Here is a 279,119-nt window from a genome sequence, read left to right as displayed (position 1 = left end):
AGTACAGCACAATAAAGGCGTTGGCACATTGCATTTACGTAAAAATGCTTTGTTCGGAGTTTCACCCACTGTACTACGAGGTACTGTAATTGATGTAACAAAAAATCTATCTGGTGCTAACTAACCTAAAGTATTAGTTTAAAGGATTAATAACAGATGCGTAACTAACATCAAATAAAACAGAATTAGTAGAATAACAAGTTCAATAATCATCTTAAACTATTATAATTAAGTATTATTTCGCAATGTTTTCAGATAGTAGTGACTAGATTTGAATTTTCCATCCCCAACATTTTTTTTTAAAGATGTATTTTAAGAAGTATTGTCCTTGTAGTACCGGGACCGTAGTAGGGCTACGGTATCCCCTGCATATCGTAAGAGGCGACTTAAAAGAACTTCCGGGGTTACGGGCGGTTAGAGTGGGTGCTCGAACCGTCTTGCAAGCGACCCCGGGAAGGATAGCAGTTTGTGTGGTTGCGACCACACAAACTGCACATCACACAACCACACAAACTGCACATCACACAACCACACAAACTGCACATCATTGTAATCATCACATGATGTGGGAGGAGCGTAATTGCTCCCCCCAAGTCAGAGCCTGATAGGTGCATCGCATCTGGAGGACTCCGGCTGTGTTTCGTCGGAAATCCCGGACTTCTCCACCAGTGTGGTAAAGATCCTACATAACCCGGCGTCGCTCCTACGGCGTCGGGTACGTTTTAAAGGTGTGTGAATAAATAAAAATAGGTAAGTAGGTTGTGTACCTTTTTTTCGAGGGGGAAACCTTCGAAGGGTACCCGACAACGTGGGAGCGACGCCGGGTTATGTGTGATTTTTACCGCATTAAAATCCCCCGTGGCCGTCCTCAGCGCTTGTTGGAGAACTCCAGGATCTCCGACGGAACACAACCGGAGTCCTCCAAACGCGATGCCCCGATCGGGCTCTGCCCTGGTGGAGCGTTCGCTCCTCCTACAACGTCTGGTGATTACGACGGTATGTGACCACACATACCGCCGTCCTTCCCGGGGTAGCTTACTGGACGGTTCGAGCTCCCACTCTTGCCGCCCGCAACCCCGGAAGCTCCCTTTTAGTCGCCTCTTACGACAGGCAGCGGATACCGTGGCTCTATTCTAGTCCTGGAGTTTCAAGGACAAAGTAGGTAGTGTACCTAAGAAAGCTTGAAAATGTGGGCGACCATTTTCGCCCATTTCCGTCTTTTAACTTAATACTTGTTCCAACGTAATATTTGTAACAGTTATTTATAACTAGAGTCTAGTTTAGTAGATTTTATTGCTATTACACTACTGTCCGGTGGCAAGACGAAGTTACGTCAGCAGGACTGGCGGTTACCGCAACAGACGTAATCAGTGCAACTGATAGGAACGCAGAGGGTTGCCAAATCTTGCGGTTTTCTTCGTAACTTCGATATTGCTCTTTGGTCGTCTATTTTTATATTAGAGTAGAAAACGAAGAAATTTAATATCTTTGCTAGAAATGACTATAATTGATCGTAACTGTTTTTATGGCACAGCTAGATCTTTATCCAAACAAACATATTTATGTCTGTTTTTAAATGGGATGGGTACCACGCCACTACTCTAAAGGTACGGTTTTTAGTAAGAAACCCATCTAGACTAATATTATAAAGAGGAAAACTTTGTTTGTTTGTTTGATTGTAATGAATAGGCTCAAAAACTACAGGACCGATTTTAAAAATTCTTTCACCATTCGAAAGCTACATTATCCACGAGTAACATAGGCTATATTTTATATATAATATATTTGATAGATAGATTTAGAGGCGGTATAAAGTTTGCCGGGTCAACTAGTATAAGATATTTTTAAATCGCCCATATGTCTTTCGATAAGGTTTAACGTCTGCTGTTTTAATGTGTCGTGGAAATCTACGACCCTGTATCGTGGGTTTGCGTTTTCGCCCTATTACTCAAAGCAAGGAAGCGCTATGCAAATTATCGACTATCGGTAATCCATCTTATAACTTTCAAATACTAATATTATTTACCAAAGAGAGTATTCTTCGATATACACACACACACCCTTTCTTGCCCAGCTTAGTAGAGTTTGAAGATTTCATATAAATATTTTGTTTTATGCGTAGAATTGACAACTTAACATGGAATCTAGGTATCCATTACTTTAATAGATGTGATAAGTGGTGTCCGAGTTTGAAGCAGGATTACATGGTGGCGGTGGCAACTGTTACGTCAAATCAGGAAATACTAAGCGTGACGTAATCAGGACACCAGACGGTAAGTAGAGTGAAACATTCTGATGTCAACTAGATTGAATAAGACTTATAATTAGATATACTTACGAGTAAATTGAATGAATGAAGGTGATAGAACTGGAAGGCCGGGAGCATTACTGATTCATTGGTTTAGTTATTTCTGTTTAATAGAAGCAAGCAAATAGCAGGGTAGGTTTTTAGTCTGAAAGATGTGGTACGGGAAAGGCACATAAATGTTACAACTTAGCACCCAGGGATTGCGACGCATCTGTGGCCGATCTGAGGTAATGCTCCAATTTCATCTGGGATGATGCCAAATGTCCATGAGAGGCATTGGCCATGCGTACCATCAAGTGGACTGCATGCGTTTGCTGGTACATTACGAAAAACAAAAAAGGACAAACAAGTATTGTATAGAAATACACAACAATTTGTAATCTATCTTTTGTTATTTACTTTCCATAACCTTAGTGTACTAACAATCATGCACTGAATGTATTTAAAATTTTAAAGTAGTGTACATAACCGACAGCAAGACTATGCAAGGTGGATGATAAAATCAAACCTTGTCCGTATGTACTTGTCGTGCACTGTGTGGACTACACTACAATATGGTATTGTTAGAAGCTGTGATAACTTACTGGATAGATTCGACGTGTTACGCTGAAGGTTCGAGATTCGAATCCTATGGTCAACGCACTTTATTCTTTTGAAGTTTTAGAAATTAATGATCGCTTGTCTTAATAGCGAAGGAAAACATCGTGAAGAAATGTGGTGTGAAGACTAACATTCAGCACTTAGCCAGCGTAATAGAATGCCTTATCTCATACTTTTTTTTTTTTTATAATATAAGAGTAGCAGACGAGCATGCAGTCCACCTGATGATAAGTGGCTACTGCCGCCCATGGACATCTGTAATAAACCCCAGATAGGATTAGATATACCTACCTGAGGTCGGCCACAGATGCGCCGCTACCCCTGAGGACTAAGCTGGAACGCCTCGGAAAAGTATGTCTCCCTTACCACACCCTTCAAACCGGAACACAGCAGCGCCTAACACTGCTGTTATTAGGTAGAAATAGGTGTGGCGGTGGTGCCGCCGGAGACGAACCTAAAAGGGTTCTACCACCTTCAAAAGGAGGTGACTCACTTAGAGGAGACCCATGGATAGCATTGGGACAGAAATGAGTTGACGAATGACAGAGGTTCAGAACATTATTGAGTATTATTTATTTATATATTTATTGTAAAAGTAACACAAAGTTATATTACAACAGGGCAGACTTAATGCCTAATGGCATACTCTACCAGTCAACCATTGGTGAATGGAGAAAATTTGCGGCAGGTGTTAAATAAATAAATAATATACATATTTTGTACATACATACATACATAAATATGTTTTAAATATAATAAATAAATAAACATATAAGTGAGGTAAGTAAGTGTAAGTTATGTGTCACTCTTTTTACAATTTTACGAGCGAAATAGCTGAAGAAGGTTGCTATCTCGTATCCGCTCTCAATAACGGACCAAAAACGTAAAACACCGGTAGATGCCGACATAATGGAGTTGCAAAATGCGACACGTTGCACAAATAGACGGAAACATTGCTAATTATACACTCTACTCGTTCATTAAACCACCTTTATGGCTGACATGAGCTATTCACAATTATACTTAATTCAAGCAATTGAAGCGGTATTCGTAGGTAGGTGATTTTCCAACGTTTAAAATAGTCGTTAAGTGTGAAGATCATAATGTGGCGTTTATACTTACTTAATAAACAGCCTACCAAATTTAAAATATGCTTATAGAAGGGTCGGGATTTTGCGGAGATTAGATCGTTCAGTTAAGCATTTTTTGAGCTTTATAATATAGACCATGTGAAGACTCATCAGTTTAGGCTGTGTACTAATTTATGTCATAAGTATATACCTACTTCATTTACGGAGAAAATATTTTTAGCACATTTTTAGCGATACCATTTGAAGGGGTTCTACGTTTGCATCTCCCATATTATAAAAAATAAAGGAATTGGTTCCTGTTTTAAGACTTGTAATACGTAGAACATAATTACTAGAACAAAATTACGAATAACATAATTATGATGTTAATACGATTTTCATTATAACGTGCAAGCATGTAAAATGTTAACAATTTTTCCATGAACGTTAATTAGTTTTAATTATAATGAAAGGCTTCATTATTTTATCTGGTGCGCGAAATCTTAAGGTAAGCAGTATTAAACAGATGTAGTCCATCGAATGGCGTGACCAGCGAAGGAAAAAACCACTGGTAAGGTGTAACTCGCCGAAATTTAAATTTAATGTTTTCAAAATTCAGCGCACATGTTATCATTTGAAAAATATATAGGTTAAGTATAAGTATACTCTCAATAAAATTTTAAAAATACATATTTGTAATAACTTACAAATATTTTAAAGTCAAGTAAATAAAATTTTATTGACTTTAATCTATATTAAGTAAAATGTATTAATTCAATAGAATTGATATGCAGATACTGATATGGTAGATACATATATTAGTAAAGATTACTCACTCCTAACAAGAAAATGTAACCAGTTTTGACAAATGAAATTGTTGCGTAAAAAAGTTTTGCCACGTCTCCGTGCTAAAATGTCCTTAAAATATTTGAAATAATCATTTATTTATTATCTAAATTACGCAGTATTAGTTATTTATTCGTAATTTTTCTCTAAAAATGTTTTTATTTGTCAAGAATTCAAAAAAAGAACTTACTAATAAGCCGTTTGTGGCTTCATTCAATTTCAAGGCGGCGAAGTATCTTTACTAATCTATGGGTAGATACGATTTAATTAGAGAACTAATTTGTCTTAATATCTCTAAAATTGCACTCGTGACATTGTTATTTTAATTTGTTTGAACGTCATGACACAAATAGCGCGTAATTTAGCAAAATGTTATTAAAATAATGTATAAATTAGCAAACTTATTATAATCTAATAAACTTTAGTATATATTTAGGTATCTGTATTGCAGCAAGGTTTTATTTCGAAAATACCACAAGGTTTAGATACTACAATAAAAAGTTTAAGGAATGCTAGTCTAATAGTACGATGTAGAAATGGTTGGTCTAAATTAATTGCATTATGTCGTAACAATAAATGTATTTATCAAATTGCTCTCTTACTCTACTGATAATGTCGGCTTTTTCAATGTCAAATCAAAACTACTTAGCTAGTTGCATTCATAACCCTGCTTCAAGTTTTTTGAGTTTAGTAAAAGCAAAATCTTTCAAAGTAAGTTTTCCTAGAACTAAAAATCCTTTAAAAAATCAACATGAACTTGAAAATGACCCTACCCTTTATTTTTTGCCAGGGCTATCCAAAGGACGGGTATATAAATTTATATCTTGTTGACATACTTCCAACTATAGGGCTACCTTATAGAAAGCTATCACCATCGCCTATGGACAGTTGCCAGAGGGGTCGCCGGCTTTAAAAAAGGCCTCATTTCAATTTCAATGTCTGAATGCTCCTATAAGAAATGTATTAAGAATTATAAAGTAACTATCAGACATTTATATGTAACCGTGTCGATATTTATCTACTGATTGTATTGCAATTGTAACTACACTATACTATCTTAACGGTCGTAGACTCTTAATTGTAATTTTTGATTGCTAAACTTATTGATAAATTGATAGATAACTTTGGAACGGAATCTGTCGTGTTCAGCTACTGTGAACAAATGAAGGCTAGGCACAGATACAACGAGGTTCTATCGCATTTAAGAATAGTTAAAAAATAGGTAATTCACCTAGCATTAAAAATGAAGAAATTGCAGATTTATTTTTCATTTTTTTAGTTTTTAAAAAATAATAACAAGTTGTTGTGCACTTAATACCCTTAACTTATTTTTAATTCCATTAGCTTAGTACCAACAGTACTAAGCTAAGTAACCTTAACGTTCACAGTTAAGGATTTTATGGAAACTAAATCACATTCTGTCATTTTAATATAGAACCTCGCTTTTGCAATAGTAAGCAAATATTGCAGTGAAACCAATGCAAATACTTACTTTTGTTTAATATTCAATTATTCATCAACCAGAATAACTAAAAGTTTTAGCAGTGGTCAATATTTTTTCTCGCAACGACCCTTGACATGGATAGCGTTTGCCGAGATGGAGACAATGACCGTACGAGTTTGTTTTGTTAAAGGTATGTTTTCACGAAGCCTGTTATACATAAGTATGTATTGTGATACTAGGTGACCCGGCAAACGGTGTGTCGCTATATACCTAAATAAAAAAATGTTAAGGGTGAACAGCCCTTATCACTGAGGGGTATGAAAAACAGATAGTATGCGATTCTCAGCCCTACTGAATATGCATATAAAATTTGGTGAAAATCGGTAAAGCCGTTTCGGAGGAGTACGGTAACTAGCATTGTGACACGAGAATTTTATATATAAGATAAAATGTCGAGTTGTACTTAGTATACATTTCTTTCTTTTTGATCAATTCTTTTTGATTTCATTTCCTAAATTCTTAATATATCTTTTAAAATATTTCAAAGAGCTTTTACAAAGCAGAAAATTTATTATACGATACCAGAGATACTGAAGTTGTAATAATTTTGTTTAATAACTTTATCATTTATTTTAATTAGTTTGGACCTCCACTCTAACTTAGATATCGGATAAGTCTATTAGCAATTGTCTAAAGTTGTAGCCTTCGATACAGTATCAAGTGTTAGTTTTTTGTCTTTGCAGTAATTTTCACACCAGGTTGCAACTCGGGCAAGGTTGAAATAATATTTAGGAATATCAGTTTACTGCCAGTCGTAACTATTATCGCGTAATTTTTAGCTTCTTAAGGGGAAGATTTATTGTGAACTTTTATTTTTTACTAGATAAAATACCTATATACTTAGTAGTTTATTACGCTTGATAAATAAAAAAGAAAAAAAAACATTCCCATCTTTCTTTCACTCATTTTATCTATGGCTACGATTTCGTTAATATTAGCTTAAGAGTATGTAAACCTAGATAAACGAAAAATAAAGCCACATTTATTACTGTAATTTTATAGAAAACATAATGAATGTATCCTTTTGTTCTCAGTTTTTTCTCCTAACGTTAATTTATACCAATTAAAATTTGCATACATACATTTGAATGAATATTTATTATGCGAAACAATAGCTTAGTAATTTAAATAAAAAATGTAGCTATATCTTTTTTATTTTTCATAAATATTTTACATACGAACGAAGACAAAATGAATGATAGGTACAAATTTTGGGGATTTCCACCAATCCCTAAGTAATTTATCATAATTATTAATATTGGAAAAAGTGTGCGTGCCTTAAGTTAAATTTTGTTGAATAAGTCATAATATTGACGCTCGTTCGATTGCTGGCAATGAGATCCAACACAAGCAGTACGTGAAGGCTTCATTCAGTCATCCATGCGTAAAGTGTGACCCTGCTGCGTAACGAAAGTGCGTTTAATATTAGTAAGGGAGTGTCTTGTTGGTAATATGTATCCATGTGTAAGGTCAGTTTGTTAACTATATTTATCTAGCGTACAATCTTGTTCCGGTCCAAAAGCGTCAGTACACACACGCAGGGATGTCGTAGGATGCGAATGAGAGGTTAAACTTAGGGCCTGTGCTTACTGCCGGTACGACATGGCACGGGACTTTTTATGCGATGTAGTTGTCAATTGATTTTAATAGAAGAAAGTCATACCCAAACTTTAATAAGTAGACTTATTTTAAGTAGATGCAGAAAGTTTCAATTCATAAATTAGTGATTCACTTTTATGTAGTACCTATTAGCAGACTCGGCAAACTTTGTACCGCCTCAAAATCTATTTATCAAATATATTTCATATATAATATAGCCTATGTTCCTGGTGGCAATGTAGCTTTCGGATGGTGAAAGAATTTTTAAAATGGGTCCAGTAGTTTTTGAGCCTATTCATTACAACCAAACAAAGTTTTCCTCTTTATAATATTAGTGTAGAAAAATTACAAAAAAGCAAACTTATTATGCTCGGTTTAGTTATGTTAAACTTATTATGTTTAGTTTATGTCGAAGCTAACAATATTTCAAATAATGTAATGCATAGATCGGCGATGGGCGATGATTTATGATGCGAGGCAATTATTTCCAAGCGACTGAGCGCGAACTAGGCCACCACAGATCCTCAATTTAACGCTAACATCACAGATTATTTATATAGGCATGCCGCATGCAGCACTTACCATACAAATTTCAAAACTTGAAATACTTAGAGCATTTAATTGAAGTACCTACTTCCATTACTTTAACGAAATGGTATCTCATAGTAAATAGACAGGCAACTATTAATTTAGGTCAATTCGTTTTATTACTTTACTCAGTAGGTATATACAAATATATTGTATAATACCGATTTGGAAAAAGAAAGTTTTATTATTACGTATATCATATTTTATCAGTTAAAATAATGCTTCATTTTTTAGTACCATACTCTTGCTCTAAATCAATCAAACAACAACCAGTAGGTACTCTACTTTAGTAAGGTTAGAGATTTAACATTTCAGAATACTTGAAAGATTCGTATTTTCTGCCAAGATACGTATGATGTCTACGAGGTGTTCCAATTTAATTCTTAACACGTTCAACGCCACGCTAAATTTCTAGATATTTCGCGTACGCCGTGGCGGACACCAGGTGTCCGACACATGACTCGGTCCTACAGGCCGTGGCGGACACCAGGTGCCCGCCAGCACTATCTAAATTTAAATGTCTCCAACGGGCCAACAGTAACTAAACCGAACAAAAAATGTATAGAGAATGACCCGCGTGGCCCTGTAGACTACAGTGTATAACTTAGCCAAAAGAAATAATAAAGCTGTGTAAAATAATGATGACCCGACATCGACACTTAAATTTTCTTAAAATGTAAATAAGATACAAATCATTAAGTGAATTTTAATCGTATTTTACTACTTCTATGGAAATAAAAGTATACAAAAGCCTTCGACTGCGTCAACTGGGGAAAACTTTGGGATGTACTGCGGAACTAGGGATACCTTTACACCTGGTCGCCAATCTTGAAGTCCTGTATCGCAAAACCCACGGGGTTGCAAAAATCGATGCAAAAGGCTGGAAATGGAAATGTCTGGGAAGGAGGAATTACCGTAGGTGGAATGAAGATCACTAACCTACGATACGCAGATGATACTACCCTCCTAGCCGCCTCAGAAAGCCGAAATGATACTTTTGCTGGATCGGATGGAACACATAAGTGGTGAACTGGGCTTGAAGATAAACAAAGAAAAGACTAAACTGATTGTGTTCGACCGAACAATTAAACTGGAGCTCACTGGAGCGTTAAACCTTGAAAAAGTAGACCATTTTAATTACCTGGGCTCCAGCATCTCTAACACCGGCTCGTGTGATTTAGAAATCCGTCGTAGAATTGGAATGGCCAAGGGCGCCATGGGTCAACTAAAAGGAGTATGGAAAGATAGGAACATCAGGAACCATATCAAGCAGAAGCTTGTCTGAACGCTCATATTCTCCATATTCCTTAATGGAGCCGAAACATGGACGCTCAGAGCAATCGACCGAGAATGTGTGGACGCGTTCGAGATGTGGTGCTGGAGGAGGATGTTACGTATTCATTGGACAGCTATGAGAACTAATGTGTCAATACTCAAGGAACTCAAAATCTCAACTAGACTTTCGACCATCTGCCTACAGAGAGTCCTTGAGTATTTCGGCCATATTGCCCGGAAGAGTAGCGACAATCTCGAGAAGATAGTCATCACCGGCAAAGTCCATGGAAAAAGACCGCGCGGACGTAGTCTGATGCGCTAGTCGGATCAAATCCGCACCACTCTTAATAGCAAGATGCATGAAGCCATCCACGTTTGCTGAGAACCGGCACCGTTGGCGCAATATAGTCCGAGTTAAGGTGATCCACGGGTCACGGCCCTCAGCATTGAGGACATCGAAGCAAGGAGGAGGATGGAAATAAAAAACATGCAAACGTGTATTAAGCGTGTTGAAGCAATGACTGTTGGCGCGCAAATGCGGGGCGGGAACCGCGGGAAGCGCCGGCGACGCTCGCGGCTGGCGCGGGGAGTGAGTGACAGCGTGACCCGCGCGGCTCGGCGCGCTAGAATTACGATAAGTGTTCCGCGTAGGCCGTGGCGGTCACTGGTGTCGGCCAGTGTTTTTTTTATTAATACACTGTATTTTTTTACTGGAATCTCAACCAATATAATATTTTTGTCCTTATTTATCAAAAAATCTAATAAAACACAAACATCAATTTGTGCCATTTTATTATTTTTAAAGCGGCCTGGAGGGCTAATTCGTTGTCGGACAACTGGTGTTCGCCATGGCGTTCAACGTGTTAAGGGTAGCTATGAGAATGTCATCATCATCATCATCATCATCAACCCATTACTGTCCCACTGCTGGGCACGGGTCTCCTCTCAGAATGAGAAGGATTAGGCCATAGCCCACCGCGCTGGCCAAGTGCGTATTGGTAGACTTCACATACCTTTATGATTTGTTTTTTATAAATCTCTCAGGTATGCAGGTTTCCTCATGATGTTTTCCTTCACCGTTTAAGCAAGTGATAATTAATTTCTAATACGCACAAAAATTTGAAAGTCAGAGGTGCGTGCCTGGGATTTGAACCTCGGACCCCTCGATCGAGAGGTCGCGTTTCTTAACCACTAGGCTATCACTGCTACTAACTATGAGAACGTGCGGTGGTTTAAATGGGGTTGTAGTGACCAATTAATCGATTCATCACGAAGGCATGTTATTTTTTATATATTTGTTTTACAGGTGGCGGCGGTCAAATACTTCGTGACACTCTTGGCGTGCCCAGCGCTTCAGAAATTGATGACACAGACACAAGTATCGTGCTTTTAGCCATGGAGGAAGACATTCGTATTTTCTTTTGTTTCAGAATGTTTAGGTCCAATATCGGATATAAACAGCTTGAGAACTCAGTGTTGTTTAATATCAATCGAATAGGTTAGCCGTTTGTTACTTCTATGGCATTAAAGATGAAAAGGAGAATTACAAATTACTTTACTTACCTTCATCTTACCGAAGCGTTAAGTGTTAAACGCATGGAATTAAATAAACTTTATTAGGAAAGCTACGTTGTTATCATTTGTAGTAATCAGTTTAGAAGCAATGACCTTGTCTTTACTAGCTCATAGCGTAATTGGATATTTCATCACACTTCCGAATCTGTAAGACCTCGGACAAGGACAAGTTGAAATTTATTACACAAACCTGTTCAGTCATAGCGCTCCAGTTACTGCCTACGTGACAATACAACAATAGTGTGGATTGTGGGTAACCTTACCTTTGGTACTTCTATTTGGAACTCAAGCAGGGTCGCTACACAGGGAAAAAATTCTAAGTTTATGCTACACTTTGCTTATGGACAACTTTAGCAACAGATATTAAGATTATATAGGACATACAGGTACAGGACATAAGATTATATAGGACATACGAAAGTTTCAAACTATCGTGTACCACGATAGTTTGAAACTTTCGAAGATGCATGAAGTCTAATAGAAGACGCTTGCAATGTATACATTAATTTAGAATTCTTTAGAATAATCTGTTTTACTATTTTTAAAAGTAGATAATAAGTATGCTGTTAGCGTCTAAGCTGGCTTGACCAGCGGCCAAGGTTGCTAAATTCAATCGAGAGCATTTCGTAGCTTTATGACAATGAGTCAGCTAAAAAGCAAAGGTCGTACATACAACGAAAAGACACTACGTTCAAAAAGTTCCTCAGGTTTTTTTTTAACTTGAATGATTAGAATAAGAAAAATCAATTTGCCAGGAGAGTTACGAGTTACGACTCTAACTACGGCGCTGATTGCAGTATCAATCTGTCGTTACCATCCAAAATCCAAAATCCATCACATTCTGAGAGGAGACCCGAGCCCAGCAATGTGATAGCGATGGGTTGATGGTGGTTTATACACGCTGAAATTACGAGTTGTTTTGAAATAACACTTAGGCACTTCAGATTTTATTTATTTGTATAAAACCTTGTAAGCCAACCGGCGTGTAGTTCGGTGTTAAATACACGGGTTAAGTGGTAATTATACAACAGTGAGATCCTAAACTATTCACTTGTCCGTAAAAGATAAAAGGTCTGCAAACAAGACCTTTTTCTGTCTAATCACAGCAGTGTTCTGGTTTGAAGAACGTTGTAAGGGCGAGGAAACTTATCCGCAGAGCCGGATTAACCTTAAGGCAGAGTAGGCAACTGCCTAGGGGCCCAGGATCGACAGGGGCCCACTGCAGACTCCGTACTAACACGCAGCCAACCCGCGTTGAGCACGCATAGAGCCTGCGTATGTCTGAACCCGCCCTTAGGACGTCATCCATGCCTATATCGGGAATTGTATTCAGGAATGTGGGTAGAAGGCAAAAAAAAAAAACATTATTTAGTCAGTCAGAATAGGTAAGGAAAAGGGGCCCGAAAATTGTATTGCCTACAGGCCCATACAGGGTTAATCCAGCTCTGCTTATCCGAGGCGATCTAACTTAGTCCCAGGCATGACAATGGTTCTGTTTCCGAGCTATGGTGTGAATCTAATGTTATCTAGGGTTGATTGCGGATGTCCATGAGCGATAAAAGCCACTTACCACCACGCGGCATGCATGCTATTTTCCTACTTCTACACTAACAAAAAGTTACATTGAAATATTTGTATATCTTAATTGGAATTACAGGAAGGAAATAGAATGAAGGTCTGAATTTATAATTAATTTTTAGTAATATGTAAAAAAATAATACTAAAATAAGAACAGCACAACCCTACCTCAGTAAACTCGAGATGCGTGAGGTCAACTTTTAACCGCATGTTTTTATTTGCAAAAGCTATTTTGTCATGCCAAGGCGACTTACCTACTAATTGTTAAAAAGCAGTTATTTAACTGCTGTCGCTGTTGCACACTGCGTACATATTTAGATTAACATCATTTTATAATAAACTTGCTAATTTTGTAATATCACAACATTGCTTTTATTTTTTAAATGTTAATGATAATGTTGTACAATTTGTAACACTAATTAGGCATAAATTAAAGTTATTTCGTATTGGAGAAGCACGGAGTACAGTTTCGCTAATTATAAATAAGTACTTTGCGAGCAATGGGCCGGCAAAGGGTTTAGTAAAGGTAAAATTATATTAATGAGTTAATGCAAACATAGAATTCAAAGGATATTACTAATGACTTAACCGAAGAAGAAATGACTTAAGGCGAAGAAGATATAATAAAATGTAGAATAGTAATACCTACTTGAATAACTAATAAATAACTTACAACTTTATTAGTATCTATTACAAAAAATTGCGAATTACCTACAGTCAAGATACGAATTTAACGTATTTACATAAAAAAGTGAACACAGAGAGATAGATCCATAATTATTATACATCCAAGATAATTCGATGTAATGATAAATGTTACCAAATTCAGTTATATAAATTTTCGGAAACTACTGTTCTCAACTACAAATTGCTATCGCCATCTAGTGGTGTATTGTTAAACTATAATGAAAATTCTATTAGTTATAGATCCATAACATAGATGGCGTTATTTCCGGTATTTTACTGATTTTTGAATGAAATGAAATTTTAATTAAATAATATAGTAAATAGTCATCATAATAAAACAAAATTATGTATTCTTAATTTTATAATATCCACAAAAAGCTACAGATTTCGAATCATAGAAATGACAGCTACATTTTTTAAGTAAAAACGGTATTTACACCAATTCATTTGCAGTTGATTACAGATGTCTATGAGTCACAGACCACTTCTCCTTCTTCAGTTCCATAAAAAATGTGGGTATTAACATATTTCAGTTATATATAGGGTGAATTTTTCAAATAGGCCTTCAGAGCCAAATCCAAAACTATAAGGAATAGCGCAAAATGCTGATAGGAGTTACGAGGCCGATTTTGATAACAACTAAAACTGCATCATTAGTTTTTCAAAATATCTTTTTCCCTAGCCGGGAATAGAACGAGTTTTTTTGAAAAAAAAAAAACACCCTATCCACTATCAGATAGTGTCACTTATAAGGATCAAATTCTGGAAAATGATAAATGACAAAATAAAAGAGAAGCCTCATTTTTAAGAAAATCTTAAACTTTTGTCTTGAAGGTCCATTTGAAAAATTCACCCTCTATATTTGAATTATCACTGTCAGGTCCCATTCTATTAAATCCATTAAATTCACTTGTGGGTGGGAATGTCATCTCATTACATTTAGTTCATTATCACAATAGAAATTAACTAATTATAACTATTTGTCATTCCTGTTCTTCACTTTCACTGGTACTCCCGTCACTCTCACTCTGTGACTCCGACTCCTCGCTGGATGACTCCGAGTCGTCACCTCTAGCTGCCTTCTTGGCCATGATCTCTTTGAACTGCCGCACTGTTATCTTCCGAGGCATGATCTCTCGTAAGAAGTCCAGGGTGTCATCCTCTTGGACTACGTCCGCAACATGCTTATATTCGAGGAAGTTTCCTTTGATGTTCTTGTATGCTCGTTTTGCGAGGTCTATCACAAATAATTCCTGAAAATAAATAGTTGTAGCATGAGAAAACATTATTCACAAAATTGTATGGGTATTGAAAGTTAAACAGGCTATGAAAACTATTATTTTTTTATATTTAACCTAACGATAAGGCAGACGGGCTACCTGATGGAAAGCAGTCATTGTCGCCTATGGACATTTGCAACACCAGAGGAGTCGCCAATGCATCGCCGGCTTTGAAGGAGAGTTCTTTTTACACCCTTGAAGAGCCCCATGTCATATCATTCAAGAAAGTCTGCTAAGGACTATTATATAGCTCAGCAATCTTGCCAATAATATGGTCTTATTGTAAAACTGGAATATTACAGATCAGTGGAGTCCACCAGACATCTAAAGTGTGTATATAAAACTGTAATATTGACAACTCAAAGAGGTCATATACTGGTCTAACACTTAGTGGGCCTTGGGTTAGATCCCGGGTTAGACAAATGTCTAAATGATGAATTTAGCTTTCCTATCTGGGTCTGGATATTTGTGTATTGGTCTTTGTATGTGTCCTTGGCGCTCATGACACAGAAAAAATGCAAGTGTGAAAAGTTTTATTTATTTATAATAATATTACGAAGATATATTGGATCTTAGAAAGTATTGCACTATGTGATGTACACGGTAACTCAATGACCATACAACTGTAATTGCTACAAAAGTCCGTTGCGAATCCCTTTAACAATGCACCAATAAATTCGGAATTTAAAAAAATACAAATAAAACTTCACCAATCATAGTATAAGAATTATTTCGCTATAGTTTCCCACGTGTAGTGTAGTGTACAACGGATCATCATCATCTAGGAACAACATAGAAGCAGTTAATAAGAAAGGGAAATTAAGGTACTCACAGTTACTTTGGTAACCAAATATAAGGGTTCCGGGCCCACTGCGTCGACTTCTGGGGAACTTTTCATAATAGTTTTAACCCTTGATAAAGGCAAATGCAGATCTTTTTCAGATTTTTGTGTAGTCATTTTATATTATCTTGATAAAGCTTCTTATTTAAAAAAATAACTAGTTCGCTTCGATTTTCGCTCGTTTTTTAAACTTTGACAATTGATAGAATTTGACATTAGTGATGTGCATTATCAATTACGAAAAAGATCGGTACGTACTCCTAACTAACTCGGTAGCTATCGAGTATGTGCATCCGTTTAAATAATTCGCCAAGTACGAGTCGAACCCGTACATGGAGGCTTCCGTACTACCATTAATTTTATTCATTTTCAATTCCATTTCCATTTTTAATTTCAATTCAATTTTTATTCATTTTATTATTTTCAACAATATTTAGTTATATGACACAAAAATAGATGGCGTTGGGGTGATGATGAATTATACGTAAATAACGTATAATAAAATTAAAATAACTATATTAAAATATGTTTTACGGTTCTTATTTGTATTATAATACCAGTAATAGTAGTAAACGGATTGTAAAAATTTCAACTGTCTTCCTAGTACGGTTTAACAGTTAGATCGAAAAATGCCGAAAAATACTAGTTTGTTATATGGAGACCCCCTTTAATATTCAACTTTATTTTATTTTTAGTTTCTACCCTTTGGATACGGAACCCTAAAAATTAATATTATTCCTATTTTATACTATAACTAGTTTTTGCCCGCGGCTTCGCTCGCGTTTAAAAGAAAATAATATGACATACGTAAAACTGAAAATTCGTACCTTCATTGGAACGAAAGTGGCGCCATCTGGCGAAAATTGGTCGTACCAACTCTGAAACCTTCGTGGGCTCATGGACAACAATTTTGCTAAAGATCATCACTTGATCAAATGCTTTATTTACGATTCAATCCTTACTAATATCGATTAAAATAATTGACTTTTTGGTCGAAAAGATGGATTCACCGATTAATCGATCTTAGATCACCATCCCTAGTTCCCATGGGATTTCCGATCCGAAATCCTATGTCCTTTCTAGGATCTCAGACTATCTTTGTACAAAGTTTTATTAAAACCGGATCAGTGATTCAAGCGTGAAGAAGAGACAAACAGACAGATAGGCAGACAGAGTTACTTTTGTGATTTATAATATTAGTAAGGATTAGTAAGGAATAAGGATAGTGCACAAAATTTTTTTTGGCAATACCTATTGATGTATAACTAAGAATTTACTATAATGAATGAATAAAAACATGGTCTATAGATTGTCTGCTCCAAAACGTCACATGATGCTAAAACAGATGTTTTAACGTTCTTGAGCTGAGCATAATAAAAATCCTAAATATGATGCAAAGATTTTAACGATCGTTACTTTATCAATCATTGGTAGATTTTTGTACATTGCTGAAAGTGAAATTCTAAAATCATCTTGCATCCTTATTAATGAATATGAATCTATTATGAATAATCTTCGAAATAGATGGACGTATGAACAAAACATGGAATTATTTAGATGCAAATCCGACCTTTTGCGTTTCTATATCGATTGTGAAAAGCGTTTGAAATACATAATATGATATTCGATTTTAAAGCTTTATGATGATTATTGACATAATCGATTAATATCATGTTAAAATGGAACATCACTAACTGATAAGGATATGTCAGTTTTGTTTTTTTGATTTCGACTTTCGAGCCTTGGTTTTCGACTTTTCGAGGAGGTTTTGAAGTAAACTCCTTTCGGCGTTATAAAGTTAAGTTTAACACTTTAACAGATATTTTATAATATTTTTATACGACAAAAGCTCTTTATTTTGATATTAATTATAATCGTTATAAAATCCGTTATTTGCAGTAAAGCTGTGTATTACATAGGTACAAAATATTTTGGTTGTTTAGTTGTATATGGGTAAATCTTGAATACAGGGAATTTTCAGAAATCGAAGTACCTACCTACAGTGTATAACTCAAAAAGATATCGTTTGTATTGAAGGTCTTCGGCATAAATTCTGCAATAGCTACTCAATATTATAGAATACCGGATGAATACGTTATATAGGACCCTAATAATTTAGTCACTAGTCAGAATTGTAATAAAACTGTAGTTAATTACTCTGCAAAATACTTATACCTAGAGTTAACAACGTCATTGCATAATGTAAGTATGTTTGCGACATGAAATCCGATTCGGTTTGTAACACGAGACTGACTTGTCGTCAGCAAAGCAACCTTTGCAAATTGCAGTTGCATTTGTTCATGCTTTGTGAATTTATTCACGGAAAGTATCATTTGCCATATTGATTATCTATCCATGTACTATATTGTTTAAGTAACTGTAATGATTGTCTGAATGTATAATAACTTGGAAAGAAAAGTAATAGTAAGTAGTATAGAAATGATCTTAACAGTTAAAAGGAGTGAAATAAATATACAGTTTTGGTCTTAATTCTAGCTGTCTTTATTTTCCATTTCCTTATAGAAAATACTTTTACGAAAAACAGTACAGTGAGCCGCCCGCGTGGCGCCCACTGGGGGCGCGCTGACTAGTGTCGCCCGGCGACCCAACAACATCCAATACTTACGTGAAAACGATAAATAATACAAAAAAATACTGATAGCGCGAGATCGAATACATCTTACAGGGACTTCTCGATTTTGATGAGTTCAGCGATGCCGTCGTACATCTCCTTGACGGCGTCGTACTCGGTGAGACCCATGCGCCTCTTGTTGGAGACGTCGTACACGCCGCCCTCGGCCTCGGTGTGCTCGCCGCGGGTGCCGCGCACCTGCAGATGGTACTTGGAAGCGACCTCCTCCAGCCTCGCCTTGTCCGCCGCCAGCTTGGGCAGCTTGATGTGCACGGAGGCGCGCACGGTGGTGCCCAGGTTGGTGGGGCAGAATGTCAGGAAACCGAGGCGGTCGTTGTGCGAGAACGGGATCCTCTTCTCGACGTCGTTGACGCCGGTCACGAGCCTCTTGTAGACGGCCTTCAGGTCACCGCCCATCTGCATCGAAATGATGCGGAGGTGGTCCTCCTCGTTGCACCACACCAGGAAGGTCTTGTTCTCGTTGTGGTAGATACCACGGCCGGTGGGCCAGAAGCGGCAGGCGTTGGCGGCCTGGAGGAAGCGGTCACCCTCCTTGAAGAGGAAGTGGTCGTCGATGAGCTGCTGCTGGGTCTGCTTGGACATGCCGGTCAAGGGGTAGAAGGTGCCCTTAAGTTCGCCCTCGAGGCCTGAAAGGGTGGAGGAGACTTTCTCTTCCATTTCCTTGTACTGGGCCTCGGTCAGGCAGGGGTTGAAGGGGTAGCCCTCCAGGGAGCGACCGCAGCGCACGCGAGTAGACACGATGAACTCGTTGGCGGGGTCCAGGTTTCCGAGAGTCTCGACATCGCCCCAGTTCTTTGCCGGATGCTTATCGGTCTTCTTGAAGCCATTGTGGTAGTCCTCGATGATGGGGTCGAAGATATCGGCGAAGACCGTGTACGCCTCGGCGTCCGGGGCGTAGATTCCAACACCCGAGTCTAAGTTCTCAATACCTGTAAAGAAACAATATCGATTTATAATTATTGATAGTGATTAAACAATGTATTTTTATAAGTTATTAAGTTTATTAAGTTTATTCAGTGTTAGTTGGATTGGGAACTAGAATATATTAGAGCTGATGAGCTTTGAGCTGAATGATGATGAAAAATCCCTACTAAGGATTCCCAGTCGATAAAATTATCGATATTTATGACGAAGACTAAAAACATCGATAAAATAAAATTATAACACGGATTATTATTGATAATACTAAATTATCACAAAATTTCATACCTATTTTCATGTTATTATATCGGTATTGGCTAAATATCGATAAGAACATCGATATTTTACCTTGAATTGGATCCCTATTCCCTAGTCCTATTACAGTTTTTTTGTGAGTGTGCGTAGCTAGGGTCCACGACCGCGCTGTATGAGGATGAAAGTTTTATTATTTATTCTATGTGTATTACGTGTTCTTTTAGCGGAAATTCGGCTGTTAGTAGTCATTCCGGTGCGTAACATTATAAATGAATCACTAAGAGGACGGTGAGTTGATCGTAAGCAACGCATCATTAACCTTCGTGTTTTTAGAATGGGTTATCCCGAAAACATAGGTACGTGACTTACAAAATTCTTTTGAAAATTAAAAAATATTTTTGATATTATGAACATTACTTGAGTTATTATTTTTACTAAGTCCTCATAGTTAAGATTAACTTGTGTGGCTTTAGAATGGGTTAACTCGAAAACATACGTTACTTTAAAAATTCCCTTTAAAATTAAAAGATATTTTTGATATTATGAACATTATTTGAGTTATTTTTACTAAGTCCTCAAGGTTAAGAGCAGAACAAAATACGATATCGCCTTTAGGATAGTAATAAAATATTCCGAAAATTATGATCTAAAACATGTGATCTTCAAGTCAATATCAATTTTAGAAATATTAAATAACTATTGTAGTATTGAGGCCATAATAATCGTTGCAATGAAAATGTTCTGGAAATGTTTTAATCTACCTTTATCGGGCATTATCTATCAATTACCTACAGCTGATATCAATCACTAAGGTGCAGTCTAAAAATTAACAAGACCCATTTATTTTATTTTTAAAACCGTGTAGGTAATTGAAGGATTATGTAAGCAAAATGTTGGTAATATTATATTTTTTAGTTAATATACTTATTTACTGCGTTTATACAGTTACTGAGTTTAGTGAGCTCATTAAATAGAATAAAAATAAAATAAAGAAATCGATACTTTCATTGAAGTAAAGTAGGATGTAATGCTTATATTTTTATAGCTCATATTTGATCTAAACTTCGAGTGGTTACACAATTAGAGACATTAAAAAACCGCGTTGCGTCTAACATAAACGTAAAGAACTCACCAGACTGGATGCAATCCAAGAGGGTTGATCCGAAGGAAGTCTTCTTGTTCTTGAGAGCATCGAACACTTCCCTGGTGAGGTACTTCTTCAGCAGCGACTTGGAGTCTGAGCCCTGGAGCTTGCTGAAACCAGCCTCCAATTTCTCAAGGGTTGCGGCGTCCACCATTGCTGCGGCTTTTCTGAAAAAGCATACATTCAACATTAACCCACTATACTCATAATACAACTTACGACTAAACAAAAATAAAACATCCTAACGCCTTCAACGCCGCACAAGTCGCTCTCGTACACATTTTCGTTAATAGAAATTAAATTTGAAACGAAATTAAAACGTTTCCCTACGAAAACGAAATGACGTTTGTGTGACGTTTTAAAAATAAATCCCGAACGCCGTGCCGCTTGCCGCTTCGCGCCACTTGATCGCATATTTTTTTAAATTAAAACATTAGGGACGTACCCACTACTTCCGGTATCGAGCGGATATGTAGCAAATCTAGCAAAAAAGAAAACAAAACATTAAAAAACAAAGCCGAACCACCTCAAATTTCGAAATCTATAATGCTGCGTCGTTAAATACGATAAATTAACGCACGTAAACGTCTTAGCGAGAAACAAAATATTATTCAAACAAGGTTTATGACTAAGATAGGTCATTTTAGCGTACATTTATTGGGAAAATTACGAACCGTCTGATGAGGTAATAGGCGAGAACAGCGCCGCCGCAAACCACAATGGGAACGGTGATTTTCAGTTTATAATTCATGATGATGGTTAACTATCGCACTAAGGGTAATAGCGTGAGGGTCTAGCGGCTGAGGGCGAGTGATGTGTCGGAACGGCGGAGCTGGAATTGTCGGAACACACCCAGGAATACACACGGTTTTTGTGGAATTACGTAATTTAGGTAGAGGTCGCCTTGGCCGCGCGCAAGTCGACGGATGTGTCAGCTCACTGCGCACCGTGCTGGGCCGCGGCGCGCAGCCGTGCCTCGGCGCCTCCCACTCGCTGCCCGAACACGATCGAGTTATCGCGTTTCTTATTACCTATTGTATTCACTTATGATTGCAGTTACTTGACCGCTTCGGTTGTCAAAGCCTCATCAAATTACCGTATCAGCTTATCTTACCCCGAAGCGCGTCAATGGCACATTCACCGGCTCGATGTATTACACATCAGTAGGATACATCGATTCAATCACAATGTAGGATTTATAGGCGCACTTTTAATCACAAATTGCTGTAACATTCAATTAAGACTGAAATGCTGATTTTCATTACCGCACATATATATCGATTCGACTACCTACATAACGCCTATAAGAGTCTAATCGAATTCTCATTGGAAAATAACTATAATGAAAATATTTTAAGGCATTAAGTTGCATTTAACGATCCTGCCGATTCAAAGTCCAATATCTTAACACGTAATGATTTCATACATTTACGTCATGACGTTAACGACCTCAAAATGAACAATCGTAAATCCATTTCACATCTCGTTAGTACCGTTTAAGATTTTAAAAACGATTTTATGAGGCAATTATTTTAGACACTATTTCATTTGAGGAATAAAAGTGAGAGAAAAATATTTCATGACGGCTTTTACATTTTTTAAATCACTTATTGCAATTGAGTTGACACTTATATGAATTTAGTTTCAAGAAATTTCGATCGATTTGATAATAATGACATTACTAGGCATTTTTGTGAAAATTCTGCACACATGGTATGCTAGTAAAGTAAGTACATCATGGCAAATGTAATGCATGTAACTGCAAATTATCATGAGAGACAATGAACATTAACACGTTTTAACTCGATGTTCGATTCAGAAAAAGCAGGCTAAAGAACGTATTTGAATACAAGTGGCCGGGAGACAAACGCCGGCCGGAGATACGCACCCGTCGCTCTCATCCACCGGTTTGTTTTCCTTGTTCTCTTTCGTTGCACACCCACCCATTTTCACAATACTTATAACGATAACTAGCCGCTAAACATGCACTAAATCACGATAAACTACAGCAAATAAATAAAATGAACGGAGGATATTAAATGCAATGATGGAATGGTATTTTGTCCAAATGAATGTGTCCGTGCCGGGTATGCGAGCCGGCGAAGGCGAGGGGTGGCCGATCGATGCGCGGCACGCGGCACGCACCACGCACGCGGCGCACGCTTCCCGCCCTTCCCGTGTCGCTTCAAAACTTTCCGAAGGGAACCTACCCCCTACCGGTTACCTTTACGCGCGACATTTGAATGCAGCGCCGACTTCGCCCGCGGAGATCAATTTTCGAGAACGGCACTTCATTTTATCTCAACAGCGTTAACCACATCTCGAAACGGTTTAAACGATCACTCGGATTACTGATATCGAAACTTTTGATGCGATGCGGCATTACGGTGGTGTTGCGGGACGGTTCGAGCGATCGAATTAAAATTGTAAGTCCACCGCTTACCTTGCACTAGAACAACCGTTAGAGTCGACTGCGAGGTGTAGAATGGTGGGAGCGGGAGCGCGCGGAGCGTATAGTCCGCTACGCCCCGCGCCCGCACCGCAGCCCTACCGCTGCCAACCTTGGCCTTGCCGTGATTCTCGGCCGGCCGCTGCAGAGCTGACGGGTTCCGAACGATCGTCACTACCGTTTACTGTACACATATCGATGGTTCTCATTATTATTTACGATAGAACCTTCATTTGTTGTCACGCCTTTGGTTTGGCAGCCGAATAGTTACAGCATTTATAACTCATAATTTAATTTCTAATAATTAATCTTTTGTATGCAAATAATAAATAGGGTACATACAATATGAGAAATGAATAAGCGTTAATGCCAGGACCATTTGAACATTAGTAGGTATAATGCTACGGGCGTGCCAACAATATTCAGTGAGCTTTTCGTGAGCTTTCGCAAAAGGTTACACAGAATGACATTGTTGCATCTTCGATAGTATTTACAACCTTAATATAGATAATGTAATGTGCTTCGTTGATCTATTTGGCTGATAGTAAACGTCCCGTAAAATTTTCAATAAGATTTATTGGAGCATCGTATATTAATTTTTCAGCCCACTCGGCACTGAGCTTTCCGTCAAAATGAATTTAAGTATGCCTTCTATGTCGTACAGAAGACAATATAACGCATATTTCTTTAAACTCTATAACATTTTTTAAATATTGAAAACAAAACAACACATTATAGAATAGAATTATAGAAGATAGCTTAAAAGCTTTCCTGTTTATTGAAACACGTTAAACAGGTAGGTAATAAAAAATTAATCGATATTTTACTGCACAGATAAAATATAATCGAATAATACGCAGATAATTGCGTCACGCACGCACTATCCCAGCATTATCATTGTGAAGCGATGAATTTAAATTTAGAATGATGTCGGTTTGCGGCTGGATGGGGTCCAACACGGCCGGTTGAGGCCCAATGTACGTCCACCAATGTCAAGTTTATTATTTCTCGCTTTCGTTACGTAATTATCACAGTATTTTCCGAACATATAGTACGTACTTAACCGATGTAGAGGTAGTAAATATACGAGTGTGAAAATCGATCCAGAAGATGGGCAGCAGTCAAAGTCAGCTTTGAAATTTTTCTAACACTAATCTAAGTATATCTCCTTAGAGAAGAAGAAGTCTTAACGTCCTCCTGTTGGGGTTTAACCTGATGTGTAAACCCCCTTTAAAACTTTAAGGGGCGATTTCGTGTATCGAAGCAAAAATTTTTTTTGAGATCAAAGAACAAAAATGTCACAAATCATGGAAGTCGTCGTCCTTTCAATTACGCAACGGTCTGTTGCCCTCGTATCCTTGACCCACAGACTATATAGTGCGGCTTACCCTCGTCAAGGAAGCCATAAAAATTACCCTCCCAGTTTATGCTCTATTGCCGTTAATAATCCGTATCATGTGGAAGACACGTTTATAAATTATTTAAATTAAACGTACATAACTGCTGGATTTTTATGAACGAATCTTCGAATCGTATGAATTAAAATAATTTCAATCAATCAGGTTGTACACGTATAAAGACGTCTCCCTGAAATGCCCTGAATGCTATTGATAGTGCATATATTTCCGTAGAGTCTATTGACACTATGGAAAAATACGATTATTTCACCAATAGACGAAATTATTCATATATTCATAAGGATACGTGCATAATTCATGAATAATGAAGTTTTGTGTAAATTGGCTGTAGTATAAGATATCAAGAAAAAAATTCTTACGGACTGGATGCTTTAAGAAACAAAATTATATTGTGTTATGGTTTACGCGTACAAAGTCGGGGACAAAAGCTAGTAATTTCGAAATTACTATACAACTACACTTATCTTTATTTTTCATTTTAATCCTCATGCGTTTTATAAAAGCTTTCAACTGCAAAATGATTTGCTCTTTTTCTGGACACATTCTATAATGATATCATAACAGATGTACATTATGTTTTTGTTTATTTGCCATAAAATGTATCTTTTGGCTTTTTTCAGTTTTTTTCTCACCTTGCTAATTTCATTCATTCGTAACTCAACAGCTAGCGGACATTAAAATTGACTAGAAAAAAGTAGCCGTGGGAAATTTCTAGAAGACCTTGGCAGTGACAGAGAGCGCGACCTTGTGCGTTCTCGCATCCAAAAATAAAATCATATTAGCATCCCGCAAGCAATTGAGTTCCATTGTCCTCTTTGTATTTGAATTTTATGAAACTGAAGTAGTAGTCGAGCAACCGACCTGATGGTGAGTAATCACTGCCGCCTTAGTCTTCTGTAATCAACACCAAATAGGATTCGAGTAAAGCCACGACCATAGACCACGACGTTGTTACCAAGGGCATAGCTATAAATTTGGTACTTAATTGTTATGTTACAACATGTTAACTACTTAATTGGGGTTTAAAAGTAGTGGCCTTATTAAAGTCGGCGAAAAAATGGCGGACTAGTCTGAAATTTTCTTTCGCGTGCTGTTGTTATCATTGAGTACTAAGTTAGAATTCCTTGTAACTCCATAACTATATAATTCAAATCAGAATACAGCAATGCTTGACACTCTTATTATCGAAAAGAAATAGGTGTGACAGTGGTGCCACTGGTGTCGAACCACGTAATGTTGTCTAATCGCAAATTACTTATAGTGACAGGTGTGATTGATATTAAAATAGCGCTTGTTAGGATTGTAATAAAAAAACATATAATAAGACTATTATAAAGATAATAAAAGCTGATTTTATCTGTGCTGCAGCGTTTTTATCAAAAGCTTCTCGTTAAGCTTTTGTAGTTAATAAGTTACTACTTGGTTTGGTTTTTTAATCCAATCAGCTACTATAAGGCATTAGTGATGCAAAAGTTAATCCATTTAAATAACATATTTGTATTACTATGATTCATTCCTACTTAATCCTCATGGATGATATTGGACCTGTATTCAGCTTCTGCTGATTATAAAGGGCTGGATACTTTAACAACAATGAAAGAAAAATAAAACAACAATAAAGTAGGTTTATGTAACGTTCTAAATTTGAACTTCCTTATTGTTCGTCTCAAAAACTTCCCTCGTTAAACGTAGCGTGTACAAGATTATGTAAATTATACAGCCTATAGGCACGCACATCAATTTCCTTTTGTCAAAATATTGAATAATGGCTCGCGTGTGGCCTCGTCCTATTTTTGTCGCGGCCAATGTCAGTGTCAAATTTAAAGGTCAAAGAGTTTTTCCTACACATTTTTTTCTCGCAAAATAAACGCCTCGTTATTAAAAAAAATTGGCATTGTTACAGATTTGCTGTTACTAAGTCAACGAGTCTGTATTGTATTCTCACTTTCATTTGATTCAGGTACGAGAAATTTCGATGCTGAAAAACAGATAATAGTTTTGTCGACAGATAAGAAAGGCAACTTTCTCTTGATTTCCACATAGAAGCTCTCCTCTCCTATTTTATGTATTCGCAGTGACGGATTTGCGCATTTGCCACCAATAAACTATTCAAATTCTGCCTGCCCTACCAATATCTACAATTTGATACCGCAATTCAAGATGGTCCAGAATAAATACGATTGTGGGTACTACTAATAAATTACTACTTGTTGTCACACTCGATAAAGCGTAGTCAAAAAGGTAGATGTGCTGCCCCTAAAATCTACCGCCCAGCCTCCATGCCCTATTGGTAAATCTTCTATCGCTAACGCCGGATTGTGTTACCAAACCTTACTACGTTCGTTAGACCAGGAAAAAACATGATAACGCAAAACGTTGTGGTGGTTTCTTTAAAAAGATTAGATACCGCTACTTCTAAAGGTGCTTCTTCACCAGAAACATTTGCCTGTAATGTAACTGTTCAAATTCGAGCATTAGCGAGTGAGAACCAAGTATTACAGAGTGCATTTGCGCAACCGATAAACATAATAAACTGTACCTAAATGCAGAAATGAATAAGAGCATCAATGATGCAATCAGTTGATTCTATACTATAACCGATTGTAACATTACAGGCAATGATTGTCAATCAGTAAGGCAATATTGTAACGTAAGTAATCCTCAAAATCGATTGATGGATTGTCATATTACAGGCGATTTTTTTTTATAATATAACAGTAGCAGGCGAGCATGCAGTCCACCTTATGGTAAGTGGCTACTGCCGCCCATGGACATCTGTAATCAACCCCAGATAGGATTAGATATTCGTACCTGAGGTCGGCCACAGATGCGCCGCTACCCCTGAGGACTAAGCTGGAACGCCTCGGAAAAGTCTGTCTCCCTTACCACACCTTTCAAACCGGAACACAGCAGCGCCTAATAATGCTGTTATTAGGTAGAAATAGGTGTGGCGGTGGTGCCGCCGGAGTCGAACCACAAAGGGTTCTACCATTTTCATATTGTTCAGAATTGTTCCGCCGGAGTCGAACCACAAAGAGTTCTACCACCTTCATATTGTTCAGTAAAGGAATACCTTAAATAGCCGCCATCTTGAAACGTCGAAATACAGTTAATAGATAAAACTACTCACCTGAAATCTTCAAACCTCACTAACAATATCAATAAGTGAAAAAGGCAAGTGCTAAGAAATATTGAAAGCAAATATCTTGGAATTATTCTAAATAACATAATCGTGGAAATTTTGTGAAGTTATTCTGTTAAGAAATGTTCGATAAACTATCTTCACGATAACGACACCGATTTTTTATCGGTTTATCTTCAACGATTTGAGACATTTGAAATTATTGCCTAATTTTGCTGAATGAAATTTCTTAAATACATCCTTTGATGATTATTTAATCTTAAGCATAGCTTTTATTAATATATTGTAAATACGAGCACCTGCTAGATTATTATTTTAATATCTTTTTTTTTAATGAAAAATATTAAAATTAATAATATCGAATGGTTATTACACTTACGATAAGTATATATTTCTTATCAAAAAGCTGTTTCAGATTAGGTTGTAAATTTTAATCGAAGTTGCTAGGTAGGTAAAAATAAACGACTTATAAAGTTATTTTTTACTTTGACGGTTAAGCAAGCGTTTCACCTCGTGGTTCGACTCCGGAGGTACTACCGCTACATCTAGGTCCTTCTACCTTACAACGGCGGAGTTAAGTACTGCTGTGTTTAGGCCTGAAGGGTATGGTGAGGGAGACAAACATATCCGAGGTGATTCGTCGAATCAGCAGGAGTAGGAACGCCTCTTGCCAAGCTTTGGTAGGAATCTAGTCTTATTTGGGGCTAATTTCAGATGTCCATGACCAGGTGTAGCTTTTTACCATCAGGTGGACTCCATGCTTGTTTACTACTTCTACAAATTGATTAGTAAGATTACTTACTCACTCCTAACAAGAAAATGTAACCAGTTTTGACAATTGAAAATGTCACTGTCATCTACATTAAAAAAAGCCCTTTACTTAAAATAAACATCAACTCAACAGCTATAACATCATAGATTTAAGATGAATATTCAAACTCAATAAGATATATTGTATTCATAGGTGAGTCACATATCGTAACCTACACGTATGTTAATACTACACTTGAAGTCGTAATCTTGGATTCAGCTTATCTGTGACAAGTCCAAAAATGGATTAAATTATCGTATCAGCTATAAGTAATATTCATTTCGGAACTGTAGTTTATAATGTTATCCACATTACAGTTTCGAGGAATCATGATGAGGAAACATTTCGATGAATCAGAACGGTAATGATGAATCCATCTTTTTTTCTGAGTTTCCGCATGATGGTGTAATATGATTTGTTTGTCCCATTCATCTATTCCGAGTTTCCGAATGAGGCGTTTAGGTACCTATGTTTTAAAATTATGTTTGTCTTTTTAGATGTGTGGAATTAAATTATATAATAAACTTAAATGATTAGTACCAAAAGTGACGATAGTTATCTAAAGGAGGTACAATCATTTGTCGTTTGATTCCGGCGGCGCCACCGCCATACCTAATCGTGCCTACTGTCTAATAACTGCAGTGTTAAGCGCTACTGTGTAGGCAAGGGAGACATATTCCGAAGGGTTCCACTTTTTTTTCTTTTCGAGGGGGACCCTCCTCCTCCCACAACATCTGGTGATTACGACGGTATGCGACCACACATACCGCCGTCCTTCCCGGGGTAGCATACTGGACGGTTAGAGCTCCCACTCTTGCCGCCCGCAACCCCGGAAGCCCCCTTTTAGTCGCCTCTTACGATAGGCAGGGGATACCGTAGCCCTATTCTAGTCCCGAAACTACAGGGGCAGAGGGGTTCCACCTTAGTTCTCATTGAATGATAATTACTTTCTATTTTTATATGAAAAGGTAAATAAAACTCGGAAGTATAGTGTGTAGTTGCGGTTATTCCGAGACCTCAAATCGCGGTCGACATGACGCCAGTTGCATATTACTTTTGTGAAGGTAATAGTGCCAATGATTATTGTGGTCACAGGATACTCTATAACCTCAGACCAAACATATTAAATGTATAGCTACGAGCAGACATTTTCAAAACGTTCATATACGAAAATTTTCATCACGCTCGACACTGGTATCATCTCTGAGTAATTGGCGTTTCATATATTTCAGAACAACTTATTATCATTGGTTATAACGTGGGAATGATTTCTCGTTTGACCAGTCCAGTGCCTAGTATATAATTAATTGTCTTTAACTCAGGCCAAATAATTAACATAGTGTCATAGAAAGTGTGTTTAAAAGCAAAAACTGTAACTAAAATTAAAATAATGTAAAAGATGATCTTTTGAGCTCTTCTTTATGAAATGATTTCATGAAATAGGTAAGTAGAGCTGTTTATACATAATAATAATAATAAACGTTTATTGCCATAATAACACAGTTTACACAAATAATAAATGTACATTTTACAGTAATATTAATATGACAAAAGGAATTCGGCTCAGCATTGCTGTCTCAGAATCAGGGATTCGAGTAGCGCTGTTTTTCAGCCGCTCCTATAATCCCTGTGGTGTTAGGTGGGATAAGAGGATAGTCAGCCGTGGGGCATCTCCTGGGTTTTAAAATCTAAGCGTGTATATGTGTGTGTGTGTGTGTGTGTGTGTGTGTGTGTGTGTGTGTGAGTGTGTATGTACGTATTTGGAGGTTAATTAATGTGCTTAATTAGCATTAAAGAAGTCCTTTATTGGTAGATATTGCATGCAGGCAGGTTTAAAATTTTCACCAGCAAGTTGTCTTTTTACCAAAGCAGATTTATATTTGTGTTTGAAGCATTCCGTTCTCATTTTTCTCCTCAAAGGGGGAGGTAAGTCATTCCAAATTTTTGCTGCTGCAAATTTGAAACAACGCCTGTATCTGGCCGATTTATGAGCTGGAATTTTTAGGAGACCTTGAGAATTTGAGCGAAGGCTCCGGTGGGTAAAGTCGACGACCCAGTGCAGTTTCTCAAATAGGTATTCAGGCTTCTTATTCCAAATCACTCGATGCACTGTACAAGCATAGTGTAGGCTCCTCCTCGCACTCATGTTAAGTATGCCTTTGCTATATGTTATGTGGTATGTTAAGTATGGTGTTATAAATTTTCGCCTAGGAACATCAAAACAGAAGCGAATACAGGCATTTTGTACTCTTTGTATAGCATTTTCTAACTTAACATTTAACCTAGGTCCAAAGATGGAGCTGCAATAATTAAATTGAGAGAGCACTAATGACTCACAAAGTTGTAGGCGTAAATCTGGTTTGATATATACATATCTCGTATACATCTATATCAAGTAACCTGATATACGTAGCAGGACAATAACGCTAATTACACAATTGCCGGTGCTTTATTAGCTGGGAGATCCAATAGATGTAATCGTGTAAGCATCTATTTGTCTATGAACGATTTCCTGGGAAGCGATTATTTGCACGGGCACATACGGGCGGACACTAGGATTTACAATGATTGAAGACTATTACGTATTAGGTATACTTAGGATAAAATTGATTTAATTGAATATATGCTAGATTCTAGCTAATGTCGATTGAAGACGCTCTGATTGTTGATTGATAATGAAACTATGCAATACTTGAACGAAAAACACAACAGAGCGCGTGTGTGTACGCAAGTAAGAAGTCATTTCTATGGCGCATTTAACAAAACATGAGACGATTTATCAATAATAAACCTACACGTGTAAAATTAGGGAAAAATTTACACAACCATAATATACAAAATGATTGGTACAAAATGATACGTAATGTAACGTTTCGTAAAACTTGCAATATTTACTAGCCAACTTTGTAGTGTCGGTAAATTCTATCTGATTATTTCCCAAAAGAAGTAGGTACCTATAAGAAGGTTCAAGGTTGTAGTTAAATTAAAAAAGAAATATGATAGAAACAACGATAGTCAAAATGAAACTTAATGTGCAATATAAGAAAATTCTATTCGAAATAAAAGTTACACTCGTTTATCTCGTATTGAAATCGAAGTGTATATCATAGTGCAGTGCATGACGTCTAAACTTCCTGCTAATTGTTTTGTCGTAGAAGAAAGATTACATTGGCAATTGCACACGGAATTCCAAACAATAACGCGATTGCAGCCAACTGCAGTCATTTCAAGAAATAACATATTAAACCAGTTTGAATTTCGTTTGTTAGTATTTAGTATTAGTTGGCCAAAACATCTCAAGGACTGATAAATAGAAAGAAGAATTATTTTAGTGACGCTCAAACAATAGTTTCCTATTGTAATTACCTAAGTAAGTAGTTTATTTTGACATAAAACTCCAACGTTATGAAAATGAATCAGGACAATTGGGATTACCTTAGGGCTCCTGAATAGATTTAGCATCGGCGATTTATGTTTTGTCAGTAGCATCGATGCTGCATCACACTTTTACGACTTGCTTTCTGTTGGGGTATCAAGAACGCGCTATTTTTCTTGAATACGAAAATTTGTGTCGTTGGAATTGATTACTTTATGGCGCAAGCGGACTACCTGCTTTGAAAATCGGGGATTTGCTTTGTGACTTTTTTTTATAGTTTAACCTATCGATTAGGCAGACGTGCTACCTGATGGAAAGTAGTCAACGCCGCCTATGGACATTTGCAACACCAGAGGATTCTTTGGCAACATCGCCGGTTTTGTATGAGAGCTCTTTTTGCACCTTTTTTGAAGAATCTCATGTCATAGCGCTCCGGGGATACCTCAGGAGGAAGCTCATTCCACATCTTACACGTCCGCGGCAAGAACGTCCGTGCAAACCGAACCGTGAACTATGGCATCGATGGTGCATTACGTTTTGGCGACTTGCTTCTTTCTGTTGCGGCATGGGAAAAGCGCATTTTATCGACCGCTCATACGCATCGCATTTTTTACTGAAAACGTAATTGCAACCGGGTCTTTCCAGAAACAGGTAAATCGTCGAGCTAAAAGTAGTATGCTGCAGAGCATTATAATATAAACCATATAAAGTCTACGGCTGGACTGTAGTAGATGATAACTTCACAGGAAGACGCTGACGTCTATCTCCTGCGTTTAATTTCTTAGTCGCCTCCTACGACATTCATAATGCTAAAAGGGAGCTGAGTTATTTTATATTATGTACTGCACTTTGCACATTGCACTTTAATATGCAATTACTACCTCGTAAAATCAGAAACGATCGTGTACAATGTTCTTGGAAATCTCCAAAATTTTTCGAGTTTACTTAATGGATCAATGTTTGGTCTTAAGTATATCAGAGATTTTACCATTGACTTGTATAAAAACACAATACTTCCTACCTACCGAAGTCAGCCAAAATGTCTAAAGTAAAAAATACGGCTCAAGATATACAAGACTCGTAAATATTATAGGAAGAAATAAGACAAATGAACTCCCGTACGTTTAAAATCTATAATGAATACTAACAGGATGTATCCCGACGGTAGCGATGCACCTGGCCGGCTAACGTGGCATTCAAACCAAATACCGATTTATTCAGATGATTACCGGTTAAATGACAATAAAAACGGTCTACAGTACACTGGGCATCTGTGCGGGAGGGGCACAATTTGTTTGAATATTAGAAACATCCGGCAATTTTGCCGCGCCTGCCCGTCCACTGAATACATCACAATTCGTATTATCTCCATGGTCCAGGGAACCTAGTCTTGGTCTAAGCATGTTATTGTGAAACATGTTATGGCTGTGTTAAGCGCTTGAATTAGTATGGGCTTGGTATTACTTAGTTGGAATATCTGTTAATTTCGTAATTATATGTCAGAAATGGTAACAATTTGCAATGGTATTATTTGTCTAATTAGATTAGTTCTACGACTAGCTACTGTTGTTACTAGAAAACTTAGTACATATATCTGAGAAGCAGAAACGACAGTTGCTAATGATAAAATTAAAAATATGTCTATGTGGGTAATTATTATGTTCACAGTTAAAAGCATAAGGGGTCGTTCAAGTATTACGTAACGCAATTTGGGGGGGAGGGGGGGTCTTGTGAAACGTTACGATGCGTTACAGGGGCGGGAGGGGGTCTTCCGTAATACACGTTACGTAACATTTTTTAATAAAAAAATAGGGAATTAAACCTCCTAAATTGGCAACCCTTTTCATTTACGTTTTACGGGAAATCCCTTGAATGAGCTGGTTCAGCCGAACTAAGTCCTGAGTATTCTGAGTTAGACTAAGTATAGTACAGTATAGCAGTATGTTATGCTTTGACTATACTTAAACTAACTTAGAATACTCAGGAGACCTAGTTCGGCTGAACACGCTCTTTGTATAGTCTGGTTGTCATTTTTAATTTGTTCTCGCAAGTTGGCAAATCTTTTCGTTCATATTTCACGGGGAATCCTTAGATTGTATTGTACGTCATTTAATGTTGTTTTCATTGTCAGTATTCGTTCGTAGTGTTTATAGACAAGTAGAGATGGGTTGTACTAGGTAAATTTGGGACTAGGTATGCCTGTTCCTAGTATTTAAAAATACGTGATTCAGAAACCTGTTCCACCTAGTCCCATAAAGTCTCATTAGTTAGTACAATTTGGTGTGGACTAGGTACTTATTCTTGGACTAAGAAGCTAGTTCGTTCATGCTTTGCATCAATACGTAAGGGCGGTAAGGTTTGCACGCGCACTCACTAGTAATAATGAATTGTAATCTTTCCTTCATACTTTATACAGGCTTAGGACTATCGACGTTAGATTTATCGAAATAGTAGTTTGATTTATCATTAAAGGTTTCGTGAGCCGGCGCGGCGTCCACCTAAATGACATTCGTATAGGTTTGGAATAGATGCACGACTGAACAATTCCGAATTTTCACACATTTGACATTTCATACTTAATTCGCATCGAGTATCTGTTTGATCCGACAGCGACTAGGTGTAGTTAAAAAGGACAAGTATATTTTTGCCTGCCCATGAGTTGATGTTTTATTAGTTTTTACTCTTATTCGCATTAAAAATCTCTTGTTCTATTTCTTAGTATTATAATGTAAATATGTAAGTAAAAGTATCCCAAGGATAAAAACTACAACATAACTTTTTAGCCAGTTTAGGGTAAAAATTGACACTTGAATGTTACGTAACGTTAGGGGGGGGGGGGGGGTATAGAAAAACGTTACGGTGCGTTACAAGGGGGGGAGGGGGGGTCAAAAATCTTCAAAAATTGCGTTACGTAATACTTGAACGGCCCCTAATAGAAATTAAATTAAGTATCACTTGCTTTGTTGTTTTAATAGTGATAAAGACATCGTGAGCAAACCTGCCTGTGTGAGTGCCTTAGGCTTCTGTAAAAGCTTTTAAAGCTGTGTAGAGTCTATCAATTAACCTATCCTAGAGACCTAAGTAGAGTAAATGAAAAATGAAAATGAATGAATAACATCAAACTACTTCTTGTCTGAGATTATTGAATTTCAATCATGTGGTTCTAAGATTCTTACAAATCGAGGTTTGTGAAAGTAGAAAGAAATTGACAAATCTTTTTGAATGTCTTGCTAGTCGCCGTCACGATACACGACTGGTATCGAATAAAAAGACTTAAATATCAAAAAGTGCTTTCCCCGAAAATACTTTCATTTTTAAATATACTTATGTAGTTATTATCTTACATTAAAGGAACTATGGTTTGGATTATAGTAAGCTTTTAGTACCTATTTTTGAAGTTAGATTTTTTGGGGCATTTTGGCTGTCTAAATACCATGAGGGTGCTTTTCTACCAGATTTGTGTGAGGTAATTATCTTAGCTATCAGAGCTCAGCTAAGCAATGAAAATCAAGCAATCCTTGGTAAAGTTAACATTTTGTTAACCAGTACTTACACTAGAAAGAAGAAATTTACGTTCACATTGCAAACAGATACGTATATATTCTACAGTAGGTATACAGTGAGTTATGTGTACGATCAATCGATTTATCCTGCCGAGCTTCGCGTAGGCAGCCTAATACTGCCAATTTATCTTATTCATTACCCAGATTAAGACTGGGTATTTTCTTACAAGTATCCCGAGTGAGATTAAATTTGTATTTGCCTACTTACTACTACGTATCTATTTACATAGTTTAGGTAATCAGTAAATATGTAAATAATATAATATCAGATAACATATATCGTATGTCAATTTGTCTACCTACGAGTTATATCGGTTGTAACGAATATACCTGATATTTTTAAGGTCCTTTTCTACCACGCGGGTTTATGGATTATGCCCGCGTGTGTGTTACATCCTCTTTCAAATCATCCACTGCGGTCTCTCCATATTCCTCATGCGTGGCTTACATTGAAAGGGTAGCATGCATATGGACCAGAATAACACGCGGGCGCGAACCACATGTTACTTAGATGCAGATTTTGTGTTCCCAAGCGGGTAAATCTGCATCTCACCTGCATCAGTCAGACATGGATTAGAGAATTCCTATTGTATCTACAAATAAATTCCTGTACCTAAATATATTTTTTCATCTCGAGTGATTACAATTATATACGCCACCATAACGCGCTACCCGCATAATCATAGGGAACAATAATTAACTCGATTTAATAGAGGTGAAGCATGTAACCCTGCGGCTTGGTAGAATGACATTTATCTACGAATACAATGTTGAGCATGGTTGGATGGGTGACCTCTAGTGACTAAACAGTATGTACGATTCCATGATTCGAAGGGCACGAGAAGCCCACATCCCAGTTGTTATCATTATACAGCAGACGCTGAATCATGTCGGTATCCTTATAAGCGGTTTAAAAACGCCTAATACGATTTAGCCATTGACCCGGTACTTTCTTTACCAATCCAATTTGGAGCAGTGTGGTCCAGAATATTCCAGACCTCTCTATTTATGGAATTCTCTATTCTGATATATGAGATTCTCTATTCATGGAAAGAAACCTATGCCCAGAAGTGGGACTGCAAAATTGGTTCAGCAGTTCAAAGGTTAGCTGTAAACGATATCTAGAAATATTATTGAATTAACTAATTATTTTATGTTATAAATTAAGTAAGTAATCTGCATGTATAAACTACCTGTCTTTAATACTACTTTACTTGTATTATAGATGAACATGTGCTGATAATATTAGTACGGTAACATTTGTAAACTATCTGATCTCTGCTGATTTCGATAGAGTATTTACGTATGGATTAGTTATGACGCACAAGATACGATATAACATGAGATATGATCGACACATGCAGGTGGACTGCGGCAATAGATTTTTATGTAACTTTTAAATTTGAAGTTTTTTTTATAATATAGGAGTAGTCGACGAGCATGTAGTCCACCTGATGGTAAGTAGGTACTGTCGCCCATGGACATCTGTAATCAACCCCAGATAGGATTAGATTATCCTACTTGAGGTCAGCCCCAGATGCACCACTACCCCTGAGGACTAAGCTAGAATGCCTCGAAAAAGCATGTCTAACTTACCACACTCTTCAAACCAGAACACAACAGTGCTTAACACTACTTTTAATAGGCATAAATAGGTGTGGCGGTGGTGCCGCCGGAGTCGAACCACAAAGGGTTTTAAAACCTTGAATATTATGAATTCTATGTGTATATTTTATGTATTTTCGTGTACTACAAATTTTTACCACTATGAAATTGAAGTAAAATGCATGCCATGCCATGCAGCAAGCACGCATCATGGCAGTAAGTGTTGACTGCTGGTGGAAGCCTGTAATTAAATAAGATTAGTCCTCCTTGAGGTAGACCATAGATGCGTGGCTCCCCCTGACGATTTTGTTGGTACACCTCATGTTTGTCTTTTAATCAGAACATATCAGCGTTCCATTCATGCTCCAATTGATCTGCTGTTACTCAGTGCTGGTTGACATAAACTTTGAAGTCAAATATACCTCTACTTGGAGACCTCTTATTGGAAGCTTTACTGTTTTTACTTAATACATCCTGGGTAAGAACGACACCAAAACTTCTTTCATATAAAAATAAAACAATGAGTAGGTATGAATAATATAAAAAATTGTACCACGAACCAACACACAGTGTTATATCACCTAAAAAAGTAAAGGTTTCGTAAAGTGAAAGTTAAAGTTAATGTAAAAGTGAGTTTCTAAAGAACATTTAAAAGCTAGTCCTATGTAGTTGATCGTCCAACCATGGTAACGTTGCTTAACCCCTCGCTGCGTCAGAGTTCATGATGAAGTTCATTCGCCGTGCTGCGTCGTTTTGGGCCTTTTCTATACATCTTGCACTGTCTTTTGTCTAGCGCAGGGTTTCTCAAAGTGTGCGTATTCCTTGGGTTACTCCAGTTACTCGTAGAGAAAATCTAACAAATCTTAAGTAATGGCTGTAAGATTGCACGCATGTATTGCGCGTGACCAAAACAAAGCACAAACTTATAATACTGTATATAAGCTGTATATAAGTATCAGAAAACAAACTCTCGGTGGGTTTGTTTTCTGATACCACATTTTGTAGGGAGTCGTAGTGTTGTAAATGATAGTTGATTTATAAAAAATATTTATAAAAATGATAATTGATAACTGCTTTAATGTACAACTTAAAATATTTAAACACTGTTAATTACTTCCAATGGCTTCTTTGGAGGAGGCCTACATCCGCGGAGGGGTTCTTGTAGACTAGATTATTTTAAATTATAGAACAATTAGAAAGTAGCCTAATTTGTTACATGGTTAAAATTAAAAACTAAATATTAAATGCATTAAAAATAGTAGATTAGACTATTTTAACTCATAGAGCAATTTGAAAGTGGTTTAAACTCTTGAGAAAAAAAGCATTGTTAAAATTAAATATTAAAAGCACAAAAAGTAGTGATAAGATAACAATTTAAGCATTTAACTAGCATTAAGACAAAACTCTGTTACTTTTTACAAGAAATAAAAGGCTTTTTTATTTTATTTATATTTATTTTATAATTACTTCCAAAACGTAATGACTAAAATGCTATAGAAATGATAATTATAAATCCTAATGCTCGTATTAATGCTAGTGAAAATGCTAATGATATGCATTCAGCCAATCGAATGTGACTGTTGGGCTGTTATGAGTCGTTCTCCTTTGCGAAACCTCCGTGGTTAGCAACACGCGGTGCGCTGGCTGCTGACTTAGGAGATCGCTCCACAGATCTAGAACGCGGTTATGCGCGCCGGCCCAAACTGCCGAGTCAGATGTTCGGTGGTGTATGTTCGTCAACCCATTACTGACTCACTTCTAGGTACGGGTCTCCTTTTAGAGTGAGGGATTTAGGCTATAATCCACCGCGTAGACCAAGTGCGAATTGGTAGACTGCACACACTCTTGAGTTTTTTTTTAACTCTCAGGGGTTTAAATTTCCTCACGATGTTTTCCTTTAGCGTTTAAGCAAGTGATAATTAATTTCTAATGTACTTTAGAAACACATACTTTAGAAAAAATGGAGGTGCGTGCTTGGGATTTGAACCTCGAAACCCCGGTTTGACAAGCCTTAAGAAACTCTTCCATTAAGCTACGAGTATCACTTCTATCAATATTTCACCAAACACAATATATACTCTTATAGTGAGTCTGTGGTGTGCACTGTTATTTTACAAATCCAATAAGGCTACAGTTTGGGAAGCTGTCCTATCGCATCGTTTGAACCGCGCTAAGCATCTAATCCTGTCGCCAGGCATCCAGAAACATGTGCGAAGCCCGCCATATCCTTATTGCTCTGTCGTGGCCAGTTTTAGACAGTATACCGTAATAGGCCCGTGTGACTCACGCTCCGGTTGTCGACCCGACGGCGTTGCCAACTCGGAAATAGATTTGCATAGATGCATTATATTAATATGCGAAGATGGCAGAATTATAGTGTAAGTAGTCGCGTACATATGTAGGTATATAGATTACTTTTTTTTCGTTTCATGATATTTTTATATTATTTTATATCACGGCGTGCGTAAATTGACGTTTTACGCACGCTTCGCGTGCGCAAAACCCCCATTTCCGACCCCGTAATATAAAATTTTATACAACACGCGGACGAAAAATGTTTTTCTGACTCGTGTGATTGCAGTCCTCGCCTGCGGCTCGGCCTGCAAACTCACACTTGTCAGAAAAAAATTTTTCGTCCTCGTATCGTAATGTACTATTATATCACGGCGTGCGTAAATTGACGTTTTACGCACGCTTCGCGTGCGCAAAACCCCAATTTCCGACCCCGTAATATAAAATTTTATACAACACGCGGACGAAAAATGTTTTTCTGACTCGTGTGATTGCAGTCCTCGCCTGCGGCTCGGCCTGCAAACTCACACTTGTCAGAAAAAAATTTTTCGTCCTCGTATTGTAATGTACTATTTGACGCTCCGTATGATGGAGCCATCACAATACCGGTTTAACCCGCAGGTTCAATTCCCGGTTAGACAGACAGACACACAGTTAGATAACTGTGTTTATTCTATTGTAGTCGAAATTGAAGTGTTTGTGGTGTTAGTTTTTGTCGGCCCATTACTGTCGTATTGCTAGCCACGGGTCTTCTCTAAGAGTGCAAGAGATTAAGGCCATAAACAACGCACAGATCCCTGAGAACTTTTTTTAAACAAATTTAAGGTAGATCCATACTTACAAGTTAATGGAGCAACGTTGTTCAGTCCAGTAAATGGCCATCTTCGCATATTTTAAAACAAAAAAGGCCACAGGGACATGCCATGTCTTGAATTATTAATATCAATTTTCATATCAAGGTTTCTATTATAAAGAACAATATCAATAAAAGTGTACATGTATATATGTGGCGGCAACGAAAATAAACCCTAGGCAAATTTTACATAAAATCAATGACTAAAACCTTTACCATCATTTTGATTTTTTTTTTATTTATTTTTCTTTTGATTATATGGTATCTCCTAACTATATATCTTTTGGTGCATTCCGTTTCTTTTTTGAAAATGTTTATACGAAACCCATTAAGACGTTCCTTTTAAAGAGAAATGCAGTGGTCCTCCCTACATCAGAATAAAAGTTCCAAAAATAGCAGTTTGTAAATAGCAAAGTTTGCGTCGTGCCATCGGAGAGATGTAGTCGTAGTTTCTGTGAACTTTCACTGGCCTATGGCCATTTTAATTTCTATAATAGAACTATGATTCATATTAAACAACTTGGAATTAAGGCCAAGTCTGCTCTTGATCAACCGATTGATTGATTCTGGCTAGAATCTGTCGGTACGAATGCCATAACAATTTCTACAGTACCTATCTTAAAATCTATTGTGCTGTAAGCTCATTTGCTAATTTTAACATAAAAAACTTGCCTTTAAGTGCTTGCCAGAAAAATATTTTACCACCAAACATTCAAAATGTCTGCCAACGAATAAAGAAACTAACGAATAAAGGCTCGTCAAATTCTAATCTTTCCTGAAATATTTGGCAAAATTTTTGGAAAGTAAAAAAACTTGGTGACGGTTTTAATTGTAACCAATAAAAATATTTTTTAACTAGCAACGCCCGCGTCTCCGTTTAGTTATTATTTCCCCCTTTAACGTCTCGGTTGGCGTGGTTTTCTTTTTTAAATTGCCTTATTTACGTGTGGTTGCCTGCATGGGTTCCTCCCAACTGCAGGGGCAGCGGAGAAGATATGCCGGATTCCTACCGGTTAGAACCCCACGGTATTCCTCTGGGGGCCCCTTGGCGAGACCGCGGGTACGCTAATAGTACTCTTCCGTGGTCCCGACGACATTATTACAGCTTACAGCTACACTCCATCGAAGCCAAATGTGATACACATTAATCGGAGCAGATAAGATACATCCTACAAAAAAAACACGCAAATTAGACCAGTAGTTTTCGCAAACATAGCGACAGACAAACAGAGGTATCTTCGCGTTGTTGTCATTTGTTTTGGCGTGTTTTAGTAGACGTTTCATTTTTTCAATGAACACATGGCGTACAATCTTCCAGCCAGTTACATAACACATAAAAACAGGAGCAAAGTACGTAACAGTTACACAATGTGGATATTTCGGGAGGGAAGCCGCTCGTAAATCATCATAATGTTTATTGCTAACGCCGCGCCTCTGTGCGTCAGAGCTGATGGACAGGCTCCCAATACACTTTACCAGTTAGTTCATATTATGCGTTATTGTTAGGTTAGGTTATTCTCATATCATGTTTTTTTTATAATATAGGAGTAGTAGACGAGGATGCAATTCACCTGATGGTAAGTGGCTACTGCCGCCCATGGACATCTGCAATCAACCCCAGATAGGATTAGATATTCCTACCTTATTAGGTAGAAATAGGTGTGGCGGTGGTGCCGCCGGAGTCGAACCGCAAAGGGTTCTACCACCTTGAGCTACAAGCTAAGTATATGCTAAGTACTATATTGGTGTTAATGAAGCTGTTAATTTAGATTGAAGAGCAAAATAGCATGCGATCCATCTGATGGTAAGTTGTACAGTCCATGGACATCTGTAACCAACTTCATATTGAAAAGGAGTCCATTAAAGCTAATCTTAGACGCATTGCGGTCCTGAGGACTAAGATAGTCGCCTTCTAATAATGGTTTCTACATTTATAAATTTACACCAGCAACTTCAGTCAAACACCTAAATTCATAAGAAGACATATAGACAGATATCTGTCTGGGAATCGAACCCGGAACTCTCTGCATGGCAGATCAATGTGATTAATTATAACCCACGCGGGTTTTTAATAAGAAACATTTATGAGTAGCAAAGGTTGTGTAAATTTAGTTACTAATATTTAGTCGTAAAATAAATCATCGCCTTCAAAATAAACATACTAAGTACAACACTTCAAAAGTTTATTAAATAAAATTGATTTATTAGCAAAAGCTACGGTTCCCGATTTTTAAAATCACTCAATCGTTCAGTTCCTTAGTTGCTAGACATGCTAATTTTCTGACGCCATTTGCCGTAGATCTTAGAGATTCTATTTCGATTGATGCAAATTTGATTGATGCTAGTGTGATTGGTGCTAATTGGATTGATTTACGACATTTACGGTCACGCGTGGCAAACTTTACGTGTCTTCTTTGAAGTCTTCACCTCAATTTACAGAGGTTCTTACTTCAATTTACTTCGATGACACATTCCTTGCAATCTTGATTTTAGTCCCTTATTTCTTCTGTCGCACCACGCTATACTCCGAAGGTGTTTCAGACTAAAGAAAAAAAAAAAACAATTGTTAGTTCGATAAAATTTGAGTTTATTTAATTGGGTTGAAATTTTATCGTAGAGCAAGAATTTTACCAGTACATCTAAGGGAAGAGATTATGATGCCATCTACGTCGATATGAAACCTACCGTATATACCCTGTGCTATAAAAATGTAATAATTTTAGTGGTAGAATTTTTCATAAAACTGAAGTGCACAATACTATACATTCTCCGTACACTTCACACACCCTTGAATTTTTTTTAACGAACTCTCCAGGCGTGTGAACCTCCTTACGATGTTTTCTTTCACCGTTATAACAAGTGATATCTGATATGTACTAGTATCTTTGAAAATTCAAATGCTGTTTAATAACACTGTTATAAAGATTTACTGTTGGTGCCACCGCAGTGCAGTACAAAGGTTCCTACCATCTTTAATGTGTATGTGTGTAATTTATTTCAATTTATTGATGGCCTCATTAACCTCCTGAATTTGGTGGCGGCGGGGCTCCCTCAGCCGGTGGTCCGTCAGGGCGTTGGTCTGTGGCAGCTGCAGGTAACCAGCCCCTGTGTAACATGTAAAAATTATAGAAATTAATAAAATTACTTTGCTTATAATTTAACCTGTCTTTTTAATGTTCTGTGTACTTTATCTTATTACTATAATAATCCTAAGTTGACTTTTTATGATTCTGTTTTACTTAAACTGTATTGTTAAAGAGCGCTTTTCGTAATTGATCGAATTTATAAACAATATGTGAGATTGTAATGTCATAACAAATTATTTAAAATAAAGTAAAAATGAGAACGGTGCCCATGAAAACAGAACTTTTCAATGTTTTTCTTTGCTCCATCGTAAAAATATTTATTACAAACATAAGGTGAAGTATTAGCGATGTTATAGTTCTACCGAGTTTAATGATAACTGTCGAATTTTAAGACTTTAAACTACTTATATGAGATTTTCACCTCAACTTGAACAGGCTACAAACCTCCTTGAGGCCCACTGCTGCATACGCGTTTCTCACAAGAAGGGGCGATGTGGAGCATATTGCAGCACGCTGCTCCAGTTAGTATAAGTCGAAGGTCGTCATAATCGCACGATAACAATATATAAAAGATTAAAACCCGTTTTCGCATTTATGTTTTATTCTGTCTATCTGTGTAACAAACTTAGGTTGCCCTTTAGGAGCCGTGGTCTGTAGCTTATATAATAATTATGACTTAATAAATTATTCGTTTACATAATTCGATTTTACATTTTACGATCTTAAGATTGTACTTATGTCTGAGATGAAAGTTATACCAAACAAACACTAACAAATATATCACACACATACTAAACCAAGCAACGTAAGACCTATCTTGATAAATCGATTTTTCACACTGAGAATTTTGTGATCGATGACCGCTGTCAGCATTATCTGACCATTGAATAGTCAATTTTGATTTTTATCACTAAGAGAAAGTTATTGATTATTTTTATAGGCTTTTTTGCAGTATGATGTTAATAAAATGATTTGATTTGAATAGCCACCAATCCATATTCAAAGACTTATAATTAAAGGTAAGTTTAGGTTAGGTTAGGTTAGTAAAACTATCAATAAAAGCAACAGCGTTCACGATTTTGTGTATGACAAAACGTACCCTTTTTAAACTAGCAATAATAGCGGCAGTGTTTACGATATTTGCTAAAACGTACCCTTTTTAGTTGCTGTTCAGATGGTGCAGGAGCAGGCAACCAGCCCCTATTTATGAGACAAAAAATAAAAAATGTCAAAAATAATTGCATTTTCCATTTTAAGATAGGAACAAAACATAATGAATCAATATACAAATCAAAATAAATATATCTTCATACATTTTTCGGAAGAAATAAGAACATCGCCCGAATACTTATTAGTAATAAGTACCAATTAGTTATGTTTTACAATTAAATCGAATATTAGTTAAGAGAGTAAGGCTACACGATTTGCCATTGTTAGTTCAGAAAGGTATACCTACTGTTAACGTCATACTCATGTTTCGCCAATTATTACGAAATAGTTTTATCATAATTTCATTTCAGTGTGAAGTTTGTCGAGTTTTCTATCAATACTAGTAATAAAAGAAACTAAAAACTTGGAAGTAACTACTGAAGAATTTTATTAATACACCAGGCTGGCTATGAAAAAATAAATTGTGGAGTTAGACTCAAGGTGTTTTTGCTCATAGTCATCTCTCAGCTCCATTATTAGAAACTCGAAGATTATAGTAAAGTATTGTTATTTCAAACATACAAAGTAGGTTAAAATTGACTCCTGTATTTGATAACATTGTTTCTTAGTTCGTTACAAGCGAAGCTAACAATTATGAAGCGTGTAAAAATTCATGAATCCTTCAGTGTACTAACTTTATAATAGGTTTTAAAAAAAATGCTGTTACCATATGAACCTGAATCTGAATCTGAAGGTGTCCCTAAGCAAATTATCGCCTTCGAGACCTTCACACCTACATGTGATCATACACGTGCAAATATGTACCAACTGATCACTCATCGAGAAATGTTCCGTTCGCGATGACGGCATATGGAATCGATAAAACAAACAATGCAATTGTAAATGCAGTCCTATAGTAGGCAAATAAAGTTAGGCTAATGATTGATAGTTTCAGGATTCTTCTTCGATAGACTGTGATTCTAAATAAGTTATTAGTAGGTACTTGTGTTTGGGAAAATAAATTAGATAATATTTTAAGTGTAAGATAATGATGCGCGCGTGGATGCAATTCTTAATTTAACCCATTATTTTTTTCATTAGTCATCATTATTAGTCGCAGAAAGAGCGGCAGTCCACCAGATAGTAAATGGTCACTGCCACAACTACAACAAAGTACTAAATAAGATATGAGATCTATTATGAGGTAACCCACGATTCGTGATTACAGCTGAAGACTAACTTGGAATGTTTCGTGTAAACGTCTCTAGTAGAACAGCAGAACTCATCATCACATTTTAAACAAGAACTCATCAGCGCTTGACCCTGCCATTAAAGGACAGAATTGGGTATTCCAGATTTATTTAATGTATGAGAACGAAGCAGTTCAAATGATGTTTTAGAATTTCGAATCTTTGTAACTTTTTATTACGATGAAAAAGTTTTGCCATCTATATAAGAATGCTACCTTAGCTCAGGTTATTTGGAACGCCTGCTTTCAGCAATATTAAATGTTTCACAGCAGAAGGAATACTAGCGTGATATACGCCTTGGCATGAGATAGCTCGTAATAAAGCTGGATTCTCCGCCATTTCATCCAGAAGAAATGTTCTACCTATTAAATGTATTCTAGGAGTATTATTTATATTTAAATGCTTATGTTATGAATTTCATTTGCCAATGCACATGTTTCAGACGTAAAAGAGGGTTATAAAATTGTTACGCACTCGCTGAAAACATAAAATTTACTATTAAAACGTTAACATTATTTAATATCAAATACAATAAACCAACAGTTATATAAAAAGATAAAACAACCACAGTATATAATTTACAAATACTAAAAATATACGAATAAAAAAACGTAAAAATGCATGAATTGTTCCAAATTTAAATAACTATTCATCCAATTCTTCTACTGCTTCTGGACTCTTAGCAGATTCTGTTTCAGATACGGACTCCGGAATATCTTCTTCTGAACTTACAATTTCTTCTACCTCCGGAGCTTTCTCTTCTACGATATCTTCTACAATATCCATGAGATGTATTATTTTGTCTTCGACATGTGGAGCTTCTAAAGTCTCTGGTGAATTAGCAATAGAAGATTTGTTAGAAGTAACAACTCGATTCGTCTCTGTTTCTTCGTCCTTCTCTTCTTTGGTGTAATTCTCTCTGAAAAAAATATCGTATTTATTACATGTATCCATATTATTTTTTCTAGATTATTAGTTATGCAATAAGAAAAATAGTCAAAAATAATTAAATAAAAATAAAATCAAAAAATACAAACCGTGTTAAAAAAAACTCACTAAAAATAAAATGATTTTGTTTTCAATTTTAATGTTAAGTAAGTAATTGGCAACGCAGCACAAAACAAAACAAAATTAAAATTTAAAGTCTTAAAAAAGAAGAATATTTATTAAAAAAAGCAAAATACCGATTTGAGCACACATATTAGATATGTGACAAATTGAACACATTTGTAGAATACTCCCTAATAATATTTATATCAATATTTATAGGACAATCTTTAACAATTAAACTATGCATCAACATCCAGACATCATCATGCGCCGTTAAAAATATCAAACGTTGATGAAAAACGATGAAATGAAAGCAGATGAACTTCTAAGCACGTAAATATTTTTATAAAAATATCTTGTTTACGGTGGAAAAATGTAGACGTAAATTCGCATGATGCCAAGTGGTTCCGACGTTGGCTGGCTGGTAAATAGTGTTGCCGAAAAATCAATAGATACGATCGATAGTTTTCATCCATAAAAAGTTATATAATCGATAGATGAACGATTGTATTAATAACGTTGATAGCTCAAGCAGTGCAAATAGTATTGGTAAGCGACAATGCTATAGGTTGTGTCGATAGTATCGATCGTTTGATCGATCGATGGATATTGTTGCGTTTTCTTTAACAGTCGATAGTCTATCGATAACCTATCGATAATGCAATATCGAGCGGCCACACCACTGATAAATTGAAGGCGTGGAGAAAACCGCGTCGCCCTAGCAACGACCATCAGCTGATTTGTAACATACGATTTTTGGAAAACATCCAGCGTAGGAATTTTAATAGCTTCGTTTTGGGTTGTTTCTTGTTATGTGTTCGTGTTTAGATGCAGTTACCTTTAAATTTACTACCTGTGTCTTTGAAGCTTATATTGATGGTGAAAACAATAGTTATATTATAATTTATTTATAGAATCTAATAGTTGTTTTAAATTATTCAAAATTAATCAATCCAGGGTGATACCGTCTCGGGAAGAATTTTTTTTGTATCAAAATCTTAACAACGTCCGCTCTATGTATATTTAATGTCATTCGTACTGTATTCGTACAGAATAAAGTAAGCGCAGTAAGTAAGTATGTGAAGTCTGCCAAATACGCATTTGGTCAGCGCGGTGGACTATGACTAAATCCTTCTCAGTCTGACAGGAGACCCGGGCCCAGCAGTGAGATAGTAATGGGTTGACGACGACGTACTCTACGTATGTACATATTGAACGAGACGTTATTAACTTGTTAAAAATATTTGCATCGTTACACACGAAACGCTTAAATCATACAATAGCAATAAACGGTTGTTCAATGGAATGATTTATGCGGTTCGGTACTCGAGAATGGGCGTCATCTCCGTTTCCTGTGCTGAGACCGGTTAGATCCAGAAGATTAACCTAACTGCACCTAGGTTACCTAGTACCTAGGTTTATTTATTACATAGAATGTTAATGTATTTCGTAGTCTGAATTCAGCGGAGTTCTGTCGTCATTTCCGGTTGAACGTTGTTGCATGTTGGTCACAAGAAGTGTAAATGACGAGGTAAATGAATAACGTGAGTACTTTTTTGGCAATTTTTCGATTATTTGATGTGATTTCGTGAGATTTGTCTCGACCTCCTCTTTTTACTTAATCGAGCGTGATTTTTTTCATAGAGGATCTTGTGCTTAAACCATACATGTCGATTTTACCATTTATGTTTTCTAGAAATGTTTGCCTGCCACAGATCAGAATTTATCAATTTTTGCCTACTACAAATTTTAAAGGAGATGTTTCAAAATGTATGGGCTCCCGGCCACCTTTTGTACACTATACTATAAACTAAGAAAACATGCAAATAACAATTCGTAGGGGTTCATTTTCTTCAAATCATGTTCGTTTAATTGTTTAAAAACAATAATTTACACTTCAACTTGCAACACAACAGAAAAAACATCATGGCGTTAGTGATTACCGTAATAATGTCATCTGTCATTCTATTTTAACTTACTATATACATTATATACTTTTTAATATATTTTTAACGCAAATGGGCGTAGATATATAAATATTGTATTGTATGTATTGAGAAACAATGCCTATATTTGATAAACATTAATTATTTACTTTCACAAAACAAACATACCAAAATATGTATGTACTTCTATACCATTTTATTTTAGTTAATACATTTAAGTGTGTAAATAAAATAACTTTAAGTACACATTTAGATAATATTTTATTTATTCTTCTCTTAGATACATTATTTATTCATTTTCAATATCTTCCCTTATCAATATTTTCACCCAATCATGTAGCAGGTTCTGTAATATCCTGTGACGAACTCAGCCCAAACATCAAACAAGTCATAATGTCAGCGCAGCTACCTACGAGTACGGTTAGTTGCCCAGCGATGCAGTTGCAATAATAACTGATTATTTTGTCATCCCAAGAATGTCCTTGTCTTGCTATTGTAATTATCTAAAAAAAGAGAAATGTAAAAATATTAGCTACTCGAGTTTAAAATTATTAACAATTATTTCACGATTAATACAACTAACTGATGTATATTTTACCTGATGATATTGAATCCTTGTCAACACAATCCATAGCGATCACACGAAAATTACAAGAGTCCATAAAACATAAGCTGGGTAAACAAGTAAGGTAGAATCAGTCCAAAATCGTAAGCAGCACAGAGCAGAAACATATTCAGGATTGAAATGGAATCTTCTCATCAGTACATATTTATTCAGGTACACATAGATTCCCTGACCGACTTCGACAGTTTTGAAAACTTGACATTGACAGTATTCCGCCATATTTAATATTTCAATGAGGAATGCTTGTTTTAAATATTTTTAAACAGGAATACTTTAGGTTATCAAAATATATATGTATTTTTCTTCAATTATACAAATTATTCGTGTTTTTTAGATATAGTGTACATGAGATGGCCGAAAATGAAACATCTCCTTTCGATCTTTAGTATGCAAAAATTGGGTAGTTTCGATTATTAATAATGAACTGTAATGAATATAATTGAATCTAAGTATTACACTTTTTAGCAAAGAAAAGAGAAGTAAGTTCAATAAAGTTAAATATGCAAAGACTACTTCCACTGAACACTGTAATCTTTAAGACAAGTATTTTTAAAGAATTCGTTTATTTTGGGTTCTAGATTTAGGAGCACCTATTACGGGTACTCTAAAGTTCTGAAAAACCAAGTTATGTAACAACTCAAAGTGGTACATGCAACAAAAAAGTCACAGAAATATTTGTATTCAGATTTATTGCTACTATTTGGGTACTAGGGAATCAAGCGTATCTAGTTAGCCCATCTCCGCTTCCTGTGACGTGGGCAGGCACATGGATAGACCAGTTTGATCCAGATAGCATTTCCCGTCTGTCTAGATTGGCGGTTTCTTGTGCCTCTAGCGCTGGGCGGTGGGATGCAAATTCTTCTAACTAAACATGGATTGTAACATGTCTGTTTGTTTTTTTTTAATAATAATAATAATATAGGAATAGCAGAGGAGCATACAGTCCACCTGATGGTAAGTCGCTTTTGCTGCCCATGGACATCTGTAATCAACCCCAGATAGAATTCCTACTTGAGCTCAGTCATAGATGCGCCACTACCCTTGAGGACTAAGCTGGACCGCTTCGGAAAAGTATGTCTCCCTTACCACACCCTTCAAACCAGAACACAGCAGCGTTTAAAACTGCTGTTATGGGGCAGAAATAGGTGTGACGGTGGTGCCGCCGGAGTCGAACCACAAAGGGTTCTACTTCCACCACCTTTGTTTGTTCATTTGTGACTTTATTTCTACTTAGATGTTTTGGAGTGTATACTTATAATGGCTTAGTTTGTGTTATGGTTTCAGAGTCTAAGTACTTTAGCTTGTTAAATATACAATTTTATATTTATTAATCTGCCGTTCGCTAACATTGTTTAAAACTCAGTAGATGTGTAGTTCCCGTAGGAACTATTAAAATGTTACTGCTAGGTTTTAATTAAAACGCTTGCTTGTACTGTAAAGCGATTACACTTAGAACAGTTTTTGTAGATAGTGTCGAAGTGGTTCCAATGTTGGCAATGGCAGTATCTCTGTCCATTGAAGGCGAGAAAAAGTTCAGCCTGGTGTTAGGCTGCTGATTTGAAACGTACGAGTTTTAGAATTCATTCAAAAAATAACTTTTTAATTTTGTTTAGGGTTGTACCATTCAACGTAACGATATTTGTTGGAGAAACCTTATCAAATACATTGAAAAGGTCAGACTGACGGGGAAACGAAGGTTTTAATTGTATACACTATCAACAAAAGACAGAGAACAAAACGCGTTAAGTAAGGTTAGTATAGTACATGCTAACGTACATAATAGACCGTCTCCTCACTAGATGGTCCATTAAACAGCTTAGGGCTAAACAAAGATGCATTAAACGCATATCCTGCTGTTCTGGTGTTCTCTAGGGCCGCACGTTGGATTGTCGTATAGAATTGAATTATTTAATTGTATAGAATTGAATTTTTGATTGATTGATTGAATTGATTGAATAATGGATGCAGACATTGTAAGAACTACGAGTGCTTACTTTTTCAGAAGATGCACTTTGTCCAGTAGTATTTCTAATTCTCAGAAGTCTTAAATACATTTGATAAATTCCTATCCTATCCTACCTTTTCCTGCCCACACCCATGCATTCCACTTGATGGTGAATGACCACAGCCGTCCATGGATATCGATTGACAAACATTTACAAAATACATAGTTCAATAAAAAGCGATTATTTATGATAGAGTGCAAAAAAGCATACGCATTTCTAGTTAATATGAAACATAATGATTAATGACAAACTCTTCTATTTTGTTTGTTTGGTTGTAACGTTGCCAGCGTTTCTCAACCCTGGACCGCGTCCGCCGGCGTCGCCGGACGCGGTCCCAGATTGGAATCGATTTCACACACGGCCTACGCACCGGGACCGGGGGCGACATGCTCCTATTTATGCCTTAGAGAGTGGTAAGCGATGCTGTGTTCTGGTTTGAAGAGTGGTTAGGGAGAGACGCTTATAAAAGGCGTTCAAACTTAGCCCTCAGTTAATATTAGTAACGTATCTGTGGTCGACTTCAGGTAGAAGTCGACTCCTATTTGGGGCTGATTGCAGATGTTCATGGGTTGCAATATTTTTGCATCCATCTTCTCAAGTCAAGAGTTTAAATGTTTTATGTTTTAAATTTGTAGCATCTGTGACCGATCTCAGGTAAAAACACAATCCCATGTGGGATTGATTAAAGATGTTCTGGCCTGGAAATATTTTCGCATGAAGTCATGAAGAGCTCCAGAATTTTGACTTGAACACCAAAGGATGTTTAAAAATGCCTTTATTACTCGTAACAGTCGTAACAATTTGTAAGAACAGTAGGTACTCGTATAATATCTATATCTAGATGCTAGCCGACAGACAAATAGTAGATAATGATAATAGCTGCTGGCAACCCATCTATGAATCTTAAATGATTCGCAGTAGTCTACATTGACGACCTTGAAAGGGCATCGAAAGTAATACACATACACACTTAATACAATGTGCCAAAACAATGCGCTAAATATATCGTCTTTAAATATTTAGTAGGTAAATAAAATAATTATTTCTATTGAACATTATGTCAGTACGAACACAAATATTGTATTCCTACTTAATAGTACGAGTACGTCTTAAGTAAACTTTTTCAAACAGGAGAGCTCTCGGAAAAAGTTATAAGTTTAACAAAATGTTATCGTAATGTCATAGTACAATCGACTGCGGTAATGTTTTTCTGTCTAATTCATTTTAAGCTTCGATTTCATAAACGCAATATTTTCGTCATGAATGCGATAAGTACTTCCTACCTATATATGTGTGGCGGTTCGTTTAGACCGTCACTCTACTGTTAATTTTACTGTACTACTTTACAGATATTTATAAATGTTTATTGTACAACTAATTATTTAAGTTAGAATATTATTGTGTCATTAATTATATTATCTAGTTAATTTATAATATTCATGTGTATTTCTGTATCTATGGTAAGTCTCCATTTCTTTGCCACTGTCTATGGCAACACAGAGGCGTCCATGTTTTTTTACACACTTCGCACAACAGCCCGTTCGAGTAAACGTTAAGATTTAAAAAGCGACTTTTATTCGCGTAACCCGAAGATTAACACGCCCGCAATTTATACACCAAATATGTGTGATATACTTTACTTTAGCGGTCACGGTTACGGCGGGGCAGGGGGTGCTAAGAATCTCCGTACAGGACGCCCCACGACCAGGTGGACTGATGACCTGAAGCGGACGCCGGGTAATCGCTGGATCCAGACTGCTCAATACCGGTCGGAGAGGCGCAGATTAGGGAAGGCCTATGTCCAGCAGTGGACTATTAAAGGTTGATGGATGGATGATACTTAACTTTTGTCTAAAATATTCAAAGTGTGATTTTTCAGTCGACTTTTAAGTGTTAAAAATAGTGACAGCTAAAGAAATAGATTTTATTTTATCGGAATGTAAAATAATGTTTACAAAGCTCGTTCATTTGATTCGGAAATGAACCGTATTTTCTTAGTTACCTTTGATTCAAATCGTTTTGTATATAATTTAATTCTATTAAGACTGGTCAGGAATGCAATGTGCGCTAATAATAATATATCTACGTCTATCTTGTTTATATTTGAATGTTGCGATCTCTAGTTATATCGTTGAGTTTGTTATTTGATCGTGAAATTACAAAGAGATTTTTGTGTTAGAATAGAATTAACTACTTTTCCAGTGTTACGTTTATTACATACTGTATTTTTTTCCGAAGGGCCGTAAGGGCCAGCGAAGCTTAGTTTTTTTAGAACTTCTAAATCTGATGCATAATAGTATTTTGAACTTACCTCATTTAGCGCTAAGTGTATCGAATTATCATTAGAAATATGAACGGTACGAATACGGAACGGGCTGCTTGGTTATAAAGTTTGAGCTTCGCTGGATGACCTAACGTCATTGATATAAATTAATTAAATGCATTTTAAAATTTCATTAAAAATTAAATTTTAGACTTATTAAATTTTAGATCTTGAAATTGGTCTTATTTTTGCACAAATTGTTTTAAAAAAATACTTAAGATACTTAAAGCTACAAAAAATGTAGTTTTACTCGCACTACATTTTTGGCGCCCTGCAAACGATTTCAAATCTATGGTATTCGCATTCGATAGGCGTCTTTCATTATAATATTCTCTTAAAAACCAAACAAATGTTTTCAAAAACGAAATAAGAACCAGACAGTGCATGAAATAATAAAGTTTTGAACCTGGCACTGAAAATGTCTCCACGTCGGCGAGCGATGGCTAAGTGCCAACTGTTTGCGCGGTTTAGATGTTCAGACGGCACCTAGTGTCTTCTTATAAACATAGAACATGTTGTACTTTGTATTTTTAGGGTTCCGTACCCAAACGGTAAAAAACGGAACCCTATTATAAAGACTTCGCTATCGGTCCGTCTGTCCGTCTGTCACAGGACTCTATCTCTGAAATCGTAATAGCTAGACACTTGAAATTTTTACAGAAGATGCATAACGGTGGCCGCTATAACAACAAATACTAAAAAAGTATACAAAAAGGGTTCCCCATACAACAATCAATATTTTTTCAACTAACTTTTGAACTATAGACAGTTCAATTATTTACAATGTGTGTACTTCACTGGCTGCTATAATAATAAATACTAGAAATTGAAAAAAAAGACCATTTTGGCTATACGGAACCGTCCGGGTGCAGGCTTGACTTGCACTTGGCCAATTATTTTTTTATTGAACTATGGTGCTTCAGCGTCTATTAAAGGAACCGATGAATAAAATATTTCTATTAGCACATTGTATGTACAATTGGCTCCGTTTTCCAATTAATCTTATTCGCTAATGTAATATTTATTAGTATGTACATTGTACATATACTAAAATGTAATGTGCGATATATTATCTATTACTGATAGATTAAATTATTGGGGTGTTATATTATTAAAAGGTTTTATTATTAATATAATTATCCCAGTTGTAAAAGCTCTTACGTGAGACTGAAGGATCTCTTATGGTGCGGCTATCGTGATATCCAGGTACCTATTACCGACTTGTGGAAACACTGTTTGCGTTTATGTGATCTGATTTCAATACGAAGCTAAGGGATAATGACTTGGAATGTAAGTGGTAATCACTTGAGTGATTTAATTAGGGGGCCCTTTTCCCTGAGATACAATTCAACCAATGTAATGTGGAATAGAGAGGAGGTCTTGAACCTGGCACTGAAACTGATACACACAACAAACAAATACCCTGATTAATGTAATTACACAAGATATACTAGTTTTGAAAAATGTCAATGTGAGTTTAGGGAACTTTTGCCAGGGATGAGGGAACTGTTACGTGGGCAAAAATTGTTAAAACCAACTCTCATTCAATAGGCACTCCTTAATATATGCAGGCATAATTGCATGCATAATTGTGCTATCCGAAATATTTGTAAACAACTTTACAAAAACGACAAAGCATTTAGTGATGACGAACTTTTGAGAAACCCTTGCAACCTCGCCATCGCCCTCTAATGAGCCAAGTTACCCACTAAACATGATGACGTGTGAACCGAAGCACCCACGCGGGACACCCAGTTGCGTATAGAACTGATGCACCATGTCACTGGCGTGTCCGCGGGGTTGTCGTCCGCGACAGATGCGCGCGCGCACAAATACCACACCCCCGCGGCTAGTACTCGTATGCAGAGAACTATCGGATAAACCCGAAACTTCGTCGTATTTGTTGATATAGCGGCCACTGTTATAATAGGGTACTGTTTACGCTTTGGGTACGGAATCCTAAAACGGCAAAGGATTTTGTGACAACTATTATTTTAGAAACTCAATAATTCATCATTCTTTATTTGCATAGAATAAGGTTAACAAAGGTCTTGTCGCTACAAATTTTCTCTCATTCTGCCGGGTCGGCGTGCAAATTTTGTACAATTAGAAACAATTAAACATTATGATGACACCCAGTTGCCCACAAGATTGGTGCACGGTGTCACTGACGTCTGCGCGGGGTGTCGCCCGGACAGATGCGCGCGCGCACCCAAACACCACACCCCCGCGGCCCTCTACAACACTATTATATCAACTAGTGCTCCCCCGCATGTAAAGTGAATCTAAACTGCTACTATAATTAGTATATTTTATCTTTGATTAATTTCTTTAATATATTAAATATTATTATAATTATTAGTGGATACTTTTTTGCATAAATTAAGATTAGAATTTTCTGATAACGATCATAGATAAGCGACTGAGTTACAATGCGGTGCTTTGTCCGATATCTGAGATAATCAACCAATCAAAAATGTCGTTACATGGCCATTCATCCCACACTTCTTAAGTTATTACATGGAAAATAAAAGATTAGCGCAGGAAGTGTATTCAGTTGTCGTATTACAGTGATCATCATCGGTATGTAGTAAACGGGGGTCATGCCCTTATGGCACGTCTTCGTCGTGTTTTCTGGTACTTCATTAGTAAAAAAAATAGATCCTATGTGATTAAATCAAGTATACACAAATATACATTTGTTTTACGAAAACAAGCTATCGCTAATGCAACGTAACGTCCCGATATTCATTTCCACATCAACAAAGCTATTAAAAGTTACTTTAGAGCTTCGTTGAAAAGCTCTTACAATGTGCTTTTACAGCCATAGAGCTTAATTTAACCGAACAGTGCAGCGACGAGAGCGTAAATAGTTTTACTGGGGGCTACGAGATAGATTTAGATCTATGTTGGGAGCGGACTCCGATCTGAGTTCGGTGAGTGGCCATTTATGGAGATACTAGTGGTGCCCGCGGCTTCGCCCGCATTTTAAAGATATAATATGACATACATAAAACAGAAAATTCGTACCTTCATTGGAATGACAGTGGTGCTATCTGTCGGTCTTACCAACTCCCAAACCTTCGTGGGCTCTTGGACAACAACTTTGCAAGAGATCATCACTTGATCAAATGCATAGTTTCCGATTTTATAAAATGTATATAGACAAATATTCATTTTTATATAAATAGATAGATGATCGACTAACATGGATAAGTAAAGTAACTGTAGGTAAATTATGAAAAAATCGAATTTCGATCTTGTGGGTTGAAAGATCGATTCACTGAATCGATCCATTACTGGAGATCGATTAAAATAATCGATTTTTTTTATTCAAAATAGAATCAAAAAATCATCATCATGATTCAGATCGCCATCCCATCCGTAGTTCCCGTGGTATTTTCGGGATAAAAACTATCCTATGTCCTTTCTCGGGTCTCAGACTATCTTTCTACAAAATTCTATTCAAATCGGTTCAGTGGTTTAGCCATGAAGAAGAGACAGACAGACAGAGTTACTTCCACATTTATAATATTAGTAAAGATTAGTAAGGAAGTAAGGATTTGCTGACGGATTTGCTGACATAATTTGTTTGATCCTGATAACCTTTTTTTTTCGCTATCCTCGAAAAAGATCGAAGATAGAATCGATTCTTAGGGCCTCGATATTTTTGTGAATCGATTTATTGCACTTCGATTCAAAAATCGACCTTTTTCGGAAAGAATCGCCACTCCTAATATAATCCCAATGAATCTATATAAACAAATATAATGTTGCAACCGTCTCCGATTGCAAGAATTGATATTTTTAAACTCATGGTTATTTAGAGTATGCCAAAAGACCCACAAACGTAGGTAGGATCCATTACTGGAGCCCGATTAAAAAAATCGACTTTTTTGGTCAAAAAGATCGATTCTCTGATCTAAGATCGCTATCTGGGATAAAAACTATCCTATATCCATTCTAGGGTCTCAGACTATCTTTGTACAAAATTTCATTAAAATCGGTTCAGTGGTTTAGGCGTGAAGAAGAGACATACAGACAGACAGAGTTACTTTCGCATTTATAATATTAGTAAGGATATCGATTAAAATAATCGACTTTTTGGTCCAAAAGATCGATTCTCCGATTAATCGATCTTAGATCGCCATCCCTAGTTCCCGTGGGATTTCCGGGATAAAAACTATCCTATGTCCGTTCTCGGGTCTCAGACTATCTTTGTACAAAATTTCATTAAAATCGGTTCAGTGGTTTAGGCGTGAAGAAAAGACAACCAGACAGACAGACAGACAGAGTTACTTTCGGATTTATAATATTAGTAAGGATCGGAGGACTGAGTCTTAGAATAGTTAATTGCAGACGTTGCAGCAGAGTTGCAAGTCTATTGAAGACAAATATGTATGTCATTATGCGGGTATTCAGAGTATTGTATCAGCATTACCATAGATGAGTACAAAACATTTTTAGAACTTTTCTTTTTAGATTTTCTGCCAACATGTGAACTGAGAAGAAAATAATTTTCGGAAATTACGGTCAATATTAGGTACAATGTTATGTTAGTCTGGAGACGCCTAATCTTTCTATTACGTACCGGTCATAACTTGGGTTTAAGCTGGATCGAGCCAGACTCAATGTTCTGACCTTTATCAAAATATTTTAATTTAACCCAGGAGTATAATTTTGAATTTCATGTCATTTTTTCTGTTATCACAATACTGATCGTTGTGACCAATAATTAAAGCAATTCAGACGCTAAGAATTATTCTTAATTTGAGGATCACTTCGTAACCGAAATCTACAGAAGAAGAAAGATTGATATAGCATAAGAGTATCGCATACAGATACACACATACACAAACACACAGCACGTACGAACGCACGCACGCACGCACACAAACATATACACACAAATCCTCCACCATGGTAACAGAATAGCAATTGTGGCCTTGCCATCACACCACACGCACACATTATATCGTTATTGTCAAACCAAACACAATGTCCAATTCAACACCGGTGGACTTTGCATCGAGCGCCGCTGACGCACGCCGCACATTAATCAAGCGACAGAGCCCCTGGCGGTGCCGCGTCACGCCGTCTGCCCGTTCCCACGGGTGGCCTTCGATGCCCCCCTTCAATAATGAAATACACAATTGCCGTTTGTGGTACAGTATGTTTGTCATGGTAACGAAGGTGGAAAACTGGCATACTGTTGCCTTGAAAGTATATGGCCATCCCCTGAAAATTAGGAGGGTTTAGGCCAGAATCCGATACACCAACAACACCTATGGCTTAATACGGCTTTACACATCTTTGAAAACCTTATGGAAAATTCTTAGGCAGGCATACTGAGACAGGTTTGATAGTTTTTAAAAAGAAAATGTTCCGGGCATGTCAAGTCTCTTACATTGATTTTGGCCAGCATGGAGTTTTCGCAGCGGTTTAGCTAAAGTCTATTAAATTGATATAAGCCACCGTGGTGGACTGTGGTTTCAACTCCTAATTTGAAAGGAGACCCGTGCCCAACCATGTGACAATAATGGATTGACGACGCACTACTACATAATAAATTAATATTTTTATTACAGTTCATCTTCCTCGGAAAATCATAAAATTTACAACAACTATTTATACCCCATTGTGTTCATCAAGCGTGAAATTTGTTGTCATTGGATTTCAAGTTCTAAGACCTAGATTAATTTATGTATGTATTTTTATCTTCAAATATATTTTGCTTAGTTAGCCCAACAATGAATGTGAGATTCAGTAATCTAACCATTCATAATTATAAAAAAAGATACTCGGTTAATTAATAGACTGCATCTTTTGATCAGTATCAGATAAGCTTATAGTTGTGGTCTTTGTTTATAATCTATTTGAGTAGGTAAGTGAAGTGGGCGCGTCAGCAGTAACCAATCGTTACGGTAGAAATCAAGGACTTAATTGAAATGCTTTTCATACTTCAAACAAGAACTCCATCGCCTGACACCTGCTGATTCAACGAAGATTGGTGTTGAATCAGCAGGTGTGAAGACTTGAAACAAACCAAAGCTTTTAACACGCACCACTTTCATGATTTAGGGATTTTATCACATAACTCATATTCTACCGAACGACAGTTTAAATCAGTTAAACTATACAGACAAGAATAACAAGATCAAATGATAAACAACTGCTAAAGCAAGCGTGCCAAGCTGAACACGTTGCTAAATTGAGCAAGATCATTAATTTGGGCAATTATCCATTGGGGCAAAGCGAATTTATCAATTTAGCACAATAATGACAATCTACAGGCTATATGTTAAATCTTTTGGAGTTAAAAAGATATTTTGCTAAATCAAATTGAAGAACATTTTAAAACTTTAACTTTAACTTTATGATTATAAGTTATAAGTAAACTAACTATTAAGACGGTTTCTTAACGGAACAATTACGGAATAAGTTACGATGCCACTCTTCGCTGCTGAGAAAAAATCTTCAAAATAATTTGGCTTCATCAACGTTCAAAGTTCGAGCATTAAAATTGCAGCTTAGGTAGAAAAAGTAAGCGCGACGAAATTCATCCTCCTCATAAATATTCAGAATCTAAAAATTGCTTGCAGTGAGAAACCTTTCCCTATCATGTTTCGTTTTGCATATCAAAGAAGAGTCAACATCACCTCACATCATACATACTTCCCAATGAAATGATAGTATAGTCACTATACCTGAGCTTCTCAACATTTCGACAAGGCTTTAGCCTTGCTTTAGCAGAAAGTCATTTTGAAATGGCCAATAACAACAAAAGCGAAAAACTGTAGAAAAACGTCACCAGGATTCTTGCACATTTTCGAGTTTTTCAAAGTTTGAGATGGGGTACAAAGTATATCGACCCGCACACGATTCGTGGTAGATAAGGGCTAAAATTTTCTTTTGGATCGGATACTCCTGTGCCGCCGGACCTACCTACAGTCGTTGTCTCATATCACAACTCAAAAATCATCATACGTTTGTCTACCCGGCGAGGATTCCAATCTGTAACCTGTTCTACTTTTCAAACCGGACACATGGGTTGACAATGATTAAATCTTCCGGAATCAAGATCAAGGTTACAAACAATTGTACCATTCAACAACATTTATGTACATGAAACAAATTGGCCGTAATATTCCGCAGTATAGTACATGGTCACAATTTGGTGAGTCATACAGTTAACTCCACCGTCATGTGACGCACTGGGTCACAATGGTCACGTCACGTGTATCTGTATAACTAGTGTTACATAACTGGTTGTCATAGACTTAGCTGAGCACTTAATCATGTCTTTTTATAATATAGGAGGAGCAGACGAGTATGCAGTCTACCTGATGGTAAGTGGTTATTGCCGTCCATACACATATGCAATCAACTCCTAGATACGATTCTAAGATTCCTACCGAAGATCGGCCACAGATGCGCCGCTATTCCCGAGAACTAAGCTGGAATAGCTCGGAAAAGTATGTGACCCTTACCATACCCTTCAAACGAGAACACAGCAGCGCTTAACACTGCTGTTATGAGGCAGAAATAAGTAAATACTTGATTCTGTTTAGAGATCAAGTATTGACAAACATTTGCGATGTATAACTTTGTATAATTGCGACAAATAGCGCTACGAGCACATTGCTACGAAACAAGGTAAGTCTACGGGATTTTCAATATTGTAAAAGTTTTATTTAAATGCAGTTATTGCACTAGGTTTATGTTAATTGTTTTATTTGGTCCACATTAATTTTATTATCCGTTAAACTTCCTTAATTCCGTTAATATTTAATGACTTCCTTATTAATTTGATCATAAATATCTATACTATGTATCAAATTTTACATTACTTTATTTATATATTTCAATAACCATAGAAAGAGCATTTCATAGCACAGAGGTAAGTAAATAAGTGACTCCTGATTTTATATTTATCCGTTCATTCATGGCGAGGTGTTTATGTAGGTATTTTAGCGTTTTTGAAGATTTCATTGAACTAAAAAGTTAATTTATTTTAGTGTTTGCGTGATTAGGCAAGCAATGGACAAGAAAAGCATTATAGGTACGTAGGAATATATCATAATCCAAATAGACACTTGACGCATATAACATGCCTATAACAATTTCCTTATTTATAATGTTGGGTTTTCGGAATTTCGATTGTTTATTCCGTTTAAATCTGCGGCTTCTAATAAAATCGACTAATAGGTAGTTAGAGGCAAAATCATCAATGAATTGACTCACACATACTTTACAACTTCCTCTGTGGGACGAACAGAAAATTTTACGAAACGGCCCACTCGTAAATTTCGGTACGATAAACATTCCAACGAGTTGTAGTCTACACTTTCCAATAATAACATATATCCACTATTGACAAGATAAAGTCTAATCAACATTCATATATTTAGATCTTGTAGCTAGAGCTATATTAATTGATCACCCATTGACATCTGACACGGAGGCTGGCGAGCGCCAATTAAAAATTTGATTAATTTTCCGTTTAGGTTGGTCAATAAAGTGATTAAGAAGAACGTGAGCATATTGTAATATGTACTTTAATTTAAACCCTTTTGTCTATTACCAATTTTGTGTCGCACTACTGAGCACAGTCTCTACTCTCCTGGATTGGACACATACTGTGAAAGTTTGCATACCACGTTTCAAAATCGAGGAAGGTAAAAGTTAGTTGGTAAATCGGATGCGCTGTTTTCAAATCACCCATACGGCCTCTGACAAAGTTAACTAAGCTAACGTAACGAATGCTCTTCAATGGTATGAACCGAAACCGTTGGCTTTAGTCACCAATGATGACTTATGCCTACTTACTCAAAGCCGAATTCGGAGGTTTTTTTTTACTGTTGGGCCTCATTCTTGTGGAGGACCCGGGGCAGTAGTCACGCGTAGTTTGCTCTGCCCCAAATTCAGCCCTGTATCTACCTCCCGACCACGCCCGACATTAGTCAACGTTGTAGATCATTAAGGATCTACCCAAGCCGCGGGGCCATGAGCGTTCGGTAACAATTATTACCGTAGTTAAACATCTGACTCACGCGCATTCTTACTGTAGCCGTAGCTTCCGGTGGCAGTCTGACGGCAAACGGCCTACATTAACATTACATTAAGGATAAGACGAGCTTACTGGTGACTTTCTGATAAGGACTGAGTAAGTAAGCTCCCAATCACCTAATAAATGTTTGTTTTAATTCAGAGTACATTGTACAGTCAGAAAATTAAATTTAGATTTTAAGAAAAGTGCAATTTAGTCAGCATCAAAAGCATCCTATTATTGAAGCTAATCAGGTAAGTAAGGAAGCAAGAAAGAACTGAGAAGAAGCAAGGAAGAGGTGTTTTGACATGCTAATCTTCGAAAGTTCTTTTTCAATTAAATTCTTTGCATGTTTTGTTCAAACCTTGAAAAATACTTTTGGGCCATTACTATTTATTATGTATGGTGTGTATTAGATCACCTTCATATACTTCTGATAGATTTATATTGTCGTCAACATCTATTTTTTGCGCTAGGACGGTACCTGCCCATGCCAATGAGTTTACTAATAAATATAGCAATACCGGAAAGATCTTAAATGACGTTGTGATTGTAATAATCATAATAGTACAATACGTTATTTTATTTCCTTTCAATACCATTACTTTCTATGTACGCTGTATTAAACTTCCATTCATAGATGATAACAAAATAATAAATACTGCCAAGTCTATAGCGCGTGACTTCTGATTCACCGATGATATCGAATTCCAGAGATCAATTACCATTGACTCTTACCAAATAAAGAGACCGGTTGTTTTTTTACCTATCTCTTTGGTACATAATAGTCGCTTTATATTACTGATCAATGAAAGTGTAACGACCTTATTTTATTTGTAGCGTCAATTCTTCGTCGCGAGAAAGGCGTCGATTGAAAATTGTTATATTACTTAGTATACTTATTTGCAAATTTTACGCTAGGTGGCCAGGAAATATAAAAGCGAGTAAAAGTTACAATGAAACAATGATAATTTGATTGAATCGTGCATAAACCAAAGGAAAATGCAGGCATTTTGAATTAATCGTTGTTGAACCAAGTCATATTTCGTACTGTATGTTTAATAAGTTTTAAACATTTAAAGGAGTTTTTATATTTACTACATACCAGAAAATATAACGAACTCTATGACACATGTGTTAGAAACAAAATCATATTATATTCAGACAAACACGGTTACAAATACAAATTCGATTTCATAACATAAAACAATCACAGACGATTAATGAAGATCATTTAGAAGTTAATGCGGACTTACAAACAAACAAGCTAATAATTAAACAAGCAATCCAGGAAACAAACGAACAAACAAGAATTGCCAGTTCATGTAAGCGAATTCGAGAGTAAAACCTATAGTATACGATAAAAAAAACACGTTGATTCGTCTAGCACTGCACTGGGCGCTGGTCCAAATAGTCAAAATAATTAACAAAGATTACTTTCTGCTTCACGCTTTGTCTCATTAACAGATGCATATGTTATCTTGTAGCGTGTTTATTGGACATTAGCTCTTTTGTAATTAATTTACATATCAGCGGAGTTTAATAGATTAAATCTTATAATTAGGTTACTTTCAATTAGTAAATCTAATCAATTTTAAGCAAATTGATTTTTAATCTAATTAGTCGTACTAGTCTTTATGATATTAATTCCATGTTATTAGTCAGTTATTTGAAAACCAATTTCTCCTTGTTAGTATGAAATTTGACGTTACTTTTATTGAAAAAAGAATTTGGTAAAAAGGGAACAAATTGATGTTCCCTTGTCAATTTTTTTTTCTTGACTTGGTCGATAATTCATTGTATTACAAGTTTGAATATTAACATAGACTATTAACTATCAACATCATCACGGTTTGGTTGCCAATTGCCATATTATACGAGTAAGATACTCCGGGACTAGTATATGAGGGAATGTCAAACCAAAAATGAAGCAGATACACTAATAAGAGCATCAATATCTCTATGACTTTTGATAGAACATCAATTCTATCCACGGTATACAGAGAAAAACATTACGGTTATACAGAGAAGACATCAGCATCACTACGTGTTTAAAGTATTGGTAAATTCGACGTTACGTTTCATCGTCGACGTAAAACAAAGAAACGTCGAATGCTCGAGAGATCTTAACCTTAGATCCGCGACCTTACACTACATAATAATCTAATTGTCGTCCGATTTGGCAAATTGATTATCTCCGTCTAATTATAGAGTCGCCACAAAGTTGCTTCGGATGTCATAAGCGCTCAAATTGTGTGATCGAGGTCAGTTATAAATCTGTTGGAGTGCCCGGAATGCGATCCGAGCTTCACCACTGTAAACATTAATGTTTCCACGATCCAATCCGGCACGCAATTTCATGACCAATTCACTACTGAATCCGGCACAATATTTGATGGTCAAATTATTAACGGATCTTGTTTTTCTTTGATATAGACGAATCATATTTTAAAGGTGGTAGAACTATTCGTAATTTCATTGTATGAACACCACCATTTAGGATGCTCTTCAGCCATAAAAGAGAGAAACACAACAACAGAACATGTATGCCTGACCTTGAGAGTTGATTATAGATGTCTATCGACGCCAGTAAGCATTTTCGGTGTTTTTCACAGGTCTGCCCAATTAGGAAAGGGATACAGGCATTCTTTCACACAAGGGATTCTTTCACAATCTACCTTTATTAAAAAACTGAGCAACTTGTAATTGAAATTATTTGAAGAAACTTGAATATGTCCTTAATATAAAAAAAAACATTTTGATAAGAGATGCCTCCTGTTTATAAAAGGGACGGAGCTAAAAAATATATCAAAACAATAAGAGTACCTCGGAAAAGTATGTCTCCCTTACCACACCCTTCAAACCAAACGCAGCAGCGCCTAACACTGCTGTTATGAGGCAGAAAGAGGCGTGGCGGTGGTGCCGCCGGAGTCGAACCACAAAGGGTTCTACCACCTTCTAAGTTACGTATACGATCCGATATCAATGATACAGATATTTGTTAAAATATATCAAAACGTAATAAAAGTAGAATGGAAATGCGCAAAGCTATAAAACGGAGAGGCAAGGCTTGGCAGAGAGAGATGTTGTCGTTCGATCTCCGTGTCTAGATGCCGCCGGCTATTGTTAGTTGGAGAGGTGAAACTGAAACTAGAGAATCGGTTTCACGTATTCAGTTTGATGTATACGATCCGATGTCAATGTTACAGATATTTGTTAAGAAACAATGTTAATAAGAGCCACTGATTTTAATTAGGGCAACTGGTCGCAGTTTTATTCGGATCAGCTGAAGTATGGTTAGAGTAATCTTGATATTACTATTTAATAATGTCACCAAAGAAGTAATATCGTTGTCGTCTTCAAGTCCATACTGTTCCACAAGTCTCCTCCCAGAATGAAAGAAGTTTTGGGCAAAGTTAGACGAGCGGTTCAAGTGCGGGTTAAAGGCAAGGTAGATTTCACAAATGTTAAGTTTTTTAAGTACTCTCGCGTGAAGACTTTCTTATGATTTCTAAGAAAGTGATACTAATTAAATTGTCCGATATAATAATACATGAAATAATTAAATTAAGAGTTCTGTAAAAACATGTCTTCAGCTGCCCTTTTCGCTCTGAGAGGAAACCCGTGCCCAGCGTACCGGCAGTATGACAAGAAGAGGTCTATGTTGATAGGTACTATCATCCATCCTTGTGTATCTAACACTAATAAAAGTGCTAATGTCGGGTTTTCCATGGAAACAGTTAACCGCTCTTTTTTCACTATCAAACCAAACGTAACTGATTTGCGTTTTCATAAAAACATGGAGACTATAACCGTGTGATGCAGCGGAGCAAGAAATTACACAATAATGAGTTACGGGCCATTGTCGCGGCGCAAATCCCCCGTGAAGGCGATTAGCTGGATTACACTGAATTATTCAGTGTTACTGAAAATTATGCTGCGTTACTCATCTGAATAAATCTCATCAGAATTCTGTCAGCTTATTACTATACATAACTGACTAACTGACAACATTAACTTGACATTGCACACTATTTTTATAGTAGAATGTAAGAACATATAAAATATTTGTCACCATTTACCATTACTACATTCTGGCAGTAAATAATTTTCATTTCATTTCATTTCATTAAGTTAGTAGAAATTTATGCCAGTAAATAGATACGTACGGTTTGAGATGGTAGCTGCGTTATTAGTTAATAATTGAAACGTAGTTATTGTTACAAGCTCAAAACAGATAACAGTGGCATTGGAACTATTTGGAGAGACCTAGGAGACTCCGCAGTGGATGTCGAAGAGTTATAAAAGATAAAGAAGTCGTCGTAACACTTTAGCCTATTGCATGCTTTCATTTAGATTATTCTGTTACGGATTTTTTTAAAGTTTACAATGTTAAGTACATTCACTTGAAGGCAAGGTAATTTAGACCAAAATCATGATCAAGTGCGGACTCATAAGCATTTATATTTCCTTGTGCTTTTTTTTATAATATAGGAGTAGCAGACGAGCATGCAGTCCACCTGATGGTAAGTGGCTACTGCCGCCCATGGACATCTGTAATGAACCACAGATAGAATTAGATATTCCTATCTGAGGTCAGCCACAGATGCGCTGCTACCCTTGAGAACTAAACTGGAACGCCTCGGAAAAGTATGTCTCCCTTACCACACCCTTTAAACCAGAACACAGCAGCGCTTAACACTGCTGTTATTAGACAGAGATAGGTGTGGCGGTGGTGCCGCCGGAGTCGAACCACAAATGGTACTATACCACCTTCGCTTTAAAAGCAAGCGATAATAAAATTGATTCCTTAAACTCAATTTGTAAAATGCGACGTCTCGTAGGTTAATTTGATACATCGAAGCAGTAACTAACTGACGCTTTGAAATGCAATAACCGTAATAGAATTATCACGACGAACTAACGAGAAATTACGTCGCCCGTTCGTATGCGGAAGGTCGTTGGGAGCTATCGAGCGCTTGGGGGTCCCAGTTACGTAACACGTTATACGTAAACATAACCAAACAGCCTTTTTCATACTAGCGACGTATGAAAATTTGAGTATATTTACTAACAACAATTAACAAATAACATTTATACAATATACGTGGGTACACATAGAATTTTAAGAGCGCTTAAACTTAAAACTTTATTGGGAGTGACAGACTTAATTTTGATCTCAAAAATATGTAGACTCATCAATCTCATCATAATCATATTTCAATTGAAAGTACAGGCTCATTTCATTGCTGTTATAAGGCATCTATCATTAATCTATTGCTGTCCCAATGTTGCAGATTTTTAACACGAGAATGCCTGGACAAGATAATGTTGAGAATGCCTGGAATTCGAACCTCTGTAAGCTAGAGTCGTCAGAAAATCAGACTATCGCTCATATACCAAGCTGAGGCATTCATACATATATTATAGCGTGCACCCACTACCAACTACTTTTATATACTGTACTATACTGTGATATAGATACTCTCAAAATTTGAACGCAATAAGCCAATAAACATCTATTCTAAGTAAGCTTTGCATTATGAAACAGTTTGAAATAAAAAAGTAGTAAAAAAATGAGGTAAGCATGGCATTATGAAAAAGTTCGACATAAAAAGTAGTTAGAAAAATGCCAACATGAAACATTTGAAAAACTAGGTAATACAGCGTAGGCGGAGGGGGTGTGAGGTCCCCCCGCAACCCTGGGGAGCTGTCCCTGGGGGGTGGGCTTACGTAATAACGAACACAGCTGTGACCTACATCGCGACTAAGGCCTTTCATTTACAAGAGCTGGAGATTGTGAACAAATGTCAATAAATAATAAAACTTTTGATTAAAATGTTGAAGGTTTTCTACTTCTGCTCATAACAATGGTGTATAATGCTGTGTTCGAGTAAGTGATAATTCATTTTTAATACGTACCTAATTCCTATACCTAGCCTACAAGGTAGGTTTACCCGAATTAAACTAAAGACTATTAACTTCGTATGCTTAAATCTAAGTCTTCACGTGCCAAAATTCGTACATACGCACATTCTCACAAAACATTAGGTACTTTATTTGTAGGGGTATATACATTCTACAGGTAAAGTGCTATACACATGCGTATGAGAACACGACAGCGGCTGTGAAGAGATCTTAAGCCTGAGAGCTTCAAGACTTGACTTACGGAGGTCGAGGTCACCGTGTGAGATGTGACCTTCTATCACACTTCTAACTACAGTATTGTAAACATATAAGGTTGTACACGAGTTTATATTGTAGACAATGTCATGCTTTAGAACATAATATATTACTTGCTTTCATTATATAAATTCATGATAGCCAAGTATGAGTGAGAAATGCTTACATCGTTATCCAAATAAATATATTGAGTGCCGTCTTCAAAAATATGTACTAAACCAACATTTATTTGAATTATTTTTTATTTTGTAGTGACATGGATTGTAGTGACGTCGGTTTTTTTTTCTTATTTTTTTTTAATTTTGTGAATTCACCTGGAGAGTATCTAAACTATCTAACATAAATATTTGATGGATATACATTATATCCATGGCCGACCGCTAGTGGGCTGAAAGCTTCTTTTAACGACTTATCAGTACAAAAAATGCACTAAGTAGTTGCTGTTCAACTACAACGAATCAATTGTAAAACAGACAATCATAACGGTTGATAGGAACCGACCTTACAGCTCCCTAAGTAGTACCTTATCGATCAGTAAGGCTAATAGCTATCTACCTGAATATTTAATGAGCGAGGGTCGTGCCAGTATTGCTTCGTGTTCCAAGAATCGGTGGAATCCGACGTAACACGCGACTTCCGCTCACAAAACGTAGTAGAATCGTAAAGGTATTCTCAATCTACAAATTGCGTGCCAAAGGTATTCACGAATACTTTAGATAGGTAGGTACGTGGTTGTATAATAGGTACGCCAAAAACTTTGGTTGTTGGATTAAATATGTTCTTATCAAGTGAGAGTCTCTGTTGTGGAACACAGGTAGACTTATACCTACATAGGTCTAAGGTCAAAGGTTCGGATCCCCTTCCCTCTTTGCCTAAGCAAGAAAACAAATTCTTCAATGAGGAGGTTATTTTTTTGCCGACCTATTCCGGACCTCTTTTTAGCATAAAAAAACAGAAAATTTAATAGGAGGACCTTTTATTTCGAAGGTTTTGGACTCTCCCCTCCCCCTCTCCTTACCAAAGCTACGCCTATGAGCACTACATGGATAACTGCAACCAACTCCATATAGAATCCTCCTTACTAGTGTTCGCCAAATAACATTTATAAACGTCCTGTAAATCCGAAAATCATTGTCTACGTAGCGCAGTAGTAACTAAGTAACCTAGAGAATTTTGCAAATCAAATTTCACAGAAATATTTCCATCACGCTATTGGTAACGTAGTTACATAACTCGTGTAATTTATAAACATACTTATTTTATTTGATACTGTTTAGAAGATCTTGTCTTTAGTTTTTATCTTTGACTTTTAGAAATAATATTATTATTTTTTTCTTGTTTTATATTATTAGTTAATAAAATGAACACCGCGAAAGACTTGACGTTTGATTTCAATATTTAAAAAAAATCCTAACAACTTCATAAAATAGTTGAGTACAAAACTTGGTAATGTAGGAACACTAGCTAACACAATGTTAGACCCAGTTCTTTTATGGTAACTAATTAACATTCAAGTTATAATTATAAGTACTCACATGTAATAGTTATATGCGATGGCAAGGTACCACAGTGTGAAGATGATTATTCCTTCTGCCATAGTTGTAGTGTTTTGTAGTAGGTACCTAGAAAATATAACAAGTGTATTATGGGTTCCAGTTTCCAAGAGTGTTTGTACAAGTCAATAGTGCGTTCTTTTTAGTTACAATTATACGTCATTTATACACTTAAAGCGTATAAAATGGTTCCAAATACATCTTTATCGAAAATACATCCAAATATTATTATACAAAAGTGTTATAGTGATTTTACGCTTATTCGTTTCTGCTATTATAAATCTCGAAAGCGCCTTAAATGCGAGAAATAAATAATTCGATAAAATATTAGAAACAAAATGTTATACATGACGGTACTCTCTTAGAAGAGTCCTTAGGGACTAAGTTGGAAAACTTCGTGTACATTATGGTTTAATTCCAAGAGAGTAGTACCTGCCCTATAAATTGACACACAGTAGATCTTTTGTTTTAATTGTAAGGGCGAAATAGTTCAAATAGTTGTGGCGTCATCTCAGTATCCCTTAACATTTATTGGCCACTTTTATTATTATCAACCCATTATCACCATTACACTTTACGACTATACTGAGAACATGATTGTACTTCCAAATTTAATAAAACCCTAAAAGTATTCAGACGTTTTTCTTTACTTTTTCCGAAACCAACAAATACCTCTTCTAAGGTTTCTCGGCAATTTCACGTGAACTTGACACGCGAGACGTTTCAAGGGCGAGAGCTAACGAAGCCTTTGAGTTAAGTAGAGCACGAAAATTGGACGCCTGAATAGCGTGCACGAGGCGACGTGAGGCTTTTCATTTTGAATGACCTACACTGCCTACCCTCAAGTTACGTAACATGCGTGTAGCTACACAGTAGCGAGGTAATACACGCGAAGATATTGTTTTTAGAATGTTTAAGCCCAAGAATGTAATTTTATATTTTTACTTAGGTAATTTATATTCTTTAGTTACGTAACAGGTGTAGAACTAAGCTAAGCAATTGCACGCAAATAATTAAATCCTAGAAATTAAAACCTAAGTCTAAGGATGTATATTTCTTTATAACTAATAGTGTAATAATACCCAAATAATAATAGGCAACCATGTATTACGATAGATTATTCGCCTATCAATTTCGTATAAGCAGCGAATTCAAATTCCACCTGTTTGGCCTCCTCTTAACATATTTATACCCCCAGGGATATTTGTAATCCCTTATGATAATATAGGAGTGGTCCTAGCTGAGGTTATCCACAAAATATGTGTTGTGGTTTGAAGAATTAGTAGGAACGTGTCTTATTAAGGGCTAATCTCTGCTTAACCCAAACATATTTACGTAAATGTATTATTTTTTATTAAACTCTTTGTCCTGACCACACTTTTCAAAATGGAATGTACAGAAGAAAATTAACATAACAAGATAATTAAGTGATGTAACATACCCTTGCCCTTATATCAAGTTATTTTAACGAAGAAACAGGTTAATTTGAATGCCATTTTTGTAATTTAATCAAATACAAATATTATTTATTTACACTTCATAATTTTGTCTGATTAACGTGCCAGGCTATATAGAAAACTTGGCATATGTTGTGGCATCTTTTTATGTCAATGTAATCATAAAGAAATTAACTGTCCAAGCTAATATTCAAAGAAGTTTGTATATATTGACTTTAAGGTACCTCATAGACATATATTATTTTACTGACTATAGTCATACCATTATGTATACTTATTATGAAGGTTGCGAAATTCCTAACGTTTTGACTTAGGAGACATCAGTGCCCTATCTATTTTTGCCTCATTTCAATAGTGTTAAGCGCTGCTATGTTCTGTTTTCAAAGTTTTGGTATTGGATGTGGTAAGAAGAACACTTAAACAAGGTGTTCTTAGTTAAATGCATCTATGACATCAGGTAGGATTTAAACTTGTCTGGGGTTGATTACAGATGTCCATGGATGGTAGTCACCACTCACCATCATGTTAATTATAGGTGTTTCTGAGCTACTTCTTTTTTTCGCTCAGAGGTTTCACAATGTAATAAATATATGACAAATTTAATATTTTCTTTCTAAGTAATCGTTAAATACAATTAACTATATTTACCTTTTAAATATACGCAGTTGAAATGGATGTGACGGCTGAAGATTAATCTAGATAGCCATGATTTATAGTTAATGTTAATAGATAATAAAAAAGCTAATAGAAAACCAGAAATGTGCGAAATCACGATACCTTATTAATACTTATTAATTCATAATATTATTGGAAGCTTTGTTAATAATATTTTAAAGGTATTTGAAGACGAAAGAGTTGTGTTTAAGTTCTTTGTAGAATTGTTGGTATGTGTCTGTGGTAAAATTCTAGTTCAAGATAAGTCTTGTGGATTTTCCACACTAGGGTTTGGGATTCGATTCTCAGCTTACCTCCTAATATATGAAAGTTTACTAAACATTTAAATTTAATTCAAATCGGCGTAGACTAGTGTCTAAAACCTAAACTCTTCTATAACCTACACCCAATAGTGGTGTTTTAATGGGTTTATGAAGGAAATATACTTGTCACAGTTAATTAGCGTTTAGGCGTACATTCGTGCAAACCAAGAATAAACAGACATTTATGCAATTAATTCGTGTAAATAAGTATTTAGGTGCTAAGTATTATAGCATAAGTAGGTACATTTTTACTTGATCTATTTTTAGAACTACATATTATAAATAAAGTATACAATTACTTTTAAGAATATTTATTATTTAAACAAGATTCATAAAATTCTATAAAAATAACAACTTATCGTTAGCATACAGAAAACATTTATGTTTAATTACTTTACTAATTTGCAATTTTTTTGCGACGTTCATCTACAATTTAATGCAGTTAATTCTGAAAAAAAAATAGTGAATGTGATTACCACCATTAAATATTTTTTATAAATATATCCTATAATATATTTATTTTAGTCACATCTGACTGCCTCGACCCTCATAAAAATATTAATAAAGTATCTGCCACCAATTTAATTTCAAGTCCATAATAATTTGACAACGATTTTATGTTACTTAATGGATAAAGTATCTCTTGGTTAGTTTGTAATATTAGGCACTTATGAATATTAGTACTATACGCTTAGGATAGGTTAGGTTAACTTATTACGTACAAGTTATGCGTAGACATCCCTTAGATATACATTGAATGGAAAACGTATTTGTACACTGCGACGAACCGTTACATTATATTGGTTTATTGTATTGTTTCCTTCCAACAATCCAGCAGCCATTTAACCCTAACAATCATTAAACTTTAACATTGATAAAGACAAATTAGAACGTATACGCTTGTATTTTAACACGTTTTTTTATAATATAGGGGTAGCAGACGAGCATGCAGTCCACCTGATGGTAAATGGCTACTGCCGCCCATGGACATCTGTAATTAACCCCAAATAGGATTAGATATTCCTACCTGAGGTCGGTCACAGATGCGCCGCTACCCCTGAGGACTAAGCTGGAACGCCTCGGAAAAGCATGTCTTCCTTACCACACCTTTCTAACCAGAACACAGCAGCTTAACACTGCTGTTATGAGGCAGAAATAGGTGTGGCGGTGGTGCTGCCGGCGTCGAACCACAAAGGGTTCTACCACCTTCAAAACGTAAGAAAACAATATTTTTAGTTGTATGTAGTCCTTATAGGTCAATTATGCGCTTTACACTATGTTGTCAAGGTTTATGATGGAAAATTTCAAGTTTCCTCTTAACACATATTACGACATGTCTAAATAAATTGTCTCTATCCATGCGTATAAACGAAATACAATTTAGGAAAACCGTTAGATAAATTTAGACCAAATTTTGTGTATTGGTAATTGATTGAATTTGTTTGGCACAAGCAGCAAAAATATACAAAGTAATTATACTCGATATGTTTACATATACATTAATTACACATAATATACAAATATTCGATTCTGAGACATTAATAAATGATGATATTAGCAGGCAGCGGCGACGAATCCCTTCTGCAACTTGTCGATGTATTCCTGTCTTGCGGGCATGTTGTCAGCTGGTCGGTTGTACGGCAACCACACCGGCTCACCCACAAAGAAACGCTTCGCGCGAATGTAGTTCTGCAACCAGTATTTGTAATATATAGTAAAATAGTATGTGCAGTTTATCTGATGGTGAGTCCCTGTAAATGATCCCGAAGGACCCATGAGGACTAAATCTGAACTAAACTTCGATTGACTTACACGAAGCATTTCAACATAGTCCAATCAAAGAGCCCTTATCACACCCTTGAAACCAAAAAAGGAAAAACAGTAAAGTCCACCAAAAAATATAAGCCCTGCAAAGTGTGGTAGAACATATAATGTTTCCCATACAAAAACCAGGACTCCTGTGCGAAAATTGGAAAATCCTTTCACCGTGCAGGAAGTACCGTGCCGTAATAAAAATCATGTAGGTACATTATATTGTAATTAGGATGTAGCGGCATGGGATTTTTGCAGTTTATCGATATACGCCCGTCGTACAGGCATGTGGTCAGCGGGCCGGTCGTACGAGTGCCACACCGGCTCGCCCGGGAAGAAACACTTCCCACGGATGAAGTTCTGGAATCGATTTCAAAATGACACACACATTTATTGGTAGTGATTTTTGATCACCATATATATGGGTATTATAAGGCTAATGCACGTTCTATGTATTATGATAATAAGTCATATAATTGGTATTTGTGAAAACTTTCTGTCGCGTATGAATCTGTTTTAATTTAAGGTATAAATCGTATTATTTCAGAACAAATATTGGTCAAATCTTTGTGCTGTGTGTAAAACAGTGGTACGTTAAGGTTCATGCCGTTTATAGGAAATACAAACATTGGTCATACCTTGGTGTCAAGTGTGAATCTATTGTACCTTAAGATTCTAACCATATTATTTCAAAACAAACATTGATCAAACCTTGGTGTCGAGAGTGAATCTATGGTAGATGCCGGCGGGGATTATGATCATGTCGCCCGCGCTCACTGCGATGCGGATCCAATTGTCTTCAGCATCACGCACGTCGAAGTAGCCAGATCCATCCAGGATGTACCTAAAGAGGACAAGATAAAGGTATAGGTGAATACCAAGGTAAAAAGTACACCGCTTTGCAACACTATCACCACAGGATTTGGTGTATACAGATGTTCGTGATTCAATTACATGGACGCCAAATAACTAATTATATGTTTCGTAAGATAGAGATGAAAAGTTTGAGAAATCCGAACATCATTTTAGTTAAACTTGGTGCAGGAAATGATCATGTAGTTCTAATAATGACAAGTGGTAATTGCATCAATTATAAAAAAACGTGAAAAAAGATATAAGTTCCTCTTGAGCCACAGGTGCATTGTTGCCCATAAGGAATTGAGGTTACGACGTCTGGGTATGGTCTGGTATTGAATTTTGAACACTGTTTGTACCACCAATTTTGGGTCCCATTATGCCGCAAAGTTTGACAGAAGGTATAACTCTCGATGATACAATTGCGTGTAACTACATGACCGTTTACAACTATTGTTACGTAAAAAGATGGTCTTGAAATATACCGAATTTCCTCGTCGGTGTGGAGATGCTCAGTGAAGAAGGACTTGATCTTTTCCTCGTAGTTCTCCAGGTGGTCCTTGGAGCAACACATCTCATCCTCGAAGGTGTAGCCTCGTTCCTTCTTGATCTTGTCCAGTACCCCATCCGTGGTGTGGGTGCTGACATTTATCTGAAGTGTTTAATAGAAATAGTGTAGTGATTTGAAGGTGGTAGAACCCATTGTGGTCAGACTCCGGGGGCATTACCACCACATCTATTTCCGCCTATTAACAGTAGTGTTAAGCATTGCCGTGTTCTGGTTTGAAAGGTGTGTTATACGCTAAGTTATATAATAAGGACATACCTTTCCGAGGTTTGCCAGCTTACTCCTAGAGGCGCATCTGTGGCCGATCTCAGGTAGGACTATCTAATCCTATCGGAGGTCGATTAAAGATGTCCACGGGCAGCAGAAGCCACTTACTATCAGATGGACTGCATGCTCGTCTGCTACTCCGATATTATAAAAAAGTGAAGTGATTATTATTATTATTAGTACAGTTTTAGTGCAGTATTTTGATTTATTATAAACATGGGTGGTTTTGGGTTGGAACCCCAAGGAGGTTTGGGTATTTGTGTCAGGGTTGTTGCTGATGCAGGTTTTTACTAGATCAGCTGATGCTGATGCTGATGCTGATTTTTTCAGATTAATATCAGCTGATGCTGATGCTGATGCTGATATTTAAAAATACTAAATAATTAATATATTTTATACTGAGGTATTTGTACGTCCCTTACGAGAATAGTCTTTTTTAACCAACTTCACAAAATGAGGCGGTTTCTCAATGCTACCGTATATACATTTTTATGTTTTTTCGCGGATAACTTCGTCGTTTATGAACCGAACTGGATGATTTCTATTTTGTTGAAAAAAAAGATATTTCCAAAGTAGTTCCATTATAAGAAAATAAGGGTCTGATGACCAGAGAAATCGAGGGGAATTTTCAAAAATCGTAAGGGTGACTAGTGCATTTGTAAGATTTTTAGTATGTCATCACTAAAAAAGGTGGAAAGAAAATTAATTAAAAAATACAATCGACTTCCATGTCACTACAAAGCAAAAATCAACTGAAACAAATTTTGGCTCTCATATTGAACACGCTGTTTACGCCTTTATCCAACGAAATATATTTAGCACAGACTTCAGAACCATGTACCAAACCAACATCCACTTCAGCTACCCTACACTCTGCAGTGACACAGAAATCGGCATTTATTTGTTATTTTTTTTTTACAAAAACTACACTGTGCCGTATCTTTGTTCAATAACGAAATATTTGGTCATATTGCACTTTTCACTGGATGTGGCATTATGAATTGAATACATAATTCTGTTATTGATTGATTGAACTATGATCGAAAGTTATTGATGTCTGACCAAATTACGTTGTCAATACAATAGAATTATTGCTTGATGACAACTTGTGTTTATAAACTTCTGTGATTGGCTAAAACTCCACGTGATTTAAGCTCGGTCTCACCTTCAACGAACACGTTACAATTTCAATATCAGCATTAAATATCAGCATCTTTTGTTGCGGATGCGGATGCTGATGCTGATATTTAAAAGAAAGCTGATAATCAGCGGATGCTGATGCTGATGCTGATATTCGCAACAACCCTAATTTGTGTATTCGATTTTGTGTGTGTTCATGACACTAATATGTAAAAAAATCTAATGTGGGGCTGAGTATAGAAAGCTTTATTGAATCTTTACTCTGTCCACTTGCAATAAATTGTAAATTGTTGTAATAGCGAATTACTTTTGTTGAGGTCTATGGTGTAGGTATATTAGGACTAGATTGCACTTACTCAGTTTATTTCGTTCTTTACTTAATGGCGGAATTCTTAATTTATATAACAGTTTAAAATTTAAAATAATAATCATAATATTATAAATGTGAATGGGAGTTAATTTGTTTGTTTGGTACACTTCTACATTTTCACTATAAAAGCGATTGTCATTAAATTTTGTGCACATATTGTCAGGGGTCCAGAAAAGGACGGGTACCTTTTGTACCGAAATAAAGTACTGTTCCCGAAACATAGATAAAAACGATTATTGTTATCGACTTCTGACGCAAGTGGCGCCGCAAGCAATAGCTAGTATGTGATAAAGCAACAATGAATTCTAAAATAACTCAAAAACTATAATCTCTACTTAGATATGCAAATTTATCAGAAGTAACTTTAAGATATAATTTCATTATAGTAATGTTGAATCCTTGTGATTACATTAATGGATGTATACGCATCATAACTTTTTAATTATCCTATAATCTAATTATTTACTTAAAGTATATATATATTTAGTTTGCTAAGTGTTAACTTAATAATGACCGAATGCTAAAATTGTTAATCATTTTTTATTTATTTAATCAAAATGTAATCAATTTGCATAATTTCTTAAATTATATTTGTCGTACAATTGTCTTGATTTTTTTTAATTTACTGAGAAGTTAGGTAGTTTTTACTTTTTGTTTTGATATATATTTTTATATATTGATTTTGTACGTTTTTTTAACATACTTTTATTAGCTTGGGTTGTATTTTTTTTAACATTTTTGTAACATTTTTTTTAAAAAGATGTGTGTTATGGAGTTTCTTTCGCCGCTTCTTCTCCATAACGAAACACCTTGTGAAGTGGTGGTAGTTGCTTTGACTTTCAAAAAGTGATCTGTAAAGAACCTATTTTGAAAAAAAATTTTTGATTTGATTTGATTTGATTTGAAGTCACGATCCTCAGCATTGAGGGACTGACTATAGAGAGAGAGAGAATGCTAATTGATCTATCACTTTATTTAAATTGTACATTCTTATCTTATACAAACTATATGATGTATTTATTCATAATTTCTTAGCATTTTTATTTAATATATTAGAATACAAAGTACTTCATTTCAAGCAATCCTAAAATTACAAGGGTATTGGAGGCAGGATTGTATAGAAATCTATAATCTGACACAGCTTTGCAAAAAGTTAGTTAGTTTACTCGTATATGATTTTAAAAATAATAAATTGATTTGAAATAAGAGTCTTATCTTAATATAGTACCATGAAATTGACAAGCCTTATTTTATGAAATAATTAAGTAAAGTATACTGTATTATGTAGTCAGAGACAGTTTTAATTTTCTCTATTATTCAAGTAAATATTAAAGGACATCTGTAATCTGTGTAATTCTCCTGCAGATACGATTAAAGAACTTGAGGTTTGCAGATGAACTGACAAAAGACAAACCTGAGAATTTAGGGGTAAAAACAGAACACCAAACTAAGCATTTGCTGTCTGTACATCTTTTGAAAGTTAGAAAGCAAGATTTTGTGGCGTTTTCAGTTTATTAAAAAACCATTTTAAATGTATAGCTTTCTTTTTCCAAGTTTCGTAGTTGGCCGATTATTACTTTATATATTTTACAAGCCTAAATATTATATACCATGTTTATCTATAGACCATAGTATAGACACTCTTTCATACTTTATAAAAGCCTTGTTATCTTAAGAGGGTCAAAAGTAATTGATAAGCAAATAAAACTGCGTAAATCTTACATTGAAGTACTCAACGCCGGTTTTCTTGTACAGTTGTTCCACAGTTATATACTCCGGTGGGTTGCGGTGGTGCTCCAGCCGCTGGTCAGAGGCAGTATCTTCGTCCATGTACCACGCTTGGACCATTTTAGTGATTTATTTACAAAATAAATTCGGTAAACGCTACTTACTGTAGACACAGCGTAACGAATAGAAGTGGTTACTAAATTCAGTAAGCCGGACTTCTTATATAGTATGTTACCTATAAGCCTCACAATATATTATATAAAATAATTAATTAATTTTACTCTTTATCGAAAAAAAATAAACCAAGATGTTTTATTACCATCAAACCGACAGGAAATGTCACTTTTGACACAGTTCACTGACATTGATAACACACGTCTTTTAATTTTAAGAAATTATGTTTGAAGGTTAAATGGATTACCCATGTAATGATAATGAAAGATAATTCAAACAGATATGTGTGAGCCAGGAAAATTAATTTTATTTTATTAAAATATTTATTTTACATAACAAGATAGTCGATGACAGGATTTCCTAAAATGAGATTTTACTCCAGGGATACGCCGATCAGTGAGGAGATATATGGCAAAACGGATAATATATTTAATAGCGAATGCTTAGTTAACTCCTGCATGCATAGAAGAGAAAAGCAAGTTGTTTTTTCTGTTCCATGCCTGCATGCGATTCGTCACAAAGTAAAAATGCTCTTATGATAGAATTAATTAGCAACAAGAAACAAGCGAAACTATATTCATTTGTTATCATTTCTTTTTTTTAATAAAATCCCATTTTATATTTTTTTCTAGATACTTCTCATAGGGGTTCGTCTTTGATTAATTTATTGAGCTTACCTATTAAAATTTTTATAAGTCGATGATCTGGCATCCCTGCGGCATGCATTTTTTATTATGGTTATTAATTCTTTGTATCATTAGGATGGATAATCATGTAATTATTTAATCTAAAGTTTTGTTGTTTAAATAAGAATATGTTAAGTAGTAAGGTTAAATAACTATTTAATTTATTCAATAATGATTCAATGTTAATTAATATGACAAGTAAATGACTATATTTCCGGCTTGAAAATCATGACCTAAAAGACATAATATAAAAGAGCTACCTTATTAAGTAATAACACTGCCTTGGCAGTCGGGTAAAAAGGTTCTTTGTTAAAAATAGCTTCGTTATATTATAAGGTCCTTCAATCAATATTATAACGTTATTGATGATTCCTGTATGAAATATTAATTATTTATTAAAAAAATAATTATTTATTTGAAATTATTTCTAATTAACTTTTACATTACTGGCATAGGTTACTAAAGATTAACTCACTCCTAACAAGAAAATGTACCCAGTTTTGAGAATTGAAATAGTTGCGTAAAAAAGTTTTGCCACGTCTTCGTGCTAAAATGTCCCTAAAATATTTGAAATGATTATTTATTTATTACGTAAATTACGCAGTATTAGTTATTTATTCGTAAATTTTCTCTAAAAATGTTTTTATTTGTCAAGAATCCAAAAAAAAGAACTTACTAAAAAAAGCCGTTTGTGGCTCCATTCAATTTCAAGGCGGCGAAGTATCTTTACTAATCTATGATTACTGGTCTAAAACTATGATAGTGGTTTACCTGTGTTCAGTAGCATTTTGTCTAAGGATTAGGATTCAGGTAGAACAGAAATAAAAAAAAATATTGCAAGTAAAAATAGATTTAATATGTTATAGTCTAATTTAACCATTAATTCATTACAATACTTTGTCACAAACCAAATTACTTTTTATAAGTAACTACATTAATAGGGGTTTATTATTTTGACTACACAAAATATATTTTCTAGCACCTGAGAGCCAAGTTTTCGGAACATTTTCAATCCAATTTGTAATTACAATCAATGTTGACTTACATATTACATTTTTGCTTTATTTTATCGGAAATAGATTAAAGGACAGAAAGGTAAGTAAAAAATCAATACATAAAATTTATTTAAAATTTCAAATTACATGATTAACATTGTAATCTATGATTGTAATGATTAAGTTCTAAATAGATGGTATGAGGTATCGAATTGTTTTCGTGTATTTTAAAACCTGTTTACACTCAGATTGGACTTATAGTACGCAAGTTAAATAGTAACTATATTTATATTAAGACCTAGACCTGATATGAGTGTTATAAAGCTATGTACATCAAACCAACACAGGATTTGTGAATTATGCCTCAAGCTTTTTTCATATGCTTAAAATGTCCAGAGAGTTCAGTATGAGCTTGCAATATGAACAAAGTTTTTGCACATCAAAATAAAGTTTTTTACCAAACCCCTTTAATTTTAATAACTTAATTTTGCATCTTTAAATTTATGGAATTAAAATATGTAATTTAAATATATAACATAATATTATAGTAATTTTAAGTTACCATTTTGTTAAGTTAATGATATTTCGAGTTGAAAACCCATACTGACGCCACAATACGAGTAACTGCTTAGCTTAGCACGATATTTTAAGAGGACATGTTACAACAACTTCCCATTTAACTATTGGAAGAATTATTCTTCAAAAATAATTTCTACCAAGAGATCCGGAAAGATTTGTTCTTCCAAGAAGCAATATGAAATTGTTACCCACATTATTAATGTGCTTAGGCTGTTTGATTTATAACAATATCGGTCGCAGCCAGCCATATTTAATAATATACATTATGCTGAAACACCTTATCAGTTCCTACTGAAAAATATTTATTTACATTAAAATGAAACAATCCTACAATTTTATTATAGTGAACACTGAACACGAGATTTTTCTTAACAAATACTATTGGAATAGTTTTTAAACACTGGCAACATACATATTAACATTAGGAAAATGTGTACTAGATTGCTAAAACGTGTTTCAATTTGTATCATCAGACATAGATAGATAAAAATACATGGATAATGTGTCATCATACCACGAGAAGTATTTATAGAACATGTAGTAATGTGAATAAATGTTATTATGCCTTCAAATTATCCGCTGGAGTCGCGCGGTTGTAGCGCTGTAACCGCACCGCGGCCAAACGTAGTATAGTAAAGTATAGTATTTCTTCTCTAGAGTCTATCTAGACACTGAATACAATACTACGACTCTCGAATCACGACAGTCACGCGACTGTAGCGCTGTAGCCGCGCGACCGCAAAGCTGCAACCGCGCGACAATCAGTAGTTAATTTAAAAGCGCTCATAGACCGATTATGTGTATATGATAGTATTGAGAAGAAGTGACATAAATTAATAATCAGTTTCTATTTTTAACACACATATTAAATAAATTGATATGGTCAACGCTTGAGCTAAATTTTTTAGTAAACAATAATCCAGGCTATGCAGCGCAGACACTCAAAATAAGAATACAAATTCATTTTTGTTTTCTTTTAAGATTGTGTTGTGGATAAAATAGACCATATACCAACATCTTCAAATAAGCTTTAAGCAATCCATAGACATAATCATAATGTCACAATTTAAACATTACTTAAGTCTTTTGGAAAATAATAAACCAAAACGTTGATTAAGATGGACGGAAATTGAAATCACAACAAAAATAGTGGAAACTGGAAACGATAACAACACTAGAACATTTTATTCAAAAGTTTCTACCCAAAATTTCGTCTGTACTTTTACATATTTTTAATTAGAAGGCAAGACATAATTTATTAGAACCAACTCATTATAAACAAGAAAATAAATTTTAATTAATTATAAATGTAGTTCGATAAGGCTGTAAATTGATATAATCACTGCCTAATACAATTCATAAAGAGTATAAGTATAATTCGTATTTATTTTTTTGTCTTACCGCCATTACGTTTTTTGTATCCATATGGAGAAGAATAAAAATAGAACAACAAACAGATAAATAATGAACAAGACATCAATTTCTGAATTATACTCCAAAGTTTTTAGTGTTTAATCCTTGTGTTAACATTTGGCGGGAAAATACATACCATAGAGTATTATTTTATGTTTATTAAAATTGTAATATCTGACTTTTTAAATTTTATCCTCGGCGAACTACAAGAATTAAGAAAAAAAAAACATATAAAACTATAATCCTATAATTATTCCATTTGTTGTAATTTTCAATGAATTCCAGAATTTTAAAGCTATTATAACAACATTAAACTAAATCTCTTGCTATTTAAAATTACATGAAACATACTGAGATCAATATCTTATGTCTAGATTCTAGACTGACTCCAGATTGATTCTAGATTCTAGAATATTAAGGACGTTAAAGCGGTGTAGGGTTGCGATCATCTTATTTACCGATGTCGGATAAGAGTTAAAAGATCTCAAGACATATGGGAACATTGATCTTAGTTAATTACTATTTATCATATAAGTATTCGGTTCCCTGGACACAAAAACGTTGGTTTCACATAAATATTTATGTGAGACCAATTTTTTGACTCCAGACGATCTTCTAATTAAAAGAAATCCGGATAAAATAACTTGATGGCAGCCCTAACACAGCGTGACAGATATAAATATTGAATCACTGAATATTAAAAACAGCAGTCATTTTGAACTATTAAAAAAACGAATTTTCGAAAGCCTTCAGACCTTTAGTTGGAATCGATACAAAACCTTGGTGACAAATGGAATTTAGAGGACTTTAAGGATATCTTGACAATCCTATTGTATTTATTATTCATTAGATTAACTACATTCGACGTGTGCTCCGAAAATCCGCTTCCTTGTGAATGAATTCATAGGCTGTTCCACTTGAAAACTAAAAATGTACCCGACATAAAGTGTTAATTAAGGGGTTCCACTTGATTCTCTATACAAGTGTTGTATACAGACAATACAACGAAACGATCTGGTACACTTTACTATAAAGGTGGGTACTCAGAGAGCTATATTTTAATTAGGGAAGATTTAAATATCTTGTAAATGTACAACAAAAAATAACGCATGATTACGATTAAACCATAAGTTATGTATGCCATTTAATCTAGTTTACTAGATAGATTAATTATTAACTTTAAAATCAATGGTACTATCAATAAGCCAAACACATAAAATAATAAAAATGTTATCACAACAATATTAAGTACCTATGTACAATAAATCTAAATTTAATATTTTCGTATAACTCTATTATAAATTAATAATACAATCTAAATTAAATTACTGACATTAATTAAAATATTAATTATAGTAAAATTTAATGGTTCATACATTTATTTCATTGGGATCATTAAAATATTTTATTATTCATAATCACTATAAGAAAATCAAAACTAAAAGTTATTAACAACAAAAATGTTTACAAATTACTTGTAATCACACACACATATAAATATTTTAGTCATAAATAACAAATAATTCTCGAACTGGTCAAATAACAATTATAATAATGTAAAAAATTATATAAATAAAAAAATGTATTAGAACTGTAGTCTGTTGTACATATTACAAAGAAAATCTTTTTCTATGTACGTGTCTTCACTTCCATTTCATTTCATTCATTTCCAAAAAATAACTGGTATTATATTGTTACTAGTTCATCAGACGTGGCAAACGAGCATGCAGACCCCGTGATGGTAAGTGGCAACTGTAGCCCATGGATATCTGTATTAGAGACCATCATGAAGTGGGCCACAGGCCCACGGGCCTTATTGCCTCGTGTAAGTGTGGCTTATCTCCTTTACTCTTCACTACACCCTTCAAACCAAAACACAGCAGCGGTACATTTTTACGTAGTTACTATTTATTAATCTGTGATATAAGACAAAAGGGTGTGGCGGTGGTGAGTCCGGAGTAGAATTATGATCGGTTACTTCTACCGTAACATTATCATATTCATGAATCTCATCATATGACAAGAGTTTGTAGCAACACATAAGTAGGCAAAATAAATTATAAAGATTTAATGATAATACAATCTTTATACATTTACTATGATTATGCTTGGCACACGAAATGAGCTGTGATATGAGTAGTACGAAATAATTTTGATGCAGTAGAACTTAGTTGTACTTAAATGGTTCACCATTATATATTATTGACCGCATACATCCACATTTGCATATTATTGGCAAATAATTCGACTATATTGTTGGGCATATCATACAGAATGTGCTCGACAATATGTTGGTTATCAATAATATTACTTATGTGGACACCACATTTGTAATAGTTCGAAAATATTGTTTGACATATTGTACATAATGTTCCCTGCAATATATTGGTTGTCAACAATATTACATATGGAGACGATATTTGCATGTAATTGACAAATAGTTTGAATATATAGTTAGGCACATTATACATAATGTGCCCCACAATATATTACTGTCACTAACATTACGTACGTAGGCATTCGATTAATGTGCGTATGAAGGCTGTTTCAATATTATTGTTGGGTCGGTCTTGTTATATTACAAACATTGCTATCCGTACAATATAAATTGGGGTCTGACAATATTTTGATTGACCTAAAAGAATATGCTATTTAATTTCACACACAACAGTATCACAATAATTACTGAACCCAAGTTTCATGTATGTTTTTAAATTTTACAGAAAGTCAACAATAATAAAGATATTTTTTACTGTGTATGTGTGTGGCCTTCTGCGGTTGTAGGTGCCCATGCCCAGCAGTGGACATAAAAACGATTTTCGCCAAATTCTAAATGACATTATATTAAGATAGATTTACTAAAGAAAGTCTGACATAATAAGGAGTACTTAAAAAAATGCCTCTGTACTACTCTAGAGGTGGTTATAAGTCGATCTGTCATTCGCTACTGTGAAACATTAATACTAGCAAGACACAAAAATACTGAATGAATTTTTGAGTCCAATTTTGATTTTATATTACAAGTCTTATTTTATTTAAAGTCTTATTTAAGTCCTCTACACACATAGTCAAATTCAAAATATTAAACGCACAGCGCTATTCTTAATTTAATCTAATTTAATTAAGTAATTTTCTTTAATTAAGTTCCTTTGGCCAAATTGTCACCATAACATCTTAGAACATCAATAACAATCATGACAGATAGATGGCGCTGGACTCTTCCCTGAAACACTGTACCTATTTTGATTTCATTTGTTTTGGCTATTTTTTACACTTCTAAACAACTTGTGGTATTGATAGTTACAGATTTCCAAAATTACGGTAAAGAAACGTACACAATTGTCATTTTAATTAATTTTATGCAACACTTAGATATTTGTCAAGCACAGACGTACAGGCACGAATATGGGTAAGTAATATACTCGGACGTATTCGGTCTGTTCTCTGAGTGCTGTAATTTTACAACGTAAATCAAAGGATTATACGTCTGTATTCGTGCACAGCGTTGAAATAGTCGTCATTGTTCGGCGAGTTATTTGGCGAAATATTCGCAAGTATCTAAACGTTGCATTTTGACAATATGCCCATCTAGCATTACAATTTTTCTTAACAACACCACACCACATAAAAGTTTTTTACACAATGGAATAATAAAGCACTGCTCTTCATAATCACAAGGGCTCCATCTATGACCAATAATGGTAAATAGTGGTGTCTTCTGTCAATGTATTGTTCATAGTTTAGTGTGTTTCACTGTGTCCGTCCAGTAGTTCTGGATAGTCATGGCTTCTAGCGAGTTCAGGAAGGAGTCGTTGTCCAAGCTGTACATCTCCTCTGAATTGTCCTGAAAAGTAATATTATTATGTATTAAACAAATGTGGTAGTAACAATGTATTAAATAAGTAGTTTTATATTGAAGGAATAAAACTATTTCTTCGCTCTAATTACAACTTTTATTATTCCCGCGCAAAATACAACTCAAACGTCAAGACGCGTTTTTTTTTTCTTTTTTATGTTGACTCGTACAATCGTACCAGCCAGGACTATATAAATGAGAGCTTATTATTATATAAATAATACATCATTAAAATTAAACAAAATAATTAATTAATACTATAATAAGATAAGGTAAGAAGATTACAATAATATAAATGAAGTTGTAACCGGGCATATCGTAAATCTGACGGTACCTAAGTTTTTTTTTTTATATTTGAACCTGACGATAAAGCAGACGTGCTACCTGATGGAAAGTAGTTAACGTCATAGGCGACATTTGCAACACCAGAGGAGTCGCCAATGCATCGCCGACTTTGAAGGAGAGCTCTTTTTGCACCTTTTTTGAAGTTGGTGTAGAACCTAAGTGGCAATCGTTGCCTATGGACACGTATAATAAACTCCAGATAGTATTAGTTCTATTTAAGGTTGGTCACTAATGCGTTGCTTCCCCTCACAAAGGGTTTCGGGTTTGATTCCCGGTCAGGCACATATGACGCATGATGTTTTTAGCAGCATCTTTATACAATATACATACACCTAGCATTTTAAATTAAAAGCAAGCGTTTATAAGTGTAATTAATACTATATTTAACGAGAGTTTTAAAGTTGTTATGAGGAATTTTATGATTATGATGACTTTAAGACTATTGTAAAATAGTCCGGGTCAGTCTAATAATGAGAACTTGTTATTACTTTCTTAATTTAATCTGATATTTATATGAAGTTATGTATTTTGTTTCCACCATTGCAAGGTAAGGGAATATCAATAATAACTTTCTTTCTGAAGTAAATGGACAATTAAATACCTTGTTAATTACATAAGAGTATAAAATACACACAAATGCGTCTTCACATACTATAACCTGGATGAATATGTGAAACCCGAGTACGAATAGCAACCGCAGAGAGGATAGCCTTACCCGCGTAATACGAACTATTGTCTAGCGCAGGGATCGGTAACTCGTGACTTGTTCTCGAAAAAATATATACTTACACTAGCTGACCCGGCAAAAGTTGTGTTGCCATATAAATAAAAAATGTTAAGCGTAAACAACCCGTATCACTTAGGGGTATGAAAAATAGATAGTAGCCGATTCAACCTACTGACCTACAAGACATACTGAATACGCATATAAAATTTGATGAAAATCGGTAAAGCCGTTTCGGAGGAGTACGGTAACTAACATTGTGACACGAGAATTTTATATATGAGACATAGACATTATACATGCTCATCTTACAGAGGCGTACCTTGAGTTTATTTTTCGGGCGCGGCAAAACGTCATTAATTAAAGTATGCAAGTCGATATCAGCATTAACTGATGATAAGAGTGAGAACTCACGGAGCGTTTTTCTTCAGCTTCCCCGAGTCTAATTGAAATAGCTCCATCAATAGTTTTATCTTAAATCCTATGAGACCACTTTTGTGTGGTTTAGTATCTGTCGTGATAACGGAGACGCCTGCAAACTCCGCGGAATACCTACGTTAGTATGTCAAATGGAAAGACATCGATGCCCCCTGGTCATCGGAAACAGCAGACAACCACACACGCCACAGAAATAAATGATAATTTTACGAGTTGTGGTGCCATGTCCGTGGCGGAGGCGTAAGAAAGATGTGTCATGGCAGTGGTACCACCGTGTTTGAAAGATACCTATATCATTGGCCTGTCGATAGTGGCTCCAATTTATATTCACAAATTTATTCGTGTGAACTTCTGTAACTATAACAATCTTTGTTGACACAATTGGCTATATTTACTTTTCTCACTCCCTATTTCTCATTGTCATTTCTTTCAATCATGATTTATAGTATAGTCACAATATAAAGACAAATATTTTATACCTATACCCCCAGGTTGTAATCAAGCTGTGCCTTTTGCCACATTTTGTAATTTAATATTTTGTTCAACAGTTCCCTACCCCTGTCCTAATCCCTCAAGGGATAAACCTCCGCCGCAAGGGATAATAATTTGAATCCCGAACAAACCTTGGTCTTCTAAAATATTTACTGTGTAAATATTTTTAGCATTTTAAACAATAATGGAGGCTTACTTTTATTACTTTTTATTTAAAATTTTGTTATTATTTCTGAATGTGTATGAGGATTACACACCGAGTACACGGATCTTTCGTCTGCGGCCTAGCAGTCACTAATAAGAACTGAAACTACAAAAATGCGAGCATATAACTAAATCCCATTAGGCATTTGGTATGTCATTAGTAGGCATTAAGTTCGCGCACAATATTAGGCCTACTGTTAGCGACGTCTTCAACCCGTTAGAATTAGTTATGTATAATAAGAGTTTTAATTGAAAATAAAAGATAATCTATATTAGGTATTAGGGATATTTATAAGAATGTAATTTGATAGAATAGGTTGTTTTATTAGTTAGAATAGTTTTAGAAATAATTAAAATATAAATAGAAACGAAAAGAGTTACACGTGTCAGTTACACGTGCCAGTTACACGTGTCACCATTATAACCTTGTAACCTTGTGAACCCCGAATTATCCTTGGACACGTCGCGACAGGTCCGAAAGACAGAAAGAGACGCGTGAAGCGAGATAGGTATATGCTCGCACGCCATTGGCCTACAGAGGCATATTACTAGTGAGACCTGTCGCGCGTTCCGTACATTAATTCGGGGTATAAATATAGGTCCGATTTGCGGACTATGTACAGTCGAATTCTGAGCTTCTATGGAAATATACGCATTTGAAAGATAAGAACATTGGAAGGTTTTCTTCGGTCGACCGGCACCTCTCCCGATACGTCACATTGTTTGGTCCTTCTACGTCGGATAGGGAAGAGAAGAAAAAACCGAAGATGCCTACCGTTCGTTCAAGGTCACCGTCACGCTCCAAGCAGGAAGAACGAAGCTCAGAAGAATCAAGAACGGACTGGTCGATTTTCACACCTACGGACACCGTGACTGCGTCAACGTCCACATCTCGTCACACGATCGCCACCGCCTCAACCGCCGCATCCGCCTCGACGCATGGAAGAAGAACGCGCGCCGCGACGGCCGCGACCGCAGCCGCCGCCGACGCCACCGCGACCGAGGCACCGAGCGCGACGACTACGACTACGACCGCGACCGCGACTACAACGACGAGTAGAACTATGCGCACCGCACCGACCGCGACTGCGCCCGCACGCAGCGTGTCCACGAATCCCGCGACTACGATGCCCGCACCCGCGAGCATCCCGCACCACGAACCACACACGCATCTGAAGAACATTGGAAGGCCTAGCGTCCCTCCGTTCGCGTCTTCAGACACCGTGGTCCCTCGGACGACCAGATCCTCAAGGTCACGCAAGGCAGAACTCAGAGCACAAGTGGAACTACAGAAAAAGCAGCTAGTGGCCGCGGAGACCGCCGCAGCCCTCGCACGCACCGAACTGGAACTTGCACAATGCGACTCCGAAGATGAAGTAGACAACGAATTCGAAGCTGAACGTCACTCGCACATCGAACAATGGGTCCAACACACCGCGTCTTACGTGGAAGCCCCGAATGAAAAGGAAGTACCTTCACACAAGAGCGAACTTAAAGAACTCGCCGACGCCATTATCGTCGCCGCGCGCACAACGCAACCAACGCCTGCGGCTCATAAGGTATGGGACTTACCCGACTTCAACGGATCTAACGAAGAATGGCTGCCTTTCAAGAGGTCATATATGGACAGCGCGGAGCAGTTTAACGACGTACAGAACATGGCTCGCCTAAGAAGAACAATAAAGGGAGCCGCCAGAGAAGCAATACGAAGCCTGCTTTTCGCATCGTCGGAACCTCAAGAAATCCTCGCCGCGTTAGAACGTCGTTTCGGGAGACCAGAGCAACTAGTTCTCGCAGAAGTTGAAAGGATGAAGGACTTACCCCGTATTAGCGACGCACCCAGGGACATCTGCGCATTCGCGAGTCAAGTCAGCAACGCCGTTACAACGATAGAAGCTTTGAAGAAAGTCCAGTATTTATATTCACCGGAGATCACAAGAGTCGTCATTGAGAAGCTGTCACCCATACTTCGGTATCGATGGTTCGACTTCAACGCCAGCATGGGCCACGATGAACCAGAACTGGTGAAACTTAAGAAGTTCCTCAATTCTGAAGCTGATTTGTGTGGATCGTTTGCACCGCCCGAACTGATTAAGAAGAGGTTCGGGCAAAGAAGATTCCCTGTCCACACAACGCAAGATGACGAAGAAGAAACGCACATTGTAGCAACGTCATCGGAACCATATAAGAAGAACTGCTTCCATTGCAATGGAGAACACTGGCTCACCGAATGCAAGAATTTTAAGGAAGCAACAACCGATGAGAAATGGGAAATAGCGAAACAGAAGCGTTTATGTTTCAAGTGTCTGCGACTGAGACACGTACGTACAAATTGTAAAGCACAGCCGTGCAGAAAATGTAAGAGACCGCACCACACGTTGTTGCACTCGGAGCTGACTCGCACAACAGCACCGTCTACGCAACAACAGGAGCTCGCACCGTCCCCCTGTAATCAAGCAAAGGAAATAGAAGATGTTCGTCCCGTCTACGCCGCAGCGGATGGGGCAAGAATTTATTTGAAGATGATGCCTGTCGATATCTACGGACCCAAAGGATCAGCCCGCGTACTAGCACTACTAGACGAGGGCTCAACGGTTTCCCTGCTGGACGCCTCCATCGCCTCACGTATTGGGGCCACGGGGGAAGAAAAAGAATTAATATTGGAAACCGTCGGTGGGAAAATAATCACCAAAGAAAAGTCACAGAAAATGGATCTGAAGATAAGAGGCATACACAGGAGGGACAAACGAGCCTTGAGAGGCGTGCGCACCGTTGAAGAACTGAAGTTGTCACCTCAATATGTACATGGGAAATCTATTGAACGATGCGACCATCTGAAGAATTTAAAGAATGAATTGGTATATGAAAAAGGAAGGCCCGCACTGCTCATCGGTCAGGACAACTGGGACCTCATAGTCTCAAGGAAGATCGTGAAAGGGAAACGAAGCGAACCTGTAGCTTCTCTCACAAGCCTGGGTTGGGTACTTCACGGGGGCCACACCGGGATAGCTTCAGTTCACTTCATCAACTATTGTCGAATAAATAATAAAGAAGAATCACTTGAAGAATTAATTAAGAAGCACTTCGAATTAGACTCAATTGGAATAAGAGAACGACGTCCTAGCAACGATGCAGATGAACGAGCGTTGAAGATACTTAAAGAATCTACAAGGCAGTTACCAGATGGAAGATACGAGTCCGGGCTTCTGTGGAAATCTGAAGACGAGAGGTTGCCCAATAACTACACTCAAGCTCGCAACAGGCTGCTGGGTGTTGAAAGAAAACTGGACAGAGACGCAACCCTCAATGAAGAATATAGCAAGCAACTAGGTAACCTCTTGACGAGCGCGTACGTCGAAGAAGCACCGGAGAACATCACAATGGGCCGGACTTTCTATCTTCCTCATTTCGCCGTGAAACATCCATTGAAAGGGAAGATTCGAATAGTATTCGACGCCGCCGCTAAGCATGAAGGGAAGAGCCTGAACGACGCGCTGCTACCAGGTCCAGACCTACTCCAATCTCTCTTTGGGGTATTAATACGATTCCGAGAGGGGCCCGTAGCAGTCGTCGCTGACGTGAAAGAAATGTTCCTGCAAATCCAGATAAGAGAGGAAGACCGCGACAGCCTACGCTTTCTTTGGCGAGGTGAAGACCGAGGATCGAAGCCCAAAGAATATAGAATGAAGTCTGTAATCTTCGGCGCCGCGTCTTCTCCAGCAACGGCTATCTACGTGAAGAACATCAACGCGGAGCAACATGCAAAGGAACATCCGAGGGCAGCCCGAGCAATCATCCGCAACCATTATATGGATGATTACCTACAGAGCTTTTCTACAACGGAAGAGGCGGCATCCGTTGCTGACGAAGTAAATCAAGTGCACAAGAAGGATGGATTCATATTGAAGCAATGGGCCAGCAATAAAGAAGAAGCCTTAGCCAAGATAGACGCGAACGAGAATATTAAAGAAAAAAGACTTGGCCAAGAAGAAGAGAAAACATTAGGTATGAGGTGGCTCGTACAAGAAGACGCATTAGCCTTCAACGTCGGTCTCAGAAACACACCATTGGAGGTCAAGAATGGCAACAAGAAGCCCACGAAGAGAGAAGTCACCAGCGCAGTAATGTCTACCTTCGACCCGCTTGGACTCGCTACCCCAGTCCTGATAATGGGGAAAAGAATCATACAAGACCTCTGGAGAACCGGAGTCCAGTGGGACGAAGAAGTCAATGAGGAACAGCATCGCGCCTGGGAAGAATACGCTGGGAACGTCAAGTCCTTGAGCTGCTTGAAGATACCTCGATGTCTAGCACCAACAACGAGATCGGGCGAAGTACACACCTTCGTCGACGCCAGTGAAACCGCATACGCCGCCGCCGTGTATTGGAGGTCAACAGCTGACAACGGGGAGGTCAACATCAGGCTGATGGCTGGGAAGGCGCGAGTGGCCCCAGTGAAAGCCACATCGATTCCCCGCCTCGAACTACAAGCTGCTCTGTTGGGTGCAAGACTGGCTGCGTCCGTATGCGAAGAAACCGATCTCACTGTTACCAGTAGAGTATTCTGGTCGGACTCCACGACCGTTCTACAATGGCTGAAGGCGGACCCACGACGATTCAAGGTGTTCATTGCACATAGACTCGCCGCCATAGAAGAACTCTCCAAGCCAAACGAATGGAGGTGGGTATCCACCAAGGACAACCCAGCTGATGATGCGACTAGGAACACCCCACGAGACTTCAACGAAGAGGCAAGATGGTTCAGAGGTCCCGCGTTCCTTTACGGTCCGAAATCTGACTGGCCCGTAAAGAAGATACTGAAACAAGAAGATGACTCTGAAATAAAGAAGACATTCCCTGGGCCTGACGGGAGAATCCGCATCGTCGACGTGCGAACAAGGGGCGGAACGCTGCGCCGACCGGTGTCCTGACTCATCGTGGTGAACCAGACGCCGCCACCTGAGGATGGAGTGTCCGGACCGCCGAACACTGGGGGGAGATTGTTAGCGACGTCTTCAACCCGTTAGAATTAGTTATGTATAATAAGAGTTTTAATTGAAAATAAAAGATAATCTATATTAGGTATTAGGGATATTTATAAGAATGTAATTTGATAGAATAGGTTGTTTTATTAGTTAGAATAGTTTTAGAAATAATTAAAATATAAATAGAAACGAAAAGAGTTACACGTGTCAGTTACACGTGCCAGTTACACGTGTCACCATTATAACCTTGTAACCTTGTGAACCCCGAATTATCCTTGGACACGTCGCGACAGGTCCGAAAGACAGAAAGAGACGCGTGAAGCGAGATAGGTATATGCTCGCACGCCATTGGCCTACAGAGGCATATTACTAGTGAGACCTGTCGCGCGTTCCGTACCTTAATTCGGGGTATAAATATAGGTCCGATTTGCGGACTATGTACAGTCGAATTCTGAGCTTCTATGGAAATATACGCATTTGAAAGATAAGAACATTGGAAGGTTTTCTTCGGTCGACCGGCACCTCTCCCGATACGTCACACCTACAATATATAATAAATGCCGATTTAGAACAATATTCTAAACTAATCATTTACATATCTACCTGGCCGAGAATCGAATCCGGAACCTTCTAATATTTGCATATTTAGGTATATCGAGCATACAAAATACTCACCCGTATTGTACTATCATCGAGATACCCGCTCGAGTCTGGGTTTGAGCACTTATCGTTTAGAGTCTGTGGCTTGTTGAGGTACCTCCGCCTGTACAGGACGAAGGCGGTGCTACCAGCGAGCGCCGTCAGCACCAGCGCCGCGAAGGAGATGCCAGCTATCGCGCCAGTGTCCATCCCGCCTTCCCCAGGGTCTATCACACGTCTCGAAGACTCCACGTTAGGTGGTATCCGGGTCTGTAGGAACGTTGTCTCGAGCGACAGTGGCTTCTCAGTTCGACTCTCCGACATTCCGCCGATAGCCGCATCGTCCTTAATAATGTCTTTGATGAACGTCAAGTTGCGTTTCCGCGACGCGAACGTTGCGTTTTGCGATTCCGTCGTATTCGCGTACGTCACGTCTGTGATGTTTGGTTGTGTGGCGTTACCGAGTGGAATGGAGACGTTGCCGTCTGTGACGTTGATAGCCGTCCACTGCTGGACGTTGTCTGTTGTATTACTTGTATTTTGGACTGGATCTGTGTCATTTTGGTATTTTTCGGTGGAGGCCTCTCCGAGGGTCGTCCTCGTGGTGGACAAGCCTATAGTTGTCTTATATATAACCGGGTACATGGCGCGTGACTCCCGGTGAGGTTCGATCGCATCGGTTGTCATGTGTTCCCCGGCAGAGGGCGCAGCTTTGGCCCTTTCGCTGCTTTCTGGAATGTAAGATAAAGTAAATATTAGAATTATCTTTAAATGCAATCGGCATATATAAAGAAAGGAGCAGAATCGCATTTTAAGGCGTTTGCTTCGTTCATATAAATTTCTACTCTGTTTGAAAATTAATGTAGAATTTCTTTAAGATACCATTTGGGCAATATCCCGCAAAAACAGTAAACGTTATGCAAACTGCAAACACCTATTTACAATAAAAAAAAAAAATAACAATTTCAACCGCAGCCAAATAAATTCGAACAATTTTATAAAGTTAATATTTTTAAAATATTTTAAACATTTAAAACTTCGTACGGAATGATTCACGTTATGATTTAAATTTGTTTTTCGTACGATACCGATTCAGAGCGCGTTGACTTATTGCGCAATGAAATAAAGCCTCTGGCTACATGAAGCCTACAGAGAATAATTGAAATTAAAATTCATGAAGCCGCGGAGGGCTGCTTAAGCGCTGATAGGTCAAGGGTAGGAAATACTTTAGTAGTCTGGAGTTAGGATACCATTTTTAAAAACTAATGTTTTAATTAAAAATTGTTTGCTTCAATTAAAAATTAAACGTTTAAAAATTAATATTATGTGAAATATAATTTAAGCATTCGTTCGAGAAATATAACATGCCCAGGATGGAGGGGGCTGTTAGAAGACGCTTTCTACACACAACCTCACACTAGGATTCCTTGTGTCATGGATGCCATGAACACACACATAGATGAATACGCAAACACCCAAACTCAGAACAGGAATTTAAATTGATCATTTACATATCTGTTTGGCCGGAAATCGATCCCGGGACCCATTGCGTGTCAGATCCATATGGTGCCCCGAGACTCGAGTAATTATTATTGTACCAGAGATTTGGTGGGTCAATCCTTTTGGTAAGTTTGATATATAATTTTCCATAGGTCCGTAAAAGCATGCGAAAGCAACTAATCCGTACTTGGAAAGTGTGGTCGCCTTTGACCTAAACCTTTGACATTATGAGAAGAAACCCGAACGAAACCGTAGGGCTGTAATGGATGGATGATGATTTGGGTAAGACAAGAAGTTTATGAAAATATAAGTATTGCTTATAACCGATAAGATTATTTGAAGCCTGTATGATCTTGGGAAAGAATTCATAATTTCAAACCTCATCTTCACCATACTAAATCTAACAAATAACAAAACCCCATTCAAATTGACCCAGCCGTTTAAGAGCAACGCTGTCACAGTCTTCAAACTAATACTGCTTTTTGATGGCGATGGATAACAAAAAATATATATCAAAACAAAATACCCGACTGGTTAATTATGTAGCTTTAGACACTCACAATGTAGACGCATCCAACGACACCGCATATATTAATATCCGTCAAGCCATTTGGTCTGCATGGCGTAACAAAGTGTAACATACGAAAAACATTCGGGTAAAAAATGGACAACATCCATTCTCATTTCCACACGTACATAGAATTACAATCACTTCGTGTCGGATCAATACGGAATTCAATTTACCTTTGAGTACACTGGCTATCGGTACCTAAACAAACGATCGCGGTTAATAATAGACAACGCAACGTGTGGATTTGAGGCAAATATTTCAGTGATGCGCAACTCTACCCTTTGGGTGAGGTGAAACGATACCGCGAAATACCGAAAATACCGAACACGATCCGGATACCAACGGATTGTGTGGTTAGTTAAGGTAACAGTATTTGTAGATGTAGTAACATCGCTCGGAGGACCGATAACCGATGGGGAAGAAAGGTCCTCGAGTGGCGACCACGCGTAGGCAAAAGGAGTTCAGGCCGCCCCCCGACCAGGTGGACCGACGACCTGAAGAAGACGGCGGGAAACCGCTGGATTCAAAGGGCACGGGACTGGTTGGAGTGGCGCCAATTAGGGGAGGCCTATGTCCAGCAGTGGACCTCAAAAGGCTGATGGATTGATAAGGTAACAGTCGCATTTAATGTGCATTTACAATACCTATATTGGAAATATTTCAGATGCCGATTTAACTCAATAAATCTGTTTCACAAACACGCTCGATCAGTCATTTGCATTCTGTCAGTATCACACGAATATATTTGAATTATGTATGTTAAAATGACATTTTTGAGACACTTTTTCGTTAAAGTTTTTTTTTTTAAGTTATTTACCCTCTTGGGTATATCCAATATAATTGTATACAAACGATGGAAATATCGACGCAGCTGTACCAAATTCCAACGGACTCTGTGATTAATTAAGGTAACAGTTACGTATGTGCTGGTTACATATAGGTATATATAATATGTATAGGATCTTTAATAATGTTAAATTTTGGAGAACCCCTGTGGTTCGACTCCAAAGGCACAATCACATCTATTTCTGCCTAATAACAGCAGTGTTAAGCGCAGCTGTGTTCTGCTTTGAAGAGCGCGGTAAGGGAGACATACTTAGCCGAGACGTTCCAACTTATTTTTTAATTGGCAACGCATTTGTGACCTCGGGTAAGAATCTCATCTTATCTGGGGTTCATTACAGTTGCCCATGACTGACAGTAACCACCTACAGGTGGACTGCATGATCATTTGCTACTTCTATATTAGACGACAATATTATAGTCAATTGCGAAGTGAGTCAGTCGCGAGTTGTATATGTAATTATCTGGTAGAAACATTAAGGGCTATTCACAAGCTCGTCAGCAAATCCAATTATAATTACATTGTTGTGGCAAATGTGGCTAATCTCGTTTGCTGATAATCCGCAGACAGACTGTGACTTGTTAGCTATAAAGTATGTTTATTGGCTGTAGATAAGGCTATAATGGGATTAACTTTATAACCCCTCAACCGAAATGCTATGGACTTTATTGGTATCTGTTTTTGATATAATCGGATTACAATAACATAATAAATAATATATTATTAAGTGGTAATAAACAATATTTAGATTCGAATTCATTTCATATGAATAAATAATAAATCCTTGCCGTATACTATAGAAGCCATGATAGAAGCCAAGATAAAGTCTTGAAAGTTACAAGATTTCTGTAAGTGTTGATAATTGGGTCTCTCACCCTATTTTTATATTATGTATCTATATTAATAATAATTACTAAATTTACAGATCCGTTAGGACAAAACTTCGTTACATGGGCACAAACAGAGACATGAACATAAAGCTAGACCTAGAACATAATCAAAATTCATAATTTATGGATATTGAGACAATTTCTAAATCGGTTTCCTCTAGGTGGCAGATTGGTATTAGGACCGCTACGCCACGCGGTTAAGTTTTTTTTGAGTGTGTAACAAATATCTTAAAATCATCTTTTTTTAATCTATTATCTCAAAAAGTTTAAGTTTACGTCAAGAAACATAACTACCAATTTCAGTCACATCTAACCATTTCTTATCCGGGGGTTATCGTAAAAATACATCAACGACTCGGTAGAGAGTCCCTTAGGACGTATACGAGGCGATCGAACAGTCCAATTGTCAACTTCCAAGTAAAACACTATAAACCAGTCACAATGGATTATCGCTTTCGTTGTGTGTTTAGGGTCCGAAGTACTTCCTTCCTTTACTGCTTTGAAACGATTGTGTGTGCAAATAGATTCAATAAGGGTTGTATTCCTAAATGCCGTTTTCAATCGACTATTAATAAAAAGGATACTTTTAATCGACTATTAATAAAAAAATCCAGGGATAAAAACAATTTCGCTCAAAGAAACAACAATCGACAAAATAAAAAAAATGTAGAGTAATTTAATTATAGCTGCGTGCGTCATGTATAACACCCGTTATATACTATATACTTTGACTATATCTGTCAAAAAAATATTTTTATTAATAGCGAATGAAGTAAAATTTCCCTTCCTTTAAGTCCGTCTGTAATACACAATTATTAAATTATAGTCTTAAATTATTAAATTATATTGCTATAATATTTTGGAACAACGGCTTCGTGTAATCGGGGAATTCTTTTTCAATTTCTACACTTTATTTCTTGATTTTGTTCTTCACTTACAATTACTACGCCATTGCAATCGTGCAAGAGCCATTAAATGGAAATCCACAAACAACTTCAACAACGGAAGCGCCTCAGATAAAAGTAACTTTTCTTTTAACGATCTCGTAGCACTTGTTTTCTTGATTCTCTATTGGATTGCTTTTAGCTGTAGATGACTAACCGAATAGACTGCTAAATTACAAAAAAACAAATATTGTGAACGACATAATAGTGCGCCTTTAGAATTTATTACGTAAATGTTCTTTTTGCAGAACGAATGAAAGGAGTTTTTATGTTTCGACAAATATGATTGTGTCAGAACTAGGAAATCGTATGGGCCAATACCTCAACAAATACCAAAACAGTCATATTTGTCGAAACGTAAAAACTCCTGGTAAGGGTACTGATAGTAAGTCGCTAATCTCATGGACATCTTTAATAAACCCAGATAAGATTATAGTCCTACATGAGGTCGGCCACAGACGCGTTCGCCAAATTGGTGCAGACGAAGCTTAATAGAACATATATTTTATTGTATTAAAAAATGTTTATATTTTATTGGGAGTCTATTTTTTACTCATTCTATGTCTTCTATCCTAGAGGCCGCGAGCAAAGAACAAGATAAACCAATTTAACGTGGTTTATACTTCTCGTAATGTTTTCCAATACTTATTAAGCTACTAGGTCGTTACTTGAACTTAAAGAGGTTTTATTGGATAAAAATGTAGGTCAAGAACAAGATTTTACTACAGCTATTTTTGTAAAGGAATCTTCTGCCAGGGCAGGCAGGTGTCTGCGAAGCGGCCGTGTACTTGTACAAAATGTCGAGAAAACTTCGATAGCGTGATTCAGGATCAAGTGGCGTCCTCTCTTATCGTGATCTGCAGTCCTATAATAGTCTTATAATAGTTATTATTCTTATATTATTATATAATAGTTTGTATAGTTTATTTCAATTTATAAATAAACTGAATTAAACTTTAGATTTTGACGCCTTGACCTTGTAACTTTCTCGGTCTGGTTCGTTGGGTATATGGCCTAATGACAGACGTACGGAAATATAACTCTTAAAATTACTGTATTTGGATGAATTTTATTGCAAAAGAAATACATGTAGCTAAAATTAAACGTTCACATGAATAAGAAAAATATAAACGCAAAACATAAACCATGTTAATTGTTATTATAATAATATCAAGCTGGAAATATTTTTAGCATGTTATACTAATTTGTAAGCAAAAACTTAATAACACAATCACAATATTAATGTTTGCCTCGGAAATTAGACTTATAACATTATTTAGGTCGCACGACTACGACCTTTTGTGACGACACGAACTACGTACAAGTTGGTCGTGTCGTGTCTCATGGCTTAAATTCGTGATATTATTTGAAATGTCTTAAATGACAATTTTGCAGAAATAAGTAATAATATGCACAATCTAATTTTGAAACTAAGGATATTATTAATAATTGATGTGGTTTTGCTAAATCGATCATGACAAATAAAAATTGTAATCGTGATTAATGTTAGTAACAGCTTAAAATAAGTCAAGAGTTCTCCCTGGAAAAATACCAACGCGACAACTCGTAATAAAGCTTTTCAAAATTTTTAAACATATTTGATTCCAGATCCTTTAATGTGTATTTATCACCGATAGTATGACACTTCCAAATTTTATTTATTTTTAACCGACTTCGAAAAGGTTGGGGGTCTATGTTTGGCTGCTATATTATATTTTTTAATTACTTGAAGAAATAGCAGTTGATTATACCACCAAATTCCCCCTTTGTATATTAAAACGTGGTTGAAATTGCCGGCACGGCAGTATATTTATTATTTAGTCAATCAATGTAAATTTAAACTCAATATGATATTTATAATCCAAATTTATTATTTACTCTATTACCATTACAACTCTGTGTATAGCAAGCGTCATGCATAACCTGGGTGTGAACCCACGACCCTTGCGCTATGTAGGCCGTAGATCACCGGCAAACCAGTTACCGTAAAGGTTGCCCCGGGCACCCGGCAACAATACGTAATTTATCACCCGACCTGTATTGTTCCCGTGATATTCGATCAGGGGATTGACCGCTTCGAACTTCGAACCGTGACCAGATCTATCTATTTATTACGAGTACCTATATAAGGTTGACGTATCCAAGATATTCATTTGGGGAGGGGGCGCTTGATTCAACCGAAGGGTGGGGTTTCAAGGATTTTCATAGCGAAGAAAAGGTCTTCCTACTCCATAATACTTTGGATCACGTATATCATTGTCCATTTTTCTTAGATCCTCCTATTTCTTAAACTTTGCGTGCCCTAAAAGATTTCGGATAGACTTAAGTATGATTTTTGACAGGGGCTTGAGGCCCTTAGGTGATCTGTGTCGATCATTAATAGATCATTAGAATTGTCACAATTCAACACACATTCATTACATTTGACCTAATTCAAGGTAGAATTGTAAGCATTAAATTCAAGCAAATAAACTACATCAAAAAACTTGCAACTATATCAAAACCCAAAAGTAAAATAATTCGCCAAGTACGAGTCGAACTCGCACATGGAGGCTTCCGTACTACCAAATGTTCATTATTTTAATTAATTTTATGATTTTCAACAATACTTAGTCATATGAAACAACAATAGATGGCGTTGGGGTGATGATGAATGATACGTAAATTTTCAACCATACTTAGTTAAATAACACACAAATAGATGGCGTTGGGGTAACAATGGGACGACGATTATACGTAATCAAAGTATAATAAAATTAAAATAAGTATATTAAAATATGTTCTCTGGTTATTATTTGTATTTATTATAATACCAGTTATAGTAGTAAACGTATTATAAAAATTTCAACCGTCTTCCCAGTACAGTTTAACAGTTAGATCGAAAAATGCCGAAAAAATCCGGTTTGTTGTATGGAGACCCCCTTTAATATTCAACTTTATTTTATTTTTAGTATTTGTTGTTATAGCTGCCACCGTTATGCCTCCTCTGTCAAAATTTCATGTGTCTATCTATTACGGTTTAAGCGGTAGAGCCCTGTGACAGACGGACAGACGGACGGACGGACAGACAGCGAAGTCTTAGTAATAGGGTTCCGTTTTTACCCTTTGGGTACGGAACCCTAAAAAGAATAACTTTTGACACGCTCGTTAAACCCGATGCAAATTAAATTGCAAAGTCCAGAAATTGAAAGCGAGCGCTCATGACAAAAGCCTCTGAAGCCTTTTCAGCGAACGGAAACGAATATAAGACCCCGTTCTGGATTATAGAAATTGGAACGTGGTCGACTTCAGCTCTACTGAAGCGCCCTTGTTCTACCGACGGCGCAGAGCTAACAGATTTGTGTTCGATTCGTGTCACTAATCCTCGGTGGGAATGTTTACCACACTCGATACTAGACAAAAACCTCCTTCGTCGTTTGTTGAGTACAACAAACGACCCTTCTGAAGGAGGTTTTTGTTACAACTGTGAGTACACAGCGCTCATCTGCGTGAATATTATGTAAAAGCTTTTAGCAAATTTAACTTGTTTAGGAAATTGTTGTTTGTGAGGGTCAAATCTTGTAGCTGAATTTTGAACCAGTTAAGCCCAATCAACTGATAGGATTGTTCGGATGACAATGCATGGTCAGTTTAGCGATTTTATTCTAAATCTAATATGATGGCCGTTTTAAGATAGCGGAAAACATTTTCTTAATCAATCACATCATATGGGTATCAAACAAAAGGGGTTTGACGTAAAAGCTTGTTTTGGAAAACTTCTTTATAATATACATTAGAATATCAAAATCAAAATGCAACTTCTACAAAATAATGAAACTCTAAATATTGGTTCGGTTGTTCAACAATAATAAATTCCAAACATCGCTCAATCGCGTTGTGTTGAACACGCGCATTAAGCCCGACTTCCCGCTACGGTCACCGCTTTCGTACATCGAGTGAACGCCATTTTGGAATTAACTCGTTAGTCGGGACTTTGTGACGACATTCCTTTGAGCGTGAAGCCACATTTTTCTGGGCTCAGCAGGAATCAGCTCGCTGACTCGGTTCATTCATGTATTACGGTAACGAGAGTTATGATATTGTAATGCGATACGGTCAATTCTTTAAATGGTTATGGTCTTTCTAGAATGTATTCATTCTGAATCGAATGAGGTATTGTAAGTTTCGTCGCAGTATGTAGCGCCACGTGATATATTAATTAAAAAAAATGCCATTTATGAACGTACGTGACTTCCTTTTAATCCGAAAATCCATTACTTTCGACACAACTGTTTTTTTTGTAAAATATATGTAGAACAGTATAAAAGTAAATACCTGAGGGTAACTAGTGACAGTCGCATAAGATCGTATGTTAGTTCCAAATAATATCAAACCCTACTTGTGGCCGGCCACAGAATCGTTGTCACATCTTAGGACTCATTTGATGTGCCTCATGTAGCCTTCCCAGACCCTTAAGTCAGAACTTGACATTGGCCCACAAGCGGAACCCCATCAGATTCTACCACATTTATACTTACTAAACCATTATTTTTTTGATTTAGTTATAAGTAGGTATATATTAATATGTATGTTAGTCTGTAAGGTATATATGATATGGACCTCTGTATTCAATTATACTTTTGTATCTTTTAACCGACTTCAAAAAGGAGGTGGTTATCAATTTTTTTTTATGTATGTACACGAATTACTCCGCCGTTAGTGGACCGATTTTAATAATTCTTTTTTGTTTATATTGTCTGAAATAAAGGTTTATTATTATTAAACTCAACCATCACTGCACCATACACGGCAAAAGTTGACCAGAGGCACATATAACGTTGAAAAGGCGCTAAATAGTTTAACAAAGTGACTCATTGACGTACAGCTCTGCACCCACATGCGTACATCGCAGTAAGTCAAGGTTAATGCTCTTAGCGCTAAACTTGCACGTAAATGGATTACTGCCGTATTTTTAAACAGGATTATATTGTGCGTTGTTACGTAACTTAAGTTTACTATATAGATAGGTTGATATGCGTGGCGAGGCCGCCACCAGTCTAATGGAAGGTTCTGGGTTCGAGCTCGTCCCTGCCAGATCTAAATATTTAATTTATTTGTCTGTGAAATGTAGAAAATGTCGCAACAATACTGATTGGTACAAAGGCTGTAGAGTCCTACGTAGTTCGATTTCAGTATCATTAATGGTACACTCTTGGTAAAGTGAGATTTCTGATCAGACTAGTTTCATATCTGATATAGGATACATAAGGATAGAGTATATAATAAAGATGTTGGAATAACTTCAATAACGCGATTCAGAATCAAGTGGTGACATCATTAGTTTTAGAAAATCGCCACATTATTTTCTGTCATGTACATAGAGTATTATTATATACATGTTATAGAGAGGAAACTCTACGTATTTTTTGTCTCCCCTAAAGCGCCCCTAGTGGCCTGCCCCAGAACTACTCATGGGTTTTACATACATATCTATAGATACCTATAATATATTCATTATTCATCATATGTATTAAAATTAGGTAAATTATAAGTTGTATCTCCAAAACACGAACTATTAATGATTGTGTTCCAAAGATTCACATTTGCATTATACTTTTTTTCTTCTCAATTTTGATACAAGAACAAAACTACATTTACATACTTTATAAAATTTCAGAAAGATACAAAAAATTGAGACGATGTGAATCTTCGAATCACGCTCCTTTACAATTGATGTTAAAGATACAACTTACGTGGGAGGCATCAAATATGTACAGTTGTCGCAATGGTGTCTCTCTAAAGTGCAAAAACAACTATTTAAATTAGAAACGACTAACGAAGTTGCGGACATTTGACAACAGACACATCATTTTGACGGTTAACTGTCACTCCGTCGCCATTTTAATTTGAAACTTCCGGGGCGAGTCGTTACGTGGCGCTAGTATCTACACAAAAAGTCATTTTGTATGGAAGTGTGCCCCCCCTGGTCATGTAGTTGAGTGGCGCTGCTATGTTCTGGTTTGTACGCACGAATTCCGTGATTTCTTTTGAATTTCTGAGATTTTTTTATTTGAGTTTAAGGAATGGTATTCTTTATTTGTCAACTAAAGCCTGAGTCCACTGACTGAGTCCACAGCAAATTGAATTTGTCAGCTGTTTCATCGCCTGTCTAAGTTAACGTAACTTTCGGACGGTTATAAAACTTCCGTATGTATACAGACTAGATGTAGTTTGAAGGGTGCGAAGTTTGTACGGACTATTATATGAACCGTACTTTGTGGTTAAGCTGAAACTCATATTTCAGGTAGAATGTTTTCTTCGTCTCATTACTCGTGTGTTATGATTTGCCCGCATATCAGTCTCACGTGATAAACATGCTTCACTTTACATAACGTCTATTTGTAGTAATATTACAACAACTTCATAGAATCAATAACCGTGGACATAAATACGATGATATAAATACCTATAACATATTGTATAACTATGTATCACGGAACGAACATAACGTGGGAGGCTGTATGGACGTATATGGATTTAACTAATAAATAAGAGGACACTAACATGTCGAATTCAACCAACGCATTGTATTGGCGACAGCATTTATCGAGTTTGAATTGAAGTATTAACAAATTTATCTATAGACGATTACACGAATAAACTTGTAGCGCCTGAGTGTTCGGGCGCTTTTCCTGTCGTGCGTACTAATACGCGCACGCGCACCATTTGCATCCTATCGTTTCTACGCACGCCATAGATTAGTAAAGATACTTCGCCGCTTTGAAATTGAATGAAGCCACAAACGGTTTATTTTAGTAAGTTCTTTTTTTGAATTCTTGACAAATAAAAACATTTTTAGAGAAAATTTACGAATAAATAACTAATACTGCGTAATTTACGTAATAAATAAATAATTATTTCAAATATTTTAGGAACATTTTAGCACGGAGACGTGGCAAAACTTTTTTACGCAACTATTTCAATTCTCAAAACTGGGTACATTTTCTTGTTAAGAGTGAGTAATCTTTACTTATCTATGACGTGTGCTTGCGTGTGAGACACGCTTGCAGGTGTAAACACGCGCGACATGTTAAAGCCCTGTCACATTTTCTTATTTCCATATCTTCGCTTCTATTCTTCTCATGAAAGGCAATGATTGGAAGATTCATACATCTATAGACTTTAAATACCTTTATGGTTTTGATAATAATTTATTAATTCATATATATTTTTAAAATAAAATCTAACGTTGTTTTAATTAGGCTACTCTATCGCTTTAGGTTAAGAAAATTTGTAATGATACATGTAACGATAAATAAATAAATAAAACAAACGGACATATTAATACATTACTATGACTACATATAAAGCTCTATACCCACACGGAGGTCAAACCTGCAGTGGTCGCGACTGGCCGACACAATTCACACGGCCAAAGGTCTTTCAAATGGTTTTTGCGCGGTGCCAAGCCCCGTTCTACAAATAATCTAGATTAAGTTGAATTAATTCAAACCGTCCAATTTGAAATAATTCCATTTGCGAAATGATATTATTTTATACAATTAAAAATGAAGATCCGATTATTATAGGTCTACCGATAAATCGCAATAAGATTACCGTATCAATAAGCTTAAAGAAGAGAAAAAAGAGGATGTTATATCGAAATTTGAATGTAATGACAGTCAGTTCAGTCCTTTGTCATTGAAAGTGAAAACACAACCTATCTTACCTTCCTTATTTCTACCCTTCAAAGATTATAACTCCGCAATGAATATAAATAAATAAATAAAATAGGCTTGAATATAAAACTTGTAAAGACTGTAAGAAAGGGCTGAGACATTTTTCATAAAACATGAAAAGATTTTAATTTTAGATATGAGAGGCACGACTTGGAAAATATGAGTGGGTTCGTACCCGTAGCCTGTGGTGCCTTAGTATTCCGCCTGGACAGGAGTGGGGATGTGATCTACTACTCGGATGTATTAAAATGTGATAGTATTTGAAGGTGGTAGAACCCTTTGTGGTTCAACTCCGGCGACAGCACCGCCACACCTATTTCTGTCTAATAACAGCAATGTTAAGCGCTGCTGTGTTCTGTTTTGAAACGTAGGGATACTGCATGCTCTTCTGCTACTCCTACATTGTAAAAAAAATCAAAACTTTGCAGATAATTTCTAGTGTCGCCACAGAGCACTGGTTATGAAACAGTTTTTAATAATATAAGTAATGGTGTGTCCGAACCGTGTCTACATGAAATATACTATCAACTAACTACGGATTTTTTGTAAAAAAATGTACAAAAAGTAAAGAGAGAACACGAACATTTTTTGTACATTGCATACTTCACGAGATCGTGACAAAATTACATTAAAGTAAATAATACCGTAATTTATGATATTATAAAATATCTAAAAAGTTTCGTGTTACCGAGTTTTTTGACGAATTTGTAGCAACCGAACTTGCTGTTCATATAACGGTAAGTGAACAATAACCTTTGCAACAAATTTTAAATAGGACTGGAGTTTTAACTGAGGTTGGCCACGGATGCATTGCTGTCCCCTAGAACTGGAATTCCTCGTCTCTATCTTGCTATGAGCTTCAAAGTGAAATACAGCAGCACTTAAGACTGCTGTTATATAGCAGAAAGAGGTGTGCCGATGGTATCGTCGTAAAACCCTGAGAGGTTGTACATTTCATTTTTATATTTTCCTGTTGATAGATCTTATAGTGAATTGTATTACTCCGTTTACAATAAGGTTTTATCTAAGAGTTCCAAGGCTTTTAATTAAAACTGTAGGATACAAACACAGAAGTTTTGATATGTGTAACACCTGTAAAGGTAGCAGTTAAGTGGACTTTATATATCTTTATTTGACCAAATGTACTAAATCCTTTACGCAATAAAATAAATAAAGAACGTGTAGAGTACTGTAGAGTCGTTAGAGTGAGTCATTGGGGCGATATTCCCATGTTAAGCGTATGGGCGTCAAATTTTCTTGGAACGATCGAATTTCAATCATCGGGCCAACCTATTTATTAAATATACATATACATCAATAAAATAACCAATAAACTCTTCACTTTTCAAAATTATTTCACGAATGTTAGCGGAGGCTATGTCGAAACTGATAACGTGAAAGAATCCTACTACTACTATCCACTTGTTTTTTATAATTTTCAATGACAGTCACGTATTTCCGTTACTTTCAGCCAAACGGCATGATAACTAAAGGTTACATGAGCTACTTTTAGTAAAACATTTCAATTATTTAGTCGAGTTACAAAATCACGTTTTTGGCGGTTTTCTTGAAAAATCACATTTTTGGCACACTAAGTTCTTTTAAAAGAAAGGTTCACTTGTAACATGGTGATAACACTGGTCTGCAAAAAAAAATTTTTTTGCCCTCCTTCTTATTATTGTGATGGTTTATTATATATTTGATACTGCTAAAAAGGAATATAGTTTTTAAAATTATGTATCACGTACAGTTTTTTTGTAATGGAATTTATAAAGAAAACTCCTTTTTTATTTGTAATTGAAATCGTAACTTTAATAATTGTGAGAATATTACATATAATTGGTATCAAATATTTAAAACCAATCTATCTTATTCTAATACGCAGTATAATGTAGTATTTTACTTCGTAGTTTTCATATTTTCCATCAGTGTTTCACGGCGAATTAACCAGCAAAAGTCAGTAAGCATTGCTTCTGACCATTTCCCATTATAACGTCTCTCTATGTATAATATGTCTTTTAAGCAATATTTTTTTTATTCCTATTTTTTCTCGTAAAGCCCTTTATCTCCGTCATACAAAAATAACAATCATCATTATCTTGATTCTGGGGTTCACTCCAAACCACAGGTGTTTTAAGTGGCATGGACTTCCTTCACACGAACCTCGTAGCGTTCTTGAACAAGTGTTGCAGCATATATTCGGAAGCCAATTTTTTTTCCTTTCGTCAACTAGAAACCCAAAATAACCTTTGTACGCAGTTTTGATTAGGCCTGATATTTTATTTTGTTGTGATTTTACAACAAATTCACCACTTACGTCGCAAAATACGTTTGGTGAATTTTTGCAAGTTCTTGGCATTTTGTACCTACAACAAAATTAAATTAATTTCAAAATGTGAATATATATAAGCTCTATGTTTTAGAATACTTATTAATTTTCACTACACATATCAATATAATTTGTTACTTACCAAAATACGTTGAATAAAACGAAAACAATCACTTATTTTTTTTTTAACCAACTGAGCGCCACGGAGTTGCTGTCCAAACTGCGCAAGCGCGTGTAATTGTTCAAAAACAATACGAGACAATATCATTCTATCTCTCTCTAACACAGTAAACCAGTTTTGCGTGGACAAATGCGATATAAGCTGATTGAAGCAGAGTTATAAGCAGTGTTAGTACAAAAAATATGAGAGAAAAACAGGAATTATAAGAAGTAATAAAAAATCCTTTAAAAAAAAAACTATACGTGCCAGCAAAAAATGGAAATCAGATTTGGATTCAGCACATTTAACTCTTCATAGAAATCTATTTTTTATCTAAAGGAGGATTTTGTTGCAGACCAGTGTAATTAGGGCACTTTTCAAGACACGCATGTTTACGCCTGCACGCACTTCGCACGCGTACGCCCACCACTTGCATTTTATCGTTTATACGCACACAGGTCACAAGATACCAAGGGGGTTTTTCCTGTCGCGCGTATTTTGGCCCGCACGCGCATATCACACGGTGCGAGCGTAAATGCGCGCGACGTGAAAAGTGCCCTGAAGCGAGTTAATTTACGTGTGCGGGAGGCACGCGCGACAGGAAAGGCTCCCTTAAAAATTATAACTAATATTTTCTGGTCCAGTTAATTACGTTTTAATTAATTAAGATGAGGCAAAGAAATTGTTGTAATTATAAATTGCCTATAATATGTATCGTGGTAACATAGATTAAAAATTCAAAAATAATGTTTAAGCACTTGAATACCTTTTTGCCTAATATCAAAACCTTTCTTAACAACAGTCACGTTTCTGACAGTGCCACGACCTCCGAACTGAATGTCAGGCGATATAAAGGTGGGATTTAGGAAGGAAAATTATACGAGCCGGGGTGATAAATCAAGTCGAGATGTTCTATTCAATATTTGTGACAACTTTTAGCAGTTGTGTACTTTTATCGAAGTGGTTTTTCTTGGGTAGATTTGATATAAGACATTTGAGAGATCCTATGGAGTTCTGTGTATATTTACACGCGCTATGTGCGAAGTTTCTGTATCTGTGTGTGTGTGTGTGCGCGTGTGTTTGTGTCTCTCTCAGGTAGTATAACGAAAAATGTTATAAACGAATAATCAATGTCTTCGTCAGCTTGTACGGGTTAAACACTTTTTATTTCATTTCTGTGCGTGTGTCTATAAATACAGACATATCTTTTTTCTCCCTCCCTACCTCTCCCTTGATCACTCTTTCTCTATCTCTCTGTGCGCATGCATGCATGTGTTGTGTGGAGTTGAATGTATGCGTATGTGTTTGTGTGTGCCTATGCGCGCGCGTGTGTGTGTCATTCAAAGTGAATCACATCATTTCACGACCGAGAATAGATTTCACAAGTTCGCGATGCCCTCACGTGTGACTCACGACTAGTGATGTAATGTCACTTCGATCTCATTCTAACACAGTTTCTTATGATACAACCGTGACTCGCGAGTAATTTCTAGTATGTAATAGTATTAATATGGTCCTTGAGTTCAGACTTAATATGGTAGTTGTAAAGCATGACACGCTTAAGATAAGCAAAGAACACCTGACTACTTTAAAATCTATTCCTGGGCGGTTGAATCGATAGACAGGTTTTACACTAGGTATCGCGTGAGACATGCGTTTTGGTGGAGTAATGTGGATGCTGTATACATATTAGGCGACTAACTTAGTCTTAAGGAGTAAAACTCATTAATCAGATCAGTTTTAGATGGAATCTCTCACCACTACTGATTCTGCCATTACTTCTTACCGTTCACCTTTAGGTTGAATACATAGTCCCTTGCTACTCCAATCTTAACAAAAATAACTTAACTACCTCCAACATAACATACCATTTCGATTTTATGAAGACAAGCCAAAAAAGTCACTCGAACCTATCGAAAATCTATTTACGTCAATAGCTATTGAAGGGCCTCCCGAACAATTAAGGGCCACTGAAAGCTTATGGAGTGGGCCAATTGAAGGGGGAGTGGAAAAACGCGAGCGTGGCATTTCTATTGTAAACCGAGGGACCTTTCGAAGGGCACTTCAACATGTCTCCTGCATGGTTAGAGCGGTGATAGCGCAGTGGCACTTAGTTCGAAGCTATGATTATACAAAGGTATTTCGTAAACTCATTATTGGCTCACTGCTTGGAAACGGGTCTTCTTTTCAGAGTGAAAAGGGTTCAAGTCAGTCTTACGCGCTGGCCAACTATGTGGATTTCTAGAATTTTTACAACTTTTAGATAACTTTTGTTAGTAATCCCATGCATTAGATTAGATGAGTTTTAATTTCAGGCGCGATGTTTTCTTCCGTCGCTAAAGCGAATGATAATTAATTTTGAAAACATACTTCACGTACAAAAATCAGAGGACTAGAAAGAGGATACGAACTTCCGACTCCTAAATAGAGGTCGAATTAAAACAGTAGGCTATGACAGACTTCCAATAAAGCCTACGAACTACAACCGTTAAAGTTCTGAACTGTTCATTTTCTCATCCAAGTGTTTTATAGACTTAAAATATTTGCGCTGCACTGCGGTTCTCAAAGTTAAAAATCAAAGTGTCTGGAATCTGAAGCATTGAAGTATTTTATGGGGCTGATTTACGGATTTTTTATTGAAAATGTACCTATAAACTTATATAATTTTATCGTATATATAAAAAAATATCTGTATTCAAAGAAAGTTTGGAAAATCCAAAAGTGCACGACTCCTAATGCTCATTTAATTATGAAATATAAAAAAAAAAAAAAAAACTTAAGTCGTTCAAAATTAATTGCCGAAAAAACAGCTGTAGTAGGAAGAAGGTACTGCACAAGCGCCCCTGGTGGAATAAATGTACATAATATCTATAGATATACAGTCTTGTAGTTTTCGTTTTTTATTAATTGCAATTAAACGACACTGAATTAATTAATCATTCGCATTCTGTGACCTACAATCGTCGATTAGAATTTTTTAAATTTTTTTTTAACTCAAATGATGGATTTTTTTAAAAGTTACAGTGTTTTCAGGTTTCACACATGACGGACAGGAAATTTTTTTGACCTATTTTGGTGTTTTTTTCCAATTCTATTACAGTAAATCAATTTTTAAAAAGTATGGAATTAATCTCCATTAAATTATCTCGACAATAGTATGCAAAATATCTTGATTCCGTGAACTATCAAGGCTATAATAATAAAAATAGCCGCCAAAATGAAGCGAAAAAATTTTTTCGATCGTAAAGCACTCTCTGATGCTTCACATCATGAGTCGTGCAATACATAGGTAGTTATCATCAAACGTATTGTTCCACCGTTGGGCAGGAATTTCCATAGTCCACCACGCTGTGGCGGATTGGTAGTCTTCACACTATTTTTAGGGTTTCGTACTCACTAGCTAAATACGGAACGCAATAACTAAGCGTCCACTGTCTGTCCGACTTTCCCAGGGCTCTATCATTTGAACCTCGTAGGTACTTGGCTAATTCTTCTTATGTATACAATTCTCGAGTCACAATTTTAGTTACCGTACTCCTCCGAAACGGCTTTACCGATTTTCACCAAATTTTATATGCATATTCAGTAGGTCTGAGAATCGGCTACTATCTATTTTTCATACCCCTAAGCGATAAGGGTTGTTCACCCTTTTTTAATTTTTTAACAATTTTATTGTTTTTCTATAATGTGGCAAAATACATACAACCCTAAATTTTTACCCTTTTATCACCAACCCCTATTTTTTAATAGCCATTTCAGTAATTTCACCATTTTTCATACCGCTCAATGTTAGATTTTTAAATATTTTTACATGGCAGCACAACGTTTGCCGGGTCAGCTAGTTATTTTACAGAACTTCCAACCATATAGCTTTACATACATACCCGTCTACTATACCATATACTACATAGATCATCGGGTGCATTTCTTACTAAGTTACTCTCAAAAGTTCATACACCTTTTAAAACATCTTTCCATGAATAACTTGAACCCAGTACAAAGTTGAGAAGTCGTCACAGCGCTAACGATCCTAATGGACTCCGGGGACATTCTGGAGGTGATAACGAGGGTGCCGAGAGAATTCTCGTTTCGTTGGTTACTCCGTAAATAGATAAAAGCGTTATGTCCATATTTGTGTTTCTTACGAAATTTGTAGAAAAGTTATTTTTTGGGCCTTTTGATCTGGTTTTTGTATGGTACAAATGAGGTGGTATATCTTTAGTACCTAATAAGCATTCTGGATGATTTTGACTTTTTAGAGGTTTGTTTGTACCATAAATAAATGAAATCACGATTTTTTTACGGTCACGGTCACGAAATATTATGTATACAGATTCTGTGTATAAATGCCTGTTATATATGTCCCTCGTATGGACACTAAGACAAACAGAAATTTTCGAAATTTACGCATTTTGCTATTCGACCGCAGAACCCTACAATCAACATTTATTTCACTCAAGCGTAGAAACCAGAAAATATTTTGTAACAACAAATACTACAATTCCATTACAACTACATTTGATTAAATCGCCGTCTTCGTACTAACTTAAAACACATCTTCCTTTGCCATGCTAATTTAATACTGTAATTCCTTTAATTAGAACTCGATACCAAAACTAGAACAAAGCGATACGTTTCAGTGCAAATAACTAATTAAAGTTTAAAATCAGCGATGTATAGAAAGTTGTAATGGCGTCCGCTGGTTTTAAATTAGAAAGTGTTTTTAAACTAATTTAGATCTGAATCTGTTGTATGCCTCATGGTTAGATAATTAGAATATTAAATTACCATAACGTTAATGTGGTGGCGATGTTGGTTTTCTGTCAATTATAATACCAGCGAAATCGGCAGTGGCTTGTATGTAAATAGTACCTACACAAGCTAGGCAGAATATTAAGTAAGTAGGAGTTAAGAAATAGTTCTTTATATTTCTAAATATATATAACTCAAAGGTGACTGACTGACATAGTGATCTATCAACGCACAGCCCAAACCACTGGACAGATCGGGCTGAAATTTGGCATGCAGGTAGATGTTATGACGTAGGCATCCGCTTAGAAAGGATTTTGATCAATTCTACCCCTAAGGGGATAAAATAGGGGATGAAAATATTACTCCATAACGCGAGCTTAGCCGCAGGCAAAAGCTCGTATTTAATATTTCTTTATATACTTTTTTCTTTACATAGACTGAATGAGCCTAAATCTAAATTCATCAGGCTCTTTATTCAATATGTTTTTCTATTCAATTTAACGCTTTTAATTGGTAAGGTTTCGTTGTAGTTTATTTTACCATAGCCGTGTTAAATTTTTGTTATTAAAATTGACTGATTATAATAAATTAAGAGGCGGACAACGTGTGACCATAGAACTGAATTAATGAGACATTATAAGTTATAAAATAACAATTAAAAGTTTAATTGCGTAATAAACATAGCATTAATAATTTATGTTATGTAGGTATATACTGTAATATGAAAAACGAATAATCCAAACTTCAATCATTATTAACATTCTTAAGTAGCAAGAGAAAATGGGTTTTAGATTAGCAGATACTTACCAATGACAATAAGCAGCATCGTCACCCAAAACCAGTGCATCCACCAGTGCAGCGTCATGACGGCAGCTTGGCGGGGCCCTCCGGAGGAACGACTCTGGAAAGACAGGCAAACGAATCAATAAATATACATACATAAGTAAATAGGCAATAGCCTAGTGATTAAAACTCGGCCTCTCAAACTGGGTTCACGGCCCTGGAAACACATATCTTATTTTTCAAAGTATTAAAAATCAATTATCACTTCCTATGGAAATGGTAAAGGAAAACATCGTGACGAAATCGGTGCGAGGTGAGCTACCGCCTAAACCTTTCTCTGAGAGGAGACAACCCAGCAGTACAATAGTTATGGGTTGACGACGGTATTCTAGCTGCTGTGAAATTTTGTATGTGATATAAAAACATGCAATTTGCTTTGAAAATGACTAGCTTCATTTACATTTTCGAAGCGTGCGTGATTTAGTTTTCAAATGTATTCCCCTTATGAATGGATTGTTAAGGGCCCCTTGAACTTAAACAAACATAATAAAAGCACCTAGACTAAGAACACAACTTAATTTTCTTTCTGACTGGGAATGGCATCTGAAACCCTGTGCACCGAACACTGATATGATCCTGCCACGTGGATTCTAATTATACTAAGTGCCACGCGCATTAGCTTGTGTATATTTGCTAAAGTAATTATTGCTATTATCATAACACAAGTGGTTATCATATCAATTAGATCTATGTACAACGGGTAACAAGGCTGGCCTTGAATAGATTAGACGCTTTGATCAAGTGCGAATAATAGCTGCTTTATGAAAATTGGTCTAACAAGTATGTTATTACGATATTGTTGCCAGATCTATTATCATTATCATTACTAACTTAGGGGAGGCGTTAATCATAATTGAAGCGGAATAGTAAACTAGTACTTTTATGTCACAAATAACAATACATTAAAATATAATGATAAGAAAAACTTTTTGATTTGTGTCGTAAAAATTGTCTGACTAACGTTACAATTAATAATTCGTCGTAGACCCATACAAAATATATTTTATTTAATAAAACCATCACAAGCACATAAATAGCAACTTTTCTATGTTAGGTTGAAGCAGCAAACTATGATAGTTTGCTTTACACATACATACATTGCTAACATAGTTCTTAAGGTGCCTACTAACATATTCATATGGATTTTAATTGTCTGAAATAAAATAAATTATTATTATTATTATTATTATTTACACCTAGTGATAAATGGTCGCTGCCGCCCATTGAAAATTTTAACCAATTGTAAATAATACAGGTGTTCTACCTGAAACCGATAGATGCGTTGCCACCTCATATGTAAACCGGTGGACTTCAACACCCTTCCACCGAAAAGCAAAACTGCTTCACGATAGAAATAGGTGTGGCAGTAGAGCCTCCGGAGTCGAACCACAAACAGTTCTACCATAATTAAATACTCAAACATTTAGTTTCCATTGCAACAACTTCCATTCATCCCATTCCTCAGCACTCATTACTCTCATTCACTCTGCATAAATACTTCAACTTTATTACCGTCCATATTATTCCAACAACCGAATGACAATGATAATAATCGCAATTGAAACGAAAATAAAACAATACAAAAACGGAAACGGGAGGCAGAAAACAAAAGCCACAGATAATTGAGCGGCAGAACCACTTCATTACGCAACCCACTGGTGCTGTGAATGAATAACTAGCGTTTTAATTTATACACCAGATGTCGCTTTGTATATAATTGGAATTCTTAAAATATTTTTCTAGCTATAGAAAAATAGCCAGATTTTTTTTTAATATAGGAATAACGGTCAGCATACAGTCCACCTAACTGCCGCCAATGGACATGTGTAATACCCCAGATAGGATTAGATATGAGGTCGGCCATAGATGCGCCGCTACTCCTGAGGACTAAGCTGGAATGCCTTGGAAAAGTATATCTCCGTTACCACGCCTTTCAAACCAGAACAAAGCAGAGCTTAACACTGCTGTTACGAGGCAGGAATAGGTGTGGCGGTGGTGTCGCCGGAGTCGAACCACGAAGGCTTCTACCGCCTTTTACCACCATCTTGTCATAGTTCTGGGGGACAGCAGTGTTCAGCACTGGAACGTATATGAGGTTCGACGTAACAATTCAGTTGAACTTATTCATCAACAAGCCATATTTTCACTCATCTCTTTTCCAACGCAAATAAAACAAACGAATAACAGAAGAACGTTAAAACAAATAATTATTTAATTAGCGTACAGAAGCGTCGAGTTCGCGTTTAAAATAACAATGAATTCCGAGCGCTAATTGATCCCAACGAAGCATATTTATACTGAAATTAAAAACACAGTCTGCACTTAAATTAATCACGTTTTCTGATCACAGAATATATAAATTAACGATTCGTTTATTGATAATAATGAGCTACAAAATTTATATTACTTGGTCGTAACGTATAATATTCAGGTTTCATAGAATACCAGTGTTCCGAGTGACCATGGTGGTCAATGGCTTAATAATTAAAGTACTTCATGAGGATATTCTAAAATAAGTTCACTTGTTTACACAACGAGAAATACGTCGTAAATGCAGTCCTTAAAAAACAGTTTTGACATATCATATGTTAAAATGCACCCAGCCGGCCAAGGCCACAAGCTGTGATCAACAATACGATATACATACAAGTACATACTCGTATAATACGTCCAAAAAATACAATTTTCCTTGTTCCTACATAGTCAGGCAATAAGTGTTTAAAAAAATCACGTATAAAGTTCAAGTTTATAAAAATCTAAAGTACATTCGAATAGATCCTCCAATATTTGTTTTAAAAACTACTGCATACGCTCGTTAATAGTTTCATCCAACAGCTCTTGTTACGTCAGCGAGATAAGGGCTCTACACCAGGCAAATTCTAGGTACTTAACCACGTTTTGCTATAGTAACTTTTAATTACCTTTAAACTCCGGGTAAAATGTCATCTCCTAATTATAATTCCTTCACATATTGTTTTAAGAATACAGCTCGTTATAGTGTAGACTTAAGTTGTATCACCATCGTACCTTCTGCTTTAAAATCTTTAGTTAAGTGTTTGTTTGTTGTCATATGAAGGGAAGGTACGAACACACGAACACACGAGTGATGTGAAAGGGACACTTATACGAGGGAATTTAATTTGACAACACATCTGTTGCCAAACTTTGATAATACTTTAATTAGTTGATTACATAATAACATAGGCCTATGAACGGCAATAACGATTGTCAGGTATACTTGTTTGCAACTAATTTGAAATTCCATAAAAATCAGTTCCATAAAAAAGATGATTTCAATCAATAAAACCAAACGTGTAAATAATAAGAAATTTCCTTCTTATGTTTATGGCATAAAGCCAGGATTTTATTTGGTGTGGATGTCTCTTTACCAGACTACCAAGGAAGGGTTATGTTTTTGACATGTATATTTTATATTTGTTATTTTTATTACTATATCTAAACTCGCACACATTTTTGAGGTTATACGACGCAAATTCTGTGTCTGAGGTTATACGACGCAAATTCTGTGAAGAGCTTCTCTTGTCGTCACATTTGACGACAAGAGAAGCTCTTCAGCGAGTGAGAGTGAGGGTACGTCAGTAGTTTTCGCAAGAGATGCTCTTCAGCGGGTGTATATAATCCGTCGTCAGTACTTTTCGTTGACTCGTCTAATGGCCCATTTCGTTAAGTTCTGAACTTGAGCTGTCTCGTTAAAGTCACACTTTCGCTTTGTAGTCTCAAATTGATAGTAAGGTGACCTTACAAAACAGGGCATTGGCATAAATTGCGAAATAAAGAAATTCGTTTATTAAATCAGGTAATTAGATATTCATAAAGTCACTGGAATAATTAATAAGAGTCGAAAATATAATTTATTTATTTAAGTGGTTGTTGCTTATTATGAGGTATTTTTAAACTATGTCCTAGAATAATTTAAAGAAATCTAGAATTAAATTGTGATTCTTTAGATATTCTAATAAAACATTTGAGAGCAAATTACAATTTTAAAATATTATCCATTTGCAAACTTAAAATAATGTTAGAAACTCGGCTCCTTAATCCGAGATCAAAACACCATACCTTTGATTTCTAAAAGTTTTTAGAAATAAATTATGATCGCTTGCTTTGACGATGAAGTAAAACATCGTGAGGAAACCTTTTTTTTTTTTTCTTTTTTTTTCTCGAGGGGGAAACCTTCAAAAGGTACCCGACGACGTGGGAGCGACGCCGGGTTATGTGGGATTTTTACCGCACTAAAACCCCCCCGGTGGCCGTCCTCAACGCTTGTTGGAGAACTCCGGGATCTCCAACGGAACACAACCGAAGCCCTCCAAGCGCGATGCCCAACGGGCTCTACCCTGGGGAGCAGTCTTCGCTCCTCCCACACCATGTATGTTTACGACGGTATGCGACCACACATACCGCCGTCCTGCCCGGGGTCGCTTGCTGGACGGTTCGAGCTCCCACTCTTGCCGTCCGCAACCCCGGAAGCCCCCTTTTAGTCGCCTCCTACGACAGGCAGGGGATACCGTAGCCCTATTCTAGTCCCGGAACTACAGGGACAATCGTGAGGAAACCTACATGCTAGAGTTCTTTAAAACAAAGTTCTCAAAGATGTGTAAAGTTTACCAACACTCACTTGGTAAGCACGGTGGACTATGGCCTACATCCCTATCACTCCTAGAGGACACCCCTGTCCAATAGAGGTATAGTAACTGATTGGCGACGATGCTTTAATACCCTTTTTTTTTTTTGACGAGGGGGAAACCTTCAAAAGGTACCCGACGCCATGGGAGTGACGCCTTTTTATGTAGGATTTTTACCGCACTAAAACCCCCCCGGTGGCCGTCCTCAGCGTTTCGTGGAGAACTCCGGGATCTCCAGCGGAACACAACCGGAGTCCTCCTAACGCGATGCCCTTCTATCGGGCTCTGCCCTGGGGGAGCAATTTACGCTCCTCTCACATCCCCTGGTGATTACAGCGATATGCGACCACACAAAACCGCTGTCCTTCCCGGGGTCGCTTGCTGGACGGTTTGAGCTCCCACGGGCGGCAAGGCCCGCAACCCCGGAAGCCCCTTTTAGTCGCCTCTTACGACAGGTAGGGGATACCGTAGCCCTATTCTGGTCCCGGTACTACAGGGACTTAATACCCTAACATACACAATAATAGAATACAGTAGTGTAATGTACTTAAAGCTGAAGGAAAACGACGAAAACATAACAAATAACCTTCAATGTTATCCTCGACTATAACTTAACCATAGTAAAAGTTTCAATACGAGATTAATAGACTATAATTGATGGTTAATTGCGGAAAATCACATAAATAGCCGACGCTTCGGGTCACTTCCTTCACTGTAATATTCCGCTTGCTACGCCTCTAATTGACCACTTCATTGAACAACAATGATTATTAGTCGAACATTTGTATGTCTTAAATATTTTTTTTTTTTTTTTTTTTAAATATTATTCTTTAAAAGACGTGCAACATGTCATATTTAAAAACTGTAGTACATTATCTGTTGAATTTAAGTAAATATTCATAAATATATCGCTAGTATCAAGTTAATACAAATATTTAAATTTGAAGGTGGTAGAATCCATAGTGGTTCGACTCCGGAAGCTCTACACCTATCGCTGCTGTGCTGGGCTTTGACGGGTGTGTTAAGAGAAACATATATCCGTTACGTTCCAACTTAGTCATCAGGAGTAGTAACCAGCTGTATCTAATCTCAGGTAGGAATCTAATCTTTTTTGAGATTTAATACAGATTTCACCAATTACCTACCATCAAGTTGACTGCATGCTCGTTTATACTTTAATATTATATAAAAGAAATAGTCATTACGATAAGGAGATTTCTTGCAATAAAGGCTTCCCCGCCCATAAAAGTCCCATCAAATTCATTTATGTGCATAGATTGCGGAAAACACTAGATGGCGCGCCGATTCAGCACATTTCCTATCTGATGAGTTCAAATTTACGCTCGTTGGGTGTATAATGGGCTGTGTCGGGCCGACACTGCTTGGCTTAGCACTGAGTACAACGCAGGCGACAGAGCCAAACTAATGTTTTACAACTAAACTGTCAACATAAAGCATGAAATTGGTCTGATTTATAAATGCCATCGTATGTACGTGCGTATTAGAAATTAATTATCACTTGATTAAACGGTGAAGGAAAACATCGTGAGGAAACCTGAATACCCGAGAAATCTTAAAAAAAAATTGAAAGGTATGTGGAGTCCACCAATACGCATTTGGCCAGCGCGGTGGATTATGGTGTGGCCAAATCCTTCTCATTCTGAGAGACCGGTGCCCATCAGTGGGACAGTAATGGGTTGATGATGGCATAAGCGCTATCGGTATATTAAACAATATGTATTTTAATTCCGTGGATTTGTTAATAACGGCTTTTATTAAACATCAATCTATTCTAGTGTAAGATTAATATTTATAGTAATTGAAGAAATTGTCTAATATTTATTTTAGGAAGGTAAAACATTGTAATTACTTGATTTATTAAGGGGCATACGTCTTATACGATGATAGCCAAATAAACGGACCGACGGCACTTAAGCTTAATAGATAATCCTAAAAAACTGTTTTAATAATGTTTGTACGGGCTTTTAATTCACTTTGGAGTTTCACTTTAGAGGTAGGTTTTAGAGAGCGGGGCTTAGTTGCACGGTGGTGAACGCTTTTAAAGTGTGGAAAATTCGGATAAAAATATTTTAAACGAGTTTTAAGTGCTCTCTCGTAGGATTTTTCCGACAAAACTCAGACAGAATTACTAGATTTAATCACGTACTTTGTTGAAACATTGGGATAAATAAAAAAAATACATAAAAATCTTAAGTGTGTTCACAAGAACCCATTCTTCATGTTATCTTACTTGGATGGAGGATGTATGGATGGACGTTAGTTACGTTTTCATACAAAAACTACAGATTGAATTTTGATAACATTTGGCAAATAGATAGTTTACGACCTGGATATACACATAGGATACTATTTACCATAAATGGGGCCCACGCGAGCGATGTCGTAGGCAAAATATAGTCTTTATATTTTCATGTACAATTGTACCTACCACCAATTTCCATATTATTTCTACCTAATAAAAAACAAATTTAATACCAGTCCTTTTTGCTTTTACGCGGTCTTTGTTATTTATTATTGTATTACGAAGTGTCTTTGATGTTTCCCCAAAATAAATTACTTATCCGATGAGGTGCGTAACGGCCGGCCTTTTTCAATCCGGCGGTTCAAAGAATTTCCCGTTTCTTATTCCTTGAATTATTGCTTTATTTCCTTCTATAAATTTATTGTCCGTGAGGTTTTGTTGGCTAGCGATACGCAAACCATTTATCGTGATTTATTCCAACAATGAAATATTGAACATGAAGTCAGTAAAGGTTGTTCAACAAATAATAGTTAGATTTAACTAGTTAGCTAGCATTATTAAGTCGATAATAGGCTTACAATAGACGGTATGCCACATAAATTTTGGCTTGCTGCAGGTCGTGGTGGTAGAGCACTCTAGAGAATAATCACTACGGACGCCTGAGGGACACCCCACAAGTGGGAATGCCGAGCAGCAGGGTATGAAAGGGATTGCTGGAAATGGAAAGTAGATTTATAGTGTAGGTTGTCTTATATGTCCATATGTCCAAAAAAAACATGTTTAACAGTGGGCATAAGCGGTGCTGTCATTGAAAGACGTACAGTGTACCAAATACATTATCTCTAATTTTCTGACGTGTTTTTCCAAGGCAATCAGTATGCAGTAAGATCATCAATAACTCATTATTATTAAGCATGGGTCTCTCCCTCTCTTAAAAGGGTTTTAGGGCCCGACTATAACTCAACCTTATGACCTACGTTTAGAACTATAATACTGTTGTCAGTCAAATATCTAGGATTGATAGTCCCAAAACCCTCTAGGGTTACTAAAAGGGACGGTTTTAAGATAGAGATCTGTATCACCTAGTGAAAATGGATGTGGTACGAGAGGGTTATAGATATAGATTATCTAAGGGAACATCAAGGATCCCTGCTCTCGTAGAGACAAATTTATTTACACGTCTATGAATATTTTGTCATGTGAGTAAAATTGTGAAATAAAAATATGTTTTCTTAAACAAGAAAGTGTTGCTTTGAAATTTGATTTGTAATAACAGCGAGTTTGATTCTTGTATGTACGAGTATTTTTATAATTTTAATTAGAATCATATCAAAAACAAAAGGTGTTAAAAAGTCACCGTAATACATATCTACTCTATAAAAAGTTCAGAAGATAGAGCCCTGTGACAGACGGACAAACAGCTGAGGCTTAGTAATAGGGTTCCGTTTATATCCTTTGGGTACGGAACCCTAAAAAAAAATTAAGAACAAACAGACCAACAGCCGGATGGCATAAGCACACTACGCAATACGGTTCTTTTCCAACACCAAAAACCTACGAAATTCGACATATTGTTTTCATACCAACACGGTTTCACTTTCAATCGGTTAACCAAAACGACCACTTAAATTCATTCAATCACGTTTCGTGTGTGCGTGATGGTCGACGGTACCATTACCACCGCTACAGATACATAGAATACATTAGTTAAAGCTTTTCCGTGCGATGAGAGGGAAAGTGCTGGTCCGATTTCCATATCGCTTTCACTGATGGCTTGATGAGTTTGTCGATGTAAATTGTATCAATTAGACGTCTGGCTTGAAACAGCGGTGTAGGTGCACCTGTGATCCAGTTTGAAGGGTGTTGTAATATACACGAGGCAATTTGTCTTAGTTTTGAGCAGTAGCAAGGGTCGGTAACAAATGTTCGTATTTTACGCACAATTACTATATTAAGAACTTTTCATACTCTTTGATAATCATGGTATCTAGGAAACATGTACGTTACTTGCGAGATTAAATCCGTCGTAATTGATCGAATCACTTTATATTTTTTGACATATTTTTAGTGATATCGAAAAGCCACGATCTGTTGATAAAGCTTTATCCGATTTTTACATTGCAACTGCAAACATTGCTCTAAGATTGTTTTATGAAAATTATTTAAATATAATCGCAGAATGTAAATTACAATTACGTTTTCAGTATAAGTCGTCAGTTAATAGCAAAATCGCGGAAGGCCAGAATTCAAGGCTATTTATACAGCGAGAGAGGGTATTGACCAGTAGCGCGATAGAAATAGCCAAATAGGTAATCACTGCATTTACAGTTAATAGTTTGTGTTTATCTTTGCATTTTTATAAAACTTCAAATTTTACTACAGTTTTTGCTCACAGTTCGTTCCTCTCGGAGTAAACGTACTTACTATGCATAGGATTATTTCTTCCAATCTTAAAGATATAGTAGGAAGCGATACAGTAAATTAGTAGTTAATCTTTGCGTGTTCATAAAATTTTAACTTTACATTAGTTCTTTGTCATAGATTTCAGCTACTTAATATGATGTGGTCGGCCAATTATAACAGCACCAAACGTATTAGATATTGAAGGAGGCGATTTATCAAATCCGTATCGATATCGCTGTGTTGATACTTTTTACGTTTTACATACAAATATTAAAAATACCAAAAACCCATTACTCAAACTTACTCATCCAAACACAACAGACGGGAACAAAAAGAAAAAAAAGAAAACACACTCTTTGCAGAAACACGTATTGTGAAATAAAGGTACCCTCCATCCTTCGGCACTCAGCTCTCATACGCTCCTTTGAAACTGTGTCAAAAGATACATCTTAAGCGCTGGTCTAAAGCGCAGCGAAGAGGGTTTGGACCAGTTTTGCGACCACGTCAAAGGGAACCGATCTTTGGTATCATAAAGGGTAGCTCTAAAGCAAAGTACGCACTTGTTTTACACAGATTAGCCGGTTGTGGAAAGAGCATTATGAACTTAAAGTATATACGATAAGTAATACTATGATCCCACTATTAATAAGAAATTGATTACACACTTAAAATCTGATAAAGGATTTGGGAGCCACGATGGAGACATTTATGGCATTTTCCCGTGGAGCCCCGTTTTGTGGCAAGTACTTCACGTAATGCAAACTTGCTGCAATCTCACTATAGCTCTATTTCTAGCAGATGCTATTTTTACAGCCCGCTCTATTATTCGTCAATAACTTATTAAATAACGTGTTTTCTATGTACCAATACTCTCGTTCGTCGTTCGCTCGTTAGAACACGAAAGCCTTTTACGATGATGTTTTAATGATCCATTGTTATGGGGACGAAGCCCTTGGGTACCTCTGAAGGGCATGTTCTGCCCGCATTTTCATGTTTTCGCACAACATTTTCCGCTTGTAAACATGCTTGAAAAGCATTGAAACCTTTCCTCGGTTTTGGTCTCAAATTTCCCTATTTCTCTTAAATATTTCCCCGCTTGTAAACACGCTGGGAAACGGTTCCCCGGTTTTGTATTGGACGAGACAATGCCTTTGTTTCGGCAGATTAATGAGGAAATAATTTCCCAAAGTACCGGTTTAAATTCAGAAGTTATTTACTTAACAGATATAAAGTAGGTATGAGAAGTTTTCAATTTATTCCTTTTCTATTTATGGGATATTACTCAATTTAAATATTATCTTGTCACTGCAGCATAATGATATGAAATCAGGACTGGACAGAAGATTCAGTTGAAAGTAGTTTTTCGATGTTTCACCGTGACCACGATCCATGCAACGATCGAAATATCGGCAATAAAGAAATTAAAACCACGTAAATACCCGTCTTCAGATATGTCTGACGAATGGCCTGGTCATTTTGTCGCCTAGTCTTTAAGACAGTTCGTTCCTCGTCCATGTAATTTTCATTCTAAATTCTAATATTTTGTCTAAGTCTGTGTATATAAATAGTTTTTTTATTTTTAACAACCGTGGCTCTACAACAACGGTGATGATGGCGCAATGGCATTTTATTTAAGCTAAATGACAATACGACTTCAAAATTTGCCTCAAGTAAAGTTAAAATTTAAATCACGTTTAATTGATTGTTCTCTTAGAAGATCCATTAGGTTTTTTCTGTAATAATACCGTATAATTGATGATAATTTTAATAATGCTTTGTGTGCCGTGTGAGCGTCCTTGACTGTGTTGCCTTTTGTTGACTTTTGTTTTCCTTATCGGTGGTAGTTACTTAATAGATTATGGTATAGCTTAAATTGGATATGGTTATTATGGAAACGAAGTCGCGTTAAGTAAACAAGCATCCATTCCTACTAGTACTGACGGTAAGTGCTAACCCTATATGGTTCGGAGGCACTACTGCCGCTCCTTTCTTAACACCCTGTATTAGCTTGGGTTGTATGTATATATGTACATATGTATGTAATGGAATCTTTAAGTATAATTTACACCAACTCCTACAACACTGATTAATTTGAAACTTTGCTCGGGTATCAAGGACCAATGACAATTCAATAATTTGGTAACAGTTTCCCATTATCCTTATTAAATTAATTAATTCCCCAATTTATTCTGTCTATTAAACACCTACAGGTCTTTGTCTTAGGTTTCACTCGTCGTGTAAGTTTGCAAAGGCACATCCTTTAATCGAAAACACAGCAGCGCTTGACAGTGCTTTTCTAAAGCAAATAAGGTGTAGCAGTTAAACCAACCTACACAAATCTCAAAGGGTTCTACTTTTAAATGCAGTATAAATACAGAGCACAGATTAAATATAACAGCCACAGAGCACGGAGGCTGAGTGCGTATTCGAGCGCGGAAATTGAATCAGAGGCTGTTCGAGCCCCATCGTGCAAATATGGCTTCGTAGCAAACGAGCTTTGAAAGCTCAGTAGACTAAGAAAACATAGACCCGACAGGTATAAGTTCTATAAGAAAGCCATATAAATAATTTTATTTGTTGAGACAGTTCGATTATATAAGTAAGAAAATGAAAATATATTTTGTAATTGTATTATGATGTACATGTTAGGTCTACAATACTATAAGCCTGAGTCTTGGCAATAAATTAATGAAAAATCATATTATTTAGGCAAGGAGTTTCTTGAGCCACTACTGACGATTTTTAGCGAAATACCTTTGAAAGCTAGTTGAGATTAAAAAAGACTTCTTCAAAAATGTGATATAATGCCATTTGAACTTGAATTTAATTACATTTGTATTTCCGATAAACTCAGATAACATGGCGATTGGTTCGGATACACGAGTCATTTAATTAAACCAGTAGTAAAATGCGTAAGCGTGCCATTATTATAAGAGTTACCTACGATTATAAGAGTTATATAATGCCAGAAAGTTTATCAAACTGGGAGTCTATTTGCTTCCTTCGTCTATGGGGCGCCTCGTGCTCCTGTCTCCGATGCACTCACGGTTAACATGTGCAAGGAAAATATATATACAATACACATACATAGATAGCCACGATTTAGAGATAGGTATTCTGTACAATAATGTTACCATTGGTTTACGAATCGCAAGAATCTCTTTCGTCAAATGAAAAATATATTCATGTCTTTTTTTCAACAGCAGCAGGAAAGTTCACAGTAATTTAAACTTAAAAACATGGAATCTATATCTTTAGTGTATTTTCATTTTTATTTAATAAGTTTTTGCACACTAAAAATCATATCAATATAAATTGACACTTTATTTTGTAGTAAGAAAAGCTAAAATTGACTGTATATCATAAAGTTAAACGTGTGACAAATCGTTATTTATTTTAAAACGAGTTAACGTCAAGTGATATTTGAACGACGGTTTTTTATACAGAAGAGTATTATATAACGCGAACTACAGTTGATAGATAGAATTTTACATTTTAAGATAAATGTTATCCTGTTAAGTTCTTTGAAATTTCAATACTTTAAAATTATAACTAAGATTATCTGTGTGTTTCCTATCCTATATCATAATAGATAGGTACTGAAATTCCGACTTTAATAAATATAACTAAATTAAAACAATATTATGTTATTTTAGCGTGAAATAGGTACATGAACATAAAAGGCTGCACTTATTTTGAAATCACAAACGGACACCTTTTTTACACATTTGTCGCATAATCGAGAGATACGTTCGAGTAATCCGTGATAGGGGCGATGTTTGCAGTCGCCGTCTCTTGAAGCGCTGAGATTAGAGCAGGTTTCACATGCGCAAGGGGCTTGTTATTTCACTGTTATTCTACATATTCAGTTTATTTTGTATTGTATGCAACATTCGATAGTTAGTCGCAATAGTATCGGATAACGCATAACGAGCGGTAACTAATAAATTACCTATCTTAATATTTGCATTCATATTTTAAGACAAAAATATGATTTATATCACTGTATTATCTAGTAGACAGAAAATGTCAAATATGAAAATCTACAACTTTAAATAAATATATCGCGTAGGTAAATACATATAAACAAAGCACAATGGATTATTTCGCAAAATTAAAACCTTTTTAAACATCCAACACGAAAGGTACAAAGATGTGTAAATTAAATAAACGATGGCACAACTGATGAAAACTGATTGTATTTCACGTAATTGCGTCGCCGAGTCTCTTTGTTGTGAAAATGATCGCAAAATCCTTCGGTTTAAATGCGTTATTTTCACAACATATGTATTTACGGACTATTATTAGGAGCTTCCTAAAATGATAAGATGCTCATGTGATTATCTACTGCGGTTGAAATACTGTATTCATATTTTGATCGTAAAACGATTGTCGTTTAAATTATTTTTTACGTCGCGGAGTCGTAAAACGTGGTATATTTAACAATATTTTTCTTTGATAAATCGTCATATTAACATTATATTCTTACCTTATTAGTCTTGGGAGTATGGAGTTTTTTTAGGGTAATGCTAACTTAATCTGAGATATGTTTAAAATTTCAAGTCTATAGCTGGTGTAAAAATTATTACTAGATTCCTGAACAGACAAAACGCAAGAAGATTTAATAAAACTTGTGAAAAGATTTGTAACTAAAAATGTTTAGTTAACTCAAATACCAATTAATTATTGCTTTGGTTAGTATCCGGGTGTATCATTAGATCAGCTAAATAGTAAGATAATAATGCATCGTCATCCAACTTACATAAGTGTTATTTATTTCAGCTCAGTCACTCAAGTAGAATGAGTTAAAACTTAGTTGTTATATTTGACACATACATACTGATGTAACAAGTTAATAAACATCTTGTAATAAGACGCAACACTGATTTTAACACGCTTTTGTTAGCTTCACTTAAATAACAATGTAATCAAGTCGATGTCGATTATAATCTACTTGTTATTATCACATTGAAATGATTTTTTGTATGTACATATATTTGTAGTTCGGAAGACGAACTATACTATGGCATCTTATAGCTTTTCTGACGATGGAGCTAGGTGGTTTACAGTGGAACTTTTCAGTGGTTAATAGAAAACCCCTTCTATTTGGGTTCATATGATTCGTTGTGACAAGTTCAATAATTAAGTTTTTTTTATTACTTTTTACTTACAATAATTAAATTTATTTTTGTCTGCTATGACCCTTGTCTTAAATCTAGTTAGAAATGTAAAAAATAATAAAATGCTCCAAGTTTGCAAATTAGTTTTATATCGCGATCTACTAATTAAATGTTACCAGCTTACCACTCACGCACCACTAGCACTAGATAGTTCAAATTTTTCAAATTTCGAGTGGGTGAAATTTCGAAGTTTAGTAGGCAAAAATTGGCTAAGATTGATTAATTACTAACGGACGCTAGTCACGTCTGTATTAAGACCGTATGTTGGGATCTCAACTTAGTTCAACCCAGTTGGAACTTGTGTAATTAATTTAGGGAAGTATTCTGGACCTCCGTCCGCCTGTCATAGTTTGAACAGTTTCATGGTATGAATCTTATCGCGAACGTCTTAATTGCGGTTCTGCTGACTATCTCGGGTCCCTTTAGGGTCTACGTTGTATTTCAGTTTAATTATACTACATTACGTACAATACATTAGTATAGTTTTCTTTAGTTAAATTTTAACCCAAAACAGGGGCTCTGTAAAGTGCAAGAAACTTTTATTAAGCTGAACATTAAAGAAATGTCGCCATTTGGATAAGTAGATAGAAATTCTTAAATTTCTATTTTTGAGAGACAAAAACTGGATCGATTTATTATAAATTACGGACGTTAATAGATAACTATTTAGATAGTTGTGGAAATAGTGAAGTCAGTATGATAAAACCACACAAATTTTTAGCAAGATGCAGTTTATGGTTGCGGTGGAAAGGTGTCAATGCCGGCTGATTTGCACACATGAGGCAACCATCTTAAGTCTTCAGGAGTGGCAACGCACCTGCGATCGGCTTTAGCTTTGGCTTTATTATGGAGTCGGTGTCCATGAATTAGTTTCCACAGATGCCAGGGGTGCCAATGCTTATGAGCTTTATATTTATAATTAGAACTTACCAAACTTGATGGACTGGAAATTCACCGGCTTATCATTATGGTGACTGATGTTTTAACACCTGAAAAAAAAACAAACTTACTTTAATCAAAGAAACAAAGCTACAAGTAAACCCAGGATTAAGTACAACTAAACTTCCAAGCTTACTCAAAATGCAGAAATTCTGAAATAACACTAAAGATTCTTCCCACACATTTTACATTTTAGTCTGTATTTTAGTCTTATATTATATTTTAGCCTATGTTCCCTATTAAAAGGATTACGTTTTCTAGCCATCAATAGCATCATGCCTCATTTAGTTAACGTAAAGGCGCGGCTATATCAACTAAATAATGGTATCTTTCAACGGCAAATGTTGCTGGGAGCGGCCAATTGTGATAGCGGGCTGTAAATGGTTATTTACTGATGGTAGATACCTACTTGCCTTTGGTATTTATAATACCAAGTACCATTTAGCTTGACGAACCTGCAAGTTATTTAAAATAACTTGGATAAAGCGATATTATCGGAAAAAACTACTATTAATGGTTACAGACTATTACTTATCACAGGGGTGCTTAATCATTTCATTGTAATCTACAACTTCGTGGATTATACCACGTGCTGCTGCTGAATACTTGTGGTTTGCGGGCCCTAGGTTTAGAAACGTTGGCCTAGTAGAAATATTTCGTTAAATTAATTATATAATGTAACGGTCATCACACTGAGTTACTGACGTTCAAAGTAGGGTCAAACGAGGGTTTAAATAAGGAAAAATCGAAAGACTAGCTGAACACGATACTTACATGTCTCTGCCTACAGAGCATGTAAGAAATGTTTTGATCACAGTAAATACGTTTTTGAGAGACGTACATAATACCTAAATACATACGAGTATTGCTCAATAGTATTGGAGACTGAAAATCTAATAAGTTTATTGGATTTATTTTATTTTTCATGTAATCCTGAAGATTACGTAACTCAACACATCTCGATATTTTCCTTCACAGCTATTTAACGTTGTTTACGCACAATTTAAAATTCAGAGGACATCATACCACTTTTTATTTACTTACTCCCAATTAAGTATTTCAACGGTTCGCTCCACCCTTCATTGGGCATCCGGGCCTCAGCCTTGAATATAGAAAGGATCGCAAAAACTCTAGACAAGAATTTGCCGCGGACTCTTTTTGTGAAGCCTACTTACTCAGTTTCGGGGACAATACTGATCGGAGTGAGGAAATATTTTGCAAAGAAATTTATCTATTGGTATAACAATTTTTATCTTCTGGGCACGGGTCTTGCTCCCACCTTAACTTATAGTGTACTCTGACACGTGGCTTCATTGCAGATTGGTCGAGAAATTAACCATTTCAATAATTGAAACTAATCATGGGTTAAAGTAAATACTTTTAAAGAAAAAAATAAATATTTTTGTCTTACAAGCGCTAGATCTGAAGCTATCACAGAAGCTATCCTAGGGGACTAAAGTAGAATTCTTCATCATAAATCATCAAGGTGGTTGAATTATGTTTTGGCTCCGGGGGCGCAACCACTGAGCTATATCTTCCTAATAACAGCAGTGTTTAGTGCTGTGTTAGTGTTCAATTTGAATGTAGAAGAGGACATCCTTATCAGTTCCAACTTGGTCCCGAATCGCAACGCTTCTGTTGCAGTTGATTACAGTAGCCACTTAACATAAAATGCATGCTTATAATTCGTTGTCATGCATGCGTTTGCATGTTGAAGTAGCAATTCAATCAAATCAAATCAAATTAAATCTCATTTATTCAAAATAGATTCATATAGAATACTTTTTGAAAGTCAACAAACTACCACCGCTTCAGAAGGTGTTTCGCTATGGAGAAGAAGTGGCACAAGATACTCCATATTTATTAATACGAGTATTATAAAAGAAATCAAGACAGCACACATTACCGGTACGTTGTTTTAAACAAAAAATCTTAAGACAGTGGTGTCAGTGACAGGAATATTTAAATAAGCCACGACAGTGTTCAGTCTCAGAGATCTATCTAATCAGTGAGAATAAATTAATACATTAATTCACTTGGAAAGTAAGAAGTTTGAGCCTTGAGCAGACCTCGCGAGCGGAGCAAAATAAATATTGGCCATGAATGTGGTCATTGTGAGTATAGACGTAGCGTTGTAACTGAATAATGTTGAAGTTACAATAATATAGAGGTCAAAGGGAGTTTTAGTTTTAATGAGCCAAGAAATCCTTTGTCGTGTGAATGACTTAAAGCATATAAAAAGTTAATAGAGAACAATTTGATACTTAGGTTTCTTCACCATTTATTATTCAGCGTTAGAGCGAGTGACATAAATATAAATGACTTGGTTAAAATCATTAAGGATTTTTTTCAACTATGTTCCTCACGATATTTCGTTTATAATTAACAACAATGACCACAAATAACTAATTTCAAATGCACACCTAATTAAAAAAAAAAATTTGAATCTTGGTCTCTCGGCGGGCACTCATATCACGGGGCCTTAAACCTAAACAGTATGACTGATTTATGCATTCTACATTTTTTACACAGAAACATCATTTTTCCTGTCTTAAAGGAAAATAATAACCAACAACTTCAGGACCCTTACGTCAGAAGCGTTTCCCCACGAGTGGACTGCGTCATTCATACTGACTGACTCAACGCACACAATACCTATACTTCCAACTGTTTGTTATAAGCATGACGAGGTAAAAGCGATGGTGATTAACTGATTCACCGCTTATGATTTTGTAAATGATTATCTATCTCATGTACCTGATGAGTTACACAGACTGACAGACAGCATAAAGCTTATTAAACTACATGAAGTTTACAAGTTTTATATCAATATAAAATTAAGTTAAGTTTTATATCAATATATAAATTAAGACGAGAACTAAGACAGAATTTTAATATTTATCGTCCATAGAAGTGAAATAGGGCATAATGGCTTATTATTTTCTATGAGCCTAAAAAAACATTTTTAAAGTGTATACAAGATCAGGCAGCTGTTTCCAAAATTTGCGAGTATGTCAATATGCTGTTTTAATATAGTCTCAGTATACAGATGCAGACTGTACAAAGAACATAACAGAGATTATTTCTACCCCGAAAATAACTAGCCGCGCTTAGAAATTGAAAATCAGACCGCGAAGAAGCTCATCTTAAAATATTCTTATTTTCTTGACGTCAGCACATCGGAGTAAATCTCATAAAAGCCACCTCGTCCAATTCACGGCGGATTCAATTTTATTTTATTGGCACGTGGCGCTCGCACCTTTCCCGTCTGCTCTACGGGTAATTCTCTCACGCTTAAAATCTGTTCCAATTTTCTCCCGTCATACAAATTGTTACTTGTCTGAATCTATTTACATTTATTAGTAGGGCAACTCTACTCAAATTCAAAATAATTTGAAATAACATACCGTGAGCACAATAAAGACATTGCTTTTCAAAAATAGTAATTTTTTTTGGTCTGAGGTGTGCCATAGATGCGCCGCTAATCTGAAGACTACGCAGGAATGTCTTGTACCACGCCGTTCAAACAAGAAGTCAGCAGCGCTTAACACTGCTGTTATAAGGCAGAAGTAGGCGTGGCGGTGCCGCCGGAATCATACCATAGAGGGTTCTACCGCCTTCAAATGTTACTGTAAGACAGACACAATTAATTGTAAGGGTATTATATAAGGGATTTATACACATTGATTGGCTCCGCAATATTACGCCGTATAATGTCACCAATAATATCAGTAAGCGTTGTTTTACATTAAAATTTATTTGACTGATGTAATGCCACAAAATGAATTCGTTCCTTTACGACCCTATTAGCTTAAGCTGTCTATAGTACAGAAAATATATGCACTCCATTAGGATCTAATTTATTTTACATATAAGATTGAATTAGCAACGGAGCATGCAGTCCACCTGATGGTAAGTCTTTACTACCGCCCGTGGCTCTTTAACCAATTCCATCTAAAACAAACGTTCTACCTAAAGCCGATCCCAGATCGGTTACTACTTCTGAGGACTAAGATTCTCACCTCATATGTAAGTCAGCTCTCATTCACATCCATCCACTAAAATGCAAAACTGCTTCACGCTACAAATATATTCTGCGGTGGGTTCTCACGGGTCTTAGTTACTATGTATGTTTGTTCTACCACCTTTAAAAATAATTAGCGACTAATAGTTAGCGAGTAATTTATATCAAAATTTACTTTATGACATGAGGCCATGACAGGTGCTAACACATGTTCGTATTTTTAATTTCCTGCACGATAAAGGATAATGTAGTGTAATGTGAAACTTTGCCAAGTCATTTCCTTCTGCGCGACCTTCGTATCGATAAGGCAACCGAAACGGTAAGGTTTAATGTTACCTGCAAGTTGCTCAACCTGATACTATATTTCAAATTTCTTCGTATCGTTTTCTTCGTATAATGTAAACAATGATACTCGTAGTAAAGCTGATGACATACTTCGTGCTCTACGTCTCCGTTAGTAAGCCGTTAGAGTAAGCGTAAAGAAGACTTATATCACCAAATTTAGTCATAAGGCCGATACTCATGCCTACTTTGTACAGTGTAGAGTTGGTTGTTTGTTTATTGGTTCAATTTGACTCGAACCTCGACCATAAACAAATAAAAGCCGAAAAATCTACCACCCTCAATCTCTTCAAACGTTTGGCTTAATTTGTTTGCAAGAGAACCATGTCACACACTCTATCCACATGTTTGCCTTTGGGACGCTTTGTTGGGATTCGTCAAGCGTGTGTACAAATTAAATTTAGTTTATATAATAATAGAATTAAACGTAACGTCATCAAATATAACGTAGTTAAGAATCACACACTATTCTTCATCCCGGTTACCATTTTCCTAACGTATAAGATTTCTACATACGTGGGTAGTTGGGTACGGGATATGCGATCATGTCCACCGCAACCAGTTCTTGTGTATGTAACCCTGCCCTTCCACTGTAAGCGACACCCGCCGCATCAGTCACACACCGTTGCAACACTGGGATGACGTCGCCATCGCTCACAATACCGGACGCACCGAACCATGACCTCGCACAAAGGTTTGTACATACTAATGAAATGAAATGAAATATATTTATTTTGTATAGGCCAACGGCGGCACTTACAAATTGTCAGTTACAATATTTTCTTACACTACTACCGGATCGGAACGCGACCTCTACTGAGAAGATCCGGTAAGAAACTCAGTGGGTTTGTCTTTTTTAATTTTAAAAATAATTATTCTCTTTTTCATTTTTTTTTAAATGCCATTATTGTTACATATAATTAATAAAGCATTAGCTCCAGTATCTTCCTTTACATTTATCTAAAAAAAAGAAGTTTGTTCAGCAAGATACGCTACACTTTGACATTTACTTAATTAAGTAATAATTTTGTTGTTGATCAGTCCCAAGCTGTTTTATCATTAATATAATCAGAAATTTTATAATAAGCTTTACGACTAAGTTTGCTTTTGATAATGACTTTAAATTTATTAATTGAATAAGGTTCAACTTTGCGTTTGGGTGTGCCTATTTGATACCGAAAAAGAAAAACTCGTTCATAAAGTCTTCTTTGTCCGTCACTTTGTAAAAAACTAAGAAAAGTCCAAGATAGCGTTTGTGTGTGCTTATTTGAATGAAAAAATAATAATTGACCCTTTTTAATTTTTTTCTCCATTGTTTTATAATACTTTAGGGGTAAGATTATAAAAATGTATTACATTTTTTATGATCCTAGTTGCTAACGAGCAAGCATTTTACCTAAATTAGTGATAAACTTACCAAGTAGTCTCTGCCAGCAACGTTTTTTATCACGAAAAATATTGAATATCGTTTGAAGTTTACAAAATGCGTTAGTAGTTACCTCTGAGGACTGACTTAAAATTTAATTCCTCTCCACATCCTTTAAAGCAGAATCCAGCAACACTTAACACTAGTGGCACTTATGTGGCAGAATCCGCCTAATGTAAATGTAGAGTCTTAACATAATTTTATTAATGCACTCAACAGAACTTACATCAAAATTACTACAATCCTTACTAATATTATAAATCCGAAAGTAACTCTGTCTGTCTGTCTGGTTGTCTCTTCTTCACACCCAAACCACTGAACCGATTTTAATGAAATTTTGTACAAAGATAGTCAGAGACCCGAGAAAGGACATAGGATAGTTTTTATCCCGGAAATCTCATGGAAACTAGGGATGGCGATCTAAGATCGATTAATCGGAGAATCGATCTTTTGGACCCAAAAGATCGATTATTTTAATCGATATTAGTAAGGATTGAATCGTAAACTATGCATTTGATCAAGTGATGATTTCTAGCAAAGTTGAAAGTACGAATTTTCAGTTTTATGTATGTTAGTATGTTATATTATTTTCTTTTAAACGCGGACGAAGCCGCGGGCAAAAACTAGTTACAACTAAGTCTAGTATATTCTATGTACATCAACATGAATACAGGTAGGCATACATGTACATACAAACACCCTGCAGCATTGTACTGTCATTAGGGTGCGGTGTGCATGACAGATTAAGGCCGTGCCGTATCGGATACGCGTAGACGAAGGAAAAAAATAGACTCCAAATATTATTTTTACACCTTGAGTAACTTGACTAAAACAAGTATTTCATGTAAGACCAATTATATACTTAGGTCCGATATATATTTATATTTTTTCATTATTGTGCTTATATCCATAGGATTTCCACTGCTAGTAAGATCCACCTTAGATGATTTTCTATAGTATTATAGTAACTAGCTTTGCTGTTCATTAACAACAGATGCATAATTGCATGAGGGAATTAAAGATTTTTTCGAAAAATAATTAATTTCTTTCGTCGACAAGGGAATAGGGAATAACCCATAATAGCATCAATAAGGAGCGACTCTGTGTGACATAATTTTTACCTTAGTTATAAAATCATAGAGTTTGCTTTGCGTTCGGAGTCTATTCGGTTAGTATGTCTACGGGCACACGAGTGGTATTAGGCGGTTTCGGATGTTTCGACATCGGCTTTGTTAACATAATGCTGCCAGATTGCGGTGAATAGGATGTAACGTATTATAAGCGGAATAATGTTGGGACGATAACGTAATCAAATATGGAAGGAGTATAGTAGACATGTGGAGCAGTGTCCACCGTGGTAGAGAGTTCCCCATTCAATCTCCGGTCAGTTATTAATTCAGACTTCTGATCAGTCAGTCGAATGACTGAATGAATGTCTATTCAGTCTGGGGCTTATTTTGTTCGTTTTGTCCGTGTTACTGGCATAATTGGTCATTCCTGTACGTAGCTAACAAAGACTGAAACGATCCATTTAAATATTTCTTAGGGTTCCTCAAGTACACCTAGTAAGTCGGAGACGCGTCTAAAGCCTCTCAGAAACAAGGGGACTGACGACCAAAAGAAGTTAGCGTTGAACGCAGAGTTTGTAGGACCGGTCTGAGTAGATCCAATTAGGGGAGGGCTGTGTCCAATAGTGGACTGCCGAGGTCAAAGGAGCAGTCTGAATTGCACTAACAGCGGCTGGATAGAAATATTTTTTTCTAGGTTTGTGTTTGTTTACACATTTGTGGTAAAAAAGACATACTTTTCTGAGACGTTCCAACTTATTCCCCAAGTTTAGTAACGCATCTGTGACTAAACTCAGGAAAGATTTTCATCTTATCGGAAGTATTGGCTCGTTTGCTACATCTATACTCTACACAAAACAAACCATGCTACGTGATAAGTACTAACATTAATTAAATTGAAGAGCACACACACACGACCTTCTACTAATCAAACAAACCACAATGTTATGTTTGAAGCATTCGTATCCACATTGTCACTAATGCCGAGCCTTGGATGAATTTGCAATGCAGATCGACTCGTTAAAAACGCATTACCATACTCGTTAGCACATTACTGTAGATTTAGGCACGAAGTGCCTTTTTTTGTTGGGTGGTAATTATTTGGTTCTTAGAGATGTCCTCGTCATAACTTTGAAGCAGCCTCCGAGTTCCTCATCAACACTACTAGTGGTTTGTAAACATTATTATACAGTTTAAAAAAATATATTTAGTTACGGCAAGCAGTGATAGCCTAGTGATTAAGAAACTCAGCCTCTTGATCAAGGGGTCCAAGGTTCGTCTCCCAGGCACGCTGATCTGATTTTTCAAAGTTATGTGCGTATAAAAATAATTGATGACTTGCTTAAACGGCGAAGGAAAACATCATGAGGAAACCTGAGAAATCTTAAAAAAAGTTGACTATGGCCCAATTCTTCTCATTTAGAGAGGCGACCCGTGCCCAGCAATGGAATAGTGATAATGATGAGATTTAATTATCTTTTACACTCATAGGTTCAAACTAAGATTTCCTTTATCATAAAGTGCCTTTTTCTGTCACGCGGGTATTCCTTTCGTGTCATTTGGTCTGTATGCACGTCCTACTTGCGTCCTATCGTTTTGTATAGTTTCGTACACTTCTTATCACGCTCGCCACACGCACGTTGATTGCAAAGGGACTGCGTGGATGTGACAGATATACATATGTTTCACATTATAATTTGTCTATGTTTATATTTGTTAAAGCATTATTTTATACGGAACTTTCCTAATTAACTAACCAAATCGCATGAAGTAGGTACTATAGGCATTAAACAGTTCCTGGTATTGGGGAAAACCTAGTTCCGATGATTCATATCGACAATAGGAGCTTGTCGGTATAACAAACACTTTGTATCAGGTAGTTGGATAACTATTACAGAACACGTGACAATTTCTTAGAATGTTAGTACCATTCTAGTCGTTAATCGGTAATTCTTTAACGAGCGTAAGTAGTAAACGAGCCTAGTTTTTCTGATGGAAAATCTAACTTAGGAAGGCCTTAGGAGTACTAACACATCTTTGACCTTGTTGAAGTAGGTCTACAATTACGAACTAAGTTGGATCGCCTTGAATAAGATATGAATACTATGTCTCCGTCCTCTCTCCCTATAATGAATACTATGTCTCCCTTCAAACCGGAATACAGCAGCTGATAACACTGGTGTTATTAGACAGGTTCGACGGTGATAAGCAAACTAAGGATGGTAAACGGTTCTACAGCAACCTTAATCTTATTTTTCTGATCCTTAACATTTTTTTCGATGTAAAATACTATGTCCTTGAAAAACGTCACCAAAATTAAAGATACTTGTCAAATTTATTTTGAAATACGAGTAGATCCGAAACTTCGTAGCCTCATAATAGAGACCTCCAGATTTAGTGAAAGCTTTTCAGGGGCAATACCACAACGACTGTTATTTGATTAGTAGTTCAATTCCAGTTCCGATCGCTTTGTAGCTGAGGTCGTATTGTCACTAAGTGAGTGACACATTGAAAGGCTAACTCCAGCTAATGATGTTAGACGCTTAGAATCCAATAAAAGTAACTGGCTTGGTTAAAGTTGACATACTTCTTTATTACGTGTCCGTGAGTTGAAGTGGTATGTATTAATATGATAATAATTAATATGACCTATGTATTAATATGATAATAATTAATGACACCACTTTGAAGAACAACCGATGTATGATTACATATTTCAAAACGGGAAGCAGGGAAATAAAAAAAAATAATGGAATTATTTTTTTATGTAATCGAAGCAGCAAATGACTTTGCAGTCAAAATAGTCTTAAGTGTCCACCGTCGCCTATTAACTACATATAGATCTTAGTTTTACTATTAATTATTTCATACATTAATTAAACACTTCGACAAACTGAATCTACCTAACTACATCCGCTTTAACTAGAACACAGCAGGTTACACAGCTAATATAAGAAAAGATTGTGACGATTGATGGACGATGGATTGATGGATCGTCAAATACGAATTTCAAAGAGCTCTACTACCATCAACTAAAATAATACTCAAAACTATATATATACTAAAAATAACCTAATAAGTATATTACACATAACTTTAACACCAGTACATTTTCATTGCTTACCAATCAGCAATAATAATTTACAAAATCAATAAACCTACAGGGAAATCAATATAAGGCGGCCTTACTTCTCAATTAATAAGTAGCTTTGCACAAGTGACTCAACGGTTCAGATTTCGAGAGCTATATAAATATGAAGCTTCCCAGTAGGGATGTTATGTTCATGAAATTTCGGATCTGGATATGGATACGAATTTATTATAAACATTACATCGTTATATACCTATATGATTTTTTAGTTACATACTGGAATTTGATAGATGTGGTCATAAATATTGGATTTTTAAGGATTTATTAAAGTTAAAAAAGAAAACAAGTACTGATTTGCTATTATTTGTAAAGTAACTGAACAACGTCGGCTTGGTCAGGCAACAACTTAGCTTAATAGTGTGTCATTTAGATTACCCTTATCCGAAATTGTTCGCAACTTACATACCGGATTCAGTTATAGTCTCATACATTCCGATATATTATTATTTTAAAGATCCGATAGATTCGGTCACGGTTACCGAGCTATAACATCCCTGCTTCTCAGTCAACAAGTATCTCACGAGCTGTGTACTTGCTTGTTTATTTTTAGCTCACATCATAATTTGCGTCGGTTCTTCACAAATGGAAATGTAACTCCGTAATGAAATTAACGTAAATATTGACAGATTCCTATGTAGAGTATATTCTCGTGAAAGAAAAATTATATGTGAAATTCGACAGAAATACCGATGAAAGGCTGCTGTAGTAACATTTATGCGATGAAAGACAACTGGTAAAGATAAAAACAAATTTCTCAACTCACTTTTTCTAACTTAAAAGAGATCCATGTAATACCAATTCGGTTAATTTATTCAGTACCTACTTAAGGGACCTTCTGTCTTAAGTTTATAGGTAATTAGCTAACCTAACATTATTTTATAGATACCAAATCAATATTAAAAATCTTTTGTTTAAAAAAATATATTGACTTGGCAATCGTACCACACAGCAAACTAACTAATTTAACATAACATGTATTACTTATGGCCGGCAGTAGTCACTTACCATTAAGACTGCATGCTAGTGAGCTTTTTGTCGGATACACAGCGAACGGATCTAACAATAATATTTTATAGAAACATATTATTTTGTCATCAACAGCCTGTATCCTCAGGTTCACCTTAAGTGGTGCGTTAATAACTCAGTTAACAAAAAAACTAACTAAGACTAAACTTCGGTCCGCTTTCCCAAAAACCCGTCAGTTGACATTGATGAACGGAAGTGACTGTCCGTCGACCGAAACAGAGCGCCGCGAGCCTTGAAGCCTTCAACGTTCGAAGGTCGAACCCTTTACTTAACAATTGTGTGTAGAGATTGTAGAGTTTCATTTAATTTATTTGCGGATTTGTTTAATTACTTCGCTAAAATATTATTTGATTGCTCTTTAGTACTGAATATAAAGGATATTGTTTCATTAAATAATTGTAATACCTACGTATATTATCGTGTATTAAATTATTGTTTTAAAAAATACACAAAATAAAACTTTGAATGATTTATTTAAGTAATTATGAATCTCATTTAAGCTTGTTATGGAGATGGTGATTACATGTTTTATGATTGAATTACCTAACTCATAGAGACTAATTAATCTGTAAATTACCCAAAAATCAGTAATAGTATTGCAATTATCTAAAATAAGTATATTAGTATCAATTCACTATGTACAAAATATAGTTTTTGGAGGACTTATTTGGATTTATTTGGAGGACTCAATACAATTTGAATATGAGACAGACATACATACTCGAAAAAACATTACGAAAAAACGTTAATCTCATAGGTGTAATAAATACTTACAGTTCAGTTACGTAAAATTTATCACCTCAACGTTAAATAGGCACTTCTTATGGCGCAAATTGATGGATGGGTTCTCTGTTGATGTCAGCTAAGTGTTGACAAATTCGAGCGGGTGACACACATTATTAGGACTGAGCTTTTGATGATAGCGTGGTGTTGTTTAGGGTTGCCACATTTTAAGAAGAAAAAAAAGTATTTTTATTAAATCTTGCAAAAATATACTTACGGAAAATCAAGAGTAAAAATCCACATACCTATGTTACAATTATATATTACTAGTTTTTGCCCGCGGCTTCGCCCGCGTTTAAAATAAAATAATGTGACATACTAACATACATAAAACTGAAAATTCATACCTTCATTGGAATGACAGTGGCTCCATCTGGCGAAGTTTGGTCGTACCAACTCTGAAACCTTCGTGGGCTCATAGACAACAACTCTGCTGAAGATCATCACTTGATCAAATGCATAGTTTAAGATTCAATCCTTACTAATATCGATTAAAATATCGAAATATCGATTTTTTTTATCCAAAAGATCGATTCTCCGATTAATCGATCTTAGGTCGCCATCCCTAGTTCCCGTGGGATTTCCAGGATAAAAACTATCCTATGTCCTTTCTCGGGTCTCAGACTATCTTTGTACAAAATTTCATTAAAATCGGTTCAGTGGTTTAGGCGTGAAGAAGAGACAGCCAGACAGACAGACAGACAGACAGAGTTACTTTCAGATTTATAATATTAGTAAGGATTTATTATAGTATTATTTATTTAATTATATATTATTAATTTACTAAAATATAGACCAATACTATTTAAATTACAGCATGGGTGGCAACCCTAGTGTAGCTATTCGTCATATAAGATTAAATGGATATAAATATATGCAAAATTTAGTCATCTGTTGTGATCTTACAATGTACATAAACTTAACAGTATATCCTGTTTTTTGTTTCCTTTCTTCGAGATTCTCTACATGAATCATGCGTGAATATTCTTCAGTGATTTATAAAGTTTAACATTATAATAATATTTTTAACAAGTCGCATGGTGATGGTGGTGGTATTGCAATTCATTAGAAGTGTGTGGCACTTCTGTTACCTTCGTACTGAATAGCATATGCAATACAAGCTTAGGATCAGCTTAGATCTTTTGAGCAGCGCGTAGTGTCTGCTATAGACGAAAAAGGTCAAAGAGGTTGTGTATAAAATATACATGTAATTTACCTAATAGGCCTATTGGTGTCTTTATAAATATATGTCCCTATCAAACATTCATACAACCATATTAATAACTATGTAAGTAATGAGCATGCTATGTGTTAATGCATGTAACTAAGCCACAAGATCTTCATCATCATCATCATCAACCCATTACTGTCCCACTGCTGGGCACGGGTCTCCTCTCAGAATGAGAAGGATTAGGCCATAGTCCACCGCACTGGCCAAGTGCGTATTGGTAGACTTCCCATACCGTTGAGTTTTTTTTTATAAATCTCTCAGGTATGCAGGTTTCCTCACGATGTTTTCCTTCACCGTTTAAGCAAGTGATAATTAATTTCTAATACGCACATAAATTTGAAAATCAGAGGTGCGTGCCTGGGATTTGAACCTCGGACCCCTCTATCGAGAGGCCGCATTTCTTAACCACTAGGCTATCACTGCACAAGATCTAAGCATTGAATAATGTAAGTATCACATAATGCTAGATTGTTCTCAGTTCTTCCTTCCAGTTCTTTGAAGTTATGAATAAAATATTCTTAGATAATATTGATCTGGCAGATGTATTTACAGATGCGGTGACATATCTCTTAGTATGGTACTAAAAAAGACACTAGCCAATATACACACGGGATGTTTGCAGCAAGATCAATTAATTTATAATTGACATGTTAAAGCCAGGTGAACAACGAATTTACTTTGATGAAATGAAACAAGATAAAGAATAGAATACAAGGATAAAACATAACGAGGTATGTCAAAAGTAAACAAGACCACGTCCATTAGTAGATAATATGTCTGATAATAAGGATTATACGAGTAAATTAAATTAATATCAACATATTAAAAAATACTATTGTAATAAGTAACAATTTGTCAATTTTTTCCAGGCAATAAGTGTCCAATTTAATATTTGGGACGCAAATAATAATTAAGATTGATTTTAAGGTACTAGCGAACGTTAGTAAGTGATATTTAAAAACTATTGATGAAGTCAATGATTACTCATTGACTTCTTTACTTTACTTTACTCATTGACGTCTTTTTATATAAATCAAGTAATAAGCGCTTATGCGGTCCACCTGACGCTCTGTGAAACTGCTACCAAATTTCGTAAGAGACGTTCATTAAATCAACACAAATCATGACTTTAAGTTGGAACGCATCAAAATTATAACGCCTTACCACACCCTTAATTTCATAAGCGAATAGTGCAAGCATCACCTATCGTTTTTATACATAAACTAGTGGTGCCCGCGGCTTCGCCCGCATTTTAAAGAAATAATATGACATACCTACATAAAACGGAAAATTTTGTACCTGCATTGGAATGACAGTGGTGCCATCTGTCGAAAATTGGTCTTACCAATTCCCAAACCCTCGTGGGCTCTTGGACAACAACTTTGCTAAAGATCATCACTTGTACAAATGCATAGTTTCCGATTCTACTAAAAAAACCTTTTCCCACGGACTAATTTGTGAATCTAAACCATTCTCAAGTCCCCTTGAACACACACAACAAATTTCATCAAAATCAGTCCAGTCGTTTAGGAGGAGTTCAGTGACATATACACGCAAATAAGAAATATATATATAATATATATTATGTAATTGTATTGAAAGGTCAAGATAAGTGTCCTTAATCGATGAACACGACGTCGGTAAGTCCTGCCTTATGAGGCGAAAGAATTCCATCCTTTCTTATCAGAAAATCGTTCAGGCGTACATATAAAAGATTTTTCTTCGGCGTATAACCTCAAGATTATTCACTGTATAACGTAAGTGACAAAACCTTTGACGGCAAACGAAGGCGCGGATAAAGATAGTCTTCTAAAAAATCTACTACGAATGATATTGTTTTCACTACATTGTATGATTTTCAGATCCAATCAGCGTAATCTTTACAAATTTATCCATATTTAATAGCAGTCTATTTAGTAACTTCTCCACGATTCACTAATCGAAACTGACTCGCTTTAATTACATTTGCAATTCTCGTTTTTTTCTGAACCAATTCTAACGTGTGAAGAACGTAATATACGAATCAGTGTAATTGGACCCAAAATAATTGCGAGAGACATAATTGATGTGTAATTTGTCACTTTCCTCCGTGTGTTCGATAACGCGTGCTGTTGTATCGATGAAATGTAATTACACACGACGAAGATAATAAGTGATGTTCGCTGACAAAATAAGGGTAAATACAGACGAGCGAGTTTTTGTCTGTGTTGTTAAACACATTTGTAAACAGTAGTTGGTATGAGCAACGCTTAATCCATGATATCATATAGTTAAATGTACCTATCAAATAAGTATTTTTTTACATTTACCCCACCAGAAAGATAATATCAGTAAGTATATATTTTTTTATATCAACTCGCTATTTGGCTGTTCCTTTTACTTTCAAATTTTGACAACCACATCCATTCGAAAAATCCTCCCCGTAGACGCATTGAGAACTAATGTTTTTTGAGAAGTCGGCTGATAAAATGTTAACATTCTAAGTGGAAATTTTGTTAGCTATACTATTTAGCAAACTACTCTATACAGGCCTATACTGTCCTGACACCACAAACCTACGTATTTGGCATCGGTTCAACGCACGATGATCCACGCAGAGTCAATGACTCACGGGCACAATTATTGCAGTTAAGTATTAACTAACCGACGCTGAACCAAGTTGACTGAACTATCCGCCGAGGGAAATCTAGATACATAACTTTGTTGCCTCCACCGAACGCTGATTTTATTTATTTATTTACATAACTTTGAAGGTGGTAGAACCCTTTGTGATTCGACTCCGGAGACACGAAAGCAACACCTAGTTTTGCCTAATAAAAGCAGTGTTAAACGCTACTGTATTTCCATTGGGAGGGGGATATATTTATCCCCGCGTTCAAACTTAGTCTTCACTATCATAGATAAGTATAGATTGTGGTAAGGGAGACAGACTTTTCCGAGGCGTTCCATCTTAGTCCTCAGGGGTAGCGGCGCATCTGTGGCCGACCTCAGGTAGGAATATCAAATCCTATCTGGGATTGATTACAAATGTCCATGGGCGGCAGTAGCCACTTACCATCACGTGGACTGCAAGCTCGTCTGCTACTCTGATATTATAAAAAAAAAAAAAAAAAAAAAAAAGATATCTCACCGCCTTGTAATTGAAGGAAGCCATTAAATGACTTAAACGGCTGACAATTCTGTCAGCCATTTAATGGCTGTCATGGTGTAATTTACGCGAAACAATTCCAACATGCGCAGATAAGTGGTGCAAAAATATGAAATCGAAGAAAAAATGCGAAGAAATATCGTTTCATTCGTAAATGATCTAAAAATGTATTTTTTTAAATATTTTTCAAACACGAAAATAAATGACAGTGATAATTGTCAAAAGGTCACATTTTCTTGTTAGAAGTGAGTAATCTTTACTAATCTATGTTCAGTATTAACAAGTCATCTATGGCCAAATAAGATCTGACCTGATCTGATCTGACCTCAAATAAGATCTTGAAGATGGCCATAGATGTGGGGTTGTTTACAGATGGGCGGCAGTAGCCACTTCCCATCAGGTAGACTGCATGCTACTTCTACAGAATAGTGTATTTTGGCTTTTTGACACTTTGGTTTACAAATTTCTCATTCTGAAACTGCGCACAGCAGTGTGACAGTAATAAGTTAATCATGATGTAAGAAATCCATTACTAGTAGGCACCTAACCTAATTAACAAACAGAAAGGTTAACAAGTTTGCTTGTTAAATTATATCGTATTAATATCTATCTTATTACGCTGAAGTATCTTAGTAGGTCATAATCCAAGCATTTCATATAAAGTATGGACAGTCGATGTTTATCTCCCACCGAGATACTAATAGCTGTTATTATGGAACTAATAACCGTTGCTGACCGATATTGGAGCTAACCATACACGCAATAGCATACTGTTATCGTAATATATTAGATCTAGATCGATACGATATTTTATTGATATTTGATCTTATAGTACCAGTAACACTGTACTAGCTTCCGCCTGTGACTTCGTGTGGACTATGTTTGAAGGTGGTAGGACCCTTTGTGGTTCGACTCCGGCGGCACCACCGCCACACCTATTTCTGCCTTATAACAGCAGAGTTAAGCGCTGCTGTGTTCTGGTTTGAAGGGTGTGGTAAGGGAGACATACTTTTCCGAGGCGTTCCAGCTTAGTCCTCAGGAGTAGAGGTGCATCTGTAGCTTACTTCAGGTAGGAATATCTAATCCTATCTGGGGTTGATTACAGATGTCCATGGGCGGCAGTAGCCACTTACCATCAGGTGGACTGCATGCTCATCTGCTACTCCTATATTATAAAAAAAAAGAAAAAAAAAACTGTGATATGAATTAAATGTGTTGTCGCAATATCACGAAATAAATTAAGATCTTGTCGTAAAGTAAGTCGTAATATGACAGATTGCATAATAACCTCTATGAAAAAACATAAATCGGTCAAACGGTGTTGCAACGGTTATTTTTACCTGTATCGTATTTTTAACCGACTTCAAAAAGGAGGTGATTCTCAAGTCCGCCGGTATATTTTTTTTATGTATGTACACGAATTACTCCGCCGTTAGTAGATCTATTTTAATAAACTTTTTTATATACTTCATATTGGTGTTAGGCAGGTAGGCAGCAGGTTTATTAGGTAACTGGGTAAGGAAACAAGTCATTAATAAAATTATTACACAAATAATAATAAACTGGTTGTAAATAAATATACTATTGTGTAAGCATATAATAAAATGTATGATTACTTAAAGTTATTTAAACGATAAGAACGTGTACTTTTGAAATAAATCTAGCTTTACTGTAATTTGAGTAAAATATTTATTTAAATTATAAGTGTTCACTACGGAAACGTGTTTTATAAACTGCAAAACAAACATTGAAATTTTATTTATTTTTTGCTCAAATTATTTCTACATTCAATTTTTAATCTCCATCAAGGTTGCCCTTTATCATACCGCAAATGCCGTAGCGAAGTAGAAATAGGTAGCTAGCTACACTTGTATTTGTCCTTAACAATTCTGATAGGTGAACGGCACTATAAGAGATACTACATTTTTTTTATATAATATGGAGTGGCAGATGAGCTTGCAGTCCACGTGATGGTACGTGACTACAGATAGGATTAGATATTCGTGCCGGAGGTTGGCCAGAGACGCGCCGCTACCCTTGAGGACTAAGCTGGAACGCCTCGGAAAAGTATGTTTCCCTTACCACAGCCTTCAAACCAGAATACAGTCGCGCTTAACACTGCTGTTATAAGGCAGAAATAGGTGTGACGGTGGTGCCGCCGGAGTCAAACCACAAAAGGTTCTACCACCATCCAATATATATATCGATCATGTAATCATATTATGATCTCCTTCGCAATTTTAATAATCAAGTTAATAATGAAGTAAAAGATAATACATTGTGCCACTGTACGTGTATCTAGGCCTAGTATTCTAGTATTCTTATGAATAAAATACTATTAATATCACTATGAGGTATGTGCCAACTAAATCTAATTCACTTTTACTTATTTTACGAGAGCAATTCCAAAAACCAGTCGCACATTTATCAAATGCACGCCCGACCATTTCACGACATAGTACAGGAAGATTCGTTAGATATTCATACAAACGTTTACATAACGTGTTCTAATACATTACAGCAATTTATGCAAAGAAATAAACAATTAATTAGATAATTAGATTTTTTTTTTATATTTGGAAAATAATACAAAAGTCTTTGATTGGACGATAAAACCTAGAGTTGCTCATAATTTTTTTTTAAATTTAATATTTACGACCCATATACAAAAGGCATTACTATTCTGTGTATTTCACTTGGGTTAGCAGATAACAATAGAAACAAAAAACAATCAATAAAAGTATAAATATAGAATTCCGTCCACACGTTTTATATGGTCATCATTAAATATACATACAAGTGAAGTAAAATAAAAGCTTTTAATTAAAAAATATTAACCTATATTAACTGGGTGCATTCTGAAGGCACGCTACAGGAGCAAAAGCAATTTGTTACGAGTATGTATGTAATGCAAAGAGTACCAAAAGGATGAACAACAGTTTTGGTTTATTTGAACCTACTGTTTTCCATCAACTGTGCCCGGTGCCCCAAATAACGCAATACTCGTGACCCACATGTAAACAATGCCAGGCTCATTTTCCGAGATCAATCATAGACAATACCACAGACAATACACAATAATGTGCTGTACATTAATAACAACAATAGGTTATAGGGTGTCTGACATTGCCTCTTCATTGTTTTACAGCTAATATGGGCGAATGAGATAATTTCTTGATGAGTTTTATAAAATTGTTTGCTTCTTCAGGCATGTTCTGTGTTAAAGTTATGAATAAAATAATTCTAACAAATATTTTTATTAAATATCAGTTTTAATGGTGGTTGTAAAAAAAAATGTAAAAAATACACAACGGATCTCAACCTAGTATTAACTACTAACGAATGGTTAGTAATAGATTTAAAATAAAGCCGAACACAGAACCTCCACATAATTTCGTCGGTTAGTAAAGAAGTGATCTACAAGATTTCGAATAATTTTAATATTGTAATCATTAACTTATTAATTGTAAACCCATACCCGTTATTAATATTCTACACAATGTTTTGTTGATCGACATTTCACAATATCCGCCTTAGAAAAACTTGACAAATCGATCTTTGATACGTATCATTTGTATAAGTTGAGCAGTAATAGTAGGCGTTAGTATACAACAAGGGTAGGAGGGACGCAAAACAGAATACAATGCTCCGTATCCTAATATTACGGGTTATTTATGTCTCTGTCAGTCGACAGGTGTGCCTGATGGCTCGCGTTCCGGTTTACAGCACAATAATATATAGGTACTATCAACTGTGGATTCTATTTCTGTAGGGAAATTGATATAAGCTCTTTATTAACTATGAATCAATAAGATATAAATGTCAAAGACTGAAATATATAAAGTACCACACAAGTTATAGGCAAAAATTGACAAATTTCTGAATTGAATTGAAACATTGAATAGCTTATTTATTAATAAGAGCCAAAGTTAACAATATTTCCCAGTAATATATAGATACAAAATAAAAAAAATGTTATCAATGATTCTTAAGCTCCTTTAGAAATTAATAATGTTCTATTTCCGTTATTTAATCGCGAAAATCACGAACTGGTAATAAGCTTACTTCATAGTAAGTTATTTATGTAAGTTGTTCATCATAATCATTGAGCATTTCATATCTATGAGGAAGTATTCTTACGCTGCCTCCATCTGAATAAAGTAGCCCTTCTTATTACAATTCATTTGAATACAAATAACCTATTGCGTACTAGTAACTTAATGAGCTATATTATTATGAGATCAACGGACCATGCCAAACATCCGCCAAATTATTTGAATAGTAGTGATATTATGAAACTAGTTGCATAAAGAAGATAATTTATACATCTCATTTTAGTAGCGTAGAAAATATTCTGATGAGTTTGTCTGATAACCCGAATCTCATTAAGAGACATGTTTTTGAAAATATTTCGGTCAAAGTTGAACATATTTAAATTTTTGTGACATGTGAGGACGAAATACACAAATCTCATTTTATTTCCGTATAAAATGTCTTAATTCGTTGAATAATTTGAATCTTGATTAAAGGAGCAAGTTGTTTTAAAGTATTCTAAGTTGAAGAGCACTACATACTAAAATTAAGATATCTGTCGCAGGAGGTCTAAAGTTTAGTAGGTTATGATTGCTTATTTAAATAATGCTTCTTGCATTAAGAGAAACTGATAAGAGTGTATTTTAAATAGTTTACTAAATACGTGCACCGTTGTATTGTAACACATCGTGAAGTTAGTCTTAAATGATATATACTCGTAAATCTAGTTTACTAATATGTGTTTTTAAATTTTAATCATTATTATCATTATCAACCCATCACTGTCCCACTGCTGGGCGGGTCTCCTCTCAGAATGAGAAGGATTAGGTCATAGTCCAACTCCAAAAGTGCGTATTTTAATATATCATCCATGCATTATTTTTCTGTCTATTGCATTTTTCCTGTCTTAACCACTTTAATATTATTTTAACGTCTCATATATGTTCCGTATTCAGCACACATTTCGCTCAGCTTTAGATTTAGTAATTATGTCAGTAGGTAGCCGGCGGTGTAGGAAAAGAAACCGAAATCTGGCTTTATTTGTGTGCGGCACGCTACGCTCTTAGCTAAGATTAGATTTCGGCGATATCTCATTTCTTATTTTCTATTTTCTTTGTTCACCCATTTTTGTTGTGAAATCAATTACCAAATAATTGCTTGTTATCCTATCTTTTTGGTTAGTTACGTAAAACAATAGCTAATAGATTTTTGCATTATGTTGTGGGATTAAGATGTTTGTTCGGTCTCGATTCGTTCGGACGATATTATTTCTTCGATTTAATTATAAAAAGTTTATGTTAATGTGCATTATGTTATCCGGTATTTAACTTAGCCTGTAGACGCCTCTAAACATTTGCTTTCAACTTCGAGTAGATTTTCTGTCATTTTTATAGTTGACCATCGATGAACATGGGAGGTAGCGACATGAACATTTGCTTTATTCGTCAGCATCAAACGTATCACCCTTAAAATGCCACAAATAAAGTAAAAAAATATTTGCATCATGAATCATACTATAAAAGAAAAACGCCTAATCTTAAGAAGTGCCGCAGGTCGTCATTGTAATTCAGGAAATTTGGAACACATCTGTACAAATAATTGAGCGTCGACATTTCACAACGTGGTAATTACGCCGATATCACTGTACGGGAAACTAACGTTACTTAAAATTCCCAGCTTAAGTTAAAATACGACAGATAACGAACGAAGATACATATATGAATCTTCCATAGGTTAATAGTAGCCTAAGGAGTATATTTTAGAGGGGTATCCCTTTTATACTATTTCGATATGTTTATTATTATTATTTTTTAAATATACCCTTTTATTTATTTTTGGAGTCATATTTCTTGCGTGACATGCGCTCACACCATCACTCCGAATCAATAGGTAAAAATGTTGCTATTCGGATTTTATAAATGCTTATTACTTATGTATTAAATGTGTTGTATTTCTGAGAAAATTCAATAGCAAAATTCCAAAACTCCACAATAGAAGCCTGGCCAATGCTGCATAGGTACGTACATCTAAAACAACATTCAATTTGTTTTGTCCGCTGAACCGTATTATTATGCACTGCTGAAAATTGTTGATCGATTCCGATTCGTATGAATGCATCGAGTTTAATTAGCGGCGTATCGAAAATACAGGAAATCAAATAAAGGACTTGAATAGCGTAAAATAAAATCAAAGTTAAGTGCTTTATGTGAGGAGCCGAAGGTAGGGCTCAATGGAGCGCCTTGGGAGAGGCCTATGTTCAGCAGTAATGTTCAGGACTAATATGGACTGAAGAGAGAGGTACTTATAGATCTTTATCAAATTATATATATTTTATTTACATTAACTGCTCATTCCCACTGTTTTGATAAGAATGGAGAGAATATTGTTTCCGAATATGGCGCTTAATTTTTTTTACCTAAATCCTGTAATAAAAAATAAAACCTAAAAATGTTTTATTCCACTAAAATACCTTCAACTGTATCTACATACGTCTAAAGCAGTTTATTGTGACCAATGAACCGTGATATTATATGCACTATTGCACATTGTCGGCTTTACCGGACGACTTCGAACCAAATAAGACTAGTTCAAACTTCAATATTGTCTATCTAACTACTAAAATTCAATGTTACGCAATAGTACCAAGAGAGAAGTACGAACGAATAGGACGTCATCTGACAAGGAGCTTAAACGATGGGAAGAAGATAGCCATTAACCATCGTATGCAGAGGGCACATTATCGGAAATAGGTTATCTCTCAAATCCGATGTTAATAATAATCCACATGCTGCCTATGAAAGATCTACATTGACCATTTCTGTCAGGAAGAAATTGTAAAACTTCGATTTCAGGATTTTTTTTGATACATTATTAGTAATTAGTTAAGAATAATTACTGTTTTCTTACTAATTAATATAGATAATAAGTTATCTACTCTTTTTTAGCAAGAAAACAATAAATTCAAAATATTTTGTTCAAAACACGCTAGATCCAATTAAATACCATCTGCTGTTTTACTAAGAGATATATATATAAGTAAAAACTATCAGCTGTCCATGTATTACCATTATCGATTGTATAAAATACCACTTACTATTTCTGGATTAATTTCACTTTTTAGAACAGCAAGACGACTATCAGAACACCTGCCTTCCATCTATCGGTATGGATCATTTAATAATACCGCTTTTTTAATTCACAGCAACATACCGATATTGCAGTAACACACAGAAGGACAGTTTTAGCTGTTAGTTCCACTTATCATTGGAATGCAATCGGTTAATCTTGTCGAAGGAGTTATTGATAGTTTGAAAACATTCGAGAAGGGTTTTCTACAAACGTATCAATTCCTCCACCAAACTACAATAGAGCAGTTAGCAGCGTGGTTAATACTTCGACTTGCCTGCTGATGAAAAATTTGCAATTCTCAGAACACAAAAGTGGTTGCAGCAATTGTGGTTAAATATTATGTAGATACGTACGCTCTGATGCTTCCGTACCTCTTTTAATCCCAGGCTCAGCGCATCAAAGTACTAAAAGATTACCATCATATGCAGTGTTTTGGCATTGTATGAAAACGTTCATCATTACGTATTTTATTCTGTATTGTTTTCTGAAATTGCTCTTCATGTTACTGTTATTACAACGTTTCAGATTTCCGCGAATACTTACATATTGTGAATGTTTTTCCTGGTGGGTATACACATATTTCAATTATTTTGTACAGATTTGGAATAACAGGAAATTCATTACATAAATATTTGAATCTTTGTTCCTACTCGTATTTGGAGTAATAATAATATCTTCCTTTATTCACATTGAAGCAAGGTAGGTCATAGATAATTTTTTTAGTCTTCAAAAACTTTCTCGATTCTTGTGTTCGACATATTCCAACTTATATAAAATCCACATTACTTTGTTCTTATTTAGGTGATTTATGTGCTTGCAAACTATCCAACAACTATGCATCCATGGGAAATTTATCAGTCGAGCGATCAATTGTTTCGCCTGCAACAAGTGAAGGCCCTCGACTTGGCACGATCACGATCCACGATCCCTCACAATGGACCCCATCCATTATGCAAGGCGTAGGCAATTTGTTATAACTTGGTCTTTGTTCATTTTTGTGCGAGACGCTGAAATGGATCGACGTTGACATTTCAATGCCCCGTAGACCAGATAATGTTGGAAAGGTAACGCTTGACTTAACAAAGTAAGCGCCATTAGGACAAAAATGTTGGGCCATTAGCGTTTTGCGCCATTATAAACAAAGTAGTGCGAAAACATGTATAAACTTTTTTATATTTTTCCAGCATTAAGAGTTGTGTTTTGATACTTAAATGTACATTTTTTGTCCACTCTAGTACTTATATCTAATAGAAAAAAGGATTTGTTATAAAAACCTACGATTTATAGTACTAAGATTACTCGTATTTGCAAAATTTTTATTCATATTCAATATACGCAGGAAAGTATCGTCTGCTACTGTCAGTTTCAATATTTAAAAAAATACACTATGGTAATATCAACAATTTCAGTTGAAATGGAACAGAACCGTTTTGTTTCATAAATATTTCACAAAGAGGAGAATTATTACCATTTGAGTATGATTTCAGTGCTGAAACGTTGATGGAAAACGAAAATATTATTGTCGGTTGTTTAGGTTTTATGCAAAACAAATGATTTTGTAACAGTTACTGTTTAGAAATAATTTACAAAAGTTTGAAGTGTTACAAATATTTTCCAAAAACAATAGCAAATATTCTTCAACTTTGAGCAAGTTGAGCAACAGTCGATATACTTTACCTCTAGTACGATGTTTGGTTTAAAAGCCAAGTCCCTCAAAATAAATTCTCAAGAATATAAGATTTCAGAGCATGAAGAAAAAATAAAAGATTTCGATTCGGTCAGAATTGGGAACAGGGAGTGGACATAGCTGCATCGGATCTGGATCGGACTGCAGCAAATGCCAACCACGGCTCAACAGTACTTCGCGCCCTCCATGTTTAATTAAATTAGGTGAAAAACAGAGAAGTTTTAATTTCGGTATCAACAGAGGAAAAGGGAGTGGAAAGAGGTATCAGGATTCGACCGCATCAAATGCCACGGTTCAATAGCGCTTACGGGCCCTTCGATTCGTGTCTAGTTAGTTCCTTTCATTTAACATTTATTACCCTTGTGCTCCAGTTACGGTTCGTTACAGTGAGAATAGACAAATCTGTTTTAAATTCAATTTAAGATCAAACGAAGAGCTAGACGCTTTATTGATCCTGCTATTAGGGTCCAATTGCCTCAAAGTGTACTTTGATTCTACCGACCGAAACGATTAACTACGCCATCGTTTTGTATTTTATTTTGTTGCTTTGGCGTCACGTTTCTTTGCTACATTTATTTTTGCAAGTAATATGTCAGGACTGTGATCCTTGTTAACTTACATATTAGAAAATTACACATCAATATTTTTTGACAGTCCATTCAAATTGTCTATTCAATAGTATTTTACTTGCTTCCTGTGACCAAAAAACCTTTACTTCCATGGAAAAAATCTACATTATTTTACATTGAACTAAAATAATCATTACAAGATGTCAATATTATCAGACACAGATATTAATACTCAATAACTAACTTTAAATGCCATAATTAAATAGACACACAAGTGTGAGAAATAGAGTAGGCATAGTAAGAGAACATTATTATTCACAAAAAGAATAGACGTTGACAACAAAAAAGCGATAAAAGACGCAGATAACTTTGAACCGCCGCTGAAGCTGTAAAAGACCTTTCACAGTGTCAAGTTAAACGATTCTCCCACGCATATCACTACACGCAACATAAACGACCAGTGTTACCTGGCACGCTACGATAAGACGTGATCGAAGATTTCAGGGTTTTCTTACACCGGTCGCACAAAGAAAGACGGATCGCTTTAATAATGTTCAGAGTAAGTAAAGGAGTAGACTTATATGACAGTAATCGTTATAGTACATTTTCATGAGACTTATGCCGGGGCCAATTACTACACATTCGTGTTAGTATAAAAATGTGTGGCATTTCTAATAGTCGTAAATTTTTGTACGAATATGGCGGTGTTAATTTGTACAAATTTTAATTGGAATGTCTCACAAGTCACAACTCGAGTTATAAATCAGACTTGTTTTAATAAGAACTTTAAAGACGTAATCTAAAAAAGTGAGAACAAAATAAAGGTAGAAGTAAAAGCGATAGAAATATACATTGTGTAACACAGCAATAAACATTAACTTGTAATAAATATGTATAATCTTATCACGGATATTGCGCGCTTGCTCTACAGTTGCGCTGAACTATTATTTAGAGATAGCGAGGAAATTGATTCGCGACGGATCGTATCAGCGATTGGATAGCATAAAGAACGAGCTCCGAAATTGACCGATAGGATTATTAGTCTCCGCTCTAACTAATCCAACATGATCGAACTATCCATTCTAATATTGCTAAGCGCTCTGCTATTGATAGAGAGTTGTAACCAGGTGCCAGGGGTAACCAGGTAAAATTGTACTCCGAAGAGACTAAAATTAGTTGAATAATTCACGAATTTATTTTTGTATATCAGCAAGATTCTATGAATATAATGTACTCATCGGCACTTCATATTTATTCTCTCATATATATTAGGAACTTTATTACTTTTCTTGCGAATCTATGCACGGTACGAAAAACACTTACAATATAAAAAAAAACTATTTATAAAAAATAATAAATCACGTAGAACGAAACCACAAGAATAATATTGTTATTCGTGGCGATTCGATACAGAAAATGGGATTTACTTCCTTGACTTGCAGTGGCGATAAAGTTCGATTAAATGTTATTTGTGTCAATGGGCCTCTGGTGTTAAAACTGGTATTAATATCCGGTGAACGTAAACCGATATTATTTAATTCGCGCTATAGCTTGAAATCTAATCATAACTTGTGTATTTGTTAAGAGCGAGAACCGACATCGACTTTGAACTATGAATTTCAATTCATTCTTAACTATGAAGTTTGTATATGTAGATATTTATGTAGATTTATAGAAGCCATCTCTTAGACTTTCCATAAAGACACGTCTTAGCACTTAGATGAGATACATTTTATCAATAGATGTACAAAGAATGAATTACGTAATAATTTCAAAAATATCAAGGAGTCAAATAGTATACCTTGCAGAACGCCTTGAAGAATAGCCGTAAGAAAAATTGTAGCACTGATTTTATAACACACAATAATAGTATTACTCTTACATTATATATTAACAGTGGTGTCTGACTCAACCTCATCGGTAGTCAAGATTGGCAATATATGTAAATAACTGTTGATCACATAGCACGTGTTATCAAGAAACGTGATCATTAAATAGATCGTTAGTACTTGACTCTAAACTAGGTGCTGTAGATAAATTGGAAAATAATTAACCTTTAGCTAAAGTTCATCTGTTTTATAGTGTGATCGTCATATTATTAACGTAGCCTCAAAGTAATAATTTGAAGGTGGTAGAACCCTTTGTGGTTCGACTCCGGCGGCACCACCGCCACACCTATTTCTGCCTAATAACAGCAGTGTTAGGCGCTGCTATGTTCCGTTTTGAAGGGTGTGGTAAGGGAGACATACTTTTCCGAGGCGTTCCAGCTTAGTCCTCAGGAGTAGCGGCGCATCTGTGGCCGACCTCAGGTAGGAATATCTAATCCTATCTGGGGTTGATTACAGATGTCCATGGGCGGCATAGCCACTTATCATCAGGTGGACTGCATGCTCGTCTGCTACTTCTATATTATAAAAAAATGAAGTGTAAAAACTTTTTAATATATCTTACAAAAATATTTCTTGTATTAGAGAAAAACTGGTTACGTGGCTTTAAAACAAATTTCCAAACTAAATTAAATATCAGAAAGAAGGTCGCACGAATATAGGGTATAACAGTAGATCTAACTCTTGAGATTAGGGGTCAAATTTGTTGCAAAACGTCTGATATCTTTTAATCTGCGACTCGTAGAAATTTCAAGGTTAAATTAAATTATGAATATACATTTTTGTCAAATCTCGTTTTGTGCAATTTAAAATACCTATCATAAATTGGGTTGCATATTTTATAGTGATACTAAACTGTGGTGAATGCTACCACTACTTTTAGTACTAGAATAAAATAGTGCAAATACTAGATGTGATACGAGGGGTCTACCATTTGTAAATAATGGGACGAAGTGTTAAGAAAACAAACTTAATAATATTTTGTCGGTCCTAAATATATATTGTAAGAGAAGACATGAATCCGAACTTATGAGAGGGATGCAATAAAAGGAGTCTACAAAGAAATTGCTTTCCAGAATTTGTCATGCGGGCTACGACTTAAAAGGAAATGAGTCCCCCTACCCCATTTCCTAGTAAGCCTGTGGAACACATGCTAACACGTGAATGAAGAATACGGATATTATGATCATCTTTTGTTACACTGTTGCAGTTACAGTCTTTAGTATCAACTATAATTATCATATTCTGGAGCATTATTAAAACTTATCTTCCCTCTTTTGCTCAGCGTATTTGAGCGAAACACGTTTTAATTGTTTCAAACGATTTTCTTTTTCTATTACACTTATCTTCTCTATCTAATTCAAATAATTTATATTATCTTTCTTATTTCGAGCTTATCTTATAAATCTATTAAAGCTGTTTATGGGAACTTTTTAATGGGTCTAAAAAGACAAGTCAAACAAAAGCATTTTTTATCCCGACCTTCCAGGTTCCCAACGGAAGTAGGGCGTAGGGTGTTTAAATGCAAACATTCTGTTGATTATTTGTTGGGAATTTCCTACGATTCCCATGCTACCTGCGCCTTGACGGTATTCGAAGATTTTAATTCCCAAAGACATACTCCGTTATGCTTCGTCGCTGTCTATCAAATTTATTTTCTTACCGAAGGTTATGGCATAAGTAAAATAAACATAAATAATCATAAAATGTAAAGATATTAAAACTTTATAGACTTTCGCATATAACTACGTCAATGTAATTTCTAGTTGCTCCAGATTTAAGACATATTTCGCAAAAACCATTCGAATCTTAATCCTATCCTAAATATTCCATGGGGGACGAACAAATAAATTAGATTTACAAATAAAGTGAGCTTTTCACAAGACTGGGAAAGTAAGCCGGCATCCGGCACTCTACATACTAATAAGGATTATGTGGAAACACGAGCTTTTAAAGTCCCGCCTACACTTTCCCGAAAATGTGCCGATCCGTTAAAGTACATTAAGGCTTAGCGGAAAGTTTATCAATATTTTATGCGTCATCAGCATTATTTAATATAATTATTATTTCAATTAGCCTTAAAACTATTCAAGTATGGGCAAAACTACGTGACGATGCAGCAGCAGTTTCCATGTACAGGAAACATCATTTGTTATACGTCAAATACCTAAACGGGTTAATCACATATTGAAATGAACAATGTACAGATATCTTACCAAATTTTGTTGAAATCGAGTGCGATCGTGTATCAGAACGCGCAGTTTCTAGTTTTCAACAGCAAATTGAAACACAAAAACGAAACCTTATCACAAGTACAAAACAAACAATGAACTATCTCAGAAATCCGTTTAAAACTAATCACGTTCACAGTTACCACACAATAACCTGGATTTAATTATACAAGCACACGAGAAGAAATTTTAGTAGAATCCTTTTGTTTGTTCTCACGACACGAGAGCCGGAGTCGCGCACGGAAGCACGTCCGCTGCCGTTGCGCGCCAAACTACGACTGGTTTGCGACCGCGTCGGCCAATCTCGTTCGTCAGGATCAACTCTATTCTACAAACTCTTAATGCTGTCGGCATATTATTATCAGTCTCACCGTCCATTGCCGTGTTGGTTCTGATCCACGATGGATTTTATTAACAGAAGGGGAATGAGACATCCGCAAATGTGAATTACCAAAAGTGGTAAACCGAAAGCGAAACCGCATTAACATTACCTGTCGATTTGTGAACATTTGGTAGCGTCAGGAAGCCTGCGAAGCGTAACAAAGTAACAATTCATATGAATCGTAATACAATTGCAAATCAATTACATCCGTTTGGGCAGTGGTTTGATTAGACTAACATTACGTTTGTAGCGAAGTGCTAAGACGTGTGATGCAAAAATCCTCGGATGAATATATAGATAATACAATATATATTTTTTTATATTTAAGGGCATTCCCTTGTATCAATAAGCGAGGATTGATAACACAATGTAATAATTTAATTCTAGATAACAGTGGATAATAACCAGTACTGGAGCAAATCGCGATATGAGACGAAATATAAATTTTACATATGCTAAAAATAAGCAAGAATAAGTCTGAAGCGAAGATTTAATTAAATATACATTAAAACACAAAAAAGTAATTTTGAAACTAATGATACATTCTTTAATGTTAATAGATAACAAAGTATATGGAAAAAATACTTTAAGTAGGACCATGATAATTTATAGAGCCTTTGAATACGAATAGCGTCTCAAGCCATTGTGGCAGCAAAATTTTGGCGTAGAACAGCACGTTGCGTCCGTGACCTAGTCGCATTCATCCGGTATGCTAGCCTGGCACCGTCATACGATACCACTAAAATGATAGGTAAAGGTCAATAACGCAATAAAAATATAAATATCGATAGATTTATGGTTATTGCTACGTAAAGACCGTGAAAATATGTATAGCAAGGCAAATGAAATTGGTTGCTAAGATGATTTGCTCAACAAAACTTTTATTTAATTTAGGTAAGAAACACCGATTTGGATTAATAGGATACATACTAATTTTACCAAGGTATTACAACTGGCATTAAAATTTAAAAACAATGCACAGTTATGGGATTTACGAGGTCGAAGTTGAATCTCATATTATCAAAACAAGTTGTTAAACATCATGGAAATTAATAGTCATCGATATTAATAGCTGACGGTAAACACTGCGAAGTTTGGCATTTTCACAAATAATATTCCACACAAAAAACGTAGCACTAGAAAAGGTGAATATTATAATTTATTCATAAACGGCAGTAGTAACTAAATATAGGCACGACTAATTTACCAAAGTCTTGTTAACCGAACGATTGAAACACGGAACACCTTCCAAATTTGGTATTTCATTAATACTTCATTCATTAACCATACAGTGCCGCTCCATCGCCGATCGACAAGTTCATTCGCCGGACAAAACTCATTGATCGTCTTATTTTTTGCCGCCATCTAGATCAGTGCCTTGATTTGAAATTCCATTTACAGTTGTTTCAAGAGCTTTGAGATCCATATGCCTAATTAAGTTCATTCGCGACTCTGGCGGCATTTCCATGTTTTTCTTTTATGAAATGAAAACCGCTTCGCTTTTATTACCATTCAGAGTTGCTTTTACGTTAATGACATACTGAAAGATTGCGAATTCTAGTTCTATTTTCACTGCTCATATTTCCTATTTATGATTGAAACAAGAGTTAAATTTGACACTCTTATCAAGAATGGCTCTTTAAGAATTTAGATAAATGCAGAGTCAAACCCCTGGGCATAACGAGTGCATAAGCCAACATCCTTGTCTTTGCCTAAAAAGGATGTGGGAGAACCAGTCCAGAGTTAACAGCAACAATGTTCCAAGAATCCATAAAACCACAAATCACGTGCGGCGGTAACGGAAACACGAATGCGTTTGCATAAATGAATAGCATTGGCTCACCTATCGGATGTTGGTAACAGGAACAGTATTGAAAGGTTCGGCGGGGCCTTAGTTGTCGAAATCGCCCTTTCACCCGACTCATTAAGTAGGACTATGTAGGTACAACGTAACGCAATTATATCTAATGTAATTTCAATATCAATAGACTTTCGAAGTGGTAGACTTCTCCAAAAGCAATTTATCCAAGTTGCTATCACCGCTATATCGATTTCAGCTTTATAGTCTATCTCCGTTATACTTTGAAGATGTTAACTTTGTCTTTTACGAGAGTGATTTGGAGTTGCCTCTTCTATCTGAAGTTATTACGTACTTAACACATCAAGTTCAAGCTCATTTGCTACTTTAATGACGCAAGGGCACATGTACCTTCTTGCTAATACACCAACACGTTTTACAGATATAATCGTTTTCTTACATCAAATCAATCTCGAAGATGACTGGCATCAGGACAGCTAATTTATGACTAAATGGATTCTAATGAAAAAGAAATATAACGGTGTAACAAGTAAGAAACTAAATAAGATTTGATTGCATTGCGAAATGAAAGCGACTTTATAGATCACACGGCATCTCACGCGTACGACATTTTATTGATATTTGCATCAATGCAACTCCGATTGCTAACGTTCACCTTTCCGATTAATTTGAAATCTCCGGCAATTCCATTATTGTGAGTGATATTCGAAATCTATGAGAAGTTATAGTGTAAGTTAGTTTTATAACATCCTTCAAATGTAAAGTCAACTGTTCCAGGCAACTGTTCCCTTGGCGATACCCGCAGAAATAACAAAATAATTTACGCACTTATTTCTGACCACAAATGAGTCTTTAGGGTTAGATATAAAAGTGTCTAGGTTATAGCGACTGCGTGCTTATTAGTCTGCAGTAAGTTACACGATCCACCTACGGATTTTCCGGAACTTTAAAGGCATGGCCTCACAACATAAATTAAATATTTAAATCGTAATTGAAAAAAGTATGAGCTCTTTTTTTAATATCTGACGTTCCTACATAGACTTAAAACAGTAAATATATCTAAAACTAAAAAACAACGGATTTTAAGCGAGACCATAAAGTGTTCACACTCACGGTTACACGCGTAAGAGTTTTTTGAACTCGCCTTCATTTGCAGCATGTAATAGATCTTATAACAAAGTAACTTTCGTGAAAGAATTACCCAATATGGCAGCAACGCTGAAAATCTGCAACGTAAAAAATATAAAAGTGAAAGAACCGTACAAGTTGGTACATAAAGCAATCAGAGCAGTTGAAATTTTGCTGAAGAACTGAATGGTACTAGCTTTTAGGTTTTGTGAATTCAGGCTTTACGTGTTTCTGGTGAAAAACTAAGTTTGAGATATACTTCATTAAATGAAATGTACTCTTCATAAGGGTTTCTGTCATCAGCTATTTCGTAAATTCTTTAGAGTTGCAAAATACTAAAAGTATTTTAAAAAAGGCTATTTAGTTTTACAAGCACATTTTATTATAATCACTTAAACCACGTAAATATTTTTGAATGCATGCATCGACAATTTTCTTTTTAACGAGATCCATTAGTACTCATAATATAACAAAACAAATCTTGTAATCTGTATAACTTCCATTTGGCTATAGATGTACATGTTCCCATCATCATAAACGTGACATGTTCACAAAAGATTATAACAAAAGGAAAGAGAGAAATCATTATCCAACTTCAATACCGTTCAAAATTGCTTTTTAGTCAATATTTCATAAGCTTCACACTAATTTTTCGTAACCATAAATTGACAGTTGCATCAACTTATAATAGGCGTTCAAATATTAAATAAATGAAATCCATTGCAATTAGTAGCCCACTTTAACATTAAATTACAGTATTTACGTATTTGTGTTAACGTTTTTACGGAAATATCAAATCCATAAAAAATGCAATACAATGGACGAAAACAAAGGTGCAACCGCATCCGAAGGTGTTTCGGTATGGAAAAAACGCGGCGCAAGAAACTTTGTCGTCAACCCATTTCTGCCGTACTGCTGGGCACGGGTCTCCTCTCCGAATAAGAAGGATATGCCAAAGTCCACCGCACTGGCGAAGTGTGTGGTAGACTTCACATACCCTTGAATTTTTTTTTCTAAATGTCTCAGGTGTGTTGGTTTCTTCAAGAAACTTCATCTGTCATGAAATCTCTTATTTTAATTGAATTCTTTCAGTCTTAAATTCTTTACTCAGACTTCAAACTCGTTTGACTCGAACAACATATCGAACGAAGCAGGTTACAGTGATCGGAAGTCCATATCATACACTTCCAAAACATAATCAAGGAAGCAGACTTTCTACACTTGATTATACCTCAACTAAAACTTACCTAATCTATTAGACATGTATTTAGGAATGCGTGTACAAAAAGTGTGTACCATACAACTCTATTTTCAACGGTTTAATTCACATTGTTAGCTCATTAATATGCACGGTAAGTTGCGTCACGTCCTGCGATATGGTGGGCTTGTTGTTTTTGTGACATGTTCAGTTCATGCATTTTTAAATGATAGGAACGTAGCGAAGAAACGTGCACTCTACTATGATCATTAGGTTAAGCAGTTTCATCATCATCATCAACCCATTACTGTCCCACTGCTGGGCACGGGTCTCCTCTCAGAATGAGAAGGATTAGGCCATAGTCCACCGCGCTGGCCAAGTGCGTATTGGTAGACTTCACATACCTTTGAGATTTTTTTTTTATATATCTCTCAGGTATACAGGTTTCCTCACGATGTTTTCCTTCACCGTTTAAGCAAGCGATAATTAATTTCTAATACGCACATAAATTTGAAAATCAGAGGTGCGTGCCTGGGATTTGAACCTCGGACCCCTCGATCGAGAGGCCGCGTTTCTTAACCACTAGGCTATCATTGCTACTGTTAAGCAGTTTAACAGTACTTTAACCACAGACCTGAATATAACGGCGAAAGAAGACAATGTGAACCTATACGCCTGAGAGATCCTTAAAAAAAATTACCACATTTATGTAAAATCTGCTACTTCACAAGTGGTATGCATACCAGTGCCTAGTAGCGGGAGAGGAATGGGTAGCCATCGGGTACAACTTGTCTGTAAAGACAAGTTGCTAATTTGCTATAGGGAGATCTGCCACCAGACGAGGTCATGATACCCGACGAGCAGTCTTAGTAGATTAGCGTCAGTTCAAAGCTTATAGATATATGCCTATTTATGTATGCAAGTTGTTATACAAAAGTTTGGTAGTGTGGCGAAACAGTGTGGTGTCATGTTTGCTGGAGTGGTAGGAAGGTCATTTGTGACACGTATCAGAAGTTGGTAAACAGTTATGACGGAATACTTCGAAATGATCCAAAACTCTTTTAAACATGTTAAAGAATAAATCCATTGATAAAATTTAAATACATTTACGAAATTTCTACTGTTCCTGTATATTTTTTGTAAAATTAATAAAACTGTGTCTATTTCTAGCAGAATGTGTATTGTTATAATACAATCACAAGTGCCTCTGTCGGACATTCTCTATTCCTAAGAAGGCAATGTGTCTGTTGATATATCTTTTGTTTTAGTTAACGTGGTCGTTACTAGACAACAACACGCGTATGCTCACGTGATAAGCCGTAACAAAACAAATATTTATTGCTCAGGTTGAGGCAATATTTTTTGTTATCGTCCATTGGAGAAAACTTACTTATCACTTGCCACATAAGGATTATCTTTTTCTGATATCGATATCAGCAAGATTGATTAAGCATTACGATATATTGTTGATTTAATGCATTGTTCCATCTGTAGTGTTATTTTTATACTTCCGTATTTTGCATTCTCAGAATCCTATCACACCTATTTCTACCTAATAACAGCAGTGTTAGGAGCTGCTGTGATCCGTTTTGAAGGGTGTGGTAAGGGAGACAGACTTTTCCGAGGCGTTCCAGCTCAGGGGTGGCGGCGCATCTGTGGCCGACCTCGGGTAGCAATATCTATCTATCTGGGGTTGATTACAGATGTCCATGGGCGGCAGTAGTCACTTACCATCAGGTGGACTGCATGCTCGTCTGCTACTCCTATATTATAAAAAAAATCTCAGAATCCGTAGTTTCGTCCAAAATTCCGCATATTTGCTAATTTGGATTACAAACAAATATAGTTCCGTCTGTACAAAGAATTAAGGATATTAATCATAGCTAAGCCCTATTACGAATGTTTTAAAGCCATCCGGAAAAAATAAATTGATCGCATAAGGATATTTATGTCCATTTAATTTTCGGACGGCTCCGAAACTTTGTTGACGGATGTATAGTAATTCTGATACATGTAGTACATTTCCCCTTAATACGTTTTTAATTATCATAACCTACATTCAAGCTGAAATGGAAAGTGTTATGTGGGAAGACGGTGCTATTGTGTCTCGTTGTCATTTGCGACTTGCGACATGTAGGAACACAAGAAATCTTTAGGACAGGTATCAACAAAGGTATTAAAAAATTGTTACCATTTTTCAATGATTCTAAAAGTTCGTAAGCAATATATTTAGTGTTATTAAAGGTAACCAAATAAGTGAAGTTAAATGTTTTTTTATAAAGTTCAAATTTTTTGTTCAGAAATTTGTATTTACGTTTGTTTGTGCGTAAACATAGCAATTGTTAAATTACATACTTACTAGTAGTTAATTATTACTCATATTGAAGGATACTAAAGTTCTTGCTTCTACTAATCTACACTTCACACTCTAAGTAAAAACAGGTGCCCACCAGGATGACCTAAATTCGTAAATTGTAAGCGGAACAAAGTTGGTAAAACTGATTCTCTACTGAAGAGGGTAAATGTATAATGTGTATAAATATTTTACCTGCTGTGGCGGTAAACACCGCTAATGCGCCATTACGTGGTGTCAAAAATGAGGTAAAAAAAAGTAGAAAAGTTTAATTTACTTTTATACGGGCGACCCGTTGAGACCTGAATTCATTACGTTTCGCTAAATGAATTACGAAACGAGCAGCTGTAAATACGGTTACATGGGTTTGAAAGTACACATATTAATTACGTTTTGCAATAAAGTTACTGAGCCCAATGATTATATCGTAAGGTCGTGTGCGTAAACAACAAAGATCTAAGTGTACCTTCCACCAGACATGTGCGAGGTAGCTAATTTTCAAAAATAATATCCCCTTAAAGGTTTGTTAAGACTTGGACAATATTTTGATAGCATCTCTTACTTACAAAGTGTTTGATTAAGTATTTCTTTTTACTTTCGTAACACAAAGGGGACAGGGCATACGCAGTTCCTCTATGAGAAAATTATGCGTCAGAGTTACATATATTAGGGTTAATCGGAGGGATCAACCCAAATGGGAGTCTCATCCTAGGGGAACCAAACAACTGATTGGGGACTTCCTTCTGGCAGGTTTACAACTACGGTCATATTGTTAAGGCCATAGTTAGTAAAAGATGTGTATATATAAAGTATATCAGTTCGCAGTTAGCCAGCCTTAAGAGCTAAAGCCTTAATATTCCTCCTCGTTATAAGAGCAGTCCCGAGCCTTATTTTGGAACAGTATTGAATTGACGATGAATGATAGTGTACTGCAAACAAATCACGAAGTTTTTAGGATAGAAATAAAATTGAATTTAAGAGCCGTTTTATCAGTAGTAAGTAGCTAATAGCTTTTCTTATCGTAACAATGTGACGCTGATAAGAGTAAACCATACCAAACAAACATTTAGATTAAAATATTAACTGGAAATTGATTCAATATGTAACGTTCGATCAACTTCCAAACATACAACCAGAGGTGCAATAAAACTACATTTCATACGTCAATTCGATGCTCTTCCGCAATTCGCCACTTTGTTTTCAGACACTGCGGTATTTGATTTACTGCGTCAGGTAACATGTGAATTAATTGCCTTCCTTTTCGATTAGATTGTAGTTTATTTTTATATAACATCTAGGGCAGCAGCTGTATCTCTTGATGGTACTATTACTCGGTCAGATAGACTCGTCACCTGGTATTGATGACGTAATATATTCGTCGTATGAAAATTGGCTAATATTTATCTTATGTTAGGGACATCGGTTAGTTACATCAGGATAGTCCGGATTGTTTAAGAGGTAAATCTGATCAGAGGAGTCGCTAATTCATCGCCAGCTTTGGAGAGCTCTATTTGCATCTATCTTGAACATATTTAGGTATCTAGATAAGTCGACTTGTCGAATGAAAGCAAATCGCTATTTTTAGTGTTATTTTGTCCCTCTGAAAAGCACAAAGAAATGATTAAATCTAAATGTACTGCAACAATAAAACTGTTTTGATGTACCTAACTACATACATAATTATATAACGTAGCATATTACCCATGTAGTTCCAGATGTTCATTACGTTTATGTAACTTTCACCAATTAACATTTCTAATTACAAACAGCAATCTAAACAAAGTAGTTCCGAACTAATGATTCGTGAAATAAACACATGACCGAAATACAAACGACTAAAATTAAAAGAAAAGTGAACAAAGAAAAGAAACAACTACAATAAAACAAAAGACTACTGAAACATTGCACTCATTCTCCGCGCTGTTCTCGTAAAGACAAACATTCTTTTCTTTTGATGAGAAGACACACCTTCAAAAGTTGCTAGTACTATTTCAAAAAAATAATATTTTAAAATGACACACTTTGGCAGGGGTATAAAATAATTTTCATATCCATGCAAAAGTGTGCCATTATAGTGAAACCTAAACCATGGAGTAGACGGGGTACTTGATGAAAAATAGTCGCCATCGCCTATGGAAGACACCAGAGGAGCCGCCAATGCTTCGCCGGCTTTGAAGGAGAGCTCTTGTTTCACCTTTTTTAAGAGACCCTTATATATATATGTCATCGTATACACGATATTGAAAGTAATGAGAAAAATCCGCATTCTGGTGATCAACAAATAGACCAATGACATCGGATATTTCCTGACGCTGTGATGTGATTCTGTAAAATTTAGGGATTTGGTACGCACACGAAAGCAACGTAATAAACCTAATAAATCATGTCAACGATATAGATAATGAAGGACATTTTTAAATTTTCTAAATTCTTTCTTCATTCGTGAGAAACATTTATATGTTGCAAACACTGTATTTTTTATGTACTCGTGCCTAATCGAACATAGAAGACACCTTTCTAATACAAAATCATCCAAGACGTATTTTACAATATCGTGAATAAAATTCGCATAATCATTGGACGCTATCAGAGTTAGTAACGGGTACCACCTTTTTGTCGTTAAATGTGGCAAACCATGGCAAATGGGAGTTAATTGGGTGATCGAAGTGGCAAGCATTCCGCGGATGGCTGATCGGCCGATAGATCAAGGACATCGACGTTTTCTTGATGCTTTGATGCGATTCTGTGAAATTAAGGGAGTCATATCGAATTGTGCAAATTAATTTCGATGCTTACAAAAGTAAAATAAGAGTAGATGAACAAAATCAATAAAATTACCAACATTTAGAAAAATGCTTGTGTTCAGTAAGTCATTGTTAAAAAATATTACTGTTACAAAAAATAAACAAAAACCTTTATTTAGGTCGTATTCCTAAAAGTTAACATATTCGTTTAATATGTAACATGAGAATATTACTGATATTTGGAAATGTAGAAGGTATATCAAATGAAATGTTCGCAACCACGGAGCAAGGCTTTGGGCGTAATGTGTGGGTGGCCTCGCCCACTGCCAAAAATTTACGGGATACCATTTAAACATTTGGCGATGGCTCGCAATAATTTCATTCCTTGTATTTGTGCAGCTACAGAACCTTAAATAGTTTAAACTAAAATTTATGAAAAATATTGATAACATCTTTGCTTCTAATAATTTTTTTGGGACACTTATAGGAGGCATTCCTATTTTTTATCACACATGTAGAGACGCACCTGTAGGCGTTCTCAGATAGGACTTTCCTCCACCTAGTGTGCATGTTTATTTAGCGCTTTGTCATATAAAATTACATGTATTCGACCACGGAGTAACGTAGCACAAGACAATAATTTTATAATATAAAAGACAGCCTTAGAATTCGCAACACGCGTGAATTTATGAGAATTTTAATGAAATTCAGCACGAACCTCCACAATCAAATTTAGTTTTGGGGAGCTTACGTTCAAAGGAACTTTTCTTGTACTGTGTAAGAGCTTCTAAGGTAAGTAAAGTAGCAAAGTAAGTGATATATCCACTCATTCCAACTTCTCAGGATTGAGTGTTAAACTTTGTACGTTATAATATTGTTACCTTTGATAAAATGATGATGGATGTCTTAGAATAAATTAAAGGTAGATTAGTATAATTTATGCTGAATGTTGTACTGTTTACAATATAACATTCAATTTATTTTATTAATTGTCATGACTTTATTAACTTACTGTATGTATGAGCTAAATCTTGCAAGTATCTTTTTTACTAATTCCACTCAGAAATACCTACATACGAGTGCATGTACCTTCGATGACACTGTTATACTCGTAATAGGATACTATGGCGCAAATCTGATTATGGATACGGACTTCGGGCTTGTTAGATAAATGTCTAATAATCAATCATAGTACGTGTGGGTACTATAAACTTGGTATACAAATCTTAAATTATACAAATAATAGGTCTAGTATTCATAGTAACTTTATAATTTAACCCTTTACCAATCTTATCATCTCTTCTATTCTGATAGCATAAGTCCTTCCATAAAGTACATGAAACCTCAGCTTTGCAACATTAATATTCAAGGATAGCCCTGAACTCGATATACATAATTGGTTTAACGCAAGATTGGGTTAAGCGGCTACTATATTGCTGCTTCCGACCACGTCTCAAGTTGTTATAGATATTATAACTACACTTCAGCTACTAGTTTACATTAGTATTATATTACACAGGTATTAAATGTTCCTAGGATTACTATAATGGTGTTTGTGTAAAGAATGCAATAGTACGAGAAAGGCAAGAAGAATATGATAAAACGTAATTTACATCCATCCATCCATCAGCCTTTTGAGGTCCACTGCTGGACATAGGCCTCCCCTAATTGGCGCCACTCCAACCGGTCCCGTGCCCTTTGAATCCAGCGGTTTCCCGCCGTCTTCTTCAGGTCGTCGGTCCACCTGGTCGGGGGGCGGCCTGAACTCCTTTTGCCTCCGCGTGGTCGCCACTCGAGGACCTTTCTTCCCCATCGGTTATCGGTCCTCCGAGCGATGTGGCCGGCCCATTGCCACTTCAGCCTGCTAATTTTGAGAGCTATGTCGGTAAGCTTAGTTCGTCTACGGATTTCATCATTACGAATCATGTCTCGTAGCGAAATACCAAGCATAGCTCTCTCCATAGCACGCTGAGCGACTCTGAGCTTTCGAACGAGGCCTACGGTAAAGGACCACGTTTCGGCGCCGTAGGTCATCACTGGCAACACACATTGCTCGAATAGTTTCGACTTCAGGCACTGAGGAATTTTGGACGAGAAGATGCTCCGTAATTTCCCGAACGCAGCCCAGCCGAGTTGGATTCTTCGAGTGACCTCCCTCTCAAAGTTGGACTTACCCATCCGGATCGTTTGTCCCAGGTAATTGTACTCGTCGACAACTTCGAGAGGAGTGCCATCAACAACTACCGGTACGGGTGTGACATGGACATTGGACATGATTTTCGTCTTGTCCATGTTCATCTTAAGACCCACCCGTTGTGAGGCACTGTTGAGGTCTCCTAGCATTTTACTGAGGTCCCTCAGCGAGTCTGCCAAGATGACTATATCATCGGCAAATCGAAGGTGTGTGAGGTGTTCACCATTGATGTTAACGCCAAGACCTTTCCACTCCATCAGCTTGAACACATCTTCCAACGCAGCGGTGAACAGCTTCGGCGATACGACGTCGCCTTGTCTGACTCCCCGCTGCAATTGGATAGGGTTCGTCCTCTGGTCGTGTACTCGGACTGACATGGTGGCGGCTTTGTATACACACTTCAACACCTCGATGTACCTATAGTCGATCTGGCATCGCTGAAGGGACTCCAGCACCGCCCAGGTCTCGATAGAATCGAAGGCTTTCTCATAGTCCACATAGGCAACACATAGCGGCAGATTATACTCCTCGGTCTTCTGTATAATCTGCCGGAGCGTGTGTATGTGGTCCATGGTGCTGTAGCCTTTTCGGAATCCGGCTTGTTCGGGAGGCTGAAAGTCGTCAAGCCTGCGTGCAATACGGTTAGTGAGGACCCTCGAAAAGAGCTTATAAACATGGCTCAGAAGCGCAATGGGCCTGTAGTTCTTCAGTAGGGTTTTATCGCCCTTTTTGAAGAACAGTACCACTACGCTTCTGCTCCACGCTTCCGGGGTAGTTCCGCTATTGATCACGGAATCAAACAACTTTTGGAGCGCCACTAGTACGGGTTTCCCGCCAGCTTTTAGCAGCTCTGTTGTGATTCCGTCATCTCCCGGTGCCTTGTTGTTTTTAAGCTGTTTGAGAGCCCCTCTAATCTCGTACAGGCTGACTTCCGGGAGGTCCTCGGTGTAGTGTCGGGTCAGCTTGGCACGTTTGTCGTTCACCATCTTACGGGCTGGAACTCGTGCGGAAGTATACAGCTGTCCGTAGTAATTCTCGATTTCTCTCAGAACTTCGGGCTTAGACGAAACTATGGTGCCCGACTCGGTCTTCAACCTCGTCAACAGACTCTGCCCAATGCACAGATCTCCTGCGAACACTTTCAAGCCGCGGTTTCGCTCAATAGCGTCTTTTACGCGATTAGCGTTATAAGAACGCCAATCGCGTCGCCTACTTTGGGAGATCTGTTTATTTAGCAGCCTGTATTTCGACATTGAGGTTGGAGACTGCACACATAGTTCTCGTCTCTCCCGCATAAGACCGAGAGTATGCTCTGAGAGAACTCGAGACTTACCACCGGAGGGGGCCTTGAAGTACTTAGACCCTACCTCGTGGACAGTTGCTACAACCTGGGTGTTAATATCGTCCACGGAAACGCAAGAATCGAGGCACGCGAAACGGTTTCGTAACTCAATTTGAAAGTCTTCGGAGCCCTGGATCTGGACAGGTGTTGGGCGGAGCGTAGACTTCATCAGGCGTGACCGTTCGAGCTTAACGTTGATATTTAATGTGCCTCTTACCATCCGGTGATCACTTCCGGTTTTCACCCTGTTGATCACAGAGACATCATTAAATATGTGCCGTTTGTCTGCCAAAATGAAGTCTATCTCGTTCTTAACGGTACCATCGGGACTTATCCAAGTCCACTTTCGCTGTGCCTTCTTCTTGTAGAAGGAGTTCATCATAAAGAAGTCTTCCCTCTCCAAGAAGTTGGCAAGCAAGTGGCCTCGATGGTTTCGTTGTCCAACTCCAAAGGGCCCCACCTTCAGTTCGTCACCATTCCGCACGCCCAGTCTTGCGTTAAAATCCCCCATAACAACGGTATAATGGGTTTTTGAGGTATGTATGGCTCTACTTATGTCCTCATACATAACCTCAACCTCATCGTCTGGGTGTGTCGACGTCGGCGCATATACCTGAATGACCTTCAGCGAATACCGTTTAGATATTCTGAGTATAAGGTACGCTACCCTTGCCGACACACTGTCGACCGTTACCAAGTTGTTTACGAGGGATTTGTGGACGAGGAACCCGACACCTCCTTGAGACAGGTGTTCGCCCTCCCGGTGATAGAACAAGTTACCGGATTTAAGGATTACCGTGTCCTCCCCCTGTCTTCGGACTTCTGATAATCCTAAAACACTCCAGTTTAACTTGTCTATCTCTTCTTCCAGCTCCTGTATCTTCTCGTCGGTCCTCAGTGTCCTGGTATTGTATGTTGCCAGGTGCAGAAGTCGTCGTGTGTGGTAGCCGACTCTCTTCCGGGGATTCTTAGCACCCCCTGCCCCGCCGTTACCTTGGCCGCTACCATAGCCCGGAATAGCGGGGCCGCCGGGGACTGGGGGCCGTGGCTTTTCTGCACCTTTCATAGGGGGTTTATTGCCATAGTCACCGCGCCTGGCATGCGTGTTGGTGACCGCAGTGGGTGTTATTTATTTTACACAGGAAGATGCTGCTGCCCATCTCCTGGTATTGTCCCTTAGTCGACTCTTACGACATCCACGGGAAGAAAGGGAGTGGTGCTATTCGGGGCCGACACCACACGGCTTGAATTTACATACATTTCCATAATTGTCAAGTCCACATCAGAGTTGTTGTAACGATTTCGTATTATTCCGTGTCCTGAGGAGTTAAAAGATTTAGGAGACTCTATATTACAATGTAATACAATACAAAACTCTTAATTGTACACCAAATTAAAAGTATTATGATGTGTTCCTTTTCGAAATTGTAGGTAGGTATCTTCAGATAATGGGTTTTCTTTTTTCAAAATGTATAACACGCTAGACATAATAATATTTTACATAGGTAAATTGTTATAAGTTTTACATTATCAACATCTCAGTGCTTGTACCTACGAATATCAACGTTACCTATTACGTTCCGTTAGCGGTCCCGACCTCAAAAGGTACCTCCAACAAGTATAGGAACGCTGATTAAAAGTTTACAACGAGTATGTACCGCAATTTGCTTCGCTTCAGGAAGTATATAAGAAGTCGGTAATGCGAGGTACTTTTAATAATAAAAGTCGTTGCAAAACTTTTTCATGTGAAGCATTATTATTTGCGAAATTGTGGAGTAGGTACCTGTTATATAAATATTGAAACTTCTGAAAATTATTACGACATAACAATTTCTATCATGGATTTCCGTAGAATGATAGTATTATATGAATTAAATTTCCATGAAGTATATACTCGTAGAATGTTTTGATTTAACATTACATTTCATGTTTCATGACCCCAATTCATTACCTAAACGTAGATAGGTTTTGTGTATTTGAAATTATAAAAACGGTAGAGACACATATTACACATTATATATTGTTAACAAGTTCTGAAGTATGGAATAAGCACTGGCAGTACCTAGTTATAAATCAGTATAATAAATAGTTCAATATGTTTTTAAACATGTTCTTTAGCACATTGTACATTCCTTCACCTATTATTATGGGAACTGCTATAGAACTTGGCATTAAGATCTCAATTTTCTTATCACAAACATCAATAACCCACAACACCCACCCGCAACGTTGTATTGTTTCGAATTTGGCCTCCTTTTCATGTTTTGATGGTATTAAATTCCACCTCATCCCTCGCTCGAAGGCAGTAATAGCCTAGTGGTTAAGAAACTCGGCCTCTCGATCGAGGGGTCCGAGGTTCAAATCTCAGGCACGTCTGATTTTTCGAAGAAATGTGCGTATTAGAAATTAATTATCACTTTCTAAAACGGTGAAGGAAAACATCGTGAGGAAACCTGCATACCTGAGAGATTTATAAAAAAAAATCTCAAAGGTATGTGAAGTCTACCAATACGCACTTGGCCAACGCGGTGGACAATGGCCTAATCCTTCTCATTATGAGAGGAGACCCGTGCCCAGCAGTGGGACAGTAATAGGTTGCTGATGAAATTCCACCACTGTTATGATAATCGTCACATAATTCGTAATCTCTTTGCACTTGGCTTGCCAGCTTTCGAGATTCGCAACTTGGCAGGCGTAGCACGTTCGCTTCTTCACTTAATTGTCATTTTAGGCTCCAGCTACTCCAAGAGTAGGAATTTGAATGAGATGACATCAATTCAAATATTAATTAGAGAATTTAATGGAAGCAACAAATGAGCATGCAACCTATATAGCATAGCTAATATTACATAGGAATTACCTAAAAAGGGTTTTCAAAAATCATTATCATCAAGTTAGTGCTTTTTAGGACTTAGTTCAAATCGTTTTATACTAGCATTAAAGTTGAATTTGAATTGATAATAGGTACAAGATTTCTGGTATATTTATCGGTATCAGGTAAGTGGTAAGTGAGCTCATGATTTCCTATTACCCTTGTCATATTTAATCCACTACTATTCCTTTTCTAGCCACGGGTTTACCCAACGATTGAAAACGATTGATTGATAGACTTTGAGATTATATAGATAGAACGATTGATTGAACACACCTTTGAGAACATTTGGAAGAATCCACTTTTTTACCGTATTTTCTTTGCCTGTAAAGAAAATTATCTAATATAGTAATTTCTAGTATCTGGCCAGAGATTCACAAATCACAATTCAAGAAAACACGAATTTCATACTATTGAGCTTTCCCTACTATTACTAAGTTCTATAGCAATATTTAATAGACATGCACTTCGTATCGCCCTACATTTTTTACGACCATTCCACTAAAGATCTTTGTCACAATTATTAATGGACGAAAAGTTATGACCGTAAACAATAAGTAACACTACTCCGTGAACCGCGACCGCGACGGATGAGTAACCCTTTTGTATTCATTCCATCGACTTACCGAACTTTAGTAAAATTTAATTTAGGTAGGCACCAAAAAAGTAAATTGTATTATTTAAGCGGACTTTCTACAATTGCGTAACGTTTTTTAGGACAAAGGGGATTAGTGAAAAATTTAGAGGAATGACCGAATATATCCACCGCAAGCTGATAAACGATAGACGATGAAAAATCCATTTATTGAATAACGACGCAACAATTTGCAGTCTTAAAAATCATGACTCTTGCTACTATTAGTAGATGTTCTTAAATAGCTTTCAAGAAAAATATTAACTTCCCAAGAATAGATATGTATCTTATGTTATCTGTATATGGTATGTTTTAGATTTTTGTCATGAATGTCAAACGGGAAATATTGTTTAGCTTTAGACAATCACACAAGTATGATTGCTGGAACTCTCAGCCATGTATACATTATAAGTAACTTTTATTTCATTTTTGAGCGTAACATGTACATATAATTAATTTCTAACATTTATAAAAGTGCACTTCTAAAATCAGAAGTGTACTTTTATATTTTAGTAATTACCTTTAATACCAAAATATCTTCGCTCAGTTAATCAAGTGTCGGTGAAACAACTCATTTACCTGTGAAATGTTGAGCTATCAACAGTCTCATTACATCACGCTATCATGTAGACGCTAGCTAAAACATCTGCGAGAGAATTCGAGTAATTTTATAAACGTGAACCGGAGCTCATCTGGGTCAAATTAAGTGTCATGAAATTATTCACGTCTCTGTCTGCACTCGAGACTTGGAGAAATTAGTTAATCGCAGAAGCGAAGTGCAGAAGCATTTTCATGGCGTCTCCTTTATGTCTTGCAAAATTGGATTAATTTTATACGCCTGAAAGCTTATCTATGTTGTGCAACAAATTCGTATAGTAGGTAAATTAATTCTAGGTGATATTACTGTTGTCTCCGTAGTTCCGGGACCAGAATAGGGCTACGGTATCCCCTGCCTGTCGTAAGAGGCGACTAAAAGGGGGCTTCTGGGGTTGCGGACAGCAAGAGTGGGAGCTCGAACCGCCCGACCAGCAACCTCGGGATGGACGGCGGTATGTGTGGTCGCATACCGTCGTAAACACCAGATGGTGTGGTGAGTCCCTAGCTCGCCTGGGCGGAGCCCGACGGGGCAACGCGCCAAGTGGACTCCGGTTGCGTTCCGTTGGAGATCCCGGAGTCCTCTACGCAGCGCCGAGGACGGCCACCGGGGGGTTTTAGTGCGGTAAGAATCCCACATAACACCGTGCCGCCCCCACGGCATAGGGTACCTTTTGAAGGTTTCCCCCTCGACAACACAAAAAAAGGGATATTACTGTAACTATTATATTTTGTCGGGTAATATCAAAACTGAAATACATCTTTATATACATATAATCCTTATTAACAATGGAGTATTATTCATGTTAGCAAAGGAGTACAGAGATGAAGACAATTCATATGCTGGTTGGTCTCTAGTCTTTTCTGAGATAGAACACGTGAATTAATTGAGCTCTAATTTAAAATACCATCTATTAAAATCACTTTGGCATTAACACGCTAATCTGTACTAGATATGCTTTTATGAGGTAGAAAGGTGTAATCTAGATGTATAAGATGATTATCATTAAATTTTGTTTTCTTGTTAGCATAACATTTATCGTAAAAGACAGGAAAGCCTGCGCTAATGAGAGTAAGTATGTGCCAGATGAGTAAATAGCTGTGTCAGGTCAGCTACACGAGATAGCTTTCAAGAATGTGTCTCGCGTTACAACGTAAATATAATTCAAACCAAATACCTTTGATTTAGAATTTCATAGGCATTTAAGGAATTAACTTACTTAACTAATAAAGCAAATAGATCTAAATAGATAGAAGATTTACCAAATTCTATTACAGATAAAATTAATTTAACTTCACAAATAAACTCAATCCCAAATAACAGTAATGACTGTGAATTTTTCGGAACATTTCGGTCGAGACACGATCGCAAACAAAAGATTTGTTGATTCAGCGCTAAGCAAGGAGTGCGTACGCGTAGTGGAAAAACTGGAACGGAGTACTAGAGCAAAGCGGGTAATGAGTCTTATAGCTTTTTTTTGTAGACCAAAACCGGTAGTAGAAGGGCATGAAGTGAATTTATTAGTTATTTATAGAATTTGCATATCTTTGCAACTGGTCAGACAGAGAATTACATCATATGTGCAGTAGGTAATAAGCAATGTCGAAGATTTAGTCACACAAATCTGTGGAAATAGGTGGAAATCACTTGGATTTGAAAAAATATATTTATTCGATATGTTGACTGGGAAACGTTTTAGAGTTCTTACTATAATTTCTAAAAATCGGTCAATGAAAATGTTTTATTGATATGATCAGTGTAACAAATAATCTCAAGAAATAAAATGAAATCAACAAATAAACGTGGATTTAAAACATATCTTCATAAATCACAAAGTATCAAATCAATCTAAGTCATGTAGAGATACCAATTTCAGATGGGATTAATAACCATGACGAAGAAGAGTAACTTACCAGAGCGATTCTGATACGGGCTTATCTGGCATCTTGTGTGCTTTGGCTAATGGATTTGTAATTTATACCTTACACTTATGCCTATCTGGTTGATAAATACGATTTTACTTTACCGATATCGCTGGATAGGAACAATATTGAAGTTATACTGTGTTAGGCGCGTCATGAGAGGGAAAAGTATTGTTGTAACGTATATGTAATTTTTGTAAAGAAAATTGTTACTCTGACGCACTTTCAGTACAATCACATTAATTCTCATCGATCATTTTTTACTTACATTAAGAGTTATTCTTTGCCTTTTTTGTTACATTAACTACAAAAGTGTGGTTTTTAGTTTTTTGAAACTGCAATTTATTTGACTACAATCTGGTTATTTGATAGATAATATTTTAGAATGCCTTCTTAATATTATCAATGTAGCGATTATTAACAAATGTTATATAGGAGTCATTAACACATTTTATTTTCATTTCCTAATGGCATCCCATATTATGAAACTTCTAGGAAACCCGTTTGGATTACAAAACAATAGTGGTTTCCTCAAGCTCGAACTTCCCACATTATCGGTATGAGCCGTGTGAGCAGTTTTATCTCCAGTCCATTGGCCATATCATACGATAGCCTGCGATACCTGTGGGAGTCTGTCAGTACCTTGTCTTTGTTACCTTAATCTCAAACGATCTCCATCAACAAAGCCTATAAGATAATTTGTGGTGACGTGTCAGCAATTATGTTATGTCCTTGTTTTGTTTTCCATATACAATATGTTTTGTTATATTATGATTGTTTTTGTGTTTGAGTCAATTATCACTTATTTTACAATAATAAGACCTACCTACCTTTAATAATAGTGAATTATTTGAAATCTTTGGCATCTTGAAATTTAACTACCCGTAAAATTAGTCTCTTCCTAAACAAAATGCAAATTTTAAGTCGGTTACGACTAAAAGCAATGTTATCTTCTCCGGTAAACTGTATACAAAACAGCCTCGTTATATAAAGTTTTATGCGAATATTTTTCGCAAAATGTTGAAGTTTCCGGGTAAAAGCGGCTGAATAAGTTCAAAGCCTAAGTCTACTCTAAGGAGAAGTTTACGTAGCTTTGAATAAATTATATTCGCTTCAGCTGAATTTTATAAAAACAGGTAAAGAATTTTCAATTTTGTTATATGAACGAGAAATGGATTACGCTGAAAAACTGAAGACTTTACACTAGGAAACTACTGAACGTTAGGTACTAACGGATAGCTAGATAGAGTAGATGGAAATTTTCAAATTGACGATGGATTCATTGTTGCTACGGCGACTAAAATTATTTTTGAACGGAAGAATACCAACGAAACGAACATTTTCGTTTTAGTTAAATTATCGTCTATCTTCATACCTTGAAATGTACTCGTATACATTATATTGTATATTTTAATAATAATAATTGTTACTGCTATTTAGGTGCTCGCGGTAAATGCTGTGGTAATTAAATTAAAAACTTATTGAGCGTATAAATCTTCCAGGAAATGGCGTATAAAATACCGCTATATAACGCTCAATGCTTCTGTAAGTTCTCCAATACAAATCCGATTGAAAACCCTATTCAATTCTGTTGCGCGAATTGCATTTATTATTCTAAAAAGCTGTTCGAATTTCCAGTATTGAATTGGAATCTCATAATTTGTACGTACAATTCTGTGAATTTATAGGTAATTCAAATTTTATTAATCTGGTATTTTTAAATATGTTTTTATGCTTAATAACTTAATAACAGTTTTATAAATCGGGTTTTTGTAGAGATCTTTTCGGCTTAATAACAGCAGCGTTTAGCGCTGCTGTGTTCCGATTTGAAGGGCGTTTTATATTATAAGATAGAAGCTTGTTAAAACAAGTTCTTTGCTAGTGGTTCCTATTTGTAAAAACATTAATGACTAAGCTGACGCAATCATTTACTTCATCAGTGATTCATAATCAGCAGATAACCGTGATTTAATTACAGCTGTCGTATATAATCGTCAGATGAATAATGAATCCATCGCATACGAGCATCAATAATGCAGTTTCAGTAGCAGATCACGCTACGTTGTGTAATTTATTATACATACATGTAATCAGTTACAGCGATGTGATGAAATTTGTAAATTCTTGAACGTTGATCGAGCTTTGAAGTTCAAGTGCGAGATACCACGGCTATATGAAAGAAAGGCACGAAAATAGACAGGTCTCGATAAGACAAAGGCCCTAAAATAAGCGATAAACGTATCCAAATTTCGACGAGTCCGCAATTTTTACGTTTTCATAAAGTCTTTTTTTCTCATTTTTGCCGACAATGCTTCCACTAAATTTGTTTTCGATCATAATTTTTATCGGTATTTTTTTCGAGCAATTGTTCGTATGTATGTATGTAGTTCTAATTCTTTGGCACACCCTGCAGGCTTCATGGCTTGACGGATTTCAATATATGAGGTGTTGTTGAATTCATCTAAATTGCCGGAGTAACCATAGGCTATATACCATATTTTAAGTATTCAGATTTTATTATAATAACTGCTACAAGGTGACCTGCAGGTTTCCTTCTTCCATAATATGAAAACATAGCTACCACTTAAATCAACAGCTCGTTATCTATCTGAATAAATGCATAAACGAACAGTAGAGCTATCGTCCAATGCATTACGTAAAAGACATCTAGCACAAATCTGATCCGCTTCAGACTATCGTAACGTCGATAACTTAATCTTGATTTAATCTTCATCAGTATTATATTGAAAAGAAAGATTATTATCATGCGTTTACATAATATTAAAGGTACAATATGTGGCGCGGTGTTGATTTGTAATAGCGCCATTCTCTCTCTTCCTGTGGATATTGCATACTAACTTAAGGAACAAATTCAGTGGATTGCTGCAAGGTCTTCCTGTAAAATCCAAGTACCAGTCAAGAGTGGTAACTATGGCAAAAGGCTCCTCCTAGGGGAGACCTATGACCGGCATATCTGACTTCTGTTTGATGAACCGTAATTAAAATCTTCAGAACTAAAATTTCACTGGTTCAATTTGTATATGTATCGTTTTAGTTGTGCTACGGTGCAGATTTGAATATTTAAATAAAATGGACATTACCGTGGCTCAAACTCTTTATATTTATGGTTGCTTAATGACTTTATTTCTAGAACTTAGCATATTTGTTTATAGCACTTTGCAATTACCTTCTGCATATCACCACGACATTATCGCGTGGGAAAGTGCCGAGTGATATTACCTGTTATATTGATCGTCGATACCGTTATCGCCACGTGAATATTGAAGGCGAGAGTGACAAGGTATATGATAAGACATGGAAACTTATGTTAGGCGTTCCAGGAAGTCTTATGAGACCCCGAGAAAGGTATTAGGCTGTTTGGGGTTGATTAGATTCCCACAGTGCAGTGATAACTAACAGGATGTCAAGCTAATTCACTATTTCATATTTTAAAAAGTAGTCACTAGGTAATAAGATCCCAAATATATTAGGATGATAATAATGATGATGAGGATGATGAAAAGACTCGCCTTTATCATTAAAGCAAGTGATATTAAATTTATAACCCGCACACAACTTCAAAAAACTAGAGATACGTGCCTGGGAATTGACACATTCTTCGCACATCCAGATTAAGAGGCCGAATTTCACTAAGTACCACACACACACACACTAGTAATGCTTCACACCAAACCAGAACAGTGGTATAATGCAAAAATAATAGCTGTAGAGCCTGCGCAGTGAATCATAATTTGACGATGACGATTTAATGACATGGCGCAGCATTCACCTTTATGGTCTGACACTTTGTTCTGCGTTCGAATCCTGACTATAGTCCGATTCATAATTAGGTGTCCAAAATGTAAACAAAGGTGTTGACCTATCAAGAAAATATGTGTCAAATGGCAGTTTCTTATTTTTGACAATATTAAATTAAGACATGGATAATAAAATAATAATCTAAATAAATTAAAATCAATTCACATTTTCCAATATTTATATAAACTCAATTTCATTTCATACAGTAATAATAATAAAAAACAAGATTTATGAGAAAAAAAATAAATTGTGATAATGGTCACACAATCGGCATCCAAAACATTTTTTGTGCCGCCATTTTTAAGTTTCGTAGTTGATATTATTCATTTTCGTGATCGTGATCGAACTCGAATTTTTTCTAGTTTTCATAGCGCGTTTTTTTAAATTGTGTGCAGTTATTAAGTTTTTGTTTTATGTTGAATTTTGTGAAAGTTTTCGTTTCTTGTTAATTTGTTAAGGTTTGCAATACCTGTCATCGAATTTTGATAATGACATTTCTTTGTTTACATTTTGGACACCTAATTATGAATCAGACTATACATGGAAATGTTAATTTGATTTCTATTCTTGGTCCAGACATGTGATATGTCCAATGTCCATATCGAAATGTCCATGTCTTTGTGTGTGTGATTATTATGTCACAGGGAATCCTAGTTTATTCATGATTCGTTATCAATACTACTTCATCTCCAGCTTCTAAATTAATTAAATCTCATTGCCTGTTTTGCCTATTTGTCGAAAATGCTTCAGAATTTCAAATAAGCAAAATATTTTCACCGAGGAAGATACCACGCGATTCCTTTGAACGAAAACATCTTTAATTAAAACGCCCCCAATCTCCCGATCTATTAGGGACTTAAAGAACCTTAATGACGTCCTGACTTCCAACACAGGACACAGTGGAAAAACTAGAGACAAAAAAACAGTTTTGGATAGAGATACCGTAAGATGTGGCGATCTAGACGATTTTACGCATTTAGTTAGATCACGAATCTATCTGCAGTATCTATCTATCTATTTAGTACGATTTGAAGAAACTTTCGTCGATGCGACATGTCATATATAAAATATAAACTTCTTATAAAGACAACAAATCTTCGAAGGTATGTACTGTAGGTATGGGGGCCTACGTTGAGTGGGCGTTACATTTTTTTTTTTACCTTTTACACAGTTATTTTTGTTAAAACAATCCAGTTATAACAAACTTGAATAAAGGATAAACACGGTTGTCCAGTATTTCCGGGTATTAAACTGTATGACTTCTAAGCAAAATTTACACATCCTCTGAGTCTAGATTTAGGGAGAATACTAAGAACATGGAATTAGACTGACCTATCTTTATCGCTTCATCTTCCTTGTCAGACCGTTACTCATACAACGAGTCGGAATCCACTCCAATTTGGCCAGCAACAGATGTAATGACGAAATCATCATTTGCGTGCGCTTCCTTTGTCCCCGGGGTTTCAACATTTTCCAAAATTGCGTCCAATTTTGTAACTCCATGATAACGAGCCATTGTATCGTTACGTGAACAATACTAGGTAGTGTTGTTGGATACTAACTGTCTGTATGTTTTGCCATTTGCTCAATTTGGACACGTTTGAGTTTTTAGTGCTCTGAAGCGGTAAAAACTAATGCATACACAATGAAAGTGTCTGCCATTATTTAAGTTGATGCGCATAATATTTTCAATTAACTGAAGACACTTCTACTGAAACTGTATCGGTAACGAAACCGGTATTTTGTCAGAACTTTTGTCAGACTAGCAGTTTTACTATATCTGACTAACTACTGTGCATCGACTACAAGCCGACGCACATAATTATAATGAACTCAAGATATTCTTGACATTACAAAGGAACATCAACATCATCATCATCAACCCATTACTGTCCCACTGCTGGGCACGGGCTCAGAATGAGAAGGATTAGGCCATAGTCCACCGCGCTGGACAAGTGCGTATTTACAGACTTCACATACTTTTGAGATTTTTTTTAAATATAAATCTCTCAGGTATGCAGGTTTCCTCATGATGTTTTCCTTCACCGTTTAAGCAAGTGATAATTAATTTCTAATACGCACATAATTTTTGAAAATCAGAGATGCGTGCCTGGGATTTGAACCTCGGAACCCTCGATCGAGAGGCCGAGTTTCTTAACCACTAGGCTATCACTGCTGTTAGGTACATGTACGCCAAATACCTGTATAGACACATAGAAAGATAATAAAGCTGTCGATACATGTAATATTCGAAAACATAAACCCTAATATTGATATAATATAAACAATATTTTATGGATAACAAAGTTCTTTGCATACATAATGGTACATGTCTCTCGAATCATGGTCATTAGTCGGAACTATAGGTACAACAACGCAAGTCATTCGCATCGAATACTGCGTCATCCTAAATAAATTACACCGTGAACAGATTAAAAGCAGCTACTGTTTCATAGTTAGCATAATAGGTACCGAAGTACTTATCTACACTAATGTTATAAAGAGGAAAACTTTGTTGTTTGTTTGGTTGTAATGAATAGGCTCAAAACTACTGGACCGATTTTAAAAATTCTTTCACCATTCGAAAGCTACATTATCTACGAGTAACATAAGCTATATTTTATTTGAAATATATTTGATAAAGATTTTGAGGCGGTACAATTTTTGCCGGGTCAGCTAGTGTAGTATAAAAAGCTTGTTATAAAGAAACATTAATGAAATATAACTGACAACGGTAATATACTCCGCGGTGGTCTTCACATTCCCAGTGTTATGAGTTGTCATATTTTATATTGCGTTATGGGAATTTTCATGGGAATTTTAATAAATTGTAACGAGCATGCAACCCCTGGGGCAAATGTTACTGACATAATCAGATGACAGTAGTGCATAACACAAATAGATCATACCAGTAAAGTAAACCAGAGGTACCACCGCCACGTTGACTCCTAGAATGAAGCAACTTTGCGTTTCGGTGGAAGAGTGTGGATGCCAGTTACTTACATACTTATTTACGACTTCACGAAGACTCCCCTGTTCTTTATAGTTACAAATACTCATCGTCGACTAGGACCCCTTATCATTTGGCAACTGCATGCTTCCTAACTACTTCAATCTTATAAAAAACGACGTACACCTAGTACAAAATACAGCAGTACTTACAGATCTATATCTTAAAATAAGTCTTTTTGTAATTTTATTTATGTATGAACACAGTATGCGTAGCAATCGTAGATTTGCGTATCTACACAAAACATATTTAAAATCCTTTAAAGAAACAAGACTATTACCTAATCCCTATTTCTAAAAACACCAGGAAACAGGTCACAGGTCACAGGTCAGCTCATAGAAAACAGTTCAAAAGACCGAAATTGAATGCATGCGAATAAAATGACCCTGACCGCAGTGACCGCGTTGGCTGATGCGGTCCCGGAAACTGGGTCACATGCTGTCCAATGACAGCTTATGTGCAGTCGTGTTTGAGCTGGGCTTTATTTACTTTGAGCTTGAAATATAGAACACGTGCCTTTTAAAGGGGAATCGTTATAAACCTATTCAATAATAGGGTGAAATCGGGTCTCCCTTTAAATCAGGTTTAACCTAGTACATGCCGCTGGGCATGTGAGGATGTGTATCCTTAAAAACAAAAGAGCGTATATATTCATACATCTACAAATTAAAATGGCCGCATATTACATACTCTGTAAAAAAAACAAGTTTCTATCTATTAGATATAGCGCCCTGTAACAGATGGATAGACAGCGGAGTAATAGTAAAGCTTCCGTTTTTACCCTTTGGGTACGGAACCCTAAAAAGAAGAATTTCTATATTTAAAAGCCACTTTCGCGATTTAAAAATGTAGCACAACGTATTTAAAAAAAAACCTGTTCGTCTGTTTTTACAGACCAAAATTCGAAGCTACTAAAGTAATTTTGCCTTCAGATTCAGATTTCGGATACAGGAACTCCACCCGGAGTAACAGAAAGTACTTTTCCCCGGAAAGTATCTTATAGATCTTGTTAAATAATTACAATATACTAATTCCATGACTTAAGACTGCAAAACGACCCACAATTAAATATTAAAACCGCTGAAGATCCACTAAACAGATGTTATACAACCTGCTTAGCAATTACAATCAATTACTGGCAGTAAAAAGCTAGTGCTTAGCGCGCATATTATAGTCTAGGATTACAGGTAGATAGCGTAGTAATATCGAAGTGAGCTTAAGTGTATCTCGCCTGGACGGGAGCAATCACGGCGGGATCAAGGACCGTTAATGCCCCGTACAGGTTTAGCTGGTAAAATAGGGTTGCTAGGTGCACAATCTTAGATAGTTACATAGGTAATTGTTTTACTTTTTTCATCGGTCAGAGGCGACACCCCGTATAGTTAGATTTATTTGGTATCGTCACCGCTAATACTTTTACACCGTATCTTTTACACGTCACCGCTATTTCTTTTACACCGTATCTTTTACACTGTTTTATTGCAATAGTTATGGCCAGTCAATGTAGACGTTAACGGGGGCCACAACAGATTAGCTACTTTATGCATCGGCGACTTTAGTAAAAGAACCCATAAAACGGATAGTATTAATAATGCAATTTAGATATAGCTATCGAGATCATCTATTCGCCAAGATGTGGTTGCATCTATGCAATCTCTAAAACGCGAATCGAAACTCGGTAAGTATCGTATAACTACTTACCGAGTTTCACACATATCGTAATTTAAGACTACAAGTAAGTTCTATCTATCGTATATCCCATCTGTCAGCTAGGTCTTTCTTCAAATTAGAAATATTGAATAGTATCAATGATGAACTGTTATGTAAAACCAGGAGAAAGACAAAGCTGTAAGCAATTTTTGCTGGCGCATCGTAAACCAACTTCAAAACAAGGTGGTGTACCTACATTCAACAACTTCTTTTGACGCGTCATATATTTATATAGCTAAGAAACGATACATTTTAGCGTTAGATTTACAATCGAATTAGTAGGTTATAATTTTTCTTAAAGAAATTAACATCCTTGATAGCCCTGACTTTGCGTAAGATAGACCAGATGCAGTGTTCTGTCAGCCTGTATGTATAAGGTCCTTGTTCTATAGAAAACTAGTACCGAAAACTAAAGGAGTATAAAAATTCATGTTGGGCCAAACACAATTAAGGACTCTCTAGTACTATAAGTATAAAAATATATTCACCTTCAATAATGTTTTTATTAGTTGCAAAGATATGTTTATATTACGTCATTATATTTCTTTCTAATGAAAGAATTCCTGTAGTTCAAAATTCCAATCTACAATATTATTGTAGATTGGAATTTTGAATAATTCATGGATTCATATTACATGTTATGATATTTTAAGGTACTTATTTAACAAAAATACATTTAAAGTATAAGTGCCTTTTTCAGAAGCACTATCTGATAGTGGTGATAGTGAGCTGACACTGAAAGGGTTCTACAGGATTCAATTTTTGTGTAAATGCACAAATAAATAATGAATTTCATTTTAAATTTAACGAATTTTTATTATAAGCCATAACTAATCTATGCTATAAGCAAACATTTCAAATGATGAAAATTATAGAATATACAAATAAATTAAACTTATATTATGTAAACCATATAAGGCTAATTTTATATAGCTTTGCATAGCCTTGTTTGATTTATAGCTTGGTATTTTCAGTCAGACAAGTCAATTAAACATGTTCTATTTATCGTCACTTGAGGAGTCATTTAAGTGTTATTAAAGAGATCTAAAAAGCAATTTTAAAACAATTTTGCCTTCATAATGACAGTAAAATTGTTACCTGTAGTGGACATACAAATATACATCATAATTATTATTCAATGCATGTTCTGTATATAGCAAAAGTAAACCATTTACCGACTGCAAAGGAAACCTTACAATTTGTTTTTGCCTTTTTTTTTAACTATAGGAGTAGGTGACCATGTAGTTCAACTGATGGTAAGGGGCTTCTGCTGTCCATGGACATCCACAACCCCAGACAGGATTAGATATTCCTACCTGAGGTTGGCCACAGATGCGCTACTTCTCCTGAGGACTAAGCTGGATCGCCTCAGAAAAGTATGTCTTTCTTACTGCACCCTTCAAACCAGAATACAGCAACATTTAACACTAATTTTATGATGCCTAATTATATATTATAATTATATACTATAATGCCTAATGCAGAGGGTAATGTTTATGGAGTATATGTATTTATGTATTTGTCATTATACAGCCCAAATAGCTTGATAGATTTTAACATAAATGTTAAAAATTGGATAAGACTAAACTGTGGGAGTGACATAGACTACATTAATTAATGCTTTAGTTTATTATTATGAAGCAGTTAAGTTTTTTAGGTTTAAATTTGTTACTACATAATTACATCCTCTTTACCTCTAGAGGATGTTTGTATGTATGGGATAGTTTGATATTTGGAAAAGCATAAATATTGTGTTGAATTTTTAATTATTGTCTATATCAGTAAGTCCTTTCACTTAGGAGGCACCACCGCTACACTTGTTTATATCTTAGTTAAGTATTTCACTGTTTTCATTTAAGGAGTAGGAGCAGAAGTTGTTTAGACTTATACCTCCGCCACGATGCGAAGAGAATTCATGTAAACAAACCGATATTAGGGTCATCAAAATTTTGGTACTGTAAAAATTACTATTATCCTTGTTTTCATTTTTAATTCAGCAAAAAACTTCACAATTAAATTGTATCCATTATTTCTATACCTTATTACATGCAAAGTACTCTCACAACTTTCATATTGTTGCGTGTAGACAAAGATGAATAAAATATCCTTATCAGTAAGTAAGTGAAAACCCTGTAAATAAGCGTATGCCAGGTAATAAGAACTTTTGGTTACGATTTTGAAAAATCGAAACAGTCCATCAAAAAAAAAGAGTACGTAAATTTCTTTACAACCCCACTTTTACTGCTTCATTTTAAATTAGCTGCATAATAATTGCTTTATAATCCGACTATTTAAAAAACACAATTGCGTTTCGTTTTATTTAAAGTAGCAAATAATATTTTTTGAAGTGTAAGCTGACATTTTAATTTATCCACTATTTTCGTAGTATATGATTAAATTATTATTTGAAAATAATTTTATTTATACTAATGTATAATATTTTAAATATAACTTTATAATAATAGTTCATTGTTACAAATACAAAAAAAAACATTTTGTTTACATTGACTGCTTAGCTATAACGAAACGCACTCTCCGAATTTGGTCGTGTTACAATGATGTTTACAACATGGCTGCTTACGATTACGAGTATTTACGAGTATTGTGCGTGTTAATATCTCTGTTATCCATTGTTATTTGTTTGTTAAATATTCCTGTTATAGTGTTGTTCTGTTATTTTGTTGAGTTTTTTTTTGTTTCGTTTTGTTTATTTTGTTGTTCTTGTTATAATGAGTGATTCCCAACCGGGTCCGAGTGGCCTGCAGAAGTTTTCTTCTCCAAAGAAGAAACGAGCGAGGTGTACACTCAGTTCCTCGGAGAAAACAGTTATATGTAACATTTATAAAACTATCGAAGAAATGTGGCCAAAAGATAGTTTTATATACAGTAAAGAAGTCGCAAAAAAAACTGCAGAAACTGCCGGCGTACATTTGAGTACTGTGTACCGAATAATAAAAGAATATCGAACTCATAAACGAGTTTCGTCACCGACTCCAGCTCCTAAAAAGGGGACAATAATGGACAAATTGGACGATATGACCTTGAGTGGAATTCGTAGGAAGGTGCACATGTTATTCTTTGATAACGATCCACCAACAATTGAAAAAGTTTTAAATTTAGTGAACGAGGACGACAGCTTACCAAGCTTTAAAAGAACTACCTTTCAAAAAGTTTTAAATAAACTAAAGATTAAATATTTGAGACGAAGTGTTCTCATTGAAAAGGAAGAAATTGTGCGATGGCGCTTCTATTATCTTCAAAAAATGTTAAGGATGAGAGAACAAAGACGCAAAATTTATTATTTGGATGAGACTTGGGTTAACGAAGGTACATAAACAATTTTAACTTATTTTTTATATAGAATCAATCATTTCTGTATACTTATTGATCTTTATTTAAACAGTAACCATATAAATTATTATTAATAAGTAGAATTTAAATGTCATAATCAATATTTTATCACATCTTTGGCACACACTGTGTATAAAATTATTTATATTAAAATAATTTAAAGCAATAATATATTATTTGGTTTCAGGACATACAAAAAGTAAAATATGGCAAGACCTTTCCATTGAGTCTGCTCGACAAGCCTATCAGGAGGGACTCTCAACTGGCTTGAAAGCTCCATCGGGAAAAGGGAAGCGCTTGATAGTTGTACACATTGGTATGTTATCATCCTAATATTGTTAGCTTAAGATCACATAATTTTAGATGTGTGTTATCATGGAATTGAAAAAAGTTTTGTAAAAAAATAAACTCATGCATAGCTAATCAGGTTAACGTAAAAGTATAGTTTCTATGCCATATAGTCAATATATGATCACTAGACTGCTACATGTACTTTTCACATTTTAATATTTATCATTTTTTTATAGGTAACGAGGATGGATTTGTGGAAAACGCAGACTTAATTTTCGAAAGTAAAAAAGGTGAAGGCGACTATCATAGAGAGATGAACTCGAAGGTGTTTGAAGAGTGGTTCTCTAGAACTCTAGAAAAATTAGAACCAAACTCCATAATTGTAATGGACAATGCCCCATATCATTCTCGACGCTTGGAACGAGTTCCTTCTATGAATTGGTTAAAAAAGACATACAAAGTTGGCTAACAGAAAAAGGTATCTCGTTCCAAGCAGAGATGATAAAAGCACAGCTTATCGACTTGGTAACACCTGAACGGGAAAAATACTCAGCATTTGTATGCGATACAATGGCGAAGCAGCACAACATTGAGGTATTAAGATTACCACCGTACCATTGCGAATTAAATCCTATCGAGTTGATATGGGGCCAAGTAAAAGGCCATGTCGCAGAAAAAAACAAAACATTTAAAATAATTGATTTAAAAAAAATATTAAGTGAAGCAATTAAATCTATAACTTCTGCGGCATGGCAACAATGTGTCAATCATGTAATTAAAGAGGAAAAGAAAATGGCAGAACTTGACGGCATTTCAGATAATGTAATTGACAATTTTATTATTCGAGTGACAGACAGTTCAACAAGTCCATCAAGTTCTGCCAGTGATGAAGAAGATTAATAATTTATTTATGATGGTATTCTTTCCCGTTTGATGTAATTCCCGTTTGACGTAAATTTGATGAATAATAACAACATGTCTGTAATTTTGAACAAGACTCTTACAAACTATAATAATTACAATCTGGAGTTTACTAATATCTGCATTCTTTTTATATATAAAAGTACTAACTGGACTAACCTTCGAAATTTCTTCAGGAGTCTTATTCAAAATCTATAATGGGCGGCCAAAAAACCTTAAGGATTTGTATTTTTACATGATGTATTACATACTTGTAATTTGTGCTATTTAATTTAATCATTTTAACCCGTTCATACATGTAATAATAGCTAAATAAATATGTACAAAACTCCAAGTTTTTATTTTTATTTTTAGTTACTACTAAACCAATTTCAATTTTATTTTCCAATCTACTCTGGGAATAGAGTATTTACTAACTTACAGTCTATTTATTCTCTTAGAGTCCAAATACGAGACGTGTACATATTGCCATGGAGGATATTAAACTACCATTACTCTAAATTACATTATTTTATTCATTCTGATTAAAATAGAATATCACACAGCATAATATCTAAGAAAATTGTATAAATTCACTTAATACGCATTTAAATGCTGATTTAAAATATATCTTGCGAGATTATTCTCGAAATCTAATTAAACTCAAGGTCAAATATTTATTCACAATATTTAATTCAAACCAGACATTAGGTATAGTGTATATGTTATAGTCAAAGTCCGATACACAGTCTCTTCGCGGAAGGACTGGTTTATCCTAGGTTTGGCCAAAGCCATCAGGCAATCCCCGAAATACATTTCAATTTCGCCCTTTGCCTGAAGTATTTTTAGTCAAACCCAGGAGCTCCTAACTTTTCAGTCAAACGTCGAAAGTAAATTATTCTGTTTCGGTTTTGGCCTAGTCAATCCTAGAAGCGACTGCAAAACTCGGTCAAACGTTGATCTGAACATGTTTAAACAGGTTCATAATGTCTCTCGCGGTGTTCCGACCGATTGTTTTGTCATTTCATGTTCGTTCATTGAGTGTGCGGGCGTGTAATTGTGTAAAATTGAAGATGAGTGAGGTTAGGTTAGGTTAGGTTAGGTTAGGTTAGGTTAGGTATTTTTTAATTATTAAAACAATAAACATCAAAATTTTAAAAATGTTATTTTTTTATACCTAATCTTACAAACTAACCTCCGTATATTCCAAAGCATTTATTTATTTATTTTACACTTTATTGCACATCGTACAAAAGGTGGGCCTAATGCCACACGGCATTCTCTCAAAGCATCTCAAATATAAAAAAGTGAAAATCACGTAAGCTGACCAATCAGGTGTCAGAACTGGCAGAGTTAAGCGGTTCTTAAGACTTGAAAGCTGCTTAAATGATAAAATGCTTCCAAATATACGAAGATAAGACACTTCATACCTATATCGGAGTTTGACTCGTCAAACCCCGGTTTAATAAAATTGTGTTTTGACGTTTGCCTGACCAAATTAGTCTCTCCCAGGTTTGACGAAAATTGTTTAGTCAAAGGCCGAAAATTTACATTTGTTTGGGCTTTGACTAAGTCATTCAGGCTGACCTGAGGATTGACCAGTCCAACCTAGGAGCGCCGGAGCTTCGGAGTTTGCCTATAACATATAGAATAGGATAGAAAATAACGGAAATTTTCTTTTATTTTACATAATATTATACATTAATAAATTGTGCTAATGAAAAAAGGTTATTGTTATATGCCCGTTATCGGTTGCTAAGCGACGATTGTTGGTAAACATTCTTCTTCCAATTTGGCTGGAGTATAGTTCTCATGGGCAGAAATGTAAAGTTTAAATGGGCAGAAATGTATCTGTGGTTCACCTCAGGTAGGATTTTACTCTTATGTAGAACAGATTAGTATCCATATGAAGGGTTTAGACCGCTATGTGCTATGCTGGTCAATTGTGGTATGTTTCCCTTACCATACCTTGTAAACCAGAACACAGCAGCCTTTAAAACTACTATTATTAGGCAGAAATAGGTGTGGCAATGGTGCCGCTGAAGTCAAACTGCAAAAAGTTCTACCACCTTCAATAAAAGATCATGATATTCAATATACACATTATACTGATTTATCAGAGGTCTGTGTCTAGGATTAAAACATTACATATTGAGGCCAAATTTAAAAGTACTAGGATATCACTGCTTCACAACTTAGGATTCCTATTTGTCAACAATCTCCCATGGTCCCATATCCCATGGTTGGGTACAGAGCAATGTAACACATATTTTTAATTCTTAGAAGTTTTATACTGTACTGTTCAGATTTTGTTAATTCTAATCTATGAAAAAAGTAAATACCGACAATCTATCATTTATTTCATAGAATCTAATTTTATTTATGTATCAATATTTTTTTCAATGTTAAATTTTAATAATGGTCTTACAAAAAATAAATTTTTTTAGATAATAAAATATAAAACAGATTTAAAAAAATTGACTCACCTATTTTCCTTCCGAAATAAGCTAACTGTCCAATTTATTTACAACAGGATTCGATAAAAAAACATACGCTCCTAATAAGGCTTCAGAGGTTTTCCTTATTTGTCACTAAAATACCTCAAAATTGTTTTGTCACACCACACCACTATTGTTCACAACAAATGCACTAAGTTATCATTCATTTCGTAATTAAGGCTTTGAAACTTGAAACACAGCAACCGGATATCAACAAACTCCCGTTGTTTCCATTTTCGTTTGATTTTTGAGTTTGACGACTCGCTACATTGTCGCGTTTTGACAGCACTTGACATTGGCAGTGACAACGTAATGTCGATAACTTTTTCGTTTTGAAGTCATATTAAAAGTAGGAAAATCAATAATTAATTAATTTATTTTAGAGTAAATACATCATAAAATTGGTAGTGAAGCGAATATTATATTACAAATTTAAGTTATTATTTCCATTAAAGGTTTTTTTGTCTTCCACAATGAAATTGTTTGAGTAACTATTAAGAGATGGCGTTAGTAGCCACATAAAAGTTAGCTTGTTTACATAATGAACACGTAAATGTATGTATGTAATTTTTTTTTTTTTTATAATAATACTATTTCATATGTAATTAATTTTCATTTGGACGCTAAAGCCAAGTTGGCGTCAAAAAAGCTGGGCGTCTTAAACAGAGCGAAACGGTACTTCACTGCCGAGAAACTCCTTCTGTTGTATAAGGCACAAGTGAGACCCCACATGGAGTACTGCTCCCATCTCTGGGCAGGGGCGCCCCAATACCAACTTAACCCACTTGACTTCGTGTAGAAACGCGCGATCCGAATCGTCAACAACCCCAGGACCTCCTATCGGTTAGAACCTTTAAGCTTGCGGGGGGACCTGGGTTTTCCTGCGTCTTCTACCGGCTTTACAATGGTGAGTGTTCTGAGGAACTATTTGACCTGGTGCCTGCGTCACCATTCCTCCATCGCACCACTCGCCGAAGGATGAAGTTCCATCCACACCAACTGGACTCGTGGCGGTCCTCCACGGTTCGGTTTGCACGGACGTTCTTGCCACGGACGTGCAAGATGTGGAATGAACCTCCTTCTGAGGATTCCCGGAGCGCTATGACATGGGGCTCTTCAAAAAAGGTATAAAAAGAGCTCTCCTCCAAAGCCGGCGATGCACTGGCGACTCCTCTGGTGTTGCAACTGTCCATAGGCGACGGTGACTACTTTCCATCAGGTAGCCCGTCTGCCTCTTCGTTTAGGTATAATTATAAAAAAAAAAGTTTTTCTTCAGTTTACTTTGAAAGAAAGAAATATATTGCTTAAAACCGATCCAATGTTTTTTATCCCAATTTTGTTCTTGGCACCGCTATAAATTTCATACTGCCTGTGTGAGATTATTCTCCTTGTATCTGTATCTCCTTGTATCTATCCTTTTATAGAAATGTAGATTTAGTATTCTTTCATTGGTTATCAGACAATATAGTACGGTTTGTCGAGTAAAAATAGGTATAGTTAATTAACACCTGCATAACTTAGATAATAATCCGAAAATGAAAGAAAATGTCCTGACGTGGGAAACAGTCAAGTCCAGCATTAGGATATATAGCATAAGGATTCATTCGCTCGACTCGGCTTCGTCCTAAGGAATGCGAAAGACCTCCGTTCCAACAGAGTTATAAAAATTCTTTATTATGCACTTGTACGTAGCAAAATAGAAACAAGCGCTAGTGTCTGGAACCCACAACAAGCCAAATACATTCTCCTTTTGGAAAAAGTGCAAAAAACGTTCCTTAGATTTCTCTACAAAAGAGAATACGGTTACTACCCGTATCTGTACCCAACTAAATTCCTCTTGGGTCACTTAGGGTTTAATTCTTTAGAGGTCCGTAGAAACCTCAACCAAATTGAAATTATGTGCAAGATTTTACATATTGCTGTTGAGGCGCAGGAACTTCACAATCAGCTTTGCCGAATATTTGTCCCAGACAATTATCAACGAAGCCGAAAGCACAAGTTATTTGTGGTTCCGCCTTCCCGCACTGTGTCGCGCGCTAAATCACCTGTTTCGCGCACACTTGCGACATTGAACGCGCTCATGGATCATTATCTGAACTGTGATGTGCTTGCTGATGACTGGAAGCTGATCATGTCTATATGCTTGGAGTTCTGTGAGTTGTCTGTATGTTAGATCTGTCTAGTTAGTGTAAGTGGCCTCGGCCGTTCTAATTAGATCAATAAAATAAATAAATAAATAACTAAATAAATAGCAATATAGTTACATATTTGCAACCAGACCATATCGCTATTTGTTATTGCTCTTCTACCAACCCGTAACAACTACGTCAATTATATTTTATTTCTATGACTACATTGATCGTTTAGTATCCATTTATATTGTTAACCTTAAACAAAATATAGACATTAGACATAGCTGCCTATGTTATTTTTACGCGAAATCTTAGACAATGCTTACTAAAATACTTACCTACATTTACATTATGTTCGATTCATTAGGCTTGGAATGCACTTTTATGCGTTAACATTTTCGCTTTCTTTTGCATTTTCGCGTATTTTGCAAGAAAATATTATGTAGATTTAGAAACATTCGTATTAATTTAGATTAGATTTTTTTTATTAATGTAGTACCTACTTATAATACTAAATATTATAAATCGATCAACTCATTCGTGTGTCGCTGCGTGGCCTATTTTCCTTTGTAGTCACTTAACATCAAATGGATTTTGCTTTCCCCATAAATCATCTATCTACTCGTACGTTTGAACCAATCTTTATCGACTGCACTTTGATGAACTTTTAATGGAGTGTCGATCAAAGCGCTGCGAAGTTGAATCAGTTTTGTTCATTTTCCTCGAAAATCACTTTTGTTTATGAAACCGTTCTTTGAACATGATTATTTTTAACTAGGACTTTACCTTAGTTCTTTAAAGTGGCAAGGTATCTGTGAACGACTTCAGGTAGAACGTGTTCTATATTAAGGATTTCCATGGGTGGCTGTTGGGAAATGGCCACAGGAGAAAATAAACTATGAAATATAATAAAATAAAATTCACTCCAAAAAGATACTTTTTATTATATCGATTCATTGACAGAATGACAAATCAGAAGAAGTAAAATATATGTTTTTCAGCTGCCAACTTTATCATATACAACCTACTTGAATATTGTACATTATGAAAGGCTTGGATTTTTGCTATATTCCAACAGTGGCAATGACCATTTACTATCGGTGGAATGCTAGCTCATTTACTACTCAATGTAAATATCGATATCTAATACTCCTACAAAAAATGTGCACTAATGCTTAGGTAGGTACTACTAATTGCCAGAATTTTCTACTACTAAAGGATTTCAGGAATTATTACCTAAGGTTATTCTCAAGTGATTTAAAATTTGCTTTATGCCTTTCTCGCTGTTTGTGTCGGAGCCATAGAAGCAGCTTTTGTTTTTTCTTTTTCTTTTTCAACAACTGAGCTTATGCAAAAGGTGCATTACTGTAAAGCTGGCAATACGTAAAGTAGATATTCCACTAACCCTACAAATGTTCTTAGACGACAAAAGACATTCTACGAATACCTTTTAGGAGTCGGTGTATGTGTAGTGTGCTTAAGCCTGAATGAAGCTAAAAGTAGGCCGAACCGTAGTTTCCATTTCGCATGTACTATTTTCATTAACGTTTTACCTTTAACCCTTAGTCTTTTGCTTTTTATCTTCTGACACAACTCGCAAAGATAAAGACCTCTATCCGAAGAGTTCATACTAAGCCCGTAGCTTACTTGACCTATTATGTAACCCTTAAGGTACCTACAATATTTTCTTTACGTAACACATCCAAATATTCGATACGACAGAATCGGTAGCCTAGCAACGCCAATACGTAGGTACGTTTCGTACGCCTCCTTACGCGCCGCTAACTCTATAAATCATAAAGTTAACATTTCTACCTATATGTATATGACTGTACTTGCAAGGGTGTGTGGTGGTAAATAGGGGACAGCGACGTAAGTAGTCTTGTTGTACCATAGTTTGTAGTGTGCGACAGACAACGGCACGAAACTGTCTTACATTCTTCACAATAACTACTTGTGTGACAGTTTACTAAGTATTTTTAACCTACACAAGTAAATTTGAATAAACCACATTTTTTAGACACTGTATTTTAATTAAATGCTTGTAATATTGATTTTATTGCCAGTTTAGTCAATTAATCTTCATACACAAAGTATTAAGCATAATTATTTAGTTTTATAAAATATAATAATTTAATTTTCAAGATTTATTTAATGAATAATATTCGATATTTAAGTAACGTTCGTAAGCACGAGCTAACTTTCTAGGCATTAATGAACACCTTAATTGCTCAAAAACGAACTTTTTGTAGTCTTGTAGCCCCAAATTTGATCAACATAAATTCTATGCTAACAGAGAATAATTATTAAGGTGGTAATTGAATAAATTAGACACCCCTGCCTACTTTGCTACTAATATTACCATCGCAGCGTTTCCTAAAATACAACTATATTCATAGATTTCGTTTATATTACAATACGAAATTAACGAGTAAATTACTTGTAGTATAGGGACAGAGAAACAGACTACAGGCTATATAAGGCGACATCAACAAACAAAAATTTGAGGCTAATATATATTGCTGATAGTTACGGAACCCTATGCTTATACGTTCGATCTTCCCATACCTCTACATCGAAATATTCCTTAGCCCTTATTAAAGGTAATATAGTAACTGTAGTACGAGGTTGTTCTTGGTGTTAGATAAGATCTATGCACGCACGGCATGCATGCTCGCTTGCATCTGAATGTAAATGACAGTGATGTGCACGCGACCTTATATGATTGAACTTAGTGAGCCACTGAAAAGTGTGAATTCTGAAAAACGTTGCACGAAGTCCATCCAAATCAAACAGAAAATTGGTTTATTTAGGAATATTGATTAGAATTAAATTCAATAGTAATAAACATTACGATAGAATTACATTTTTAATAATAATATAAAAGATTTTATAGATGGGTTACGCTACAAAGTCTTTGAATATAAGGTAACTGAAGTTTGAATTTATTTATGTATACGTAAAATAATTTTCACTTGCTTTTTCGATGAAGGAAAACATAGAACAATTTTGATTTTCTACATTTTTAAAGCAATTTTTATAAAATTAAATTTCTACGACTACTTGCGGCCTTGGCGACAAACAGTGCAAGTGAGAAGAAATATACCGTAGTATATGTATTAATTATTTTAATAATTATTAGTGTCTAAACAAAAAATAATCATTTTTATTATAAAGATAGACATAGTAACCACGCAGTCGTTTCCCTTGCTAATCCAATTTCAAAAAATCAAACAAAATAGTTTCCGTACGTACGTACCAATTCCGGAAAATTACATTTCAAATGTATAACTCTCATAATGTATTATTGCGATACCCATCTGGTCCCAATCGTTTGCGTACGATGCCGTTATTTATGATTGTTTCATTTGTCAGAGATAGCCACGCGACCCATCTATCCTTAGGCATATCTGAAGATAAAATTGCTTTTGTTATTGCTGTTTCAACTACCCTTCAGTAAAGTAATTGTTTCACATTTTTCGTGTTATGTATAGCTATGTTGCTTTCTCTCATTTATTTACGTGGTTCAGATAATATGTCTATAATACAAGCAAGACTACTTAGAGATACGAGTTTTTATAGGTTCGGTTAAATAGGTAGTCATTATCAATCAAGCTATTTGTAAAAAAAAAATAAGAGAGGACAAAACAATAACAATTTTTCAATAAGCTTCTTACACCTCAAATCAAAAAATAACATGCAATAGGAGTCTGAAAAAAGAAAAGACATGCTTACGTATGCCCATACCCATCTAGTAATTTCGAGAACGTTCCTTATTTCAAGAAAGTTACAATGTTCGTGTAAGTGGAAGCATAGTTAGTCAGCACACAATTAACTGATATTGCGAACACTTCGTGCGGAAGCCGCCACGGCACGAACCGCCTGACTAGTTCACTTAAACGAACTAACGAAATAGACTCCCAAAGTGCAACAAACTTTTATAGGAATACAATTATGAATTTGCCTCCACTTGCAGTTGCAAATTGACTTCATAATATTTATCTACCTTTGAATATGTTTCAGTGATGCTTGAGAGCATAGGAAATATGTTTATCATTTGGTGTCTATTCAATTACCTACTAGTTGACACGACGTCGTAACGTGTTAGCCCTAAATAGTTGAATACAAAGTTTTTTTTTATAATCATAAAAATAATTGTCGCCGAAATTGTTTAGACCAATTTAATAGTTTCAGCAAACCAACTAACTAATCTTCCTAAACAATTTACCTGTTGTATATATCCTTGGTTTAACTTAACTATGGCAATAGTTAACAAAATAGATTGAATTTAAACCTCAACGTGGTAAATTTGGAGCTACTACAAATCGCTAGGTAATTACTTTACATTACCACCACGAACAATAGTTTGCATTCCGGTAAACTGGGTTAAAACAACAGTAACTATTCCTTCCAATGATAATGAACTAACTTTAGGGCACAGTGAAGTTCAGTGTAATTATTTAAAACTTTTAATAAATATGATATGAGTTTTGACTTTAATGAATAAGGTCACGTGTAGATAAAATGTGTTTTCAATGGAAAATGGAATGGCTAACGTTTGCCAGGACCATCTTAGTTCTCAGAAGGGCCGACGCATTTGTGATCAGCATCAGATGTGCTCACGGGACTCCCTCATCTACTTTTATTATGTTCATGGGGAACAGTGACCTCTTACCGGAGGACTGCATGTTCATTTGCAACTTAAATAAAAAAATATATCTCCAAAAGAGCAAAGCTACAGGATAGATAGACACAATAATAATAAAATGTTCCGTGAAGCGTAACGAATATTAAATTGCTGGACTTTAATAACTTTCTATTCGATTCGATCAACCGTCGTACATTCGCAGGTCTTATAAGCAACTATATTGCTATCACTAAAGCTACGTAACCATATCGTGCATACGCACAGATAAAATATAATCCATAAATCACAGACCCTAGACAGAAATCTAAATTCATATGGAGGTCTCTGGGTGTCTGGAGATGTAATGCTTTTGCGTGTCGGACCGACATGATAATATACTTTCGTTATTTTTTTTACAAGTAAGAAGAACTAATTTGGGAGAACTCGTGCAGGTGAGGGTGTCTCCTTTACCACATCCTCAAACCAGAACACTATAGTGCTCAAACCTCCACAAGGCGATCAAACTTAAGCAAAGTTTCTATTAATTCTTCTAGTTCCTACCCATTTTCAGCTGTATCAAGCTGTTGAAAGGAGTAAGAGTCAGCTACGCCTATTTCGTTAGACAGTTTTTTCTTTCGGTGGAATGGTGTGGATGCTGGCTGACCAATGAGAAAACCATATTAGTTCTCAGGAGTGGCAACGTATTCATGATCGGCTTCATGTAGAACCTGCTCTGAACGGAGATGGTCGCAGGTGTCCATGGGTACTAGTGTGCTGTTACCAATAGATGAACTGTGTTGCTGTTTCAACCATATAAATTAACATTTTATATTCACCAGATAATGGGAGACAAGAAACCACAGCACCAGATAAGCATGGCAGCGAGTGCCATCGCCCTCCGTGGCGTGCGCCTTTTCCTCAGCGTAGGGCGGGCGGCCGCGGAGAAGCGCGCCGCGCCGCCGCCCAGACCCCGCCGCCCTAAGACCAAGCTCGTCTTACCTGCGAACAAGCTGCAGCAGAAGGTGGTGGATATGCTGCTGAAGAATACTAAGTTTAATAAGTAAGTAGAAAAAATGTATGGCTTATTTTTCCTTTTCGTTTTTTTATGAAATGTATGTAACCGAGGAGTATGCAGTGCATCTGATGATAAGTGATCACTGACCTACATTTTTTCTCTATTTTTTAATAGAAGTAGCAGATAAGTGTACTTCTTGCAAAAGCGCTGCCGCACGTAGACTTATATAATTAACTCCAAATACCTAACATTGTCTTACCTCTGGTTGACTGGAAACACTTTGTGACGCCTAACTGGGAATACTTCTTGTAATTGTATTTCCCGTAACTAACTTATGTTCCCGTACCACGTTTTTAACAAGTACTAGGTATTTTATGCTGTTACATAGGTTTGTAATTAATTATTGGGATTCATTTGTTATCGATGTGGTTTATGCATAATGCATAATAATGTAGAGTCATATCAATAATTTAAAAACCGAAGTTATAAGTAAATACCCTACCCTAAAAATACATAATTATCTATCGATTACGCTTGACTTATCAACATTGGCTGAACATTTCAAAGTCATGCCTGTCATCAAAAATTACCTACAAACTTCGGTTATGCATTGCGTGTTTTAATTTATTTCTAGCTAACTTTTCCGCCCGTCTTTCTTTGAACCTTTATGGACTCATGAAACTTATTGTTATATTAAATTTTCAACGAGCCCCTTAAAATATTCGATGAACGATTTGAAAATTAATTCTATGTATGCAATGTATTGCTGGTGTGTACAGACAGCTAGACCAAGTAACTCAGTTCTATGAGTTCGATTACCGTTAAGCATTATGAGACCTATAAACAATGTATTTGTAAATCACGAAGACGCTTTAGTTTTTCATATAACATTGCGAAAAGAGACATTTCATTTCGGATTCTGAAACTTTAATCAAAAAGTAATTTGTTCGTCTTCTGTTTATGTCTCAGCTTTGATTACATTTTCCACCCCAAAGCCACCCTGTGTTTATACCGTCAACAGTTGATAGCTTCGCGTTACGGGGCGCAGACGTACCGATACAATGCCTCACAGAAAGTTGAAGGAAAAAACACTAGAAATGTTGTTCAGAAGCACGCATTTTAGCAAGTGAGTTGAATAAAATAGGATGATTAGGTAATGCCATGTCTGTGAAATATTGTGTAGTTTTTGTGCAGTCGCGACGTTAATACGAGTATAAGACTTTATAATAATCTTAACTTCGGAACTTTAACGTAATTATATAAGAATCTTAACTTTATACGGAATGTGTGAGAAGTTGTGTAATTAGTAAATATGAAAATATTAAGGATATTGATATTGGTTATTTTAGGTATTTTATAAATGTGACATTGAAGTTTTTTTCCGGGAAGTTTGAAATTCAACAGTTTATATTGTGAATGAAATAAGATTCCTCTGGGTCTTTTCAACTATTCGAAGAAGTTTTCTAAGAATACACGTACATAGACAAAAAAGTGATCACTCACCCATGGACATCTGTAATTAAGTCCATAATAGTAATCATTCTTGAAGCTACACATATGTGTTCTTTTCAGGAACGAACTGGAAGCATTGCACACGATGTACAGAAGACTGGTCACAACCGCCCAGACAGCGGTGCCCACGACTGGCAGTATTGGACAACCGGTTGCTAAAGTAGATGTGAGTTAAGATTCCGCGTAACTACATTTGACATAGTTCATGTTTAATTTTTAATATTTTTTGACTATTAGGTCGATAAATTACGATTGCTTTAGCACCTAACACCGCCGTCATAAAACAGATTGAAATGTTGAAAATTGACTTGGAATCAGTATAGTAATTCTAACATATAAAAGTGTTCTTCCTCACTAATAATGTATACATTTTTACATGTCTCTATAATTCTGAAGTGCGTTAAGACAGATAAGCTTATTGTTTTATCAGATTGAGTTAAAACGCTCATTTAATTAGGACATTACAGATGTAAGTATAACACAAAAACTTCTTTCCTTCCTCAGAATGAACAAGGTTTAATCAGATTCAGTAGTCAATTGGTATTAGAACAAAATAAATAACAATATACCCTGTGTAACAGAATACAATATATTTTGAGTAACAAGTCCAGTAGAGCAACCTTGCGAAATCTTCAACGCGAATCGCAGATATAAATCGCATTAAAGTTCAGAATAGCACCGTAACAACTCACAACAGCGCAGTAACTTTAAAAATATACAGATGTGTTTTAACTTCTATTTTAAGGAAATTGTGTTATCCTTTGTTTTACACTTTTTTGATACCTGTATGTGTATTGTGTACCTAATGCATACTTAAATAAACGTCGTATTTTACTAAATACATGCGCATAAATGCGCATTCACTAACTTGATTTAGCAAAAAAATAATTTAGAATGGCTTCATTTTTCTGTCTCACACTCGTTCTCTATAATGTGAGAGAGAGTGACATAATTATACAAAAGCTGCCATTTTAAAACGCAATCTTTACTATATTGAGTGCCTAATTTACTTTAACCTACAGATTAAAAAACAGTTAATTACCATATAACATAAGGAAACTAGTTGAAAAACAATTATAAAAGTAATTACCAGGCGAATTATTCATGCAGTATTCTAAAATAAACATAAAACTAATTATAAAAATATTTTCAGAAAGAATACTCTTTTAGAAGTTTCGTAAAGAATAAAACCGAAAATTGATGCTTTCTACTACTTAATAACTCGCAATATACCACGATACACTAAACTTTTATAAGCAAACTTCCGAAACAGTTGTCTTTCTGGTTCATTTAGTTCACAAAGTGTTCACATTTAGCTTGTCTGAAGGCTGATCTAGTCGAAAAACTTCGGAGTCGTAAATTCGGGGACATGTAGTATATACTCGTAGGTACTACAGACGCACGCAATTCTAATATCGCCTTCGAGACAGCGTTGTCTCAACCCTATTATTGCTTGTGATGTCAATTTTAATGTTATGTACTTACTTTATTTGGCTGAAATCCTTTCATAACTGGTTTGTTGCTGTCTGTCGAGCATGCCTTTGCTAAAAATTGGCGTCACTGGCCATCATAGTGTTACTGGGTTGTCAAAACTACATAAGTATAAAATTTTAACGTAGATGTCAATCAATATTTAATATATTACAAATATCTAATAATAATGTTATTGTTAATTTTGTTGACATATAACATATGATATAGTTTTTAAGATCGTTATTATTGAATTAAAGTAAAAACACCTTAAAAAGGGAAATTAAAAAGTTTTCAGAAAATTACTATTTTCAAAAACCACCACGCGTACAAAAAAATTATCTGGACTTTTTCAATTTATTTTCGCGTAGTGTTAAGGGTCAATAAGTAACGAACTCACAAGCGAGTAGATCATCTAAGAAAACATACTTATAAAGATACTAGCTGACCCGCAAATGTTGTGTTGCGATATAAATATAAAAATGTTATCTCTTAGGGGTATGAAAAATAGAAAGTAGCCGATTCTCAGACCTACTGAAGATGCATATAAAATTTGGTGAAAATCGGTAAAGCCGTTTCGGAGGAGTACGGTAACTAACATTGTGACACGAGAATTTTATATATAAGATAAACATAAACACGTCTATGAAATAAAATGGAAATCAGGGAAATCATTATTAATTTGTTTTCGTGCATCTCTTAGGCTGAAAAAATATCGATCCAATTAAATATGTATATAATCAATTAATCATCAATAAAAAAAACAATTTAAGATAGTCATGGGATGTTCTTATTCCCAACAGTTAAATAAAATCCCCGGAAAGTAAACATGTTAAATTACTTTGTTACTTATAAATAAATATAATTATTATCGATGTAATTATGGTATTTTACTAAATTATTACATTAGTGTACGAGTGTACTTCTGTTGAGTGGTTTTAATTCTGCTGTTAACAATAATAAGTGTATGATTAATTAGTGTAACGCTACTGTAACAAATGTATGAATATAATATATTATATTTATATTTACTAATCTATTATAAAGTATATCATACATTGTTAAGCTTTATGTGAATTATTAATGGTAACACATAATTTTAGGGCATCGATCAATGCACGTTCCGAGATGTAATGCACAACACGTTCGACTTGGTGACTGAAGAGGCGGTGCTCGACCGAGTATGGCTGACGTGGGAGAGGGGCCCCACGGGAGGGGAAGGGGCCCTGAAGTTTGAGACCTGGGCCCATGGGCTGAGCATCCTGCTGCGAGGGACGGATGAGGAGAGGCGGGTCCACTGCTTCGCGGTCTATGATCTGAATGGTGACGGCTATATTACTAAGGATGAGATGTTTACTTTGCTTAAGTGAGTCCATGTTCATAGACAGTTTCTCACAGTTTCACTCATGCTGGCTTCAAACTCGACCTTTCAAGCGGGGGTCGGGGGTTCGAACCCAAACGCACACTTCTGATTAATTATGATTGTTCAAAGTGCCAGTTAGAAATGATTTATCATTTGCTTAAAATAGAAAAACGTCACAGCTAAAACAATTCAGACTTCTTTTAAAAAGTAATTAAAGGTGAGCAAAGTCTACACATCCGCAAATTACCCGTGCCCAGCAATGGGACGGAGTGTACTAATAATGACGGACACAAGCAGTCCACAACGTTATTCATATCTTGATGTGAATTTATAAATGCGTTGAAATATACTATAATTTATTGGCTCAATTTTTGACACATTACACGCCCATTATCAGCTGATTGGAAAGACAAAATAAAAAGGCGCTTCTCGTTTTAAATAACCGCTTTTTCTACAGGAATTGTCTGTTAAAACAACCTGGAGATGAAGACCCAGATGAAGGTGTACGGGACCTGGTGGAACTGGTGCTGAAGAAGCTCGACATTGATAAAGATGGCAAAGTGTCGATAGATGACTACAGGTTATCTTTTCCTCTTGAAACACTTTACTTTATAGCTCTTAGTTTAGAACTTATGGTGTCACAGGTGCGCTGCTACCAAAGATATTCATTAAATAGAAATGTAGCAATCATGGGAGTATCCGTATACTTAAAACTTCTTTTAAAAAGGAGGGTGATCCGTAAGGTTCGTAGCCGAGTTTGCAGTCCACCTGATATAATTGGTTAATGTCGCCTATTAACATCTGTGACGAAATCTACACAGAACAGATGTTCTACCTGAAGGTATATGATGAATTGCCATTCTTGAAGACTAAGATCGTCGCCCGATGCATAAGTCAGTTGGCATCTACACCCTTCCAGCAAAAAACAACAGCGTTGTACTAGTGTATCTAGCTATTGATGTTGCGGTGGTACCTCCCCAGTCGAACCCTACTGGCTAATCCACCCATAAAATTGAGTTGTTCATTGTAGGCAAGCTGTGGAAAAGGAACCATTGCTTCTGGAAGCTTTCGGACAATGTCTACCATCTAAGCGACACGCCACTGCCTTCATGAAGACTTTGAGCACCAAATAATTATAATTACTAAGATAACACTATATAAAATTAAGATGTAATTACTGTTATTTATTTATGTAAGGGAAATATAAGTTAAAAATAGTTATTGTACTTTTAAGTGTATTAGTTAAGAAATAAATAAGTTAATGTTAGTAGATAATTAATAGTAAGTAAATAATGTAAGTAAAATGTCCGTATAATTTAATGAACTTGTTATAAGTAAGAGTTTAATTGTCGATACAAAAATATCGAAAGAAAATATTAAAAATAAAATACAGTCCTTCACAAACAATTTAATAAAAAATAAATAATTGGTGGTAATCTAATTGTATTATTTTTTTTGCACGTAGTCCGCCTGATGGTAGTGACATCTGTAATCAACCCCAGATAAGATTATGTTTGAATTTGAAATTCGAATTTGATTAGAACTTGAGGTCGGTTACAGACGCGTTGCTACCATTGAGGTCTAAGTTGAAACGCGTCGTTTAGTGTCTTCTTATCACATACTTTAAACTAAAACACAGCAGCAGTTGAAACTGCTGTTATTAGGCAGAAATAGTGACCTGGTGCCTGGTGCCTGGTAGTTGAATGACGAAGTTCCACCTCTAAATTTATAATATATTAAAGCTTTAGTTGTGCGCGTCGCAGCCGGTGTTGAAGAAGTCCTGCCACACACATGCCGCGTTGTAAGGGATTAACCTGTACACGTACTGAAATAGAAAAAAACTATTATGAGCAAGAAACAAAGAAAAAATAAAAAAAAGTACTGTTATTAGAAAGAGAGAAATAAAGAAAATACATTATTGCGTAAGATTTACTTCATGCCCGTACCCTACAGAGGGACAGTAATGAGTAGATGGGATATTGTAGGTATTAGTTTATCTCACAGACCTATAAATACAGGTCTGTGGTCTATCAATTAATATTGTACCGTCATCGTACCTACCTAATATTTAGGTATTTTAAGGCCATAACTACAATTAATAGTAATTTTTTGGCAATATCTTTTAGAGACGTGGTAGAAGTGGTAGAACCAACTAGTATAGTTTGAATAGGAAGGCACCACCGCACCTATTTCCAACGTAAAGCAGTTCTGGTGTTTCAGTTATCTGCTTCAGGTAGAACCTCTTGTTATATATTGTGTTAGTAACAGATGTCTTAGCGATCCATGGGCGATAGTGCCCACTTACCTTCAAGTGGCAAGGTTATTTACTAATATAATATTATGAAAAATGTTATTAACATACTTTAAAAATATTTTTCTCACCAACATCATTGTATTTATTTCAATGTCCGTAAATCTTGCTAAGCTTATCTAATTTTTTTTTTTTGGAAAATAAACATAATATTTTTTACATAATTATAGATATGTATTAAAGTAGTTATCCTCCAAAAATATTGCATAAATATTTTTGAAATATATTTCATATTTACTCAACGGTTAAACCTTCCCTGGACTTCCACAAAGAATTTTAAACCAAAATTGGCCAAATTGGTCCAGCGATACTAAAGTTTTAGTGATACTAACGATCAGGAATTGATTTCTATATGTATCATATTATAACGATACTAGTAAGTAATAATCATACTTACTAGCGGGATATAAAATAGGACAAGGTTGTAAAACTGTGCCATGTTACTGCAACCACTGACTCTGCCCGATAAGAAGTAGACTATGAACGTTCCCATTGATTACGGAGTTCAGTTTGTACTACTAGTACAATTTGATAATATTTGTGTGATTACAAAATCGATTACATAATACTAATTTTGTGATATTAATAATAATAGTGATAGCAACGATAAAGCTGTGATACGAGTAGCTTAGAAGGTATGTAGTATGAAACTCGGCTTCTCGATCGGGGGACCGAAGTTCAAATCCCACTTCCAATAACGGTGAAGTAAAAACATCATGAGGAAACCTACACGCCTGAAAGATCTAAAAAAAATCACAAAGGAGTATATCTACCAATTCGCACGGTCTAATCCCTCTTACCCTGAGATGAGACCCAGCAATGGGACAATAATGGGTAGACGACGACGTCATATCATAAGTACTTAGTTGTGTTTATGGGTGTGTTTTATTTACACTATGATTTCTATGGATACAAAATAAAGAAACACTTCTTACCCTATTCATATAATGCAGGTCCTTAGGAATAGTGACTTCCATGAGTTCCTTGCGCACAGAATCAATGATGATGTCTGCGGCCTCTCCAGGATCCACTATCTTCATGACTTTTTGGAACCTGATCCGCGGCTTCTTGCACAGACCCGTATCAACGATGTATGGGAAGATGGTGGTGAATTTGATCTGAAAGATTTTTTTATTATAGAACTACATGTAATTATAAAGCTTTGTTCAATAATTCAATAATTCCATACAGTACATGTAGTGTGAAGGTAACCCTTTGTGGTTCGACTCCGGAAGTATCATAGCCATAACTATTTCAGCCTAACAACAGCAGTTAAGTACAATTGTGTTTAGGTTTGTAGGGTAAGGAAGACGTATGTTTCCCAGGCATTCCTGCTACTCGTATATTATAAAACCGTTTACCTATTAGCAAGTACCCCTGGAAATCTATAATCAACCCCAGATGGGATTACAGTCCCACCTGATATCGATTACCCTTGAGGACGCCTCAAATGAAATATGTCTCTTTCCATACCCTTCAAACCACATAATAGCGGCGATATTTACAAAGATCAATAATTTAAATAACAATTAATGTTATACATAGAGTGTTGCTGTAATTATTATAAAAATAAGTATTACAGAATAAATGATTAGGTGGACGTCTCAATGTCATCGTCCAACAATGAAGGAAATTAATAGTAGAATAGACAGTTCTGAAAAGCGATAACTTGTGACTCGATATGTATTCTTACAAGTAGTAATGTCTTTGTAGGTTGAAATATAGCTACTTATGCCGAAGGTTCCGGGAAGGTTCGAATCACAGTCACCTGTAGTTTTTTTAGTTATGTGCATTTTAGATGTTATTATTTTTAAAATGAGGGAAATATAGTGAGAAATCTGTAGGGGTCTCATGATGTGGATGTCTGGAATTCTGTAACAAAGGGTCCCCAACAGGTGTGTGATGTCAACAAATCCGAATTCCGCCAGTATAATGAATTATAGTCTAAGCCCTTCTGCTTCTGAATTGAAGCCCTTGGCCAGCAGAGGAACAAGAATTGACTGATGATAATGAATGATTCTGGCAGTAAATTTTATAAGGATTTTGTAAACTTACCCCACTAAGATCCCTAGGGTCTTCGTGTAGTTCTGCAGCAAGGGCATCCATGAGACCCCTGACAGCGTACTTGGAGCCGCAGTAGGGAACCAAGTTGCCCAGACCCATCAGCCCAGCCATGGACGACATGGCCACTATGTGACCATGGTTACGCTCGATCATGGATGGCAAGAAAGCTTGAATCATCTGAAATTTATACAGAGATTTGAGACATCCAATATTGTTGACTACTAAAAACTAAAAGACCTAATGATTATAAAGTTATGTTATCAACTGCACAATTATTAAATTTATCAATGTTTGATAGTCCATTGGAGTAATTTTCATTAGCCGTGAATGTATTGCCAGCCAAATAAAATTTTATCCAATATCTTCCTATTTTCCTCTTCCTCGTTTCCGAATTATCCGAATTTGGTGTTATCCAAAACCTTATTAATCAAAGAATCATCTCCAAATTAATTCGGTTTCGACAGTATTCAGAATACATAGTACCGTTTTACTTACCCAGATATTACCATTAATGTTCAGGTCGTTTAGCAACCGGATCTCCTTCTCGGTCTGTTGAAGGATTGGGTTGCAGGGCATGATGCCGGCATTGTTTACCAAGATGGAAACTTCGCCAACGTCTTTCTTCACCCTCTGTGCAAGAGCCATCACTGCTGCCCGATCAGTGACATCACATCTTGACAAAGAAATAGAAAGGGCCTTAATCGTAATACATTCGCATTTCTTTACATGAACATATTATATACACAAGATAGTAGACATGTTGGTTTTTAGACAGTACTTACACATCATGAAATTAATTCTGTTCAGTGTTAAGTTGGAACGCTAGAAAGAACTAATACTTTTTACGCAGGGTCTACTTGGCGGCATAACGATAAGAAAAGTTCAGTCAAGAAACTGTATTGATTGACATTTTTGAAATCATCTCATTTCTGTGTGTGGAATTTATCTACATTTTACAACAATTATAAACTAGCTCGTACGCCTGTTGATAGAAATTTATCTAGAATTCATTATTCCCTAAAATTCCTATCTGAATTTGGTATTAATAGAAACCAAATATGCAAGCAATATTTAAAATGGTCAAACAAGTTTTGTTATTAAATTGATGCAGTTACATTTGTATTTTTGGAACACTTACTCAAACTTGTAAATCCTTCCTTTTTCTTCTTTCACCATCTTGTACGTCTCCTCATTGCCTGCGGGGTTGATGTCCACGCTCACCACAATGGCTCCAAGCCTGGCGAATCTCAACGCCATCTCCCGGCCCATACCATGTCCTGCACCTGTTATCTGAATGAATTACAATAATATGTTAAAAAAACATAAGTGTAAGTTGTCCTAAGATGTAAAATACATAAGAACGAAGATTCAAATTCTTATGCACAATTTAGATTCTCGCAAACAATCTGCCGAGTAACTCGCCAAACATGACGAGTATGAAATCGTCGCGCGTGAGTACAGGGGCGTTATCCTATTTTTTTTGTACTGAAAAGCCGTCACCCCGCGGAGAACGGACGTCGCGACGTGCCGAGTAGGTTATTTATATACACATATTCGCGTTTATTTGTCTGTACTCGACGAGTACCTAAACTTAACATGAAGAAGCAAAAACACATACACACATAAAAAAGAATTTGAATATGAATAACGTAACACGAGGTGCTCCTACCCCCGCTATTAATACCTAATCTATCCAAATTTTGGCGCCAAAACATTTGTAATTTGTTTTGTTAGCCAAACGTTGGATAGATTGATTATTATTATTAATGACGACCCGTGTGGCGGAGCAGTCACAATTCCGTTCTGACGAGCAAAGGGCTCCGGGTTCGATCCCAGGTACCTGAATGAGGAGTTTAGATATTTATTCTGGGTCTGGGTGTTTGTGTATTCTTTGTGTGTGTCCATGGCATCCACGATACAGGGAATCCTAGCGTGGGGCTGTGAGTGTAGAAAGCGATCTTTTTTTATGAATAACGGGCGGTGGAGTCTATAATTTCATGTCAATTCAACTAATCTTTAAACTTGTGTAATTGTCTAAGAAACAATAAAGCAAGACCATGATCTGGAGCCAGTTTGTTTTGTTTAATTAATATTATGTATGCGCATCATACAGGTCGTAAGGTCAGGTACAAATTCCTTCAAGAAACATTCATCTAATACTTTGTTTCATACGACAGGTATCTATGTTATCACTTTGTGTTGTAGATGTGACAGATTGTTTATACTTAATCTTAACTCAGAATCGTAATTCAGATTTCGGCTTAGAGCTCTAGCGGCTTAAGGGGGAGAAGGGGGTCGGAAGGGGCGGTCCGCCCTAGGCCCCCGATCCTGGGGGGCCTCCGAGCACAGTTGCGAAAAAAAGGCCGTCAGAACCGAAAAATCTACGGAATGTGTATCATTTGAAAAAAACTTCTTTTTTTCACCGAATCACAGGCGGACTTTTTACACTGGGGCCTTCAATCCTTCGCCCGGGCCTTCGATGACCTTACTCCGCCATTGGCTCTAAGACCAAATTTCAGCTCAATCGCATGGGGTTAATTGGTTTAAAGTTCAGTAGCAAGTAACAAAGTAATTTAAATAAAGCTTGCAAAAAATGGCTTTCCTACTTACAAGTACGATTTCCCCAGTGATATCCTTCTCCGTCGGGAACAACCATCGTATGATGCCTTTCACAACTTCGTAGTGAAATCTGATCAGTGTCCATAGAAACTCGAAAACGAGGCTTATGATAGTGTCTTCAGCCCTGCGAACAATAATAGAATAGATACGTATTATAAAAAAAAAACAATTATAGGTATGTAATTAAATTTATCTATCGACGTTGGACAATTTGCGAAAAGGACTGAATGTGTTGCTAGCTAAGATGGGACGTCTTACCCCCCGGACGCACATAATATATTGCGGCAATGTAAACATGGGCGGTGGGCAGGAAATTCGGGTCTCGAGGATCGAGGTCTTTGCCCGGGCAGATTATCAGATAGTCAAATGCCCCCTGGATTTCTAATATTGATTCATAATAATATAATGTTATTTAGAACATTATAATGTAACAAACAAGTATCAATAATAAACCAACCCCACTGTTTAGTGGGTAAAAATGTTGTTGTTAAAATAGTCAAGAAATGAATGAATAGTGATCGTCCTATGCCATGGTGTGATATCGCAGTAAAGCAAAGGGTGTTACGGCCTCGTATTTGAGCAAATAGTAGACAGTCATTTGATGAAAAGAGACTGGTCAGAATGAAAAAGCCATAAGGAGACCTAGGTCCAGACCGGTCAGACCAGACGTAGAACGTGTCAGACAGTGTCTGACAGACAAGAAACTAAAACTTAATTATAAATTTCCAATCTCTGATCGTTTATGTATAATTTAAATATATGTATTAATTACGTGAAGTACCCAAAACAATAACTTAGTAAAAAATGCTATATTATACGAGTGTTCATAACCTTAATTAAACAGCCCAAAAACAGAAAAATAATTACTTAATTAAAATTCTTGACAACTCATTCAACTAAATAAAATATTTATAAAAAAAGCTGTGAAACAATTATGAGAATTAACAAAATAATACAGTGTATATAAATAAATGATATTATAAAAATAACAAACACCTTTGTTATAACTTATAACATACATTGCCAGGGATCTCAATTGCATTGTAATCAGTTAATGTTGTTTTAATTTACTGCAAGCTATGCACCTGTGTGAACATATTAATGCATTGTTATTCATCCTCCTTAACATGTCGTCAATATTATTCACTTTAGTTGTATGTTTATTAAAATAAATAATAACACGTATACAAGATAGTTACATAAGCTGCAGACGGGGGATGCAGAGATTGAAATTAAAGTCAAAAATGCTGCAATTACTTTCACTATATTAAAAATTATTAACTAAGTACATGTACAATTACGTTCGAGGTGGGAACCGCAATTGGATAACATAATTCTTAAATCTAAAAAGACACCAGGATCATCTTCGTGGGAAACAGGCCGCGAGGCACGTTCTGCTGTGTCGACGTTACTGTAGCCCATTGCCGATAGCGTGGGATGTGCGATGGGCGATGGGCGATATACTCGCTGCATTGTGTAACATCTCCCTCCTGAAGACAAGCAACTATTGGCGAACTTTAGATGACATAGTTGCTGAAATAGCTGCATGGTTATATGCTGCTCTTATGAGTTTAAGGTGAAGTTCTTCTTGGTCGGCGACCCTTGCATATACTTCTTCGGACGAAGTGGCTGAGGCATTAGACTTTTAGCTTGCAACTTCTTCTCTTTGACTTTGGTTGGTACGGGAAAACTTATAGCGTAATGTCTGTCGTCGAGTTGTTCAATTGCTTCTCTGGTTAAGATTACTGGTGTGAGGTAACAAATTGGATGACATTCCTGCTTGATAATTAGCCGATTTACGCAGTCTGGTTTCACAGAGATACCATGAATTGGTCTTCGGACATTCTGTCTCTATGTACAAAGAATCGGTTCTATGAATGGCTACATATGGATGGACAGGTATAAGGGATGTATGGTTTTTCTTCGGAATTATGGATAACTAGTAAAAAGGCAAAACTAGAGGAACTATTTTGAAAACTACTATTATTATTTTTTTTTTTTTTTTATCCATGTAAAAGTACCCTAATTTTATTGTATCGTAATACTCTCTTAGCTCAATATCAAGAATTTCATCCTTTGCATATATCGTCCTTAATCTATCTATTAGGAAGTCTTTTCAAACGGTGCTTGGCAACTGGACCCCGATTTCGTTTGGTGTATATATGAATGGGCAAATCTGCTAATACATTGTCCGCATTAAAACGTGGTGCTAATTTCTGCCGGCCGGCCGTTGGATTACGTATAAAGATTTGCTGACCAGTAGAAAATTCTTGTTCAGGTTCGCGATTTCTATTTCTATTCTCAATTAGTTGCGTTCGTTCGTTCAGGGAGGATTTATTAATTAATTCAAATACTAGTTTCATGCGACTCTTGTGATCTTGTATGTATTGTTGTGTTAAATGTTGAGTCAAGTCGGTGTCTATAGGATCTCGAGGATCGAAATGGCCTGTAATTAATTCTAATGGACGGCATTGGGTAAAACTATGAATAGAGCTATTGTAACCTAAAATGGCATAAGGCATGAGAGTTTTAACATTATCATTTGGATGTTCCAGTTTTAATATTCTCAAATGTTCTAGTATAGTCGAATGAAAACGTTCGACTATGCCGTTCTCATTGGGCGCATGTGCAAGGATCTTATGATGCTGTGTTTTATGGACTCTAATAAATTCAAGAAATACTTGATTACAAAATTCTGGTCCCTGATCTGTTACTATAGTCAAAGGCACGCCATGATGAGTGAAAAACTGAAGTAGAGCTTGAACTACACTTAATGCTGTTCCATCTCTTAATAAATATGCTTGAGCATATTTGGAGAACGCATCAACGGCAGTCAAATATTTTTCGTTTTGTACTGTAAAAAGATCGACATGAAGAATTTCGAAAGGCTTGGTAGGCGGTGGTACAACATGAAATTTTTGTTTAATGGGATTACGATCATATTTGGCTTGGCCGCAGATGCTACATTCATGAATATACTTTGCAATTTGATCTTTCATTTTAGGCCAATAATATCTTCGAGATAGAGCCAAATACGTTTCATTAATTCCACGGTGGTTAGTTTTACCAAAATGATAATTCTTTATTAATACCTGTTGCTGTAAATATTCTGTGACATTTTCTACTTCAGACTTTGTAAACACTAAATTCATGGCAGAACTTTTAAATTGCCTTTGAATGATGGGAATAATTTTGTACATAGCTAGTGGTGGTTGAACAAATAAACCTGTTCTAATCTTTGGATTCACAAAATCTTTTATAGCATTAATTACATCAGCCTCAAGAGAAGTTTCTGATAAATGAATTATAGTTTTCGTGTGAGTTGCAAAAGGTTTAGTAATGGTCGGGTTTTTCTTACGGGCATTAACTATCACAAAACAAATCTGATTACTAAAACGATTAAGTGGAATATCACTTATTGGAATCTCTAAAATTGGGTTTTCGTGACTAGTATGTGCTGTACGACAGGAACTAGCTGTTAAAGTAGAACTACGGCTAGCTGTAATAGTAGAACTAGAGTCAGCTGTAAGAGTAGAACTAGAGTTAGCTGTAAGAGTAGAAGAACGAGATGGGCGCCTTATAGATGGATTCACTGCAAGAGAATTTATGTCGTCGCTGTTAATCTGGATCCTTGAAAGAGCATCGGCATTAGTATTGGATTTTCCTGGTTTATAAACTACTGTAAAATTATATTCACTGAGCTTCAATCTCCATCGAGTTAAGCGAGAACTCGGCTCTTTTATGTTCATTACCCATTGCAGGGGTCTATGATCAGTGACAATTTTGAAGGTGCGACCAAATAAGTAAGGACGAAAGTATTTAGTGGCCCATACAATGGCCAACAGCTCTTTCTCTATAGTGCTGTAATTAATTTCGCTCGTATTCAAAGTTCGTGACGCGTATGCAATTGGTTTATCAGACCCAAGGGGTCCTTGTGATAATATTGCACCAATTGCTAGATTTGATGCATCAGTAGTTAAAATAAATTCTTTGGTAAAATCGGGATATTGCAGTATAGGATCATTCATTAATAATGTTTTACAAGTTTCGAAACAGTTAATATAATTTGGATCGTCACATTTAATTTTAGCTCCCTTCTTCAAGCATTGCGTCATAGGTTTTGTAATACGTGCGAAATTAGGAATAAATTTGCGATAATATCCTACTAAACCCAGAAAGCGTTTTATTTCAGTGGATGTCTTTGGAATTGGAAATTTCTGAATGGCTGTGATTTTTTCAGGATTCATTTTGATACCATCCTTGCTGATAATGTGTCCTAAATAAACAGTTTCTAATTTCATAAACTCTGATTTATTAAGTTGAATTTTCAGATTTGAATCGCGTAGCCTTTCAAATACTTTTCCTAAATTGACAATATGTTCCTGAAGGGAAACACTAAAGACGACGATATCGTCAAGATACACTAAACAGATTCGATTTTGAAGGTCCTTAAGTACATCATCCATCACTCTTTGGAAAGTTGATGGAGCGTTCTTAAGCCCCATCGGCATACGCAAAAACTCAAAATGGCCGTGTTCTATACTAAATGCGGTCTTCGGTATATGTTCTGGGTCCATTTCAATTTGGTAAAATCCACTCGCAAGATCTAAAGTTGAAAAATAGTGACACTTACCGAGTTTGTCAAGGACGTCTGTGATGTTAGGAATAGGATATTTATCATCGATGGTCTTTTGATTTAGTTTCCTAAAATCGACTACTAACCGCCACTTTGGTTTACCTGATGCGTCCTGTTTTTTGGGAACTACCCAGATGGGGGAGTTCCATGCAGACTCTGAGGGCCGAATAATATTTTGCTGTAACATTTTAGTTATCTGATCTTTAACCTCTTGCCGATGTATGAATGGGTATCTATAGCTCTTTGTATAAACTGGAACCTCATCTGTAGTGCGAATTTTATGTTTAGTTTTATTGCTAAAAGTGAGCGGCTCACCATCTATATAAAAAATGTCAGCGTATTGAGAACATAACTTTTCTAAATTTGTGCGTTCTTCAGGGTTTAAATGATCAGTCCTTAACCGAGAAAGAACTTCATCAATGCGTGACCTTGAGATTTCAAGTGGTTGAGTATGCTTGCATTCTAAATTAAATAGTTCGGCATAAACTGGGCGATCCATTGAGAAAACTATATCATTATTAGTGGGATTAAATACTTCAATATAACCGCGATTGTTACTAATGTCAGTTAAACACTCTCGAATTATACAATTTGAAATTATTTGCTCTGGTATTAACGCATCACCATTTTTAAAATTAATTGGAACCTTTAACAATTTTGTTGAATTAGCTGGTATTATTTCCTCAAATAAATTACAATTTTTAGAGTTATATAAGTGAATTGGATTGGTCGCATTACGAGTTATTAAAGTTTTATTTTTTAAATTAATATTAGATTCCCATTCTTTTAATAAGTCATAACCTAGAAGTCCATCAAAATAATCGTGGAAGTTATAAATGAAAAGACGCATATTACCTTCTTCTCGAAACTCTGAAAACGTCGGCACTGTAATAGAATAATTGTGCTGGCTTGTACCATGATAATTTGTTATCTCGAATGGTTCATAATTACATGAAATGTGTGAATAAAATGTTTTAACTGCCTGAGGGCTTATAACGGATTGATTAGCCCCAGTATCAATAAGTAGTTTTAGCGGGGGATCTGAAATTACAATATATGGCAACATACGCTGAGTCTGAAGGTTAATTTCTATCCTAAGGGTTTTGACTTCGGGTCCTTTTGAAAATTTTTACCATGAGAAGAACCAGAATTAGTGTCATCTTGATGCTCCTCTACCTCTACCTCACCATACTCCGGCACCTCAGTACAGAATGAATTATCATATTCGCCACTTACATTGCAAGCATAATTATAATCGGAATATCCGTAGTAGTCAAATGGTTCTGTATTATCGTAAGGTCCTGATAATGGTTCTCCGTAAAATTCATTAAAATTTATTTCCCTGCTTTTAAAATAATTAGAGGGTGGTGGATTACCCTGTTTCGACCAATCATGACCTCTTAGAGTTGGTGGTAGTGGCTTTGAAATGTAATGGCTTACTCCACTCATTGGGTGCACTTTATTATTGGCAGAAGAACTTTGAACATAATTTTGTTGCGGCAATCTTAACACATTATTAAATCTGTAATTTGGTGAAGGTGCGCTGAAAATTTGCTGTGTGCGACTAGGACCTGCATAGTGAGGCCTCCACAGAGGGTTGTGTGGGTAGTGTGGTTGGTGTGGTGTCAATGGACGACTTGTACTGGGTAAGCTATATCTAGGTAGTGGCATCGCAACTGTGTTCGCATGATGTGCAAAAGGAACTTTAAATGATTGACCTTGATTGAAAGAAGTTAATTTTTTGTCAGGAATTTTATCATTTCTTTGTTGCAAGTACATGGTATTTAATTCTTCCTGAACGAATTCTAATGCCTGCTCAATAGTTGATGGTCGCATGCACCGTATACGAAATCCTAACGGGTCTTTTAGTCCACGAACAAAGGATTGAAGGGTAAGTTTTTTGTACAAAGATCTCTTAGACGCGATTGTAGTTGCTACATCTTCGTGCAAACTAATATAGGTCATAATTGTGGAAAATAAATTTTGGCACTTATCATAAAATTCTTGAGGTGACCCTGACCCTTGAGTCAAAAGAGCCAAATCATTATAAAGCGAGGTCTCATCGCGGTGATCAGCAAAATTGTTTATTAGTGAAGAGCGAATGCAATCCCAGCTGTCCGGGATGCCGTTAGAATTTATTAACCGGGCTGCAGGTCCCGTGACCTTGTTGAGAATACCGTTCAGAAGCGCTAAATTACCTAATTCTTGTCCAGGTGTGGTACTCATATAAGTTTTCACTAATTCGTCGCATAATTTAATAAATCTTGTTAGGACATGACAGTTTCCATCAAATTCTGGCAATAGCCTCAAGGCCTTGTAAATGTTATCTAGATTATCCATATTAGAACTAGAATTTTCCGTATTTAAATTATTTAAATTTCGTCCAGAGTCTAATGTTTGATTTCTCTTAATTTTATCTAACCTAGGGGACGATTGCTTTGGATGAAAAATTTTGACAAAATTATTTAACACTGTACCACAATTATTTACTTAACATTAATATTAGTTTAATTTTTTTTTTCACATAAAATACACACAAAAAAGGAAAATTACTATAGGTAAAGTGAAAGGAGAGCCACAATAGTACGATTCTAAAGTACTCACATGCGCATTTTGATATCTCTGCTGCTGTATCGAGGTTTGGATACTCCTCTTGGTCTGAAGCTTCGTAGGTTTAGGATGTCCTAATTTTTGGCCTAGCTATGACCCTAACTTATGGACATCCTACTGACTGCGCCAGTTACATAAGCTGCAGACGGGGGATGCAGAGATTGAAATTAAAGTCAAAAATGCTGCAATTACTTTCACTATATTAAAAATTATTAACTAAGTACATGTACAATTACGTTCGAGGTGGGAACCGCAATTGGATAACATAATTCTTAAATCTAAAAAGACACCAGGATCATCTTCGTGGGAAACAGGCCGCGAGGCACGTTCTGCTGTGTCGACGTTACTGTAGCCCATTGCCGATAGCGTGGGATGTGCGATGGGCGATGGGCGATATACTCGCTGCATTGTGTAACAAGATAAAATGAAGGTGTTTTATACGGTGTTTGTGGTTTCGAAATATGTACTATTTTGATTAAACTCATACTATTACTGCGATTATGTTATAGGTATTGTCTAGAAACAATACATGTTGGATTATAAAACGAATAACCATAAACTAAATGTGTCTGGGTATAAAATTTAAATTTATATTGTTAATATCGGGCACGCATTTATCTTTTACCCGCAGCTTCGGTCGCGGTCATAGGTCGATGACAATTGTTGTTTTTATCTATCCTAAGGAAACAGTTTTTTTAAGGATAAAAGATAATCATATGTACTATCTTCTTTTCTACATCCCTGACAACGTGTATACAAAATTTCATGTCAATCGGTTTGGTAGTTAAAACGTAGCAAACAATCAAACAAATAAACAAACAAACTCAATTTCGCCTTTATTATATTAGTCGGAATATACGCGGATACTTTACACCCTTCTAAATATCAGATACTGATCAGATAGGATGTGTTACATTTAATAAATTTAGTAGGCAGAAAGAAAAAATAACAACAAAAAACTCATTTAATATATTATCTAGGGATGAAATCATAAGTGGCACAGTCAGACCTTAGAGCCCTTATCTTATCAACTTCCCGTAGCACCGATTTCTATTTAGTAATAGTTATCATTATAATAAGTCATTGGTTAAAATAAATATTCATTGGCAGTCTATTTCTATTTAAAGTGCAAATATCGAACTTTTGATTTAAAATAATTTTATAGAATTTAAATAACGAGATCCTTGCTAAACGTTTAATTAGTTTATTAGACGACCCGCGTGGCGGAGCGGTCACCATGCCGGTCTGACGCGCAAAGGGTCCCGGGTTCGATCCCCGGCCAGACAGATATCTAAATGATGAATTTAGATTTCTGTTTCTGGGTCGGGGTGTTTGTGTATTTGTCTATGTGTGTGTTCATGGCACACAGGGAATCCTAGTGTGGAGCTGTGAGTGTAGAAAGCGTTATTATTTATTAAAGCGTTATTAGATAAATAAATAAAGAAATGGACTTAGCAACAAGACATTTACACGCGTTATTCTCATGACCATGACCGGTCAAAAACACTGTAATCATTTCATAACATCGTATTTATGATAACCACTGATAAGAGAAATCAGAAAACAATTGTAAAAGTACTCATTTACTATCAGGTATAATTACTACTTATAATTATAATCATAATTTCTGTACCTAAATTTTCTTTAGGTACAATAGGTAGAAGGGATTTTAGAATGCGGCAATAGCACCACCTTATCAATTGCTGACAAAACAGCAGTTCTTCTGCTGCTGTGATATCGAGTAAGAATTTTGGTTCCAGTACTTACAAACACGTCAATTATCAGGGTAGCTACAGCGAAACAGTTTTATTAGATGTACTTTATATTAACGGGAGATCACTTTACATTTTTATAACATTAAAGTCATGAATGATCATGCAGTCCTGCTGGTAGCGCTTCGGCTCATATCTGCAACTAACTCCATATAAAAAGGGATTCTACGTAAAGCCGATCACAGGTGTCTTGCCACTTCTAAGAACTAAGATGACCTATACCGTTGCACCGAAATGCAAAACACTTCTTCACAAATACGTCATAACATGTGTCTGTATTTCTAGCACTTATAAGAAGAAACGAAATATATTTCATTACACTATAGTTACAGTACGGTGTCCGCTGCCAAAAATTTCGTTTTGCAACTCGCACATGACGTCACAGATATTTAACGATAGCACATTGATATTTATAGTTTCAACACTGTTTCACTAAATTCTAAACGCATAGCGTGTGAAGGAATGACCGATACATTATCTAATGTTAAAATTTACCAGTTTACCCACAGCGGAAAAATATCGTAAATATTGATGTAGTGTTCGCCTAGTGGTCGAAATTCGACCATATTGATATACATACTTCTTGATATTGGTATTAACTGATAATGATATTTAAAATTGAACGGTTTTTATTGATAGCACTCTATTTTATTATAATAGTAGTTATTATTAAACCAAACTAAAAAAAAAGAAAATCAGATGACAAATAAAAAAGAAAAAGTACCGAACAATTTTGTTAACTCTTATAGTTCTGTAGATAATTAACAGATATTGTTAAATATTTACGAGTTATTCGTGAGGTGATACTTGTATATTATTTTAATATTAATATTTACACGAGCGATGTAGAATTTGAATATAATACTCACATTATCCTTGTAACGTGTGTCCTACACCACAACGCTTTAGGAATTAAGACGCTAATAACTGATAGGCGCACATCGAAGTCATTATATTTATACAATTACGTGATAGCGGATGATAAGGCTTAGATAAACAGTACAGTGAATTCGAGACCATGTTTTGGAGTGATGCCCGGTTATACGTACATTTTACATGGGTGCGGAGGGTAATGTACGTATGTTTGTATGTATGTCTCATAAATTGGCGCGCCTTGCAGCTCAAATAGCTGGACGGATTTTACATATGAGGTGTCGTTGGATTCGTCTAAATTGTAGGAGAGACATTTAGAGACTTTTTAAGTTAATTATTTTTAAGCATTTTGTTTTTTTTACTAATTTCTAGTTGTTTTATGTGCATATCTAAAAGTATCAGTATTTTCAAAAGGTAGTAGAAATTAGAACTCGAATCCTTTTGCTACAAAAATGAAATGTAATATTACACGTTCAGTCACTCTTTTAACAATATGTCTGATTTTCAATTTCGTCTCAATGTTTGAATTGTACCGTTTCAGTAAATTGTCAGTTAGCCCCAAAATTAGCAGATTAGCCATTTATTTTTGTCAATACAATATATGTATGTAAACTTGTACATTCAAAGTAAAAGTTAATCAATACTTATTTGAAAAAAATGTATAATACCTACCTTGTAACTACTAAAACACACTAAAAAGTACCTTGAGATACAATTCTAATTTAAAAACTTGTCTAATGTATTTTAATACACAAAATTGTTGGCACTCAAAGTCTAAGTAACATATATTAAGTTAGCTTAAAATGTCATAATGTAATACATGAATGTCTGTGTCCAAAATACTATAAAAAAATAAAAAGATGTACAGGCTAATTTCTAAAACGTCTAAACTGATTAAAATGCATCTTTATTCAAAAATAGAAAACTTTACTACTAAATACTGCGTTTATATTAAAACCGCAGCGCAGCTGCCATCTTGCGGCTTCAGTTTGATATTTATAACTTCTAGAATCGTCTGTGTCAATCATATTGCGAGTGAGTAGAAGATTTGAAATTCATCATTGTTTTAGTGTTACCTCAAGGAAATGTTTAATTTATTCAATCCTACAAAATACAGTGAGGTTAACGTTATGACTATGACAAGGTTATGAGCGGTAACTGAATTTAGGAGATATTTGCAAAAAGTATGAAGATCTTGCATTTCGAAAATGTGTAGATAACTACTATAATCTTAGTTCTGATGAATCAGCAACACACACGTGAACCCTCATCCTATATCTAGTTGGATTCATATGTCCATGAGCAACAAATATCTATCACCATTTAGATCAGATGGATTGCATATACTTAAATAAAAAAGTACATTACTATCACACGACATAGCATATTATGAGATCAAAACCATTATTACAAAATAATTCGCGAGAATAAAAACATGTTCAGGAAACTGTATACGATGAATCTCTCACCTTCGCACGCTGCAGAGGACCTTTGACTCCAATACAGAGCTGTTATTATAGGTAACTTGTTTTACATTTTGTTACGAGATAGAATTAACATAACAATAGTTGTAATGTCTAGTTTTCCAGTATCTAATATGTAGTTTTTACACATTGATGGTGGTAGAATTTTTGTAGTTCCGAGGCACCACTGCCATACCAACTTCTGTCTAATAACAGCAGTGTCTAGCGCTCCTGTGTTCTGGTTTGAAGGGTGTGGTAAGGGACATATACTTTTTCATGGTATTCTAGCATAGTCGTCAGGGATAGCGGCGCATCTGTTGCCAATCCTAGTTAGGTTAGGTTAGGTTAGGTTAATCTTATCTTATCTTATCTGGGTTTGATTGCAAGTGCCCATGGGCGGCAGAAGCCACTTACCATCAGGTGGACTGCATGCTCTTCTGCTATTCCTATATAAATATAAAGATACAATGTATCACCTTAAGGGATTCTAAGACCTTCTATTCCTATATTTATACCGAATCTTTTAAACCGGATAAGTATTTTTAGAATAACAAACAGACATTAATTTTAATAATTTCTATAGATTGAACTTGTCACAGAACGTAAATAATAACGAAGATTATATGGTAAGGTATGAAGGTATTGTTTCAAGTTGAGACAAAAACAATTTCCTATTGTTATTACTTATTACGTATACTTACCTATAATTATTAATATCTTTTAAAACAAAACGATAATTGTTTCTATAATAGCAGATAAAAAACATTGTGAAATTAATATAAAAGAATAAGCCGACTAATTAAACATATACCTATTATACCTACCTACCTACTCTATGTCACGCCCTAATTTAGACAAATCTAATATTTTATATTGAAAACTCACAGACATGCAGGTTTCCTCACAAAGTTTTTTTACGCCATTATAGCAACTGAAAATCATTTTAATATGATTTGAACCCAGGCCCTCCAGTGCGAAAGGTTGTTTCATTACCCTACGCTCTCACTGCTGTGAACTATTAGCAATTTTATATTTTTGTGAGTATAACACTTTATTATTATAGGCGCTATAACGTACTTTTGCTTGTATGAAAGAGTCAGGCGTTACTTTGTGTCTTATACCTTTGTACCTTCTATATTAAGTTAGAAGTTTAAAGAAGCCCAATGCATAAAAATTAAAAAAGGGTAATACTAGGTACATATTTTTTTGTATTCAACTTGCTGTTGTTTAAGCATTCAAATATGTTTGATCTTTTATTCCATTTTATAATTATTTGCCTTAAGTGCGTGTTTATATTCCACTGCTAGGTACGAGTCTCTCTGTAAATAAGATTGTATTATTATGCTGCTCCAAGGCGGAATATTAAATAATATTTGTAAATTATGTTCGGCTTCTAATAAGGTTTAACAATTGCTATTTAATTATATCAAGGGAGACTAACGGGTTAAGTGCTCTCCGAAGCAAGATATGTTTAAAAAGTAAAATAAAAGTATTAGAATTTCAAAGAAATAACTTGATGAGGTACAAAAAGCTCACATATCACAGAATAAATTTTGAAGGTGGGCGAACCCTTTGTAGTTTTTATGCTTAAATTACACCTGCAACAGAGGCGCTTTGGAAAACAATTTATCAGAGAATCAACGCCTGTAGCAAACATGATAATATCATGCGAAATTAAATATTTAAACATGTATGTACCTACTTAAAAACAATATATAAATAAGGAACGGCTTCACAACAATACATTATTTTAAATCTAGAAGAAAAATACTAGAATATAAAAAGTACCTGTTTACATAATTTTAATCAACTACTCCGACGGCATCACCGCTATATATGTTATAGGCAAACTCCGAAGCTCCGGCGCTCCTAGGTTGGACTGGTCAATCCTCAGGTCAGACTGAATGACTTAGTCAAAGCCCAAACAAATGTAAATTTTCGGCCTTTGACTAAACAATTTTCGTCAAACCTGGGAGAGACTAATTTGGTCAGGCAAACGTCAAAACACAATTTTATTAAATCGGGGTTTGACGAGTCAAACTCCGATATAGGTATGAAGTGTCTTATCTTCGTATATTTGGAAGCATTTTATCATTTAAGCAGCTTTCAAGTCTTAAGAACCGCTTAACTCTGCCAGTTCTGACACCTGATTGGTCAGCTTACGTGATTTTCACTTTTATATTTGAGATGCTTTGAGAGAATGCCGTGTGGCATTAGGCCCACCTTTTGTACGATGTGCAATAAAGTATAAAATAAATAAATAAATGCTTTGGAATATACGGAGGTTAGTTTGTAAGATTAGGTATAAAAAAATAATATTTTTAAAATTTTGATGTTTATTGTTTTAATAATTTAAAAAAACCTAACCTAACCTAACCTAACCTAACCTAACCTAACCTCACTCATCTTCAATTTTACACAATTACACGCCCGCACGCTCAATGAACGAACATGAAATGACAAAACAATCGGTCGGAACACCGCGAGAGACATTATGAACCTGTTTAAACATGTTCAGATCAACGTTTGACCGAGTTTTGCAGTCGCTTCTAGGATTGACTAGGCCAAAACCGAAACAGAATAATTTACTTTCGACGTTTGACTGAAAAGTTAGGAGCTCCTGGGTTTGACTAAAAATACTTCAGGCAAAGGGCGAAATTGAAATGTATTTCGGGGATTGCCTGATGGCTTTGGCCAAACCTAGGATAAACCAGTCCTTCCGCGAAGAGACTGTGTATCGGACTTTGACTATAACATATATATATTTCTATCTTTTAAGCAGTATTAAGCGCTTTTATGTCCTGTACCCTTACCATGAGTTTTTACGTTTTGACAAATATGACTGTTTTGGTATTTGTTTACGAATTGGCCCATACAATTTCCAAGTTCTGATATAATCCGCTAGGGGCGCTGATTGAAGATTGTATGGGCAAGTACGTAAACAAATACCAAAACAGTCATATTTGTCAAAACGTAAAAACACATAGTAAGGGTACTGGTTTGAAGGGGTGGCTGTGAGGGAAACATGTGTACGGTGGACTGGTGCGTGTATGGTTTACATTAGAGATTCATATAACCGCGATTTGATACGGTAGGTACTACAATCTATTCCACTTTGATCACCTGGGTGGCATCACCGGGATAGACAGCTACTACGACTGAAGTCTTCCCGATGAGACCTTCAAGAACTTCACAAAACAAGAATAGGTTTTTTTTCATTTCCCTTGCGAAAATAAGACATGATTTGAGTGCAATGCCCAAGGACAGAGATACCTTAATAAATAATTGACCAAGTCGTTGAACTCGCTCAGTGGATTCCGTATCGCCAATTTATTTTTATTCTTATTTTTAATATTTGCTAATCAATAGTTTAGCATTTGATAAGAAAAAATCCGAAAACTACCGGTTTCTATTATAGGTACGTTGGGGACCACTTTTTATTATAAACATGTTTAGGGGTCCGTAACCAAAGGGTAGAAACGAAACCCTGTACTTTGGTGACTCCTAGTTATTTTTAAGATTTTTTTTAGTATTTGTTGTTACAGCGGCCACCATTATATATATTCTGTCAATTTAAAGGGTCCATCTATTACGGTTCAAGAGATAGAGCCCTGTGACCATAGATTAGTAAAGATTACTCACTTCTAACAAGAAAATGTACCCAGTTTTGAGAATTGAAATAGTTGCGTAAAAAAGTTTTGCCACGTCTCCGTGCTAAAATGTACCTAAAATATTTGATATAATTATTTATTTATTATGTAAATTACGCAGTATTAGTTATTTATCCGTAAATTTTGTCTAAAACTGTTTTTATTTGTCAAGAATTCAAAAAAAGAACTTACTAATAAGCCAATTTTGGCTTCATTAAATTTCAAGGCGGCGAAGTATCTTTACTAATTTATGCCTGTCACAGACAGACAGGCAGACAGACAGGCAGTGTAGTTATAGGGTTTTGTTTTTACAAATTGTGTACCGGTAAAAAATTAAAAAAAAAAAACATATTTACCTGCATTGTAAAGACTGGGTGCGGGAACAGGTTTTCAGGGCTGACCTTGGCAGAGCTGCTTTTTAAAGTGTATCAAATCAAAACTGGTAATTCTTGTCGTTTGCCATACTGGTTGAGATTTCAGCATCTTAACGTAAGTAGGTAGACCTTTATAATTAAATTATGATAAACAACTATGCCGCAATGGTTTTTTACTTTTCTTTCATATCGCATTGCTAGACGGGCCACTTCTTATAACTGTCGAAAGTGTGGAGCAGTGGGGCGGAAAGTTAAAGGATAGGCCCCCAGTGTAAAAAACTGAATCAATTTTACAAAATTGCAAATGTAACTTATTCGCTGACAAATACGTATGATTCCGGCGACCTTTTTTTTAGCTACTGTTTTTGGGGGCACCCCAGGATCGGGGGCCCGAGGTGGACCGCCCTCTCCGCCCCATCCCCCCCCTAGTCCGCTAAAGGATATATTATGATAGGAAGGTTATAGAATCTTCTGTGGTTCAACATCGTACGGACTACTTAATACCTATCTAATACCTATCTAATACTTACCTATCTAAGGCAATCTAACTTACCTACTCCTTAGGGGCAATAACGCACGGCCGGTCTCAGGAATCTTAATTCATCTGGGGTTGGTTTCAGGTGTCCATGGGCGTCAGTTCCCACCCAACCATTCGGAGTCCTGTACCCATTAGGTAATAAGGTAATAGGTCGATAGCATACTCGAGTTGCTGGTTGTAACTGTGAAGAAATTCGTGATATTTCTCCATGCGAGCACGTGACGCAAGGCATGGCGCTGTGGTAAGATGTTATCGCCCATCGCGGTGCATTGACCACCTAGCAAATATGATTTGAGCGTACTGCGCTCGCTAAGCATTGGTGCTTGATTCATTAAAATTTAGTGGAAACGACTAAGCATTCGTGTGACCATCATCACCATTAACAACCCATTACTGTCTCAACACTGCTGGGTACGAGTCTCCTCTCTGAAGGGAAGGATTAGCATATAATCAATTAACATACGATCTTAGATTAAACGCGCGGTGTCCCGTCATATGTGCGGCCCTATCGACGTTGTTCTTAATCAATCTACTAATGTAAGCAATTATGGGTGCAGTCGGAGGTTGGATGGGTTACCTTTAGTGGCCATTTCTGTGCTTCGGAGGAAGTTGAGGCGTAAGTTCCAGTTGTTATTACTAGATAACAGTCGTTAAGCCTTGTCGTAAGCATCAGCACCGCGCTGGCCAAGCGCGTATTGATCGACTCATACCTACATTTTTATTTATATTTTTATTTATACATAATCACATATAAGTTGTAGGCAAACGCACCAATCCACAGAAGCGCGAGTACACCGGCCACACACTCCGACCTTGTACTAGAAAGCTCATGCTTGCCGAATGCCTTCACATTCTCCGGCAAGGTCGCGGCGCTTCGACTGTATCACCAATAGGTGGTATCACCTGGGTTTATGTTCTCGGTTTCTACATGTGCTGCTATACTTGTTTGGAGCAAGTAAACATGCAATCAGTCATGCACACATATACAATCGATTGGAACTAGATTTCTGTTTTTTTACCACGCTTGACTGTATGTATGTAACGGAATCTTTGAACTCCATTTTTAGCCACTTTGAACGGTCCGATTAATATACAATTTTTAACAATGACAATACACGACTTTAATAGCCCAGTAGTAGTTCCAGTCTCCTAACCAGGATCGTCAGTATTAACGAATTTCTTCGTGCGACCTTAGCGTTGTTTTTAGTTTTTAAACTATATTTATTTATTGGTGTAGCAAAAAAGCTTGCAAATTGTTGTGTGAATAGATAATTATTGTCTAATTAATCAGTTTCATTTTCCTTTTATGTGACCGTCGTTAAAAATCTATATAGGTATATTTTATTGAGCTAAGTAGCAAATAAGCTTACGATCAACTGATAATATGCGACCACTACCGTCCTAGGATGTTCCATGACGGTTGTCTGTTTGTAATTACATCTGTAATCAGCTCCAGATAGAATCGAAGTACTACCCCTGAGGATTAAGGAAGATACCACACGAGGGATGGAAGCAGAAAGCTAATACAGAAACGGACGTGTCCGCGACTATAGGTAAAGTTCGTCACAATCGGCTGTCGTTTGTATGTTAACCACCTTAATTGGAGGGTGCCGTGCTTTTCTCTAATACCACAACGTCTCACAATAGCGTCGAGTACCTACCTACTATTTAATTGTGTTCCGTCAATACTCGTATGTCGGGAAGGGCTATTGTGACTAACTTTAGTGTGAATCACGGCAAATACAATTTATTTTGCGAACGATGACCTGTCTTTCTTTCACATCACGATGATTAAACAAAAAATTTAAATGTATTTAATGAAAACATATTTCCGTGGACCACACAGGCAATGTTTGTAAAACCTAACGGTAGGTTTATGGGTAAATATTTGGTTTTTGTTGTTCATAAAGATTTTGGAGACCTTCCTTAAAAAACTTAACGCTTCGTTTTACATTATATACCAATGAAATAAGAGTATCATCGACTCATTAAAATTATGCGCGAAATTTTGTCATTTATTGTACATTGAGAAAATAATAGTTTCTTATTATTTTTTTGTTTGTATAACAAACGATTGCAAGAAATAAAATTCGACACCACTTCAAAGTTACATAGTTCATTCGCACACAACCAGAGTGTAGGCTGCGACCGGACTATCTAGAAAATATTTTGCTAGCGCCAGTCACAGATTAGTAAAGATTCGCCGCCTTGAAATTGAATGAAGCTACAAACGGCTTATTAGTAAGTTCTTTTTTTTGAATTGACAAATAAAAATATTTTTAGAGAAAATTACGAATAAATAACTAAAACTGCGTAATTTACATAATAAATAAATAATTATTTCAAGTATTTTAGGGACATTTTAGCACGGAGACGTGGCAAATCTTTTTTACGCAACTATTTCAATTCTCAAAACTGGTTACATTTTCTCGTTAGGAGTGAGTAATCTTTACTAATCTATGGCGCCAGTTTATATGTCTTCGTAGATACATACTCTATTTATACGTTAGATACATACTCTATTTATGTTCAATATTGATTATTATTTATTTGTGGCATAAGAGTAGATTGAACGTTAAAACTTGTAATTAGTTTTTCTTTTCTATAATACCTAGTGCATATTTATGTTAAATTAAGTAAGCTGTAGGTTTTCCAAGTAAATAAATAAAATAAACTCAAGGAGCTCTTGAGACCTTTGACTTTAATTATACTATTGAGCCTTGCTATTTGTTTTAATCCGAAAGAAGGACACACAAAAATAGTTCTCGTATACGACTGGTGGAGCAAAACACTGCAGTCCATATGATGGTAAGTGGTCATTCACCATGGCCGCTTATTAGCTCCATATAGAAGGTTCTTTCTAAAGCCAATCACAGACTATAAGGTGGCCTTATAAGTCAGACCGAATTGCACGCTAGAAAGACTTCAGGCAGTGGAACTTACTATCCAAGTTACCAAACTGACTGACTTAAAATGACGAAGGATAGCTGTTCTGCGTCAGTCCAACTACAGGAAGTTTTCGACACTTGTCCATAAATAAAAAATACAATTAAAAATAGCCTAATTTGTTAACACGGAAACTTTATTTCCTACTATAATACGTAGTTACTCTTTATATTTACTTTAAGTACTAAATTTTTTATGAATATAGAGAATTAAAGGTGCGATATTAACACGGAAATTGTTGTTCCTACGACTAAAGGTTTGCACTTATATTTCCGGCGAACTTTCTCGTGATATTTAGAGCAACTTGAATTAACGCAAGGTTGGTGTAGGGTTCGGAAAGTAGTATCTTTTATTTATTTTTATTTGGAAAATATATCGTCACCAGAAAGTTTTATATCACGCAAAGGATCTTCTTTGCGTGTTAGACTTGCCTTTCCAGTGACGATATAATACAAAATAACACATATATAGTATCTAAGATTAGGTTACATACTAGTCAAGTTTCCACTAATGTCTTTTTTATTAAATTATTGGTAAGAGTGTAATGGAGCAAGATATGCAGAGAGAAAATATTAAACATTTTAAAATTGCGATACAGTAAGCTGAGTTAAGTAAAAACCCATTAATGTACAATAGGTATGTTATGTTAATAACCAAAACTTCCTTTATCAAGAACACTTTCTACGCTCCTAGGCATATACTGAGATTTTCTTTGTACAAGAGTAAATACAAAAACGTATACACTCAACTAGACCCTAACCTAAATTCATCATTTACATACTGTTTGGCCGGGGACTGAACCCGGAACCCACTGTGGGTCAAATGGATACGGTGACCGCTTCACCACGCGGGTCATCAACGATACATTAAATCATTATTACTTTACAACTATGGTTAAATTTGTCCAGTAGTTTTTATAGTATAATGAACAAAGAAAGAGTGAAAGAGTAGTAGCATTTTTTTTTGTTAACGAGGGGGAAACCTTCAAAAGGTACCCGGTGCCGTGGGAGCGACACGGGGTTATGTGGAATTCTTACCGTACTAAAAGCCCCCCGGTAACCGTCCTCGACGGTGTTGAGGACTTCGGGATTTCCCAAGGAACCGGAGTTCTCTATGTATCTTACCCCGTCGGGCTCTATCCTGGTGAGCATAAAACTCGCTAAACGATCTAGTGTGTACGACGGTATGCCGTAGTCCTATTCTGGTCTACAGGGACCCAAACAATAATAGACAAGGCTGCTCGATCGAGTGAGCCGAGCCGAATTTATCTGCATATTATAAATTATAAGTTGCTGATGCGGTGAAATGAAAACATCGTGAAAATACCTGAAACCCAGCGTGTAACACTGTTGTTATAAGGCAGAATTACCGACGAACCACAGAGGGTACTAGCACCGTCACCTTTTCAAGGGGTAACAATGCTAGCACAAACTCTACGTTGCCTCGTATCACGTAACTTGACGTAGAAATCACATAAAAAGACAACAAGAACTACGGTGCTCTACTAGACATACCTAAAGACTAGGGTTGTCACCCATACTGTGTTTTTCAAACTGCACTATACATAAAATAGAAATAATGACAGTAGTGGAACCCTTTATGGTTCGACTCCGGATGTACTATCGCCAAACCTATTTTTGTCTCTGTATTAACATTGCAGGGTGTATAAGAGAGACATGTTTATTTAAGGCGTTCCAACTTAATCCTCAGATCCTAAGGTAGGAATGTAATCTTATCTAGGTTTATGTCCATGGACGGCAGTAGCCACTTACCATCAGATGAAATTGATTGATATATTGGATGGATACATGGATATAGTATTTGTTGTTATAGCGGCCACCGTTACTGTAAAAATTTCAAATATGTATTTTATTTATTAAAGTTCACGAGATACAGCCCCGTGCCTTTTTTACCCTTGCGTACGGCACCTTAAAAAAACAAAACTAATAAAGTACGAAAAGTATTATATTTTCAGCGGCAATAATAATAAGTCAAGCACTTGACAAGGTCTTTAGAGAATATGTGCTATATTTTTGCAAAGTTTTTTTTTGTATGGAATATATTTTTTCTTAAAGAAAGGGTGGTAGCCCTATATAAGATGCTTCCTGAACGCATCGCGAACGCCACATACAGATCAGTTATTCGCGGCGTCCGGTTGCAAGTAGACGCGTACGCGGAGTTTTGCAACGTGCGAAATAAATAAACATTCCTTTCCCGCCAATTACTGACAGTTGACGTTGTGTTTTTTTAAACAACTTGTTTAATCGTTCAGACGTAAGTATATCTTTTATTATTCCAAGATTAATGTTATTATTTTGACACAATGATACGTTTAATGGGCGTTGAATAGGCTGGTTCATTAAACCACAATAAACTTCGACCTTGCTAATGTCCACAATGATTATATTATTCTACATACTTTTGATATAAAGACCAACGAAATTTTGAGCAAAATGTATATAATGAACGGAATTTATCGTGTGTGTAGGTTATTAACTTCAACAATACAATTGCGAGCTATTTACATTACATTATTGTTAATTTTAAATTAATGTCAAGTATATACGCCGAAACGAGCTTCAAATTTTATACTAAACTTTGCAAACTTTTCTGCATTGAAACTCTACATATCTGTGGCTGTAATCAAAAGTATGAATTAAACCTATATTTAGAATGATATCTTTAGCATTATTCATTGACATTTAACTGTTTTTCGGAAGTTAGATTTAGCCTTAGACCAGGATTTAGCAACCACACGCTTGTCAAAATGTAAATCGCCGATGTTAAAAGTATTTAAATTACAGAGTTACTTTATCACTGTTGGCCATTCAGGTGATCGCGAATCTGTAGAACTAAATTCTAAATAATCGAGTCTCTACTGTACTCGTACATAGAAAACTAGGGTTTACCCGCGATTCCGCTCGTGATCAGTTGGCATTAATTGTTTTTATCTATGAATCCTTCGGGAACAATACTTTTTATAATAATATATTTATAGATTAATAATACATTTTATTTATGATAAAGGATAAAAGCTATGTCCTTTTCAAGATCCCTGACATCGTGTGGAAAATTTCACGACAATTGGTTTGGTAGCTAAGCGTAGCGAACAAACATACTCACTTTAGCATTTATAATACTTAGGAAATCTGACATAGTATCTAGTAATACCAAATAAGCAATTGATACAATCATCCTATAATAAATAGTCATTGTTAAGACACTAAGTGCTCTACTTAGTGTCTTAAGTTCATTAGTACTTCACTTCACATTATTAATTACTCTATAATTATCACTAAGATGAGTTAATAACTATAATAGATCTCTTTGGTATGAAATCCTCTTCGAATATAGAGTTCAAACCCAATTTTTTTTAAATTATGTGTATTTTATAAATTAATCCTCACCCATTTTACTGGTGAATAAAAACATCGTAAGAAAATCTACAGAAGAACTTAGCATCATATTTTCGAAGATGTTTTATAATGCCAAAGTAGCAAACGAGCATGGATACCAGATGATAAATGGTCACTGCCACCTATGATCATTTGTAATCAACTCCAGATAACATCAGTGTCTGCATTGCTACCCTTGAGGGATGCCTGGGATAAGGGAGACACCTTACGAGATCCTTCGAAACAGCAGCAATACATTGCTCATATACAGGAATAAAAAGGATTCTACTACCCTTCTACCCAGGTGTGTAAAGTATACGCAATTGATATTTTCAATGTGGGAGAAGTCACGTGCTTAGAAATGTGGGAGTAATAGGTTGATTATAAATAATTTACTTGTGTGAGCTATTATTTAGTTATTATTCAGTAATTTATTAACTAAATGGTAACTAAGTAACTTTACTTAGCAATTAAGTAATAATTATATGCACATAAGAAATATAATTTTAAATATCATTGTAGCTTTAATATATTAGATTTAGTTTTTGTAATTTCTAGAATAGTTCGTAAAAACTCCCAAAAATGAATTAATTATTTATAATTATACAAATATACATCAAATTTTCATCAAATTTTATATACATATGCAGTAGGTCTGAGAATCGGCTACTATCTTTTTTTTATACCCCTGAGTGATAGGGGTTGTTCGCCCTTAACATTTTTTTTATTTATATGGCAACACAACGTATGCCGGGTCTGCTAGTATAAGTATATAAGTTTGTGTGTGCGCGACTTTCACAAAACCTACTAATCCAATTTGGATGGGATTATTTGTAAGGATATTTTAATAAGATACCATAAGTTGTAATAGATCGGACATTTTTTTTTTTATATTTGAACCTGACGATAAAGCAGACGTGCTACCTGATGAAAAGTAGTTAACGTCGCCTATGGACATTTGCAACACCAGAGGAGTCGCCAATGCATCGCCGGCTTTGAAGGAGAGCTCTTTTTGCACCTTTTGAGGAATGAGGAATGAAGGAATGAGGAAGCTCATTCCACATCTTACATGTCCGTGGCAAAAACGTCCGTGCAAACCGAACCGTGGAGGACCGCCACGAGTCCAGTTGGTGTGGATGGAACTTCATCCTTCGGCGAGTGGTGCGATGGAGGAATGGTGACGTAGGCACAAAGTTTTATCCACGTGTGAGGTATTACTTATTGGTAGTAACTTGTTGTAAATTATATGACAAACGTCAGTTAATCAGAGATCGTATTAAGGTGAAGTAGAATAAGTTTTTAAATTAAAACGTTATAATATATTTAATCTCTTAAGATACTTACTTATACGCATATTTTATCACAATTCTAATCTTTATTTGCTGTAAAGTACAATTTAAATACTTGTTGTTTTTTGCTTTCAGATTTTAAGATGGCGACCATAGGATCCATCAAAAACGGCAATGCGCAGAACTTGATGTCAAAGGCGCCGTGGTATGTTATTTTCTTGTTATTTAAAAATAATTGGCCAAGTGCCAGTCGAACTCGCACAATGAGGGTTCCGTACTATTATTTTTTAATGTTTAGTATTAATTGTTACTATAGCAGTTGTATACTCGTATATGCAGCGACACATAAGATACCTATACTACCTTCCGAAAATGGTGTATGACGATAACGACAACGACAAATTTAAAATGTATATATACATATACATAATACTAAGGTTAAGGAAATATAGCCTTGTGATAGCCACACAGACAGCGGAGGCTTAGTAATAGGGACCCGTTTTTATCCTTTGGGTACGGATCCCTGAAACAAGTTACCTACTGGATTATATCGTAAAAAGTAATCGGTAACCACACACTTAATTTGTATGCACTGTAATTATTATATTCAGGTACTTATTAATTACACTGCAGTTAAAGTTTACAAATAAAATGCAACTAAAAATGGTTTTTGTCGGGCGGAAAATACCACAATCATTAGTATTCAGTTAATTACACTAAAAATTAACTATCTTTGTTTGTAATTGTTTGTATATTGTTCGAATGAAGTAGTTTTTGGTAAAGTATTATAGCTACGTTAAATGAAACATTATATAAATATACTTAATACTTGCATTTAATTTATTAGAAAAGAGATAATCCTTTTCTGTATATTTAATGGGATCGACGTGGATTTAAATGGAATTTAAATATTTTAAAGATTTTGATTTATTCTGAATAATTACTTATTATTCAAGTTTAAGTATATAATTGGTCGAGTTTACCTAACATTCCTGTTTAATTTGGAATTGATTACAGATTTCCATAGGTGGCAGTGATCACTTATCAAGGGAACTGCACGTCTTTTTGCTACCGATTGTATAAAAATAATCTCGTTTTTATGATGTCGAAAATCATTATTAAGATACCGAAATACAGAGTTATCCACAATCCATTCTCTCGTAGGTCTGTGAATTGTACTAAATTCTTTGGGAAAAATTAAATATTTTGTCCAATGATAATAATTGGTTTTGCCCATCAAAGTCCAACATTTGACATTTTTTTATTAGACCTTGCCAAATTTGATCTATAGTATCAATCATTGGATAGATTAAGTATTAATACCAGGTGTTACATAACATGTTTAAAAACAGGTACCGACGCGGCGACCGCAAACATTAATAGACCAGACAGATGAAGACGTTTTCCCGGAATCATTATCTCTGTTTCATCAAGTCAAGTATAATTATACTTAGAGTACTATAAAAACCTTGTCTAATACATTTTAATAATGTAGGCACTTTTTACCCTACTGCGACAAAAAGGGGATATTTTTACGAGTGTATGTATGTAGCCATGTATGTCTGAGTCATTTACACGACTACAGCCAAACGGTTTGATGGATTTTTACATATGAGGTGTCTTTAGATTAGTTTTGGTAGCTCAAGTAACAGATACATAAAATAAACAAACTATCAAAATAAGTATTTAATTTGCTTTTTTTCTTCGGAGCCCCATTCGCGGTTTAATTAGGTGGTCGGGTTCATGGTTTTGAAAACATAAATGATAACATTTGTTTGTGACATAGGGCGACGGTAATGATAAAATGTAGGTACTCGACTTAAGGAATATCAGGAACGGAAACATTTATTAACAGTAACCTTCACTTTATCGCAAATAATTAACTTAATTGCTTTAATTTATATTAATTCAAGTACAAAGGAATCCAGTCGAATTTAACTCATTAAGTTGTACGTGAAAATTTTCACTTTCGTATTTTGCTTGCAATGTCTGTCTATAACTATCGGTTTTCTGCTAGTCTCTTTCTGTATTTTTGTATCTAGAGGCGTTGTTATAAAGAATATGGTATACATACAGGGAAGGTACACGCCGTATTTAAAAGGTACAATTTTGCAGCGTTCAGCGATGCGCTCGCGCGTTCACAAATAGTCACGAATAGTCTGTGCAAAAATAGCTGCGAGTAACTTTTTTTTTTTTATAATATAGGAGTAGCAGACGAGCATGCAGTCCACCTGATGGTAAGTGGCTACTGCCGCCCATGGACATCTGTAATCAATCCCAGACAGGATTAGATATTCCTGTCTGAGGTCGGCCACAGATGCGCCGCTACCCCTGAGGACTAAGCTGGAACGCCTCGGAAAAGTATGTCTCCCTTACCACACCCTTCAAACCGGAACACAGCAGCGCCTAACACTGCTGTTATTAGGTAGAAATGGGTTTGGGTTTGGCGGTGGTGCCGCCGGAGTCGAACCACAATGGGTTCTACCACCTTCAAAAAACTGCGAAAAGTATAGTGAATATTATTAAAAAGTAAACGAGCATGTAGTCTACCTGATGTTAAGTGGTTGGTCAGATATGGGTAGCTTTGATAGAACGCTTCATGAGTCCTTCCTATAAAGTACAGTTTAAAGTACAAAATATGCTGCTGTTTACAGAAATAGACGACATGTTTGCTAATTTATATTAAAATTAATTCTTCTCATGAAAATTTGGCGCCATCTCGATGTATAAGTACAATGAAAGGGACTTGTTAGATTTTTCATATAAGGGAGGTTTATTTATTTATTTAATTGTTGTGCCGATGAAGTAAACACTAATACATTTTATTTGGCGCAGCTATACAATTAAATCTTGGTGAGTGTCACCTCAATTATGGGCAGAAACTACAATTCACAACACTATAACGAATAACAATACATTTTGAATACAAAAATATGATAAGATAAGAATATTATTAACATTAAAAATAAATTAGGTATATCTATTAATTTAATTACATTATAATGTAAAAGGCAACCATGAAAAAACACAAATATAACAAAAACAAATAAAGATTAAATTAAATTACATTGAATATTAAATTGAAATTTTATATAAATAAAATGTCCAGAAACATGTGAGCATACAATTCAAGCAGATATCAGTTATACTTATACAAAGATATAAAAGAATTGATATTTGAAAAAAAAGTAGATTGAAATAATTATAAAATATAAATGAACGATCAGATAAATATTGGCAATAAATTATTCAAAATCATCACAATAAGAAATGATAAAATTTAGAAATCGTTAACCAGTTATCATTGAATTTACTTAAAACTGCCATAACTTAAAATATCCATAACTTTGAATAAATTTTCTTCAATTATCCGTAACAATAACGTACTTAGTTATAGTCCACGCCAAACTGTAAGTCCGGCTAAGTTGTTGAGAGCAGGTGTAGTCATACAATTTGCTATGGCGACGCGATTCATTTCTATATTCCGAGCGGACAAGCGATTCTACGCGCACTATACATCAATGATTAATATAATATTAATAGTAAATAATTAATTAATAATTATCCTATAAGCTAGTCTAGGCGCCACCTATCCCGTACATTGTGTATTTATGGAAAGACGTTGAATTGTAAGGCACGTACACAAACTAGATACGGCCAATTATGTCAAGTACCGCATTAAGTACAACCTTAGCCGAGTCTTAGGTTGCGTCACTGGATTAGGTATTGGTTGCCGGCGGTTTTATGTAATGGAAGCATCAAAAGAACATGCAGTCTGTCTATAATATAGGAGTAGCAGATGAGCATGCATTTCACCTGGGGTAAGTCGCTACTGCCGCCCAAAGACATGCCAGCGCTCAACACCGTTGTTATTAGGCAGAAATAAATGTGCGCGTTGCGGTGGTGCTGTCGGAATCGAACCAAAACGAGTTCTAACAGCTTTATAGTCTATGATATTATGCTTAAAAGATAAAGCCTCATTGATTTGATTATACCACCACCGAGCCTACCAATATCTGTTGCAGCCAAAACCAAATATGTCCGGCTTTTCAGTTTAATATACAAACGTTTGTGATTGTACTTGTACAATTGTACATTTGTACATCATAAATGCGCTGCTACAAAATAAAGAGATGCTAAAATAAGCCTAACATAATTAAACAAAAAAATAAAACGCGAAAGAAATTTATTTTTTAATGGACCATAATGGAAATGCTTCAATATTGTATCGTCGTCAACCTATTATTGTCCCACTGCTGGGTACGGGTCTCCTTTCAGAATGAGAAGGATTAGGCCTTAGTCCACCGCGCTGGCCATGTGCGTATTGGTAGACTTCACATACCTGTGAGATTTTTTATATAAATCTCTCAGATATGCAGGTTTCCTCACGATGTTTTTCTTCACCGTTTTAAGCAATTGATAATAAACTTCTAATACACACATGACTTTGAGAAATTAGCGGTGCGTGCCCGGGATTTGAACCTCGGACCCCTCGTTCGAGAGGCCGAATTTCTTATCCATTAGGCTTTCATTTACTTATTGACGCAATTATGTTATTTTACAATTTTTACAATAAAATAATTGTAAGGTAACTAAACAACGTAAGATAGTACACCTCATTAAGCGTATTTCACACTAGCCTGGAATAACTAAGCTCTTTTTAATTTAATGTAATGTTACCTAAGAGTTGCATATGTATACTAGTGGTACTCGAAGATGATTGGTCAAGCTATGTGCGAAACGCCAAGTTGTGTGCTAACGTATATTTGTTATTGTCAAGCTTAAGAAATTTAGGATATTGCGAGTTTGAAAGTGTAAGTTTAAATTAAATTTTGACGCTTAAATTAACTTAGATTTGATATTAAATGTCAGTTAATTTTAGTATTTTGCCAAAAATTATACGTAGAGACGTTATTAAGATGGTAGAGCCAGTATAGTTCTGTTGGGAAAGCAATTTTAAAGTAAGTAAGTAGGGGCAATGTCTAGAGTGATATTGTAAATATCGTTTGCTTTGAGTAGCTTAAGGTTTGGGAGCAAAAACCTTCTACCTACAAATTAAACACAACATTTAGTTAAGCACTTTGATAAGACAGTAAGTAGATGTGGCAGTTGTCACCGCTTTCGAATCAATGTCTACCATTGAATATATAACATATACATAGGTGGTAGAACCCTTTGTCGTTCAACTCCGGCAGCACCAGCACCACACCTAGGTATATCTGCCTCATAACAACAATGTTATATAATATCTAATCCTATCTGGGGTTGATTACAGATGTCGATGGGCGGCAGTAATCACATACCATCAGGTGGACTACATGCTCGTCTGCTACTCCTATATTATAATATATAGGAGATATTAAGATATAATATATATAAGATATTAATCTTATATATATTATTTATAAGATGACAGATTACTGTCACCTTCATAGATAAGTAAGCGGTCATATGCCTAATACAAACTGCTCGCAATCCGCGCATTTATGCGTCTACTCATGCGCACAATTTCACAAGCTACCACACGCGCCTGCGATTAACCTTATACGTGGAGCGCGAGGCATTGACTTCTGGATTTATTGGTGTTGTTCAAGGCCATGGGGAATATTCCCATACGTCTTACATAGCATGGAAAATACAGATGTCTATGAGAAATAAAGGATATTTTTTTAAGTCATAATTTTGATTTTTTTTATAAGAGGAGACTTGAAAATGATTTTTTATTCTTTTTGTGATAGTTATTTTTTAAATCACTAAACTGAATTTCAGTATCTATCTAAAGAGATTTTTTAAAAGTCATGTCATACGTTCGCACGTCACACTCTATACTTGGCTGCAACTTTACACTAACCATGACTAATATTTTGACATAAAAATAGAGAATAAGCGCCGTCACATTCAATAAGCATTCGTATCCCTATGTGTAACAAATTCAATAAACACTTTTGCTTAACCTTTTTTACTCGAAGAAAACAGGTCTATTGTGACATAGCAAGTAAAGCATACCTCTAAAAATTATACGAACAAGGTCGCAGTTTTATATATCGCCATGTTATTAAAAGTAACACATACTTCATGAACATTCAAACAGAGTTTGAATTTATAAACAATATTTTTTGCGATTTTAAAGCAAAAAATCTGGCAAAATATGTTTGTTAAAAATGCTTTCCTGATTGTATCTATTTAATCTTGTGTGAATAGTTTCTATTCATTATAGAGGATTGTAACTTCTTATATGCTATTTGTAATGACAGGTAACGATGGATTAACACAATTTAATAAAACACATAAAAATATATAGGTACATCACCGCAACTGTTTCACTCGACCTAGCGTGTTTCTTCTTGCAAATCGTCTTTTATAAGTTCTTAAGCGTCGCCATTTTAATGTTACGTGTTTCGCTGTTCTCTGTAAAAGTACTTACATATATTTATATCATTTAACGCAAATCAATAAGTAAGATTATAAGCAACGTTCATAGACTAGTAAAGATTACTCACTTCTAACAAGAAAATGTAACTTTTGACAATTGAAATTGTGACTGTCATCTATTTTCGTTTTTGAACAATATTTAAAAAATGTAGTTTCTTGATCTTTTACGAATGAAACGATATTTCTCCGCACTTTTTCTTCGATTCCGTGTTTTTGCACCACTTAACTGCACATGTCGGCATTATTCCGCGTAAATGACACCATGACAGCTATTAAATGGCTGACACATTTGTCAGCCATTTAAACCATTTAATGCCTCTAATTACAAGGCGGTTATATATCTATACTTATCTATGGCGACGTTGAACTTTGAGGATGTTTCTGTAGGCAAAGAAGTATAAATAATAATAAAAACCGATTTCTTACTAAATAGTTACTTACAAGGAAATATAAATGTATAAACTATTAATAACTTTTAATTAATGGAATTAATTTGACTTTTATTACTAATCTAAGTAAGAACCCCTTGCTATTCGGAGGTAAATGCCTCCACTAGTGATTTCCTCTTATTATAAATAAGTATACAGGATTCAATATAAAGATCTATAAACAATATCAATTTCTTAAATCCTTGAAATTAGCATGAAGACATTTTCAGATACATAGAATTAAACAAACGTAGAAAGAAATCTCCTACAGAAAAAAAATATTTTAACTCCTATTTACTTAGAAACATTTAAGTGGGATATTTGTCTGTTATGTTGTCGTGTTATGTTGGCAATTAACATTTTTATTAATAGGAAAAACAACAAACAACGCAATAAACTTTATGGAGATTTTTATGTCGAACATGCACGGGCACGTAAATAACTGGCTATATATATACATACTGCATCGTTTTACCTACGATCACCTTATGTGAGATGTCATTAATTACCAATTATTTTGAGTAAAAACATCCTATGCTATATCTAGTAACGGCCCTTTATTTTTCGGTGAAATTAGATAAAGGTAGGCCCGACAAGGATTACTGTGTAACTAAAAGCAACGTATACATTTTATTAAACCTCGTGAAAAATATAAAGAAGGAAAAGTTTTTCCACACGTGCTTCACGCATGGACATTGGTCCATGTATTTTTTATATATAAAATTCTCGTGACACAATGTTAGTTATTGTACCTACTCCTCCGAAACGGCCTTACCGATTTTCACCAAATTTTATATGCATCTTCAGTAGATCTGAGAATCTATGACTATCTATTTTTCATACCCCTAAGTGAAAAGTAAGTAAGGGTTGTTCACCCTTAACATTTTACTTATATGGCAACACAACGTTTGCCGGGTCAGCTAGTGTGTATATGTAGTGTGTTTAATATGTACTATAACTTAAAACGAGTAAAATGACAATGGTATCATGTAGATTCGTATTCGTATTATCAAGTTAATTGCGGGGCCCATTCAGGTGTAGCATAGCAGTTAGCTAAGTCTATTTATTGTAGTGTACTTTAACGAACTCATAACTACTGAACCAGCTAATGTGAATAACCTTACAACTAGTTTAATCTGGCATCTGCGCTGCCCTCGTTTTATGTCTCATACTTGCATTGTATGCAGTGGCGGCGTAAGACCTAAATTTTATGTGGGCAAGACATCTTGCGGGGCCCTCTGCCACAATACAATGTAAAACGTGGCGGACTAAGGCCGTCGGAGGCCCGGAGCGAAGTGAAATGGAGGCCCCTAGTCTAAAAAGTTGATTTGATTTTAAAATTACAAATGTCACATAGACTCATTCGCTGACAAATACGTATTTCAGTGGGTTCATTCCGGCGACCTTCTTTTTCGTATCAGTAGATCTGAGAATATTTCATTAGACCATGTTATTTTATCAAATTAAAATGAATTGAAATCTTTACAAGCAAAAAATATGTGACCACCTTAATAAGATAAATACGTAATTTTACTGCGAAACTGGCAAATAATACTAATAATTTTAAATTAATGGCACGATAAAAACTCCATTTACCCGGAAGTTTATTTGAGGAGCTCGTATCTTATAGAAAAATCTTTTTTTAATAACGCGCCTAGCCGACGCCATCGGCTTTGTGGCGCTTCATTCTTGCAGAATTAATTCACTTAGTTTGTTCCACTACGCTAGATCTATCTATGGTTACACCAACTATAGATATAGGCGCTCACGTTAAAATATACAGAGTTAAATTCTCATAGCACTTGGCCCAAACAATCTAAATTAATTCGATATTAATTCATAGAGGTATAAGTGGCATATAGATATTCTAATTCAACTACTTTTTATTACTATTACTCAAAAAAAAAAAAACGCTACCATATTGTGACATTATATAAAGCATTTCGTAGACGGGAATCATCGCACATGTGTGGTTGGAAGATGCGTGGTGGCGAAAACACGCGGCAGGAATAGACCCCTTATGGTATTAAAGTTGACTTAGGGAGGGTTGCACCATGTAGCTTTAACGCTTACATTAAGCCTAACCAGCCACCAAATTTACAAATAACAAATCATGATTTCCACCATCCTAGTTACGATTGAAATGACGTCAAACTGTCACTTAACATTAACCGCTCGATTTCGATCGGTTAAAGTTGCCATTTTGTCAACTTCCGTATATGTTAACGTTGACTAAAACTTGTGACAGTGACACAAATGACGTTAATGACAAATGAGTTGGTGCAAAACAGCATAGTTACATTTCATCGCTATTGTCAAACTTTTTTTTTTATATTTGAGCCTCACGATAAAGCAGACGTCCTACCTGATGGAAAGTAGTCAACGTCGCCTATGAACATTTGCAACACCAGAAGAGTCGCCAATGCATCGCCGGCTTTGAACGAGAGCTCTTTTTGCACCTTTTTTGAAGAGCCCCATGTCATAGCGCTCTGGGAATACCTCAGGAAGTTCATTCCACATCTTGCACGTTCGTGGCATGAACGTCCGTGCAAACCGAACCGTGGAGGACCGCCACGGCTCCAGTTAGTTGGTTATTATTATAGTTATCTTTAATGCAAACTTTAAGCAGGCCTACGATGCGATCAACCTTTATTCTCATGGAGGACACCCGATGACGTAATTTACGTAAATTCTTATATCGTAGTGAAACTTATTCTGAACCGCTTAAACTATAAATATATATAAGGAAGACCGAACAAGTTAACATTTGCCTTTTAAAACTTTTACTATAGTATCTTTATTTTAAGGAAAACATTAATGCACCTGTACCTATCTAAAGTGATATCTTTGAGACTTTTATAGACTTAACGGTGAATTTATTTTTTATCAGGCATGCGTATATTTATAGGAACATGATTTCATCTGGAAAAACACAGATAAACACACGGTTGTTTTTGAAAGATGCTTCGCCTGTACCAACCATGCGTTCTATTCGAGCCTGTTTTATATTTTTTACTTGTAGTGTATAATTATTTATTTATAGTTACATGACGTTGTTTTAATAAAGTAGTAAATAAATATGTATCACAAAAAATATCCATGGCCTTGTTATTTCAGGAAATAAAAGGTCGTAGAAGCCTTCCTAGTTTTTTTTTTTTTTTTTTTATAATATAATAGTAGCAGACGAGCATGCAGTCCACGTGATGGTAAGTGGCTACTGCCGCCCATGGACATCTGTAATCAACCCCAGGTAGGATTAGATATTCCTACCTGAGGTCGGCCACAGATGCGCCGTTACCCCTGAGGACTAAGCTGGAACGCCTCGGAAAAGTCTGTCTCCCTTACCACACCCTTCAAACCGGAACACAGCAGCGCTTAACACTGCTGTTATTAGGTAGAAATAGGTGTGGCGGTGGTGCCGCCGGAGTCGAACCACAAACGGTTCTACCACCTTTAAGTACGAGCGGTGTTAAGCACTGGTGTATTTTGCAAAGGATGTATTAAGGGAAAGTTACTATATGAAGCATATTTACTCAATCTTCAAAAATGTTTCCGTAGCCGACCTAGGTAGAATTCTAATCTCATCTTAAGTATCGACTTAATCGTAAAGATATCCATGAGCGACAGTAACCACCATTATCACAGTTAGTGCTATTCTATTTAAAAATGTTCGCTTGCCCAGGCATCAAACCTGGAACATTCTGCACGGCAAACTGACATCGAGATTGTGTCTTACGAGTAATTATAGTAACGTCCATAATAACGCTCTAAATATAGGCAATTCTAATAATATTCCCATAGGTATAACCTATTACATAACTTACCATAGGTACTAACGGAGATCATTCTTTCTTACGTCATAGTAATTGAAGGAATAAAACAGCATTACGTGTTTGCACAAAGAAGTACCTACGCACTTGGCGTTCAATTAAAATCAGTTTTTGTAGAGTTCATAATTGAGCATTAATTACTGTAAACCAGGGTGTCCATGCTTGCGAAAATTTAGTACGAGTCTTATATTTTTTAAATTGAATAACTATTTTAAATTAACCAGTTATATAAGTATTAGATTATTATACACAAATACTGTTCTAACGAATATAAAAGCTACTTAAATTATCAGTTCAATTTTTTGCAAGTATCAACCAACTCAGGCCGCCTGAGTTGGTATTTCATAATATATCTACTTCGTTTCTTTAACCATATTCAGATAGAATAAAAATCTACTTAAGTAAAAGCTAACCATATGACCTTCACATTTAAATAATTGTAAACCGTTAAACAGATTAAGAATTAAAAAAGACAAAAACCATCAAGATAAATTGATATAAGTCGATTATTCAATAAATAAATCGATTATCCAAAAAACCCATAGAATTTTTATACATTACTGGTACACGCAGATTATGGATTAAAAATATATCGTTTTCAATGCCATATGATAGTCGTAATAGTATTATACTTAAATAACACTTGTAAAAAAACAAGCTTCGTATTACCGGATCCAATCATCGTGTAAAAAACTCATATAAACTTATAAGCTTATGAATGATAAGTAATGGATATTATTTATAACGTTCGGAAATATCATTATGTGGTCAGATGTGCTAACAAAGGTAATATAACAGTCAAGGATTCCATACCATTAATAGTAACATTTATTTATCGTATTTTTGATATGACTTAGAAATTTAAACTACATTTGGCAACATAGCTTGAAATTTATCCGAAAATATTCCGCATACATAAAAATTTGGCTCCGCAACAAGAAGCTGCGCTTTCGAGTTGTTACATTACGTTCGGGTCGACAACAACCGCAACTTTGTTAGTAGCTGGGAACTTTGAAATTTCGATAATGTCGGTCTTAACGATATTTAAATCATATCTGATACGATAATGGAGATTGTCAAAATTAATCTATGGAATTTGTCAGCGAAAAAGGTCTTCCTACTTGATTCTTTCTTACTACTGGTAAATCGATAAAATCACGTTGAATTTGATATTACCGATACATCGGTATTTTAGAATTATATATACTTTGTACGTTGTAAATATAGTTATTTTAATTTGTTATAAACTTGTATCCTAAGCACCTTGTTGTTGCATGGAAACCCTACATTACAGCTACAGGAAGGTTCTAAGGACGTTAGGCAGGACGCGTTTTCGAAACCATCCTGCGATTACGCAACGTACCACCGTTGCAGACGTTGCACTGCATAGTGAAAGTCTCGCTCCTGGCCGCAGCACGTCTTTGGCTACAACGTAACAGTTGTATATTTCAAATAGATGAAAACCCGTTACCGCGGTGCCCCGACCGGTCCGATTGAAAATGTGGTTCAACGTGTCCCTAGTGCATACTTCGGGGAAGAAAAATAAACTGTTTTTCGAGTGAGTGTTCTAATGTAATGCACTTTAGTGTTACTGACAGCAGTGTAGATGCCGCTAAATTTCATATTGTAGTTTGAGACATAAAGAAACGAGAAGTCAATAACGACTAGCTTTAAGGGGAAAAAGATGTCGTAAAGATCATTTTACACAACTGCGCACTGGTAATATCTTCCGAGCATATGTATGTCTTATCCTGCAGACTAAACAGTTTGACGGATTTTAACATATAGGTTGCAATATAAATTGCGGAAGTTGTAACGGCTGCTAAACTTACCTTTTTAGTTATTTATTTTTAAACAGTCGGTTTCTTGGCAATATAATAACTTCTAGTTGTTTGCAAAGATTATTAGTTTTCATAATGCTTTCAAATATCAATCAGCACTTGGCTAGCGTGAACCCGTGGACTATGAACCCTTATACCTACTAGAAGGACTGCGTTCGGGAGTGGGATCGGAATTTGTTCATAAATTATAATAATTAATGTTATCGATGTGTGTGTGCTTATAATAGCGAGTAAAAGTGTTATATTGTTCTTGGAGCTTTCTTATGTGTGGAAATCGATTGTGAAAACGAAACAATAAACGGAATTAGTAATGTGGTCGTCATTGTTTATAATATTGAAGTAGCACCCGAGCATGCAGTCCTCATGGTAGAATGGCTTTCTAAAAGGAAAAAAGACAGTGCTTAACACGTTTTTAGGCAGAAAAAGGTGTGGCGGTGGTGCCTCATGAGTTGAATCACAAAGGATTTAGTAATTGCCCTTTAGAAATGATAATTATAACGGTAATAAAACAAAATTGTCCGAATCTCTACTACTTAAATATGTTCGCTTTAGTTACAAGTAGATAAACTGTGTAATTTATTTTACAATTTTTATTCATTTAATGCAATAGTATAACTCTTCTTAACATTTTAAATGTATCATAGATTTATATACACGTGATACACCTTTAATTATTATTAAAATTCCAAATTAATTTATTTTAATCTCCTTATTTATTTACACTCGGTATGAAATAATCAATAAACGGTGTAATTTCATAATGATCTTGCTTATAAGGAATCATATTGCAAGAAAATCTCATACACCTGCAATTAACACCTAATAGGCAATAACTAGCACTTAAGGTAATACTCGTAGATAATATTACCTAATGTAAATACTAGATAACTACTATATTGTAAAACATGATGCATTTTCTGATCCTTTCGTGATACTTTTTATAGGTCGGAGAGATGCTAGACTGGACATCCCGTTTTGAACGGAATTGTCCCGTTTTAAATTACTGTGTCTTGGTAACCCCAAGAAAAACTGAAGGATGCAAAAATTTCCCAAATTAATTATCAAAATAGTAAATAGAAGGACCATTTTTCAATCCTTTTTTATCGACTTTTTGTCATGTTTTTGTTTCTATTTTGTCGTGGCGCCGCAAATACGCTATGTCATTAAAATAAAACACTCCATACATTTTCGCTTATTACCCAAATTTGCCTACATATCATAGGTTTTAAATTAAAATAAAACAAAAATGATCAGAATAGGTGTTGTTGGCGATGCAAGAACAGTACAACAGATGTACTAAGCGTTTTTATTAAAATCTTTAGGCATGTTGTTTAACATCCGTTATTCATAATCATTAACTAAAATATAAAATATAACCATAAATTTTAACTTTAGTGTTTATGTTTACGGAAATCATTTAAAATAAATAGGTAAAATTGACATTATACAATTTAATTAGCGTGAATAATCGTAATGTTAATTTAATGAATGTCAAGTAGTAAGCCCTCTATCTTTGTTGACAAGCTGACAAAGTTCAGGAATATTAAATTGTTTTTCGTTTTCGCGATTTAAATTCGAACTCCATCAATCGAGTAACATCGGATATAAAGGAACACTTCGTTGTACGACTTTGGAGGCACCACCACCACACTAATTTTTGCATTAGGTATGATAGCAAGTCCCTGTAGTTCCAGGACTAGAATAGGGCTATGGTATCCCCTGTCTGTCGTAGGTGGCGACTAAAAGGGGCCTTCCGGGGTTGCGGGCGGCAAGAGCGTGAGCTCTAACCGTCCAGCAAGCGACCCCGGGAAGGACGGCGGTATGGTCGCATATCGTCGTAAACACTACATGATGTGGGAGGAGCGAAAACTGCCCCCAAGGGTAGAGCCCGATCGGGGCATCGCGCTTGGAGGGCTCCGGTTGTGTTCCGTCGTATACTCCGGAATTCTCCAACAAGCGTTGAGGACGGCTACTGGGGGGGTTTTAGTGCGGTAAAAATCCCACATAACCCGGCGTCGCTCCCACGTCGCCTTTTGAAGGCCCCTCGAAAAAAAATAGGTATAATAGCAAGGCCCTTAATTTTGTGGCTTAAAGGAAGGGCAGTTAGGAGTCTATTATTTTAGGCTGATTGCACATGACTATGGTAGTAACCATTAAACATCAGATGGTATGCATATTCGTTAGCTATACTATTTCTACTAGAAATATGGTAGAACCAGTACCCTTACCATGAGTTTTTATGTTTTGACAAATATGACTGTTTTGGTATTTGTTTACGTATTGCCCATATATATTCCAATCAGCGCCCCTAGACTGTCTCAGAACTATAGTGTCAGTAAATGTCTAAATTGACATTAAATGTCTAAATTGACAAAATGGCGCTTTATGTTTTGTCTCTCTTTTTTGCGAGCATGTGAGGCAGACAAAAAGACTTGAGCACTTAGTTATTGTTACGTTTACTCAGTCTACTAAAGCAAACGGAACAGAATAATGGATTGAGTAAACGTAAAATTGTGGGATGTTTTGTAAACTCATGGTAAGGGTACAGTATGATTCGGGGTGGTACAATCGCCACTCCTAGCGTGAAGCATTTCTTGCGTTTCGGTCGAAGGGTGTTGAAGCCGATCCACTTACGTATAAGGCGACATATATCTAATCCCTCAAAAGCGTCACTATATTTGTGATCGATTTCAGATAGAACCCTGTTGTACTCGTAGGTATGATTTACAATCAATTGGACCGCATGCTCGCTGTCCAACCTAACAAGAAGTATGGAGAAATTATAATCTTAATCCACGTGACTAGTTTTTGTAATAACACGCAAATGGGAAGCGGTAACCATGTCAATGTGAAGGCGAGAACGCAAGCGTGTCGCAAAGTTGGCCGAAGCCTTTTGCAACTAACTTGGGAATGTTTGGCGAAATTACTACATACTAACATTTATTTATTTAAATAATACTTACAGCGAAAATTACAGATTCATACCTAATGCGTTAGGGTAAGAAAAAACAATTGTATTACATTAATAAATTAAATTAATTAGGTAATTGGTAAATTAATCGTGCATTTTAATAAATAAATTGTAAATTTATAATTAAGTAGGTACATTGTTACTTATGTCAATCATAGTGATTGCTGATAATCTTTATATATATATTTCTTATGTGGGTGTGTATGTCATTGAACTTCTCCTAAACGACTGACTGATTTTGATGAAATTTATTGTGTGTGATCAAGGGGACTTGAGAATGATTTAGATTCACAATGTAGTCCTTGGGAAAAGGTTTTTTAATTAATTTTCGATTCGTAAGTAGTTATATAATCGGAAACTATGCATTTGAGCAAGTGATGATCTTTAGCAAAGTTGATTGTTGTTTTACTGATGCCTTTAATCAATTCTTCTTTCTTTTATATTTTCTGCTTATAATTATGATATCATCAGATAGACTTGAGTAGGTTTGCTTTTTTGTAGCAGTCATCTTACAGCCATCACCAACCCATTTAGTGGTGATTAGATTTACCATTTCCACTAGTGAAGCACCGTTTGAATGAAAACTCTATTTCAAGTATTTGGAATTTTACAGATCGTCAATTCGGGGTTTTTTTAATTCCAACCTAACCTAACCTAACCTTCTAAATTGTCGATAATAATTATTTAGCATACAAATAAGGTTGACGAGGAAGCACATTCATAGATGTAAACACGGAACTGTTTCGGCTGTAATGTTTATCTAGATGTGTTTGACAAAACTTGAATTACAATTGAGTTACGGACATAGAAGTAGGGATGCAACGAAATATCGAAATTTTGATATTCATATCGATGTAGAGACTACTGCCGATACGATATTGTGACATGGGAAAATATTTAACTATCGATATCGTTAAAAATAACTACCGATATCGATAATATTAAATATTTTACACAGTAATAGGACTACGAGTAGGTCAGCGGTCGTTAAAACTAATATAGTCCTTGAACGTTGTCGGCGCAAAAAAGTTCCTCGTACTTGAATATTTAATGAATTATCGATATGTTGATAATATCGCATGGAAATTTTCAATATTATAGAACGTCGATATTTTGAAGCCTTAGAGATAAATATCGATATTTTCAAAAAAGTTAAGCTCTACAAACAAGTAGTGACGAATACTTCTGAGGACATCCTAATTATAAATAATGTTTCGACAGATGGAGTTTTCCTTCGTCGGCTGGCCTTAGTCATTATTATAATTTACTTTGTTCTAGAGCGGGACTATAATTTGTTCTATTTAGTTTTATTTCTATATTGTGAACAGGAAAAAATAAAAATGTTGTCTATACTTATGTACGCACCTAAGAAGTTATACCTCTTAGTCATATTAAACAAAAAAGTTAGAAAGTTAGTTAAAAGCTGCTAGTGTCCTGGGTACACTACCGCGGGGCAGCGATCTAGATCCATTTATTTTATTTATTATAATTTTAGTTATTTTTTGATTACTGTAAATATTTTTATTTGTTTTTTTTTTATTAAGTTTAAGTTATTGTAATATTGTACATAATTTAATTAAAAATAAAATGAATAATTCTAGTCTATTATAATAAAGAAGATATACTTCATAAAAAAAATATGTATCTATGTACACGCGTAAAAAACTGTACAAATTTTATGTAACATTATTAACTATGAATAACTATAAAACAAAAAATCCCGTACTTAAAAATATAACCCGTCAATACCTCAAATTAGACAATTTTTTACAACATTTCATATATTAAAATCTGTCGAACCTTTTGGGCTATACGTTTCATAGTTCCAAAGAATAACACAAACATACATACGCTAAAAAATCAACTTTGTGGTCGTGTAAAAAGCAAAAACAAAACAGTGTTCAATATGCTTCAACAATTTCACGGAAGATAGTCTTCATAACTGCTAGTGTATCATTCACGATCACACAATGGTTACATAAAGCGGTAACCTCATATAGTTATGTAGCGGAATAAATAACACCAATTGAAATCTCGCTTTTCCGGCTTCAACGAGCAGGACGCGGTTTAACGCACCGACGAATGCATGCAAGGTCGAATAGTTTCTCTATACTACATTACACTACTCAATCCGTACTTCTTCCCATCTAGAAGCTTCTATTAGATGTTAAGGTTAATTGGACGCGTTAATTAGCTGTGAGTAGCTGTGGCACACGGTTATTATCTACTTCTTAACGTATGTAATGTTTGTATTATGTATGAATATCTCATTCTTTAGCACACCCTACAGCCCAAACGGCTTTTGACATAATATGAGGTGTTTTGGATTCGTGTAAATCCGCGTTTCCCAACCTATGGTCCGCGAACCCCTGGGTGTCCGCAACTATATGTATGGGGGACCGCGGTGTCATCTCTGGACCATACATAAATCGCTCATTAAATGCAAAAGGACCGCTTTAGGTACTGCTTTTTTCAATCACATGCCTATGTGAAAAGGCATTATCTACTCTTGTTTATATAAAAAACAAATACAAAAACAGATTACAATTAGAATCTGATTTGAGATGACAGCTTAGTAGCAACATCAACCCGAATATCCCTGATTTAGTTGCAAAAAAGCAATATTCATATTAATTTTTTTTCATATTTTTCATAATAAACAGTTATAATTACCTTCTGTATTTGTTTTTTTTTGTATCTGTAATAACTAAAACAAAATACCTAATCCGTTTTTTTTTGCTGTTTATTTTATTAAGGGGGTCCGCGAAAACTGTGCTTGATTTCCTAAGGGTCCGTGGCCTGAAAAAGGCTGGGAAACGCTGGTCTAAATTAAGGGAGTGCCACAGGTAGACATATTTTTATGTATATAGAAAAATATTTTTAAGTAATCCGTTTTTGTTTTAAAATTCCATAGTAATACATAAAATTAGATACACACATTCGATAAGTATTTTTTTCTTTGTCATACCTCTGGCCATGTTCATGTACGTCGTCAAAGAGAAACCCACGTGGTTAATCGGAGTCCTGCGGTCTACCACAACCTTTGGATGCCTTTCTCCTGACAGCTAGTCAAGGCGATAGTCACACTATCTATCCAGCAATGGTGCTATTTGGATCAAAACATTTCTGACTCCAAACAATTTGTTAAAGTGGTTTTATCCGACGCCATTTTCTCTACTTTTTAATCGACTGCCCAAATCAAAGAGGGTATCCATTTGTCGCGTATCTCTTTTATGGAATTCTGTTTAAAATGTTGTTCCTCATGATACTAAAAGTCTACACAAATATATTGTTATGCTGTATGCATTATACGGCAAATAAGGCGTCATGCAATATTTATTTCTCGTTAATGGCATAGGAACTGTATTCTACTTGTATCTACGATTACGAGATACGAGTTCCTCATCACCTGTGTTACCTTATTAAAAACGATTGTAGGTACTACAAAGTGGGTCAGTTTTATTCCTATTGTTGGACAAGGGTCTCCACTCAAATTGAGAGATAACTTTTTTTAAAGAACCCTCATCCATTTATGTTTTCCTGCAATATTCTTCTTCGTTGTTAGAATCCAGTGAAATAAGAAGACGGTAACAATTAATTTCTAATGCGCTTACAATTTTGAAAATCAGAGATGTCTGGGATTCGAACCTAGGACTCGCCGATTGAGAAGTCGTGTTTAAAACCTCTAGGATGCCACTGTTTTGATTATGATTATTATTTAAGTATTTAAGGTATTATTTTTCACAATTTCATTCAAATTATGAAATTTAAAAAAATGTTATTACTCCTTGTAAATAAATGTTTTAATTATTACTTTGCATATCATAATGATGTTATGATTTTATTTACTAAAAAAACTAACACGCAAACCTGATTCATTTTATAGTTTACTGAAAACATCGCCATTGACCCTTCTAACCGGTTATGATATACAGATCACATCGGAAAACTAGTATAACATTAAGTATTTCCACGTGTTTTGACTTATTCGTTTACAGTGTTCATTAACGAAGAATAATATGATCGTATGGTATTGGCATTAATAGTTTATTATGATTGAATAAGAACCAATGCCGGATTAAGACTACTGTATAAGCCGCTGTGGTCTAACTTAACCTAACCTAACCAGGAAAAAACTAGTATCGGGCGGTAAAAAAAAAACAAATAAAATGCGCAAATTTTCAAAGGTAAGGCTTTGGTCTAATACTTTTATTTGCTGATTCCGGTTCCTTTAAATTTTTTTTTTGCAATCCCTTAATTTGCTAATGGACTAATCAGTACAGATTTACAAAAAGTACAAATACAATTACCTTTCATAGCGATTGAGGCCCGCGTAATAATAATTAATAGGTATAAGTAATTAATAATTGTAAATATCAATAAGTATGTGTGATTTTCTGAGTTATGAATATTAAAGTAATGTATGAATCAAACATGATGTAGTAGGTATAATGCGATATACAAAATAATAACACAATGCTAGAAAAGAGCTATACAATCATATTCATAGGTATTCTGGGCGCCTTCGGTGCATTCAAATTATCATAATGAATAATTAAAATACAATATTAAAGTCGGTAGCGGCAGTGCTGCAAATATGTTGAGAAAATAATTGTATCTCTATTTATAATGTTATCGTAGCCAACACCTGAAAATTATATTGAAAATAGTACTTATTGCATTTGTTAATAATTAAATTCGCAAATAAGAAGGTTTTTCTCATCATAGTACATAATATATACAGTATGTATTGATAATTATAAATATGTATTTCTACTTATTTTATCACATACACGTCGATAATTACACTATTAAAACAATGTTATTTATGAGACCATAAAACTTTTAAATCTAAAAAGAATCAAAGAATTAATATTAATATTTTGCTAGAGTTCCCTATTTCCACAAAAGGCAACTCAAACGTACATTGTATTTGTAAAATATTTGTATGCTCGTTGCGTTCCACTTGTTTTGGCACGTCGTGTATTATTATATTCAAACAAACATACCTAAATACTAAATAGTTGAATGTCCCTTGATTTACGACTCAAGACGGCGTTGTTGATAACATTTTAATCAAGCTTTGTTATTTTTATTGTGTTATGCTAATTTGAGGTGTTAATGAAATATTTTTATTCGTTCTTTTTATAACTATCGGGGTTTCTTAAGTTTTTTTTGGTGTTTAACACCTTTTAGCACCTAAACTTTTGTCTAGTTTTATTTGTTTTTACTATCAAACAAGGATATCTGTCTAAGACATTTATTGCACTAGTTTGGTTGAATAAATAAAAGTTACTTTTAAGTTTTTCGTTATTTCGAAAAAAATATTATTGAATATCTAATATAGATACATATTATTTTCCACTATTTCTCTTTAAGCACATAGATATTTACTTAGACACACTCCGAGCCTTTCTCAGTAATATGGCAATAATGTTAAATAGTTCTAATCATCACTACAAATTATAATACATAGTCGCTTCCCGCTATCTGTCCCCATGTTCGCTTAGATCTTTAAAACCACGCGACAAATTTTGATGCAGTTTTTTTAATAGATAGAGTGATTCAACAGGAAGGTTTGTATGTATAACACATGCATATCGTAGTAGAATAACACTGATTATTTTACAGATTTCGTAAATAAACATTTTTTTTGGACTTACATTGCAAACGCTGGCTGAAACCTACGAGATAAAGTTCTACAGTATTGTGCACCTTAAAAAGGTCGGCGGCAGCGTTGCCGACGGAGTCTAACCACAAAGGGTTCTACCTTCAAAAAGCTGATAGTTAATTACGAAAAAAAAATATAGACATTTATTCTACCCGCGCGAAGCGCAGGCGGGTTACTTAGTCTTGAATAGACGTTGCACACATGCATCCTTGGTGTACCAAGAATATTAAGTGGTTAACGGTAATTACTGTTTTAATGCTATTTATGTAACAACAGGACAGTACATGCTGTTTAACTTACATTATATCACATGACCTTAATCACATAGCAGATACTGTATTTTGTAGCATAATTCGTAGTAATTCTATCAGCGTACCGAAAAAGATCTAAGTCACCGTCCTTATCTTTGATGACTCTTCAATGTTTTGGGTTTCTTTCACGGTCACGCATATTTTTTGCAAGATTTTTGTTTAGTTTTTTGTAAGATTGAAGTAGCAAGCAGTCCTCGTAATGGTAAATGGTTAGTTACTGCACCCCATGGATAATCAGGTCTCTACGAAACCATAAAAAATGTTTAATTGAAAATATTTAATTATTTTTTAATATTTCTACAAAATAAAATGATTTTACTTCTCTGAACGATATATCTTTGAACTAAAATCAATACGAAAAACGCGATGCACTTAGTAAAAGTCGCGTTTAAATAGTCTGATAGAGTAATAAATTAAATAGTCTGATAGAGTTAGTAGTTGTATCGCTACAAACTCTACCTCTCGGTAATAAAACTAAAGTCAGTTCCAATCAATCCCATGTTGATTATTTCTAGTATGAAGTACTTTGGTAGGTAATCATTAGATAGATCAATTATTAAGAAGATCAATTATTAACGGCGTTAGCAATAGAGACGCCACAGTCAAATCGCGAAGATTACTATAGAATATTATCAGATTGATCTATTACATAACACATATTTATGGAAATCCACACACATTAATTTAAAATATGGGTATTTACTTATACAAAGTAAAATATTTTATGTAAATCGGATGGTCGTAAAACGTAAATTGTACTTGAATGCCAATATTTCGTAGACGTGACTTATGTTTTAATTCGGTTCGCAATAAACAACTAAGTTTTTTTTATGTAATAGTGACTTACTATACCTATTTTATTACGCTGACTTAAAAGTAATATGGAGACAATAAATTGCGTGTTTAAATCTGATGGTTTCAATCCTCTTTATTCCTTATGCGCATTTGTATTGGGCCTCTACAAGCTGTCTGGCTTGACCGCTTACCGTGCCTTCCAGAGAAAACACTTACCACTGCTATTGTAAGGCAAAACCAACCACCTAGTACCTTCTACCAACTTAAAAAGATTGCCACAAACGAACGCTCACGTTGCGCGAACTTAATAAATACAAGTAATTAAAAAGCAGCCAAATCGTATATTGATCTGAAGTACCTACTCTTTTTTACGCGGATAAATCTTCATGGATCCTGTCCCGCCACGTTCCGAGGGATGGGTCCTCATTGGTGTCCCTCATTAGATGTGTGTGGCAGGACATACGACATCTCGAATCCTAAAAACCGGAATTGGATACACTCTATGTACCTGTTTTTTTTTGTGAGAGCGACTGGGGTTATGTTTGACTTTTACCGCATTAAAACCCCCTCGGTGGCCGTCCTCGGCGCTGCGTAGACGACTTCGGGATCTCTAAAGGAACGCAACCGGAGTCCTCTCAGCGCACTGCCCCGTCGGGCTCCGCCCAGGTGAGATTGTATCACTGTCTGGTGTATACGACGGGATGCGACCATACATACCGCCCTCCTTCCCGGGGTCGCTGTCCGGGCGGTTCGAGCTCCCACTCTTGCCGCCCGCAACCCCGAAAGCCCCTTTTAGTCGCCTCTTACGACAGGCTGGGGATACCGTAGCCCTATTCTGGTCCCGGAACTACAGGAACAACACTCTAAGTACCTATTCTAACGACTAATTAGTCGCTATTATAAATAACTCTTTCAATAAGAGTATTTTATTTACAACTAAGATTATGTTATGCAAATTTCATTACTAAATTTAACTAGTGTTACAAACTTTGCAAAAGACATTACTAAATTTAACTAGTGTTACAAACTTTGCAAAAGACGTGTGAAACGAGTCGTGTTTACGCGTTAGAGGTTTATACATATTTATTTTTGCAAATACTTGCAAAATTAAAATGCAAGTGTTTCTTGTGAAGTCTTTATGTAGCAAATGATCATACGATTTATCTAATGATGACTGGTCACTCTTGCTTAAGCCCATTTAATCAATGCCAAATAAAATGAAATAGCTATTTGAATTCGGCCTACTGCGTTTGTACCTCTATGGCTTACCGCTCCGATATATACAATTTTATCATGATAATTCTAATGGATGGATGGAAGATAGATGGATGATTAATAAGGGATGTAACAGAATACATTGTGTCATTATTTTACAAATTTCTTTAAGTAAAGCAATGCTGTTATAATGCAGAAATAAGTGTGTCATTCGCCCACGATTCGATACAGTACTAACTTAAATCTTTCCGACAACATAACTTGCTTATGATCTTGTTTATCACTAGATATAAATGAGCAAAATTTAATCCAATCTTATATTTTTATAAGGTTGGAGTAGCTAACAAGCTTGCAATCCACCTGACGGTAAGTGGTCATGGTCACCCATGGATGTCTGTGACCAACTCCATATAGAATAGGATTTACTTGAAGCTGACCAGAGATGCGTTGTCACTTCTAAGGCTAACCGACCAGGGCATATGGTAGTCAAAACTCTGATATGACTCGATCCACTTATATTAAAATGAAGACCGACAAATAATGAATAATAATGAAGAACACAGGCCTGTAGGTCAAAGACTCCCTCGACCAAAGACCTCGTGTAACAAAATACCTACACTACACGTGTCAAAATATTTGCATGTTTATTTAATGTTAAATTAATAGGCTCCAAATCCAACCGGAGAATGACGTATTTAATCCGTTATTAATCCCCGTTGATATAATTAATTCACGTTAGACCGTCATGTATAAATGTGTCTCCCTATCGCACCTTTTAAATCAGAAAAACATCGCTTAAGGGCCCCTGTGCTCACTGACGAAAAGGCATGGCTGGGGATTGTGAAATGATATTTAAATTCTATTTGACAAATAAACATTCCCTTCCATGTAACATTCCTCTCCAGTAATGAGCTCGGGAGCTTACACTGCTGTTATTCGACAGAAATATGAAGGTGTACCACACCACAAGCCTACCTAGGGAGTAGGGAGACATACTTTTCCGTGGCGTTCTAACTTAGTCCTCAGGGGTAGCAGTGCATCTGTGGCCGATCTCATATAGGAATATCTAATCCCATCTGGGGTTGATTACAGGTGTCTATGGGCGGCAGTATTAATTTACCATCAGGTAGACTGCATGCTTGTCAGCTATTATTATGTTATAAAAAAAACCTAACAGCATAGATATAGCAATGATATAGGTTTCTAATTTTAATTTTGTTTCCAGGACCGACGAGCAAGGCATCGGGATGAAGATATACCAGGGGGTCGCCATGACCCTCGAGATCCTGGTGCTGATAGTGAAGATGTATGCCTCCTACTTCTACGCCATCTACAAGTTCTTCATCCCCCCAGAACCCAAGAGTGTTGCGGGGGAAATAGTACTTGTAAGTCAATTTATTTTAGCATTAAACAGTATTTCGGTCTATTTTAGGGATCCGTACGCAAAGTGTAAAACGTCACTTTATTAGCCTCCGCTGTAGGTACCTGGTCGTCGGTTACTGGTCTGTATTGGTCGTGTAGACCATTAATTACTAGTTACTGCCTAGTCACTAGCTCTAAAGTTACTAGTCACTGGCTCTTGAAATGTAAAAGATAATCAATTGAATTTGTATAGTGTATATTACCATAGTTGCATTGCTATACTAAAGAGTAAAAAGGGGATTGTATAAAATTTATTTCATTTTAATTCATTTTATTACATAGTCATTTTCTAACATAACATAATTAAATTGGTAGGTATGCCCATTTACATACCCTGATTACATATTCATAGTAATTAGGAACTGTGGATATTATTCCCACTGAACAAAATTCGAAAGTCATGTACTTGAACAAAAAATCTGATTCGAATTAATTACACAAAAGTTCCGAAGGTTAGCTCCAAAGTTCCCGTAATTTATTTTAATTTAAACATTTCACTTACCTATCGTGAAATATTTATCGCCAAATGTTTCGATTATTGGATAATAAAAGAAAATTATAATTTTAATATTATAACGCACAATACGTTGGTATAATATAATACATTTAATAAAAACATATTTTAGGTATTGTGCGAAAAACATCGTAAAAAGCAGTGAACATTATTCTATTCAGTAAAATTTTCTTGCCCCGTCAGGGGGACCGTAAGGGGTATGTCAGACTCTCAACTCAGAATCAACTAAAACTCCGCGGTGTTCCTCTGGAACTCGGTGCCGGGACCGCCGTGTCACGAGAAGCGTTAGCGTTACATTCGCGGCCCGGCAACTTCGGTCGGCACTGCTGTTAATGCCAGCTACGTCCTGAGATTGAGGGGCCCTCTTTTAAAATCACCCATATGCTCGCTCACATAAGATGAGCTAGCATATGGCACTGCCATTCAACACTTAGCTATGTTTAACAGCAAGTTGTTCTTACCATTTCCTTCTTTCGTCGTTCTGAATCAATTAATATAATTAAATGTCAAACAGGTCAACACAATTTAATTCGATTTATTACTTTACTATATTTTCATATTATAGGCCATTATAGATTTGTTATTGTTAATTTGTTTAATATCATGTAAATTTTATGAACACAGAACACAATAATAACAACAATATTGGTAATTATTTCAAAACATAACGTTTTGATTAGTTTAATTGCCATATTTTACCAAAATTACTATATTTCCGAGGAATGAACAATGAGCAGCAATGAACTGAATGAACACACTTAAACTTAAGTTCTGACTTGTACCTATTTAATTCTTACTGGAGTAGATCAGCCCTATACTCTACAACTTTTTTAAGAGTAGCAGGCAAGCAGGCTGTCCACCAAGGTAAGTGGCTGCTGCCGCCCATGAACATCTGTAATCGACCACATATAAGATTAGATTGCTACCTACGGTCAACCATTGATGCGTTACTGGCCTTTAAGGACTAAATCCAAATGCCTCAGAAAAGTATGCCTCCCTTACCACACCCTTCAAATCAAAACACAGCAGCTTAACACTGTTATTAGGTAGAAACAGGTGTGGCGGTCGTTTCGCCGGTGTCGAACCACAGAGAGTTCTACCACTTTTAAAACTTTTGTGGGTAAACTTCAATTAAAGTCATTTGTCTCGTCTTCCAGATAACAGGAGCAGGTCACGGCATGGGGCGGGAGATGGCGCAGCGGTTCGCGAAGCTGGGCGCCGTGGTGGTGTGCGTGGACATCAACGCCGCTGGCAATCAGGAGACGGCGGAAATCATCAAGGAGGAGAAGGGGAAGGCGCACACATACCAGTAAGATAACACATATAGCTTGTATACGCAGTTAGTGCAGGTGCTTATGTCTGCATTAAATTAACCAGTTGATAGACTCTACAAATTTAGTAGCGTACTCAAATAACCAAAGTAAAGAATACTCGAAGAATAGTAAACTGAATGTCTGAAATGCCTTAATTTAAAACCTAGAAATGAAAGTATTATTACCATCCATGATACATCCATGAAAAATGGAAATTTTCGAGAAATTCAGTCATAGTATTATTGTTATCGTCATCTATTATCTGACCAATGTATTTTTATGGTACAGGATCCCTAGTATAGTTTTCATCATTTATTAATAACAAGCTGATTTTTCGTGAGTAGCTTCGTTTCGACAAGACGCCCAACATTTTTCCTTACAGCAATGTTGGTAAATGGTAGCTTGATGGGGCAGCAAGGATAAAATATGTTGACCGGACGAATTCTAAAAATTTATTAGTAACCAAATTTTTCTTTGTTAATTATCAAGATAATTATTTAAATAACGTGAAAAAATATTTGTCCTACAAAATATAAGGTTTTTATTAAGGCGTCCCCCCTCTCCAACATGTATCATAAACAAGGTCATGAAAAATAATTACTAACCAGCTGATTTTTTTTTTATTGGCTGTCTACCATTTACATAGTCTACCATGCACATTGTCCTACAAATTGCATGGTATGTCATCTCGGACCTACGCTGAAAAGATGTTAATTCCGCAGGATTATTTTTTTTATTAGTAACTGTAGGACAAAGGTATCACGTGATAGGATAATATAATTTTTATCTAAATAAAACAATGTCCTACAAAAAAAAGGGTAACTTTTATTAATCCTACAAGATTTGTAATTTAACTATAATATAATATAAATAAACTATAAAACTGGCGGACTGGAATAACGTACTTCGCAATTTGTAGGACAATGTGGGTAGTAAGCTGTGTAAATGTTAGACAGCTAATAAAAAAAAAATCAGCTGGTTAGTAATTATTTTTCATGACCTTGTTTATGATACATGTTGGAGACGGGGGACGCCTTAAAAAAACCTTATATTTTGTAGGACAAATATTTTTTCACGTTATTTAGATAATTGTCTCGATAATTAATAAAAAAAAATTCGGTTAGTAATATTTTTTTTTGATTCGTCAAATCAACATATTTCATCCCTATTATTTTAGTTATAAACCACAATAGAGAACTTTCGTACGAGAATTTGTTGGGCGTCTCATTGAAACGAAGCTATTCTGGAACACTCAGCTTGATACTAATTATTTTTACATTAAGTATTAGTACTACAACTTTTAAGTGTAGGTCCGAGATGACATACCATGTAATTTGTAGGACAATGTGCATGGTAGACTATGTAAATGGTAGACAGCCAATAAAAAAAAAATCAGCTGGTTAGTAATTATTTTTCATGACCTTGTTTATGATACATGTTGGAGAGGGGGGACGCCTTAATAAAAACCTTATATTTTGTAGGACAAATATTTTTTCACGTTATTTAAATAATTATCTTGATAATTAACAAAGAAAAATTTGGTTACTAATAAATTTTTAGAATTCGTCCGGTCAACATATTTTATCCTTGCTGCCCCATCAAGCTACCATTTACCAACATTGCTGTAAGGAAAAATGTTGGGCGTCTTGTCGAAACGAAGCTACTCACGAAAAATCAGCTTGTTATTAATAAATGATGAAAACTATACTAGGGATCCTGTACTATTATGGGGATGTTTTCTTTTCTGGAAAAGTCCATATGAAGGAGCCTTAATGCCAATTAACCGAGGACAAGGTTAAAGGATACAAACTTTGTAAATATTTTCTTAAAATAGTTTTCCGCAAACCTCAACAAATATGTGTTCGCCACAAGACCGCAATGGAGTGGCGCCCAAGATCTAGCTTTCGCTAAACATTATAAAAAAGGTTTATGCACACTTGACTAAAAATAAAATTGTATTATACTAGGAAAGTATTGGACTAAGTAGTTGAAACACCTCGGAAAAATATGTTTCCCTTACCACACTATTAAAACCATAACACAGCGCCGAATACACTGCTATTATTAGGATATTTCTTTTAAATCATTATGGATCTACGATCACTATCACGATTCCATGTTTAAGTAAAGCCCTTACGGTAGAAATAAAATATGTTTTGTCATAATAGTACAGTACTTAGGACGAAAATAACTTGAAACAGTTGAAAACCTACATGTGATTTTCAATAACATAGAAGTCCACCTTCCATCTGGTAGATAAACAACCATATAAATCTTAAAATTAAGACTTCTTCGAACTCCGCCAAAAATGCGTTACTATGCCGTTTTTAAATTTAAGAAATTACAACTTCATACTTAACTTCAAAATTCCTTGTACACCGTGTATATTGTACTACATATTTTATGCTACTAGTAAAGCCAGCGATGTGCATAGACCCTTAAACATTAAAATGAGCAAACACTCAAATGTATTTGCTAAGTATTGGTCGTTACGTAAATACGAATACTATGAGTTACTGGAACAGGAAAAGGTTCCATTAGATTCCATAAACAATGTTCAAGTACTTTCAACTTTGATTTTTAGCTTGAAAAATAATACTGATTACATATTTGATGATAAACATAAATCGATATAGATTTATTTTGTGTACCGGGGCGCTACCTCACGCCTTTATTAACATTCTCTAAGAGTCATATGTCACTTAGTCGAACGAGTCTAAACTTGGCGCTTTTATAGCTACTGGGACGAAGTTCCTGGTACCTTACTATGATCAGACCTATTGAATTAACCTCTTTTACTGACTGAACTTTAAAAATATATTAGCTACCTATTGGATTTTTTGCCAAATTAATTACTCCTGCAGTAAGCGTGAGAAATACTAAAAATATTTTTTTATACACTTTCATTTGTAAACGGACATTATAAAGCAGTCCGGTGCGATAACTGCGCTGCAAAATGTGTCAGGCTGATATAGTTCTGTGAACCTGACCCTTGTACTTGTTTTTAGAATGTTAGCTGATATTTCGTGACGTCCTCCGAAAGGAAGTCTGCGGCACCAATAGACTGACCGAATTGTTTTGGAGTAAAAGTAGTAAAAAATAGGACTCCCGCTTTTTTTATAATACAGGAGTAGCAGAGGAGCATGCAGCCCACCTGATGGTAAATGGCTACTGCCGCCAATGGACATCTGTAATCAACCCCAGATAGGATTAGATATTCCTACCTGAGGTCGGCCACAGATGCGCCGCTACCCCTGAGGACTAAGCCGGAACGCCTCAGAAAAGTCTGTCTTCCTTATCACACCCTTCAAAACGGAACGCAGCAGCGTCTAACACTGCTGTTATTAGGTAGAGATAGGTGTGACGGTGGTGCCGCCGGAGTCGAACCACAAGGGTTCTACCACCTTCAAAATACCTTTTTTAATGTGTCCCTAAACAGGCATCCATACTTTTGGCTATGAAACCAAACCATGCTATGTAACCAGCAGTCATACAATTTTACCTTACTTTATAATGGTCTTGGTAGGTACTTGGTCGTCAATTGTACAGAATTTGCCGAAATACAATACGTATACAACAATATAACAAATACGTTAATAAGCACAATGTTGAATACGTAATGTAGATAACGATGTAACCACATTTCTGCAGATAACAAATTTAAAACGACACAATTAACACTACACTTAATAAATACCTACATTTTGTGCTTAAACATCGTACAAGAATATATAAAACTATTTCTTGAACCAATTTACAACTTTTATTATTCCCGCGCAAAATACAACTCAAACGTCAAGACCGTTATTTTTCTTTTTCATGCTCATTCTTAATACCAGCCAGTTACTATATAAATGAGAATTTATTATTATAAAAATAACACTTCATGAAAATAGACAAAATAATTAATTAAAATGATACTATCATAAAATAATTAAAATACATTGCTAACAATAGTATATATATAATTCGGTACCACGGTTACCACCAATACTCACTCCAGGATATTTTATGCCATGAGCGACGATTCTACACTCATATCATGGACGTAGCTATGCTATAGCTTTCTTTCGGGGGAAGCCAATAGAAGGTCGTAGCCGTGGCAGTCGGGAAAAAAGATCAGCTAGTCTAAAAAAAATTTCATCCTATGAGAAAAACAAAAAAGTGCTATTTATAAAGGTTAAACAGACCTAATATTTTAAGATATGAGTGTCATAGGTAATCCAGCTATAAACGTTCATGTTTGTAATATTTGTGCTATAATAATTAATGAAATAATCGTTGAACGAACTTGGGGTCGATAATCAGGTTTAAATAAAGAAAAAACAACTTCAGCTCAGTTACTGTGCAGCACACCACCGATCCAATTTATTACTTACAACAACGCCTACTTAAAATTAAAAGCAAAGTTTTTGTTAACAACTTTTCTATGCAGCATCATCTTGAACATGCCCCCAGCCGTTGAAAGCTAGTCTTTCAACCATCGACTTCGATGAGAGGACATAATTTTGAAAAGGCACGACGCACCACTCCACATGAAGTTTTAATATCGGCCACTCTGCTTATCTCATCTGTACCAGGATGTAGACGCACCACACGCCCCAGTTTCCACTTCAGCGGAGGAAGGTTATCTTCTTTGATGACAACAAGGGAGTTTAGCTTCAAAGCATCTTTAGAAGAGCGCCATTTCACTCGCTCCTGAAGCTCGCAGATGTATTCCTTGCTCCACCTCGTCCAGAAATGTTGTCGAAGCTGTTCTATTCGTTGATAGCGTGTGAGGCGGTGAGCAGAGTGGTCATTATAATCCTCGACTGGAAGAGATGTAAGCGGTCTTCCAATGATGAAATGCCCCGGAGTAAGCGGCGTCAAATCTTCAGGGTTAGATGATAGTGCAGTAAGCGGTCTAGAATTGAGGATTGCCTCAATTTGTATTAAAGTTGTGTTAAGCTCCTCATAAGTAAGGTTACAATTTCCCATCACACGAACTAAATGATATTTGGTCGACTTCACACCCGCTTCCCAAAGACCGCCAAAATGTGGAGCATACGCTGGTATAAAGTGAAAATTAATATTTTCGTTAGCTAAGGTTTCAGAAACAGAAATGCAATTGCTCTTCAAAAAATTACCAATTTCTTTAGCGGCCCCAACGAATGTGGTTCCGTTATCCGAATAAATATTCGAAGGTTTTCCCCTTCGAGAAATGAACCTACGTAAAGCTTGTATATAGCTGCTACTTGTTAGGTCACCCACCAATTCCAAATGAATAGCTTTGGTCGAGAAACAAACAAAAAGCGCAATGTATACCTTTACAAGTCTACATCCACGACCCTGACGACTAGCAGACATAATGGGACCCGCATAGTCGACTCCCACGTTTTGAAACGGGAAAGCAGCTGATGAAAGTCGATCGGAGGGCAAATTTCCCATTTGAGGAACGACCGTTTTGCCTTTCATGCGCTTACATCGAACGCAACTATGATAAGTAGCTTTAGAAAGATTCCTACCACGTAAAGGCCAATAGGATTCTCGTATACTAGATAACAACATTTGAGGTCCTGCATGCATTAATTTAATGTGTTCAAATCGAAACAAAAGCTTAGTGAAATGATGTGTGGACTGTATTAAAACCGGATGTTTCTTATCATACGCAAAATTTGAATTACATAAACGTCCACCAACGCGCATAATTTTATCACCGTCAAGAAACGGATTAAGTTTTAAAAGTGGACATTTATTTGATAAGTTTTGATTTTTTAACAATAAGTAATATTCCGGAAAGGACTCCTTTTGAGACTGAATAATAATGAATTTTAATGCATTTTGAAGCTCTTCAGTGGTTAAATGATTGCAAGTAACACGTTGTTTTTTACAGAGGTTAATAAAACGAAACATATATGCTACAGCTCTTTGAAGTCGTAAAAGGTTCGAAAAACGTTGAAAATTAATTATAATATCGTTATTACAGGTTGCATCACTACTAACTGCGTGCAATGTTTTTATTTCGGGTAATGGTACAGGACATTGACGTGGCGATGGCCAGAGAGTCTTATCTTCCTTCAAAAACGAAGGGCCTGTCCACCAAATATCTAGTGACTGCATCGCGTTAGCTTTAACACCGCGCGAAATTAAATCTGCGGGATTATCATGTGTCGGTACATGTCTCCATGTGGTCGAATTGGTTGTCTCTAAAATCTCTGCAACTCGATTACGAACAAATGTATTTAATTTATTGGGCATGGTCTTTAACCATCCAAGGACCACCATGGAGTCAGTCCAAAATGTGACGCTAGAAACATGAGCTCGTATAGACCCTACTACTTTATTATAAACCCGCGAACCTACTAATGCAGCGCAGAGCTCCAATCGAGGTATTGTTACTGGCTTTATGGGTGCAACACGGCTTTTGGCTACAAGTAATCGTACCTGGACACAGCCTTGCTCATTGACACTGCGGACATAAACACAAGAACCATAAGCTTGTACGGATGCATCTGTGAAAACATGTAGTTCTAACAGTTTGCATGAATCACAGACTACATGACGAGGAATCCGCATTTCATTGAGCATTGGAAGTACTTTAATTATATTTTCCCAAGCCTTAAAGACGTGGTCCGGCAACTGTTCATCCCACGACAGCTTTTCTAGCCAAAGCTGTTGTAACAGGTGCTTCATGCGAATGACACATGGTGACAGTAGCCCTAAAGGGTCAAAGATACGTGATATAACAGCGAGAATGTCACGCTTAGTACTCCCTATGTTATCAGGAACACTTATGGGAAACTGCAAGTTATCAGCGTGCGTTTGCCAACAAAGTCCGAGAGTCTTTGTCACTTCATTCTCTCCCATATTTAAATTGAGAGATGAGTGTGAAGACTTCTCCGACACTAGGGCAGGCTCGTTGGACTTCCACTTCCGTAAAGGCATGCAAGAGGAAGCAAGAGCGCTGGCAACCTTGTCACGTAAAGCGAGTGCCCGATCCAGATCGTCTTCACCTGTCAAAAGGTCATCCACATAGAGGTCGTGAATGATGACCTCTGCGACTCTGGGATCAGCACACTCAAGCCCAATTTGTTTTAGGCAACGCGTAGCTAAGAATGGTGCGCTTGCAGTCCCATAAGTGACTGTATTAAGTTTATAAGCTTCGAGAGGAGCGGTTGGATCATCACGCCATATAATCTGTTGTAAGTGTCTGTCTAATGGATGCACAGTTACCTGCCTGTACATTTTTTCCACGTCTGCGGAGATGATGTATTTATACATCCTAAATCTAAGTAATATTGACAACAAGTCATCTTGGACAGTGGGTCCTACCATCTGTAAATCATTTAATGAAACACCAGATGTCGTAGGAGCACTGGCGTTGAAAACCACGCGCATCTTGGTGGTGATACTACTTTCACGCAGCACCCCGTGATGAGGCATAAAATAACACAGATTTTTTGCGTCTATGTCACACTTAGTCATATGTCCCAAGGACCTGTACTCTGACATAAAGTCTTTGTACATTTTATTAAATAACGGTCGATTCTGATTTCTACGCTCGAGAGATAGAAAACAACGTTTTGTTCGTTGCAATGAATCGCCTAAAGTGTCAGCGCACTCTTTTAACGGAATTCTAACACAGAAACGGCCATCATCTAACCGCGTTGTATTTTTAATAAAATGTTCTTCACACAGCTTCTCTTCTTCAGAGTAAGCAGATGATTGATGGCTAACTTCTTCCAGTTGCCAAAACCGCGTTAATTGGGTTTGTATATCATCACAAGTGTTTAAATTTGAAGAAACAATGACATTAGGGTTTGATATATTTGTAAAATTACATTTTATCAGTGGCGATGAGCTCGACGTAATATAGCCGCTATTAATTGGGCCACAAACTAGCCATCCTAGTCTAGTTTGACAAAGCGTCGGCTTACCTTCACCCAGAGATATTTTCTCTGATCCTAATAAACACCAAAATATATCAGCGCCTATAATAATGTCTATTGAACCAGGCGCGTTAAATCTTGGATCGGCTAACTTAATATCCGACGGGATATTTAAATTCCGTAAGTCTATGTATTTTGTAGGTATGTTATCTGTTATTGTAGGCAATACAAAACAATGAAGGTCGGTACAGTAATTTTCATTTAATGAGTCAATGCGCACCTTGCACATTTTTCCGACACGAGATAACGAATTATTAATACCTTGAATAGACTTATTTACTTTTATAAATGGTAAATTTAATTGTTTGTGCAATTTTTCAGTCATTAAACATGATGAGCTGCCAGAATCAAGTAATGCGCGAGCAATAAACTCACGGTTATTGTTATCATATAACTTGATTAGAGCAGTCGATAATAAGACGTTACCTGAGTAGTTTAAATAATAATCGCTATGCGTATGCGCAATGACATTAGCGGACAGAGCTACAGGAACGCCGTGGGTGGGAGCGAGAGAGGAGGTCTTGACCTTGACATTGCCGTCGGAGCACTCAGCTGATGCAATAATGTCATTATTATTTTCTTTAATATTTGAGATATGTATAAGCGTATGATGTTTGCGTTTACACAATTTACAACTTGGTTTTTTGCATTGATTCGCGTAGTGTCCGCTACGAAAACAGTTATAACAGATTTTATAATTTTGTAACGTTGTTATTCTTTCCTTAGGGCTTAGTGAAAGAAATTGTGGACAGTTGTTAAGTCTATGTTCTTTACTGCAGTTTGGGCAACACGCAATTGAAGCTTTATCGATTGAAACCATAGCTTTTAATTTCATATTATTTTTAGAGCCTAATTGTGTATGTACTAAATTATTAGATGAAGTTCGTGATAATTCTATGGTTTCCAACAAGTCAGCGCGATTTTGTATAAATTGAATAAATTGTGAAAATAGAATCGGCTGACATTTATCTAAACTCCCTTTATATTCTTCCCACTCACGGAACGTCTTTGAATCTAATTTTCGACTGATAATATAAATTAATAATGTGTCCCAACTAGAAACCGGTTCGCCTAATGCAAATAATGCTCGAATGTGTTTATTAACTTGATCTATAATACGTTTTAACGAAACTGAAGACTCTTTAGATAGTTGTTCTACGTTAAACAAGGCTGAAACATGATTTTGAATTAGTAAACGTTTATTGTCAAATCTCTCACATAAGAGTTTCCAAGCCACATCATAGTTTTGCGCCGAAAATTCATAAGATTGTAACATAACAGCTACCGACCCTTCTAATGACAATCTCAAATAATGAAATTTATTAATTTCGTCTATGTCGACATTGTTATGGACGAGACTGGTAAATGTATCACGGAATTCAAGCCAGTCATCATATGAACCACTAAACTTGGGTAACTGAATGGTAGGTAACCTAACAGGCAGACGATTAGCACTAGGACGGCTACATTCAGAATTTTGATCATTGTTTGACTTAGAATATTTATTTATAATATCTTTGGCTTCTGAAAGTAATGTATAATATTGAGACTCAGTTTTAATTCTCTCAGACATCTCACTTTCAGAATTATCTGCTAAACGTTCTATTTCAAATTGTACCTGTTCGAATTCATCGTTGTATAGTTCCTCCAGTTTATTAATACGCATTTGCATTTCTATTATCTGAGCTGATGTGAGTTCGGACGACTTTAAAGAAGATAAATAAGCAGAAAAGATTGTAAGTCTTCCCTTGTAAATGCCTCGCTTTCTTTTAAGCTCCCTGGTATCTGTTTCAGAAGTCATTTTGGGAAACGTGTATGGTAGACCTGGAATTTATACAATAATAATGTTAATTTAAGTTTAATTACATTTAGCAACCTAGATTTCTGTAAACTACAATGCTTGTAAAAGGGACTGAATTTTGCAATGTATTCAATTTTGCACATACAATTAAGATGAAATGGATTTACTGCTGCAATTTAAACTATTGTGTAATAATAATATGTAACAATTTACTTAAAATTATTGTTTTAGAGAGTTTTGTACAAAAAGTTGTATCGACACACACTTAATATAAAAGTTACAACGCATATGAAATTGTACTAACCTTAATACTGGTACTATTACACAATTTAGCTGGTTACCTGATTACCGGTGATGGGTGATCACTATATAATATGGTAAAATTAATATTTTGCTTAACACAACGTATATTTTATGCACTTTTGGTACTTAAGCGGCGTGGTTAACCTCTTCACATGTGACCCAGCGACACGGCGTATTACAATTATTGTTGTTTTCGCGTAATTTGCTGGTGATCCACAGTGTATCCTTAATTGGGCTTCTAATCCGGCTCGTTACGGACCATGAACGAACTTGGGGTCGATAATCAGGTTTAAATAAAGAAAAAACAACTTCAGCTCAGTTACTGTGCAGCACACCACCGATCCAATTTATTACTTACAACAACGCCTACTTAAAATTAAAAGCAAAGTTTTTGTTAACAACTTTTCTATGCAGCATCATCTTGAACAATCGTCATAGTTTAAAAGTTTAATAAATTTGATAAGTTTTATTTGTATTCGAATTAATTACCAATCCAATACCATTAATATGATCATGCATAATGTCTGCTTAGTGCTCACGTACTTATTTATCTAACAATACGTATTGTTCCAGATGTGACGTAACAAACTGCGAGGCGATCAAGACAATGGCGGACAAAGTGAAGCGAGAGGTCGGTGACGTCACCATGCTGGTCAACAACGCCGGGATCATGCCCTGCAAGCCGCTGCTGAAGACCACCGAGAAGGAGATCAGGGCGTCGTACGAGGTCAACGTGTTGGCGCATTTGTGGGTACGATTACAATTAAGTTTTCTTATTACTAGTATAGATTACTAGGTTAGATTAGGTTAGGTTAGACTGGTGAACTGTTGATTTTTCCTTACCCAATACGTCAAAACGGAACCCGATTCCTACGCCTCCGCACACTGCCCGTCTGTCACAGAGCTCTATCTTTTAAACCGTAGTAGATATATACTTGATTTTTTTTACAGAGTATGGATAACGGTAGCCAATATAACTAAAAACAGCTTGTAAATAAATCAAGCTTTTTCTGTTAAATCGTAATGGGTAGATAGTTCAAATTCGCTCGCACTCCCATTGTTAACCATTAAAATAAGTGAATACCAACTCCATTGTGTCTGACTTAGATGCCTTGACTTCTCTGAGCATGCAGTCCGCCTGATGGCTCCTGAGGGAAGTGGCTATTGTCAATAACAGATATAACTAGATTCCTATATGAGATTGACCAGAGACGCGTTTTTGGCCATAATAGGTGAGGCGGTAGTGTCACCGGAGTCGAATCACGAAAGGTTTTGCCACCATAAAAAAAACATTACAAACAAATATTCCATCCACAGCTTCTCCAGACCTTCTTGCCATCGATGATGCAGCGGAACCACGGGCACGTCGTGGCCATGTCGTCCATGGCTGGGGTGATTGGTCTGCGGAACCTGGTGCCTTACTGCGGCACCAAGTTTGCTGTTCGAGGCATGATGGAAGCTTTGCATGAAGAACTCAGGGAAGATCCGAGGGATTTCAGCGGGGTAACTTTTGTCTTATTATATTTAGATAAAGGAGGAGTCTGAAATATTTGATTTAGATGATTGGCAGATAGACCGTCGTATGTAGATTTGCAAGGAGTCGCGAATGCATCGCCAGTTTTAGAGGAGAGCTTCTTTTGCACAGTTTTTAAGTAATATTCTATCCGTTTTTTTTCCCAAAATTTATGAAATGTGGATATATCCTTGTATTATATAAACTAAATATTATTTGTAGATCAAACTTACCTGCATATGCCCGTACATCGTGGACACGGGCCTGTGCAAGAACCCCAAGATCAAGTTCCCGTCGTTGATGAAGATCATATCGCCGCAGGAGGCCGCCGACAATATCGTCGACGCGGTCCGCAGGAACTACAACGAGATCACAATCCCCAGCTCACTTTATTACGTCAATCAGGTAAGATCAAATTTCTCACATCTTCTCTATTAGGTTAACGGGTTCTCTTTATCCAAGGGATTTACGGAATCAGTAGAACATAGTAGACGAGCATGCAGTCCACCTGATGGTAAGTGGTTACTGCCGCCTCTGGGCATCTGTAATCAACTCTAGATAAGATATCCTACCTGAGGTCGGCCACAGATGCGCCGCTAGCCCTGAAGACTAAGTTCGAATACTGCTGTTATTAGGCAGAAATAGCTGAGGCGCTGGTCACTCTGGAGTCGAACTACATAAGGTTCTATCACCCTTGTTACGGTCTTCTCAATGTTAAAAGTAAACATTTCGTAATATAACCTTTGCTTTTCGTTTATAATACTACAAGTCCAGGAATTGCGTTTAGCCTAATCTATACAAAAAATATATGGCTATCGCATAAACAGAAATAAATATAAAAATAAACAGCAACGGAGCAACAAATAATAACATTATGTAGTGAAAATATCGTGTATAAGTTCACGTTATTTTATTTTTTACAGATCTGCCGAACGTTACCCAGATCTGTGCCCTTACATCTCAAAGACTACTTAGACTCAGGACTGGAGGCCCAATAACAAAAGTCTATTTAAAATTACTATAATGTGAAGAAAAATACGATCTTTTTTACGTCTGAATTTAAGCGTGGTTTGACAGTGTTGTAAGCGTCTTTACAAAATGGCGGACCAAAAAAGCTTTAGTCCATAAACAATAAATGTAGGTTTAAAAAGATAATCGGTCCGGATATCGAATATTTTGATATGATCAAAACTTAGTTATTGTTAGCGTTCGAAATAAGAATTAAATTCGTATGAAAAAAGAAGTCTGCCTGTAGAACTAAAACTAATATTTTGATACATAATATACAGGGAATTTTAATTTTTATATAGACAATTGTGTTTCATTATCTATAATATTTTATATGAGTAGAATATTGTATGAATGAATATGCGACCAATATTCGGCTACTTTCTATATTATTCTGTATTCGGCCAAATGTTGCAAACTATACGGCCGAATAGGAAATATATAGTAATTATATTTAATTTTCATACTTGTAATATTATTACTTAAATGAAAATTATATAAAAGAGGTAGGTAATAAACAATTTACTTTTAACTTTCAAGTTCTTTTATATAACTTTTGTTATACTTAATGTTTGTAGGTATTCGATTTTGTAACTAAATAAAATCTTTTAAAATAGTTACCGTCGGTTATAGTAAAGGTTTTTGATAATAGACATTGAAAAGTTTTATAAGTGAGTGATATGCAAGTGATATCTAAATTAAATTATGTTCTAAATATGAGAGTCTCGATTTTATAATTATATCTCACCTTTAAAAATATAATAACGTAAATATTAAAATGTTGACATTGACAAACATTATAACGCCCGTTATTATTAAACAATCTATCCATTAGTTTGCCTACTAAAGATCAACATGTGACAATTTCCGCAATCTAGATATTACCAACTTTCAATCTTTGGTAGGCACATATTGGATAGACTGCATATTAATAACGGGTATAAGTCGTGCCAAACTACCCTATGGTATCTGTGATCCAATATAACATTGATAAATACCGTAAATTTCGCTAGGAAGAACAACTAAGAATTATAAATTTGTAATTGATATTTAATTAAATGAAACATGCCTGATTGCAATGCACTATTCTAAAGTGTATTTGCACTTACATATGTGTACTTCTAAAGGTGTGATGATGATGAAGGTGTGATGTCTTTTTAATACGTACATATTATCTTTATATATAATTGCTTAATATTATGTATCAGCAATGTCCTAAGTAATTAGTGCAAAGTACTCGAAAAGGTTCAAAAATATAAAACGAATGCAGTGAATTAAATTTAATAATCTTGTTTAAACTATTATTTATGGTAGTGTATCAGTTACAAGGTATTATGTTACTTACTTAAGTAATTTTTTGACATAGCTGCAGCTCAAGTTCCACTGTTGGGTACAGTACCCTTACCATGAGTTTTCAAAACATCCCAAAATTTCACGTTACGTTTAATCAATCCATTATTCTGTTCCGTTTGCTTCAGTAGACTGCGTAAATGTAACAATAAGTAAGTGCTGAAGTCTTTTTGTCTACCTC

The 279,119-nt window shown here is 35.8% G+C and overlaps 8 protein-coding genes and 2 long non-coding RNA genes across 17 annotated transcripts; 3 read left to right on the top strand and 7 right to left on the bottom strand.

The window, feature by feature from the left end:
- Positions 1-13,969: 13,969 nt before the first annotated feature.
- Positions 13,970-15,966, bottom strand: Chrac-16 (chromatin accessibility complex protein 1). Its single transcript, XM_073083331.1, has 2 exons — positions 15,743-15,966; positions 13,970-14,883 (listed from the first exon to the last, which is right to left on the bottom strand). The coding sequence occupies exons 1-2, from the start codon at positions 15,866-15,868 to the stop codon at positions 14,614-14,616; spliced, it is 396 nt and encodes a 131-aa protein (XP_072939432.1). The 5' UTR covers positions 15,869-15,966; the 3' UTR covers positions 13,970-14,613.
- A 2,263-nt stretch (positions 15,967-18,229) lies between these two features.
- Positions 18,230-23,328, bottom strand: AK (arginine kinase). Of its 4 annotated transcripts, none has more exons than XM_073083317.1 (3): positions 23,168-23,328; positions 20,713-20,891; positions 18,230-19,333 (listed from the first exon to the last, which is right to left on the bottom strand). In XM_073083317.1, exons 2-3 carry the CDS (start codon positions 20,876-20,878, stop codon positions 18,432-18,434), a joined length of 1,068 nt encoding a protein of 355 aa, XP_072939418.1. In that variant the 5' UTR covers positions 20,879-20,891; positions 23,168-23,328; the 3' UTR covers positions 18,230-18,431. The 4 variants fall into 4 exon arrangements, with proteins under 4 accessions (XP_072939418.1, XP_072939403.1, XP_072939395.1 ...); XM_073083302.1 differs by lacking the exon at positions 23,168-23,328 and adding an exon at positions 22,613-22,838; XM_073083294.1 differs by lacking the exon at positions 23,168-23,328 and adding an exon at positions 21,399-21,581.
- A 22,867-nt stretch (positions 23,329-46,195) lies between these two features.
- LOC140748704 (uncharacterized) lies at positions 46,196-70,554 on the bottom strand. Its single transcript, XM_073081557.1, has 2 exons — positions 70,436-70,554; positions 46,196-46,637 (listed from the first exon to the last, which is right to left on the bottom strand). Exons 1-2 carry the CDS (start codon positions 70,495-70,497, stop codon positions 46,364-46,366), a joined length of 336 nt encoding a protein of 111 aa, XP_072937658.1. The 5' UTR covers positions 70,498-70,554; the 3' UTR covers positions 46,196-46,363.
- A 3,774-nt stretch (positions 70,555-74,328) lies between these two features.
- On the bottom strand, positions 74,329-79,980 carry Adi1 (acireductone dioxygenase 1). 2 transcript variants are annotated; one of them, XM_073083281.1, is made up of 5 exons: positions 79,622-79,980; positions 76,040-76,206; positions 75,411-75,543; positions 74,916-75,059; positions 74,438-74,576 (listed from the first exon to the last, which is right to left on the bottom strand). In XM_073083281.1, exons 1-4 carry the CDS (start codon positions 79,745-79,747, stop codon positions 74,928-74,930), a joined length of 558 nt encoding a protein of 185 aa, XP_072939382.1. In that variant the 5' UTR covers positions 79,748-79,980; the 3' UTR covers positions 74,438-74,576; positions 74,916-74,927. The 2 variants fall into 2 exon arrangements, with proteins under 2 accessions (XP_072939374.1, XP_072939382.1); XM_073083273.1 differs by lacking the exon at positions 74,916-75,059 and having other exon boundaries at positions 74,329-74,576; positions 79,622-79,978.
- A 6,533-nt stretch (positions 79,981-86,513) lies between these two features.
- LOC140749972 (uncharacterized) lies at positions 86,514-195,892 on the bottom strand. Of its 2 annotated transcripts, none has more exons than XM_073083254.1 (5): positions 195,622-195,892; positions 131,131-131,189; positions 115,673-115,766; positions 95,194-95,888; positions 86,514-87,318 (listed from the first exon to the last, which is right to left on the bottom strand). In XM_073083254.1, the coding sequence occupies exons 3-5, from the start codon at positions 115,728-115,730 to the stop codon at positions 87,208-87,210; spliced, it is 864 nt and encodes a 287-aa protein (XP_072939355.1). In that variant the 5' UTR covers positions 115,731-115,766; positions 131,131-131,189; positions 195,622-195,892; the 3' UTR covers positions 86,514-87,207. The 2 variants fall into 2 exon arrangements, with proteins under 2 accessions (XP_072939355.1, XP_072939350.1); XM_073083249.1 differs by lacking the exon at positions 195,622-195,892 and adding an exon at positions 160,857-161,144.
- LOC140749987 (uncharacterized) lies at positions 109,408-110,475 on the bottom strand. The gene is made up of 2 exons (XR_012103146.1): positions 110,096-110,475; positions 109,408-109,990 (listed from the first exon to the last, which is right to left on the bottom strand). It is a non-coding gene; the product is annotated as an uncharacterized LOC140749987 (long non-coding RNA).
- On the top strand, positions 191,791-194,942 carry LOC140749959 (uncharacterized). The gene is made up of 4 exons (XR_012103143.1): positions 191,791-191,920; positions 192,132-192,260; positions 192,472-193,859; positions 194,785-194,942. It is a non-coding gene; the product is annotated as an uncharacterized LOC140749959 (long non-coding RNA).
- Positions 195,893-199,529: 3,637 nt separating the features above from the next.
- On the top strand, positions 199,530-209,003 carry LOC140748692 (calaxin). The gene is made up of 6 exons (XM_073081547.1): positions 199,530-199,637; positions 203,232-203,452; positions 204,980-205,085; positions 207,493-207,755; positions 208,210-208,332; positions 208,783-209,003. Exons 2-6 carry the CDS (start codon positions 203,235-203,237, stop codon positions 208,883-208,885), a joined length of 813 nt encoding a protein of 270 aa, XP_072937648.1. The 5' UTR covers positions 199,530-199,637; positions 203,232-203,234; the 3' UTR covers positions 208,886-209,003.
- Positions 209,004-209,140: 137 nt separating this feature from the next.
- On the bottom strand, positions 209,141-224,787 carry LOC140748678 (epidermal retinol dehydrogenase 2-like). Of its 2 annotated transcripts, none has more exons than XM_073081537.1 (7): positions 224,634-224,787; positions 214,738-214,870; positions 213,266-213,417; positions 212,623-212,800; positions 212,119-212,304; positions 210,999-211,181; positions 209,141-209,577 (listed from the first exon to the last, which is right to left on the bottom strand). In XM_073081537.1, coding segments are annotated over exons 1-7 (915 nt in total). In that variant the 5' UTR covers positions 224,636-224,787; the 3' UTR covers positions 209,141-209,496. The 2 variants fall into 2 exon arrangements, with proteins under 2 accessions (XP_072937638.1, XP_072937628.1); XM_073081527.1 differs by lacking the exon at positions 224,634-224,787 and adding an exon at positions 224,084-224,229.
- A 10,955-nt stretch (positions 224,788-235,742) lies between these two features.
- On the top strand, positions 235,743-278,716 carry LOC140749945 (17-beta-hydroxysteroid dehydrogenase 13-like). 2 transcript variants are annotated; one of them, XM_073083211.1, is made up of 8 exons: positions 235,743-235,882; positions 238,428-238,497; positions 263,012-263,171; positions 264,880-265,031; positions 275,641-275,818; positions 276,385-276,570; positions 276,803-276,985; positions 277,504-278,716. In XM_073083211.1, the coding sequence occupies exons 2-8, from the start codon at positions 238,436-238,438 to the stop codon at positions 277,576-277,578; spliced, it is 996 nt and encodes a 331-aa protein (XP_072939312.1). In that variant the 5' UTR covers positions 235,743-235,882; positions 238,428-238,435; the 3' UTR covers positions 277,579-278,716. The 2 variants fall into 2 exon arrangements, with proteins under 2 accessions (XP_072939312.1, XP_072939320.1); XM_073083219.1 differs by lacking the exons at positions 235,743-235,882; positions 238,428-238,497 and adding an exon at positions 250,384-250,540.
- The last annotated feature ends 403 nt before the right edge of the window (positions 278,717-279,119 follow it).

The sequence above is a fragment of the Epargyreus clarus genome, unplaced genomic scaffold (genome assembly GCF_041222505.1).
Source record: "Epargyreus clarus isolate Ecla_fem2 unplaced genomic scaffold, WU_Ecla_fem_2.2 ptg000003l, whole genome shotgun sequence".
NCBI lineage: Eukaryota > Metazoa > Arthropoda > Insecta > Lepidoptera > Hesperiidae > Epargyreus > Epargyreus clarus.
Note: the sequence above shows the minus strand (reverse complement) of the source record. Positions and strands in the feature narration are given on the sequence as shown.

Bases quoted from the DNA above. Each gene is read 5' to 3' on its own strand.
- AK (XM_073083294.1), bottom strand. From the start codon at position 21,475: ATGAATTATAAACTGAAAATCACCGTTCCCATTGTGGTTTGCGGCGGC. The intron at 20,892-21,398 runs GTTCGTAATTTT...ATGCTTTTTCAG, and splicing joins GCCTATTACCTCATCAGACG to AAAAGCCGCAGCAATGGTGG. The intron at 19,334-20,712 runs GTGAGTTCTTTA...GTTTCTTTACAG, and splicing joins CTTGGATTGCATCCAGTCTG to GTATTGAGAACTTAGACTCG.
- LOC140748692 (XM_073081547.1), top strand. From the start codon at position 203,235: ATGGGAGACAAGAAACCACAGCACCAGATAAGCATGGCAGCGAGTGCC. The intron at 203,453-204,979 runs GTAAGTAGAAAA...TGTTCTTTTCAG, and splicing joins AAGAATACTAAGTTTAATAA to GAACGAACTGGAAGCATTGC. The intron at 205,086-207,492 runs GTGAGTTAAGAT...ACATAATTTTAG, and splicing joins AACCGGTTGCTAAAGTAGAT to GGCATCGATCAATGCACGTT.
- LOC140749972 (XM_073083254.1), bottom strand. From the start codon at position 115,730: ATGACGCTGCACTGGTGGATGCACTGGTTTTGGGTGACGATGCTGCTT. The intron at 95,889-115,672 runs GTAAGTATCTGC...CTTACATTCCAG, and splicing joins GATGCTGCTTATTGTCATTG to AAAGCAGCGAAAGGGCCAAA. The intron at 87,319-95,193 runs GTGAGTATTTTG...ATTACTTTTCAG, and splicing joins TCGATGATAGTACAATACGG to GACAATTCAGAGGAGATGTA.
- Adi1 (XM_073083273.1), bottom strand. From the start codon at position 79,747: ATGGTCCAAGCGTGGTACATGGACGAAGATACTGCCTCTGACCAGCGG. The intron at 76,207-79,621 runs GTAAGATTTACG...TAAACACTTCAG, and splicing joins CCGGCGTTGAGTACTTCAAT to ATAAATGTCAGCACCCACAC. The intron at 74,577-75,410 runs GTTTGATCAATG...TACTGGTTGCAG, and splicing joins GATTCACTCTCGACACCAAG to AACTACATTCGCGCGAAGCG.
- LOC140748678 (XM_073081527.1), bottom strand. From the start codon at position 224,139: ATGTGCGAGTTGCAAAACGAAATTTTTGGCAGCGGACACCGTACTGTA. The intron at 212,305-212,622 runs GTAAGTAAAACG...TATAAATTTCAG, and splicing joins ACATTAATGGTAATATCTGG to ATGATTCAAGCTTTCTTGCC. The intron at 209,578-210,998 runs GTAAGAAGTGTT...TTTCTATTTCAG, and splicing joins ACCTGCATTATATGAATAGG to TACGTGTACAGGTTAATCCC.
- Chrac-16 (XM_073083331.1), bottom strand. From the start codon at position 15,868: ATGACTACACAAAAATCTGAAAAAGATCTGCATTTGCCTTTATCAAGG. The intron at 14,884-15,742 runs GTGAGTACCTTA...ATTTATTTTCAG, and splicing joins ATTTGGTTACCAAAGTAACT to GAATTATTTGTGATAGACCT.
- LOC140748704 (XM_073081557.1), bottom strand. From the start codon at position 70,497: ATGGCAGAAGGAATAATCATCTTCACACTGTGGTACCTTGCCATCGCA. The intron at 46,638-70,435 runs GTGAGTACTTAT...TATTTTTTTCAG, and splicing joins ATCGCATATAACTATTACAT to AGAGAATTACACCAAAGAAG.
- LOC140749945 (XM_073083211.1), top strand. From the start codon at position 238,436: ATGGCGACCATAGGATCCATCAAAAACGGCAATGCGCAGAACTTGATG. The intron at 263,172-264,879 runs GTAAGTCAATTT...CTCGTCTTCCAG, and splicing joins TTGCGGGGGAAATAGTACTT to ATAACAGGAGCAGGTCACGG. The intron at 276,571-276,802 runs GTAACTTTTGTC...TATTATTTGTAG, and splicing joins ATCCGAGGGATTTCAGCGGG to ATCAAACTTACCTGCATATG.